Source organism: Thamnophis elegans, chromosome 4 (genome assembly GCF_009769535.1).
Source record: "Thamnophis elegans isolate rThaEle1 chromosome 4, rThaEle1.pri, whole genome shotgun sequence".
Lineage (NCBI taxonomy): Eukaryota > Metazoa > Chordata > Lepidosauria > Squamata > Colubridae > Thamnophis > Thamnophis elegans.
Genome location: NC_045544.1, coordinates 68,810,627 through 69,098,984, shown reverse-complemented (window position 1 = coordinate 69,098,984; position 288,358 = coordinate 68,810,627). Strand labels below are relative to the sequence as shown.

The 288,358-nt window shown below is 35.7% G+C and overlaps 1 protein-coding gene across 1 annotated transcript; it reads right to left on the bottom strand.

Annotated features, from left to right (window-relative positions):
* Positions 1 to 63,234: 63,234 nt before the first annotated feature.
* On the bottom strand, positions 63,235 to 265,715 carry RYR2 (ryanodine receptor 2). Its single transcript, XM_032216038.1, has 105 exons — positions 265,662 to 265,715; positions 265,407 to 265,526; positions 255,657 to 255,761; positions 251,265 to 251,285; positions 245,263 to 245,277; positions 242,864 to 242,938; positions 242,180 to 242,258; positions 240,140 to 240,252; positions 236,722 to 236,821; positions 233,766 to 233,862; positions 223,699 to 223,773; positions 222,367 to 222,523; positions 215,977 to 216,141; positions 212,842 to 212,963; positions 212,007 to 212,190; positions 210,579 to 210,714; positions 209,324 to 209,419; positions 205,994 to 206,112; positions 205,691 to 205,824; positions 205,225 to 205,466; positions 203,343 to 203,535; positions 202,434 to 202,650; positions 200,950 to 201,054; positions 200,268 to 200,371; positions 199,589 to 199,672; positions 196,651 to 196,810; positions 195,780 to 195,927; positions 194,445 to 194,653; positions 193,072 to 193,246; positions 185,734 to 185,942; positions 184,077 to 184,423; positions 183,522 to 183,636; positions 181,254 to 181,414; positions 178,619 to 178,778; positions 178,288 to 178,374; positions 174,192 to 174,418; positions 172,034 to 172,835; positions 171,330 to 171,530; positions 169,646 to 169,751; positions 168,816 to 168,956; positions 167,627 to 167,900; positions 165,227 to 165,341; positions 161,984 to 162,116; positions 161,381 to 161,484; positions 160,290 to 160,425; positions 159,329 to 159,515; positions 157,698 to 157,803; positions 156,540 to 156,660; positions 156,225 to 156,394; positions 155,062 to 155,282; positions 153,187 to 153,277; positions 152,249 to 152,389; positions 150,955 to 151,118; positions 150,232 to 150,310; positions 149,001 to 149,090; positions 146,538 to 146,675; positions 145,822 to 145,899; positions 145,167 to 145,242; positions 144,405 to 144,531; positions 144,111 to 144,226; positions 143,359 to 143,423; positions 142,646 to 142,767; positions 139,326 to 139,375; positions 136,017 to 136,077; positions 134,500 to 134,738; positions 134,014 to 134,095; positions 132,398 to 132,522; positions 131,463 to 131,783; positions 130,858 to 131,098; positions 128,094 to 128,181; positions 126,945 to 127,037; positions 122,221 to 122,391; positions 120,809 to 120,868; positions 120,371 to 120,505; positions 114,360 to 114,472; positions 113,977 to 114,073; positions 113,059 to 113,162; positions 111,998 to 112,049; positions 111,475 to 111,531; positions 108,539 to 108,562; positions 101,313 to 101,412; positions 100,668 to 100,747; positions 99,760 to 99,836; positions 97,995 to 98,068; positions 89,404 to 89,484; positions 89,101 to 89,189; positions 87,577 to 87,705; positions 86,080 to 86,184; positions 85,179 to 85,260; positions 82,417 to 83,720; positions 81,747 to 81,814; positions 81,203 to 81,350; positions 80,404 to 80,490; positions 79,188 to 79,406; positions 77,825 to 77,955; positions 76,352 to 76,394; positions 74,261 to 74,394; positions 71,795 to 71,855; positions 71,220 to 71,366; positions 70,579 to 70,713; positions 69,319 to 69,475; positions 67,677 to 67,741; positions 66,162 to 66,262; positions 65,360 to 65,411; positions 63,235 to 63,450 (listed from the first exon to the last, which is right to left on the bottom strand). Exons 1-105 carry the CDS (start codon positions 265,713 to 265,715, stop codon positions 63,355 to 63,357), a joined length of 14,892 nt encoding a protein of 4,963 aa, XP_032071929.1. The 3' UTR covers positions 63,235 to 63,354.
* Positions 265,716 to 288,358: the final 22,643 nt, after the last annotated feature.

Sequence of the window (288,358 nt, the reverse complement as noted above, 5' to 3'; positions counted from 1 at the left end):
TTGTAGGGAACTACAAAATCTACACTTGGCTTTAGATAAATCAGTTTTGATAATATCACTTTTTCCATATATTGTTGCCCAAGGGTAATACTGCTCTTAGAGCCCTATTAAAAATAGTGCAGATGGCAAAATGAACTGCTACTGATGTCTTAATTCTCAAATGCCACTTTTCCTGGCATTTGGAGAAAAAGCAGTTCCCTGATTCTCTATATTTTCATGGAGTTATCTGATCAGTTTATGGAGCTGTAATCAGCCACTCATGAATACAGATTCATTTATTATTTAAATAATAAAGAACACTGAAAGAAAACCTAGGCAGGAATCTAGATGGTAATAGAGAAAAAAATTCATATAAAGGTTGCTCAGGATGGAAGGAAGGAAGTACAGTCATAATCCAAGATCCTGCATAAGGAATCCATCACTAGAAGTTAGACAGACTTGAAAAGATGCTACAAACATATAAATGTCAAGATGATGGCATGGAAATAGGCAAACACAGTTTGCTAGAGAATATACAGCCAATAGGCAAACCAGGGAGTTAGCTGTTGCTTGAATAAAGCCCTAAACCTAACTTGCACACATATATAATAAACTAAGAGCAGGGAATAATATTTCTAGCAGTTTAGTTGAGTTCAAGAATTGAACTACAGTACTGCTTTCTCATAACATAGGCAGGGGTGGTATTCACTTACCTTCCCTACTGGTTCACAAATGTGACCTCTATGCATTCTCACAGCCTTCTGTGCATGCGCTTTTGGCAAAAAAAAAAGGGCCTAAATGGGATGCCGTAGAGCCGGGGTGGGTAGGCAGGACCACCCTTGATTTCCGCTACCAGTTCAGGCGAACCAGTCCAAACCAGTAGAATACCACCTCTGAACATAGGAAACACAAACTTTTAATTACTCTTATTCTTCCTTTTTTCATGTTAGCACAGCAGCATGTGAAAATATATCGAAATAATATTTAACAGTATTTCCAAAACTGTATAAAGCACATGACTACCCTCACCAAATCTTGCTCCTCAATGAAGTGGTAGGAAGCAGAGATCAGACTACAGTGTAAATATAACTTTCTTTCAGGTATTTGTCTCCCCTCTCTTGGAGAGGTTTCAACCCTCATAACTGTTTGCTATTGGATCCTGCAAACAGTAAGTTTTGCCATCAGCTTAAAAGACAACTTTTTAAAACACTGAGCAACAGCAACTAATTGTAGCATTCAAAGTTCTAAGTACAATTTGCATTCAGTAATCTCTTCTCTTTTTTGTGCCTAAAGGCTAGAACATTTGGGAAAAGGAGAGGAAAATATTTCATATTTTTGTAAAGGAGAAAGCAACAGATATCAGCCTAAATTAGATAGAAGCAAGACATGATCTTCTGGTGAGGATCTGCATTGTTACAATGTTAGTTGTAAGCTAACATTCACTACCTTGATCAAAACTATTGGCCCCATCAACTAATGTTGCTTGAACACAATGGTATTCTTCAGTGTATACTATTTGCCTGACTGTCACATAGAGACCTGGGCATGGGATCATGGTGCTTTCTCTAGGGCCATTATGAGAAAGTCCCATGCTCAGATGATCAACACATTTGAAGGGATCCAGTTTAGGTCATTGCACTACAATGACATATTTTTGGAACCAGTAGGCTCTAAGCTAACCATGTCACTATTTTTCAATTCCTGAAATAGTCTTGAAGTAAATAAAGTGCTTGGATTAAATCGGTGTGTATGGCTTTATACATTTGGTGCACATCTGATCTTTCCAAGGCCTACAAGGCTCTGCAGGCATGTTGTTGCAACAGTTCAGAGTTTTACCACTGGAAAATATAGTACCTGGAGGCTTTATATCACATCTGCTAGAGTAATGTGAGTTAGATGGGCAATTCTTTTCAAGCTGTGTAAGAATGGAGTACCTTAGATAGCTGACATCTGCTTTGAGGAACACTAGGTTATTCTACTAAATTCCCTTTCCTTCCATACATGTAATTCACAGAAAAGAAATGCAGCCCTTTCCCTGCAAGGAAAATAAAGAAAGGAGTTTTTTTCTTCTCTTCGGTAGCAGCCATAACTTTGTGATTTGCCTCCTGTAGAAAACCTCCAATGTTAAAGAGACAGCCTGTAACTGGAACTTTGTCGCATTCACCATTCCTGGAATTATAATATTGGAAGGTAAAGCTGCCTCCAAATGTCCAGTTGAGCTGCCATTTTTCTTCTCTGTACCACATTGGCTCTGATTATTTCCACAATCAAGATAGCATTTCAAAAAACCAAGTTATTTTGGAATTCAGAGGCCTTTACTTCTGACATTTTTATTCATGAGAAGGATGAAAATTATTGCAAATGACAGATAAATTAGGTAGGAGAGCAAATTCCCTAGAAGAGAGAAATAAAATTTAAAATGACCTTGATAGGTTATAAAAATGATATAAAAATAACAAGATGAAATTACAATACATAAATCAAATGCACAGGTATAGGATGGGGGACACCTGCTTTGGTAAATCATAGAATAATGACACACATTCTCTTTGAAATATGAGGCTGTTGCAAATAAACAGATGCAATTTAGACTGCATTAACATATATATACACACACATACATGTTTCACTTTTCACTTTTCCATGGTAACAAACACATACCAAAACTCAGTATCTGTGATAAATAATTTCACATAATAATGAGAGTTTTGGTTTATTTTACACATGCACAAAAACAAACCAATGTCCATGTGTAAAATACGTTTTCCATGACTGCATTATTTGTGATTGTTTGGCTTGAACAGAATCCCCCACAAATAACAATATAGTTGAAATCAAAGGAAAGATAGCTCTATTTTATTCCTTACATTTCTGGAGTATCTTATCATACCATAAAGATAATGCAGTCAAATTGGAAGATTTTCAGAGAATAGCAATGAGAGGGGTAAATGTTACTGTTTATAGAGATAGATTATATCAATTGAGAAGGTGTAGGCTTAGGGAAAGAATCAGAGGTGATATCCAGCAGATTCTGACCAGTTCTGGATAACTGGTAGCAGAAATTTTGAGCAGTTCAGAGAACCGGTAAATACCACCTCTGACTGGCCCCACCTCATCTATTCTCTGCCTCCTGAATCCCAGGTGATGGGGAGGAAGTGGGGATTTTGCAGTAACCTTCCCCTGGAGTGGGGAGGGAATGGCGTAGCCTTCCCCTGGAGTGGGGTGGGAATAGAGATTTTACAGTATCCTTCCCCTGTCATGCCCATCAAGTCACGCCCACCAAGCCATACCACACCCACAGAACCGGTAGTAAAAAAATTGAATCCCAAATTGGAGAGAACCATAGGGCAGCAGCAGTAGTAGGATTCAGCCAGTTCGCACCACTTCAGGAGAACTGGTTCTTAACTTTCTGAGCAGTTTGGTGAACCGGTTGTTAGAAGAAATCATTAGGGCAGAGAACCGATTGTTAAATTATTTGAATCCCACCACTGGGCAGCAGATATCATTGCACCCTTTAGATACCTGAAATGACTTCATGCAGATTCACTGGTCCATTGGTATATGTATGGAATAGATGATTTAATTTACAGAAAGACCTGTAACTTAACACCAGAAGCAACACCAATATCAAAAACAAACCAGCACTAAGAACAGCTTTCCCTGGGGAGTCATTTTCTCAGCAAAGTGATAGAATGTCCTTCCTCTACTGAATATATTCAAACAACAATTGCATAACCATAAGTAAGGGATGCTTTAGTTTGTATTATTACAACTTCCAATGCTGTGATGTTTTGACTGATTCTAACATTGCTTTAGAAGACAATTAAAATAAAAACTATTTGAATATGATTTTTCAAGCCTGAAGGTTTGCATTGGTAAAAATCAGGGATATTTTCTTTAAAATTGATGGGCCCATTACTTCTGAATATATTGAATCATGAATTGCATAGAGGATTTAGAGTTTTTATATACATTAATATATTAACAATAGTACACATAGAGCTGAATCATCAACAGTGGTTATATAACACCTGTTTAGTTAAAGATATAGGAATGTGTTTGTTCCATAATGCTATTTTTAGGACTAGTGTTAACTGAAGGAATGAACAACCAAGTTAATGACAGCTCATTGTTCTCCATCTTTGATTATTACCCAAAAGAATACTCTATTTTAAAAAAATGTATCACACACAAAAAATGAGTTCCTCATGAACATTCTGGCAAACTACTATTTTTCCATCTTTGCAGCTAGCAAGCTTTGGTTTTAGTCTCAAGACCATTTGTAGCATACCTCAATATCTATCTGCAAGATTCTCTTCCATTAAAAAGGAGGCAGTAGGCCATATGCAGGCCCTGTGGCTCACAAAACAGAACAGCTGAAAGACCAAGAAAGCAAAGAAACTCTGTAAAGGTCAAAAACAATCCATCCTCACTACACATGGCTGGCTCAGGAATTCTGGGAATTGAAGTCTACAAGTCATAAAAAGGGCCATCATTCCCCACCCCTGCCCTAAATCACGAGTGTCAAACCCACCACATCACGTTGCCATCATGAGAAGTTTCAAGACATTTTTCCCTTTCGCGGAGCTGGGGTGGACATGGCCTGCGCATGACACATCTGGCCTGCAGGCCTCCAAATTTGACACACCTGCCCTAGATTATTACAACATATCCTTCATGAAACTGGAAGCTTCGTTTGGTGGAAAGGCTGGTGGTCCAGTTTTCCCAAGTACTTGCTGGTAGCCTGTTTTGCCAAACCTGCACTGGGGGGTCTCATTAGCTTCCAGGTGAAGTGCTTGAAAGTGCCAATTTTAATCTATAAAGTATTTTATGGCTGAGTACAAAGTTACCTGCAGGAACTTATCTGTTCACTTTTATTGTGCTGGGAAAATAAATGTCCTTGATTTTTTTTTGAAGGCCCAGATAAGCCAAGGTGCAGAGATGTTGTTTACAGTCATCAGACTGGCCTAGCACTCTGGTAGCGCCTCCTGCTGAAAATTTGATTGGCCCAACGAGCTCCTTTCTAAAAACAGCTGAAAATTGAGCTTTCTGGAGACTACGTGGGTCTTGATACCAAATGCTGATCAGCTTAATTTGTAATTTTGATTTTTAATATTATACAGTATATCGTTCTATTGCATGTTGTGAGCTGCTGAAAGTCTGTCCATTATTGCAGTGAGATAAACAATGTGATTAATAAATTTAAAATATTAAGTAATTGATTAATCTGTTAGTTTTAGAATCGGCTCAAGCTTTATACACCATTAACCTGGATTGAGACTACAATGAATGCAAAAAGATAAACCTTTCTCTACCAACACTGTAGGTTCTGCAATGCATTACTCTGCAATGGGATGGCTTGCCTCATTATTTCTGATGAAAAAGATAATACATCAGGGCTACAAGATAAATACTTGTAGTTCTTTTTTCTCCTTATTCTCTTTACCACTTCCTTGCCTTTGTTAGGTACAAAGTTAGCATCTCTGTTCTGCAGTGAAAAATTAAAAAACTCGAGTAATTTAATTGGATACTATTCATTTAGTTTTCTTAGCATTGTGTGGAAATATTTTGCCAAGGTGCGTTTTCCCAAGTTTTTTTTAAAAAAACTTCTTGTTTCTTTGGGCTCTCTTCCAAATCCAACTCAGATTTGACCCTACTTAGCACTCTAGTTCATCCAAATCTGGCCAGATGCTGCCCCCTAGTGTGTTCTTCCATGTAATTTCTATCTTTTTCACAGAGGTAAAATTAACAAACAGAACAGTAGGGTCAACAATATACCTATAATTATAATCAAATTGTTTTGATTACCTCCCGTTGCTCTGAACTGGTATTATGTGGGGTAAGCAAATAAGTCTTCCACAAAACCAGCTTGACTTTGACTGTTCCTCCAGTCTATGTTTCTTGCTGATTTCAGTCAATCCAGGCTAGCTGATTTCATTGTCTCCAATTATAAGAGTGATTGTGTGTTACATTTATTCTGGCTGACATTATTTGAACTACTACTTTAAAAGGAGGCGCCTAATTTTTAACATTATAATCAAATGTCAGTTTACTTTGAAGATTCACTGATTCCAAATGCTTATCCTCTGAGGGGGATAAAAGTGGTGGCAGAATATTCAATGCTGTGCATGTTTAAAATGTAGAAAGCTTTCATTTTTTGGTTTCTTTTGTGTCTGGAATAGGCAAGAACACTGCCTATTGTTTTGGACCTTTTAATTATAATCCTTTATGCCCTGTTATTTTTCATGATCAATAATCATTTTGATTAAAAAGCATTCTCTTTAAAGGCAAGGAGAAATTTTGGCTGCAGGAGTTGAAATAAATTTATGTTTAAAAGAAGAACAAGAAAGGCAGATGAAGTTACAGCTAGTTTCAGCTAAAGAACCAATACACCTGTTTTGTTTTGTTTTTCTAAATGCTTATTAACAAACATACTTTTTTTGGTACAGAAAAATACCACTTTTCCTTGGCTGACAGAAACCTATCATATAAATACTTCAACAGATTGGTTAAAATGAATAAAAGAAATTTATTGATGCTTTCCAGTAATTCTCTGAATGTCTAAAGCCATGAAGTCCTGGAAATCAGGTTATACAAAACTGCACAACAGAAGGTTGAAAGAATTGGTATCTTTCAACAATGAAAGTGGAAGTTGAATATGAAATTTCCACATATAAAGTCGAGCAATTTAGGCCCCACTTTTCCCGCGTAGAATTGGAGATGTCTTGGCGACATTTCGACGAAGTCTCATTCGTCATCTTCAGGCTGCTTCAGGCTACTTCAGGCTTGGTGTTTCCAGGAGTAGTGTGAGATCTCAGCTGTTTCTTCCTTTTAACTGCCAGAGGGGGTTTGAACTGATTGGGTGGGGGCTTGGCTGTGTCTTGATTGGGTGGAGGTGTGTCCTTATTTGGTGGAGGTGTGTTCTGTTCTGATTGTTTGGGGGTTGTGTTTCATGTGAGGGTAGGAGGGGTTTTAAAGAGGCTAATTGTGCTTTTGCAGTTTGGCTTCTGGTTCTGGGTCGTGCCTCCTCATCAGTTTGTGTTTTTATCTGTTTTCTTTGTGGATGTTTGGTGGTGATATTCTGTGTGGCTATTGTGGGTGTGGGCCTGGTGTCATTCATCCTGTTTGGGACTCATTTGTTAATAAGGGCAGGCTTCCAAAAGGCTGGCAGGCGGGATGTATCGTCACGCCTGTTCATGCTGTGCGGGCGTTTTTCTATTTCAATTGCTTCTCTGATTATACGGTTGTTGAAATGTTCGGCCTTGTCTATAGTTCTAGTCTTATTGAAATCAATTTTATGTCCTGTGGCTTTAAGGTGTTGGACCAGGGAAGTTCATTTGTTCAAAATCTTAAATCTCCTAAAGTTCTTCACCGATTGCTTTGAAATTTTGACACAACGTTGCATTTGAATACGCGAATGTTTTTATATACCTATATTATATAGATGTCACACCTGTGACAGGTGAAAACATGCTTTTTTTAAAACCAGCGCCATCTGTTGGACATAAAAGCAACACATGCTATATTAAATATTTCACGATTCCATTTCAGTGTTTCCGAGCATTGTTCTATTGAATTTTCATAGATAGGTGGGCAAGACCCTCATGAACCTTGCCGCTGCTGGTAACAGCATGACTCTGCCCAGAGGGAACCACCCTGGGAATGTTTCTTTCTTTGCATGCTGTTGGTAAATGTGTCCGGTCCAACATCTTTCCAGCAATTGAAAATTGTTTCTCACATGGACAATTATATGTTGCATGTTCTAGAGTCGGCAAACAGACAATCTCTATATCTGCACAGACAATGGAACAACAAAAAATATTGTATACCCACAAGCATTGTGAAATTAAACATATTAGAAACTTGCACTTTCTCTTTTCTTTCTTTTCCATTTAAACAGACTGGGCCACAGCAACGCGTGGCCGGGTACAGCTAGTATATATGATAGATAGATAGATAGATAGATAGATAGATAGATAGATAGATAGATGGATGGATGGATGGATGGATGGATGGATGGATGGATGGATGGATGGATGGATGGATGTGTTTGTGTGTGTGTACGTATGTACAGACACATACATACATAATACATAGTATGTAATACATACATACATATATATATATATATATATATATATATATATATATATATATATATAATTTATCACATGGTAATATATTAAAGACACAATATATATTGTGGATAAAGTCACTCGGATTTGGACAAATCTGGACTCCAATTGCACGGTACCAGCCGAGGTACCAGGGGAAGGTCTTGAGCGAATTTTATGGAGCGAGTTTCAACTTGTCGCTCCTGAGGAAGTGGACAAGGCCATGGGAGCGGTGAGTGCCTCCAGCTGTATACTGGACCCGTGTCCCTCCTGGCTGGTCTCGACCAGCAGGGAGGTGACACGTGGCTGGATCCAGATGATAGTTAACACCTCTCTCCGGGAGGGGTCCTTCCCGCACCTCCTAAAGGATGCGGTGGTGAGACCCCTCCTGAAGAAACCTTCTCTGGATCCAGCCATCTTGAGTAACTATCGTCCAGTCTCCAACCTCCCCTTTGTTGGGAAGGTTGTTGAGAAAGTGGTGGCCTCTCAACTCTGACAGTCCTTGGATGAAACCGATTATCTGGATCCCTTTCAGTCCGGTTTCAGGCCTGGTTACAGCACGGAAACCGCTTTGGTCACGCTGATCAATGATCTCTGGCGAGCCAGGGATAGGGGTCACTCCTCTATCCTTGTGCTCCTTGACCTCTCAGTGGCCTTCGATGCCATCGACCATGGTATTCTTCTGCGACAGTTGCGGGAGGTGGGAGTGGGAGGCACCGTTCTTCGGTGGTTCTCCTCCTACCTCTCGGACAGGTCACAGTTGGGGTTGGTCGGAGGGCAGAGATAGACTCCTAGGGCCCTCAATTATGGGATGCCGCAGGGTTCAGTCCTGTCCCCCCTCCTATTTAATATCTACATGAAGCCGCTTGGTGAGATCATATGCCGGCACGGGATTAAATATCACCAATATGCGGACGATACACAGTTGTATCTGTCTGTCCCGTGCCGACTCAGTGAAGCGGTAGAAGTGATGTGCCAGTGCCTGGAGGCTGTCAGGGTCTGGATGGGAACAAACAAGATGGCGCTCAATCCCGACAAGGGTTCCACCACAAAACCGCGCTCGACTAAACCGCGTCCAACTAAACCGCGTAGCTGATGTCATCAACAGGGCGACAACAGTGCGGAGACAGAAGCATGTTGTAAACCCTAAACCTAAAATTAACCCCTAAACCTAAACCTAACCCCCCTAAACCTAATCTAAACCTAACCCTAAACCTAACCCTTAACCTAACCCTAAACCTAACCCTAAACCTAACCCTTAACCTAACCCTAAACCTAATCCTCACCCTTAACCTAACCCTAAACCTAACCCTAACCCTTAACCTAACCCTAAACCTAACCCTAAACCTAACCCTTACCTTAAGTTGAATCGGCTTGCTTTCAAAGCGCTATTTAAAGTGCCCTTTCTCCACGCTGGCTGTTGTCGCCCTGTTGATGACGTCAGCGACGCGGTTTAATCAGGCGCGGCTTAGTCGAGCGTGGTTTTGATGGGTCACGCCTGACAAGACCGAGTGGCTATTGATGCTCCCTCCCAAAGATGGTCCTGCTATTCCATCTCTCAGCCTGGGGGGTGAAATTATACGCCCCTCAGAGAGGGCCTGCAATTTGGGAGTCCTCCTGGATCCACAGCTGACTTTAGAACATCATTTGTCAGCTATGACCAGGGGGACTTTTGCCCAGGTTCGCCTGGTGCACCAATTGCGGCCCTACTTGGACCGGGAGGGCCTTCGGATAGTCACTCACGCCCTCGTCACCTCAAGACTGGACTACTGTAACGCGCGCTACATGGGGCTTGCCCTTGAAGAGTGTTCGAAGACTTCAGCTTATCCAGAACGCAGCCACGCGAGTAATTGTGGGTGCACTTCGGTACACCCACGTTACACCTATCCTCCATGAGCTGCACTGGTTGCCATTGGTCTCCGGACATGCTTCAAGGTGCTAGTTATTACTTTTAAAGCCCTACATGGTATTGGACCTGGGTACTTGAGAGACCGCCTCCTGCCAGTCACCTCCCAAAGACCTATCAGATCCCACAGATTAGGCCTCCTCCGAATTCCATCTGTCGGCCAATGTCGGCTGGCGACTCCTCGGGGGAGGCCTTCTCTGTGGCTGCTCCGGCCCTCTGGAACGATCTCCCCGTGGAGATCCGGACTCTCACTACCCTCCTGGCCTTCCGCAAAGCAGTTAAGACCTGGCTGTTCCGGCAGGCCTGGGGCTGTTGAACTATCCAGCCCCACTCGAGGTTATGGCTGTTGTAGTATTTTAAACTGTTTTTTTTTTTTTTTTTTTTTGTATCCCCTCCCTTTTTATTGTTAGCCGCCCTGAGTCCCTCGGGAATAGGGCAGCATACAAACTCAATAAATTGAATTGAATTGAATTGAATATTGAAGAAAATATGAATGAGTTCAAATTACAAGAGATAACAAATGTTTTAAACAAATAAATATTTTCCCTTAAACAAGAAGAAACCCTGGGTAGCAAAAGCTGGTTGGCAAAGTAACAGACATAATTGGTTATATCACACTATATGCCCTCCCAGTTGGGGAAATTGTGGTAGCATCTACCTTCAGCAAAAGATTGAATTAAATATCCTTTGAGGTCTGTTCCATTTCTATTTCAAGCAATCATAGAAATTAACCCCCAACTTCTACATATGTTCACCAGTTCTAGGCATATTAAATAAACATGGTAATTTTTTTCCTTGATTTTAATTACTTGTAAACCTCCTGTGGTCATTGGGAATCAGGTGGTCTATATATTTAGATACTATTATTTTAGTTGGTGGACATGTAAAGCAAAAAACAAAAAAGGAACAAAAAAAATAATTGATACTGGATTATATTCTTCCAATTGCCACATGAGTGAGTATGATAAAGTCACCTGAACTGGCATTAACTTCTTATTCATCTTTCCTCCAAAGAACCAAAAGGACAAGCAAAGCTATTTCACTGTCTGAGACTCTTCTTTTAAAAAAGAAAAAAAAAGCACCCCATCCCTTTTTAATTCTTTTAAAACTTCATGTGGCAACAAAATGCAGTGAAATCTGGCATGTAAACAAGAAGCTTTCTGCTAATTATTTTTATGACAATGAAAGTCAAAATCTTTTTGAGTGTAACTTTGATACTGAGCACTTCCCTTCAAGGATGCTTGTTAAGGAAGGATGAAACAATCCATTTGGGGTTGGATAATCAATGCATTTGATTAGGTTCATCTCTTTATTTTTTGAGTGCACTTGAGGGAAATCATAAGCCGGTCGAGACTCAGCAAGTTCCACATGGCAACGTACAACAACTACATTTTCTAAAGTACATTACTTTGGTTTTTTTAAAAAGGGGTGTAATGAATTCCAATGAAGGAAAACAAGTTGCTTTTGGGATGTTGCTTAATTACTATTTTCATGGAATTATCTGAGACAGTCTGCATAACAATCTCATTTTTTTACTACTTTAATTTTCTAATTGGGTTTAAATGCATCTTTTAATCTATTTGACAGTCGGCAGTTTACCGCCATAAAGAACGCATTATAAAATATAAACTAGAATAGCATTAAAGCAATTAATATCTAAATACAAATCAAATATTGAAATGAACTAAATTAAATTGAAATAAATGAACAGTTATAAGCTTGATAAAAGAGGTCTGTTTTTATCAACTTCCAAAATACTGGGAAAATGGAAGCCAAGTAAGAGAGACACATATTGCTAGCTTGGCAGCCACATAAGCCCTTTCATGTACCAGGTGTGGAACCTCTGGCAGCCAGCGTACCTTCAGAAGAGCATCTCCTGCTAATTTGAGTAGCTGGGCAATTCACAGAAGGGAGATAATCTGTCAGATAGCAATATCCTAAATAGTTTGGAGTTTTAAAAGTCAGGGCCTTGATTTATGCCCATTTGGCAGTTATAGCCAATGTATATCTTTTGTAGAAGAATCATATGCTCTTCATATCTTGCACCAGTCAGTAGCCCAGATGCTCCATTGAGGCCAACCCCATGCATGGCCTATAACAGTAATTCAGATGGGTTAAGGTGTGGATTATTATCACTACATCCAAGTGACTAAAAAGGTTTAAAGTTGGTGCACTGGCTGCAGTATGGAAATGTGATCCTTAGAGGGAGCTGTCATGTACAAATTGATAGGCAGGAAGCAAAGAAGACTTGCAGGCTCTCAACTTGCTCCTCTTAAGGGAGTACACCTTCAACCTGAGTAAGCTTAATTCAGTATCAAAATTTGTTTACCAACAGTCCTTTTGTCTTCTCTGGACTTAATCTCAACATGTTTTCTCTCATTGTACTCATTTTCCAGGTTAGGCAATGTTCAAAGATGCTCTCTTGGCATTAGAATTGGTATTAGATTTGAAGGAGCCGCAGAGATTGTTGCCATCAGTATAATTCCAGCACTGAGATTCTGAATGAACTTCCCAAATAGGAAATACATTTTTTGAATGCCTCCTAGGCTACATGGAAGGAATCACTCCATTTAGCCAACATACAATCAATATTAATGTCATGGGGGTCATTCTTAAGATGCATAGTTATATATCTATAGATGTGAACATCACATGTGAACATCAGTATGAAGGTGGACATTGGGATTTTGTTTGTTTAACACACTTCTGAACGATAGGCCATTAGCTTATATATTACAAGATTTATGACTTGAAAGTGTTGCACTCACTCTACAGGGAATATCAGTCTCAATTTCTTAATTATCTGTCATCTCTGTCATCATATTCTTTTACAATGTCTAAGCTAGTCCCTTTGGCTTTCCCTTTCAGATCTCTGTAACAAGCTAATTTGAAATTTTTCAGAGAAGGGGCTGACATGCTTGTCTGCCTAGATACGGAACACAGAGAGGTTGTTATTATTATTAGGTCAAAGTCTATTGGTCAGGGGAAAGGCAAGGGATCAAGGGAATCCAACTTTGTTCCCCCAGAACTCTAGAATCATTCTCTCTTTCAAGACTGGTTTCCTTTGGTTTTGTTGCATTAATGAATGTGCACATCTGATATATTTTGTCAGCCTTCTAAGTCATGTCACAATTTGGATTGGGTAGTGATACTATTGGTTCAATCCCCAGATGTTTTCCCAATGTAGTGTTAATAATAGAAACTGAGATGCCAAAAATCGAAGTCAAAATCTGAAGAGTGATTTTAACAATCCAGCTAAGGCTAAATTTGGCACCAACTGGATTGCTTCTCCTAATATTCCCTGACAACTTTAGATCAATATGATAGAAGTGTATCTCAAGCAAATTATATTAGCATAGCTTTTCACCAGAATATTTATTATCTCTAGCAATAAATAAAGCTAAAGTGATCATGAACTCAAAGATCTGGGATATAAATCATAATCTTAAGGGTTCACCAACAAATGCGCACATGACAAAAGTGTGCCGACAAAACCATGGTGAGAAAACTGCGAGGTCGAAATCGCGCCCACAACAGCGCGCCCACAACAGCGCACCGACAAAAGCGTGCCATCAACAAACAACGCAAAAACAAGGTAATAACCCTAACCCTAACCCTAAACCTAACCCTAAACCTAACCCTAAACCTAACCCTGAACCTAACCCTAACCCTAACCTTTACCTTAACCTAATCGCGCTTTTGTTGGCGCGCTGTTGTCGGTGCGCTGTTGTGGACGCGATTTTAACCTCGCGGTTTTCTTACCGCGGTTTTGTTGGCATGCTTTTGTCATGCGCGCATTTGTCGGGTCATGAATCTTAAGAATGTCTTCAGTAGTTTTTCCTCTTATAAACCCTAAATTTCAGTAGTTTTTCCTCTTATGAACCCTAAATAATTAGGGGCATTTTGCAGAGCCTGATTTAATATCCCATCTTTTAGAAGGCAAATTTATTATACCTGCTTCCTAAAAGGTTAGCTCATGTGAATTACATGAAATTGAGTCAGTGGAACTGGCTCAAATGTTTGAAGTGAGATTAAAGAAATGTAAATTTATACTGTGTATTTTATTTTCTTGTAAATATATTTTTGTTTCTGTACATTCATCAACCAGCATCTTCCCTGCATTGTGGTCTATGATTGTATAAAATTTGTCTCAATGTGATGCTATTTAAAAAATAACACATGACAGTTGATATAGTGTGCAACTGTAGTTTCTTCATATCCTCAAGAGATAATTTCAACATTATTTCCCACTACAGCTGCTTTTCCAAAGTCCTGTTGACAGAAGTATACAGCAGCAGGAACCACTTTCCTTTTGATGTACAATATGTGATACTCTATGGCAGACCTCAAAGTGATTGTTTTGGAAAAGCAGGCCTTTAACAGTACCATTCAGTGATAGATTGCTGAACTTAAATATATCAAAGGGTTCCAGGCAATCTCAACAAAGAAAATGAATTTTTAACGCATTATCTTTGTTGGTTGATAAGGTACTTGTAATCTGTCTCTCATGTAACCTGCATCTGTATAACCAACCTGTCCTCCCCTCCCTTTCCCCTCCTCAGTCTGACCTCATTTTAAATCCTACATCAGCCTAGCCACTCTCTGTGCATCTGATGAAATGAGCTGCAGTTCACAAAAGCTTATACCTTTTATATAATGTGTTAGTCAGAAGATGGGCTACTACACTCCTCTAAAAAGTCCCACATGAAAATATCATGTCTGCTAAGTGACATGAAAGGATTGGTGAAAATGAATTGAAAGAACACACAAAAAGAGATTGCTCTCTGGACACTCACGAATTAATGAGAATGGTGACTTTTGATGAGGATCTGCTTGGAGAAAGGTATGTTTGCTTTCAATAGATGGGATAAGCTATTCCTCTATATACATGGCAAAGGAATAAAATGAAACCTGAACGTCTGCTTGGGATGAAAGATACAAGGAATTAATAAAAGGTGCCAGAATAATGAAAAGTTCAGATTATGGGACAGACTGTTATTTTCAGAATGGATCTTAGGAAAATAAAGAGACAATCAAAAAGGAAAGAAATGAAAGACATTAAAATGAAAATAGAGTGAGTGGGGGGAACAAAGTATGAGCCTTATTTGGGGGGGACCCTATTAAACTCTCCAAATGATAGAATGGAATGAATAAAAAACAAATGTAAGGAATGAGAATTGAGAACTACTTGAAAGAAAAGGAAAGAGAAGAGAAGGGGAGAGAAGGTATGCCACAGAGAGTCACTGAAGTATGTGCATAGCTACTGTATACTAAGGGAAAATGTGAACAAAGGGATGCCTTGTGGACTAAAAAACACAAAAGAGAACAAGCAACAATTAAGATAAAAAGAGTAAGAGAGAATGCAGAGCAATTGTTTAAAAGGTTTTGGAATGGTTACCTCAAAATGGCTTCCACAGCCTCTCAAATTAATGCAATAGAAATGACTGAAATTTCAGGGAATCATGAAATCCCTTGATAACTCAGAATTTGCAAGACCATATTCAAAGATTGGAATATCTCACACAATATTCTGATGTCCCATATCCAGGGTTATGGTCACTGATATTTCACACAGCTAAAGTTAATTCCGTTTTTTTTAAAAAATTAGGCATAGTGACAAGGATTTGAAAAATAACAGCTAGTTGAGAAGAACTATTGTTACCAATGAGAAATAATAAGATGGTACATCTTATATCATCCATATCAGTACAGTAACTTTCTTGTTTTATTTTGATATTGCTGGATCTGGAAAAAAACGCATTAAGGTATAATTACTAAATCCATTATATTTTATTATAACTGCCAACCTGCAGTTTATAATAAAATATAACAAATTTAATTTATATTTACCTTTATTCTCTGTCTTCCTCTTTCTGTTTATATTTAACAACAACTTGTTCAAATTTGTTGCCAAAACCTTTTATAAAGGATGTCACTTTTGCAATAAGATTGTTCACTGCAGTGGTTTTTAATCAGCTCACTAACGGCAATCAAAGAAATAGTTTTGTTTTCCATCTGTTCCCAAAGTACAGCTGGGCTCATATTATAGGTTTATCAGTCTATATGAGGTCTTACCATTTTTCTAATTCAAGTGACATGCTTTTTAAGAGTTTAGAGACTTATTGTAGAATCTTGATGCAGAGAGAGAGAGAGAGAGAGAGAGAGAGAGAGAGAGAGAGAGACTATTTGAAAGGAGGAGTGGTATTCACTTACCTTCCCTACCAGTTCGCAAATGTGAGCACGCTGTTGCATGCATGCACTCTGCTTTCTGCATGTGCACTTTGCCTTTAAAAAGGGCCTAAATGGGATGCCATAGAGTTGGGGCAGGTGGACGGGGCCACTTGCAATTTCTGTTACTGGTTTGGGTGAACCTGTCAGAACTGCCAGAATACCACTTCTGTGAAAGTTCCTGAAAATAGCTTATAAACTGCATTGATGAAGGCTATTATCACTCAATATGACTCCAGCAAAGCATCAGAATAAAAACACCACCAAAAATGTTGAAAGGAAATGGACCCAAAAGTATGGCTTAGCTTAGCAATAATTCAAAAGCCACAGAAATAGCATTGTGAGGGTCAGCTTAATAAAGATTTATCTTCATCAGAATAGTAAAAGGTAGGAAGGAACCCTAAAAGGTGAGCATAATGAAAACCACAAAGATCTTCAGTGGTTTGTCCAATAAATATTAAATGCAGAAAACTTAAATATATTGGGTGGGAAACTCCTCTGCCAAAATAAGAACAATTAGACAACTCCTGGGTATTTTTGAATACACAACTCAGTGACTGGACATGTGAATACATTTGAAGGAACTTCTAGAGCAAAGAACACTTGGTTCTTTGTGAGAAAGTGACAAAAGACAATTACAATTGCATTAAAAAGTTATCTTTTTCAGTAGAATTCACCTATATTATCAATAGCAGCCACATAAAATAGCAATATTTCACAACCAAAGATGGAGGGCACGCAGTACCATCCAGATAGCTAATCCCCGTGTTTAGACAACATTAGATCATTGCCTCATTTTATAATCTCCTAAATTCTTTTAAACAACATTAAGGAACAAAGATTAAATTCTGACTGTCACTGTTTTTCAGTCTAACCTGTGTTGGCAAGCCTGTGCAAACTTTTCCATGTTTCATTTGTTATCCTCACTGCAATAAATGCACACAGAAAAAAAAGTAGCTAAAGCTATCATCAACAAACATTTGAAATAAACAAATGGCTATGAGAATTAAAAAGAGTTTTGAGTGGTACCCCTAAGAAAGCAGAAATGGCACCAAATATTTATTTAGGATGAAATTCAGTAAACAGTGGTGGAGAACCAAAAATGAATACAGGTAGTCCTCGACTTACAACCACAATTGAGCTCAACATTTCTGCTGCTGAGTGAGACAGTTGTTAATAGCAATAGCATTTAGGCTTATATACTGTTTCACAGAGCTTTGCAGCTTCTAAGTGGTTTACAAAGTCAGCATATTGCCCCCAACAATCTGGGTTCGCATTTTACCAACGTCTTTGTAGGAAGGCGCCATTACTGATAAGGAAATGGAGTACTGAAATGTATTAGTAACTTATAATTAAACATTTCTCTCCCTTTTCCTAAATATAATTGCATGTGTTTAGTAAAACCTATCTTAAAGGTCTGTTTCGAAATTGAGTTGAATAGCTTCAAGTTCAGATTAAAACCTATTTTAAATCAAGCAAAATTGGGGAGAAATTTCCAAACACTGAATTTTTAGTTTTCTGCATATAAACATTTGAACTGTTTGTCCTTTTCTACTCAAAATCCAAATGAATTGGACCTATAACATTACTATTCAGTGTTGAAGCCAGTCAAATTCAAAAGGCTAATTAATCTGTTATCTCAGTACAAAGCCAAAGGATTTTGCACTAGACCCAGAGTTAAGCATCAGTTGAACCTCTTCTGCACTTCAAGAAAAAAGGATATATGTATATGTATAAAACAAGGAAAACATCCATAGTCAGGAGCTATCGAAAGAATGGAATTACAAAAATCAGAATAGAAATGAAGGGAGAGGGACATGGGGGGAGGGAGAGGGAGGAGAGAGGGAGGAGAGAGAGAGAGAGAGAGAGAGAGAGAGAGAGGATTCCTTTTATAAGGAGGTCCTCACTCTTACATAGAAGTGTGTCTTTAAACAAACCCTTTGGGCAAAGATAGAATATATAAATCATAAAAATTAAATTAAAGAGCATCCCTGCTGATTGATTAGCTAGCTCTAATAAAAGCTGATTGATGTCTCCCTCTATCATTCACAAGCACCCAGAGAAGAGAAGTACTATGCTATTTCAAGTCCAAAGAGGACTTGGGATTTCTCTTCTGGGGCTCACCTCTGGCTACTGTTTCCAGTGGCACACTTGACATGTACATGAATTGTCCTGAATAAATGTGGATCATATCAGTGTTTAAACATTTGAACTCTGACATTATTATCCCTCCTTCTAACATCAGTAAAAAAAGCAAGAAAGTGAAACTTACTTTCCCTTATTGCCAAAGAGGGAATAAAGCTGAGAACTAACATAAAACTCACCATTGTCTCAATGTCACTAACTCAGCTAGCAATTTTAAAAGCTTACTGCTCCTGAGAGTGTAATAAAATAGACATAAGTGATCTTTACAAGCTATCAGCAGGATGAAGGATTAGATAGCCATGTCCCAGCACTGAGCAGGTCAGGAAGCATCAGTAACATTCTTGCACTCATATGCACTCATTATCTCCAAAGTTTCGTATCACCAAATTGTTACATTTCTAAATGTTAAATCTGCCCACCTAGGTCTATTCTTCAATATATAGTAAAACAGTAGACCTTGAAGTAAGTCTACTTGTGGGTCATCCTTACGTCAGTTGTGGTGGCAGTTTTGGTAGTTTCTGTCACTTCAAAGCGGAGTGTTCTTAAGAGCATCCTTGGTGTTTGCTCAGCATCCTTAACCCCAAACACAATGCTGCTGGTACTTACTAACAAACTAACTCTCACTTCTGTATGTCGAAGATGGAATTGCCTAACAACTTCAGCTATGGATTAGCAAATGGGAAACAGCTGAGCATGTGTAATGGAAATCACCTTGATCCCTAAATCAGCATTCCCCAATCATTTGGATTGGCAGACTGGGGGGGTGGGGTGGAGGAGAAGAGATGGTTTTGTGTAAGTGGCAGATGTTTGCATGAAAGTGTGCAGCTCCATTTGTGCAAGAGGCAAACACCTGCACCTGCTGCTCTCACAAATGGTGATTCATGCCCACGCATGTGCATGCTGCTTGCACAAATGGAACTGCACACATAGGTTTGCCTGCCGCTTGTATGGCCCAGTTCCAAATGGGCCATGGTCCAATAGTGGGCTGTGGTCCAGGAATTGGGGACCCCTGCCCTAAATTGCCAAGTTAAAGTGCTGTTTTTGTCCTGTAAATCTCTTTATGGCTTGGCATGGTCCCTGCTGGAGAATTTAAATCAGTCTAGCCCAGTGGGCCAGATGCGTCAAGTGCTGGCCACACCCACATCCAGTTTAGCAAAGGGGGGGAGTCACAATATGTCACGTGACAATGCCGTGACAATGCAAATTTGACACCCCTGGTCTAGCCTACTGGGTTATTTCAGGAGCAGCAATTCTTAGTTTCTCACTTTTGGGAAATAAATAGAGCTGAGGCCCAGAAGTGCTGTTGGTATAAAGGATTCTCAGAAACAGTCTTCCAGTGCTGTTTTGTAAAGTATTCTAGCTACACTTCACCATTTAAAAAAAATCTTACTAATTTCTTGGAGGGGGAAGGTTTCTTTAATTGTTTCTAAACTTTGTTTAACTTTTTATTGCTGATGTTTTATATTTTTCTATATTGGGTATACCACTAAGAGTTAATTTGGATTCTGGCAAGATATACATGCAATACATAAATAAAATATATTTTCAGTATGCAACAGGTCAAAGTAAGCCTTTCCATTCATTTTCTGAGATCAATTACTCTCACAAACTAAGTACATTCACATAATGGTCATTTGCAAACCACAGCAATCTTCCATATTGTCTGTAAAAGTCAAATGTTCTTAAACTGAGCTCAACTCCTAGTGGATTCATATTATAATACTATAATGCATATAGTCTGCTTTCTTCGAAGACAATAGTAAAGGTAAAGGTTCCCCTCGCACATATGTGCTAATCATTCCTGACTCTAGGGAGCGGTACTCATCTCCGTTTCGGAAGAGTCGAAGAGCCAGCACTGTCCAAAGACGTCTTCTTGGTCATGTGGCCGACATGACTGAAGGCGCACAGAACGCTGTTACCTTCCAACCAAGGGTGGTCCCTATTTCTCTACTTGCATTTTTACATGCTTTTGAACTGCTGGGGTGGAAGAAGCTGGGACAAGTAATGGAAGCTCACTCCATTATGCGGCGCTAGGGATTCAAACCGCCAAACTGCTGACCTTTCTGATCGACAAACTCAGCATCTTAGCCACTGAGCTAACAGGACAATAGTAGACCTTCCCAATCTACTATTTCATTCTGTGATTTCCTGAACTTTTCTCCTCCATATACGAGCCAGGTCCAACCCTGTTTTTTTTTTCTTTGCTTAAAAATCAGACAGGATTGCACAATCAGTAAATACAACTATTTTTTATTTCTAGAAAACATACATCTAAGTGTTATTATAGACCTAGTCCAGTGATGGCGAACCTTTTCTGGGTCATGTGCCAAAAGCGAGGGGCGCAGGGGGTCATGCGCAGGCGTGCCACACCCATAATGCAATGTGCGACCCCCAGCGGGCATGGGTGCATGATGCCCCCCCCCATTTTTTGCATTTTTTTTTCACCCTCCACAGGTTCCAGAGGCTTTATAAGAGCCTGGGGAGGGTGAAAACAGCCTCCCCCGCCCCACCCAGAGCCCCTCCAGAGACTTCAGGAGCTTCCCTGAAGTCTCTGGAGCGCAAAAAACTGACCCTACCAGAAAACCGGAAGTTCAGAAACCAACTTCTGGTTTTCTTGTAGGGCCAGTTTAAGCCCTCCAGAGCATTCAGGGAAGCCTCCTGAAGGTCCCTGAAGGCTCCAGAGGACTAAAAAGACCCTACAAAAGTGACTTCCAGTTTGCTTGTAGGTCGTTTTTCGTTCTCCAGAGCCTTCATAGGAGCGTGCTATAGGTTTGCCCTCCTGGACCTAGTCCATTTACACAAGAGACTTAGCCATAGACCTACCGGTATGTATAAGTCAATTTTTGTTGAAGGTAAAGTGCCAGGAATGAACCCATATGCATTGTTTCAGTTTTTAAATTCCTTTTCTCACTGTTCAGAGAGCATGTAGAAATAGACCTACAAATTATAATTAAATAACTACCGGTACTCCTGCTCACCTTTGAAGTAGTTGTTTTTTTAATAGAATCCAACCTATTGTTGAAGAAGCTAGCTTTATTATAGATGTGAAAGGAGGTGCTTTCAACAACTCATGTCTTAGAAAAAGATTAAATTAGATGACTGCAGTGCAGGTTTTATTTATTCAAGTAGCATGAACTTTTAAAATATCTGGATAAAAGAAGAACTCTTATTGATAATAGTTTACTTTCATTCAAGAGTTCAGAATTAAGTCAAATACAGTAGATGTTTTTATATTTGAGCATATTTTCTCAATTACTTTATAATTGGATACACGAAATACTTGGATGCCATGCCTTCCTAAAATTATAACTTCTCAAGAATATCGCCACAATTTAAAAAACCAAAAACCCTAAAGATTGTTACTACTATTATCAACCAGATATTTAGTCCAGATCTGGTGTTTTTATCCACATATTGAGTCCTTCCCAAGGACCGGGGATACATTATTATTATTACCAAACTACTATAGTAAATAACCATAATTCTCTTATGGGAATTATAGAGAGGCTTATAGATAATAAGCAGCATTTTTCCTAGGATTGAATATTTAATAGCAATCTGTACAGTACCCACAAGATGGGTATTAGTCCTTAGTAATGGATTTGCATAACTCCCAATCTGGCCACCGTGTTTTGTACCAACTGCAGCTTCCAAATTGTCTTTAAAGGCAGACCCAGGCACAGCATGTTGCAGTAATCTAATCACTGCAGTTTTGAGTTACCAAAGAAAGTTTAAATGGGTCTTATTTACTTGCATGGCTGACAATGCTCTTCACTTTTGGATTCTTTTGTTTAAAGCCAAGTGTTGCTATGTAAGAAACTACATATGCACTGGGATATTATTAAAATTCTGTTTTTCCAACACAGTTACTTTGCAGTCTACTGCAGAGTGCCTGGGGAAATTAAAAAAGCTCTGATGTTATTTCATCCTTGTTTTGAGTCCTGATATCAAACTTGGGTTCATTAATTGTTCTTCATAAAGTTTATCTCTGTTTTTTCTACATAGAGGGGCATCACTGGTGAATGAAGCATATATCACAATCCAGGAAGAGCATGTGAACAGACCTCTAATCTGTGATGATTGGCTTTTCCTGTCTTGTTGTCTATGAGAACCTGCTTCAGGTTGGGTGGTTGCCTTACACAACTATGAGCTTGCCACCCAATACTAGAAAAGATAAAGCTTTATTGCTCAATATGGGTTGTATCTTATTAATATGTTTAAATGGTTTTGCCACCATGGATTAACCTCTTCCTATAACAACAATTTACAGTATGCTCCAATGTCAATAGATACATAAATGAGCCATATCTGAGTTAGTTTACTGACCTCCAAACAATGAAATCAAAGCAATTGTCAAATTTTACTTTCTCCATAAATTCTATTATGCATTTTTCAGCAGCAGGCAGTCCATTTCACAACTCCAAAGTTGTAGCTAACTAGTGTGACTTCCGGTACATCAAAAACGCAGGTACAAGTGGAGTTTAGAATCTCATCCAGCAAATCAGAGTGATGTGAAATTAGATTAGATCATATCAGGTCAGATTAGATTAGATTAATGCTGGATCCACACATGAAGAGTTCAAAAAGGCATTGAACGTTATTGTTCAATGCCTATTTCACAGCAATCTTCTAAGAGTGGCAGTTTGCACCTGGGTCTAAATAAGGTTCAATGGCATTCAAGAGGGAGACCTTCCTCTCTTCATATACACTGCAGACTAGTTCCCTACTTGAGTCATCCTCCTCTCTCCAACAATTGGATTAGATTAGATTGTTATTGCAAGTGATGGAAGGAGCAGCTAAGATTATATCAGTACCTGAAATACTGTAGTTTCTTGGAAACCATTAAAATCTGTTTAAAAATTAAAAATAAAAAGCATATTAGTTCCGAGGCATCTATTTACTTACAAAAGTACTTTTTATGTATAAACAGAAACAATATCATTCCAAAGTGGAAAATCTAAAGATGTCCCTTCCCCACTGAACTCAGGTTTTCAAATAATCTAGTTGATCTAGAAAATTAGACTAATCGGGCACATGGATTCAAGTTCTGACAGTTGAAGCAAGACTTTTTGCTTCACAGTAAAACAAAGAATATTTTTGCTTATCCAACTCATAATATACCTCATGTGATCTCTTCCCTATCTACAACCCTTATACAGTACTTGTGTAAATCACTGCAGATATTAAATACAACATCAGCAGGCAATCCAAGTAAACAAAATGTTGGTTCTGCTTCAAGAGACAAGTGCATTCTTATGTCTGACAGATGTAGCAACTGTGAAATGGATGGTTATGATCTTGAATTAGTTGGGTGAAAGGACATAACAATTTTTTTTCATGTGTCAGAAGCAATGTTCAAACCAATAGCTCTTTGCCTGTTGCTGGTGTTATCAATCTGTGAAAACACACATTGTCTTTTCTTCAGAACTATTATATACATTTTAGGACAAGGCAGATCTTTAAGGGTGATTTAATATGAAGGATATTTAATTTAATCACCCCTTTGAATTGAATCTTTGACTTAAATCTTCGAATCAATTCAAGATGCTGAAATAAATCAAGGGTTATCTAAGTGAACGGGTCCAATCCCCTTCTCAGTTCAGTGATCCAAATTAAAAAAAAAATAGCTGTCTAAGATTAGTTGAACATACCCGGATATATAAATTGAGTAAACAAATAAATAAATATGCAGTGATAAGTGACGTACCATTCTGGTTATTGTTTCCAGTATCAAATTATTTCAGTGGGAATCCTCTAAAAGGTAAAGGTAAAGGTTCCCCTCGCACATATATGCTCATCTCCCTTTCAAAGCCAAAGAGTCAACGCAGTCTGAAGACATCTCCATGGTCATGTGGCCAGCATGACTAAACACCGAGGGCACATGGAACACTATTACCTTCCCACCAAAAGTGGTCCGTATTTTTCTACTTGCATTTTTACATGCTTTCAAACTGCTAGGATGGCAGAAGCTGGGAGAAGTAACGAGAGCTCACTCCATCATGCGGCACTAGTGATTCAAACCGCCGAACTGCCGAACTTTTTGATTGACAAGCTCAGCATCTTAGCCACTGAGCCACCGTGTCCCCTTGGGAATCCTCTACTTTACATCTATTCTTCCATATGGTAACTTTGCCTTTTTTGCAGGAATTTAAAATTAGCCTCTATTTCAAAAGTATTGTTTGCAGATTTTGGGAATGCATAATGTAATGTTTTCCATTTGCCCTTTAAAATATAAATTAATTTGAGTCACCCATGATGCAGACTATGGAGTATAGAAGTGATATTCTTTTGTAATTTCCTTTTTTTTTAAAAAAAACAATTTGATTAGACTATAAAATTAAATACAAAAATACAAAAGCAAACAGTAGGACATGGTGGGGAGGAAAAGGGGGGAAAGTGAGGAGGGGAGCGAGAAAAGGGGAAAAAATCATTGACTTCCGACTCCCTCTATTGCAGTAGAATAACATAAACCTCAGCATTAACATCAAACTTCAACTTTTTTACTTTTCCATAATAATATGAACTAGCCATTTCTATAACAACAAATCAATCAAATCAGAAAAACCCAAAATCAAAGTTACATTTTTTTTCCATTTCAAGCACAACGTTCAAAAGCGATCTCCATATAACAACAAAAGTACTTACCGGTATATTCTTTTCTTTGATCAAAACAGTCAATTTAGCCATCCCTTCCAACTCCATCAGCCTCTGTAGCCATTTGTCCATGATGGGAATAGAAATGTCCTTCCATTTATGTGTATACATACATATGCCTTGCTGACATCAACATATATAAGATCAAAGTTCCCCAAAAAATCTTTTTCTATTAAACCCAAAACAAAAGTTTCTGGTTTCATCTTTATCCCTGTTTTAAGAATTTCCTGTATTAAAATATGACTCTTACTCCAAAATTTCTTCACTTTATCACATGTCCACCATAACTAATAAAAGGTCCCTTCTTTACTTTTACATTTTCAACATTCATTTGAAATTTATATATTCTAGATGACTTAACCGGTGTTAAATACCAGCAACACATTATCTTATAAAAATTTTCTTTTAAATTATTTAGTGCGAATTTTGAACCTTTCATCCACACATTTTTCCCATTGTTCAAGCATCAAATTATACCCAAAGTTCTTTGCCCACTGAATCATACAATGTTTTACATGTTCACTTTCCAAATTCAGTTTCAGTAACATATTATAAATCTTAGCAATAATATGTTCATAACTACCACACAGTAAGATTTCCAATTCATTTTTAACAAAATCAAACCCATGACTCTTTTTATCTAGTTTACATCTTTCTTTCAGTTGTTGATATGTAAACCAATGGCAAACATAACCTTCTAATTCTATAGCTCTTCCCTCAACTTTAGGGTAGGGTTACCAGAGTTGAAAGATATTATTTTACCACAAGTCCACCAGTCTGGACCAGTTTGCCAACATTTCTTTTCTTTAAAAAAGCTTCCTGGGCAACTTCCAAAGAGGCAGCTTCAAAAAAAACCTTGTTTTATATTTATTCCAAATATGGCACGTCTAGCAAAGTGATTATTAAAACCAACATTAACTTTAATTTTGTCGTGTCATAGATAACCAAACCTTAATTCATGGCCTCTAAATCAAATAGCCTCTTGTTCTGGAGGTTCACTCACTCTTTTAACCAGGCCAGACAGCATGCATCAAAATACAATTTCAAATCTGGTAAATCAAAACCCTCGATTTACTTATCAGTCTTTTGGAATTTCCTAAACTAACTCTGCCGTTTGGCTAAATGAGTCTGCAAGAGATTTCATTAAGAGATGATTAGATAGCTATGTGAAGGGAGGGAGGGAGGGAGGGGGAGAGAGAGGGAGGGAGGGAGGGAGGGAGGGAGGGAGGGAGGGAGGAAGGAAGGAAGGAAGGAAGGAACGAAGGAACGAAGGAAGGAAGATGCTACTGTGTTTTATTGGCAGGATTGGCTATAAGTATTTCTGAAATTGAGTGTGTAATTTGGCTCTCTGCGGGCTACATATGAGAATGGAAAAACTATTTTATTCTCTTTCCAGTGGGCTATTCTTACAGAAATCCAAAAGTTAGTTATTTATTCAATTTATATATCCACCCATCTCGCATATGTGAATCTGGCCTTACATAACAAAGTTAAAAATATTTTTAAAAATACAAACAAAACAATCACAAAATGTCCACAAAAACAGTACAATGATAAAAACAATTAAAACATAAAAGAGCAAAAGAAGAAGAGCACAGTCAATCCATGTACAATATAACTAAGGTGACCAGACGTCCCAATTTTGGCAGGACAGTCACAATTTATAACAGTTTGTCCCATGTCCCAAGGCGTTTTAAAAAAGTCCCGATTTTCTGGCTTCCTGTTGAAAGCCCAGTGGATTTGCTTAAGAAATCCTAATCGGAGCAAGACAAAAACACCCTCTCTATGTCTCAGTACTTTCATTGAAGATAAAACGTTAAAGCAAGAAAACGGACCCCCGCCCCACCCATTTTACTTACTTTTATAAGAAAAGATGACCCAGTACCATAGAGCTCCAGGAAATACTTGGCTAGAAAAGTCGCAAGTGTTCCTTCCTGGATTTTCCGAAGGGGAGGGGCACAGAGGTTGGAGGTCAGCTCATGTGGGAAAAATGGTGGCAAAGTTTCTTTGAAAAATATTTCCCTGACTAATTTCACCATTTTAATTTGCTCAGTTCTTTGTATTAACATCTACATCATTTTCAATTGCCTTGGAGTACCTGCCTGCTGGTAAGTGAGCTAGGTTTTTTTCTTTTATTTTTTAATGTATTTTAAAATAATATTTTATTTATTGTGCATAGGATTTTTTAAAATAGTTTTATTCTGTGTGGATTCTTTTTTTAAATTGTCTTAGACTATTTAAAAAAGATTCTATCCAAAATAAATTGAAGTGAAACCATTTTTAAAAATTCTATGCACAATACTTTGAAATATATTGTGCATAGAATTTTTTTAAATAGTTTTACTTCAATTTATTCTGTGTGGAATAGTTTGAAATGTTTTACTTCAATTTATTCTGTGTGGATTCTTTTTTTAAATTGTCTTAGACTATTTAAAAAAAGATTCTATCCAAAATACAAAATACCAGCTGCAGTTATTTACTTAAGAACTGTGGCAAGAAAGGTGGTATAGTGACCAAAGTTACAATGGCATTGAAAAAAGTGACTGATGACCATTTTTCACACTTAGCAACCATTTTCACACTTAGTGACCATTGCAGCATCCTCATGGTCACATGATCAAAATTTTGATGTTTGGCAACAGTTACAATTTATATTTGTAAATTGTAGTTATGTTGAAATAAAAAAAATTACAATACTATTTTTGTGTTGTATGAAAAATTTTGTTGCTCCATATAAAATTTTTAATCAACCCCCCCCCCCCCGGTCAAATGTGTCCCTCTTTACCAATCTGAAAATCTGGTCACCTTAAATATAACCTCTTTGCAGATTCCACACCATCTGCTCCCAGATGTCCAGGCCACATGGTATAGCCATGTCTTGAGGCCCTCCTGGAAGACCAGCAAGGCAGGCCCAGTGTGATGTCAAGGAGAATGATGTTCCAGAGGGTGTCATGGCAGACAAGGCCATGACACTCTTAGCTCCTGTCATATGATATGTGTGTGTGAGAGAGAGGGAGGGAGGGAGGGAGAGAGAGAAAGAGAGAGAGAGAGAGAATGGCACCCACAATATTCTCTTCCTGCTGGAACTGATGGGATGGTAGCAGAGATGGGTTCCTACCGGTTCAGACCGGTTCAGCCGAACTAGTAGTAACTTGGCAGTCTGGGTCACTGGAACCAGCAGCGACCTAGGCCTACCACACCCCTGAACCGGTTTTCTCGGCGGCGCCATCTTGTTTTTGCCAGATGTGCATGCACAAAGCAATTTTGTTGCACTGCACATGCATGCACAGTATGCATCAAGCATGTGTGCCAGGTGCGTCCCTGAGCGAGCAGTAGCTGCAGCCAGGACCTACCCCTGGATGGTAGATGTAATTGGCAAACCCTCAAATAACAAAATTCCTTGCCATGTAGTTATATGAAAAGTTATAAAAAATAGCGATAAATTGAGTTCAAGACCTTCTGATACATCACCTTGGAGATGACGTAGTGAACCTTACCCATTTTAGAGACAGTGGATCAGGCTAGACTCCATCAAATCACATTTTAATCATACATTTTGGAAACAGCAGAGTATCCATTCCTCTCTTTCAAAGGCTCTTACCTTTAGTTGAGATTAATGGAGCTGGGAATAACAACTTAAAGCCTTGTAGTTATTTCCCAACCTGTGCTGTCGGAAAGGTAAAATCACTTTGTCCATCTTCAGGACTATTTCAAACAAAGCACGGAGTGACATTTAAATGGAAATAATTGTGTGCCTTTTAGAATCAGGAACTTTCCCAGAACTATTCCATGGCATTATATAACAAGCGAAAGAGCTCAATTTTGCAGATTGACAAGCAAGCAACTCTTTTATTTCACTCTGAGTGTCACGAAAGAAGGATGAAGTGCTATCTGACTCTCACTGAGCCACAGGCAAGATGTGGGATTTTACCAAAGCAACTGGGGAATAATGAGAAGCAACAAGAATTATCTCACAATTATTACTCATTTCCAATTCTAAGCTTTCCCCCCGCCCCCCTGAGCTGCGGAGTGGCAGGATGATAGAAAGGCTTGAAAAACTCTCATGAGGACACTCGGGAGCACAAAAAAAGCAGATAAAATTCAGTGTGTGAAAAAATATATCAGGGTGTGGAATTAACCTCCTCCACAGATGCTGGGCACTGAATACTGAGACTGCATACAAAGAGCTTAGGAGTCCAATAGAGGACTTTCAGATAGGAGTATTAAGGTACAATTAGAATTGTTGAACTGAAGATAAAATAAGCATCTTTTTCTCCTCCTCCTCTTTTTCCCCTGTCATCAAGCTGTCTTGGAGATGTATTATACTACAAATCCCATTATCCTTAACCTGGACATGTAATAAATCTCTTGGGCAACAGGTGGAAATGCTGTTTCAGAAATTACCTCAACTCCTGGGAAGATGGATGGCAGTGTCCCTGTGGGCAGGGTCATAACATCCATATGAAACAGCTTGGAGAGATCACAGATAGTAAAGCTTTGAAGTCAGTAGAGGCAGACAAGTGCATGATTCTTCATGCCCTTATATGAATGCTAATCCTGAAAAATCAAAGCAATGCTTTCAGGTGTCATCTCTTCTATAAGGTTGGTTTGCTTGTTATTGCTAAGATGGTACTTTTAATCCACGGAACAGATGCAGTTTTGGGGGTTTTATTTGACTGGGGAATTTTCTTTCATAAGCAGTGTGGGAAGCCACCCTCCTCCTCCTAGAAGAATGAAATATTTTGAGGAATATTTAATATTTACCTGAGCTTAAAGTGCGGTGATGGAAAAAGCTGAAGTTCTTGAAAAATAGGAGAAAACAGAAAAATGCCTTCCTGGAAAAAAAAAATATTAAACATATTTTGCTTTTTCTTCCAATGTTTTCTTGGTTTGTAATTTTATAAGAGCATCAAAACTGATAAAGTGGAAAGGTTAATCAGATACAATTTAAGATCATTACTTAAATCATCGTCTACACAGTAACTTTAATATTTTTCTTTTTTAGATGGAATAGAACAGAACAGAGGGCTTGTTTTTGTCACAATAAAGAAAGTGAAAGGAGGTGGTGATGTTTACCTTCCACTTTATTTTGCTTCATTAAAATAATAAGCTTACAGGATAATAAGTTTGTGTAGACAGAAGTGCTGCTGATTTCAGGTAAGTGGGTATTGCCTAAAAGAGTTTCTGCTTATGTCAGAAGTCAAGCAACCATGAAATCTCTTGAATCCCTTTTGTCTACTCAAATATTAGAAGCAATCATCCATGTGTTGATTTAATGCCCACTTAATATGAAGGAGAAGCTTTGTTTTAACCCTGTACATTTCTTGATAGAGTTATCATTTTCTGACCATTATCATCATCCTTATCCTTATGTGGTCCAACATAGGATAACAATATTCAGTGAATGTATGGAAAGCAATAGCACTTATATACTGCTTCATAGTGCTTTATAGCCCTCTATAAGTGGTTTACAGAGTCAGCATATTGCCCCCCCGCCAAAATCTGGGTCCTCATTTTACCCACCTCAGAAGGATGGAAGGCTGGGGCAACTTGGTAAGGTTCGATCTGCCAAACTGCTAGTAGTCAGTGATCTGCAGAAGTAGCCAGCAGGGCTACACTTTAACCACTGTGCCACCGCAGATCTTACAGAATTTCAGGAAGGAAGGAAGTATGTTTCTGTGTTTCTGGTCTGTGTAACTTTAGAATAGAGGTGCAATTAAGCTTTCTTCGAGTTATTAACAAGAACTTTGGGGGGGAAACTCAGGAGGACAATTTTTGAGAGATGTAGCTTCAGGAAGACAATTGGTTGACAGAATATGGCCTTTATCCCAATCTTTTATCCCAATCTTTTATCCCAATCATTTGCTGAATTTTACTTCTTTTAAGCAAAAGCTGTTGCTTTACCCCCCCCCACTTCTCTAAATTACATTATAATTATTCTATTATGAACTTATCTGATTTTTATATCCGTAAGATAGCTATTAAGTTCTTATCCCTGCTATGGTCTTTGGCACTAGCCTTGCAAATCAGTAATAAAATGGAAGTGATTTTGTCTTAGCCTAGAGTTATCTTAGCTCCCAGTTCTTCAAAATTCAAATTTAATGGAGGAACTGAAAACATTGACTCAGCATGTAGACAGTCTTTTTTATTTCTCACTGAATCTACCATACATCTATACAATCATTTCTTTTCACACCAAAATGAAAAATATAACTGCTCAAGTGGTTGAGTGGCTCACATTCATTTTTTTTTTAATGATGAACTCAACGAAGCGATGGATGTGATGAGCCAGGGTCTGGAGGCTGTTAAAGACTGGATGGGGGTCAACAAGCTTGTGCTCAATCCAGAAAAGACCGAGTGGCTGCTGTGTTTCCCTCCCGCGAATTGGCCAAGTGTTCCATCTCTCAGGCTGGGGGGTCAAATTATACGCCCCTCAGGCAGGGTTTGCAACTTGGGAGTCCTCCTGGACCCACAGCTGACCTTTGAACATCATTTGTCAGCTGTGACCAGGGGGGCATTTGCCCAGGTTCGCCTGGTACACCAGTTGCGTCCCTACCTGAACCGGGAGGCCCTCACAACAGTCACTCGTGCCCTTGTGACCTCTAGGGTGGAATACTGCAATGTGCTCTACATGGGGCTGCCCTTGAAGAGCATTCGGCGACTTCAGCTAGTCCAGAATGCGGCCGCGCGAGCGATTGTGGGTGCACCTCGCTTCACCCACGTAACACCTATCCTCCGCGAGCTGCACTGGCTACCTGTTGATCTCCGGGTGCGCTTCAAGGTGCTACTTATCACCTATAAAGCCCTTCATGGTAGTGGGCCTGGGTACTTGAGAGACCGCCTACTGCCAATTACCTCCACTAGACCGATACGATCGCATCGATTAGGCCTCCTCCGAATTCCATCTTCCAGCCAGTGCAGACTGGCAACTACCCGGAGGAGAGCCTTCTCGGTGGCTGCTCTGACCCTTTGGAACGAACTCCCCATGGAGATTCGGACCCTCACCACCCTCCAGTCCTTCTGCGCCGTTTTAAAGATCTGGCTGTCCCGGCTGGCCTGGGGTTAAGATTGTAGCCCCACCCGAACTGTGTGACTGTTGTGCTCTTTTTTTTAACATGTTGTATTGTCTACTGTTTGTCTTCCCCCCCCCTTTTTGAATTGTGAGCCGCCCTGAGTCCCCCCAGGGAAAAGGGCGGCATACAAATAAAGGAAACTAATTAATGATGAAATTCTGAGCAAAGTAAGTGATCAGAATCGAAATCTATACCAGTATCTATATAAAACTGCGAAAAGAGCCTTCTTCCTGAGTTCTAAATGCTATTCAGAAAGCTCTTGTGGATGCAAGCTGATAATGAGATGCTAATGTAGATGAAGTCATGTATTCAGTAACTTCTAGCAACTTGCTCTAACAACAAATCCACTTTTATTTTAAAAATAGCATCCAAAGTAACTTTCACAAACAGGAATTCAACGGCACAAAAGAAAGGACAAGCACCTTTGTCTAACTCTGCTGTGCTAATTTTGGCTTACTAAAGAAACTGCTGAAGAGGAGGTTATGGCTGTGATCTGGGTGGTAAAACAATCACTTTTCAAGACTTGATAAAAGCTGCCCTGACAACATATTCAAAATAATTGCTTGGTGATTAATATTCAGTGGTATTTAAATTGGACGGAAATATTTCCTCCTTTCCTCAGATGAGCATCTGAATATTGCTTTATTCACAGCATCATTGCCTTTTAACATTCATCCTATCCTTTAAAAGGCAGCGGAAATATCAAGAATTTTATTTTGACCTTTGTGTTTCCCTTTTCTTATTTTAGGTTATTTCATGCAAGGTTATAGTTTGTAATGGTTCATTGTTTGCAGATTTATCACAGAGGAAAATGTTAATAATTTCTGCTTAACAACAGCAGAAGATGACGTATGAGGATCATTTTGCTAATGCTCAAATGGATATTACCAACATATACCAGTAAATAAGTGCCTAAGTTAAAGATACATTACGTTAGCCAAGGAAAGTGGCTTGAAATGGATTTTCAAAATATCAAGCAGACTTGAGAAGAGTAAAGTATACATAGATCACCATTCTCAGCAAATTCTTCATCCTAGGCTTCATCAAATTGTCTAGTTTCCATTTGGTCCATTTGATCTATAGGCAATATGAACACAGACCTGCTAAATTAAGTGTAGGAAACAAGTAGTATAATTTATCTATAAAGAAATTAATGCTTTCCCCCCAGCTATAATACCTGTTATTCCATTAGTTGAAATTACTTTTCCCATGAGTATGATAAAACCTCTTTCATGACCTTGAGATATGATAAAATCTTCATGACCCTATTCCTTTAAAAACATTTTAAAAATTCAAAAGATGTTTCAGTACTCTTGACCAGTTAGCTAAAACTGACCATCTATTCTTGCAGTTAAGAGTCTTCAGTATGCTTGAATCAGTGCATTGAGATTCAATTTCAAAGGATCCCAATGCCCTATGATTCCTTCCTTTAATAAAGTTCTATCTTTTATTTGTTCTTTATAGTTCTACTTAAATTGTCTGCATTTAATCTTAGCAAACATATAAATGAAATACATATTTGAACTTGCAATCTTCTCTACATGTGTCATGTCAATTAAAAATGATATTTAAGAGAAATTAAATGTTGGAAAATTAAATGTCAATAAATGTTTATATGTGACTAAAATAAAAAGATATCCTTATTTCAGAATTAAATCTGATAGGTAATTATGCCTTCATCTGGCGCTCACATTTGCAAACCGGTAGGGAAGATAAGTGAATCCCACCGCTGATAGCCCCAATGGTAATAGGGCTTGGGTGCAGTCCCAAAACAACTGGAACACCACTTGAACACCATAGGCATTGACAAATTTGTCATCAGTCAATTACAGCTTTTCTTGGAACAGCTTCCATCCTGCGACAATATCTGTAACACCATCAAATATTCAGATTTTCCTATCCCAGGTCCTTGGTAAGGACTCGATAGGTAGACAAAAATGCCAAACCCAGTCTGAACATCTGACTGACTATGCGAATTATTGCTATTGTTGTTATTGTTGTTGTTTCTCAATCTTTGAAGCTTTAAGTTGTATGAACTTTTAACTTCCAGAATTCAATGATCAGCACATACCCAATCTGCACATTTTAAGTTTGTCAAGTTTGAGAAATACTGAACTAGGTTATAAATATATCTTGAAACATTTAATGAAGAAAACTCAATTCATAGATAATTGTTGAATATGTACTAGTTTACTTTGCCACCTTCCAGAAGATTCAGTGGTTTCTATGTTGGTGGGGAATTCCCCCCCCCCCAAAGATTCAGGATCCTTTCAAGGTTTTTTAAAGTATTTGATCTGGTATTATTATCTATCACCATATTTCTTTCTTGACTTTATTTACATACTGCTATGCTCCATAGCGAATCATCGTGGTGCTAGATGCTAAACAAAGTTTGTGCAGTGGCAGAGTAACAGAATTTATTTGATTGCAGATTTACTTTGTAGATTAGAAAAAGTCCACATTAAATCCAGCAACCAGTTTCTTGTAATGGTAGAAGATGACTTTGGGGTCCCCAAAGAGCATAGCCCTATGTACCTAAGAAAGTTTCGTTCACATGGCTGGTGCCTCTGATCTAGAGATGTCAACAACCCAATGATGAGTCTTTTCTCCTTGTTCAAGCATATGTCCCATGAGGTCTCCACTCATTCCATTTCCCAAAGATTCAAAGTGGTTTTTTAAAAAAAGAAAAAGAAAACCTTTTCCTTGTAGCTGCATTGCTTTTACATGAGTTTCGGCTGTATCTTTCTGCTGTATAAGTAACTACATACAAGCAGTAACTCCAATATATATTTTCCAAAACAACATCGACTCATATATATATTCAATTTAACATGAAACAAGCCTTAATATCCTTCTTTAAATTCTGATTCCCTAACAGCAAAGTCATTTTTGTATACATTTTGCATACATTTCCATTAGACTCTGCTCATTGCTGCTATGTGTTCCACGACAGACATTACTTCACAGATACCAGGGATTTTTGATGTAAAAAATAAATTAAAAACTAGGTCAATGGTAATTCTTTTGTTTAGATTAATACTTATTTATATTTATTTACGTCCTATTTGTAAACTTCCCATCTCCCTCAAAGGCAAAGAACTACTTCTGTCACAGCATGTGATGGTAAAAAGCAGAAAATGTCAAATGGAGACATTATTACAAATGAAGGGAAATATATGCACCCCAGGATAATGTTTCGGGATCCAATCTGAGTCAGTCACCAGGACTAGAGTTTTAGTCTTCCAAGCTTTCAGACTCACACTGGAGCCCATCCTCGGGGAACTTCTTTCTCTCCAAAATATGTACATTGGACTGTTCCTGTGTATTACTTTTGTGGTGTCCGAATGTATATGGCTTTTAGTTGTTAATTGGGGTGTTGGTGGCTGATATTGGTTGTTGTTTCATGCTGCTGCACCCTGGGCTCCTAAGTACCTGATAAACTGGTAGTAAATCGGCAGCAGCACAAGAAAACAACAACCAACAACTTAATAGCCCGTCATCAACACACACACCCCAATTAACAATATAAAATATCAGTGCAGATATTCTGGAGAGAAAGAAGTTCTCTGAGGATGGGCTCCAGCACAAGTCTGGGAACCTGGAAGACTAAAACTCTGGTGACTGACCGAGACTTTATTCAACAGGCATGAGGAGAAGAAAGTAAGTTTGCAAAGCAGCTTAGAAGAGGTACTATGAATGCCTTGGGGAGACACAGGTGAGAAGCACAGAACAAGGGTACTAGGCAAAAAGTGGGGCAGGCTTGTTACCAGAAGGAAGTTCACAGGCCTGCCTATGATCACATAGGAAGGGTCAAGCAGATGCTGCTGTTGGCATATATTCCTTTCTTCCTACCCTTATTCTCATCTCCCGCTTACTTTTTTAGCTGTTCAGAGCAAGAGACATCCCTTGGCAGATAAGATGACCTTGCGACTCACCTATCTGAGAGATGTGAGCCTTACAGCTCTTTCTCACTTAATTACAACCTGACCAGCCTTCAGCCTTTCCCCTCTCAATTTCTGCAAGCATTTGGGATAAAGGCAGCCAATTTTCAGGTGAAAACTTTATAGAATTGGTTTCATTCTTTTCTGGTGCTAAGAGTTTAAATATTCACTTAAAGCTACCTCTGGGGACTTTAGCTTTCTCCTTTTCTCCTCCCCCATTTTCTCTTTTCCTATATCAATCCAGCAACTGCTGGGAGGGGATCAAAGAAGTCAAGACAGCAGCCACAACATGATCAAAGCTCTGTCCATTTTTATGTGCAATCCATATGGAAAATAGGTGAGGTTTCAACTACCATTACAGCCAATATCTTGTCTTTTTTTTAAACCTCTCTCTGCAGACATCCCTGCTATCTGTACCTTTTATTTCTGTAAGTGTTGATGGAAGGGGAGAGCTTTGGATCAATTCTCAATTTCCTAAAGATTTTGCTCCACAGATATATTTTGAGCTCCTTCTGTGATAGGATTTAGTCAAAATGACCAGGTAAATACATTTTTAAAGAATTCATACTTGAATGAGAGCACTGATTGAGCACCACCAAGCATTAATAAAATATGCAAAAACTCATTCATCTCATTAAGATTTCTAATGCTTTATTAAATATAAGAGGAAAGGCAATAATGTTTAATTAAAACAGGCTTTCCTTTTTTCTAGTTTTTTAAAAAAAAAAACAATATTTGGTACTCCAGTCCTATCAGAGTTTGTTGCATAAAAATCAAATCCAGAAAGCACAACCAGATAACTGATTCAGCTGGATTCATTAACTTCTTGATATATATATATATATAATAACAGATGACTAAATGTACACCAATATAGGTTTTCTTCAACATAGTAGTAGTTACAAGTAAACACAGGCAGCAGTACAGCAGAGAGGAGTTTTCAGTTCAGAGCCTTAGTTTCAGTTTCAGTTCTCAGCACAGACTCGGATGTGTTTAAGCTCCCTTTGGCTGCTATGCCTATTCATTGGCTGACCTTTTTACCATGTCTCTCCCAGTCATGAATATTCTAACAAGTCCTTATATATAAAAACATCTCGGAATACCCTTCACATTTACTCTAATACGTGAATCAGATTGTCTTTTGTATTACCAAAGGATAATCTCTGCTCATTCATTTTTCAAAAAAAAAAAACTAGTACCAGATTTCTTGAAATAATTGCAGAAAATGTTTGTCAAAAGCTCAAAATGTAATTACCAAAAATAGTTGCATGAAGCTTCTTAATACGATTGGGGTTTTAAAGGGAAAAAAAACAAGGTTGTCCATGACCATTTGCTTGAAAGATTTTGGTAAATGTAAATATCTCTAATTTCTTTCCTCGGACTTTTCCTCTGAATTGAAATATGAATTTATTCCTTACACTAGAATAGACTTAGAATTACTTTACATAATTATATGATTTATTGTCACTAATAATCCTATTGAGTCCAAATGCTTTCTTTAACAAAGGGTGGTATGATTAATAATAATTGGAATATGTTAACAATGCTGTGTGACTTTAGAAAGTGAAGCTCAACATGCTGATAATGGTTCAGCAATATTAATGGACTTTTAGAGGCTCTCTCTGCAAATAGCAAATCTTAATCTGAGAAAAGGGAAAGTGAATTATCGACTTTATTAATGTAAAATGATTTTGAAAACGGGAGCAAAATTATGCTTTCATTTCTTTCATATGGCTAATTATCTATAGCCATGATCGTTATAAATAAACAGCAGAATAGCCATCCCTGCTCAGTTTTGTTCCAAGCCCAAATCTTAGCAAGTAGAGGTACAGAGCTTGGGTTTCTAGCCAATCAGAACAAGATGGAAAGAGACAGGACTGTAGTGTTTTCAAATTTTAGACAGATTACCTGGAAAATAAGATAGTTGGCATCAAAAAAAAGGTTAAGATCAGCACGAAAGTTTAAGGATACTAATGCATATGCATAGTTGCAAATAAAATAGTTAAAACTGAAGACTGCTACATCTTGCCATAATATAAGTCTGCAAGAGCTGGACTACAAAAATCCAGATGTCCGCTAGATGGGAGGAAAGGGTTCAAGTTTTCTAATTCTCTCTGCTGCCCCATAGAAGTCATTTGGGTTTTTGCAACCCAAATCCAGTCCTACCATAGTGGTAGGATTACTACTAGGTCATTCTTGTGCAACTGAGAGTCCAGAACCTTAGCTAAATAACTAAAACTGGATTTGGTTTGATGGGGAGCTACGTAGAAACAGCAGTCTTGATAGAGGATCAAATATAAATCATCCCTTAAAAATGAAGCTATGAATGAATTGAAGAAGATTTTTAAAAGGAAAGAAATGTGCCTTTTGTCGGAGTATGGATTGCGAGATGTAAGCAAAATGTCACACGTTTGGAATAAGAAATACGCCTGTCTTTTGTGTGCTATGATTTCATAAATAGATACTGTATGTGATGGAAATTGATATTATTTTGGAAATATACTGTTCCGTCAACATATTATTAAATGCAGTTGGTTTTCTGTAATTAAAAAGCACTGCTTTGTTTTGTAGTTGCTGGGAAATGGTCATCATTCTTATTCCTTCTCAGAGCCCAGTTTTAAATCTACAAGACTTATTCTAGACACTGAAAACCTCTTGTCTGGACTAACTCCATTTAATTTCTACTAATTCTTTATTCATTGCTGCTGTCTGCAGATAATAGCATTTATATGTTGGGGAACATTAGTAATTCAGGCAGACAAATCATCTTTATCTGTGCAACCAAATATGCATATGATTTGGCAAAAAGATGATAACTGGCTGTCCTTTTCCTTGATATCTCAGAGAGTGCACATGGCATTTTAACTTGGTTCTTTCAGTAAGTCGCAAGGTTATTTTGTCAACAGGGGAAAGAAAAAAAAAGAAAGAAAGATGCTGTCAGCCATATTATATTCTGTGAAGCATAAAAAACTGGAGATTGCTAATATCCTCTTCATCCCCTGGCAGTAGTGTGGGATTCAAAAAAAATTACTACCAGTTCTGTGGGCATGGCTAATTTGTGGGTGTGGTGTGGCTTGGTGGGCATGACAGGAGAAGGATACTGTAAAATCTCCATTCCCTCCCAATTCCAGGGGAAGGTTACTGCAAATCCCCATTCCCTCCCGATCAGCTGGGACTCAGGAGGCAGAGAATAGATTGGGGTGGAGCCAGTCAGAAATGGTATTTACTGGTTCTCTGGACTACTCAAAATTTTCAGTACCGATTCTCCAGAACTGGTCAGAAACTGCCAAATATCTGCTTGGCAGGTTTATCTAGATATTCTTGGATAAAAGAAAGCTGATGGCAAAGTGATGTGAGCGCTGTTATCAACAAAGAAGGTAAACATAATCTAATTGAAAGTGAGAGGTTTGTATAATGACAAAGGAAAAGCAATATATTTTTTTCTCAACACAAATCAATAGGATTAAAATGTTTAATGTGCTCCACGTTTCTTACTTTGCATTGCAAAATTGGAACTCTTCCCAATAGTTTGTTTTCAAAAACAAGATACATCAGATTACTTATTACAGTAGGGATTTAGAGGGGGGGGAGTATGATTTTATCTGATTAGCAGCATCCCTGGTAGGGGAGAGAGATGCAAAAGTTTTCCGAATAAAAGAACAGAGACAGAACTAAAATAAAATAACAAAATGTATTTAATGCCAGAAACATAAGAAGCATTCAGTTTCAAATTGCTGAACGCATAGTTTTTCTTCAAGCTAACTGTCAGTATAGTAGGTTATGGTCTGCGTTGTACCAAACACCTAAACCTAACCCTTTCTCAAAACCAAGATTTCTCCTCAGCACCCCAACTAACTTCCTCTCAAATTTCCTGAAGTCAGAACTCCCCATATCAAAGAATTTCCAGGGATTTTTTCTTTTTATGACCCTGAAATCTCTTTTATCGGGGTAGAGCTGGGACAACTGACTGGAGCTGAGCCAGTGGTGGGTTTCAAAAATTTTTGGAACCTACTCTGTGGGTGTGGCCTCCTTTGTGGGAGTGGCTTGCCGGCCATGTGACCTGGTGGGAGCGGCTTGCCAGCCATGTGACCTGGTGAGAGTGGCTTGCCAGCCATGTGACCAGGTGGGAGTGGCTTGCCAGCCATGTGACCAGGTGGGAGTGGCTTGCCAGCCATGTGACCGGGTGGGAGTGGCCAAGACGATGTCACTGAATTCTTTGCCCCAATGGATGAACTACAATAAGATTAAAATAAGTACAAAAACAATAAAAGAGCTAATTACAGAAGGAAGATGACTGTTATTGCCAGCTGCTGAGCATTTACTGACTGAATGCCCTTTGTGATGGCTATATGGAGTTTGCAGCAGATAGAGAAACATCTATCGCTGCCTAGGATTGAACTTTCAATATTCCAAGTGGGAGGTGAGCTTCTTTATTTCTATTGCTCCTACTGCGGCACTCAAAAAAATTTCAGTTTAAGAGGACATATATCTCTTAACATGGAATTTCTGAGAGTTGGGGTCCACAATTTAGCATCCCATCTTTCAAACCAACTTCAGGAAACCATCTAAAGATATTTTGACATTACCAGAAGGGGCACAGGAAATACTTTGAGGATCATTTTTTGCTTTGGAAGAGGTAAGGATTAGGATGGCAGCAGAATTGTCAAAGACTATTCTCTTCCAAACCCATCCATAAAACCATCCAAACCTGGAAAAAATATGTTTCTGAAATTTGAAAATATTGTCATTAAATTTGTGCTGTCTCCTCAGATAGTTAGAGGATCACATGCAGACTGTCGGTTGCCTATGTTCCCTCGTGACTTATTGAATGATATTAGTATTCATGAAACTGTGTAGGCGACAGTATTAACACCATCCAGATTCCATTAAAATCCTCCGCAACCTTCCTTTGAAGTAATACATAGTTTGAGTTCCATGGGGAAAGGATTGCTTAAGTAGTGCGCATAGAAAAAACAACTTGTATTTAAATATGAAGAAAAGTGATTTGAAACCGAAGGAAAATGTCTTTCATTTTTTTCATCTCTTCCCGTTATTTTATGGCTTAAAATTCCTTATTCCTTTTCTGTGTTTTGCATAGCTTACTCCAAAAGATAATAATGTGATGAATATGTAGACCTAAGCTGTGCATACTAGGCTGTACAGTTCAGTATGTACTGAATACTGAATTGCACATACAACTTGGGCGTAACATGTTTATAAGTCATCTTGCAAAGAAAATTCTATTGTGTGGCATATACATTGCAATAAAGAATTCTGTAGAACAACCAGCTCACCAGGTTGAACACTTGAATACTTACGGCTATCTATTCAGTCCCTGCTGAATATGAATATCCATGTGATCTAGTATTCTGGATAGTAGCAGTATTCCTAAATCGTTCCCTTAATTTGTGAAGGAAATTATCTACATCTGGTGAGTTAATCTATTCCTTTAAATAGCCCATCCAGGCACAACCAGAGTGAAAGAAAAATGATGCCATTTCAGTCTTTCATGGGAAGATCAGGATGGAAATTCACTGAACATTTTCCCAAAAAACAAATACCTCAGATGCTTGCTGAGTTGCTCTTTGATCTGCTTCTCCTCCAGGCACTGTGTTCAAGTCATTAGCTTCTGAATGGCCTGTTTTTCAACCTCACGTGGATCTGAAGTTAAACCCCCTGACCTGATCAGATCTACTTGCAAAAACTTCTCTTCTTTGACAATGTGCACCAAGCCTTGTGATCAGAAGTACATTCCAGTGCGAGAATAAGAAGAGGTAGCCAATGCAAGAAAGTGGTGAAGAGCAGGTAGTGGCAAAGGAATCCTGCTGTCTACTGCAAATATGATTTTATTTCTTTTCTTGGCTCCTCACACATAATTGGACTTAGTTTTGATATTTAAGAGGTAGCAACATCTCGGTCAGAGAAAAACCTTAGGCAGGCAGCTGTGCCAAGGATTGGTGAATTTAAAAACTGAAATATAGTTGGTCCTCAACTTACAACAAAGTTACAAAAGCCCTGAAAAGAATGACTTGTGACCAGTTTTCAACTGATTCAACACTTACAACCATTGCAGCATCCCAATGGTCATGTGATCAAAATTCCCATCATATTTATGATGCGATAAAGGAATACCAGTTGGATGTATGTTGGATGTATATCATACGATCACCTTTTGCGATCTCCTGACAAGCAAAGTCAATGGGGAAACCAGATTCACTGAACAACTATGCTACTAACTTAACAATGGCAGGGATTCGTTTAACAACTGTTGCAAGAAAGGTTATAAAATGGGGCAAAATTCTCTTAACAAATGTCTTGCTTAGCAACAGAAATGTTGAGCTCAATTGTGGTTGTAAGTTGAGTTGAGGACTACCTGTAATAATTTAGGAACTAGAGGCCAAAAGGGAAATTTTCTACAGTGATGCCCACGGCCTGAATGCTTTCCTTGGCAATTAGGTCACACTTTGTTTGCCTCAGCATTTGGTTATTGAACTAAAATTGCGAGATTTTCATTCCATTTAAGATTTGTACATTTGCTTTTCCTTCCAAGAGAACATTCAGAGCAGCCCACAGCATTCCATGCCTTAAAGTTTTAAAATACACAGTGCAAGTGCACCCATCCTTGAACAAGAACAAAACTGCCTCCACACAGCTTGTCTCCTCCCATTTGTTTATCAAAGCTTTCAAACCTTAGTGTGTGGCAGCAATTGCAAAACACACAATATACGGTGCACAGCAGAGAAAAGCATCCACATTATATTTTTCCCTGGTTCACTTGAGCACAGAAAACTGCTTATCTTCTCTGGAAAAGAACGACCTCTCCACACATTTCCAAATTACATCGGTTCCTTGCCAATCACCATTTTTGCCAGCCCGTACCTTAATGTCTGGTTGGTATCAAACCCAAATTCTAATGCTTTACAACCAATAAATAAACATCAGTGATAATTATAAGGCCTCGTGGGAATGTAGGAGATTGATTGCTACTTTACAACACCGATCTGCACTCTAACAGGTGTTTTATTAGACCACCCGTGAAGCTTTCAGAAGCAAGCACCTGGAACGTTCTCCAACATTTAATGCTATTTCAGAGCTTTCTTCCAAAAGCACTCAAAACATTGGGATTACCACACTGAATACTGATGGGTTGGAGAGAGGGTGGCATGTAATTATTTTGCCTAGTAAGAGGGCTGTCTTCCTTCTAAAGGTTTTGCAGCTAACAATTAAAATGGAAATGGAACCAGCAAAGCAGAGCCATGTGATTTGGCTTTTCTCAGCAGATGGCTCATTCAGGAAGCATTTAACCAAGACTTAACTCTACTGCATAGTGAATTGGGTTGCTTCGTTCTTGCCTTCTCATTCTTGAGTCTGAAAATGCAGCACTGTTTGGAAAGGCATCCAGTGGAATGGATCTATATACCAGAAAAGAGTATATAAAATACAGATTAACAGAGTTGGAAGGGACTTTATAGGACATCTAGTCCAAACCCTGCTCAAGCAGGAGACCCTACACCATTTCTAACAAATGACACTCCAATCTCTTCCTGAAAGTCTCAAGTGATGAAGCTCCCACAACTTCCAAGGGCAAGTTGTTCCATTGGTTGATTGTTCTCACTCTCAAGAAGTTCCTCCTTATTTCAAGGTTGAATCTCTCCTTGGTCAGTTTCCATCCAATATTCCTTGTCTGGGCTTCAAGTGCTTTTGGAAAATAGCTTGACCCCCTCCTCCATGTGGCAGCCCCTCAAATATTGGAACAATACTATCATGTCTCCCATGGTCCTTCTCTTCACTAGACTAGCCATGCCCAGTTCCTATAACCATACTTCATAAGTTTTAGTCTCCAGTCCCTTAATCATCCTGGTTGCTCTCCTCTGCACTTTTTCTAGGGTCTCAACATCTTGAGACAAGAGCCAAGGTGGCGCAGTGGTTAAATGCAGCACTGCAGGCTACTGCTAGATCAGCAGGTCAGCGGTTCAAATCTCACCGGCTCAGGGTTGACTCAGCCTTCCATCCTTCCGAGGTGGGTAAAATGAGGACCCAGATTGTTGGGGGCAATATGCTGACTCTCTGTAAACCGCTTAGAGAGACCTGAAAGGCCTATGAAGCGGTATATAAGTCTACTGCTATTGCTATTGCTATCTTTTTTATAGTGTAGTGACAAAAACTGGATGCATATTCTAGGTGTGGTCTTACTAGGGCTTTATAGAGTGATATTAGTACCTTACTTGATCTTGATTGTATACCTCTTTAATGCAATTTAGGATTGCATTGGCTTTTTTGGCTGCCGCTGTACACTGCTGGAACACTATATTAGGGAAGGTATGATGTTTCTTTTATGTTCTGAGCTTACTGGTACATTTGCCAGCTCTTTTGCCTGGAGCTTATTTTCACCCTGTCCAAAGAATGTTGTAGCTTCCCAATGTGGTTAATATTTGATTAATATTCTTGGCAATGTTTGTGTTTCAAGCTGTGCTAAACAATGACTGATTGAATGTTTGTACTGGTGTATTAGGAGTTCCATCATTTAAGGAGCTACATTTAGCAGTCCCTAGGCAGTGGACCTTTCTGAGGTGCTGCCTACACCCTGGAAACTTCTTCTCCCTGGAGACACCAGAGGACATAAGATAGTCAGGTGGCTGCACTATTATCAATATCCCTTAAGCTACCTTTTATCTTCAGAATAAGAATAGAAAAGAAGGGGATAAAATAAATTGTGCCTGAAATGTTCCAATAATTAGTTGTACCATGCTTGATAACAGAATAACAGAGTTGGAAGGAACTTTGGAGGTTTTCAAGTCCAACCACCTGCTCAAGCTGGAGACCCTATAAAAGGGGTGTCAAATTCAATTTCATTGAGGGCTGCATCAGGGTTATGTTTGGCCTTGGGGGGCTGGAGTGGGCATGGCCAGCTCAACGTAACTCCTGTCAGGGGCACCTGTGGTGACCCGAGTGCTCTGTGAGCAAAAACAGGCTCCCGAGCTCCATTTTCTGCTGCGACAGCCTCCTGCAACCCTCTGTCATCGAAAATGGAGCTCTGGAGGGTTGCCCACAGCCCGCCCAAGCTGTGTTTTTGATAGCAGAGACACCACAGGCCAGTCCTTGGCTGTTTTCAGGGTGGCCCCACAGGCCAGATCTAAGCACCCCATGGGCCAAGTTCAACTCCTGGGCCTTGAGTTTGACCCTATACCACTTCAGACAGGTGGCTGTCCAGTCTCTTCTTAAAAACCTCCAGTGATGAAGCACCCAGAACTTCTGAACCTATTCCTCTGGTTAACTATTCTCACTGTTAGGAAATTTCTTCTGAGTTCTAGGTTGCTTCTTTCCTTGAATTAAGTAAAGATTTCTTAAGAGTTGAGAACAATTAACCAGTTGTGAGTGTTTCATCACTGGTGGTTTTTAAGAAGAGATTGGACAGCCACTTGTCTGAAATACTATAGGGTCTCCTGCTTGAACAGGGGGTTGGAGTAAAAGACCTCCAAGATCCCTATCAGCTCTATACTATTATGATTCTGCAGAAACAAAGTAACATAATTCAGTTACCTAGTTTTTACTTACTTAGTAGTTACTTAGTACTTGTTAATAATTATAATAATTTTAGGTATTTATTATTTTATTTTGTTGTAAGCTGCCCAAAATCACGATATTGAAATGGGTAGCATATAAATTTAATAAACAGTAATGGACATTAAGTGAGGATTGCATATATGTTTCTCAAGAACACTTTCAAAAAGGTTCCATAAGTTCATAATAGTTACTGCATTTATTAAAATCCTTTGGATTTTAACCTGGGAGCTCCTTCAAATTGATAGCAACCAGCCCTATTGACATGCATAATAATTGCCAGATTCATTTTTTAAAAAGCATGCATGCTAAAGGATTTTCACATCCAGAACTAATTACTACCAGAGGGATATGACATTTAAAGCTCGGATTCACCCACAACATTTATTATAAATGTGGATATTTTAAAATCTTTACAGATTCACATGGAATGACAAAAAATGTTTTTGAAGGAATCCGGAAAAATCAAGAGGTCATATGATAGATATGCCAATTCTAAATCACCAGGACAGCTTCTGGTATCAAGTACTGGACCTAATATTTTTGAGAATAATTACATGAACTAAAAAGACATGGCACTGTAAACACTAATCTCAAGCAAAGTTAGAAGTTGACAGTTTTTAAATTGCTGCTTCATTTGAAGTGCTCCTCATTCACTCAGAATCTCAAGATATTGCCTAGGGCTCTGTTCTGTAAGGACACTTTCCAAGAGACTCTCTTATGGACCCAATGAGAGGGAAATGTTAAGGATGCTGTTTATAATTTCTGTAATAGGCTTTACCCCTCCCCAACAGAGATTGTTAATGCTACTGGGGTTGGAGTGCTGAAGTTGTAGCTTTGTAGAATGCCCTTGTGCTACATTTTAATTTTTCCAAAGAGAAAACAAAATTCTGGGTTGTAGACTGCTTCCAACAACCAGCGTTGTAACTGATTGCTTCTTTTAATTTATCTTGATTTCTTTACCCTTATTACTTTGTGATCACATAAGGTAAAGGTTCCCCTTGCATATATGTGCTAGTTGTTCCCAACTCTAGGGGACGGTGATCATCTCCATTTCAAAGCCAAAGAGCCAATGCTGTCTGAAGAGGTCTCTGTGGTCATGTGGCATGACTAAATGCCAAAGGCACTTGGAGCATTGTTACCTTCCCACCAAAAGTGGTTCCTATTTTTCTACTTGCATTTTTACATGCTTTTGAACTGCTAGGTTGGCAGAAGCTGGCACAAGTAATGGGAGCTCACTCCGTTACGTGGCGCTAGGGATTCGAACCGCCGAACTGCCGATCTTTCTGACCGACAAGCTCACTGTCTTAGCCACTGAGCCATCGCATCCCTCTTGTGATCACATACGTACGTACGTACGTATGTACGTACGTACGTACGTACATACATACATACATACATACATACATACATACATACATACTTAATTCAGACATATTTTGTGGCCTTCTGAATGGATGAATGGCAGGATATAATAAAAGAAAGAAAAAGAACTCAGGAGGGCAAAAGAAAGAAAGCGCATTAGACAGTGAGATGTCGGGGGAGAAGACTGCCTCACCAGCCATAAACCTCACCGCACGTCACTGAATACAGGCAGGCCAATCAGATCTCAGGGGATCTGTGGGGAGGTAAATATTTGCAAGATGGCAGGTACCAACATCGCAGTCAAAACCCATCCTGTTGGAATGTGTGTGTCCATATGGGAATGTGGGTGTACATATGGAAGCTGTGGACTTTTAACACCATATAATATCTAGATTCTTGCAGATTTTGTTTCCTCCCCAACCCCATGCTTCTGTCTATAAAGGAGACTATGGTATATGCTTAAAAATTTTACAGCTAAAAGGATTATTGATTTGCACCTAATTTTATATGTGTACAATATATTGGATTAATAATAAATAAAAGCAGCTAATAAATAAGTAAGGAAAACTATTAATATTAAAGAGTAAACTACTACTACTCCTTGAATGTCTTGTCTCTTTAAACATTGTTAGAGTGTGCAGAGCCAGCTGGAATTGTCTACTTATTTGCTGTCTTTACCTTTGCTTTCTAGTTTCCATGGTAACTGTCACTGATTTCAGATGAAGCTGTATGTTTGTTTGTTCTCTACCACAAGGATGCATCCATGGCAGTGAGTGATGGAGCATCCACAAAGCCATAAAGGATGTGGGTGGCAGCTACAAAAATGCATTTAAAAGCAATTATGCATATTTGTAATTATGTACAAAAATATTATATTAAGCAAGCTATATGCAAAATGCATGAGAAAACAGTGTGCACCAACCAACTACATATTTTTATGGGCTTAAAAAAAATTAGAAAGTGCTGCAAAAAAGGGCCAACTAAACTTAAAATGGAAAATGAAGCTGGGAGATTCACCCATGCCCTTATCTTCAGCATATTTTTCCCTATTGGAAATGTTTCTTGAATATATGTATTTTACTGTACATACATGAGAAATCACATCAGAAAATTCTGAATGGTGCAAATTCAGTATGAAGTTCGTTCAAACAAATTTTTTTGGCCATCTTTTGTCACTATTGTCGTGGTTAACCCATTAGCAAGGAAATTAGTCAAAGTGGTAGGGTTCTTTAAAATCTGGATATGTTGTATTTTTATTATATTATTTTGTATTTTACTTTAAAGAATATATCAATGCTAGGACATCTATTTTATAACTAATTGGGACGTCTAAATAATAGCTTTTTAAATTTCTGTGATTCACAATGAAAAGAACATGCTATAAAATATAAAAAGCCATTCCCATATACCATTTAATACCAATCCACAAACCATAATAATAAATATAATTTTAAAATAAGTTGAACACAATAGTCTGACAATTAGGCATACAGTTCTGTCTATTTGCCAACTTTCCAATGAAAGTTATCTGAAATAACATTTCTGAAAAAAACTTAAACTGGGTTTTTGTTAAGTAGTAGATAGCCAGAACTTCTCATTATACATTCATATGTTCTTTTGTAAAGTTTTCTGCATAATCCCCTAATCATAGAAGAGAGCTGGTAACAATCCTCTTAAAAGTGCTTTTTAAAAAAATTATACACTATAAAGTTAGTGCATACACTTGCAATATCTAATAGAATGTACAGTTCTAAACAAGGAATGAGAGAGGAGTTAAATTTGTGTAGCACATAAATTTCAACTGATCAGAATTCACTAGTAAGTTATTAGTACATAAAGGTGGTCTGCCCCTTCAGTTTTAGTTCCTGTTGAATGTGTACACTACTTTGAAAGAAACCTTCCAGTTGGTCACTATTATTGAATAAAACAGAACTTTTAAAACATAATTTCCAGAAGTTAGGTGAATTGTCAGCAGACAGATATTTGGGGTCTTTCAGAATGATTGTGTGCATTTTGGTGGAATTATATTCTGTATCATATTAATGTTCATTTTTAAGACCTTAGGAGTTAATGATCAGATAAGATAACCTTTATTATCACTTTTCTATGTATATAATGGCACCACTATCACTCTTGAGTAGATGGGATTTCTTTAATTTTACATAGAGTTCATCCCATGTAGTATTAATGCAGAGTCCCCGAAGTATCTGATTTTTTTTTTAAAAAAATGACAAAAGCCATATCTTTCATTCACACATGTGCTATCGCAACACATACAAAACAGGTTGCACTTCTTGCACAACAGCACAACACAATTTGTCCTCCTTTGGTACATATCGTGCAGAGGTCTCTTGGAATGAATTAAATAAAATGAATGAATACAAGATCAGGTTTCCAGCTCAAAATTTCTTTTTTCCAAACAATTATTGGTTTTCCTGTGAGCAGAATTATTCAGAAGCTAACAAGATGGCAATGCTATTGCCCAACAGATGAGGAAGTCAACTTGTCACATAAGAAAATGAAAATCAAGGCCCAGTATTTTATTACTGCTGCTGATGTCATTGTAGAAAGGTTAACAAGACCCTTTCAGGAACTTAACTGAGCCTTTCTTTATAAAACAAGGTCATACAATGAGTTTACATTGCGATTATCTTACTCAATTTTTTTATGCATGATATTCTAAGGATTGATCTTCATATGAAAAATACAATCATTGAAAAATTCTCTTCCAAGGTAACCAGATTTCAATGGACTAATCGGTTGACCCATGTCCAATGCATAGAGGAAGAACATCTTCAAAAATGTAGGCACTCAAGTTTCAATTAATGAGATAAAATATCACACTAGTGTAGGAAGGCCTCCACATGGCCCTGAAAAAAATTCTGGAAGAATGTGGGCTGGTGAGAACAGTTGCCTCCTTTCTCAACCTGTCAATATTACCAACAGCAAAAATTTGGTTTCCATGTTTTCAATAGTCATGTAATAAATGTGAATATTTTATAAACTCAAGTGTTCATTTTATATAATTAACATAAAAGATAAATATTTTAAATGCTAAGAGCTACAGTGGAAGATCATTTCATCTAGATATCCAAAATTAAATAATTAAACATTAAAAAATATTGAAATATGTATAATTCCTGTCCAAAGACATTCTTCTGATTGATTTATGTTTATCTTGTTTTCCTCTGAAAAGTTTTAACTAGCATATTTAGCGCCTACTATTCAAAGCATACAGTAATGGTGTCAGGATGAGTTACAATGTCTTATGACCACCTGTGAGCTTTAACATGGAGAAAGAATTTGGAGTGCAGATTCCAACAGCTACTATTCTTGTTTCTAAACACAGTTCCCTGAAATTTAAAAGACAATCCTCAGAACAAAAACTACTAGTAATGAAAAATGGTTTAATTTAGTAACACAGTATAGCAAGAGTCATATAAGATGTATGGCTAAAATAATTCTGAAGTGCCTGCTATCAAAGTAATTCAATCTGCAAGAGTTGTACTGTTGTTAATTTTATTTTTTTGGCTACTGCTATGCAGAAGTTTTCTAAATTCTAAATATGGATAAAGTCATAAATGTCAGCATGCCCACATATAAAAATTCATTTATTTTTACAGTCCTTCAGATGGTAAAAGCTGCTGAAAAAATGTAAATGACTGGAAAATGATATTGTAAATGTCAAAGAACATGCAAAAAGAATTCAGCAGGGAGACACTAGCAAATGCCAAAGAATGAATTTCTTCTTTTGAAAGTAACCTGTCGCTAAAGAGGTTGAAGAACAGATTGACTCTCACTGTAATTTAATGGAAAGCATATATTTGGAATTTTGGAGCCAACTTCAGTTTTGCCATAGTAAGTTCTTTCTTAACAAAGTCAATGAAGTCAAAACATTGCAAAGATTTCATAATAACAATTACTATATCTTTAACACCCCACATGCTTCAATACATAGGCAAATATCCAAAGAGTTGTCAAAACTGTGTGTCTCTAGTCCTCCCAATGGCCAGATCTATTATCTAGTTCAGTGTTTTTCAACCTTTTTTGTGCAAAGGCACACTTTTTTCATGAAAAAAAATCACGAGGCACACCACCATTAGAAAATGTTAAAAAAATTTAACTCTGTGCCTATATTGACTATATATAAAGTAATTCTCCCACGGCACACCTTACACTATGTCACGGCACACTAGTGTGCCACGGCACAGTGGTTGAAAAACACTGATCTAGTTAAGCAGAATGACTTGATTTGCAATTAGCTCGAGACATGCAAGAAGTTGACCTGCCCCCAGTTGCCAGTCTTTTTGTGCATTAAATAGAGGAAGGACTGTCTTATCTTCCTTGAGGTTCTAAAATGTCTTACTGGCAAATAAATAAACATTTTCAATACTTCAATACTTGACAAGGTAAGCAGAGCATGTTTATTTATAGAATGTTAGTTTGCAGTTGGGAATGGGCTAAATTTCACATACGGAGTGCAATGCGCGGAATGACACATCTGGTTCCATGTATGCTTACTGAGCTTCACATATTTTGATTCCCAGAAAGTAGTTTCATCCCCTACGTGGTATGGAGCGAGGAAAGAAAGCCCAGATATTTTAATTTTCTGAGAATTAGCAACTGCTCTTTAAGTGTCTGAACTGTGAATTAACTTAATTTAGATCCATAATGCTTAAAGACCCTAGGCTAAAAACTGGGGGATCATGAATTTTAGTCCTACCTCAGGCATGAAGCTAGCTGAATGATTTTGGGCCAGTCTCTTTCAATCTACCCTAAAAAGGCAGTAATTGCAAGCCACTTTTGAAAAATGTTGCCATACACAATATTATATTGAATGATGTTCTAAATAGCTATATAGTACTATATCACTTCCCTTCCAAGTAAATACCTCTTGGGATGTATGGCTTCTTTGGAGGAATAAAGTGGGGACAAAAGAAGAGTTTGTTAAATGTATGAATATTCAGACACCACTAAAACATCAAAGGTGCTCTTTCAAAAGGCAACTGGAATACCGTTTTTTTTTTTTTGCTTCTCATCCAAGAAATTTCATTGGTTCTTTCAGGATGGTGGAGGTAATAGAAGGATTAATTCTGATAGAATGTGGGGGGGGGGGGCAGGTTGGAAGGATTATATTTATTTGCAATCATGGCCTTAAGAGCACTCAGGGACAGTGCTAACAACCAGATGACTGCAAAGAAATATGATCCTTCCAACCACCGCCCCCATCCGGTCAGAACTAATCTTTCCATCACCCTCACCATCCTGCCAGAACTGATGAAGCATCTTGGATAAGAAGTGAAATGTCTTCCTCAAAGAAAAAAACAGTCCAGCTGCCTTGATGACCTGGATGACTGAGAATTTCCACAGAGTAAAATGACAAGATATTGTTGTTCCTATGAACATTTAAGTGCATGCCTATAGCACACTCAGGTTGTCATTTATTTAACACAACAGGCCATTTAGTCCCAGGAAAGAACTTGTGGGATAGGCCAACACAACCCTTTTTACAATCATAACCTGAGATGATTATCAGAACTTTATAATGCAGATTATAAAGAACAAAGTTGGCTATTCGCTTATCTCCAAGAAGTTTCCATAAAACAATAGCTCCATCTACTGACAAATAGAGAGGCAACCGTAATGCAATTTTATACACTAATTTTATACAATGCAATCTGAGTAATGCTTATAGGTTTGCTTTTAAATTTTACTTTTTTCTTTTCCATTCTATCAAATAGAAAACAGTGTTTGACGGAGGGAAAGGGCACATAAAGATTTTAATAAACAGTGTTGAGAGATGAAAATTCAGTACAGATTATTATCCCTTGCTGTTAACTGTCTATGGAGATTCTCAGACATCCAGGTTGTGGTTGTCCCAAAGGTGTTGTTGTTTTTTTTGCTCTCCCCACCATTTTTTGCTTCCACAATTCAGCCAGAGTTGAAGAAGCTTCTTGGATGAGAAGCGAAATGTCTTCAAAGAATAATTTTGAAAAAAATAATAATTCTTGGATGTCTTTTAAGCAGTGTCTTTTTGCAGAACTCCCATATGTTTCCTAGGTTATTTATTTTTTCTTTCTTTCAATCATGTCTAAGAAACTGCCTGGACAAGTCCCTGCAGTTTTCTTGGCAAGGTTTTTCACAAGTGGTTTGCCATTGCCTTCTTTTTTTTTGAAAAGTTTTTTTATTGTTTTAATTAAACAAAAACACAAAAAAAGAATCATCCTTCATTACATCTTGTAGAAAGCGTGTCGATTGGTTACAAATACATTTCGTGCGTTTCTTCCACAATCATTACATATACTTCATTCATATTGTATTGTACATTTTAAATAAAAAATCTTTATGTATTTTACTATCAGTGTACCACTATTCTCAATAAACTACAATTATTTAAACGTGCCATTGCCTCCTTTTAAGGGCTGAGACAAAGTGACAGGCTCAAGGTCACCCAGCTGGCTTTATGCCCAAGGTGGGACTAGAACTCACAATCTCTAAGTTTCTATCCAGATGTCTTAACCACAACATCTGTTAAAATATTACTAAGCAGTAAATACCTCCACCACCAGTTTTTAAACAAGGTGACTATTTTTAAAAAACTTTTAAACTCATACTAAACAAATCTTCTAATAAGGAGCCAAGAAGAAATGATCACACAACCCAATTTTATTCTGTCCTCTTCACTTACATGCATCATGAGCATAGAAGAAAAAGAGAACTAAAATAAGACATTGTTTGGACTTGGTTCTTGTGAAGCATAAAGGGACAATGATAATGTCATCTGCTAGGTGGGTGGGGTGTCAAACCAGTCAGATTGACGAGCAGAATCACAATGCAAATCCCATCCCTTTTGTATTTGCCCTGTGACATTGCACACATCTAAAATGGGTATGGATTGTGCTGTGACAGTATAATGTTCCTTTTGTCATTTTTGACAAAAGCAGCCAAAGCTGCAGATGCCTATAAAAGGAGGTGCCTGTACAGATGGCTTTGAATGCTCTATTTCAGATTTTGCTTTTAATTAAATGCAATTAAAAGGATTTAAGACCACAATCTGAAAAGCAAAACTACTTCTATAGGGGTAAATCTCAACAGATGGACTTTGAAAATGTACGACTTTGAAGAATAATGATTTAAGAGTCTTTGGCACTTCCTATTAATTGAACAACTAAGTAGTTGACACAGCAGTTGGCAGTTCCTAGTCATTTTTGGCCAACCCTTAAAGAGTGAAGTAGGATTAGACCTAGTAAAATTTGATTGCAAGAAACGCCAAGGCTATTGACTAGACTGAGAAGTTATAAAAATATGCATGTATGTCCAGTGTGAGGGCTGATGTTGGTGAGACAGGAATAGCACTGTTTATACCAGACAGAAAGAACTGTTAGGAACATCAAGGAGATGCATTCCAGTCTCAAGGCTGTGAAGTAATGTCTCAGAGTCATTACTGATTCAAAAGAATAAGAGGCAAAGCCTTAAGATTTAACAGGATGGATGGATGGATGGATACAGCTTGGTTTTTATATTCTGTTGTTGCACTTTTGTTATTCTTATTCTGTTCATATTATTTTATTTCCACTATAATTACTTATCACTTTTGCCTTAATTACACATTTTAATTCTCTTCATGATCTTGCTTTTTCTTTTCTGCCTTATCAGAGGTGGATTCCTATCAGTTCGGACCGGTTTGGCTGAGTAGGTATTAACATGGCTGGCCACGCCCCCAAACTGGTTCTATCGGCAGTGCCATAGTCACTGCCATCTTGCTTTTTGTTCCTGCACAAGAACAGAAGTTTTTTTTACTACTGTGCATGCGTGCATTGCGCGCAATAAGCGCGCGCACACACACAAAGTGCGTCCCTGAGTGAACCGGCAGTAACAGAAGCTAGAACCCGCCCCTGTGCCTTAGCATGGTTCATTTGCTCCAGTTTGTCCATCTGCTTTGCTCTTAATACTTCTATTACAATTTCTCTTTCATGTAAAACTCTTTTAACACATTGTCCTTTTCAATTTCATTTTATCCATATAAAAATTGCTTTGCCTATTTCAAACAGTCACGTAGGAAAAAAGACTCCCCAATTCCTGGAATGACACAGTGTTCTATACAAAGCTTACCTCTTATTGCTGAGAGCTTCTTTCCCCACATTTAATGTGGTAAGCACAGTTTCCACTTTCGAGAAAGATGCATTCTTGGAACCTTAATGATCAAAAGATTAATATACTTTTCAATCTACAAGGACATTTTAAAGGCCTTCAACACTATTACAGTCCGAGAGGCCTATTTTCATAAAATGAACCCAAGAGGAGCAAACTCATGGCAATTTGTTATCTACTAATGGATGCATTAAGTTGAACTGTAATTTCAGATTCTATATTCCAAAGCTGATCTTCTTTCCATTTTGCATTAAAAACAGTGAAATTGCCCTATAAGAAATAGAGCCACAGCTGTTCAGCATCAAAGTCAGGTAGCAAACATGCTTCCATCAATCGCTTCAAAGCCCCAGAACAAATTTAGTAACTTCTATATTTCCGTTACTGGCACTCAGTGTTTCTCAATATTCCTGAATATTGGGCAATTTCATTTAATTGATAGCTATATTTTTAGCTGCTCTTTGGGGATGGCTGATTTTGGCAGCATACCTTTTGTTATTATTGCAGCAGCATCTTCCTCTTAGGGCAGGGATGGGCAAGCATTTCACAATCTTGAGAAAACCTCTTCGAGTAGCTACAGGATTTCCCCAATTCTTGCCTGTCAGATTTGCAAATGTCCAGATCCTTCTACAAGAGCAAATATAGTTGACCCTATATGCCTAGTACCAAACATGTGCTCTGATTCAAAAAATGGAGGGAGGGAGGATAGCTGTTAAACTTGCTGATGGCTTGCTTCGGTATCAGTTAAGCAAATATGGTATTGACTATTTTAATTCACTACCGAGAGAAGGAAGTTGAATGTCAGGGTTCCAAGTAATATACCCATAGCAAACAATACTCTGAAGCAGGTAGATTGATGAAGTATGGATTTATTGGATATATCATATTGGTACAGTTGTGGTGAAAACCAACTCTGAAGGTTCCCATGGTTTTCATCTAATAAAAGTTTTCCCTTTCCCCAAATTAGCAGTCACATGGTCCAATCAAGGTGCTATCTGGTCACTTGGTAACGTCACTCCTCCGTTCTCTGACCAGATGTTAGCATGTCCTTGGTTCCCAGGGAAAGTATTTTATTTTGGCTAAAAAAACCCAGCTATCTCTATTCCCCCTCCCTATGCCTAAGCTCCAGAGTGGCAACACAGTATCAATATGGCTTTAGTCAGGTCAGCTTCAGGGTTGACACTGAATGGATTTCTCTTCCCAGAAGAGAAATTCCACAAAAAGCAAATGAATCAAAAGGGATCCTAGTAGAGATTGGACCTTTGAAAGAAGTCACATTTGAGAAAAGTTATCTTTTGATATGATATTGCAAGAATTATTGATCCTAGCAAGCAATTTCATTACTTGCATCCGTTTTGGAGACGATCTGCGATAATATTAGTTCTTATACCACCTTTACTATTTTTACAAACAACTCAAGGCAGTAAACATATCCAGCACACTTTCCCTCTCCTATTTTCCTCACAAAAAACAACTCTGTGAGATGAGTTAGGCTGAGAGACAGTGGCTGGCCAAAGTCACTCAACTAATCCTCCACTTTCTTGCTTGGTCCCTTAACCATTAGGCCAAGCTCCTCAATTATTGATTCCTTTAAGAAAAGATTTAACTATGAGTTTAATAATCCCCCCCAAAAAATCAGAATATACAATTAAAGGGTGATTAGAGTGTTAATTTTAGAAACTTTTGAACGGACTGAGGACCCAAATAGACTTGAATTAACACTTTGAAATTAAGCATGAGAATCTTTGCCATAGGAAACTGCCTATGTTTATGCATTTGGGGGGGGGGGGGACTAAGATAACTTTGAAGATTGGACACAAGATTGGAAGGAAATAAATGCATCAATGCATCCACTGACAAATTTATGAATATTGGGCTCAGAAACTAATTTTAAAGTCATGTATTATAAATAAACTAGATGATGTCACAGAAGAGGAAAATGTATCATTAGAAAAGACCTAAATTGATTTAAGTGTGGATTAAAAATGAGCAGCTGTAAAAGATGATGAAAAAATATGAAATACTGGATAAACAAAACCAGGTTTCAAAATACATGCAAATATTAAACCAAAGAGCATCATTAATCTTTTTTAAAACTAGATTTAGAAATAGCAATAGCACTTATATTCACTTTTACAGTGCTTTACAGAAATCTCTAAGCAGTTTACAATGTTAGCATATTGCCCCCAACAATCTGGGTCCTAATTTTACTGACCTCGGAAGGATGGAAGGCTGCCAACCTTGAGCCGCTCATAATCAAATTTCTGGAGTGAACCCAGCTGCATTCTAACCACTGCACATGGCTTTTGGGCTCAAGGGGCTATTTTGACAAAAGACACAAAGAACATGATAAGAAAGTGTGTTAGGACATCATCTGAAGATTGTGGGAAGACAGGGGAAAGCATATACAGTTGGTTTATTTGATCAAGGTTAAAATAGATGGGTTGTTGCCTATCATTTGTAATGGATTTTTTTTTCTAACTAGGGCTGGATGTCGATGTTGTAAAGGTTTTGTGAACCTATGAGATAGGGAAAGAGAGATCATAAATTTGAATAAAATTAAAATAGTTTTAAAAGCTTATTTATGATCATTTTATTGGATTTTTTTACTGAATGAGTATGAAAGATGAAGCTTGGAGTTTTTCTTTAAAGGTAGAAAATGGGATATAAAAATAAAAGGAAATAAAATATTTATTTTGCAATAAACATGTTTTTATAGATTTTTGCTGATTAGAATAGAGCCATGAAATTTTAAAAATCTATTGATAGAGAACGGGTGGGATAGAATGAAGAGATGGTTTGTTCTATAGTTGCTGGAACAAAGAGGAAGGTTACCTTTTTTCTTTCCCTTTTTTCCTGCATTTATTTTTTATATATTTTACCTTTTATAGTTAATATTAGTTTTAACTACATAATATAATAATTATTTTTCACACTTGTCTTGACAATAGTACAAACTGAAAATAAACATGTTCTAGTGCTAGATACTGCACCCAATGCCAGAATCTGAAACAGGATGAAGAAATACCATCTGGTCCAGAGTCTCTAAAGAATCTTAGATGCCATTTACAAATATTACTGGTTAAGGGAGGTCAGATTTCCTTGTGTCAGATCCTAATTTGTGGTAGAAAAGCACATTGCTACTTAATCTCTACTAATGCATATGCTTTACTTTCAGCTCTGATGTTACACATTCCTCTTATCAGGAACAAGGCTGTCAAGCTTCATTCTTTTGTGGCACAAATGTTTGGAGTTTTTTGTGAATTGAGTTAAACTCAGAATTAATTTAATTGGCTCCCTTCCTACACTGAAAATAGGATTGCTATTTTATAAGCCATAGCACCTTTGCAGGTGCTTGACTTAAAGCTAGAGCTATGTAATGAAACCCAGCCACTAGTAAGATACAATCAAGTTTTGTATTGAACCTTATTTCTAATGTCCTCTTCCCTGGTTCTGCTAAGTAAGGATAGCTCAGGATGATTTAAAGGGAAATATTATTTTTCTTATTCCAAATATTATTACGAGGTTATATGAACTGTAGCAATACTGCTCCTACATATTGCTTTATGATTAACTTCCCTAATGCTTACTAAACAGAGAAAAAAAGAAAACTCATTTTTCTCCCAGTTTCTAGCCTGGTCCCTTAACCATTACACCAACACTTTTAGGACAGTTTTTTCCCACATTCCAGTTCTCAATTATATAGCAATTTAATTGTCAACAGGAGCTTAGTAGTAAAGATAAAACATTCAGATAGCAGCATTGTCCTACATATAGGAGCTGGTTTCCAACAGCTCATCAGCTCTCCTCCCCACCTCATGCCTCTGAATTCCAGAAAAAAAGTATTGGTGAATATAATTCTGTCAGCCAGTCTTAACACTCAGGAGCACATTCACGACAAGATAGTTTTAATCTTTTCCCCCCTATGCCTGGAGTACCAAGGGTTTATAGGCTTGAGCCTTCCTCTTTAATCATTTGGAATTTAATCCTTTTGAGTGATTCTTCCTGCATCCTCTTTTTTTGTAGGAAATAATTCACTTATACATTAGATACTCTGGAGTGTCTGTGTCTTCTTTCCTTGAGTTCCTTCCCATCACTTCCTGAATATAGCTTCAACTTTTCCATGTTTGTTGTTTTGAAGTTCTGCTTTGAAGAGGAGAACATATTGGTGCAGGAATCTAAATATTTATGAGGTATTGGTATCATGCTCCAATGCTTTAAGAATCTTCTGAACAAAATTGAAGTGTGTGAATTTCATGCCTGGATTGACTGGATTAATGAGATCCACAACACTGCTTTTTTCCTAAACTCACTTCCACTGAGGCCAGTCTCACAAAGAGCAATACAAGCAGAAATCTTTTGTTAAGAGTCTAGTTAAAAGTGAGAACATTGTACCTGGCTGTGGTAATATCAAAGACTATCAGACGGTTGTAGAAAGAATGTTTTAAGGAAACTGTTCATTTTCACGTTACATTCTGTTTGTTGCTATTGCTGAGGAACAAAACAGTCAAACTTATCATCAGACTAAACAAAGGGTGCACGCACACCCACCCACACTCCCATAAACAAATGGAGCATCTATTCCAGAAAGATGATCTGCAGAAGAAATGTTGAGTTTTTTTCTTGCAAAGATCAATGTAGGAGAAGGAGAAGCAGAGCTTGGGGGAGGAGTCAAGAGAGGAATCAGCCTGAAGTTATTAGTTTCTACAAGAGACCTTAAATTCCATTAGCGCCAATTTCAAGTTCACTATTAGTTGACTAGATTCTTATGTATAAGCATAAGTAATAAATCAGTTTAAATAGAACTCAACACATGGCCCTGATTCTTCACTGCCGACAATCCAGCAATGGAGATGTTCTTTGAAAAACTGTTAAATTCATGATTATTTGTGCTCTGTGATAGAGAAAATATATTGGTGTGAGGATAATTCAAGTTGCTTAGTTACCAAACCACAAGAAGATTAAAATTGCTAGAGAGATTATTAGGTTTCGATGGTACTAATACAATCCTATTTTGAAAGATTGGGCATTTTTTATGGATAAAGGGACTTTTGTTAGATTCAAGGATAGGACACATGCTTTTAATACTGAAAATCTGTACACATACTTGATAATTTTTACAACTTTCCGTATTCTGCCTTTGTTATTTTCAAATAGTTTTCCATACATTTCTTCATAACCAAAATGTAGAAAACAGAGAAATTATAGAAACAGTTTGATTTATACTGAAGTCATGATTATAGATTCTTTATTTCTTTTAGTCGGCAGTTAATTAATTTAACTAGTTAGGCATATCACCAACCACTGAACCCTTTCTCAGTTGATCAATGTTTTCAGAAACATTCTCATTAGAACTGGAGAACATTTTACACAATAGTAGTTAATTAGTTCTTAAATCCCATTCATTGTTCTAATTAATTTCATTTTTATTAGATATGAAATAGATGTCTTTGAATGCAAGATTTGCTAAACTTCAGAAAACAGAACCCTGAAATCAGAAACAATCAAAATTTTCAAAATCATTGTGGAAATTAAAATAATTAGAAAGTTGCCAGAGTTCTATCAGATGGTTGGGAGGTAAATAAAGATCTACATAAAAGTAATATTATTAGTTGTGGTAATTTCACAGATGAGGTTAGCAATTCATTATAACAGCAGAAATTTAAGAACAACACAAATGAGATACGTATAATAATAAATGCAGAAGAAACTTCTCAACTAACCTAAAAAACTAGCGTTAATAAGAAAAAAAATGTTTTAGTATTGCAGCTTGGTAAAAGTATGGAGAAAGTTGGGCATACAATAAGAATTAGATATAATTTGAGTTTCACAATTTATCTCCCATCATAATCCACTGCATCTTTTGGACTGTAGGGAAATACAAAGAAACTTTTGCACAATTACTTGGTCTGATGGTGCAAATTCAGCTATAGAAGTCATGACAGTGCGAAATAACTAAATATATAGTCCTGACATGCAATAAGAATTCTAAATTGTTCTTTAAACAAACAGTCCAATACTGAGGATTACATGATAAGCTCAATTGCACCAAGACAATTTTGAAGAACATAGTTATTCAGAATAATATAGCAGAGGATAAATCTAAAACAAGGATCTGCAAATTGTTTTTGAAATTATTTGTATCTTGTTAAAATGTCTTTTTAGAAAGTTAAGTAGTGGAAATAGATCACTGAATTAATTTTGACTTGCACAACAGAAAAGTATGTTACATTTTATGTTTCAACATAAAATGGTTGTCTAATGTTGAAGAAATTATTTCCTTACGAAATACATTTCAACATTGTAATCTTAAAATATGAAATAGAAATATTCTAGTGTCCTCTTATTTACTGATCACCAACAACTGAATAAACAGTAAGCCTTCAGAGTAGAGGCTAATTTGTTTACTTGACCTAAAACAGAATATTTCTAATATTCGGTAAACTTGAAGCTAGTTTCTCTGTGGTTGTACTGTAAAACGATCTTGTAGTCTGGAGTAGAAGCCTAAAATTTCTCACAATAAAATATCTCTGAAAAATTAAAAGACATTCAATATTCAGTGTTTCAAACAATGCTTACATCCAACACACAGTCACAAACCAATTGATTTATTCACTACTAGATGATAATCAAGTTTTCTGGATATTTTTCATTTTTTTTTCTATGATAAATAGTTTTGTGGTTTTTAGCAAAAACCTGCAAATTTATTACAGTATAGGATTGGTGAGCCAGAGTCCCATTCAATAGATACATGAAATATAATCTCCAGTTTTAAAGCATTTCTTTAGAAGTGAAGCTAGTACAAGATAATATGAGGATGCTATCTTCATTTTAGCTACAGAATTACTGCAATAAATCTTTTTGTACCATAAACTGTGGCTAAGCAAATAATTTGCAATTAATATAAAAAGGAGAAAAATCCAAGGGGATCAAAGCAACCACATTAGGAATATAGAACTTTCTGTAAAATTTCATCCCAAAAACAGAATCTTAAAGACTTCATTTTGAAATGATTTCACAAAGAAGCCAAGGGAGTGGAAAACCACTCTACTTCCATTCCAAATCTTTCTTTTTATTTGATTGGTGTTACAATTAAAAAGGACTCAATGTGGAGTGTTACATATTCTTGGTGCTTCATGGTGCAACTAATGAAATCCCTGAATGGATATTGCTTTACCTTTGATTTTAAAAAACTAACTTAAGAAAAGCTTTAATTCCACTAATGATCACAAATGACCAAATGAACAGCAACAAAAGGAACAGAGAAGAAAAATGAAACCAAACTACTGGCAAGTTCATAATACATACATAATTTGTGGGTTGATGACACTGATTTCAAATGTACGATAAAGCCCACAACACTTGATTACTATGAATATTATTGTGATTTTTTTTCATGTTGATCAACTTGCTTCAAAAGGTTGCTTTCTGTTGTTTAAACTTGCATAATAAACATGCAATGAAATAATTCCTTTTAACATTTTTCTGCAGTGTTTTTGTTTTCATACAAAGATTTCATAAAGTTACAGTGCTGCATTACAGCATTACCAAAATAAGTGTACGAGTGAAAGAGGAAGATTCTTGTGAATTTAACTTAATGACAAAAAACCCAACTACTACTTTTTATCCTGAGACACGCCATCATCTAGTTAAAAAGGTGTGCACAACCAAGTCCCACCCAAATCCCTCCAAAAGACAAAATAAATATTAAATTGGGAGGAAAGAGGGGACAGATAAACAAAATATAAGATGTCATCATGCACTCATCTTCTGCATAGCTCAACCTACATATAGTAAGGCACTATTTCCCCACAACTTAGTGTCCCCCAGAATCCTTTAAAGCCCTATGCAAACCACAGAATTCCTTCCAGGATGATGAAATAAATGACTGAAGAAATGTGACTATCACATTATTCCACATGTGTTCTCCTATTTAAGGAAGTCATCAGGCTGTCTTAGAAGGAAAAATAAAATCTGTCACAAGTCTCTTTTTGTGTAAATGTGTTCATGTGACATATGGGGATTTGTTTTGTGGGATTTTTTTCCCTTCTCTTGCTAGAGTTAAGTTCTCATTGTTCTTAAAGCAAAATCGGAAGAAAAAGAACAGAGGAGTCATTAAAAAAAAGGTTTTGCTGCTCCAAACAGCATCCTGTTTAACGGGTCTGGAAAATCTGATGATTGTTCCCAAGGGAATCGGGAAAGGTGTTGATGGAATCTCAAGGGATGGTCCTCAATTATAATTAGTTTAGCTGATCTTCATACTGCTTTCGGAAACAATCACCAGCAGGAAAAAATTCCCAGCATCGTTCTTGATACATTTTCCAAACATATGACTCCTGCAAAACACAGAAGGTAACTTTAGAACCTCTTTCATGCCATCTGGAATTTTTCAACTCTTACGGTAAATAATTTTGAAATGATCATAGAAGCTTTGTTTATATTCCAAACTACTGTACGTAAGACATGGCTTTATGTTTCAGTTGCAAATAGGCCCTCTTCCTGTACGCCCTCAGGATATCATTCAAGGTTTTTTCTTTCTATTAAAATGAAGCTGAAAACAGAAACTATTTGCAAAAAAAAAAAAAAAAAAAGTTTGGCAAACTCAAAGAGTACACCACCTGTACAAAAAGGGGAAAAAAGAATTTAGATAAAACAAGGTTCAACTTTATCCTCCTTGATTGTGCTATCAGTACAATTGGTCCAGAAAAGACTGTCTTCAAATTTAATTGGCAATGTAGAATTGTTACATAATAAGACTCAAAGTGTAAATAGTTGATGATAAACAATCAGTTAGAATAAAGTTGTACAATTGAACAAGTGATAGAAGCAAAATTATGAAGAAATGAGGCGGGGGGTGAGGAACATTTCATATGGATACTCCAAAAGTACAAGGCCTGAATTGAAAATATCAGGGTGCATCCCTAGTAGTTTTTATTTGTCTGCTTTTCAAATTTTTATTTTTTCAAAAAAAAATTACGCCGCATAATTTAGTAGGAACAAATCTATGTAGAATACGTAGAAGTGTTTAAAGGAACTTGATGGAGACCTTTGAGAAGCCGCAGCATGATGAGTACCAGTTCTTGCCATGAACTCTTGATATGCTATCCAATCAGTCCTAACCTGAAGACTTTACCTCAACTTCTAGCAGAAAGCCTCCCAACATGTTACACCATCAACCATACCCATTTCAACTGATAGCTTCAAGCAGTGCCTTCATTCCTGCCTTACCTTGGCTATCCTTCAAAAGGGCCAAATCTATTCTACGCAAGAATAGAAGATCTACACTTCTCAGGTCCAAAGGCTGCACTTGGGAGAGCATTTTGCCTTCGCTGGCATTTTAGAAAAGGCCATAGAGGTTTCCTTTGAGAGGTGCCTGGAGACAGATGCAGCAGAAACCAAAGGCCAAAGACCACACTGCAATGCAACATCATACCCTCCAGCCATGGTCCCCCAAACCACGCCTTTTCTTCTTTTTCTTTTAAAAGAAGCAATTGTAGGATTTCCTTCCACATACAACAAAACAAAAGAATAACAAGAGCTGGGAGGGACCTTGGAGGTCTTCTCGTCTAATCCCCTGCTCAAGTAGAAAACACTATACCATTTCAAATCGTTGTCCAATCTCTTCTTAAAAACCTACTTGTTGTAGCACCCACAACTTCTGAAGACAAGTCATTACACTGATTAATTGTTCTAACTGTAAGTTCTAGATTAGTTCTCCACTTGATTAGTTTCTATCCATTGCTTTTTGTCTTGTCTTTGGTGCTTTGGAGAATAGATTGCCTCCTCTGCTCTGTGGTAGCCCCTTAGACATTGCTATCATGTCATCACCAGTCTCTCTTTTCATTAAATTAGGCATATCCAATTCCTGCAACTGTTCTTCGTATGTCTTAGCTTCCAGTCCCCTAATCAGCTTTGTTCCTCTTTTCTGCATTCCTCCTAGAGTCTCAACATCATTTTCATATTGTGGCAACCAAAACTGGATGCAGTATTCCAAGTGTTGTCTTACAAAGCATTATAAAGTGGTACTAACACTTCACGTGATCATGATATATTCTTTTAGGTATTATGATCTGGAATGTTAAGAAAGATTATTTGATCTGCATATATCAAGCCTCCAGTTAGTTCAGATGTACATTGTACTATGAAAGTATCTGGAGTGCTGCCATTGCTTGAATCATTAAGATAGATGAAAGAAATACAAAAAATACAGTTACAATTTTAATGATCCATATGACGTTGACTTACTTGACCAGTGTGTTCGGTTTCATCTTTATTAATGAGGTACATCAGAAAAAATCTGAAATAAAGAACAAAACCATGATCATTATTATTGATAGCATACAAAATAATACATGGACTATTTCTTATAAAATTGGGATACGTAAGTATTTTGAACATTTTACAAATTGGTTGCCTGAGTTTAGTTCAGACAATCATTGAAGTTTGTTGGATCGGAAATAAGCTGTATGTCTGTGGATTCTTTCCTCCCCTCTTCCCATCAAACTTTCTTGAACTGGACTAATTAGATAGTGCTGTTTGAAGAGAATTCTCCAAACTGAGATGCTAAAACAAGATCTAATTTCAGATCAGTAGAATTCTCAAGAAAGTACAATCAATAGTATTATAATTCATTATAAAAATTAATGATAACACAATCCAAAAATAAAGTAAATCAGACATTCTGTAAGGATTTGCATACTGTATGTAATGTAATAGGATTTAATAGGATATATTTTCTGAATTGCCAGTATAGCAGTCTTTGTGTTGGAGAAATTTTCTAGATTTCCAAATCCAGTCACCAAATTTACAACATAATTTCAGATATACAGTAAGTGTTTTATCAAAACACATAAAGGCACACACAATTTACATGTTGCTAACTATACAATCATTATGTCTAATATACTCTTTATATTTAGAAACAAATTACCACATGTTATTTGCAAAATTACAAGTTGCTGAAAGTCTATCGTTCAAACTTCATTTCCTTAAAAAGGTCACAGGAGGTTAATATTGATTAGTTTACATGAAAAATTAATGTACTTACAGATAATTAGCCAAGTTGTGCTCCTGTAGAGTATGTGTTTCAAAGCCATGTGGCACTGTATCAAAATAATCATTACCTATTCCACAGATAAAACATTTAGTCTAAAAAGAATTTAGAAAGATATATATTGTTAACATATTTGCTTCAATTTCATCCTGTGTGTCTATGTACATGCACATATTTGTGAGAATTCCATACTTTTCAAAAATGGTTTTAAACTTGAGGCTGGCATTTTTTTATCATTCTGTGTTTGCATTTTAGTTATTTCAAACACAGAACAAAATGTCCTTATCCAGAGACCCTCTCTGGGGGAGATGGGTGGTATGTGTGTGTATATATATATAATACAATATAATATATAAAATGGCTTTATTTTAAGTATACTGCACTATTTTGCCATGTGCTGCTGTCCTTTGAATTTTCTTTCCTGAGTCAGTGCAGCAGCACTGACAAATCCCATCCCTAATCAGGCACATACATGATTTTTTTTAATCAAGATTGCAGCCATGACTATGATCCATCTGGATCTTTCTGACTGTCCCCTCACCTCCCCTTTGCAATCCCCATGCCCCTTCTGCTAGAGGCTGAGCTTGGAGAAGTGCCCTGGGATATAGATTTGAAGCAGAAGGTATTTAGACAGCAAAGTCTCACTGAGAGAGACATTCTAGACATGCCTACTTTGGATGATTACTTTAGAGAGCAAAACTAAGAATGACTTTGTCATTCTTCAATGTTGAAGTCATTGGGTAGTTTGGATAGTATGAGAAAAACAAAAGAGAAAGATGTTCTGCAATGTCTTTTTTTTCAGCCCACTTTTGAGTTTAAAAGAAACAATTCTCCACCTCACTCCAGAAAGATCACCTGCTTGCCTATTGTATTGACAATGATGGTGCTTCATAGATAAACACGCACATTTAAATATTATTATTTAATAGTATTTCCTATTTTACATAGAGGGCTATCTTACTGGCTTCAAAGTTTGAAGAAGCAGTACAGGAAGAGTATATACACTTTTGAATTTTGGTGTTGGAGAAGACTCCTGAGAATACTGTGGACAGCCAAGCAAACAAACCAATAGATCATTGAACAAATCAACCCATGAGTTCTCACTTGAGGCACAAATAACTAGGCTCAAATTATCCTACTTCAGGCACATTATGTAAAAACCTAACTCTTTACAAAATGTTGGGAAACATGGAAGCAAAAAGAAGAGGATGACCAGCAGCAAGGACCCAGTGTACCATTGGAAAACCTAAAAGACCAATTTAGGTACAAATCAATATGGAGAAAATCTATTTAAGTGACTACTAAGAGTCCATACTGACTTTATAGCACATAATCATATCAAATCTAATTTCATGCACAGCAGGGAAGCAGTTCAAATTACTCTGTAGCCTTCGGCATCTTAATTCTACTCTTAATTAAAGAGGAAGCTATTTTCTGGACACTATATGGAGTAGGTGATATTTTGCAGAAATATTTATGGATCAAAAGGGGAATACAGAAAATCATTACCTCCATGTCTTCTTTAACTTGTTCTTGCTGATCTCTTAATTCTCCAAATGCATCAATAATCAAGCCTGGCAATAAGGTTATAATTTAAACTTTTGAGGAACTAGGACAAAAACTGCCAAATTAATGCTAAATATGAAGATTCATGCTTTACCACAAAGTGCCATGCACCTTTGAATATATTTGGTGGAGATTTTCAAATACAAATAGCCAGATAGTATGCTGCAAACAATTAGATACAGTATTCACAGCTTTACTGAACAACCTTGTACCAACCATTTTTTTGTGATATACACTGAGTTTTGAAAGCAGTTGCAAACGGTCATGTGTATTTTGGTGTATTATTATGCATACACAGTTTCCCCCATTTTAAGAGGCCACTTGTCATCCATGATAAATGGGAAACTTTCTGTAGACCTTGAGAAGGTTGGGTATAAATTGGAATACAGATGAGGAAAAGTGCACTTCTTGACAGATTTGGTGGCAGATTTCATGACACTCAAAGAACAAAAGAAAATTCCGTCCTGTTTCAATAATTAAGGAGTTGCAGCATTCTATCTAGCAGTCTGGCAGTATTCCCCAAAATTGCGAGAATGGCCCAATGGGAATCATCCTTACATTATGATCAAGTCTTCCCAAAGGGAACATTTGAAAGGGGAGGGAGGATTGTGAAGGAAAGCCTTTGCTACTTTATTTATAATGGTACTGACTACCTTACCAAACTGTAGAGGGGGGGGGAGGAGAACCCAGGTCATCTGATCTGATACATGAAATTACAAAAATCTCTAGCCTGAAACCCAGTACTAATTTCAAAATAGACTTATTACCTATGTTTATTCAACTTATTTACTGTAAGAAAAAAAGAGGACTCCTCACAGATGGTCTTGTTTGTCATTTAAATCAAAGTTTCTTGATACAATTAATTAATAATTAGAGAGAGTGTGTCTATGCATGTGTGTATGCTTATGTATATCTTTGTGCCTATGTATGTGTACCCCTTTTCAATGTCATCGCTTCCTTCCTGTCAACAAGACTTTTTACACAGAAAGTAAACATTGCAGTTGCTAAAGGATACACCATATGATAAAAATCTTATTAGTGGTATGGCTCAAAATCAAGCTTGAACAATGCAGAGGATAATAAAATTAAAGGCAAATTCATTTTTTTAAGTAAACTTTGCTTTTCTAATAATTTGCATGCAGAAGTGAAAATTTACATAGACAGAATCTGAGCAAAAGAAGATAGAAATATAGAAAATCTTTATGTTTCTTCCACAAGAGAAAAGAACCAGTCTTCCCCATTTTAAGAAATTTGACTTAGAATGTATTCCTTTTTTTTTTTTTGGGGGGGGGGGGGAATCTGCTTCAAAAGGGATTGAGTAAAGGACTCCAAAAATCTTTTCCCACCAAGAACGAAGGAAATAACTCTAGAATTCATTCTAGAATTTGCCTTTAGTCTTTCACCTGAGATTATTATGTTTCAAAGATTGAAGAACATAAGCAATTATATTAGGTACAAGAAGTTTACATATTTCACCATACATTTCACACTGTGAGAAAAAAATAGATGTAGATTATCAGTTAGGAAAGGGTGATTTTGGTAGTTATAAAAAGCATTTAAACTGATAAAAATAATGGAAACATACCTTGTATGATAGCTAGTAGAATAACAATTACAAAAAAGAAAAATGTAATATCAAAGATGATTCGATATATTTCATATTCATCGCCTGCAGGATCTTCAATTTCATCACCAATTCCACCACCAGCACGTACTCCCACATACATGTGAAACATATAGCACTATAAGCAACATGAAAAAATTATCATAGTTTAAAAAGTACATTTTGCATAACCTTTTATTTTTGTAAATCTTTATTATATTTACATAATATTTATAGTTTATTTGAACGGAGGGAACTCAATTCTTGCCATAGTTCAGTTAGTCTTTTAATTTTTTATCATCAAACCTAGAGGTACTTGAGTGCTTGCAAATAGAGGAGTGTGTTAAACAAAATCCTTAAACAAAAGAATCAATATTTCAGAGTTTTGAAAAATAACTGCCAAACCACACTTACATTTGACTTACTGCTTGAAGTAGTAAATCCCTAATCAACTTGTAACTACCAACTCAGACTAACAATCAAACAGTAAACAACAGCCTAATTAAGGAACCACCAAGAATACTCCTGCCAACACTGATAGGCAAGCCATCTGAATTTAAACAGAGAGCAAACCCCGTTCTCTTGTAGCATTAATGATGTTATCTAGTTGGGTAATTAAATGTCTTCAAAAAAATAATCAAACTTAGAGAGCATTGAGGTCCCCACACTATTTTAATTAGCATAATAGTAGTATATTCATTTAGAAGAATGAATGTATGTTATCTTGAACATTATACATTCAAAGCACTATACAATTATCAAAAATGAATACTAACCATCTAAATGATTCTTATTTAATACTTTACCCAATTCAATAAGGTTAATGGGCTAGAGTCCTGCATTCATATGAAAAACATCAATGACAGAAGCAGCACTAAAAATTGAGCAAACTTCTGTTATTACATGATGCTTTCATCAATTTACAGAATGTAACCACAGTTTGAGAGACAGGTTGAGATAGTAGTTAAAAGCACCAGGCTAGAAACCAGGAAATTTGGAGTCCATACCTGCCGCAGGCATAGAAGGTAGCAGTTACTGTGGTTGACTCTCAGTACAATATGACATTATACCTGTTCTTGCAATGAAGCATTTGTGAAAATCTATAAAGAGGATTTGGAAAGATTGCATGGGTTGCTGATGTATCCCTTTGTGTTTTGTAAACAGAAACTGTCTCCACTCTTAAAAATTTACCCATTTAGAATCATATTAACAAATTAGAAGAAAAACAAAAGTCAAGTTTACCGTTAGCATGTCATCACATTTCATATCTGGCATATCTCCATCTTCACTCTTATCATAGAATTTTCGGAAGAAATTGAAAGCAACTACTGTGTATAGATAAACTACCACTGCTAGTAATCCCACAGTTAGTACAAGCTAAAAGGAAGAAGTAATAAATTAATGAATATTTTGGAGTTCCTTGATTGTAAACTTATTTTCAAAAAACCATAAGAAAATCAATGTTCATTTCATTTCTATTTTATATTAAACAATTTACAAATTATATAAAGAAAAGCAAATACTCTTCTGCTACATGGGAGTCATTCCAAATGAATTTGGGTGGGGCTTACTGTAGTCTTTAAATGATCAAAATATATAGACAATTGTATTACAATTGAAATCATGACAATCTTGATTGAAAAGAAATAAAAGTAGATCTGCATATTTTATTATTATATCAAATGCATTGGGAACCTTATGGAAATGAATCAAAAGTAGAATTCAGAGTTTATTACATTTCCTCCAAATTTTTAAATAAACAAATGTTCTCTGATTTCTTTCATGGTTGGCATAGTTATATAACTGTTCCTCTTCGTAAACCTTATTTTAAAGGGTGGCATGTAACTTTTCACAAAGTTAATGGCAGAATAAAGAGCTATTACCTGTTTCCCATTGTGGGTCACTGATGATAGAATCGTTCGTAATGTTTTAAATCCCATTGCTATGTCAAGGAGGTGTGCAGCAAAGAAAAAATTGTTGTAATGACCAAGGACTGACATGGTCATATACCAGGCCAGGTACAGAAAAGACTTTAGAAGAAAAGGAACAAAACAGATTTAAGAAAAGAACACACAGTCAGATAAAAACTTCTTTGTACTGTAACTGTAATTGTAACTTCCAAAGACTTTTTAATCAAACATATATTTTAATTTAAAAGAATAAAACAGGTAATGCATTATGTAAAACACATGAAGTCTTCATAACTTTATTATCTTAATTCCGTGCTTCAGTTAAATCTCAAGAGAAAACAACATAAGGGAAATTTTCCCATGAGCGTTACTATTACTGTTAAGACCCAGTAATGTCCTGAAGGAATTTTGTCTCCTCCTGGAAATATTTAGAGAATCCATCAATCCAATTTATTTACCCATAAATTTGGTGAAGAGTTTTGAAAAGTGATTTAAACTAGTTCTATTTTAATATTTTAATTAATATTAACTTGATATTACATACTTACATTATCAGTGAAAACAACACCTAGTTTCCACATTTGATACTTTACATCAATAGAATTCAGCCTGAAAGAGCACATATAAAAGAAGAAATAAGGTAAATTTAAAGATGGAAAAGATGAGTCATTGATCATCAATCACTAGGTACTTTGCTGAATGTAGGCTAAGTGGGAAGTTTTCAAAAAGTTCCAGAAGCAGTAGCAAAATACTTCTATATTGTAGCCACAAAAACAATATATACTTGTATTCAAGGTTGCCTCAGGCTTTACTTTTTAAGTAAAAAAGTAAAATCATGTATAAGTTTAATCATGCATAAAATCTTGAAGCAAAGGAAGATCAGAAAAAAATTCAATCTGGGTAAAATTAAATAACTGATGTGGCAAGAGCCTAGAACCACTCATTGGTATTACACAAATGTATTGATTCTTGCCTTCTGGGTGATACTAGAAAGTACTAATTCATTTCAGATGGTTCCTTATGCTAAACAGAACACTTCCAGGTTTACTCTCTCCCTCCCTCTTTCACTAAAGCACTAAATCTAGATAGTATTTAAGGTATATGTCATAGTCTAGACTTACTTATGTGTCAGTGGATGCTTCAACACTGGAAGTTTTAAAGAAGAGATTGGACAACCATTTGTCTGAAATGGTATAGGGTTTCCTGCCTGAGCATGGTGGTTAAGACCTCCAAGATCCCTTCCAACTCTGTTATTCTGTTGCCAGGCATGGTACAACTGATTAATGGAACATGTTAGCTCCTTCAGTTCAAAAGAATATGATTCTAGCTGATGGATCTACTCTAAGGACTCATGCTGACAAGCTAACCAATGATAACAGCTGTTGTTTTGAGAACTGTGAGTTGCCAGTTCTCCTCAAAACAAAAATAGTGAGAGTAGAGTATTATTCCAGTTCTTGTCAGCATTATTAAAGTATAAAAGTGCAAGTCATAAATTCCTCTAGTAATTTGAAAATCATATATACTCTCTCTGTCTCTCACACACACAAACACACACACATAAATTTGCTAAGCAATGAGTTTCATTAATGAATTTTAAAATGTGTTAATAAACCCCTTTATTATGACATAATCCTTCACAGATGGAATTAAATATAAAAGGTATAAACACTAATAATTAATTGTCATAATGGGCAATCCTTGCTTAAACATTCAATATGCAGTATGATAAGAAGCCTTTATTTGTATTTAGTTTATAGGAAATAGAGCTGAGCCTGCTAATTAATTCTAATTCATTTGTTTTAAAGTGTTCTCTCACCAACCCTAGTTTCTGAATGATAATATTTGTAATGTTAAATTTATGCCCATATATTACTTTACACAATGTTACACTGGGTTCATTGTTGTAATACTAATAAATAATGGCATATATCATATTGGAACATGAGCCACAGTGGCACAGTGCAATACTGCAGGCTATTGTTGCTGACTTGCCGGCTGCCTGCAATTTGGCAATTCAAATCTCACCAGGCTCAAGCTTGACTCAGCCTTCCATCCTTCTGGGGTGAGTAAAATGAGGAGCCAAATTGTTGGGGGTAATATGCTGACTCTGTAAACCACTTAGAGAGGGCTGTAAAGTTGTATATAAGTCTAAATGCTATTGTTATACAGAATAATAGCATTATTATTGACAGAATAGGTATCAGACTTGTGATGGAGGCATGGTGAGTTGTACATCTCTCTGTAGAAAAATGATGACAATTGTGGAAAAGACCAAGTAACTGGTGAGTGGACTGGTGGTTTGGAACCTCCTTGGAAAAGGAGAGGGCCACATGTGCTCTGCACAGCTGCTTGTAAGGAGACCTCAGAGCAGCAATCAACCATGGGATGGAACACTGAGAAATGAAGGTATTAACTATCAAACTCACAGTCACAGCAGAACCTTTTGAAGACACTAAATTCAGTAGGCTCACTTCTAATCCCTTTTGGAAACTATTTATCTAACTATCTTAAAGCTATCAGAGATCTTCAGAAAGGTAAGTGTGAACAGCTACCTGGTAAATCTATCTTTGTTTCTGAGCAAAAGAAAAATTAACTGTAAGTTTAAGAACATAAAAAAATATGAAATAAATGGCAAAAAGCTAAATAAGATTTAGAACCAAAGTATTATTTTATTACGAATATAGTTATGAAGATATTATTTTCAAAAATCATTGTAAAAAAATAATTGTGGAAAAAATAGAAGGAGGAGCATATTATATATTTGCTTCCTTGAGTTATACCATTCTATATTTCACAAATATAGTTTATGAACTATATTAGTTTCACAAAAATAGTTTCTCATTACCATATATACTTTATGCTTCTGACATGTATGCACACTTATATTTTGGAATAATTCATGTTTATATGAGAAAGAAGGCTATAAGTCAGACGTTAAAAGCAAGAGAAATGTTGAAGGTTCAACAACAAATAAATGTTTAAGTAGTCTTTAAAGCAACATTTTAAATACTTACACAGCTGATAAAGAACTATCCTTTTTGGGTTTCTTTTTTTCTCGAGCATCACTGAAATCTAGAGCAGCCTTGTCCATTCCCAGCAATTCACTGATTCTGTCTTTGCCATAAAACTCTCCATATTTATCCATAACCTGAAACAATATAGTAACAATTATTTTTCCTTCTGAAATGTTATTTATCTAAACTCAAGTTTTTACAGAACCCTCATCATGCAGTGATTAAGGTGTAATATTTTTATATAAAATTCTATATCTTTATATACCTCTGGAGCATCTACCTCATGGGGTAAGAGGTTCAAATTAGAAAGATATTTGACCTAACAAGTTATAGGTTCTATACTCCAGTGTTTGAAGAGAACTGGTAAACTGGATTGCAGGATCTTCTACAATGAGTAGGATGTTAAATGCAAACAAAAATTATGTGAAGAGTCAGGAAGCTGTTTATCTTAGATTTGTGGGCTCTAAATTAGTCTTGGCAATGGGAAGGGTGACAGAAATGAGGAAAGAGAACTAATTTGGGAAGAGGCAATATTCTAACTTTGGATCTGGCAAGAAGGAGAAGGCAGAGATGGAAAAAGGAGCAGAGACAGAGAGAAAGGAGAGAATATAAGAGTGTTTGGAAATAGTAGGGAACCTCCTCCCTTCCCCAGGTTAATAAGTATTGAGGAACAAGAGGGGAAGAAGGGCAGACAAGAGACTCTGTGCAAAAAATACTACAAGTATTGTCAGCTAAATCAATACGGCTTCAAGAGCTGGAAGTTCATCTGTGAGACGTTGAGAAACAATTTTAAGATTTAACTCAAGAAAATAAAGCTGCAGAGACAAGAAACAAAAAGAAAACTAGAGTGAAGACTATCAACTATAGGAGTGATGGCAGAGAACATTAAAGTGAGCCCATTTTTGAAGGTATAGAAAGATAGCTAATGTGTTCTCAGATAGTTAATTTAATTACATAATATATAGTTCCTCTTATATCAATAGGCATATTGTTTATGTTGTTGCTTTCTAATTATTGCATATAAATAAAAAATGTTTTTTAAAACCCTTTGTATTTAAATGGGGGATATTCTTTTCCCTATTGGATAGCCCAAGAGAGTGGGGGAGACATATCTTAGGACTTCTTCTGTTAGCAGAAGTGTGCAAGATAAAATATATTCTACAGAAACTGGAAAATCTCTGGGTGAAGACTCATCTAGGTGTAGCATTAATATTATAGCGGGTTAAAAAGTGTCATACCTCTTAAATCACAAACTGATAATGATTCTGAACATAAAAGTACTATCCGCTTACTGAGCAAGCCTTGTTCTTGTGACTGAATGTATGTTGGTTTGAAGAGAGAATGAAGTCATACATAAAAGTTGTAGCTCCATCTATGCTGACTCATAAATAGAGCCAACTCAACTTTATTTTAATCTAAAACACTAGTGCATTGTTTTTAAAATACAGAGTAATGTATACCTTCTTATTTAACAACCACAATCAATTCCTTAAATCAGAAACAATAGTTGCTAAGTGAAAGAGAGAGGGGGAAAGAGAGGGAGGGACGGAGGGATGGATCACCAGTTGTTGCCACTTCAGTTAGATAAAATTCTTTCTCTTGCAGCTATATGTAGTGTTACTCTCATTCCAGTGTGTATTGTTGAAGGCAAATTAAATTGGGCTGTAAGTGTGTGCATTGGTTGTAAAATGGTTTTTAAATTAGCATTTTATTTGCAAACATTTGCTAAACGAGGTAACCATTAAACTCCGTGAGGCTGGTAAACACTGACTCAAAAGTATATACTGTGTGTGTGTATACACACACATACACACACACACACACACACACACACACACAATCAGCACTTTAACAGAGACTTAGTAATTTTCACTGAGCAATGAACATACACCACAAGCTTCATGAGTGGTGTACTCAGTTTGATGTAAAATTGAGTGAACGATCCCAATATAGTTACTCAATATGGATAAGAAATCTGATCATATGAATTCATAATTACAACCAATAATGGTAGAAAATAATGTAGGTCAGAAATTAGACCATGCTATTTAAAACTAAAACATATAATTTAACAATAATGAAATACTTTACCTTTCTTTTCACAAACTTGTCCCAATAGTTATTAGGAAAAGACCTATGATTTGAAAGAAATTATGTTTAAATATGTTATCATTCACTTCAAAAAACATAGTTTTTCTGAATTCCAAATTTACAGAGATCTTTCTTGGAGGTTCCAAGTTTTCCTCACCTGTAAAGGAACTTATGGAAATTACAATTTCTCACTGGAAAATAATGCTCAGATAATCATTTAACAATTCAATGCAAGTTCATTTTTTTCCTTCCTAAAGTTAAAGTTGAAAATTAAACTGATGCTAGTTATTTCCTTTATATTTTTTTTAATATTTTATTTCTTAAATTGCAACTAAATGTCACTTTTCTCAAACATTGTCCAGTTATATGGACTGATTGACTTATTGCATTACTATCAAAATCATCAAAAAATTTAATAAACTTATGAATTAATTTCAAATCTGAAATCTGATACCACATGAAGTCCTTATTTTTTATAATTCTGGTTAAATATTTTCTGTAGTATTGGCCATAATGAAATCGTACATAGACAGCATTCAGTATTACAGGAAGCTTAATTTGCTATCTGGATGCAGAATTGATTGACTTATTGCATTACTATCAAAATCATCAAAAATTTTAATAAACTTATGAATTAATTTCAAATCTGAAATCTGATTCCACATGAAGTCCTTATTTTTTATAATTCTGGATAAATATTTTCTGTAGTAGTGGCGATAATGAAATCGTACATAGACAGCATTCAGTATTACAGGAAGCTTAATTTGCTATCTGGATGCAGAATTGTACTGGTAAACATTTGCCTGGTAAATGTTAAATATTACATTAAGCCATTAAGCTATGTGTAAAGGTAGACAATTTATTTTTAATCTATAACAATTGCACATGTATTTATTCATAAATTGGCTCTTTTATATCCAGATCAATGGGGAGACATAAAAAGTTTTGCAGGGAAATTTAGGAAAAAATATATATTTAAGATTATACAAATTTCAGGGCAACTAATAAAATATACATTTGTTAATTATATAAAAGTGTGCATTCTCAGAATATAAAGATAATGCATTAGAGGACTAATTTTGCAATTTTCTGAGCCAAGGCTTGAACAAAGTTATTAAAAGTTGTGAGAAATCCAGAAAATAATTATTGTTGTTTATAAAATATTTTAAGGGCTGGAATATATAGATGATTTATTATTGCCATGCATTACCATTTTTAATCTACATAAAATCTACCTAGTGTGATTTTTTCCTGCAACAGTTATATTAAGTGCATTCTTAAATGCATTCATGTAATAAGTATATTTCTCAGTGCTTGTTTTCAAAATAGAATTTCATACTGAAATATACCTAGGAGAGCTATAGCTGCTCTACTTTTGCAATTTGTGTCCCAGGTGTATCCAATCACTACTTATTCCTGATAAAATTAAAAGTGACGTGAGCCATGGAGCCTCAAAAAAAGATAAAGACTCACTGTGTATTGATAACAAGTCTGTCCCATTGTCCCTTAATATCATCCTCTGAAGGCTGTTCTGTAATATACAGCCCGTCAAATTCCAATTTCCTTGCAACTTCTTTTTCTCGCTTAAATATTACCAATGGAACCTGGAAATAGAAGTAGAAAAAGTTGTTTAATTCACTTGGAGCAATTACTTGTTAACCGTATCTGGATGCTGAGAAAAATGCAAAGAACTGATAAACTTACATACTTCTCTAAAGTAAGTGTCTTTGCTCTTGCTCTTTGGAACATCCCCCCCTCCCGCCCCTCAGAGGTGAGGCAGGCCCTGACTCTCTCCTGACTTGCTTGGAGCCTACAGAGGAACACTAAGCCATTGGGTTACTTAGCATCTTGCAAGCCCTTCTTCTGCCTTTCAAAGTTGAGTTTTAATTTCTCCACCCTTTGTTTAATTGCCTCTTAATATAATATTTATATACAGCTTTTATGTTTCACTTGCATTTTACTTAGTCGCTTTGTGAGGGAGATAAATGTTTTTGGTATTTGATATATCAATCAATCAATCAATCAAATAGTATTCACAAGGACTTTCTCCCCAAAAGATGATATAATCCAGTGAAGAGAGATTACAAGGGTGAGGAAAGAGAAGAATTTTAACTGATTCTCCTTTCCCACTGCAATCTCCTATTTCATTTTCCATACTACTTTAGAATGTCCTTTCCAGAAAATGTTTTAGAAGCTATAATGGACTATAGCAGGAAGGGACAATTACCTGTAATCATTGCTTCTTCTTGCCAATAACAGATATGCAACAGGTGCACAAAATTAATCATTTTTCTAGTATGTTCTTTCCAACGAAAAGAATTACATAATTCAGAATACAAAGTTTTGATTTGTTTGTATTCATGTTGCTGACATAACCTTTATTGTTACTTCTTCTGACAACAACCAATAAAATAAAATACACAAACATAAATGAGTTATCAGGGAGAGGGAGACAAAATAAGTCCAAGGGAACTATAGTCCAGTAAGCAGATCAGGGGTGAAATCCTCCCTGTTTGGCCTGGTTTAGCTGAACCGGTAGGGACAATTGTCCCTGGTTCTGCGAACTGATAATAAAAAAAAGTTTCCAAGGATCACGCAGCTCAACTGTGTTCTGTGCGATCATTGGAAGCTTTTTTTTTTCTCCATTTTTTAAAGCATATTTTTCCTGCCTATTTGCCTGAACCAGCAGGAAAAAAAATGCTTTAAAAAGTGAAAAAAAAAGTTGGCCACACCCACCCAGTTACATGACAACCCCCCCAAGCCACGTCCACAGAACTGGTGGCCAAAAAAATTAGATTTCACCGCTGAAGCAGATGTGATATCCTCATTCTCTTACTTTCAGACAGTAATACCCAATGATGCAGAAAAAGGAAATGACAGTGTGTAAAATCGCTAAAATGCGGAGTGTAGGTTCCATGTAGCCACTGCTTTCTTCAAGGACATAGTGTACTGTGATGATTCTATGAGAAGGACTTTCTAGGCTGTTTAGCTTCATTTTCTCAGCAGTATTAACTACTTGTACTTCCTTTTCTTCTGATACTGAAGATGTAGATACCTGTTGAAGAACAATTTGACAGAAATATCACATTTCTACAAGCTACACACAAAAGAAAAGGGCTAACGGGTGGAAGCAGGATTATTCCAGAGGTAGATCATTGACATTTAACAGTAGGAAGCCTTGAGCTGAAATTCTGACAGATCTCATCTCCTCAATTTCTTTCTCTGCTGGCATTTCTTATTTTCTTTAGTCAAATGCTATTCAAATTTTACAAAAAAATCCTCAACTTACAATGATTCAGTTAGTGATCATTCAAAGTTACAACAGCACTGAATAAAGTGACATATGGCTGCTTTTCACGCTTACAACCACTGCAGCATTCCCATGGCCACGTGATCAAAATTCAACTGCTTGGCAACTGGCATGTATTTATGATGATTCCATGGTCCTGGGGTCATCTGATTGTCTTTTGTGACCTTCTGACAAGCAAAGTCAATAGGGAGCCAGATTCACTTTACAACTATGTTGCTAACATAACAACTACAGTGATTCACTTAACAACTGGGGCAAGAAAGTTCATAAAATGGGGTAAAACTCAGTTAACAACTGTCTTGCTTAGCAACAGAAATTTTGGACTCAGATTGTGATTGTAAGTCGAGGACTACCTATGTCTTTAAACAGTATTCACAACTCTACAAAGCTTAACTATTTTTAATAGTGTTTTAGCCTCCATAAGCATCCCCCCCCCCCAATCGTTACATATGTTTATTGCTGCCTTATAAAATTATGGTATTGATTGCACTAATGATATTATAAAACCTAGTAAAACTTTGTTGACTTATAATCTTGGAATACGGAGAAATGATACAGAATAAATTCAATCACCTTTAAGGCACATTTATGCAGTAAATGCATATACTAAAAGCTGTCTATATAAGCAAGCCCTAAATTCAGGATATTATGTCAGAATTTTACACTACGGAGTAAAGACTTTGAGTTAAAAATCACTTAGTTTTTTATATGTCAGTTTAAGTTTAAAGTATGAAGGATTTACCTTGTAGAATAAAAGAATGAAATTAATGGCAAATGCAACAAATAAAGCCAGCATCCTCATATTGTAAAAATTCCGGGCAAAATAATTCTGAAAAAAGAAATAATTTTGAATCAGTTTTAGGTAATAGTTAAAGTACTGAATTAGAAATCAGGAAACTGAGTTATAGTCCACTATTAGACACAAATGCTGGCTGGGTAATTTTGGGCTAATCTCTCTATTTTAGCCAAACCCACCTCACAGTGAAGTTATTATGAAGGAAATAGGAGATAACCTGATGAATTGTATACAACAAAGACAGGACATAAATCTAACAAATAAATATGCATAATAGCTAGTTACACTTAATATCTTTATCTTCTCTACATAACTTGCAGAATGCTATTCTAAATAATTACATAAGATGTTTTCCACTTCTAATTATTCACATAATTTATGACAATTAAAAGTACTTATCCAAATTATGTGTATTTAATGTTTAAGGATTGTATCTGAACAGTGTGTATATTAAACAGTACCAAAGTATACTAAAATGCAAATAAGAATGTAGAAACGAACAATACTTTCCCATCTACATATTTCATATAGATGTTTGATAATCTGCAATGAGGGAGAAAATACCCAGAAATGGTTTTGCATTCCCTCCCCAAAGAATTTTTTGTGAAAATAAATAATGTCTAGCTTTGGAATAGACATAGACATAAACATGAATTAAGCTGCAAATATCAACATTTAAACAAATATGTATACAAAATGATGTACTATAAGGAATACTTGTCTATTTTAACTTTTAAACCCTTACAAGGACTTTCTGTTGATATGCAATAATTTTTTTCCAGAAGGCAGATTCTTGCAATTCTAGTTCACCATGCCTATGTTTGTGACGCTGCCTTGGTTTCTGCTTTCCCTTATCTTCTTTTGTTTTCTCTTCCTTTTCTCCATCTTCTCCCCTGTAGACACATATTTTCCAAAACTATAATATCAGTCACATTTCTCAATTAAAATTTAATATCTTAATGAGGAAAGAATCAACTTGCACCATGGAGAGGAGAGATCTTTTTTCCAATGGTACAAGTATGCTAATAGTTGAACAAAGACTATGGAAAATGTACAATGTGTAAAGAACTCAGAAAATCTAATAACAATAACCATTTTATAATAAAATTAAAATGGAAAAAATATTGTGTTAAAAAGTAAAAATATACTACAAAACAAAAGTGGTGTAATCCTAGGTTACAAACTCCTACATGGTGTTCTGCTTGATTCCCCAAGTACAATAAACACAAAGTAAATATATACAAATGAATTGTTAATTTATACTGCAATACAAAAAGAATGGGACATACTCTGCTTTTTCTTGTTCGAATTTAGTATCTTCTCTTTCATCTTTTTCATCTTCATTCATCTTCTGGTCCTTGAATAAATAAAAATAAACAAGACAGAAAACATTATGACAATGATCCATTTTCAAATTATATGGCATAAAACAAAAAAAGAGGTATTGCTACCTTTAAAAATACACATACATTCTAAGGCTCATGTAAAAATAAGATAACACATTTTCATTTGAAAATGATTCTTTCATTTTAAAATTGAATCTAATTTTTAAACCCTTACAATCTTGAAAAAAAATTACCTAAAATTATCCACTTTAAAACAAGAAAAACGTTGTTTTTTAAATACCTGTGTTTCCCTGAAAATAAGACAGGGTCTTATTTTCTTTTGAGCCTCAAAATAAGTGCTTGGCCTTATTTTTGGGGAGGTCTTATTATTTTTGAGGTGTAGGAGGTGGCGAACGTGGTCATCTCATGGCTACTGCTGTATTGCAATATTTTTGGGAGGGCTTAGTTTTGGGGGAGGGCTTATTTTAGCACATGCACTCAAGCTCACTTGGGCTTATTATCCTGGGAGGTCTTATTTTCGGGGAAACAGGGTAGCTTTAATTAATTAAATCAGCTTTTAAAAAAGAAAAAGAGAGAGTTAAACAAGACAGATAAATAAAAATAGTATTTGTACCTGCATTTTCTCTTGCACATCAGGTAAAGGGGGTAAAGAAGGGCTGCTCAACAAATCGCTCAAGCCTGCATTTGGATTATGTGGAATTAGTTTATACTGTCCTCCTTCTCGTTTTAAATCTAAGCCAAAAATATCTGAGAGGAGGTCACTATCTTCTGATAGAGCTTTGAGATCAGTCAGGTCTTCTGCAGGCAAAGCAGCTTCGGCTGGCTTCCTTTCTACTTCTTCTCCATCGCCACGGACCTCATCCTGAGTAGGATCAGGCATGTTAGCTAAAAGTTCGGCTACTTTAATTTTCTTGGCTCCTTCAACCAGGCTCCCTCCAAGCAGCAAGCTGTACATGATTTGAAAGAAGCCTCTGAAGACGCTTGATAAAAAATGCATGAAACCCATTAAAATGGTCCAGTAGGAAGAAAACAAAGCCATGACCATGTCCTTCATGGTCATTTTTTTCATCTTCTTCATTTGCTTCTTTATACTTTTCATGCTTAACATTTTCATCAGAGTCATTATGTTATGCCTGAGGGCTATTAATGCTGACGTGATGGTCACTAGAGAGAAGAACCCTATTCGGGGGTCTTGCTCTTCCAGCTTGTCATTTTCATTTTCTTCTTTGTTCATAGACCGCTCGTTCAGATCTGATTCTGAGATCTGAGCAGCCAACTGCATTTCAAAGATGGTATCTTCACAAAAATTAACAAAAAGTTCCATTTTTTCCTTTTCCCCACCTTCGTTTACCACATCAAAAATAAACTGCCTCTTTGACTCTTTAACCTGAGGTTTCTCCCACTGCGTCCGACTTGATTCACTGATCTCAAAGTAAACTCGTTCAATGCGCTTTGCGCTGCCCATTATTTCTATGCGTCCTAAAAAGGGCTGGAAGTAGTTGAGAACACTGTTTGCCAACTCAAGGAAAGTTTGGAGTCGCGTATCATGGGGCATGTGCTCTGACAGGTTTGTCAGCAAAACAGCAACATTGAAGCCAATGTCTTTAGCTGGCTCATGAAATCGTTTCACAAATTCCTCATAGTCCAAAGTTTCATTCTCATCTGTTTCAGCACAGGAGAGCAGAAACTCAGTTTCCGATTGAGTATAATGTTTGTGGCTCTCCATCGCTTTGTGGAAATCTCTCTTGGAAATAATGCCCTTACCATCTGGATCATATTCTTTGAATGCATCAGAGAAAGTTAAATCCTTCAGTTTTAGAAATATATCAAAAAATTTTAGAATCATTTCTACATTGTTGAACGATTCCACCAGCATGTCAACCATTTGCTTGCCGATTGTTCCATTCACAACATTACCTGAATGTGGGAAAGTGTGTCAATAATCTTATTGACTGACTGGTTTACTTTAAATCGTCTAAGTAACACAAAGAAATATTATAAACATTGAAATTATACTACAAATCTGAGGACAGCAATACTGTATTTCTAAATAACATTTAGAAATATTTAGTTAATATTTAGAATTGACCAAACATGAAGCAGCCTGTGTTTTTATTTCAAGCTTAAAAGAAAAGTATTTAATAATTGCATTACATTGCATTTCAACTATTGATGCTCCCATTTCCCTGCTCTGAATTACAGAGTGCATATCATGGCTGATGGGCTATCAGGAGCTGTTGGTGAGTGGAAGTGGTCACTGGTGGTCAGTCAGACACGAATGCTGAGAATCAGATAGAGATTACCATGTTTCTGTACAAACTTTGTGGTTATATCTTTATACAAACATACTCTCACAAAGAGGATGCACAGGGTTAGGGAAAGGTTTATCATGCTCCTATCATGGTTCCAAGGAATTAGAATTCGTTGTTTAAGTTCATTATAATTTTTGTAGGTTAAAGGAGCTCAGTTCAAAAAAAGGCAAATGATTTCTGTGGACACTTATCCATGTGTGCATGCTCACCAACTACACTAGTAGGATCCATTTTCTTGGCTGATGGAGGGAATTACACTTTGGGGCAGACTGAAGGTTTAAGGGTTTGCATATGATACACAAATTACAATAAGCTTTTATGAATATAAATATCACTATTCCTTTATCCCAAGAAAAGCCTTTTAAAGAAAGCTTTTCCCTTTGAAATGAAGGAAAACTTAAATGGATCACTCAAGATCAGCATTAATAAAGGAACTAAACTGGTAGCCCACTGAAGAATCAAAAGCATGGTAAATTAAGTGGATCCAAAATTGTGGTCAGCACATTCTTGAGTATTCTACTTATAATCTGTCACCAGCAAAACAACCACTAGATATAACCCAATTCCCTTCTATCTATATAGTACTAATGTTACAACAGTAAACTCTTTAGATCTATCTGACTATACAGTACTAGAGAATGCCATGCTATTATTTTGCAAATAGATCTGTCTGCCAGAGAGGAATTGTTTCACACTATTTAACACCCTTCCCCATCCTTAATTAATCTCTAGAAAGATGTAAATGTGTTTCATTTTTATGTACCTCACTAAAATCAGAAAATGTTATTTTTTTAATTGATTACCAGAGTTTGAATTTTCCACAGTAATCTATACAAATTGACAGGCTGAATACTCTCTCAGCCAACTTGCTGACATTAATCATGCTTTTGCATTTCATTCATTGACACTACAGTAGGCAGGAAAATGTAACCTCTTTCTTCCCTCTTGTGAGCCTAATAAATGTGCATTTTTAAGATATATTTTGCACTTGGAAGAAACACCTCATAGGTGCAATTTCAAAAATAACGTAATAATATGTTTAAAATTATAATTTTAAAGTTACCTTCCAACATAGATAGCAGCATGACCACCATATCTTTCTGAAGGTCCATTAATTCTTTCAGTAATTCAATTTGACTAGAATCCTGTCAATATAAATATAAGATACCCATAAATCTTTTTTTATGCTGCAAGGAGATAAAAATCTTATTCCTGCCTTGCCATAACTTATAAGAAAAGAAGAGGACATGGATTTTCAAACATTACTTTAGGAATAATTCATGTGAAATTGTTTACATTAATTTCTTCAAAGACTCTACATCTTGAATCACCCAGAGAACAACTTTCTCAAAAAAAGTGACAAATATCAAGAAATGTACCAGCTTTAACCCCAGTAAAGCCTATCTTTCTAAATCCATCCAGGAGTTCTAATGTGCATAGTTCTGCAGTTGTTTTTCAAGAGTTCATTAGGTTATACATTCCTCCCACTAACATCTAGCAACCTAGAATCAAGGAGAAATTTCCTAACAGTGAGAGCAATTAACCAATGGAATGGCTTGCCTTCAGAAATTGTGGGTGCTCCAGAACTGGAGTTTTTAAGAAAAGGCTGTGCAGCTACTTGTCTGGAATAGTATAGGGTCTCCTGCTTGTGCAGGGCATTGGACTAGAAGACCTTCAAGCTCCCTTCCATCTAAGTTATTCTTTATTTCTGTTATTTTTTTAAACGCTGTCCCTACTAGAAATGAGTATTGAACTATTTGTTCTTCTCCTTTGGTATAAATCAAATTTCATTACCCTTAGCATAATACAATCCAGTTGTCCAATCTGTTTTAACAATCAGGTCCAAAGAGAGTACTAATTCATGGTGTTATAATATTACTGAGAGGCCATTAACTGAACAAACATTCATTGCATTTTCTTTAATTAAACAGGAGTAACCAATTGCATTAAACGTCATTCTGTACCTGAGAGAGCTTCATCTGCATGTGGGCAAAGACATGAAGAAAACCAACCACAGCATCCCAAAGCCTGCTGTGTGCAAGACTCTGTTGATTACCTGTACATGGACCCTGAAAAAAAAAAGACAACCTCAAAGAATAAAGAGTATACAATAAAAAAATCACTAGGAATCAGGTGGAATATCAATGTAATGAGTTATTATTGTGAATATGAATTTAATGTAAATTTATCTTCTGTCATTACAAAATTTATCTTCTGTTATTACAAAGCAGCAATCAAGCCAAATAATAACACGTTATACAACATTTAGTTGTTTTTCATTTATTATATATTTCTAAATTCAAATCAAGGCCGTACGGATATTCTGTGAAAGTCAGCCTTTCCAGTCACCTAAACAGGAAGGGCAACTTCAATTTGGCATTTACCCAACCAAATAAAAAGCCAATATATTATGCAAATGGGTTCATTTACATGTGGAGTATACAGATGTATTTGTCCATTTATATCTAGAGTCAGAAATAAGCACTACATTAAAGCAACTGTTTAATTTATGTGAGGGACAAAAAAATCATGTAATCGTACTAACGATCTAAATCAAATCAAATCAAAAATGTATTATAGTCAAAGACCAACACAAAGTGATTTCCAAATAAAATGGCACTGGTTTTAAATTTTGTATTTCCCAAAATCACTAAATCTTAAAGAATGTCATAAAGCACACATACGCGCGCACACACACAAACAAATGTACAGAGTCAATATTAATAAAATAAAATAAAAGATCACAATCCTCTTTGATTTTTAAAGATTAAAGCATCAGGGGGAACAAATTGGTTTTGTCCTTACTCTATTCATCATGTCCACGTAGCCATTATAATTAGTTTTAGACCTTTGAGAGTCAAAACTCTCTACCAGGAATGGAACGCTATATAATTAAATTGTATAAAACTCAATAGGTTAAAAATTCAGTATTAATTTTAATGACTGTGTGTATCTGATGAGTCCCAATAAGGATAAAAGCATTTGTAGTCTGCTTCCTGGTGGACTAATGCATAAAACCATAGGAATACATAGTGCAAATGGTCACTCTAGGATGGTATACATAGAATGTTAGTATGAGTGACTGACATAAGATCTCTCTCTCTCTCTCTAATCTGAGAGTTTAACCAAAGACGGTGTATACTACTTAACAATTTGAAGAAATTCTAGCAGCTGGATAACTCACTTAAATTACTTAATTAGCACTCAACTAATTTCAATGAGTTATCTGCCTGGTAGAATTACTTCAAACTGTTAAGTGGTATACATGTTTTTTTAGTGCATTTTAATTAGAGACTATTTTCATATTGCTCACTTTGTGGAAATTAGGAGGTCACCACTTGCATACCAGAACTTTCTCCTCTTCATTTGTTGACAAACATGTTATTCCCAATTTATTTATTCGATTTTTTTAGAGGTCCATGACAGGGTCATGAAATGACGTGGAAAAGCAATTTATTTACCTGAATATATTCTGTAAGAGTATTGAAGACCTGCTTTGCAACTTGAATCGCTTTAGAGAAATTACGTTGTCCTTGTTCATCAATAACTTCCTTTCCAGAATAATACCAATAGAAATCACTAATTGATTCCTAAAATTGGAAATAGAAAAAGATAAAATATTTTTTCAAAAAATATGCATCTGGAAAATTTGTTTATAAATTCTCCAAAACTGTGAGACAGATTAATATTAGAAAAAATATATTCTGTAAAAATCCCATCAGCTTTAGAAATTCAAATAAGGTCCATATGAATCTTTACACATAGGAATCATGAAAACTCAGATTGAAACTTCAACTTTCATTTGATTTTCCTGTTGTTTCGTTCTTTCCTGTATGTAGGAGAATACAAAAAGCAAAAAGGGGTAAGGGAGGATGGGAACGAATGCTTATGAAAATTTTGTACAAACATGGGAGGAGACTGGATGACTGTTGGAAAGAATTTTGCAAAGGGTGTCACCAATGTACCTAAGGCAATTAAACCTTTTTTTTCCTTTTACTGCTTTCTTGTTCTCATATTTCTACTGTATCTTAGAAGAATAAAGGAGAGGAAATAAGCATTATCAATCTTGCTTTTTGATATAAAATATTCCAGTGTGGAAAAGTATACATAACAGTGTTACAAATTAGCAAAATATAATAATAGTGGGGTGTATGTGTGTGTGCACGTGCGCGCGCGCACACACACACACACACACACACACAGATAAATAGTTTTTCATTTTTTTCTACTTTTACTTTTGTGATCCAATTTCAAATTTGGGTTGTTAAGGAATAATTCTAATGAAAAATTTAAATCATGCTTATGTACAGTTTTCCCGTGACCCGACAAAAGCGCGCCGACAAAAGCGCATCACTAAAACCGCGACATCATCAACGCGCCAACAACAGCACATTGACAACAGCGCGTCAACAGAAGGGTGATTTACAACAGCACATCGACAGAAGGGCGATTTAAGTTAAGGTAAGGGTTAGGTTTAGGGTTAGGTTTAGGGTTAGCATTAGTGTTACGTTTAGGGTTAGGGTTAGGGTTACGTTTAGGGTTAGGGCTAGGGTTAGGTTTAGGGCTAGGGTTAGGTTTAGGTTTAGGTTTACAGCGCCCTTCTGTCGGCGTGCTGTTGTTGGCGTGATTCAGTGCTCATTCGTCGGCACGGTTCAGAACTCGCGGACTTGTCACCGCGGTTAAGTCGCGTGTGCTTTTGTCGGTCGCCCTTTTGTCGGTGAACCCAGTTTTCCTACTACTGTACATGTATTCTTGCTTTGTAAAGGCAAACACTTAACAAAATTTAGAAATATATGGATGCTTATATATTGCATAACTATTCTCCAGATCCCATAGGTTTGAGTTTTAATAATTAAAATGTGAAACTCAATAAATTTCTCTGCATTACAACTTCAAAACCTACTAATTAATACCCATACATTTATTCTGATTATTGCAAAAATAACATAAACTTTAGTGAAACCTTACAGTGAGTGATATTTTACCTGAACTCTCAATAAATAATCCACAGTTGATATGATAATGTTGACAGTTGTATTATTACCAGTCTGAGTTCTCAAGTAATTCTGAAAACCTTGGAGAATAGAATGAGATGGAGTTAACGTTTGTCCTAATCTCGAACTTCTTGAAAATTATCTATATCATAACATGCTTACTTGTATGTAATTAACTTTTTCAATATATTAATTATACCTACCAAACCTATTATTTGGTTTACAAAATTAAGCTTTCATCATTATTTTGGTATTTTAGAGCATTGGATGCAATAGAGGAGGAGGAGAACAAACCTGAATTATGACCTTCACAAAGCAACTGAAGGAACCGGAAGAGGTCACAGGTAAATTCATCATCCTGCATCACCTTTTCTCCTGTGGAAAAGTCAATCCCAATAAGTATCATAACAAGATGCCAGGTAACATTAGAACATCACATGTAGCACTTGTTGCTTTAAGAATTATAGACATAATTACATTTTGTAACATTTCCCCAGAATCAGTTCCATAGTGTTCTTATTTGGAAGTAGGTATGTTCATTCATTATGAGAAATAAAGTAAAATTTGAAAACACATCTCCCAAAAATGTAGCAACGTGAGCTTGGCAACATTTTAGAAATTATCTCTCATTTTAATTTTGAATTTGTGAATATGTAATATTGGGAATCTAATGTTTAGGATCAGGTAAAAGGAGTGACCTAAGGATGTAATCTATAGATAGATACTGGAATAAGCAAAAGCTATTGTAATCGAACTAAATTAAGCTTATTGAAAATTTGCTTAGTTCTAAAGTGCTTATTCAGGAGAAAGTTACTGAAGCCAATGAAATAAAGTGATATATCTCTAATATTGTTTTTATTCATGAAAAATAAGAATGTAACTGAATACTGATTTCTAAATAATGCCCATTTCACTATTTCAAAAAGGATAAAGTGCTCATAGTCACTCATGCCTTAGTTATCTCCTGAATGGGTTACTGCAACCAATTCTACACGAAGCTGCCCTTGAAGAGTATTCAGAAACTTCAGCTGGTATAAAATATGGCAGCCCAAGCAATTACAGGTACCGGTTGTTCACAACAAGCTTCAATGTTTCTCTGCCCACTTCAAGGTGCAGAGAAGACTGTTAAAGGCCTTCATGCCTTGGGGCTGGGTTATGTAAGGACCATACAGTATCTCCCCCATGGTGTCTACCCGTCCTATTAGATCTTCAGAAGAGGCGTGCAGCCTTTTTTGCTGTGGCACCCGACCTCTGGAACATCAGTCTCCCAGGAATCAGACTTGCCCCAACAATGCTAGGCTTTGAAAACCGAGCTTTGTCATTGAGCTTGGAGTCCTGATAGCAAGACTAGGATATGCCATGGCTTGATTGAGCATCTGTGAGTCTTCTCAACTCATTTTGTCTCAAAATGAAAAGAAAATATTTTTGTCATTTTATTCTTTAATTAGTCTTCTCTAATTAAAGAATAAAACAACAAAAAGCAACCAGAATTAAAAACAACAAGGAGTTTTTCCCCGAATGCCATCACTCTGCTAAACAACTAATTTCCACAACACTGTTGAATTATTTACTATATTTACTAATAAGACTGTATTACTATTATTCTTCTCATCCTTCCTAGTACTTCTCTCTTCCCACTTATGACTATAACCATGTTGCTTGTATCTTTACAATTTATATTGTTTTGTTTCCTGGTACAATTTGATTGCTTATTAGTAACCAATGACTATCACTAAGTGTTGTTTCTTATGATTCTTGATGAATGCATTCTATTTTATTTTTCTTTATTTACACTGAGAGCATATGCACCAAAGACAAATTCCTTGTGTGTCCAATCACACTTGGCCAATAAAGAATTCTATTCTATTCTATTTAGAAAATAGCATCTCTTTATTTCAGTGGCATGGTGGCCTAGTAATGAAGACGCTCACCTTCCACTTGGAAGCTTTGAGAGTTCAATCCTAGATAGCAGCAGATGCTTCTCTTCTAAGGTGCAAAGAAAAAATATCTGCTGCGAACTCTGCATAGCATCACGAAGGACATCTGACCAATAAATGCTCAGCTCCATCCAGTCACCCTGACTTTACCCCAAATTAAGGGATTACAGTGTCATAAAAAGGAGAGGTTTTTTTTATTCTTCATTGTAATCTGTCCAGAGTCATGTAAACAAGATGGGTGAGCCTATAAATTTACTAAATAGATAAATAGGTTGGCCTATGTAAACAAAAATCCTCTTGTGTATTGTGTGATGTGCAATGGTAATGGCTATATATTCAGAAAAAGTCTGAACATACAGTAAAAGTGAGTACAGTAAAAACTTTTAACACAATACAGTTTAGTTAAAATATTGCCTGTGCCCATGCTACTATTCAATGGCATTATTACACATACAGATGTTTTGTTCCTGTCATGGACCATTTGAGATGGGAATATATTTTTCAAGAAGTAATGTATGGTAGAAAAAAAATGATGAGTGTTGTGGTAGGTGTTGCAGTTCTTGAAAGTGCTTAAATGGCAGTTTATGAATTATCTCTCCTTCCGAAGGCAAAAGGATTTCCCTGGAAATATTTCTGTCCATTTCTTTTGTTGCGCAGATTCTGGATATAGAACATTTGGATTTAATACATATACCAAAAGCCATTCCATCCTAACCATTCTCTTCTATACTGCTGATAATTTTTTCCAAGTTGTTTCTTACATTTGTTTAAAGCACCTACTTACTTGCAATTATAAATAATGAAAAACTGGTAATCATATACATATTTCATATTATATATGAGGGGAGAGAAAATCTTTTGTGAACAAAAAAGAGAAGGTGTTTACCATGTTGCCTAAATGCCAATCAAGTAATTTATGAAATTCCAGAAATGCCCTAGAGTAGTGATGGCTAACCTTTTTGCCATCATGTGCCAAAAGCGGGGAGCGCACAGGGGGGGTCTGCATAGGGATGCCCATACCCATAACTCTAAGCGCAAAACACACACACACATGCATGTGCATGCAACCCCCACACTCCCCCCGCTTTTGGTGTGCGATGAACCCGTTTTTTGCCCTTCCCAGGCTCTAGAGGCTTTCTAGGATCCTGGGGACAACAAAAACAGCTCCCCCCCTGGAGGCTTCAGGTGGCTTCCCTGATGCCTCCAGAGGGCAAAAAACAGCCCAACACTCAAACAGGAAGTCCATTCCCGAACTTCCGGTTTGCGTTTTCAGTCGTTTTTTGGCCTCCGGAGGCTTCAGGGAATCTTTGTGACAAAATTCAGTATAATCCAGATTATGTAAAACAAGGAAAGAAAACATCAGAAAGATAACTTTTAAACTGAAAGGAGAGGAAAAAATGCACTTTCAAGCTTATCATGATCTATGGAAACATTATTTAAATTGTAAGGAGGAAATGAAAATGTAAGAAATTAATGTAAATCAATTTATACCTTTGGTTTTGAACCTTTTTCCATTAATAATCATAACAAGTAAAACGTAACACATAAAAAACCGCAACATTGAATACATCACAAAAACAAATCAGATACATATCTGGTAAAGAACTGTCAATATTTTACCAGTGGGGGGTCCAGCATTAAGAACATGAAGCTTGGTCACAATGAGTGAGGATCAGAATAAAGAGACTGTTGGTACAATGAACAATAAAAAAGGGCACAACCAATAATAAATCTTGAATCAGTTAAAAGGCCTATATTTAAGATTGTCTGAAATACTTATTTTATCACCTACAAGGGGAAAAAATCCAGTTTTAAATAGACACGGTATAACCCCTTCCAAAAACCAGTAAGATATGGTCTATTCCATTGCTTTGGTGTTTTAAATATCTCTCTAAAATGGTATGTCTGGAATCTTCGTAGTTTCCATTTTAAGAAAAGGTTTGTGCATTTTGCAATAATCAATGGTTTATCTGGCAGCAATTATTATTATTACTGATCACACACCTTTTAGATCCTACCAGGGTGGTTTACAAAAATGTCAATTATTAATACTAGAAATAATAATCAGGGCAAAAGTAAACATTTTTCTTCTTTCTCTCTCCCTCTCTCTCTCTCTGTCCCCCTTCAAGAATCATGGAACAGTTGAAAGTAAGGATCCTATTTGAGGGGAGGAAGCAGTCGAATGGATTAAACTGATCTTCGTATCCCTTACTTGTTTGCCTTGGAGCTCATTATTACTATTAATCAATGCTTTCCAAATCTGGATAAATTATCCCAAATTTGGTACAAATAGCTTTACCTACATTGGGCAAAAAAGGACTTTCTGATAATGGTTTTGGATAATGAGGGAAATGGTTTAGGAAGTACTACCATAATTATCAACCAATATGTGATAATACTGTATTATAAGCACTATTTCTGTATTTGCATCCCATATTCTATTTCCAATGTTGAAGCATTTAAATCAATGACGAAAACTATTCCTACAAAAATCATCATGTGTTTTAAAATTGTACTTCTCAGTTAAAAATATTGTGTATGTGTGTGCACATACACAGTCACACCCTTTCAAGTCAGTGTTGACTCACAGCAACTTCCTAACTAGTCCCTGCAGTTTTCTTGGCAGGATTTCAGAAGGTACTTGCCATTGCTACCTTCCTAGGGCTGAGAGAGAATCACTGGCCTAATGTCATCCAGCTGGCTTCAAGTTTAAAGTGAGAGCAGAATTCAGTCTTCCAGTTCCTTTTATGATGCTTTAACCATGCAGCAAATTGTGCTCTCTAGTTACGCTTTTTAAATAATGTCATTCTTTGTATCTTACAATAATTCACAATTTATAATATTATCATTGATAGTTGAAAAATAGCTGAAAATTAATGATTTGTTCACTGAGAATTAAGCATTTTTAATTTCATAGGCTATTTATTTTATAGACAGTTGACTGAAGAATTTTGAAGTTTAAATAACACTTTAAACATAACACATTTTTTTTCAATCAGTCAAATGTAGCATTATAATGAACTTTCTAACTGAAATCAGTGATATCTCAAAGTTTTAATCTTCATTTACACAGTGTTAGGGCTTAGTTCTGGTTCGGGCTTAGCTTTGCTACTGAAACTTGTTTTACCTAAATGTAGTTTTTTTTTTAATAAGAACAAGGGATGATTGAGGTATATATTGAAGTTTCCCTTCTAGAACAGATTCACACAAACACCAAGAAATGTTGAAAAGGAGTTTCATCAACACAATTACAACCGGCTATCATGCATTAATTCTGTTAATGTTTACAATGAAAACATAACTTTTTAATCACAAAACATCCCCTCTCCCTCCCCACCATCAAAGTCAAGTCTGGATCCTCCACTGATTTCCTATGTTTGCACAAACTAATGCAGCCATAAAGCCACATTAAATACACGACAGAAATGCTACAGGAAGACCACAGCACATGGCGGATTTTAATGTCATATGCACACATTTTATTTACAACCAACCATCACAAATACTTGGCCCACCATGAAAATAACACCACCAAATGAAGCAGAAAAAAAAAGAAGAAAATCAAAAAGCTTGCTGCTCTTACATCTAGTGTGCCAGATACTGTGCATATCCTGAGAAAGGGAGGAAAAAACAAAGATGTGGGGAAAGTTGGCATACAAATGGAACTTCGGAGAATACAACCATGATAATAATAATAGTAATAGTAATAATCCTACTTTGACATTCTAAAAATAAAAACGAACTGCATGCTGCATGGTGTTCAGGAGCTGTACAGTGCTGACACGAAGCTTACAACAGGAAAAAAGAAAGTCAATTGATGTGTAATAATTACCACGCTCATGAGTGATGACTGAGGTAGGGGAAGACAGGACATTGATTTCAAAGAAAAGAAAATGGGGGAAAAAGAAAAAAGTGAGAACTTGTTTCAGAGTTAAAAAATATATATTTAGCATTGCTTCTGATAACTTAATTCTCCATGAATCAAATCAAAAGTCCAATTTAAGTAAATACATAAAAATGTAGAGAGAATTAAAATATTTTGATATCAGAATCATAATTCAACAGAGAGAAAAGAAAAAGAGAAAGAGATGTATGTTGTATTCTTTTATAACATATGCCCAGGTTCCAAAAGAAAATGAACTTCTTTAATGAAAACCTTACTATGAACAGTTATAGAAAAATATGTGCAAAGAAAAAATATATTTCCATTCTTGAAAACCATTCATTTGATTGATTATCAAGTTTTTGATAATCAATAAAATGAAACAAACTGGACTACCAAAATTTACTCATATGAGCTCGCTTCCAGTCAGATGAGTAAAAAATAAAAATAAAAATGCTAAAATAAATACTGGAGTAAAATTAAGGACAAGAATGCACAGAATCAATAACTTAATGCTTTAAAAACCTTTAAATGTTTATCTCCTTTTAACTTGATCTAAACACCAAGCTAATCAAAAGAAGTTGGAAATGATTGCAGTGAAATTGTTAAAATATATTAACTTGCCTAACAGAATAGTAAATCGTTTGGTTTTTCCCTTATTTTGAAGAATAAACGTGAAAGGATTTGCTAAAGTATATAATAGAAGAAATTCCATTGAGAATGAATATAAGGGACAGAGATTTTAATGTTATAAGCCGCCCAGAGTTGCTTTCATACGAGATGGGCGGCAAATAAATTTAATAAACAAACAAACAAACAACTAGTCACAGAGAAAATACACAAATGATTCTAGATGGAAATAACAGATTTATACAACAAAATAATAACAGTGGAAAAGCTGATCAAAAGCTAGAAAAGGTGAACTGGTTCAAAATCAAAAGTTCTGATACTTTTTTTAAAAAAAATCAGGAATAAAGAATTGTTGGTTCTTCAGATGTTGCTGAACCTATTTCTATTAGCCCATGAAGCATGGCTAAGGAACTCCAATATTTGCTGTCCTGCAACACCTGGAATGCCACCAGTTCTCTCACTTTTAAGTAAAGTTCACAAACAGCATTTAAATCACTTTCAAGCAAAATAATTTCACGAAGAATTCATCTTTCTTTGATACGTAATTTTATTACAGAATAGAATATACATGTCACAAGTGTTCCATTGATTAAAATAATCTCAGACAGATATTTTCTTATCACTGTAAAATGATAAACAGGTCATACTTTATAGATTTAGGATTATTGTATAGCATTCGGAGTCTTTTTGGAGTGGGGTGACCTTAACAAATACAATAAAACAATGTATAGGATTCAAACTTCAGCTACCAATGTAATCGGTTGTGGCTTTCCTGCCTACTGAGGAGATTACCTGGGAGGAAGACAATTTATATACAATCATTGTCTCATATGTGTCACACAATAGCAAGATTTAATATTGTACCACCTATGCTAGTAGAAGAGAGATACTTCAGTCCAAGAGAGATTATCTTCCTGCCAGTTGGGAGATATGAAATTTTCTTTGGCTTACTGTGCTGCTCGTTTTACACTTCAAGGTGCTCAAACTTAATAACCTTCTGTTGTTAAACTATCCAGGTTAATCTGGTGTACAGAAAACTCATTTTATTTTGGCCAATGTGCCTGGAGAAGTGGCCAACTCCTTTTATGTCATGTGGAAGGCTAACAAGTTGTCACAGATCCTTATGAATGTTGATTTTTTTGAAAACTCCTTTTAAGTTTTTATTCTGCCTGTTATTTTTTATCATGGACCGGGTTCTGTTGACAGCTGGCCTATAATCTATTATAATTTAATACACTCCTAAAATTTGGTATTTGTAAACTTTAACTGAGTGAAACAATGCATCACAGGCAGTGGTGGGTTCCAGATTCCGTTCCAACCGTACCGGTGGAATGGCCCAAATTTTACCCACATGGATGTGCACGGCATGCACGCACATGCATGCTGTGCACACATGCATTGTAGCTGCAAATGACGCTTCCACAAGCTTCCACAACACTCCAGCTGCTCGGCGGAGCATTGTGCAGGTGCTGTATGTGTCATATGTGTGCGCGGAAGCGCCAAAAGCTTTAAAACATGGTAAGGAGCTCACGCGGGCGGGTGGGCCCTCCGGAGCACCGTACCGAAACGGTACCTGGTGCTCTGGTATGCCAGTAATGGGAAGTACCGCCTGCATCCCACCACTGATTATAGGGCAACAATTTTTGAACCAAGTTACCTCAAATGGGCAATTTACAGAATGAATACAAAATCCAGGACCCATGTCTGCCATGGGACTGAAATTTGGCATATTTGGGCTCACTTCGATGCTCTTATGCTGCCACCCAAAGATTCAATAGGCTGGTCCCACCCTAGTCGTCCTGGGCTATATCCTGGAAACTGGATATTCCAGTCCCACCACTGGCTACTGTAGAGTGGTTAGCCGCTGTCAAGCCAGCAGGAAGTCAGAAATCTGACCACTATTTTTTATCCTTGGTCATTCTGTTTGTTTAGATAAGGAAATGATGATCAACAGGTAATGGGTTGTCTAGTCGATATAATACTAAATGTTCATGTCTGTAATGTTTAACTGGGCAAAATGCGGCATTATAGGGCTAAATCCTTTCAACCAAGATAACTAAATTGGGCCGATATACAGAATGTGTCCAAATTTGGGAACTATAACATAAAAATATCATAAAACATTTTATGACATAATACAAAACTGTCCTAAAATATTTCCTGAGATCAACTCCTGATGTTTGACTGTGCTGTACAGTTCAATGTGAGCTACTTCCAAAGCAGATAAGTCTCTGAATAAAACCCTGAAATTTTAAGAACTTTTCCATTACATTAGAGGATACTAAGTAATCTGGTAAGGAAATGTCTCTGAAATAATGACCCAGCAGGTCATGGTTGTCTAGTCACAAATAAAGACAAACTCAAGTTATAATTATTTTGATTTAGTGACTTTAAAGGGTCCAGGCAACAAAACTTTTTGATAAGGAAAACTGTACCTGATCCTTCTTCTGTTACCATTCCAAGGCCTTCTGCTTTATTCTGTCGTTCGAAAGCATTTAGGTCAAGAACACTATAATGAAACATACACTGTAGTTTTAACCACAAACATTCAATTTTGCTGCAAGATGTAAGCAAGGTATTTCTGTGCATTTACACTTTATGTAACTGGGTTAATACCAGTAAAGTATGAATGCATTTCACTGTATGGCACAAATACCTATTTGGCTCAGCAAAGATGAGTCACATAATTTTTGTTTTCTTAAAGACAGGAACTTAACCTTTAATAAAATATTTAAAATTCAAATCTCCATAGGTCATGTTTAAAGTAAACAAAACCTTTTTTAGAAATGGTCTTTTTCTGACATTTTTTATATAGAATTAATTCTCATAAACAAATCGGTAAACAAGGTAGCCTTTCCTACCTTCACAACACACACTGGCACCTTTGTAGGCTTCAGTAAGCAAATTGCCCAGACATTTTTTAGTATATATAAGTGGTGTGTGTGTGTGTGAAAGTAATGCTGATACTCCACCGTCTTTAAAAGGAGTCCCTGTGGATTTTACTCCGCTAATTGTTGCAGACTATAGGGGCAGTGCTCATCTCCATTTCAAGGCCATAGAGCCAGCATTGTCCGAAGACATTTCTACCAGCACGACATTTGGCCAGCATGTCATCACTGAGCACCATTACCTTCCCATCACAGTAGTACCTATTTATCTACTTGCATTTGCATACTTTTGAACTGCTCGGTTGGCAGGTGCTTGGTGAATATTGGAGCTCCCCCTGTTGCATGGTGCTCAGGTGTCAAACCTGGACTGCTGACTTTCCAGCCAACAAACCCAGAGTCTCAGCCGCTGAGCCACTGAACCAACCTTCCACAGGTAAACACATAAAAGGGCAGCTTCAGTTGTACAGTTATAACCACCAATGTGATATGCTGCTGAGAGCAAAATATAATAGTCTACCTCAACATCATAGCAATAAACTAGCTAGACATAATTATAAAAAATATTTTCACCCAACAATGAGAATATACATCTATTATTGAATGTATTGTTGATTGATGGTTTTTTAAATTGTTGACTGTTGTTTTTGTAAGTCATATTTTTTAAAGTTTGGAAGTCATCTAATTTTTTAAAATAAACAAATAAATACATTTAGAGAAACTTTAGTGTGAAATCTCTACCTTTGCATCTCAACCTTTGAGTTCCTTATCATAAAAACATTAAAGAAGTGAGTGTGCTGCAAGACATTAATGTAATGAATACTTTATTATTAAATATACATAAAAGAGAAGTGTTTCTGAGAATCTGAAAAGAAAAAAAAACTTACACTGCATTTGGGAACTTCCCCTAGGCCAATATTTTAGCATCTGTATTCCAATACTAATTCCATCCGTAATAATATTACATCTTAGAAAATAAGACAAGACTATCTTTAAAAAAATCATTGAACCCTATTGATATTCTGTGATTTTGAAAGTCATTGGGCATATTACTCATTGTTCAACTCTGTACTGTAACTTGTTCACTTTTCTTTTGCTGTACTTTAAAACTAATAGAAGGATTTCCCTAGGCATTCAAACCTACCGAGGAAAATCAAAGTTTATATTGAAATATTTATTCAGTTGTTTGCTTATTCATTCCTTCAATTATTCATTACAAAGCTTTCTATGCTTCTCCATTCCTTACTTGCTCTGGGTAGCTCATGATAGTATATAATATAAAGGTTTGAAAATGTACTATTTTTTTTTCTCTTACCTGCAAGACTGCATAAGACCAGCAAGGCTCTGAAAGAAGCCTACATCTTTTTTGTCCTTGAGATAGTCAAGCATTTTCTAGAATAAAACATCATTTCATTTCATTTTAAAATGTTTCTTTTTTGCTTTTGACATAACATCCCCAAAATTTAATCCAAACAATTCTAGACAGTAATATTGCCAGTTCTTAAGGAGGCATGTAAGAGGCTCTAGATCTCTCTCTACATCCATTCTGCTTCGGTTTTGCTAATACCGCAATTGCTTCTTGCTACCTTCTTCACTACTGTTGCTCTTGCATTGCCTTTCCCCCATCTCTGATTTTTTTAAGTTTGATGCAAATTGGTCCAAACAGTTTAAAAATCTTCTTCCCTTACACGTTTGTATTTGTGGGTGAACTTTGATTGTCTTGTGATCAACAACCTCAACAGGTCGGCAGGTGTATCACTTTTAGAGGTAGCAGCAGCAATAACAGTGATGCCCTGCGGTTATTTAATAATCCTTGATTCAATAACTAGCACTGTAATAACAATGGAAGCATACAATTCAATTTAAAAAATAAAGTATAATCTCAGTCAAACAACATATATTAAAAAAACTGAAACTAAGGCCTTAAGGCTTTTAAAAGAGAAGCGTAGGCTGCAAGGTGAATGCAAAAAGGTATCTGACAAAAAATGGTGCCAGGTAGAATTTTCTGGAGATAGTATTCCAGAGTTACAGCATCATAACAGGACATTTTCTGATCAGTGTCTATTTTAGCATAAAGGAAGACAAGAAATCTTTTAAAAAGCTAATATGGCTTTAGAAAGAGGCCAACCATTAATGAACTAATCAACAAAATATGCATTATGTAGATACAAACATCCTTGTCAATGAAAAGAAGTAATTCACTCTAAGTGTTAGAAAAGTTACCTGCTGAACAGTTGAATTTCCTCCATTCAAGATAGCAATCCCAAGTTTGAGGGTAGCTGCAACCATTGGTCCCATTTCACCTGCAAAGCAAATGTGTATTTTATTTATTTATACATGCATATATACAGGTATACACATACATACACAATATATATACATATGCCTACTCTTTCTGTTAGAAAACCAATACAACGTTGACAAAATATGTGCATTTGAGTGTAAATAGGTATATCTATATGTATATTACAAATAGCTTGTTTTTCTAAACTTTCACGTTCTTTCAGTATCCTCTGTATTCATCCATCAGATACCAATTTTACAAATATTTTTCAACTTAGTATTTTCTGCTCAATCTGTCCAACCACACATATATGTGGATAAGGAGCACTGGACTGAATAATTAGGGCCAAACTAGTGCTAGCCTGAATTTCAATAATTCTAGCAATGTGTTCATTAAATGCTTATGAGCAGCAGCTGAGTAAAAATTTCAGCAGCCTGAGTAGATACAGAACATGTCTCTTTCTCACTTTGTTGCAGTGCTGTCTTCCCATAACCGTTTTATGTATACTGCAGTGAAATTCTCCACTGGGAAATGTTAAAATCAGAAGAAAAGTCCTTAGGAGAAAATAAATACGGTTGACTTACCTTTGCTGGCACTAATTGTCTGCAGGACCATTTCAGCAGCCCCTCGATCATGGAGTCTTGCTTGCTGGTACAGGAGTTTTTGCTTTTCCATTTCTTTTTCCTGAATAAAAACCCCAACCATTTAAATTGAGGGCTTTTCCTAACATCTTTTCTATGAAATTTTTCATACCAGAGGGCTCTATGGCAATTTAAAATTGAAAACAATTGACATGATGGTATAATATCAATCATCACTTTTACCATACATTTGACAAAATAGGCTTTAGAGTACTTTTTCAGTGTAGACTTTAATCAACACAGAATTTATGGTCCTTATATATTCTTTTTCTCAAAAGCCTGCATTCTACCTGGGGTTGACCTATTCATATTATCTAAAGAATATTCAGGGAACTCTGCATATGTGGCCCAGCAGGTGTGCAGAATTGCAACTCGCATAATCTCAGCCATCATGATCAGAAATGGCAGATTACGTGTTGCAGTTCAGCTCACCCTGCATTAAATTATAACATAGGAATTGCTTAAAACAGCCAGCTCATGATTCCTAAACAAGAAACCTTATAACTAAAGCATATTCCATTAGACCTATTTAATAAAATGCAGATTTACAGAACATGTAAAGGTCAGATTGCATAACTTTCACATTTTATATTAAATTAAATTAATTAGTTAAATAGGCTTTTATTCCAAGTTAAATATATAGGTGGCTAGGTTCCAAATCAGTCATATTTTTAATCCAGGAAGTTATTCTGAAGCATAAATGGTTTTTTTAAACAGAGCAAAATGTATTATGCATTTTTCTCATCAAACTACTACTGAGGGTATCTATGACTGAGCATTACTGCATGTTTTAAAAACAAACAAAAAGTAGATAGGAACAAAATGTTGATGTTGATTTTCTGCCATGATTATTCAAAAATCTTGTCTTCTTGCTTAAATGTCTTCTTGTAAAATATTTTTTAAAGAAACACAAAACATAACTGAAACATCATTTCAATGAAGTTGCAATGTTACTTCAATGGCATTAAAAGATCTTCATGCATTTTATCTTCTTAGTCCCAAAAATATTTTTTACTTTCCATTGAATCGAACATTTCACTTATCTATGGGGATGTTTTTTTGAAAGCCTTAGCTTTAAATCTTTCTCTTTTTAGCTTTAGTGAACAGAATTGAAGAAATGATGAAATTGGAAGAATTAAGCATCCAAGACAGAGGCCATTTCCCTTCTAGTGATTTATAGCTTATGGAGTATCACTCAGCCATTGTTGTGCTAGAATAGCAGTAATGATGACAGGCTTTACATCATTTCAACAATGTTTGCCATAAAGACACTATAAATCATTAAAGAAGAAATACAGGGGGCTATGATTAATTCAAAGGAAGGGGGACAGGGAAATGAGGAGGAGAGGGGAGGGGAGGAAAGGGCATTATTTTGATCCTAATCCAAGCCAGTGCTTATTTCTTTTGTAGGGAAAACTCTGATCTAGCAAATTATCTGGATGTAGTAAGAGAGTAGCGATCTTAGCACTTTTCCCTGCAATCCTGTGCAAGCCTATCCTTTGGATAGTTTATGAAGAACATGAGGAGATGAAAAGAAAAAGGAGCCATATGCAAACAATACCTCTCTCCTTACATGAATGGGAGGCCCTCAGGAAGATAATTCCATATTTAGTCTGGATCTACCCTGAATAATTTTGCTGATAATATAAGATGTAAGGCAAATAAATAAATAATAGAAGAATCTATATGTTTCATCTTACAGAACACAATCTCCAACTGTCTATAATATGAGAAACATACACAAACACATACCAACACAGATACTGTACATAGACACACAGAGGAAAAAAATCAGACTGGAAACACAGAGACATAGTGACAAAGAACAAGCACAGGTGATATATGCATGTAAATATACTTTCCAGTATTTCTTCTGCTGCAAGTCTTACATCAGTAGACTTAAACATTTCTTATAATTAAAATTCAACTGTAAAATAATATACAAATTATATATAAATGGGTAGTTTTATAATGACTCAACAATTATGGCTACTTATTCCACAAAGGTGTGGAGAGTCATGTTTGGTCAGCATGGACATTAGGCAGGTGAAACATCCATCTCAGGCAACAGTTGATTAAGACAAAAATGAAGCTAGATGTCAGAAAAATTGCCAGGATAATGTGGCTGAAATGATTATTTTGCACCTTCACTTGGCTTCTCATAACAGGCTACAAACTGTAATGGGTGGTTTTGATTGAGGAGTCCTGAGGATCAGTAAATAAACCAAAAATACCTTAATACTCAGTACAAGCCAAAAATCTACAAAATGCAGGGCATAGCAGAAAGAATATATCAAGCAACCTCTATCATCTCTCTCTCTCCCTCCCTCCCTCACTCTCTCCCTCCCTCCCTCCCTCCCTCTCTCTCTATCTATCTCTGTGTGTCACACACACACACACACACACACGTAAGAACTCCACAATGCTTTGGATTAGTTCTTCAATTAATTCTGATTTTAGTCAATAATTGTTACTGTAGACACAGTTTATATAATAATATTCTTTATTCATCTCAAGAATTCAAGCTTTATTTTTAAAAAAATAAAATTTATAATTAGTTTATACTGTTTAAGGTTAACTTATGGAGGGGGCTCATTTGAACATATAAAGAAAAATGTGGTGGCTAACCTTACCAGAATGTCAGCTTATAGTGTAGATGTAGGATGCCATACTTGCATTCGTGTTAATTTTATGCTTCCATTTGTAAATATATTATGATACATATTGATTTTATAGTAACTGGTTTTTTTTTTCATTTTAGCCTGAGTGTCATTTTAATTGTGACTGATTCACACACCATTGGGGAGAAATTGTTATTAATGTTTTTTTCTTTGTGTGCTCTGTAGTTCAAAGATAACAGCTACAAGTTCTTAAAACAGCTTGGCTATGCGCAAGCTTTCACATACATCAAACATCTTTGGGAAATGAAATTTGAGGCATTGTGCAGTATAAGGGAGAGCAGATAGTGAGTTTGAGGAAACAGAAAAAACATGGTCAAGATGAAGTAAAGTGCAATAAAGAAAATTTTAATTCTAATTCATGACTCTGTTGCTAATGAGAGCACAGAAATAAGGATTAATTAGCAACAATAAATCAACCAGCAGTCAAGAAATACACTATAGATCTGCACTTAGGAAAGCAGTTATGGAGGCTTTGAAAGTGATATTATGATGTCAGGATATAACAAAGATCAAACTCATGTAGGCAATGGCTCCCTCTATGACAGTCTATGGAGGGAAAGTTGTACTTTGAAGAAGCAAAACAGAAAAAGTATTAATGTTCTTGAACTTTGAATACCATGAGAATAACATGGACAGCCAAGAAAACAAACCAATGGCCATTAAACAAAACAATCCAGAGTTCTCATGTCAGACAGAAATGAACATACTAAAGCTATTATACTTCAGGCACATTGTGCTTAAACGTAGCTATCTGAAGATATCTATACTGCTGGGAAGGGTGGAAGGAAAGAGAAGAGTTGACCATCTACAAATAAATGGTTTCAATTAGGTTCCAATAGCTGCATTATTGGAAAACCTGAAGGACCAGGTTGGAAATACTGGAGAAAAATCAATCTATGTGATCAACTAACAGATGAGACTAACTACAACAGGGGTCTTGATTTCATTGAGGGATGCATCAGGGTTGTGTTTGACCTCGGAGGGCCGGTAGGGGGATGTGGGGTATGGCCGAGGGCATAGCCATAGGGGGCATGACAGGGGAGTCATGTTGGGGGCACCTGTGGTGGCCAAGAGCTAAGGAAGGACTTTCCTGAGATCCTCACTCACTTTCATTATAATCTCCTTCCTTCCTTCCTCCCATTTCTTCTCTTTCCTTCCCTCTTCTTTTCTTCCTTCCTCTTTCCTTAGTTTTCCTTCCTTGCTTTCTTCCTATCTTTCCTTATTTTTGTCTTCCCTCTTTCCCTTTCTCCTTTCCTGTCCCTTCTTGCATGATCAAATGCAAAAGGGGAAACATTTTTTCCTTTTTTGTTTTTTTGTTTGTTTTGATAGCCCTCTGCCAGCGAAACTGGAGCCTGATAATTGTTCATGTTTTTTTTTTTAAAAAAAAAAGTGCTTCAACATAATTTATACTCTTTTTTTTGTCCCTGTAGTGATTCATTGTGGCTTTCGGAGGTTTTCTAGCATCCCAGCTACAAAGAACCCTTCTTATAATTTATGTCTGTATGTATGCATGCCTTTGACTGTAGACAAGTTACTGCAATTTTCTTAACGACATTTTTTGGAAGTGGCTTTGTCATTACCTTATTGCTACAGCTGAGACAGAATGGCCCAAACTGATCCAAATAGCTTTATCTCTCAGGCAGGACTAGAACTCACAGTCTCCCAGTTCCTAGTCTGGTACATTTAACCACTGTATCAAATTTAAGTTTTTTTAAATATCTATCTTGAGTCTGGGAAGTAGACTCTATATCAAATCCTCACCTAAACTAAAATGCATATGGTATTACTAGAATGGGAAGAAAATGAATCCCTGCAGAGTGTTACAAAAAACCCAATTCATCTTTTAAATTAGGAAATACATAACCAAGCCCCAAATAAAACTGTAACATTTACAGAAATGTCAAAGCCCTTTGGAAATTTTTCTATATACATTCAAAAACTGCTGGGAGGGAGAAAATACTTTGGAAAACTAGATGCAATACTTTAATGCAAATATATACATATTTCATTGATTTAACACCATAAAAATCTATCATTTGAAACTTAATTTGCATATAATATATAGCTCTTGATATGGTTTATAACATTTGCAATGTAATACTACATATATATATGTTTCATAGAACTTTCTTCCTGGTGCATGTAACACTGCAATCTCAAAAATATAAATAATTTCTGCCCAATTTAATTAAATGTCTTGGTTTTGTACTTGTGGTGTCATCATTGGAGAAAGAAATGAAAAGATGAGCCACAAGAGAAATGCTGAAGAATGACAGCAGACACGGGCCTGGCTTCTAATATCTTTTATCTAGATGAAAGATCAAAAACACAGCAATTCACAAACAACAAAAACTCTATAAGATTCCTCTAATGGCTCTGCAAGATCTCTCTTCTCTGCTGCTGACAATGCGGCATGCTATGAGCAGAAACCTAGCAGAAAGACACCTTGATTTCAGTCATGTTTATATAGCTATAGAATTTACTGGAATTATACTCTAAAGCTTTGCTGGCTGAGGAACTCTGGGAGTTGACGTCCACAAATCTTAAAGTTGCCAAGATTGGAGACCCCCTGCTCTAAAGCTAAGCATGACTTCATACTGAATATTTTGAGAAAAATCTTGAATATTCCAGAACAGGCTTTTACAAAACAATAATTCAGCCACGTTCACAGGACTATAATGGAGACCCACACACCTGCCTTTTCAAGCCTAATGTGATTTCTCATGATGTCCTTCATCCATAGAATCTTTTAAAGAGATAAGGTATACTTCTGATTGTTTTAAATTGGGCAAGAATTTCAATCCACAATATTATGTGTAACTATTTGCTACAATATCATGAGAATCAAGTTACAATGAGGAAAAATAAGATTTGTTTTCTTTGCCACAAATTGCTAGATTCCTACAATAATTTCTCATCTTAACACCCCAGTGTTATCTCTTAGTCATTGACAAAAAATGCTCATTCCTTCATTAGTTGTTATAAGTGGAATGCTCTTATAAATTGGAAAAAAAACCCTAAATATTTAAATGCTTTTTTGCAGCTAGCTAAGAAAAGACAGTTTAAAGAGCAAAATTAAAAACTCATTCCCACATTTAAACCTTGCTTTCATATTGTAGGATCGCTACAATTTTGTTCTCAAAGTACCTATACCATTTTTATTAAAGATTTATGCAATTTTCATGTCTTTGTTTCTATTGTCAAACACTCTTTTGCTGTGACTAAGGAAATATTAGTCAGAGCAACTTAAGATTTTCTTTTTCATGCATTTACCATATCTATAACCTATAAAAAACCTGGAAAATCAGATATTTGCAGAATGTTCTAAGTTTCAGTATTGTAAAAGTTCAGTAATGATTTAGCATGAAGACATATTATATATAAGAAATATATCAGACTTTATTGGGCTGTAGGCAAATTATTTTCTTGAACACATTATATACAATAAACAATATTGTAACAAGAAATTACATGGATTAAGATGGGAATTTCAAAGGTGCTTTTTCAAGAAGCAACTGGACTTTGTTGTTCCTTGAAAACGTTTCACTTCTCATCCAAGAAGATTCTTCCGTTCTGACTAATGGTGGACGGTGGAAAGTTTTATATTCCTTGCAGTCATGTGGTTGTTAGCATTCTTTCTGAGAGTAATTGGGGCCACTTGGAGGTTTATCTGTGATCTCACAATCACTTGAATAGTGCAAAGGACCATGGTTCCTTTGTCCATAGTTCCAAGAAGGTTCTATACTCATTTGCACTATTCAGTCAGAACTGAAGAAGCTTCTTGGAAGCAAAACATCTTCAAGGAAAAAGAAAGTCCAGGGTTTTTTTGGTTTTTTTTGGGGGGGGGGAAGCACCTTTGGGACAACTATGATCTGGATGACTGAGAATCTCCATAGACATGAAGATTGGAAATAAGAAATATCTTTAATTGCTGTTCAACTTTCACTGTAATCACTGTACTTACAAGAGCCAAGGTGGCACAGTGGTTAAATGCAGCACTGCAGGCTACTGCTAGATCAGCAGGTCAGCGGTTCAAATCTCACCGGCTCAGGGTTGACTCAGCCTTCCATCCTTCCGAGGTGGGTAAAATGAGGACCCAGATTGTTGGGGGCAATATGCTGACTCTCTGTAAACCGCTTAGAGAGGCCTGAAAGGCCTATGAAGCGGTATATAAGTCTACTGCTATTGCTATTGCTATTATATTAACATTAGTTTATCAATCATCTAGCATTTATTGAGTGTAAACAAAAAAGCTTCATCCATCATAGTCTATTATGATTGGCCTAAAAATAAAAATTAAGATTCTAATTACAGCATTGGGAAGTCAGGTGGAAAACTGATCATTTAATTGGAAAATATTCTGTTTTGGGAACTGCAAAGACTTTGAAGTATCAAGGCTGCTTAAGAAAACTTGTCCAAGATGTTGAGTCTAATAAAACTACAAGTCACAAAATTAGCCCCACATAAGCACACAACACATTATTTTACCTTGCTGCGTTGAGATCCTGTGACCTTAAGGAAAGGTGAGGATAAGAAGTGAAATAGCAATAAGAAAACTGTCCAAAGTACTTTGACGATAGCTGATCAACTAAATGCACAGTCCAAATTGTAGTTCTTGAAGAACATTTGCTTGATTCCCCATATGTTTCATGATAACTTAAAAATTAATGCAAACCCCAGAAAAGTTTCAACCTGTAGGGCTTCATTTAACATTCAAATGTTTCATACATTCTCTCCCTCCCTGCAATATATTTCTTATAGAAACCAGGAGTGCCCAAGTATAGATTTATTTAACAGTCACATCACATTAAAGATATATTTTATTCATCCTTTTAGCTTTTAAAAGAATCTGATATTTAAAATAGTTTCAACAATTTTCAGCTGAACGAGCTCCATAAGTCTTACTTGATAACTCTCAAGTAAATTCTAATTATATGAATACTTTTTACTAATAAGGATACTTTGAAAATATACATGTCTTTAACAAAGGTTTATAATAATTTACAAGATGGAAATATAGTGGCAAGTGAAAACGAACAACAAAAAATATGTACTTCCTACACAGACAAGAGTGATTAGTGGTAGCAGACACAGATGAAGGGCAAGGACGAGAATACCAAAGCGACAAAGAAGAGTTCTGAATACAGGAAATTTTAATTTGATTTATATTTTATGTTATTTTTTACGTACACTAAGGGAACAGCAAAATTAAAGCTTTTCTCCTTATTACAAACAAATATATATAATTGCAATGACACATATAATCAACCTTCTTATAAAACTCAGTGCGTTAAAATAATAAGAACAATCTCTAATCTATCATAATTTATATTTTGCTTGCTCCAATATACTTTTCAACATTATGAAGAGAAACAGAAATTCTTACTGATTGGCAAAAAAAATGGGAAGCATCTGAGTACGTAATTAAGCTTTTTCCATTAATAAAATTAAGGTTTTAAATTGTTATTACTTGAGTTCTATAGAGATCCCTGTGTTCCTTTATACATCAAAATTAAGTATTTTATGAACAAGTGTTTTCATAATTCATGAACAAGAAATTCAGTGTAGGGCAGCATTTAACTTTTATAATTTAATAAGTTATTAATAGAATAAATTTAGTATAAATAAGCAATTTTATAATTTGGTTACTGGTAGTTTAAAAAAGACTTTTTACACTACATTCATTAGAAATGAAACAGTTCAAATTCTGCTTTAAAAAACCCAATACTTCAATATCTAGAAGATACATTGGAAACACTGATAGCTGTGCCATATCAATTGATACATTCTCCTATAATTGAATTTCAGATTTGTCTATGTCAATTGTCACTGCTAATTTGATAACGGATTGGATAATAAATAACAGAAACGAAGTGCCATAAGTGTACTTACGTACAAACTGTGACAACTGACTCATCACAGAGCAAGTAAGTGTTAAATGTTTCCACTTACTGGCAAAAAATGCAGAATTATAGTGAGTGATTGCTGTATAAATTTATAGGAGTGATCTCAAAAGGTCTTAGATCCTATCAACAAGGTAGTAACTGAATTCATTAAGATGATAACATCTCTTCATCTAACCCAAAGCTCATAATCACAATACATAGAAGTTTTTAACCCAGATTTTTTTTTCAGTGTCAGCTACTTTGCTCATAACTCCACCAAGTGGTTAAATAAAAAAATTTTTTTTGCTTCATATAGAATATAGAGGGGCTGGTCTTATGATAGGTGGCACATATCCAAGAGGACAAAATACATGAATGGCAAAGCAAACTTAAGCCATTCCTCTGGGTATTATTATCTTGATTTATTTGAGAAACACATATTGTATATGTAAGGTGAGATACCTGGGGAATGGGAAAAATAAGAGGGTAGACAGAATTCACATTTGTATGTTGGACTTAGATAATTTTACATTCAATTATGTAGAAATTGAGGTTACAGATTTGGCTGTCTTTATTTACAGATAATCCTTGACTTGCTACCACAGTTGAGACCAGAATTTCTGTTGTTAAGCAAGCCATTGTCAAGTGAGTCATGCCCGATTTTATGACTTCTTTTTGCCATGGTTGTTAAGTGAATAACAATTGCAATTGGTAAGTGGACCACACTTCCCCCATTAACTTCCCCTTGGTCAAAAGCCAACTGGAAAGATCGTCAAATGTTATCACATGATCTCAGGACACAGCAACCATTGTGAATATACAGTATGCCAGTTGCCAAGTGCCTGGATTTTGATCATGTGAATGTGGGGATGCTGTAATGGTTGTAAGTACAAGGACTGGCCATAAGTCATTTTTTTAGTGCTATTGTAACTTGAAATGATTGCTGACTGAATGGTTGTAAGACAAGGATTATCTGTATATCTTTATAATAACAGGTAAATACTGTAATAAACTATACGGGAGGGAACTCTTAATTTAACACTTTTAAATGATGCAAATCATAGCGGCACTTTTCATAAATATCTAACCAGAATCACATAATACTGGTTCACTAGCATAGGTCTCTTAATACTATCCTTTAAGTTAGTCTTACCCTATAAAATCTTTTACATGCTGGATATAATATACTTTAATACCTAGCAGTAATCACTATGACCATCAGATCATCAGACTGATACTACTTAAATATATTCAGTGAACAAAATCCATAGTCAAGTATTTGTCTTAAAGGTTTCAAACAAGATCTGTAAATTATTCATCAAAATGCTTCTCAATTGTTATGAAAGTAATGGAAAATACTTTAACTTAGAAATTTAATGTGGTCAGATTTTTAGTATTTTTTAAATATTGTTTTACTGTTATCAGAATAATATTTTTATATTTTACATGTTGAAAAGCATGAACAACAAATGTTGCTACATGAGACACTATGGAATAATGAACAAAATAAAAGATTGAAGTACGCAGTATTAATCTTACTTCAAAGCTCTTCACTTCCTCTTCACCATCATTGTTATCTTCTTCATCATGGCAGCTCTGAAAAAAACACTGTGTTCACAAACTTTTTTTAAAATTAAAATATCTTTGGTTTCAATATTATTTCTGACTCTTATTAAGGTAAAATAAAGCAGAGACTTAAATTGCATACGTATCTTGCATAACGTTAAGGAACTGTTGACAGGATGCTTTGCTGGGTTTGTTACATTATTAGGTTCAGCTGTCAAAGTTATGGTATGTAGTTAATTCCCAACAATTACTTAGAATGTAACAGTTTTTAATGCCATGGGACAATTACATCCCCAAGACTGCTGATGCATCTAGCTCATCTTACAGCCAAGAAATGGTGGACAGAAGGAATCAGATTAATAGGTGAATCAGCAAAGAAGAAGGGGATTTATAATGTTCATTTGATTAGAAAGTATTAAGGTTTGTATTTCAAGTCAAGTAATGATTTATACAAGTGACAAAAAAAAAACTTATGGATTTTGGTGGAAAAAATTACCTTTGCCATAATATCAGCATATGCCATATACAAGTAATCTTCGTCCAATTTACTGTGTTGTAAAAAAAAAAACCAGGTTACAATTATCATTCTAGCTGTTCTGTATCTACAGTAAAATTTGCATGCATAAGAAAGTATGATAAGGCTAATGAAGGGAGATATACATATACGTATACGTATACATACATACATACATACATACCAACATATATATACACACACACATACACATATATATAATTATATTATATACAGTATATTATATATTTATATATATAATATTATATGATATATACAGTATATGAGATAGATGATAGATAGATAGATAGATAGATAGATAGATAGATAGATAGATAGATAGATAGATATATAGAGAGAGATATAGATATATAGATATAGATATAGATATATAAGCTGCAATAATAGTGATACTGTATATATTGGTGGATAAACTGAAAATTTTAGGTGTTAAAATGCCTCCCAAAAATTGGCTTATCTATAGTTGGGTTTATCTACGAGTACATACAGTAATAATTTTTAAAGTACCACTATTTCCCAATTATAATCACGTATACCCGCATATAAATAGATTCTTGAAATTTTAACAAAAATAACATGAAAAATGCAAGTTGGTTTCTCTATGGGAGGAACACTTTTCATAGTATTTTAGTTAAAAATTCAAGGGTCACCTTATCCATTAAGGGCTTATATAGAAATATATATGGTATGCTGTTTCAGATTCCGGATTTCTAATAACCCAACAGAGAAATATCAATCATGCAATTTCTTCTATACCCTAACCAGTAAGAAAATAATCCTATTCGCTCAATCCTATTTTCTAATTAAATTTGTATAAATGGTTTTCTGCCATTTATTGATGAGAGGTTTTGTAGATATACCTGAATATAAAATTGGATCAAACTATATGAATCAGCCTAATAGTACTTTAATGTTTAACTCCACATCACTTTTTCTAGTGACAATTTTTTTTAGTTTCTATCTATATTTGAAAAGAAAGCAATTTACAAACAATCATTAATATCTTCTCTTTTTTGTCTCACCATTTTTCAGTTAAAGCTGTTCGACTGAATAGTAAAATAAGTTGATGCAAAGGGTCAACTCGCTTAATGCATTCATCTTCTTCTGTTGGTTCTGCTCCAGGTTTCTACAGCAAGAAACAGAAGAGTAAGAACATGAAAAGAAAATGTTTGAGATCTGAGACGTAATTATATTTGGACATTATACTGAGAGCCATCAAACTTATTTCCAAACAAATTTATATTAGGTATGCTTGAGAATATGATCTTAAGATATTTAAATATTAACTGACTTGAATTACATTTCTTGAATTATTATGAAAAACCTAACTCAATTTTTCATAGGTTGCACACCTTCCAAAATGCTATACCATATTTTGAGTCAAAATACATATTAAGCCATACCAAGTCAATTTAGATTATTGATTATTTAGATGTTGTAGATTAATGCACATTAATGCACACATAAGATAGAAAAAAGGAACTGTCAAAGTAAAACAAATCAGAATTAGGCTGATAATAAATCAGAAAGACATATAATTTTGAAACTCAAATGATATATCATAATTATCAATGTTAGAACTGACTTCTATAATTATACTGGCAAATATAAGGCTAGGGTAACAGCTGCAGTGCTGAAAAGAAACAAAAATAGCATATATATTTACAGTTTATGCATCTTGATATAAAAAATTATGGATATCCAAAGTAGCCTCAAAAGGATTTCTTGCAGTTTACAAGAAGCAGGACATATAACTTGTAGTATATCTCTATATTTTTCAACTTTTTTTGTGTGGATGAATTTAAAAACCTCGACATTACCAAAATAATGAGCAAATTCTACCATTTACTAATGGCTGAATTGGCCAGGTTGTATACTGCAATACAATTCAAAACAAATAAACAGTTGAATCTTTAAAAGTTCAATCAATTCTAACATACTGCTAAGTCTTCTATCAACGTATCTTCAAAATAATGGTCTTCTGTTTCCACCCAGGATTTATCATATCCCTGAAGAAAAAGATTGACAGCTCGGTGCCTTAAAAAAAAGTCAACAAAACATATGTATTTTAAAATGTATGCCCACTTATTGAATATTCAAAATATTTACTGTAAAAATATCTATCATTATATACAGAAACAGCATATATTTCTCAACTAATTTATGTGAAGAAGAAATAATGTCCCAGTGAACAGACCTTCAGGCTAAAGAAAGTAAGTACTCCTACATCCTTTTCACATTTCTTTTTCTAAAGCTATTAATGTTGCTGAACTTTGCGCTGTGATTTTGTTATGTTTCTCTTCTCTGTAGAGATCGGACATACCGTGGAAGATTATATAGTGGCGCCATTCTGAAGCAAGCCACCACAGCTCTTTTTCTCTGTTTGGACAAGAGTTTATGCCATACTGCCTTTTTTGATCTTTGAGGATGCTCGACCTACAGAACAAAAAAATAAATAAATCAGAAATCACTTCATAGATGCTTATTTATTTTAAAGGCATGAGGCTTCCATCTCACACCATTTACTAGGGAGTAAATTCCATTCAACTGGATGTGAATTAATGTGAATGAAACTGAATTAAACAGTCACTTAGCCCAATCCTCACAGGATTGTTGTGAGGAAAGCAGGAAGAGGAAGGAGCATTAGGTACGTTTGTCACATTGAGTTATTTGTAAACAATAATAAAAGCAGGATAAAAAAAATCCAATAAATAAATAAATTTTATTTTAACTTTTGAGTTAATATATGTAGAATTTTGCTTCTAAAATGAAATTTTGTAAATATTAGAACTAAATCAAGTTAGCTGAAGTATAGCCTAAACTCCTTCTAAATACACTGGTCGAGAAACATTTTAATTATTATCTTTTGCAGTATTAACTTCAATAATAGAGAAAACAAGCATTTATATCATCTGAGTAAAATCAAATATTGTATAAGCTACAAACTATGAGTACAATATTTTAAAATTGTACTCAATCTTTGTCAAACTATCGACAATCATAGATTAAATTGTTAAATTCTAGATATATGCATACCCTCTGGGAAGTTTTAATCAACCTGATACCATAGCAATAATTTGCATTTAAATGCAGGTTTCAGAAATTGTATGTAAAAAGGTGAAAAAACAAGGTTAAAGCCACAAAGATTAATCTATATACCTAAAAGAATCTTCTGTTTTGCTCTACATTTTCTGCATCACTTATTATAGGTTAAGAAATTAGGGGGAAAATCTTTTGTTTCCATATACAAGTAGTCATCAATTAATAATTGCTTTATTCAACGATTGCTCAAACTTTTGATAGTGCTGAAAATGTAGATTTATTACCAATGTGAAATCTTACAATCGTCACAGCATCTCATGGACACATGATCACCATTTGCAACATTCATAGCCAATTGCCACCAAGTGAAGTCAAAGGGATTCCCAATAGAAATTTGCAAATTATTGTCATATAAAATCATGCTTAACAACTGCAAGTGATTTGCTTAATGGTAAGTCAGATACAATCACATGATGTTTCATTTAATGATCATATAACTTAGCAACAGTCCCAACTGTAGTTGTTAAGTGAAAACTACTTGTATTGTTTGTTTAGAAAATAAATGTCCTTCTTTTTTGTTGCTCTCAGGTTGTGGAATGCGCTTCCCAAGGAAGTACACTTGCTGATAGAAGAGAATGAATTGCAAGATTCGTTCTGAGTTGATCACTGGGACCAAAGGTTTATTCTTCCAAGCATTCAGGCTCCTGCTGGACCAATCATCCAAAAACTTATCTCTCTCCAGAATCCATGCACTGGGCTATTCTATGCATAAATCAATTAAATCAAGTACTTAGGAGTCGAGGGTGTGGCAGCACAAGGGAAACAACAATCAAGTTGATGGCCAGCCATCAACATCCCAATTAACAACTAAAAGCTACACACAACCAGGAAGCATACAAATGCAGCACAAATAACAGCCCAGTGCACATGTTCTGGAGAAAGAGAAGTTTCCTGATCTTGGAAGAATAAATTTGTGGTCCTGGTGACTGACTCAGATTGAATCCTGCAACATTATCCTGGGACACATATATTTACCTTCATTTGCAAGAGAATGCAGCTCAAGGTTGAACTTTGGGGTCCTTGGTGCTCTCTGAACTTGTTGGCTTTCTTGTATTATCAAACCAACTAATATCATCAGTGCTAAATATCCCTGATGATGTTACTTAGTTTGGTAATGAAATGTCTGTAAGAAAACCACCAACCTGAGGGAGCATCCCAGCCCACAAAAGTATAGTTGGTCTTCATATTCCCAGTATTTAGGAAAATGAGGAAACTGCCTATTTTTCACCAAATTTTAACTGTGATTTTTAAAATTTATATTGATTTTACTTTTAGAATGTTTTATAATTTTGCCTTTTCTGTAAGTAACCTTAAACGTGCCAACAGAAAAACAGGATAAAAATCCAAAATAGGCAGAATAATATGTTTTACTGTTTTACTAAAAGAATAGGTAAGGTAATTGCAAGATCATCGTGGATATTTCTGAATTATGCTCACAGCACTTCAGTTTGATTGTCTTCTGAAATAACCAGAATGACATTGACGTTGACGTTGATTTTATTTATATGCCGCCCTTTTCCCCCAAAGGGGACTCAGGGCGGCTCACAACTCAACCAGGGAGGGGGATACAAACAAGAATTTAAAACGACATAAACAACAATGCATAGTTAAAACACAACAGTCATACCAATTCGAGACGGGGACAACAGTTCTTTAGCCCCAGGCCTGTTGGAACAGCCAGGTTTTAAGGGCTTTGCGGAAGGCCTGGAGGGTGGTGAGGGTTCGAATCTCCACGGGGAGTTCGTTCCAGAGGGTCGGAGCAGCCACAGAGAAGGCTCTCCTCCGAGTAGTCGCCAGTCGACACTGACCGGCGGATGGAATTCGGAGGAGGCCTAATCTGTGGGATCTAATCGGTCTAGTGGAGGTAATTGGCAGTAGGCATATAATTTTCTATATAGAGAATTACAAAGTATTTTTTTCACATATAGGATTCTTGAGATGGTGAGTGGCAAAATGATTAGTAGAAGGCATTACAGATTGAGTTATTGGTTGCCCATTATTATGTTACTGCTACTATTTCTGTTTTAAATTAGTTTTCTTTATCCTTCATTTTGCATTTTTGTCCAGGCAAGTATAGTGTAATTTGTCTATTCTATAAAACATAACCATATAGCAATAGCAATAGCACTTAGATTTATATACCACTTTACATCCCTCTCTAAGTGGTTTACAGAGTCAGCATATTGCCCCCAATTTGAGTCCTCAATTATCCAACGATGGAAGGATGGGTCAACCTTGAGCCTGGTGAGATTTGAACTGCAGATAGCCAGTAGGCAGCAGAAGTAGTCTGCAGTACTGAATTCTAACTACTGCACTACCGGGGCTCATATTGCAATAAAAATAATAATTGTACTAATTCTGTTCCTTTGTCGTAGATTTTTTCCATTATTAATGTCATTACATACTAAATACATACTAAGCCCTGCACAGTAGATAATGTCATTGGCTAATATGGGCAGCTATAGATATTGAATAAATAAATATTTACTCTGAACATAGAACAAAATTACAGTATGCCTACATGATTCATCCTAGAAGGATATATGGAAAGTTTGATAGCTTTTTATAGTAAAACAAACTGAAGAACTTAAAGCATACATTGTGAGGACATAAAATAAATTGATTAGTGCACTGAGTAACTGAAATCCAAATAAGGAAACGTGAATGTTATAACTGAGACAAAGAAAGAGATAAAAGTGTAATACAAAAACCCTCAGTCAGATTAAGTGCAAAACTTTTCAAACAAGAATAAACCAAAGTGTAGCAAGCAAGTTATGAGAAATTGCACCTAAAAAAAGTAATCACAAATCAGATATTTAGAAATTTAACACATCAAAATGCATAAACAAAATTATTGAAGGCAAAACCAATACATTCCTAACATAACATATGAGCATATACTCTATACTTCCCATTCTGAAACATTTCCGTCCACGATTAGAGAAGTTCTGGAAATAATAAAAGAAAATAATACATAAAGTAGAAAAAAAATCAAAATGATGCATTTAATTTTACATATGTGGATAAAAGAAAGAGTATTAAACTATATATAAAAATATGTCACTTGAAAGAGTGTAAATGTTTTTAATACAGCACTTTAAGAAGAACATGGTGACTGTGTGTGGATGAGGATTAATGTTTTCACCCAGATTAGAATATCAATGATTTTCCCAATCCAAAGATATTTTGATGTGAGATTTCATCACATTCAAGTTGCGTTGGTTGGTTGGTTGGTTGGTTGGTTGGTTGGTTGGTTGGTTGGTTTTTATTGCCTTGACTTGGTTATGGAAGAATCCCCTATTTAGTTAAATATAACTCATTTAAGAATACTAAATTGAATTCTCCAAAAGAGTAAAGGAACTTCAAGAGGACATTTCCTCTTCTTTGGGAGCACAAAGTCAATCACAAATTTCAATCAGAATAGAGCTGGAAGGGAACTTTGAGATCTTCTAGTCCAACCCTCTGCTCAAGCAGGAAACTCTATACCATTTCAGAAAAGTGACTTTCCAGTCCCTTCTTAAAAACCTCCAATGATGAAGCACCCACAACTTCTGAGGGCAAGCTGTTCCACTGGTTAATTGTTCTCACTGTTAGGAAGTTTTTTCTTAATTCCAGGTTGCTTCTCTCCTTGATTAGTTTCCATTATTTCTTGTCCAGCCCTCTGGTGTTTTGAAAAGTAAGCTGACCCCCTTCTCTATGTGGCAGCCTTTCAAATATGGAATGCAGCTATCATGTCCCCCCTGGTTCTTCTTTTTTTCTAGACTAGCCAAACCAAAATCCTGCAACCGTTCTTCATGTTTTTGTCTATTTATTTATTTATTTATTTATTTATTTATTTATTCATTCATTCATTCATTCATTCATTCATTAGACTTATATACCACTTCATAGGGCTTTCAGCCCTCTCTAAGCGGTTTACAGATTTTTAGCAAATTGCGTCAGCAAATTGCCCCCACAGTCTGGGTCCTCATTTCACCCACCTCGGAAGGATGGAAGGCTGAGTCAACCTTGAGCCGGTGAGATTTGAACCGCTGAACTGCAGATAAAAGTCAGCTGAAGTGGCCTGCAGTACTGCACCCTAACCACTGCGCCACCTCGGCTCCTTTTATTTATTTATAGGCCTTTTAATCGTCTTAGTTGTTCTTCTTTGCACTTTTTCCCAAAGTCTCAACTTGTTTTTTTATAATGTGATGACCAAAACTTCATTCAGCATTCCAGGTGTGGCCTTACTAAAGCTTTATAAAGAGGTACTAATACTTCAAGTGAATTTGATTCTTTGCCTCTATTTATATAACCAAGGCTTGTATTAGTTTTTTTAGCTACTGCTGCACACTGCTGGCGATATTTAAGTGATCATCCACTAGGGTTCCAAGGTCCCGCTCACAATTACTGTTTTTGAGCCAGGTTTCACCTAATTCATACTTGTACCTTTGATTTTTCCTGCCTCGATGTAAACCTTGCTTTTGTCTACATTTTGTTAGATAGGGCACATTGTTCAAGTCTGTGAAGATCTTTTTGGATCCTGAGCTTGTCTTCTGGGTGTTGTGTATTCCTACGAGCTTAATGTCATCTGCAAATATGATGAGTTCCCCTTCTATTCCCTTATCTAAGTCATTTATCTAAGATATTGAAGAGTACTGGGCCTAAGACGGAACTTTGTGCTGCCCCACTGCTTACTTCCCTCCGTGTAGATGTAGTACCTAGTGGTGATGCTGTCTATTCCAAGAAATAGTTTGTGATCTACTTTGTCATTTTATCATTATGCCTTTTAATAAACTTTACTATTAAACTTTATCAGTCATTTTATCACTATGCCTTTTAATAAACTGCTACTTAAAATGCCATCATATGTCACTTCAGTTGATATAAGAAAGCCAAGGTGCTTTGTATGCATGCTTCAGACTAATTATTTCACATTTTTTTATTTCCTGATTAATACTTTCAATATTCACCCAGGCATAAACAATGGAATGACTATACTGCTTCTCCCTTCTGTGCACCCCCAAATCCTGTTATTCTGTCTCAACATGATGAGAGGTGTGCTTCCTGGTAAGGATTAGTGAAGAAGCTTAATGAATGGTTGTTAAACAAGGACTACTAGCATATTCATGGAGTGCAATAGATTTTTGGAAAAACATAATGTAAAACAAATACTTTCAGTGTAAAAAGGTGCAGGTACACTATTGAATCTGTAAAACTAATTAAAATTAAAATGTAACTAATGCATCTAACCTGTTCCAGATGGAAAAGAACATTAGCTATATCCAGAACCCGTTCCACAGTCTTTTCTGGATCTGAAGTGATATCAGTTCTGTTTGGTAGATCTTTGTAAAGGGCCACCTGCCATCTAATTGCAGGATCTTCAAGCTGCAAGAAAATATATGTGAGATGCTAAAAATATGTCTCAAATTATGAATAGCCAAACAATTGTATATAGACTGTGATAATCTAATAAATCACTATACTTATTTAGCACGTTTAACTTTATGACAGCATTAGAATCACTGCTTACATTTCATAGATATCTGAACATATTTTCGCTCAACACCTGGTGTGCACATATGGATACATGAACAGATGTATACATATATGTGTCAATTTGAACTCATATATAACTTGTTGTTCAAAAGATTAGGTCAGAAGCAATAGTTGTTAATTCTTGAAAACTACCTTGCCCTGTAAATGGAGGTTGTTGCGAATAATATCTCGAACTTCATCCTCTGTGTCCTTCTGTTAAGAAAATATAGCAAATATTTTACTGAAAAATATTATATAAGAAGGGAATAGCTCTTGAAAAATAATTCTAAGCAACTTGCAAAGCAGCATTTTTTCATTATAATGGCATGCATTATAAATATGCAAAATGGTATTAAACCTATTATAAATTATAATAATATAAATTATTATAAATGTTCTTATGAGTTCCATATTAGAGCAATCTTTACTTGGGTGAAATATTATTTTGTAACAGCCGTAACAAGAGTAACCTAAGGGAAAGGGTTTCTCCATTTTCCAGCCAGCTCCATTTAGTTAGGATACAGCAGCTATCTGGTATTATTAGTATCTAAGGCACTTCAACTTCATTCATATTTATTTTGAAAGTGTTTTTTTTAATCATTTTGCATATTGTTTATAGGAAAGGGATGACATTTGGGGAAGGCTCCTCTCTGATACCATTCTTGTTGAATATATAAGTTGTCCTCCAAATGTGTTCCAGAAGAAAAGACCAAATTCTGAAGAAGCTAGTTATCATATAGACCGCCTACTGCTACATACCTCCCAGCGGTCAGTAAGATCCCACAGATTGGGCCTCCTTCATATGGCGTCAGCCAGACAGTGTCGGCTGGCGGGCCCCTGGAGGAGAGCCTTCTCTGTGGCTGCTCCGACTCTCTGGAATCAGTTACCCCCAGAGATCCGGACCATACCCTCCCTCATGGCCTTCAGGAAAGCTGTTAAAACCTGGCTGTTCCGACAGGCCTGGGGCTGTTGACCTCATGTTGAGGTCCAGCTCTGGTTAGAATGAATGCATGTGGTTTTGTGATTTTAAACTGTCTTTTTTCTTATTTTTTCTTTCTCTTTTTCTTCTTTTGTAAGCTGCCTGGAGTCCTTCAGGATTGAGTGGCATATAAATTTTAATAATAAATAAAATAAATAATAAATATGTTTTTAAAAAATAGTAGAACATGTACAAGAAACACTTGTAACTAATATTATTTTAATGGCAGGAAGCCAAATTCTTCTAAGAACTAAACCAGGCAAATATCATATTGCTTTCTGATACATACTGGCCCCATGAGAATCTCCACTTGGAATTCATCTTTGGGAATTTTTGTAATGTTGTTTTATAAGTTTATAATTCTAAATGTTAAATTATTATGACTTTAATGTTTAATTTTATTGATTATATTGTGAGACAGGTGGTTAAGAAATATAAATTATAAATCAATAAACAATAGGACAGCATTTTAACACTGACAGAAAGATAGGAGTACAGGGGAAGATTTCCACAGCTATTGAACACGTTAAATTGAACACATTAAACACATTTCTACATATAGAAATGATTTATAGAAGAAACCTACCATGCTCAATCGATTTTTTGCCAAAGCAATTAATTCTTGGTCACCAGGTGCACAAATATTTAACCCAATAGGAAGCAATCTTTTTAATGCAGCCACAATTAGAGAGGTCTGAGTTGAGTAACGATCCCCTTTTCGTTTCATTTTTTTTCTTTCCTGATCAGAAACAGCTGTCTGCAATGTAAAAGTAATAATTCATTCTCAAATTATAAAATAAGGGAAGCAATAATGATCTCTTGGGGATGTTGAAACGAAAAAGTAAGAAACACCAGGGAAATTACTTTGCCATGAATCATTTTATATCAGTAATGATGGCAGTAGAGGCTTTCTAGGAGGCTGGGGAGGGCGAAAACAGCCTCCCCCCCCCCCCGACGCCCTCTGGAGGTTTCAGAAGCTTCCCTGAAGCCTCCGGAGGGCAAAAAAATGGACCTACAGGGAACCTGGAAGTTCGGGAATGTTGAGTTTCGGTTTGTCCGTAGGGCCGATTTTCAACCTCTGGAAACTTCAGGAGGCTTCCCTGAAGGCTCTGAAGGGCAAAATTTGGCCCTATGGACAAACCGGAAGTCACCATTCCCAAACTTCCGGTTTCCCCATAGGCGAAGCGACTTCCAGTTTGTCCATAGGGCTGTTTTTCGCCCTCCAGAACCTTCAGGAAAGCCTCCTGAAGGCTCCAGAGGGCAAAAAATGGTCCTATAGGCAAACCAGAAGTTCAGGAACAGACTTCCAGTTTGTCTGTAGGGCTGGTTTTTCGCTCTCCAGAGGCTTCAGGGAAGCCTCCGGAAACTGATAAATGGCCTCAAAAGAAGGTCGAAGCATGCACGCTGGCCAGCTGACAGGGCAATGCCTCCGTGCCCTGACAAATGGATCCGCGTTCCACTTGTGGCACGAATGCCATAGGTTCGCCATCACAGTCCTAGGATATTGCCACTATATCTTACTGTTTTCAACTACATTACCATCATGCTATTATTTTGCTCGCATAATAGCGGTTTCCTTAATGATTTATTGTTAATACAGTACAATCAATGTTCCCTCTAATTTTTTTTCAGTGTGTGCGGAAAAGTATAGTGTTTGAGCGGCACATTTTCATGCCTGAGCACCTTAATTTTTTTCACAGATGTTTCACAGAGCAATTGATTTATAGGATCCAAATTGGAATGGAGAAAAATGGTTTTATGTGTGCGTGAATGTGTGTGTGTGTGTGTGTGTGTGTGTGTGTGTTTGAGTGAGTGAGGGATCCGGTAAGGGAACTGTGCCTATTTAAGAAAGAAGGTAAATTATTGCAAACATGATCAGTCGAAGATAAGTATGGGGACAAATTGGGCGGTAGAGAGAAATAATAAAAGAGTGGGAAAGAGGAAGAAAAAAATAGGGAAGAGAGACAGAAGGAGACAGAAAAGGAGAGAGAAAATGTCAGAAGAATGGAAAACAAAGAGAAAGAGGATGAGAGAGACAGAGAGAGAAGAGAGGAAGAGGAAAGAGTAAGAGAGAACATCTCATTTCAACCCTGAGGTGCAAATATTCTCTTTGATTGGTAATTTTATTTGTCCATTTACTATCCAATATCTCATTTCTCCTTAAGTTCATCAATAATTCCCTTCTTTTTATTGAATTTATCACAATACCGTGAGAATAACTTTTTCAGCATAGCTTTACAGCTATTTAAAATACATAGCAATTTAGGTCAGGTTTTCAGAACATTAGTCTATTTATGTCACTAAGTGCAAAGAAACAGAATTCAGAAAGTTGGCTTCCCTTTTTGCAATTACCTATTGCCTGCTTAATTTTCTACCTACATTTTTGATAACTGATATTCACTCTTGACCCAAGAAGCCCTTCGTAGAAGGAAACCCTCCCTATGAACTTTGTTGGGTTTCCATGGAATGAAGTTTGATCTTTTTCTCAACCATACAGTAGCATATTCTTTCTAAGGAGGATATAATCAAGATAGTCCATAATTGCCTATCAATCTAACAGTATGGCGATTGACAATCTCTTTATATTTCAACTCTAAGTCTTTCAGTCTTAAAGGTTTGAGGAGGAGAAATCCAAAAATTCTTTTAAAGAGTAAAAAATGCTTGCACAATTGCATCCATGGAGACATGTATATATACACAACACAAAGAGAAACAAACTTAACAAAGTGCTAAGCCTGCCCACCAACTATCTCTCTCTCTCTCTTAATGAGAGAAAGAGAGAGAGAGAGGGAGGGAGAGAGAGAGAGAGGGAGAGGGAGTATCCCTCCTTCCTTCAGCCCAACACTCTTGCTGGCATCCCGGCCAGACGAGAGGGACTGCAGAGGGTCTAGGGCAGCGAGTCATTCGATGGGAAACTTGCCTCTTGGAAGGAATGACCCAGTTTGGCTCCCGCTTTCGATCTGCCGCCTGACGACTGAACGGAGAAGCGAAGAGGCAGGAGAGACGAAGCGGGAGCCAAGCCGGGTCATTCCTTTCAAGAGGCAACATTCCCATCGAATGACTCGCTGCCCTAGACTTGAGGAGACCCTCTGCAGTTCCTCTCATCTGGCCAGAATGCCAGCGAGAGTGTTGGGCTGAAGGAAGGAGGGATACACACACTCGCGTTCCCCCCCTCCATCCCCTCCTCTCTCAAATGGCAAATCTGAGCAGCTGCTGCTGGAAGCCCGTCCCATGCCTTCTCCCAATCCCCACAATCCCTTCTCTCAGCTACTTTCTGCCTTGTGATTGCTGTCTCCAGGCTGCTCTCCTCTCCTATTATCATGGAAGGTGTCTCACAAAAACCCTGGGTGGCAGTTGGAAACTGCTGCGCGGTGTTTTGTTGCCACGTGTGTGGCCGCGCACCCACGCAGCTTAGAGGGAACATTGAGTACAATTTGTAAAAGTTGCATGTCATTCCAATTGCATCTACTTGTCTTTGTTTCTTTTTAAATATGACAATCACAGCCAAAATTCTTTTATCTGTCTATGAACTGCATATCCTTCCTATGGCCTTCAGTTAGATCATGAGTATCAAACTTGCAGTGTCCCATTGCCATTATGTGACGTTTCATGACATTTTCCCCACTCGCGGAGCTGGGGTGGACATGGCCTACACATGATGCATCTGGCCCATGGGCACCAGTTTGACATCCCTGAATTCACTGAGTAAAGCGTCACTTTAAAATAATGATATAACTTCAAAAACCAACCCAACTCAGGGAAGGGATTTTAAACTCAATACCTAATGTTTGATAATAGAAGTTAATGATTAATGGTTCTTTTAGTACAACTCCAGTGTTCATGACTGTGAATGCTACTATAGTCTTGGATTATCCTAACATTGGGTAATGCAAGACCAATCCTAGAAACTGGTGATAGGTGATACAGAGGAATAAATTTGGCAGCTTCCCAAGCAAGCCACTGTACTAGAAACCAGAACTAGTATTACATGTGACTGTCCTGGGTCCTTCAGCAGTTCTGTAAGCTTTCATTGGTGGATTTTAGAATAAAGTACAACAATAGGTTGCCTTATACCTCCTGCAGCAAAATATTCTGTACTGGCCTTGTAAAAATTTTACTAGTCTCTTTTATTGATTTTCATATGTTGTCTCAATGGTCAACAATACACATTACCAGTTAGATACAACTGAGTCTACTTTAATATTAACTCTTACACTTCTTTCTAGAAAATAACAAGAACTGAAATACTGAAAAAATATGAATGAACTGGAGAAGGGTGTAATTAAGTAAGTTGGCCTCTCTGAACCCACTCACATCTTCATCTCCCATTTCTCCACTTCTGGCTGCTTTCCCCTCCTCAGGACACATGACCATTAATTTATATATGTTCTATATTTCTCTCCTCCAAGCAGCCATGCTGATTTCCTTCAGTTAATCAGCAGTGACATCTTTATTAGTCTCTTCTTTTACTTTTTGTAAAAAGATTGGATACAGTACAGAGAGAAGCTGCAGTTTCACTTAGCAACTTGGTTTTCCAAAAAGTCTCCTGGAAAAATGGGTATGTTACTTGCGCTTCACCTCAGCTATCTCTATAGGACATTGTACTTCAAAAAGTTAGAAAGAGAAAGCAATTCATGTTTACTAAAAGAAAAAAAAACATCTACTGAAGGATAGATATAAAATTAATGTATTGGAGAGAGAAGTGTTTCAGAATGAGGATAATTCTTTTCTATATATGACACAAGTTATGTGGTAATTACATTTGATAGCCATTTGCACTGCAGAGATTCCACGTTGATGAAATGGACCTAGTGATTCCCCCTGTAAATGGATGTGAAATTTGGATTTGATTTATAGTGGTTAAAGAAATTTCAAATTAGGAATATGCAACCTTTCCACAATCTTTATCTGTAGAGATAACATGTTTAGGAAATATTTAGAATACTCTAAAAATGTTTGGACTATTTCAACACCCCAATATATGTGAAAGATTTTAATTAACGTATTTTTGAAGTATAAGACGCACCTTTTCCCCCTGCAAAAGGGGGTGAAAATCTGGGTGTGTCTTATACACTGAATAAACATTTTTGTCCTCCTGAAACCCCGCCCCCCACACATCCTGTTTTTTGCAAAAATGGATGTGCAGAGGGTTTGAGAAACCAGCATAGTGCTCCTAGGGACTAGGGAGGGCAAAAACCGAGCAAAAAACAAGCTGGTAGTCCGAAATAGTCAAAAAAATACAGTATTTTTAAAAACTAGAGATTTTAGCAATATTTTGATAATTGCAGCAATATTTGTAAATTCTTATACCTTGGACATCTTCGATTTAGTGTCAGTAATAAGGAAAGACATATTGTTGATTTCATTTTGCACCACAAAGTTCTGTTCTTCCCTTTTAAAATTCTGCAATATTACAAAAAACATAAAAATACAATGTATTACAAAATTCACTATCTGGCCATTTCATTGGCCCCTTCACATTGAATCTTAAAATTTATATAAGGCTATACAATTGCATTATAAAATCTTAAACTATATAATGGTATAAAAAGATTTTAAAAAAATCTCTTTTTTTCAACAAAACTGAACATTATATGCAAATAAACAACATCTTTCTTTTGAGGAAATATATTTTCCCTATTGCTCCCTTTCAAATTGTTTGCAAAAGAACCGTCTCCAATATTTTCCAGACAAATAAAAACAAATACTTTGAATCCTTAAGATATCATGACAAGAAATGCTAAGTACTAGAAGAAGGTTTGATTCTAATTATCCCTTTTGAAAAACAAATCAGAATAGAAAAGAGATAGCTCAGAAAATGCCTTAGACTCTTTATGGATGTATCTGGTATTTGTCCTTTATTTATAAGATGGAAGAGTAAAGCTTTGCACAACAAATTGCAAAAGAAGAAAACCATTCAAGAATGCTTTCTTTCCTTTCTTTCTATTTTTTATAGCAATAGCAATAGCAGTTAGACTTATATACCGCTTCATAGGGCTTTCAGCCCTCTCTAAGCGGTTTACAGAGTCAGCATATTGCCCCCAACAACAATCCGGGTCCTCATTTTACCCACCTCGGAAGGATGGAAGGCTGAGTCAACCCTGAGCCGGTGAGATTTGAACAGCCGAACTGCAGAACTGCAGTCAGCTGAAGTAGCCTGCAGTGCTGCATTTAACCACTGCGCCACCTCGGCTCTCCGACATATCCACATCCACACTTTGAAGTAGCAGAGCGCCAAAAAAGCAAGATGGCACTTGCAACAGTGTAATCTAAACCCTATCCCTTTTGTATGTATATCAATGTCACACACATGTACAAAAGGTCAGGACTTTGACTGGACTGCACATCTCATCTGGACGCTGTTGCACCAAGAGCCATTTGCATATATCTGATATCAATACTCACTACACTTAATATAGCAAGACTCTTAATTATGATTTTTTTTTAAAAAATACATACATGGGATTTTGACCAGTAAATGAAAACCTCTGCAACCATACGAAACAAATCTTCAGCTTCAGGATTGGGCTCTTTGAGCCATTTTGCTCTGAAATTAAAAATAAAATAAGAAGAAAAACATTTACAGTGGTGCAAAAAAGTATTTAGTCAGCCACCAATTGTGCAAGTTCTCCCATTAAAAAGATGAGAGAGGCCTGTAATTGACATCATAGGTAGACCTCAACTATGAGAGACAAAATGAGAAACCACATCCAGACAATCACATTGTCTGATTTGGAAAGAATTTTTTTCCAAATTATGGTGGAAAATAAGTATTTGGTCAATATCAAAAGTTCATCTCAATACTTTGTTATATATCCTTTGTTGGCAATGATAGAGGTCAAACATTGTCTGTAAATCTTCACAAGGTTGGCACACACTGTTGGTAGTATGTTGGCCCATTCCTCCATGCAGACCTCCTCTAGAGTAGTGATGTTTTAGGGCTGCCGCTGGGCAACACGGACTTTCAAGTCCCTCCAAAGGTTTTCTATGGGGTTGAGATCTGGAGACTGGCTAGGCCATTCCAGGACCTTGAAAAGCTCCTTACGAAGACATTGCCCGGGCGGTGTGTTGGGATCATTGTCCTGTTGAAAGACTCAGCCACGTTTCATCTTCAATGAACTTGCTGATGGAAGGAGGTTTGCACTCAAAATCTCACGATACATGGCCCCATTCATTCTTTTCTGTACATGGATCAGTCGTCCTGGTCCCTTTGCAGAGAAACAGTCCCAAAGCATGATGTTGCCACCCCTGTGCTTCACGGTAGGTATGGTGTTCTTTGGATGCAACTCAGCATTCTCTCTCCTCCAAACACAACGAGTTATGTTTCTACCAAACAGTTCTACTTTGGTTTCATCTGACCATATGACATTCTCCCAATCCTCTTCTGGATCATCCAAATGCCCTCTAGCAAACTTTAGATGGGCCCTGATATGTACTGGCTTAAGCAGGGGGACACGTCTGGCACTGCTGATCTGAGTCCCTGGTGGCATAGTGTGTTACTGATGGAAGCCTTTGTTACGTTGGTCCCAGCTCTCTGCAGGTCATTCACTAGGTCCCCCCATGTGGTTGTGGGATTTTTGCTCACCATTCTTGTGATCATTTTGACCCCATGGGGTGAGATCTTGCATGGAGCCCCAGATCGAGGGAGATTATCAATGGTCTTGTATGTCTTCCATTTTCTAATTATTGCTCCCACAGTTGATTTCTTCACACCAAGCTGCTTGCCTATTGCAGATTCAGTCTTCCCAGCCTGGGGCAGGTCTACAATTTTGTTTCTGGTGTCCTTCGACAGCTCTTTGGTCTTCACCATAGTGGACTTTGGAGTGTGACTGTTTGAGGTTGTGGACAGGTGACTTTTATACTGGTAACAAGTTCAAACAGGTGCCATTAATACAGGTAATGAGTGGAGGACAGAGGAGCCTCTTAAAGAAGAAGTTACAGGTCTGTGAGAGCTAGAAATCTTGCTTGTTTGTAGGTGACCAAATACTTATTTTCCACCATAATTTGCAAAAAAATTATTTCCTAATCAGACAATGTGATTGTCTGGATTTGTTTTCTCATTTTGTCTCTCATAGTTGAGGTCTATCTATGATGTCAGTTACAGGCCTTCTCATCTTTTTAAGTGGGAGAACTTGCACAATTGGTGGCTGACTAAATACTTTTTTGCCCCACTATATTATCACCCCTATTTGTAGCAAAAACAACAAAGAAATTTTGGAGTCTTCAACATTAAAACATGTACTGTATTTTTCGGAGTATAAGATGCTCTGGAGTATAAGACACACCTTAGTTTTGGGGAGGAAAATAAGAAGAAAACAAATTCTGCCTCTGCCTACCAGCATCCATGGTATTCAGCAGACACATGGTAACAAGATCAGCCAATATATAGGCATAGCAACTAAGTCAGCCAATGAGGGTTATTTGGACTGAAATTTGCCATGTTAGCAACAAAGAAACAGGAAGGAGCCTGGCTTAGCAGAGAACTGAAAGTGAAACTGCTTGTGTTTTGCTTGTATTTACTGCTACCTTGGAAAACTTTTGGTAATGTATTGCATATTATTATTATTTTGAATCCTGCTGAATCAGTTATTGTGCTTTCTGATTGTGATTGCTGCTGCAAACTCTGACCAGCCAGGTCAGCTTCAGCACTAATTGCAGCCTGATTCAGCACAACTGATTGGTGGGTGGATCGGACTGCCGGAATACCCCCAATCAGCTATTCCAGGCTGCAGGGATTGCCACTGCCTTCATGCCTCGCATTTTTGGCCTCTGGTGGAGTTGTGTGGGGTTACATTCGATGTATAAGATGTACCAAATTTTCACCTTCTTTTGGAGGGAAAAAAGGTGTGTCTTATACTCTGAAAAATATGGTATATGCATAGAGTCCAATTTTCTGAATTTATGGAATACAGTCCTAAGCAAGAGGATTAGATTCTTAGCATCTCCAGGTAAAGAAAAAAAAAAGAGGGAAAAAATGGAGAAATCAGAAAAGGAAGAGACAATAAGAATTACCTATAGTAACCTTAGATGAAGCAATAATTGAATGGGACAGAGATATTGCACTGATGAACTATATTCCTGTGCCATTAATTAAAAAAAATATTCATCTTAAATTAATTCATAATAATGCTAAACAATTAATAAATTCTAGTTAATAAACCAGAGAACTCACTTCCATAATGTGATTTAAAACAAGGCTTTTCAAAACTAGTTCTCTGCATACCTGTTGTAGTCCACAAATCTGATCAACAATGGATAGAAGGCATAAAGGTCCCGGGCAAGCGTAGTGAATTCATCTAGAATGAGAAGTTCCGCCTCAGACATATCACCCCTGCCTTCTGCTCGTAAGTGTTCTTCATCAGCAATCACCAGAGCTGCTTTTTTCTTCAGTTTCTCCATCAGTGGAAGAAAATGCGTTTTCAGAAGTTCCGGCTTCACTTTGCTTATGATAGGCTGAGAAAACACTATGTAAATAATCCATTAATTTTACTGCATATTAGTAGGTGGAAAAATTACAATAAAAGATGTTACAGTCTTCAATAGTTACTACAATACAGTTTTGGTCATCTCTCAAAGAAATGCAGACCAACAGTTATACACTGCTCATCTCCATTCATTTTAATTTTTGTCAAATCCTGCTCATTTCTTTTTCTTCCCATTATTAAATCCACATAAATTTTCTGATAAACTGAACCTCTACCTCTCATATTCCATTTAGCCTTTTTAAAAAGTGCAATGCATCTATTGAAATTAGCTGGTTTTGCTTTTCTCAATTCCCTTACAATTTTTTTTAAATGTAGACAAAAGTGAACCAAAACTTTCCCCTACCTGCTAATCTCTTCATCCAGGCTCCTTCATCTATGCCCAAATTGTTATGTATGATTTTTAGAATGTTTCCCAGAAGAGTATTCATATCATCTGAAGTCAATGCTGTGCAACACATTTCACTCTTGCTATGATTGTTTTCTGGTCCATGTTCCCACCAATGTGACATGTAACTACAAAGCATGGGCAATATAACTTCCATTACATGAGGCATTTGTGTATAGCGAATGCCTGATTCAGCTAATTCTACAATTTCTTCCATTAGTTGTTCCAGAGATGGAATATTTGGACAAAGTTCCTTTACGCTGTTTGGTAAACTCAAACCTAAAAGAATAATATTGTATATTAACATAATACCATGTTTAACAGTATTAGCAAAAAATCCCTTAGTTCATGCTGAATATGTATGCTTGTGATACATATTTCCACACATATGATTTTATACATATATATTTCCAAACATCATTCATGATTTACATCTATTTTCTGAAATGTGACTCTGTATTGACATATAAAAAATTAACTTGAGTAGATTTTGATTTGCATTAGATTTTTAACAATGATTTTTCTAAAATATCTTGGGGGGGGGGGAATTGAGTTCAAGGACAAAAAGGAACAATGCTCTTTCAATTACATTGATGGAATAAGAATTCTACACAATTACATCTAAGTGGATTTCATTTAAAAAAAAAAACTAGTCCCAAAGTTAAAGTAGATAAATTAAATCAGTGTTCTACCATCTTCCAATACATGGTTATAGAATGAGAATATAATGTGATTCGGCGGGAAGAGGGGGATGCAGCTGCTCCAAGGAACTTCTTTGGAACAGAAAGTGAAATGCTTCACAACACTAGTCATTATCAAAGAACAAAAAAAGTGAAAAGCAAATATGCAGTATAATTAATTCTGGATAATTCAGTAAATTCATACTGAGTTACCTGCTCTTGTTGTCTTGGTATTGTATATAGAATAAATATTGTGACTATTCAGATGAGTTTCTAAAAATGCCACAGGAAAGGCACCAGCAAAAGCAGCTAAACATTCACCTAAAGCTGAGCGTTGACTGTAAAGTTAAAAAAAAGACATCTTTTTAAAGTCAATCCAAATATAATTAGTTTAGTTTCATGTTAATAAGACTTCTAAGATGTTCAATTTGCCTGATAATTATTGCCAAACAATAGTATCTGAGTAGACACTAATACGGAATTAACTCAGATTATTACTATATAAACATTATTTCAGTCATAGGCTGATTTTGGCTCTGAAACTATCTTCTTGATCTGACGGGTTGATTTTGCTGATTTTCTTAGATTTCTCAGTCGATATTACATATCCTGATACCTTTCTGGAAAATTTTTAGGAAGGATATTCCTGCAGTGGTTTTGCTCATATTTGAAATATCATCTCCCAAAGATGGTATTGGTATTTGAATAATAGAATAACAGAGTTGGAAGAGACTTGGGAGGTCTTCTAGTCCAACTCCATACCATTTCAGACAAATGGTTGTCCAGTCTCAACCAGTAATGGAGTACCTACAACTTCTGAAGGCAAGTCATTCCACTGATTGTTCTCACTGTTAGGAAATGTCTCCTTATTTTTGAGTTGGTTCCCTGCTTGATTGGTTTCCATCCATTCTACCTTAGGGTGCTTTGGAGAATTGGTTGACTCCCTCTTCTTGGTGGCAGCCCCTTAGATATTGGAACAGTGTTGTCATATTAGCCCTTTTCCTTCTTTTCATTAAACTAGACATACCTAATTTCTGCAGCCATTCTTCATATGTTTTAGTCTCTAATCATCTTTACTGTTCTTCTCTTCATTTTTTTCCAGAGTCTGAACATCTTTTTTATAAACTGGCTACAATATTCCAAATGAGGTTTATGTTCAACTCTGCAATGTCTACATTATAGAGTTCCACCAGATTCTAATGTTATACGCTGTTGAATATTCAAACTAATTTTGAATTTTTACTTTTAATCATATGCATAATTCTACTTCACTTTTTATTAGATTTAGGTGGGTGTTGAAGACCTGATTGAAGAAATGGATTGAATGAAGGCCAATAAAATGAAGCGATTTCAAGGGGGGGGGAATCAGGTTTTTAATGGATTTGCGTATTCCAGAAGAGGTTGCACTTCCCTAATGAATCATATTTTCTATTACAACAAACCCATCTTTACTATTAGATATACTATATATGGATTCTTTGACACATGAAGAGCCTATTATTAGCACTTCACCTTATTTGGATAGAGATATAGGTAGTCCTTGTACAGTGACTGTTCAAAGTTATGATGATGCTAAATGAGACTTAAAGTCAGTCCTCAAAGTCACAGTAGTTGCATCACCCCTGAGCTTGGCAACTCGCATTTAATTATGACTGTTGCAGCTTCCCTGGTCACTTGATAGCCATTGTGATCTTCACTGCCAGCTTCCCACCAGCAAGGTCAATGGGGAAGGTGGAATGAAGTTGTAACATGACACTGCACCTAATAAACATGCACAATTTACTTAACTGATCATAATACATTTTTAATATTGCATATTTCTTTCTTACCGTTCCACATAGATACTCTTGCTGGTTCCCAAAGCATATAAGCTGGCCAATATTCTATAACAAGAGATTTGAACATCTTCCACTAAGAAAAACAGGAAGAAAAACTAAACAATTTTGTTCATTGCTTTTCGTTGTTATCCACAATATAACTAAGAGACCACTATAAACATACAAGAAAACAATTTAGAACAATTTGAAATTTTACATCTGGACATGCAAACATGCTAGCATTATTACAAATAGCTGAAGAATAGCTGAATCTGTCTCATTAAGAGCATTTAGTTACTTTCATTTTGAAGATGGATAAATGCAATCAATATAATTAAACACATGAAGCTGGAATTGTTGTTTGAAAATTGTTTTTATAAACTCCAACAAAATCAAGGTACTGGTGTATTATTGTCTCAAATATTAGAAGCCAAGCTATAATGTTCTTAAACATAATTTAGAGTTGTAATGGTATAAATTATTCATTTTAATACTTACATATCAAATCTTCACCAAACTGATGCTGTCCAATGTGCTCAAATAATGAAGACAATACTGGCAGGAGAGCCACTGTTGTGTAGTTAATAATTTGTGTTACTCCTTTTGGCTGACTCCTGGTGTGTGTGAATTGCCCCTGCTTAAGATTTTCCATTGTTTTTTCAAGGTCCTCTGCAGCATTATCCAAAAATGTCCTCAAAGCCATCTTAACAGATTCCAAACCTGTCTTCATCACTGTCCTGTATATCGTTTGCACATAAAATAACATTATATACTATTATGAACAAAATCCAAGAGTTTCTAGGTACCAAGGAACACAATTTTTGAGAATCATTACAAATGGTTAGAGAACTATCATAAAAAGACATTATAGTTAATCTTGAACCTAGTAAGCAAAATTGTTAGTTGACATAATTCTATCATTGCTTCCTCCCTGGAAGGAAGATTGGCTCCATCCAGAAATTAATTAAAACTGAACTTTTAAAGGGATTTGGGGAGTTAGCTATGGTTGTATTGTTATGATTTATATTTCTATGGGAATTCAAGATAGTTTACATGAGAATCTTCTATCACTTTTTTTATCTCTACAAAGTAAACTTGTCTGAGAGATAGTGACTAGTTCAAATTTACCCAGTACTATACATATAGAGTTGTGTAACATCTCTAAGTAGAAATTTAAAGATGTATATTTGGTTCAGTCTGATATATTGACTACAATGTATGCTGGCTCTTATGAAGCCATACCTCTATAATATGATAATTCTTTTGATAACATCATAATTAGATGCAAGTCAGTTCTGTGCCTGAGGCTACCCTGAAGCTGTAGCAAATATAGAACACACTAGCATAAGTGTTTATTAGAATACAGGAATCTCTGTAAGAGGAAAAAGCAGTATATAGCTCTAACAGTTGCATGTGTTTACACTAAGCAACAATAAAGAGTAGGAACAAGCTGATTATGTCAAAGATGGACTGCAAAAGATCTGAAAATATAGTTTTAAGAATCAGTTCAGAGCATACAGTGTAAAACAACAAAAGATACACTGTTGAATTATTTGTTAGAAAATAAATTTTTAGAATGGTGAAGATAGTGTTAATGCAACATGGTATCTAATATTTAAAGTTTCAGTAATAGCACCATACTTTTAAATACATTCAAAACATTCACATTATATGTAATGTTATGATTTGTAATGAAACATTTTCACCATGCAATTATCCTCCATTCTGAATTGAGAAAATAGTTATGATGAAGCTCATATATAAATATGAAATCTATGAAATTTCCAAGTAAACTTAAAAATACTAAATATGAGAAATAGGAATTGGGACACATAAATAGATGATATCTCATCCAATATTTTCAATGGGACAGAAGCATTGATAGTTTTTCCCTGTAATTATTAATCTTTCTGATTTAGTGAGTCTCCATTTATGGAAAAAGACAAATAATGTTGTCCCTATCAGTTTTCTGTAAATCAAAACAATAATTTAATAAAATGTATTTAGCAATTTACCTTGCATCCAAGGTCTGACCCAAGATATGAAGACAATTGACTATTGAAGTTGCATCATTTCCTAAGGGCACCAGAGGAAAGGAGAAAAATGAGATTTTTTGTATTATACCATTTCTATTTTTCACCAGTAGTGGTGAACTTATAAATATAATTTAATATTATATATTAATTAAAGTATTATTTCAATGATTTCAGCAGATGCAAAAAAGAAACATCTAAGATAAACAACGCATTTTCCGTGAATGTGATAATCTTTGTGAATATTTTTTGACATTTCAAGTTTTCAGATTGTATTCTTTAAAAAATAATCTTTTAATCACATTAATTTATGTATTAAGAGAGACGTGTATGTACTATAATGTGTCATGATTCACATCTGAATCTAAAGCTGTCAGAATAATGAGAGCAATGAGTCATGCAAAGATATCCATTGATGTGTAAGAGAAGAGGTTGAAGAATGGAGATGTCAAAAATAGATTTTAAAATATTTTGGGCAATAATAAAATTATAATGAGTGCAAGAACGTCTAAGAGTTTTTCTCAAAGACTTTTTTTTACATAATTCACAATCTAGGATATAACCCAGTAGACTATAGTTAAATGATTTTAGCCCTTCATACACTAAGAAAGTATATTTTTCACTGAAATTCATGGTGCTTAGACTTTTTGCATGAATTTTGCTGGAGTCACAATATAGGAAACATGACTCCAATTAAAGAACTGTTCAGGACTTATTTCTTTCTACAATTACATCAGCTGCATACAGTTTTGAGTAGAAAATATGATGGTAAGTGTAATACTTCTGTATACACTAAGGAATATCGTGCATGTTGTCTCATAGTTGTATTAATGAAATACAATTTCATTTATTATATTTATTTACATTTATATAAACCATATCATCTGCATCATATTTGAGCTGTATGTAAAATTAATTAGTAACATTTTGAATTAAAAATTCCTAAAATACACCAAATTCAGACTTTCATGTTGTCAGATTTCAGTGTGACATGATTTTTTCCCATAATGTTCAGATAAAATATCATAAAGGAAAGTTTAACTATATAAAATATGGAATGTCAAAAAACGTTTAACAGAATAAGCAGACATTCTTACTAAGAATGTCTCAAAAAAATTAAATGATTTTATAATAATAAAATCCCTAAACATGGAATTCTATTGAACAGAAAATGTCAGAGAAAGTATAAATAAAACTTAAAATTACTAAATTCTTAAAAGGTCTGTAGATAAATGATTAAGGAATGAACTATATTATAAAAATACTAGGTAGATGAATGAATGTTTTGTAGATGTTTTACTGTTATCTGAAGAATGTACATTCCATTTGTTTAGCGGTGTACAAAAAGTAACAAGAAGATAATGGTGTAATTAATGTCATACTTTCATATATATAAACATTTTGAATGTATTTGTTTTTTAAAAATACCTTATTAATAAAAGTATTTGAAGTAGAAAATAATAGCAAAACTAATATTAGGTGACCTTAGTGAAAACCATTTCTCCCTTTCCAATTCTCACTTCTGATAAAGAGAGTATTTAGAAAGGGACATCAGGTAATGGCTGATCTGCTATAAATGCATGTAGAATTGCACCAACACACAACACACACACACACACACAAACACACACACACACACACGCACTGAGGAGAAAAGAAATCCTGTATTTGTGGTTCAAAAATAAAATACATCTAAGATGCATTGTTCCAGTAATTACAATAATATATTAAAGTTTAATCAGTGTATCTGTCATGCAAGAATGACCTCTTACAAATGTTTGAAGCATACCTCTCTTTCCTATTAGAAGTGAATTTTTTAAGGATGCAAGTCATGGTCCTTTTTTGGGATGTTGTGTGTGATTTTTATTTTATCTCCTTGTACAAGTATTCAGTATTTTGGAGTTTTTCAGCATGACTGAGCGTTACTGAAATGTTTGACTGCTTCAGGTATTTAGAAGTTACTTTAGAACTTCTCTAAAACTTGTAACTCTATGGAATATGCTGATATAGGTCCCTTGCTTTTCGTGAATCTTGTTTTAGCTTCTGTCAAACTTGACATAGGAGTTTGCATCAAAGATAATCAACCATTTTCTGTTGCTCCAGGATAACTAATCTCACGTATAGTATTTGCTATGGTAGGCATTTTCAATCAAGCCATATTTCAGTTCAGTAAAATAAAATTAGCAACAAACATCAAAGATAAGCTGAATTTCATTGCTTTTGCCTTTTCATTTCAAAATCTGTATGTTTAGTAAGGGCTTGCTAAGGTGGTCTATTCGGCTGATTTCTGATCGTTTTATGCAAGTCTGGATATAAAATTCCAATTGAAAAAGAACTAAACAATGACCTTAAGACCCTAGAAATCTGTGAATAAAATTCCAGCTGACAAAGAGCTAAACACTGACTTGCAGGCATTGAAAAAATACATGATTTTTATTGAGAGAACTCCTCTGCCAATCTTTTTGCCAATGATCAGCCCAGAGTCACTCACTAAGTTGCATAGCTGACTCTGGCCATGAATCTATGTCTCCCTAGCATCAGTTCAGTACTTTAACCACTATACATTTGCTGTCTTATTAGGATCACTTATATGAGACTAATATATTTATACAAATCAAAATAATTCATCAATAATCTGTTTCAAATTACTATGAAATAACCAGAGTCCTGGTCAAAATTAAGTTTCAAATATGGAAGGATTCCAATAACAATTCTCTTTTCTTACAGGAATGGTAATTATAAGCTTTCAACGTAGCTATATACATAATTTAACTTTTAAAACAATTTTACACCACAGAACACCTTGTGAGTAATAGGGATGGGAAACTTACTCTGCTGATCTATATGGAATTTTTCATTATTCATACTCAAGAGGCAAACATGCAATACTTATTTTATAAAAAAAACAGAGCAACAGAATTACTTGATCTCTTGGCACATAACTCAAAAAGAGGCTGTGCAAATGCTGTGTGTGCGCATGTATACAGTATATATAGATATGGGGAACACAGAAAGCAGGATCAAATGAATAGTCATGACCCCAAAATACACAGGATCCACAGTAACTGCTATGGAAATGCTATGCCATTTTAGCAGGAAAACTGGGTAAATAATCAAATGAAAATTTGCATGTTTAGTGCACATGTAGGCTCCCTTCATTTGCTAGTTCCCAAATATTATCAATGATATATAAAATCATGCAGCATGCAAGCAAAGAGGACACACAGAGTTGCAAATAATGATAAGAAAAACAAGGGATGCTCAAACAAGCATTTGTCAAGGTCTCCTTACCAAACAGTGAAATCCTATGCCTGACAAGAACTCCAAGTTTGCAGAATAGGCTAAAGACAAAGGATAAATGAAAGAGAAGGGAGGGGACAAAGAAAAAAAGGAAGAAAATAAGAAGTGATGTATGAGCAGGAAAAAGCAACATGATGTTTTGCAGAAAGAATCAGTTCTGAGCAGAATGTAGGACTGAAAATACTACAAAAGTTTCCAAGAATTCCTCCAAAACAAATGTAGTTAAGAAAGCAAATATCTGAGGTAAAGAAACAGAGTAAGTGGGAAGCCCTATCAAGAAATAGCCTTTAAAACGTTAGGCACAAAGTTCAATTAGTAGCCTAGTATTTAGATAAAAGGGTAAACATAAACATGTATTTTTAAAAGCAAGAGAAAAAAGGTTCTGACTGAGTAACAGCCAAACATTTAATAATAGTATACAGTACATTTATTTTATGTACGCATAAAGCTTGTATTGCTTTTTTAAAATAAAATGTGTTTGATATACAATTCCTACTGGCCACAGTCCAACACAGATTTACTAAAGCCATTAATTTCAGTGGGCTTAAGTGCATTAAATTCTGCTTGATTAACGTTAATGAAAATGAGTAAGATACAAATTTTAAGTAGATATGAATGGCTTGGTTTTTATAAAATGGATTGCATCTGATTGCTCTGTTTCACTGATACAAACTGTTTCCATGGAAAAGAGAGCTCCATCTGTAAATGCAGATATGAGTTGTTATGAACTCAAGTCATCCTATAAGAAGGCTGATGAATAATGAATTATGGAATTCATTATTTCCACATTTTCAGAGATGGTGTAATATTTCAAGGGATGTTCATATTATGAATTAAATAAATAAATATTAACAATATACTTTATGTCTTGGAATGAAGTAAATTTAAGCTAAAACTTAAATTCCTTGAAATGTATGTTTTATACAATATGTTTTGCCCGGAAGAAATACTAACTAGGTATTATCATGTGCTCCCAGACAAAATGACATAATTGCTTTTAATTATCTCGTAATAAGTTACTCTTTTATAGAAGAAAACTCTGCACTGTTTAATGGTACCTTGATTAGGTTAATGAATCAAAATATCCGTTCCAGAGGTATTTCTAAGGCAACATTTTATTTTGAAAATTCAAGAACAATGTAATTTTATAAAAGACATGGAAAAACATTAAAATTTTCCTTTATTTTGTCTAATTCAGAAATTGTCAGATACAATGATAAAGTGTATTTACAGTTATTCTGTTATTCTGTCATGAGTTTAATATTTTATTTTCAATTATCAAATGGGATAAAAACAGTTGCAAACATTCATATTCAAAGAAAATAGTAAGAGTTTTGAAAGTAGGGGAATTACACAGGATTGGCTATTTAGCACAATTATTAGTCTCAAATTCTATTTGCTAGCCTTTTGATTTAAAAGATTCAATAAGTGTCAGTGGTGAAAATGTGGAGAGTGTCTTTGACCATAAATAAATAAATAAATAAGAGCATAATTACAGAGAATGTACAAACCAAATATTTGTTTTCAGCAGGACCTTGAGAAATGTACAATCATGGGAAAGAAAATTAGTTGATTTGGAAATAGCCAAAAATAAAGTAAATAGACTTGAATTATAGGATGATTTTACAATAATATGGAATTTAAGATTTGTTGCTGAATATAAAAGAATGCCAATATGATAGGAGAAAAACAAATCTGAGAATAAGTGAAATGCATAGTGAATGGTTGAATATTGATCAGGAAGAAAGGATGTTTATTCCCAACTTTGGTTGATATAGTTATGGATCAGTGGTGGGTTGCCAAATTTTTTATTATTGGTTTGGGTGTGCTCGCCCATTCGCACAACACTTTTGCGCATGCTCAGAAGCATCTGGGCAGGTGGGCAGAGCCTCCCGCCACCGATACCACCGGTTCGGCCGATCTGGGCCAAACCAGGAGCAACTCACCTCTGTTATGGATAAATGTAATGAATATGGGTGTCCTTCTACATATAAATGACACTACATTGTCTACATGTAAAAGGATACTCATATTGTTAATTAAGAACCCAAATAATTTGCAGTGAATGCTATAAAACAGTCGTCCCCAACTTTTGCAGCTTGGAGGCCCAGCAGGTAGATGGGGGAGAATGAAACTGGATTATATGAGCAGTAAGCCGGTACACTTACATGCGGACACAGCTCAACTTGCATGAGCAAAGGGCTGGAGTGCTCATGCACACAGAGTTCGACTCGTGGAGGTGAGTTTGATTGTGTAGGGAGAATAATTTGACAAAAAATAATTTTGTCAATCACAAAATGACTATATGAAGAAAGATTGAATGTCTGTGAAAGTCATGTTCGATTGAGTTGGTAAGATCCTCAAAAAGAAAAGGATAAGAACAAAAGGCAATGAATGAGTGAATCAGTACAAATGTACAAAGGAGAACATGATGAGTTATGTGTATGCCATTTTAATTATCTGCTACTATTGAATAAACTGAATCAAATATTTGGCCTATTTTAGTTTCATAGGACATTGGCATAGGACTTTGGCTCTTTCATTATTTCTTTCCTTCAAAATTTCCCAGCAAAAAAGACTCTTTGTTAATGATATCACAGATGAACAGAACCATATCAAACGTAATCTAACAAGGGGACTAGTAACACATTTTATTATTATCTTATTAGAAGCATAAACTGGGTGATGAAGTGAGATATAGTTGATGAAACTATATGCCTTCTAATAACATTTTCTGGTTGTAAAATTTACTATAGTAGTTCATACAAAGATGGGAACAGGAAGGTTAGCCATAATATACTTTCGCATGTATGTGCATGCATGTATATCTGTACCAGTAATACCAGTAAAAAAATAAAGAAATTCTAGAATTTCTTATTATAACAGATAGGAAATATGATTAATGCTTGTATGTCACCTTATGTAAAAATATATTGGTGAAATCAAAAATGAGAGCACACAGAATTACAAAATTATTAATATTCATGTATATAATTTATGTCCTGTTTTTCTAGTATTCAAGATGACTATCAGCTGCCGAAACATAAAAGCTAGGAGCCTCTCTAGTTAAATGCAATGGGAGGGAAGGGGGAGAATATAAGAGATGATGAAACATGGAAAACACTACTTGGTATAAGAGAAAGATCAAGAAAATTATACAAATTTCACTTTTTAGAGTTTATCTTATAAAATAGATGTTGGATTTTTGTTACTTCTCACGTTTCTAAATATATCCATAAAACTGCCAATGTTTTAGAATATGCAAATTGGCTATTATACTTTATCATATACTATGTTATATATGCTTTTACCTGGTTACCATTTCTTTCTCCTTGTTAGAAGCATGACCCCCACTGCTCAGAGGTCTGCTTGCTGCAGATAGGAAATACAGGCGGTGATTTTTGAAATACTGATCAATTAAAGGAAGTACAACCTGAAATAAACATATGGAAGAGATAAAATAGTGTATACTGATTAGTACAATTTCTTACTCCTAGTATTTTTATTCCTTAGTTTCATGGCACTAAAGACCTGTCAACATGCAATATATGCAAGATTTATTAACATAAATTCAACTTTTCTCAAGGGTATGTCTTTTAGTAGGGTTTACTATTAGATCAAAATTTTATCCTTTTATCTGGAGGTAAAAAAATAGCTTCCAGTTTTAATGTTCTTATATTTTTACTTTATTATTTTTTATAATTTTAATTGCAGAAATTCTCTCAAAGCCTGATCTTGAATTAGCAATAATAGCTCAGCAATTGAGAATCATTTTGCTGAAGCAGTTATGCGAGAATATGGGGAACTACCCAAAGAATAATTTTTGCTTCTAGCATCTATTTTTCTAATTTAAAAAAATCAATACAAGTCACTGGATGATTAGCAAGCAGGAACATGTTACTGAGCTACCATCTGCAGCATTTATGTGGCTTGTTCTCAATGTCGTAGCTATGCTTTATAGTTGAATAATATTAACTTTTAATTTGCTATAATAAATATGACAGAAAAATAGCATATACTTTACTTTAGCAAAGAATTTGATTTCTTGTTCATAAGGAAACTGTTCTCCTTTCCCTCTGCTGCCACCATCTGTATAAGAAAAAATGTTATAAATTTAATTAAATATATTACAGCCAATTTTTGCATTATACTCTTTATAAATTAAACTTTGCATCTATCCATTCTACAGTACTACATGACTTGAAATGATAATTTTTATTTAAATGTTTTAAGGTTCTTCTTTACCCACACAGCAGCACAGTAACAAACTTAATTTCAGTATATAGCATCCATATACTCTATAAAACAAAAACAGAATTCAGTCTTGATTAATCTGCAGTAGTGTCTTGCATTATAACTAGCAGCTTGAAAAGGCAAAGATTCTCTCTTTTTTTAGGAGAGCAAATTAAATCCCCAAAGCATTTGCTAAGAACTCAACTACATAAAATACAAATTACTTCTGATGAATAGCAATTCATAATTTCTTTATTACAGAAGCCATAGTGACCTGATTGATATCAAATGTAACACTACAATGTACTAAAACCAAGAACAGAGAAACCACCCTACAACTTAGCACTGTGTTTGGATTAAGTCTTTATTAACGAAGGTGTTCAACTGTTACAGTTCAAAAAGAAGTAATGTTGAACTGTATCTCAAAAATAATAATAATAATACACTTTTAACACTTTTTATAGCCATTTGCTTCTTATTAACCATGTAAAAGAACTTAAGGCTATATTTTATAACATAAAATATATATTTACAATATCTTACCGAATTCCAGAATATACTGATGGGCTTCATCTACGTATCGTATCAATTGCTGGAGAAAACTGTAAGCAAACCTTTTTTCAATGGATGGTGTGTCTAATTCTAAATCCTTTAAGCCTCTGGAACAAATTTAAAAAAATTGGGAGGGGGGAGTATGTCTTATACACCAAAAAATATAGTATTTATTTTCTTATAAAAAACAAATCTTCCCATGCAGTACATTTTTCAGCCACATAAAGTACATAATGAAGATTATTTCAGTTTTAAAGCCTACAGCAATAACTGATTAGCATTTACCTGGACACAACATAGCCATTGATCTGGAGGAACTTCAGAATATCTTGGGCTTTCTCTCTATCCTTAGCTTTTTCTTTGGCTGTCAATGTATCATAGGGTACAAGTAGGGGATGATTTCCTCCTCCCACTAGAATGCATTAAGAAATTAAATGACAAAATAACAACAATAGCATTATTTTTAAAAGAATTAAATTTCATAAAACATAAAGACATTACAGTATTCATTTTGCCCTGCTAGATATATCTTCTAGTATCATCACCTCCATATTATTAAAATAGGTAATATTTCATTCCGGATGCTAATATTTTAATTCACTAATACTTATTGCTAAGAATGAAAATCCCAACTCTTACAATCCATATTATTAGCCTGTTATGCAGTTTATTTGTTACATTTATATGCCACCCATCTCATTGTCAAGAGACTCTTACTAGAAGTTCATTTAACATTTTAGAAGTCATATGTGGCAAAAGTCATTCAACAATTAATTCTGCCTAAATGTCTTAGAATCACATTTGTTTGCATGCATTTTAATACTTTCACCAGGTCAGGCACTGCAGAAATGGTTACTTTAGATTACGACATATTGACCCCCATAATACCATACATAAAATCCTAAATTATACTGAAAATACTATTTTGACTATAGAATGTTAATTTCTTGGCCTTTCAATTTTCTATTTCAAAATGCAGCATGTCCTTAACAAGTACTCTTGATGGTCAGCCTAAGGTCATTTATATATTTTTAAAAGTGATTGTACCTTTGGCTTCAAGCTCCATTTTCTTTTTTTTTGCCCATATGTTATGATAATTTTCAGCCATCATCTCAGCCATTGCCTAAGGAAGAAGAAAGACATAAATAATTACAATTTGTTCCCTAGTAGGTTAGTTAAGCTTGTTTTCATTTTTTTAACAAAATAATTGTTGCATTTCTGGTCCCAGTCAAAAGAATTAAATACCAACTTCAGGCATTTTTTAAAATAATTAATTTGATAATTAATTCCCACAAATTCTCTCCATTACAGAAATTGCATGAGCAGAATCCTGGCATGCTCCCTTGGGAGGTGGGGAGGAGGAAATTTTTGCCAATTCACCCTTCAGCTCCTTGTGCTTCCCTAAATCTGGTCTGGAGAACCTTCCAGATCAGTGTTGAAAGTAGCAGGGAACGTTGCAGGGAAAGGAGGAATCGGCAAAAATTGCCTCTTACCCTTCCACCTGCGGGAACCACTGTATCAAAAGCCCTTCCATTCTTGGAAGACCAATTGCAGGTCCAAGCATCTGTCAGAAAAGTTGGAGAATAAATGATAACTATCAGTGGATTGATAGAGAACTGCATTAAGTAATTATTGAAAAAGCCATGGAAATTTCTTAAAACATTACATTCCTAATGTTGATTACAATAACCATGCAACTTACATGTAACTCTTTGGACAGGGTAACATTACTCATGTCAATTGCACGGGGAGTATAGCCATGGACTGTATCTACAGAAACCTGAATAAATATCAATGGAGGTGTTAACAGAAGAAAAGAACAATAGAACATATTTGAACAAGTTTAATGACAGCTTACAGAAGAGCTCCATCAAGGAATAGGAAAACATTGGCAAATTTATTAGTTTATCGCTGTTTCATATATTTCTCTATTAGTTTATCTAATTTCAGGAATTTCAATGCTGTATAGGAATTCCACTAAAGTTTTTATGAAAGTGAAAATGTGTATCGCAAAACATTTAGAAGCAGTATTACTTGAAGAAAGGATTTATCTCATAGAAAAGAAAAATACATATTCTCTCTCAAGCTTGTTTACATTTAAAATTACATTTCTTTCCATATACTGGCCTGTTAAATTCATTAGTTTTATAAAAATCACAATCCTAAAATATTTTGTGAAGAGAAATTTCATTTTCTTTAGCTACTTCAAAAACAGCAAATACAAGATAAACATAGAGCATTAAACTATATAAAGTTTAGATTATTTCCCCCTGCTTATAGAACTTGGAAGCCAATGCTCACACTGAAGGAATGCTGCAGCTTTTACCTCAAAAATAGTATTTTAAAAAATAACTAGGAAATATTGGTGATAAAGCTACTAAGTAACATCATCAGAAGTGCTTGCAGCTCAAAATATACCTGACTTGTCTGTGATATCCGACGTGAACGATTATAAAGAGCCATAGAATCTCCTTCCCTCGTTCTTTCAACCCGCCATCCCCAAGCAAGCATGGTTTTCAGAGACTCTTTAATTGGCCATCTATAAATTTCTTTTTCCTGAAAAAAGTGCAGATATGATGATCCTATTAGTGGTAAAAGAGCTGTCCTCACATCTGGTTAGTAGCACCCAATCTTTTGATTGAATTTGAGATATGTATAAATAATAGAGACCACTACCCAGCAACTCTATATGAAAGGCAGATCCTTGACTACAAAACTCAGCTTTGATTCTATGCACATCTCTTTTAAAGTAACTTCCTTAGCAGCCAAACATTCAATTAGAAATTATTTTGGTTGTAAACTAGCATAAAACAAATAACAATCACTCTGAAATAGAAGAATAAAATATTACATTGAGAGAATAAAAGAAAATAAAGACTAGTATACCAGACTATAATTACACAGTATAGGGATTAAAACCAGGTGAAATCTATAAAATCATAGTCTATAACAGTGTCATAACTCTGGTCTATAAAGGCCTATGAGAACGTAAAGCTATGACTTTACAGAAATGCCTGCTATGTCTTCCTCTTGATTGACCCTTTAAGGAAGAAAATTCTGCAACATACATAAAGAGCTGAGACTCTTAAGACGATAGCAACTGGAATCATTTCCAATTTGCTGCATTGCCTTTTTATATATATGTACCTATAATAAATAAATAATATATATATATATATATATATATATATATATATATATATATATATATATATATATATATATATATATATATATATATATATATATATATATATATATTACTATTTGCAACACAATACCCAAGCAGGTTAAAGATTTAGACTTTTGCTAGCTGATCAGAATGCACAGTTATTAGTTTTGTTTTATAGTGATTGTTATCTGCCTTATGCTATTCTATGACCAAAATAAATAATAAATAATTTGAAAATGAGCACTAAAAGTATTATCATCCTTATGATAACCAAATATGTATATAAATTTTCTTTATGAAATAACTATTTTAAATTTTTATATTCATATCTCATATATAGTACATTAGAAGAGATACAAAAGTGGAAATAATCAAAAAGAAAAAAGGATAACTGTAAAAATCCATTAAATATAATACAAATATTATAAGCATTTGATGACTACTTTCTAAGGACAAGAGTACCATCCTTAAACTGCAGCAGTATATAGGAAAACAATTCCTATTAAAGGAACCTTTTATACTTTTGGTTTGAGTGGACTAGAAGACCTCCAAGATCCCTTCTAACTCTTCTCTTCTCTTCTATTCTATCATAGTAACTGAAGGAAAAGCAGAAATATCATGCCCTCATAAAGTGAAAGATGTATCATACACTTCAGAAGACCCCCTATACTTATTCTTTTATTGTGATATTTGGAGACTGATAATCTATCACAACCAGGAGACAGGTTAAGCAGTAAGTAGTAAATTAGTAGGAAGATTGCTAAAATCTTGGGATACTAAAAAAAATCAGTATCCATGGGAAGGAATAAAATCTTCATGCTTTACCAACCTGAAAATCCCCACCTCCAAACTCTTAAGAGAAATGTATAGCATCCTATGGAGAAAGTATTATTATCAATTTTGTAGAGGCCAATTTTGCTAGGACAGTGTAGTTGCTCCCACAGATCCTTTCAAATAACTTCTTCACCCCAAAAGCTGATGAGATTAAATGGGATTTGCAAGTGATATGACAAGCATATGAAAAGCAGTGCATTTACTCAACAAAGGAGGATATTTTGGAATTAGCTTAAAATACTGATGTTTGACAGAAATATACTTCCTGACCTAAGATAGAATAATTAAGTCTTTAACCAGTGATCAAATGTAAGATACATAGTTCATAATTGGATCCTGGTTCAATAATAATCTTCACAGACTATTGTCCTGTGATTATGATGTTTAGATCTATAAGGATTTATGGAGCAAAGGCTAAATTATGATAGGTGCAAAGTTTTTTCTTCAAACTCTACTTTTAGTGCTCTCCTTTATAGTGCAAACATTACAAAGTTCATCACACACAATCTCTTTAGCCCTTCTATAGTGATGAAATTTGACAGGGATGAGCAAAAGAGAAACAAAATGGAGACTAGAGTTCCTGTGACTATTTTTGCTGGGTATGTTCAGTATGTTTCTTTCTGCTGGAGTTCTGAAAGAATTGACATAGGTTCTGTGCTATAATAATGCAAAGAATCTGGAGAAAATTCTGACTGTTCAGAATTTATTATTCTTGCCTTTCCAACTGAAAATTTTATATGTGGCAGAAGAAACAACATATATTCTTCAAGTCTTAAAGGATTTTTCTAATTAATGGGAAAGCTCTAAAATTGGCTGCTTCTTTCAATGATTAAAAGAAAAGATTACAACAAAAAAATCTGACATGAACTTCTTACCTTTTCTGATAATAGTTTATATTGTTTCATTAATGGCTGCACTTTGGAAGATTCTGAATATGTTTCACCATATATCCACCCATTTGCAAACTGACAAAAGTTTAAAGAAAAGGAAGGGATAAGTTGATCAAGAATATTGATGCCGTTTATGATTTGGATGCTCTTTTTGCATGCTATCAATATACTATACCAAGCTCATGAAGCAAATGAAATTTCCCATATTTTTATCTTGATTCTTCTACTCTTCTAATCTTAATACTTGTTATAACAGTTATTAAAAACTCCTGGGCTTTAATTTGTCATGCAAATTTTAGTTCCACAAGTGTTATACAGTATATTATAATGTAATATTTTTCATCTTGTATAGCAATCGCTTTTATAAACTGATAATGAGGTCATAGTAAAAGTGTCTATATCCTAAATATCATGCACAAGGGGAATTAATTCATCACAAACCCCAAAATTTCCAAAGGTGCAGAAACCTTATGGGGCAAAAACTCTAAAGAATTTTTTTAAAAGCCTGATAAAAACTGAGCATGCTTAATGGACACAAAATGCCGACTGACTGTTGAGTAGAATGAAGAGTGGGTGGAAGGGAATATAGTGCAATAAATGTACTTTAGAATCTTCATTGAGGGTACTAAGAACCTGCATGTCTATGTTTGAGCTCACCACAAAAATTGAACAGGTTATGTTGAAGCACTGCAAAAAAATGCTAATGATTATAACTTCTTGCAGTATCAGTCTCCATTTTTTTAAATATTCAGAGGAGAGATACAGGTGTTCTTCAGTGAAAGGGATTGGGACAAATACCATTTTTTAAAAAAACTATTCTGTTTTAACAATAACGGCATTGTAAAAGACAACCATGCAAATGCAGCCATCCAATTATGTGATGATAACTGTGATACCAAAAAAATCTTATTAAAATAAACTTGTTAACTGAATGGATCTGTGTAAAATGTAAAAACTGAGCTGATCCTTTTCTTAGAGAAAGTAAATGCACTTAAAAATTTAAAAATCTGATTAAAGAATTAGAATGTTTGAATTAATGCAACATAAACAAAATTCCATGATGAATATTGAAATGCAAAATAAAGTCAGATCATTAGCAAGATTCATTCCCTAATGCTTTACATATATCCCAGCAACATGAGAGAGACAGAGAGAAGAAGAGGAAGGGAGGAAGAAAGAGATGCAAACAATACATAGATGTGAACATACACTTTACCTTTTCCATGCACCATTTATCGTGAGAATGTTCAGCATATTTGTTTATAAAGTAGTCTAGTTTTTCAGGAATTATAATGCTGAGTGAGAACAAACAAGGCAAAGATAAGTATTTCATGACAGGTTTTTTTCTTTATATATAATTTATCTACCTAAAAATCATTTAAATATTCATATTAGAGCATTTGCATTGCTCTAATTCTAGTATTATCTCAGACAACAAAAATGGTATTGGATCACTTTATAACAATTTTGAAAACAATAAAATAATCAGTCACTGAATAAAAGGAAACTTAAATTGCCAATTGTTCTTATACTTAATGCAATGTGATTATTAGAAAACAAATGTGAAATACTCTTTCTAAATAATTTAAATATTTTTGTATTTGAGAATCAACCTTCATTAACAACACAATATTCATATTATGAGCTGTAGTGGCGCAGTGGTTAGAGTGCAGTACTGCAGGCTACTTTTGCTGACTCCCGGCTGCCTGCAATTTGGCAGTTTGAATTTCACCAGGCTCAAGATTGACTCAGCCTTCCATCCTTCCAAGGTCGATAAAATGAGGACCCAGATTGTTGGGGGCAATATGCTGACTCTGTAAACTGCTTAGAGAGGGCTGTAAAGCACTGTGAAGTTGTATATAAGTCTAAGCGCTACTGCTATTTCATATTATTTTAAAAGTTACGCTCAACTAAATACCGGCTTTGAAAACATCCTTACTTTGAAGTATCAACAGGCTGTGGATTGAAGTTCCCATCTGAATCCATGGAAGCCTGTTTTTCCATAACACCAACATAATTTGATTCCATGTAATCAGGAGGTAAAGCCCCAGCTACAGCACTCAAGCATGGCAGTGCTAATTTAAATAGTTCTTGTTCATATTTCTATAAAGATAAAAAAGGATGCAAAAAACTCTGGTAAAAAATTAAGACAATTTCCATTTATCTGGGAAAGGTGTCAACATTCTATTACCACTATCATTACTATATTTAGTATTACTTTTAAAAACCCATTAATTGAGTTTACTCTTAAGTCAAACTACTTCAGGCTTTCTATCTAAAACAAAGCCACACTTCCTGAGGGTATTCATCTCAGTCCCTTCCCTGCACTAGAGGGAAGAGCCATCAAGTCCATTGGGATATTGTTCCCTATAGAAGCTGAGCCTTGTTATATTTGATAAATATTGACCACACAAGGAAAAAAATGAAAAAGAAACATGAGATGCTTCATAGTCTGCAGATAGATTAGCAATTAAGGATTTTAACCAGGCAAACATTTGTTGAAATGTTGATTTAGAGGGGAGGTTATTTTAGGTTTGATAGTCTGCTGAGTTACTTACAATTGTCAGCTGAATCAATATTTTTCAATTCTAGCGTCATGATGGTAGTTCTAACTAGCAGTTGAGTTTGCTCAGAACTAGAATCTTTCCCTATGACATACTAAACATTAACAACAATAATCAATGGGAGAATTTCTGAGAGCCAGCGTGGCATTTATTTATGATACGGTGATTAAAGTACTGGAGTAAAGCTTGGAATTACAGGCTTTGGCCACCTTCAGCCATAGAAGCTCACTGGGTGATCTGGGGCCAGCCATCATCTTTCAGGTCCAGTTACCTCACAGAGTTCTTGTACTGGACAAAACAGGACAGAAGCCACTTTATGCTCCCAAATAAAAGGTGGAATATATATTGAATTTTTAAAAAATGAACTTTTATTTATAAATATTTAGCCCGCTCATATTCATCCCTATCTCATACTGCTAGCACAAATGGAATATTCACCACTATTACAAATTTTTCATTTAATATAATTCTTTTATTAAAGGCAACAAAGTTACAGAATAGGATAAACATTTATTAAAGTAATTTTCTAGCTAATTAATTTTTAAAGAAGATATATTTAAGCATCATTATAATTTTGTTTTCTAATATGCAGCCTTGCATATTTAACATGAAGTACAATTATTAATATATAATTAATACATATTAATATATCACATCTTAAAATGTTACCTTTTGAGATAAGGCATCAAAAATACCCCAGAACAGCTTTCTGGACAAATGAAGTTCTTCTTCTGATGCAGCACCAAAGTTGCCCCACCCTCCTAGTAAACAGTAGTATTTCCAACATCTTTCATAATGAATTGTCAGCAACTAAAAAAGAAACATGAGAGTTTGCTTTCTGACAATTCGATGAGGTAGTTACATATAATCACTTTAAATAACAGATGCACAAATTTTGCAACAGGTAAGTGACATAAAGATTAAAGGAATTATCTCAACCCAATCAACAATTATGGCAGAATTAATCTATTATTTGTTAAATTAGTATAAGGATTTTGGGTACTTTTTAAAGATAAACATTCAGCAAATAATTATTTTCATATCTCTAGATTATCTCCAAACCTATGGATGGTCTTACTTAATATGATTTGAATCATTTTAATCACTGATAGGTCTTGGCAAAACACTCTTCTATATGGGGGAGAATTTCCAAAATAATGAATGAAATAGGTCTTCTAAATAATCTTCATACAACTTGTATGAAGGTAAGACAAATATTTTCTCCTGTCTCTAGCTGAGATAATTACTTTATTTTGCAATTCTGCAAAATTCTGCAAAAATTTATATACAGCAAACCTAAGGCCAAGTCTGTGTTTTCAATGTTTACAGTATGTAGCTTTTTGTAAGCACAATTGAAATAACAAATATTAAATTGTATCCAGCTTTGAATCACAACTGAACTATCAAAGTGGAACCGAAAGAATAATAACCATGACATAGTTTTTGTGATCATCCTACATTTAGGGTTTGAATATTGCATTGGATGTAACATTGACCATGATTGGTCAATATTTTTTACTTCAAGGCAAATCAGAATATCACCAGTTTCTTCTGGTAGGTGATGCCTAATGACATTAATTGTATATTTTATAAAAAATCAAACTTACCTTAAGAGGCATTTTGGCATGTTCATTTAGAAGAGGGATATCAAACACTAATCTTCTCAACAAATGTTGCATCATTGAAGGTCTTAGCTGACTATCAGTAGAAAAAAAGGTTCAGTACAACATAGACTAGATTTATAACCATTATTGTGATTATGCAAGTGAGTAATCTGTAATCACTACAGAAGCTTAATCAGTATTTCTGATTAAAAGATAACAGTACATGAAATATGGAGATAAAATATGTTCAGACTCATGCTTGAACAAAGCCAGTGTGCGACCAAACAATGAGGGAGGTAATAAAAATGCCGAATTCATATTCAGTTGTTTTCTTTTAACATTATTTCATCTTCAACCTTTGCATGCAGTTATTTTCTTTTAACAAAATTTATGTTCTGTCTTTTGTAATATAGTAAAAAACTATAAACTGTATTTCATATTTGGAGTTTGGCAAGCAGGCATAATCAGATAAATATATCCCTTCCTCCCAGCATGTCTGAAACGTAACAATTTATTTTACATTTTAACTAACTCCTGTTTTTCACTGTTGACTTGTGGATAATTTATTAACCAACTAACTATATATTCTGTCTCAGCAAATGCTCATTCATTTGAGGATACCTCAGAAACGCATTATTTGTTCATTAGATGTTATAGCATTTTAACAGCATCAGCCCTGGAATCTATTTTATTATTACTTTAAGCATTACATATTAGTTAACATCTGCCATTTATTACATGCTAATAGTTGAAGTAATTACAGATACTTTTGATCTGTTGATTCATTTTACTATCAATCTATATCCCACTGGAATTGAACTCCTGCTGCACAAACTTTTTGCATACATGAAAATATTGACTTCTTGGCTTAATAGATACAAAAACGGTTAGCAGAGGGACTCTACACCTTTTTGTCTACTTTTGTAAGAACATGCTATCTACATGTTGTTTCCTAAATGAAGCTTATTTTTGTTTTTCTTTCAAGCAAGCAACTGCCTCAAGAATAATTTATTACAGGACTTCTAGGGGAGGTGTGGTGGACTGACTAATGTCTCTGGAACTGATGACCATGGCAAAAATGGAGGAACTGGCAAGTAGACCAGTTCCTTGGAAACTTTTTGGATAACAAAAAGGACAGGAGAATACCCATATGTGCTCTAGACAGCCGCTTCTTGTGAAGAGACTGCAGGACAGCAATTTTCTGCAGGTTTGAGCACTGGACGATGAAGAGCTCAGCCATCTTGCTTTTAAAGGACATTAAGTTTGCAAGCTTCACTTTCTAATGACTTTTTTAAATGGCCTATTGCACAGCTTAAAGCTATTAAAATATTTTCTTGCTGGATTTGCAAAAGAAGCTTGTTAAAGCTTTGAAGAAATCAGAACAACTGAAAATTCTATACTGTTTGGTTGAATTAAAGATAATGACTGTAGAAGTAAAAAGAAGAAATATAAAGTTGTTTTATTTGATTGGGGTAAAATAAAACATTTTTGCAAAGTTTTGGCAGCCCTTTATGGAATTTTTGCTGACACCAGGATTAATATTATATGGATTTGCTTCTAGAGAAGAGATAGTATATGGGATGAAGAGTTATCTGTTTAACCTTATAGGACAACAAGTTATTAAGCTTGTTTACATTTGACACAATCAACCATGAAAATCTCTTCTTTACATATTTCTTTTCTTCTCCTTTTTAATGTTCTTTTCCTTTTTTGTGTACTTTTTCTGTTATTTTTCTCTAAGTGTAATTTCTATTAGGTTAGACGACAGTAATCAAAATTCTTAATAACAATATATTTTAAAAAAGAATATCTTGCAGAAGGTATTCCCTTTATTTTAGTGTTTCTCTCTCCACCAATGCTATCATAATCGATCCTTACCCACAAATGGAGAGTAGGCACTCTTCAATAGAATCCCGCTGAGCTTTGGTAAGTGAACAGCCTTTGGAAAGCCGATATACAGTATGTAGCAAGGAATCTATAAGGGAAGCATGATGTTCTGTTCCAGCAAAAAGAGGAGCACATCTTGTTAATAAAGGCAAAACAGCAGTGCAGAGATACCGATTAAGAGCCAGGGCCATATCTGTGGCACTTAGGGCAACCTATAAATCAAATTATAAAGCAGTTCAGATATTTTGCTGCCCAAAAATGACACACAGTTGCAGTATGTTTGAGCTAATCCTTTTCAGAGCTATTAAGAATGTGAAATACATATTTTATATATTTTTTTTTCTTTATTCCAATCTTTTATTAAAATTATGAATCTAAACACTGAAGGACCACTAGATGGCAATAAGGTTTTCTGCATCTCACTGTGGCTATCTCACTGTTGCCCCAATTTCTGCAGTAGAAATAATTAAAACATATCATTTGCTTTATTATTCCCGTATTAAAATTGCATTCATTTTGAAATAGCAGTGATGACACAACAATCTGGATTTAGCCTATTATTAGAGATATTTGTGCATCATCTTATGCAATAACAATCAGATATTTAACCAGACAGAGGTCACTTCATTTGAACACTTCATTTGTGCTTAAATTAGAGTTTATTTTTTAAAACTGGAAGTCTATGTTGCTATGTCAAGGTTTTAACTTCAAAACCCACATATTAGAGGAATATTATATAATACAAAATGCAAGGAGCCCTCACTCATTCTCTCTACTAACCTAAATGACATTTTTAAGGTTAATTAACACTGAGAAACTGTGTTCACTTTAAACTTTCTACTAAACTTGAAACCTGAGCTCCCAGGTCTCAGAAGCTTTAAACCAAATGTTTCTTTTCCAAGAATAATACAGCAACTACAAAAGACAGCCAGGGAACTCCAGATAAATCACCATTGCCTTAAGGAACTGAAGACTGGGGTACATGAAGTTCCCCCACACCTTGTTCCCTTTGAATCCAAAGTGTTGCTCAACTTTAACTGAAAACATTAACTCATCATTTTAAAAAGTATTTAAAAGTATCAAAATGTATGCACAAGATAAATCTGGATAAAACAGAAAATGCTAATTAAGGAAAGTTAAAAGTTACTTGTTACCGTATCTAATGAAGCAGCTGCACGAAGATCTGGTAGAAAGCCAACTTCTAGTAGGTGTAGAAGAAAATCTTGGTTTTCAATTCCATAGACCCTGTCAAGAAACAATACCATCGCTGCCTTGTGATCAGGGCAAAAACCCCCTGACATATCAGGTTCTACAACATTGCCATCTGAAAAAAAGAGAAAGAGAGTTTGAAGGTAAGGAAAGGAGGGGGAAGTAGAGAGAGAGAAAACTATTTTTACACACATGTTGAAGAAGAAATAATCAAGTCATTCGTAATAAATAATAGAAGGAAAAACTGCAAGTTTTCTTACCTTTTGCTATTGTTGGCATGTGAAAAGGAATGCTAATTACACCCACCAAGTCCTCCAAAGGAATCAAGGACCTCAGAATAGATCTGATTCTAATGGCTTCCCCTTTGCCAGCATGGATGAGCTAATGGAATAAGGCAATTAAATAGTTAGATGGCTTGTATGAGAATGCAGCAATCAAAGAATGCAGATATATCCTTATACATAAGAATTCTATGATTAAGCTAATTATAAATGCATGTGCAGATAATAATTCTGTGAATTAACAGAATATAATTGTGTTGAAATCTCATAGAGCTCAACATTTGTTCAAAGATGGGCCTGATATCATATTCCAATGATGCACTATTAAAAGGAGGTGCTGTTCTCATGATAAATATTCCCCTGAAGGATCTGAAGAGGCAATTATATTAACATTCTATTTATGTCAAAAAAAGAGAAATGAGAAGTTCACAATTATAAAAAATCAAATCACATATTTGATTTCCCTATGGCTACAATGTGAAGTGAGTTTATTCTAGCTTAAGTTACTTTATTCATTCAACAATCACTATCACACAAATACCTATTTATACTCATGTTCTTTCCTTTCCCCATACAGGATCCAATCAAGAAATTTGGTGGTAAAAGTTGAAGGAGATTCTTTTCATTTATTAAATTTATATGCCACCTATCTCACTGTCAAGGAATAAGTAGGTATATTGATCCTAAATTCTACCTACAATAACTAAAAATTTGAATTTTACCATGTCTATATGAACTTTGAAGTGATCTATATCAACACAAATATAACATGAGATTCATAGAATAGTTATTTGTCTATTCTTCCATCTTTTCCATGTACTTAATTGTGTCTCCTACTTTACTGTTATTATTTTCTTCCTCTCAGCCACGTAATTATCTATACCATTAAATCTTCACTAGGTTACACAGAGATAAGATTGATCCTGCTGAAGATTTCATACTCCTGCAAACCATGTCATTATTCAGAACTTGCTGGTTTTTGTTCATGGGTACCACTATTTCACCCACAAGTCCATGAATTCAGGAATACTTGAATCAGAAAAAGGGTGAAGAATGACACATTCTGGTTCACATTATTAACACAGCTAGGATATAAATTCAACAAAAATAATAAATACTAATTACATAAATCCTTACATGCATTTCTGGAGCACAGCGTCCCAAGAGATCAATCAGAGCAGCATAAAAAGTCATGATGGCATTTCCCATGTGAACAGTATCATCCTCTTCTTCTACTTCACTTCTGTTCGGTTTTTCAAAGAAATTTAAAAATAGTGAAGGAATAATAATTTCTGTATTAAATCTGTTTATATAATGTATCTTTAGTCATATCTATGTTCAAGCCTTAGCATAACCAGTTAAAACTTAGATTTTAGTGCTCAGATAAACAATTAGGATTATAGTGAAAGTTTTATACCAATTTTAAGCCCTTGGTCTAAAATAATACGAAATAGAGGGCTTTTTTGGGTGGGATTTGTGGAAGGGGCATTTTTGTATAGACACATAACATTTCTAATATCTTTTTATATCATAAACCACCTGCCCACAGGCACAATGAATCTTATTTATTCCTTTTAGGCATTTAATATCTTATATAATAGAATATTCTATTTTCTATTTTTCAAATATGGTATACAAATCATAAATATTTATGCCAGACTGTAAATATGTGTGCATGAATGCGAGGGAGGGAGGAGTTGGGAATGGAATAGAAATATCCTCTGAATCTTTGGGGAAGAATCTAAGAAGAGAAGATATGATTAACTTTTGAGCACACATTTAATCTCCCCTATTTAGAAAAGACTTAGCTCAGATATGTCTTGCGGGGTGGGGATGGAGGTAAAACTTTCCTTTTCTCTCTGTTTTCTCTAAGCAACTTCATTTTTAAAGACAAATTCACTTCCAGTCATTTAAAGAAAATTCATCTCTAAGATATGAAGCCGTATTAACTTCCAACTGCCACTCCACATAAATATAAATGTTTAAGGTGCTTTTTAGCAGTAATTACTCATAACAATTCTCTGTAGTTCTAAATTACAAAGGGAATGATGCTGTTGTTGGCAATCAGAGTGCAGATTCAACATGGACAAAAAAATAATCTGAAAACAGCAGGAAGACCATTTGCTCAACAATTATAATAGCTGGTGAACAGAAAAATCCATGTCAGTAAAAGGATCTATGCCATAAAAAGTTTAGAACACATGGAAATTATAACATGTAAGTTAGATTATGCAGGATAGTGATTAAACACTATCTACCTATCTGTGATCTACTTAACAATAGACAGATAGGATATAAACAGGATATATGGCTTACAAATGCTTTTAATGCTTCAAATCTCACCAGGCTCAAGGTTGACTCAGCCTTCCATCCTTCAGAGGTGAGTAAAATGAGGACCCAGATTGTTGGGGGCAAAATGCTGAATCTGTAAACCGCTTAGACAGGGCTGTAAAGCACTGTAAAGTGGTATATAAGTCTAAGTGCTATTGCTATACTGATATTCTTCCAATCTTGAGGGTTTGTATTTATATTAAAAAGAAGATTCTTATTATTTTTATCATATATAACATATTGTTATTAAAATTCTCAACACAAATAACATTGGATATTATACTTAAGAAATGTATTAGGATTAGTGATAGGCCTAATAGAATTTCAAACCAATAAATGTTATTAATGTCATAGACCAGCACCATACACTTCATTTTAGAAACAATGACTCCTGAAAGAAATTTTATTCAGGGAATAAACATTTCCATTCTACCTACGATGTTTTAGTGGACCCATTAGTTGATGAAGGACCATCTCTTGTAGGATCTTCTGATATGTTTATGGCTTCTTCCATGGCAGCAAGCAAGCCATTTCCACCTTCACCTCTCAGTGCTGGTCCAAAACATTCAGGCCGTCGAATGAGCAGTCTGACTACCACATTAGCATTTTCTTCAACACTCTCTCCTATAATCAAATAGAAATTTAACTACTTGATGAAGCCAAAAATTTGGAATTAGTTTCTATAACTTATGATAAAGAAGCCCAATATTTATCTACACACACCCATATGCACACACACACAGTGTTATTTATTTTGAAATTTAACAACTATACAAGGAGAACCTACATTGTGCCTGAAACTCCCTATCTGTAACCCAAAAGCAAACTTTAAGAACTGAATTAAACAGTTAAACTAGGAGAAACTCCGTCAACTTTATCAGCATTTAAAAAGAGCTCAGATAACAACACTAGAAATTATTCCAGCCACCACATTAGAACAGTCTCCTGACTCTTCTCTCTTACTTTCTAATAACTGTATTTCAGCACATTTTGTATTAGATGTGAAATCAGCACTGAGAAACGTTACAACACAACCGGCAAGCCAGAGATGGATAGAGTCAGAGCATGGTGTCAGAATATTTGAAGTTAGAAAAGTTATAGGGCATCCAGAAAAACAATGGATAAACTGAGCTTCATAAGTTTCGCAACACAGAAGGATGAACGTGGGGAAGGAGATGCCAATGGTGTTGGGTAGGGAAGATATGCTATTCATTGAATGAGTCCAGTTTTCTCTCAAGGTTTCTCTCAGTGCTGCTTAAAAAGAAAACATTTATCAATCTATGATGCCATAAACATGCTGAGAAGCAGCACTTCATCAGGTACATTAATAAATGTACTTAAGATATAATTGATTAGGAATAACAAGGTTATTCAAAAACTGTAGTATCTTAACACTACCATTGCAAAAAACAGCAAAACGAAGAAAATCCAGGTATCGTTCTCCTTCAACTGGGTTCCATCCAATATCTGGATAGCCTTTAGAAATTAGCAAAGGACAGTTCTGCAAACCGCAGCCAGCCAAGTAGCGAACTACCTAAGAACAAGACAAAATTAAACAATAGAAGCATTTACTGCCCTTGTCCCTCCCCCTCTCTCTGTCTATGTATATATATTTTACCAATGCCTACATTCCATAGTCATCTTATAACATGTTACCCAATTTGAAGATGCCCATTACAAACTTCATACTCCTAGACTCTCCACCCTTCTACATCCTGGCTCTTTAAATCTTCACCTATAATTCTCAGACTGTCCTTTTGTCCATAGTAGTCTTAGCTCCTTCGCCTTCAACTCTGCTTTTGGCTTAATCATAGTTCATTGTATTTACCTTTATTAACAATCTGATGGTCAATACATCTACAGAAAAAATAAATGTACTAAATTTTTACATTTATTTCTATTCTGGAAAGTGTATACAGTTCTGATTTTCTCTTATGTTAGTGATCACTTTTTAATAAATTGTATTTCTGGTACTTCTGTCTCCCATTATTTTTCATGTTGCTCCCACAGACTGATGGCATTTTTTACAGACGCATGGCATTTTCTGTCCATAGATCTACTCTTCCAAGAAAGCTTGGTGTTTTTAAGATGAAACTAAAACCAAGCTTCCCTTCCGTTTGTCTGTGTGTGTGAGAGAGGGGGGAGGGAGAGAGAGAGAGAGAGAGATCTCCATATAAGTTAATTGCTGTATCCAAAATGGTGGTCCATCATTGACATTTTCATTCTCAGATTCTGTGGAAATCTACTACATATTGCACCATAATATCAAAATAAGATCCCTACCTCAAAATGTTTTTGACTGGAGTTGCTGGCAAACCAATCAGTTATTAAACTTCTAGGTGATAGTATGAATTGTGAGTCGTAATGTATATGGGATTCTTGTATATGAAAATTACATTGCTAACAGGATGCAGACTGCTCTTACTGAATGTTAAGAAATATATGCAGACTTGCAAAATATAGACTCTGTAATATTACTTATGATTTACCTTCTCTAAGTCAGGTTCTCTTAAAGCCAGTGCAAGCTCATTATTATCCATTACCGATGCTGCTGCAACATCTAAAGGTGTTGATCCACGCATAGAAGGAGAAGCTATCAAATGAATTTCAGAAATTGGCAACATGTTAAAACAGCACAGAATCCTATTAACATAATACAGTAGATAAATGAAATATTTCAAATTTGAAAACCACATTTTATAATATACAGCCATGCTTTTGTTGAGACAATATCATCCAAATAATACAACACTTGTACTTATTGTACATTGAAGTTTTATTCCATATACCAAATGAGCATACGTTTTCAGTATTTAGGGGATATGAGGATACAGTAAAAAAACAAACATATCTTTCGCAAGCAGGCTAAACTGCATAAATGGTCAGCCCGTGAATAATACATAATAATAAAAGTAATGATAGCACATAATAATAAAAGTAAGAATAATTCATTATTAAGAGGTGTTGGAAGCCTTGAAACATCTTAGAATGAATATACAAAGTAGCCATTAATTTGTGAACCCCAAAAAGAGTTCACAGCAATAAATACAAAATGGGTAGTGTATGGTAGGGAAAATATAATACATATTTACCAAGTCCAACACTGCTGTTTTCCAAAAGATAGCTTAGATGGTCAAACATGGCTTTCTGATTCTGTCTGCTGATGCGGCAAAAATAACACAGAAAACGACAGCAGTTTGCCACCATCTTAGGAAAGGTGATTTCCTAGACAAACAGTACTATGTTAGAAAAGAATAGTACATATATATAAACCTGAAGATAAAGTTATTTCCTTTTTTATGTAATTTTCTGCAAAACAACTCCAATACTGTATCTAGATACATATTTGAGAATCGAACAAATCTTGATTGCTTAAATTTTGGCTCCATTAAAGTTGTTTCTGTGCATTATAAAATGAAGCAGATTGAGGTTTGGTCATAATAGATAAATGGAAAGTTCAGTTCAGTTCCATTATTCATGAGATTAAAAATTGTAAACCAAAGAATCTCCATCCAAGGAAGATGGTACATTAGTAAAAACCACAGGATGTGACCTTTATTATCAAGCAAATCAAGTGATGGCTCCACTGTAAAAATTCTCTGGCAGAAGTAGGGGGGCATGAAATGTGTTCCCCTGACATTTGAATGCAAATAGTGGATTAATGCAAGAACAGAACTTGTGCTATGATATCATAGAGTGTCATTGTGGCTAACTGAAGATTCCAATACACTTTGGCCAATTTTTCAACAAAGGAAAATTCTAAGTACATGACCAAGAAAATCCTAGCATCCTAAGTATTGCCTAATAGGAGAAAAAGAGCTGCATTGGGAAAAGCTGGCTCTGATATTAGGTTAAAAAAACCCAACAAATATTTGCTCCTTATTAATAGTCTGCTCTCTGACATTTCCAGAATGTTCTTCCCTTTCTCCTCACAAATCAAGCCTGAATTTTGCTTTGCAAAACCCTCCTCCATATTCTCATTTTTTATGCAGATTCTATAATTTCAGTCCCTCTGCCTTCAAACTTTCCCTCTGCTCAAAGAAAGACTTTTCTATCAAGTTTAAATTTTAATTTTAAATTTTGTTATTGGCGCAACAAAAGGTAGAATAATTTCCTAGGATCAAAGCATACATCGGACCAAATGTATTGTCTTGAAAGTCTCCCATCTCTACTGTTTCAAGTAATCCCTTCTTTGAAAATGATCATGATAGCTCTATCTCTTAGAAAATACGTTCTTAACTGCTTCAACTACCAACCCTGTTTTCATACTTTAGAATTACTGCTGAATTTTTCTGAAATTTTTTAATGGTAGATTGCCAAGTTAATGTCAGCCAATTAAGCTTGCTGACTTCTCCATCATTGTATGCCCGTCCCGCACTAAACTGTGACATGAAATTAAAGTATTGCCTCAACCTTTCCCCCGCTTTCTCTCAGTATTTCCCTGCATAAATGTTTGGGCAGCCCATGCCACAAGATCTCTTGACAAGTGGTTTCAGTAGTCATTGTTCACTAGATTTTTCCTTATTAAGTAGACAGAATTCAACATACAGTATCTCTACATTTATCTGTAGAGAGGTTTACCTGCAGAAATCCAAAAGTTAGCAAATAACTAAACTGATGTATTTCAACATCCTTCAAATAAATGCACACTAGATAATATTAGCACATTGAAATATATGGCAAATAATGTATATATATCCTGTGTAGACTGAATTTTAATGACCAGTTGGAAAAAGAAGGTAAAAAAAATATGCTATTGTAGTTTCATTCTTCATTTGCACATATTTCTTCACTTGATCATAGCCAAACAGGATTGTATATTGAACTTATCATTTGGTGGAGGAAGAAATGGAAAAATAAACCACATAGTCATGTAATTGGGCATCTAAGTACATACGTTTGCTAATTAGTTTATATACAATAGTGACCTGAATAGTTGATAAATGCACACACACCTCAATTCCACTTCCTATAAAAACCATACAGTTCAGACAGTATAAGTGTTTGGATAAAGGGCCAGTTTAGAACTAATTAAGTTCTACAAACTAAATTGTCCCCGTAAAGCCTGTATTTTAATAAAATTTGGGCATGTAATTTCATGAACCGAAATACATGACAAGTAGCATAAACATGGATAAAGGGGTATCTCCCAGTTTATCATTAAATAGCTCAGACTATCTGCTGCTGCAGCTGCTGAAAAAAACTTAAATGAGAATTATTTGGTGAGCAAAACAGTTCAGCGGGTCTTCAGCCAAGGTATTGGATGTGCACCCATAACCCCACAATATGCCAACATATTCATGGTTGACCTAGAAAAATGTTTCCTCAATTCTGAATCATCAAACTTCAATGGAACTTATGTTAAGTTAATGTTAAGTTCTCATTAATTGCCATTAAGACTATCACACTATCAGCCTGAACCTGGTCCACTCTACAGAATAAATTTACTACACTGATGTCATACTAAAATTATCTGATGGATTCAAAAACATTATGTTAAACAGGAAACCTATAGACTGATGTGCATACCTCATGCTTCCATATTCCCTTTAGAATATATCATCCAAACTACTTTCTGTAGCCAAGATCTACAATACAATCACATTTGTTCTGACTTATGAGCCAAAGGTAAGCTAACTGATGGAATTAAACAAAGCATTCAACAAGATCAATATTCAAATCAATAGAGCCAGATTGATTCCCAGGGAGAAACCACAAACAGATTTCTGCTGACCTACAGCTCACAACTGAAGCCATTCAATGCATTTTTAATAAGCGTACTACAGTAGATGCAACCATTCTGAGACACTTGTGATAAACCCCTACTTGAACACAGATAACTAATAAATCCAACCTTGCTCATTCCAATAAATGTAAATCTTACCTCTTTTAAGCTACTTCATATGTCTGATGAAATAAGCCACAGGTCAGAAAAGCCTATAACAACATTTGTTACTCTTAAAAGATGCTACCATATTCTTTTTGATTATTGGCGGGGAGGATAATATTAATTTGAAAGTTTGCAATGGAAAGCTCTTTGTGAAACTAGGTAATAATGTTCAGAGCTTTCATAATGAACTGACAACAAAATCCATATATAAACCTTTACTTAATATTGATTGCTCTGTTTGCAGTCTGTAAAAAAATTACTTAAACTTACTTATCATTCTTAGACTTAAGTGACCAGTTTGTAGGGTGCCATTGTTAAATGTGGAAATTTGAAAATAATTTGAATCCCAAATTAAACCAAATAAGATCTGGTCTTCAATAAGAGATAAGCAGCTTTGTTTGGTGTCAGAGCCAAAATTTAAATGTATATTATGCTTATACATTACCTTTGATTCTCCTCCTCCAAGTACATTCACCATTACTTCCATTACAGTCTCATGCATCCCCAATGCCCTCATAAGATTAGGATGCTGATAAAAAACTTTATTGTTCATAATGTCCCTATTTGAAATAGAAAAATAGTAAAAAAAAAAAAAAGTAAATTGAAATCTCAGTCCTTTTACATCTACTTATAAAATATTACTGTCCAATCCATACCATTTAATGTGGTTTCTAAAAACAAAAAAAATGGAATTTATTCAAAATATCCTAGAGCAGAGATTCTAAAACTGGTGAGTCACAAGCAAATTACTGGGGTTTCACACATCCCTCCCACTCTGCCTCAGTGGTGGGTTTCAAATTTTTTTAGAACCTCTTCTGTAGGTGTGGCCTGCTTTGTGGGAGTGGCTTGCTGGCCATGTGACTGAGTTGGAGTGGCTTGCCAACCATGTGACCGAGTGGGAGTGGCTTGGCAGTCATGTGACTGGGTAGCGTGGCCAACTTGTAAAATGTGGTGGAACTCACTTAACAAGGCTCTTTCTTAGCAACCAAAATGTTGGCTCAGAAACTCTGGCATTTGAAGCACACAAGTCTTAAAGCTGTCAAGTTACAAGACCCTTGCACACCTAACCCTTTAGGAAAAAAAGCCCAGGGGTGTTCAAACTTGACAGCTTTAAGACTTGTGGACTTCAACTCCCAGAATTCCTCCTCCAGTCATGTTGGCTCAGGAACTCTGGCACTGAAGTGTGCAAGTCTTAAAGCTGTCAAGTTACAAGACCCTTGCACCCCTAACCATTTAGAAAAAAAAACCAGGGATGTTCAAACTTGACAGCTTTAAGACTTTAAGGTTTAGATAGGACTCTTAGAGGCAGGCGGGGCGATTGGTGAGCCAGCCAATCAGTGAGCGGCGGGTGGGGCAAGTGTGGTCTGGACGGGCAGGGGAGGAAGCTGGAACCGGTTCCAAATGGCACGGTAGATTTGTGGAACCTCTTCTATAGAAGAGGCTAGAACTGGCAGGAACCCACCCCTGTTCTGCCTGTACATATCGCAAAGCTCCTAGGAAGGCTTTGGGCACCCATCCTTCTCCTTCCCCCAAAACAATGAAGTACATGAACAAATTTGAACAAATTGGTGAATTAGACTTGAATTGGACTTGAAACTCTAACTGTGAATTGTAATTCAAGCTTAAAGAAAGTTTTTTTAAAAAAATAGGAGTTATGGTTACTGCTTTTCAAATTCACATGTCATAGTCATCGGATTTATTGTTGGAGATGCCTAGTACCTATAGAAAAAACAACCATGATAGATATGAGCTGTTGTTCTGGGGAACATAGAGGAAGAAGGAATATTATGTTTGCTATCTTGAGTTATTTGAAAAAAATAATAAAGGTGATAAGAATCACATAAATAATATATAAAATAGTATCCATATAATCCAAAACGCTTTTGAGTTGTAATAATTTTTATGAATGTAAAAGGATCCGAAAATCAAAATATTTGAGAACTACTAATCCAAAGGGTAAGATTTTTTAAAATTATTTTTAGTTGAAAACTTAAAATTATTTTCATTTAATAATTCAAAAATAAAATATCTTAATATGAGAGAAGTGAAAATGATGCATTCACAGTTGCAAAAAGCGGGTTTTACATCCCACTTTTACATTTAATGAGTTCCACCATTTTATTCTCCTCAAGGAAAAAAAAGAATGCTATTTTTAATAGCTCATCAGTTAAATTAAGGCTGTTCTATATTGAATATGGATGATGCAGATTTCCATTTGATTTATTTCTATGAGACCTTTAAAAAAATCATATATTGTTGTATAATCCAGATTTTTTAAAATGAATATATAAAAAAATTAAAAACACGATACTCATATGCTTGATTTGTAGGAAGAAACATTATGGTTTAAGTTACCTAGAAAACATATACTTTGATCTCAGAAACTTTTTCCTTATTAAAAAAGAAAGTTAATATATAAAAAACACATTTCCTATTTCTAAAAATGTTGTCTGCCATCTTTCCTATATCTTATCTATATCTCCCCCATAAAATTATCAAATAGTATCTTTTTTTAAATAATATTTATTCAAGAAAAGTTAAAATACAAAATACCAATACTTTGGTGTTTTATTGTAAAAAAAAAGAAATTACCAATTATTATCACATGTTGTCAAGGAACCTGATCAGTTTGTATTATTTCAATTTAAGTCAGAAACTAGAAAGAAATTAATAAAAAATAAGCAGTTTTCTAGATTTTTGTTTCACATATTAGCCTATTTGTCCACAATGCAAATACCTTGAACCCTATGAGAATAAACTTCTGACTATCACAATCTTCTCTCTTACTAATCAATCAAAAGCAAATATATAACAGTTAAATTACATGTAGAAAGAAAGGTTTTACCCTAATCCACGAATCATAAGCTTCTCTTCTTCCTTGCCCATCCTAACACTGAGGAGAGAACGGATCTGGCCAAGAGATGCAAGCAAGTTGATGGTATCTTCCACTGATACACCATTTATTGTGTATGTCTTGGGCAAGGCTCGAACCAGGCCACCAACCCCATCATATTGGCGATGTAGCAAAACAAACATGGCCCTCACCAACTCTGGGTCTTCTATTACAGATTCTTGAGCCCAACGTACCATAGTTTCTGATATCAGCTGTTGGAGAGTTGCTAGATGTAGAAAGCATTAAGACAAACATACAACAAGACCTTTTTTTCACCTTTATTAATAATCATCACATGCTATGCCAATTTGGATTAGAAATTCAGAACGATGAATTTCTGAAAAAAGCAAATCACCAAATAATACATAATCAAATTAGAAATTATATGTGTAAAAAGCCAATTTGAGGAAAAGAAACAGTTCATTCACTAGTTATTGGGCTAGAAAAATCGCAATTATTTTTAAAGAACCACAATAAAATAAGTTCTTTAAAATAAAGTTACAAATGGAAGATAATTGTTTAACCAATTAAATTTATAAAGCAAGTGAATTAAAGACAATATAATAATCTATCCAATAATAGTGAGAAAAGGGGAAAGAAGCTGCTATCATGCAATGACCATCATTCCTATGATTTGTGTTCCAGAATGCAAATTAAATGGTATAAATGTGCAAGATTTAGTCTTGATGGGCTATGGGTCACATTGCAGAAGAGAATTGCCCTAACTATGAAACTTCCAAAAAGAAAGAAGCAAATAATTTAGTGTAAGTAAATGCCTCCACGCATCATTTCATTGCCTACCAAAGACCGTACACCTCCCACCTCCCACAAATACACATGAATGTATCCTTGCTAATGGAAAATTATTCATTTGCTCAGTATTTTGTTAGCCTATCTGAATTCTATTTGTTTTGCATCCCATTAGTTCAACAAGGATTTGCCAGAAGATATAACTTCTTAGTCAGCACTTTTTGAATGTAGTATTATGTTATAGAACATGCAATTATTTCAGAATACTATAAATTAAAGTACTGAATTTATAGACATTTATTCTGAAATAGATTATGATATCAGAATGAGAGAATTATTTATGCTTACTTAGATTCAGGTAACAACTTAAACCTTATTTTACTTTACTTACATGGTTTCTTGTTATCATCAACTAGCTTCTCTGCTTGTTTCTTTTTCAAGTGTGTGAGTCTTTCTACAAGATATAGCAGGCGACCTTTAATAGTTAAATCACTGTTTCCATCTAGAATTCCATCTTCATCTAGCTGAATTCCTAGACATAAATATCAAATATTTATTACAGCATTAAAACAACTAAACAATATATCTGTACTCATTTCCAAGACTAGCTTCAGAACTTTGAGAGCAGTTAGTAGAGTGCTTCATTATTTGAAATCATGCCTGGCCATAATTTTAGAGTATTCCAGAAGTCAAACTTTTAATTAGGGAAATAAAATAAATGTTGATTCCAATAAAGCATTAAGAGATTTCAATACGGTTTCCCTAATTTGATTGATATTTTCAAGTACATCATTTATTGATGTATAAATTCACATAACTTGTCCTTTTCGGCATTGCAAAAGAGCATCCTAGTAACCCAGGGACATCAGATGTGTGTTACATTCTGCCAGTATTATGGAGACTACATTTCAATCTCAGAACCTAGTTCTGAAAAAAATATAGAAAGCAATTTAATGGTAGTTGGCCAAGTCCTGCCAGTTTTATCTTATAGGCTCAACATGCTTGCCCTAAAGCTAGATCAAGGCAGCAGTTGTTATATGAGATAGCAGGTTCTTGAAGACAATATGGATACTGCAGTTCTAAAACTGTATTCAATGCAATTTTAAGTGCATTTGTATTGGAATTACATTTCACGCTACCATATTCTGTTGAATAAAACTATCTGTATTTTATTTTTTTTAATATTTGGAGCAGGGAAAAATATTCAGAGTTCAGGTTTACCACAATGTGCCATCAGATCTTCATGAAAATCCAAAAGATGATCCCTTATTTCTTCAGGACAAGGACAATCATTTTTATCATCCTTAAAATTCAGCAGCATGTTGATCTTTAAAAGCAAATATATTTGAAGTAATACGTAAGAGGTGGTATGCAGGTACAATAAAACATTTACTATAATATTACTAGATTCAAGGCATGCTTTGAAACTCCCCATGAAAGGAAAGGATGAAAAGAAGTGCATATATTTTGTTCATTCTAATGACTTATCATTATATTCACTTTGTATAGCTCAGTAATTCAGTTCCTTTAAAATATATTGAAAGAAATGATGTAGCCACATCTTTGTCTCTTGGCTTGTATATGACATTATCAATGTCATCAAGGATTCCTTTTAGTGCTGGTTAGAAATGGTTTAAATGATGTTCAGGATTTTAAAACTTAAATTAAAAATTGGTATTCTAATTTGTCGCTGTGTAGTTACATAATAATTTTAATTTATTCTTTCACAAATGTGAGCAAAGCTCACAAATAAAATCTCTTGGCACATACATGATGCTGCATTTTACCAATGGTAACTTCTGTGCATCAGGAAGTTTAAAAGAGAGCAAAATAAGGAACACAAAGAACAACTTTCTAATAGATGTAGTAGAATTTTCCTATTCTTCTTCTCTTAGTACAAGCTCCATGACCCATAACCTGTGCTAAAATATCCCCATTCATGGCAAAATAGAAGACATCCTTAGGGGAAGGACTGGAGGGAAGATGTCAAAAGTGTCTGTCTCACTCTTTAGAATCAAATTCTAACAACTTGTTTATACAACAGTTGTAATGAATATCCAAGGCACTTTCATATTGCCTGAAGATACATACTTGAAAGACAGAAGAGAATACAGGGTCAACTGAACTCCACATACAAAAGTAGAGAAGAAACTACAGGTAGTCTACAATTCAAAATTACTATGCTGTTGAAAAAGTAATTTACAACCATTGGTTGTAAGTGATCAATATTCAGGTGCTTTGAAAACAATGGGCATTTAAACTGTCATAATGTCCCATGCTTATGTGATCACCATTTATGCATTTGTTATAAACAACCAGAGTCAATGAAAAAGCCGGCAGTAAAATTGCATGTGAAGTCTCGTTTAATAATCATGGATAAGTTGCTTAATAACCAGGGCAGAAAGTGGTTAAGTTCATTATGATCATGTGATATCTCATTTAACAGTCACTTCACTTAATGATAAAATTTGCCAAGCCCAATTGTGGTAATTAAGTGAGGATTACCTGCATTTATAAACCTTTTCCACTGAAAAGTTAGAAGTATTCCAATTAGAGATGACTAAAATATGTGCATATAAAAATGAATACATCAGAATTCTACAAAGCTGATCTCACTAAAAGACAACTGCTTAATGTAGGAGTGTGTGTGTCCCCATACAGAATATTTTAATCTATATTTAGTCATAAACAGTTGAATTGATGTCAGGCCTGATCCATATTTTTCACTTTATCAAGAGTGACTGCTAAAACACAATTGCTAAATGTTATGGAAATCAGAATTCTCATTCGCCAAGGCTGTTTGGCTTTTATTTATAATCTCTGGTCCTGGAAAATTATTACCTTGTACATATTTTCTTTAAACTGAACAAACCCCTAATATAAAAATATTTATTAGGTTATTAACCTGCTCCTGTGGTGGGGATCGAAATTCTTTCGTTTTCTTGGCTGTCAGAGCTGCTGACATATTTAAAGCCTGCATAACTTCATTATATCGGAAACGCTGATTTTCTTGAAGTTTTGCTACAAAATCATCTGAAAATGCTACAATGGCTTCTATTCTATGGCGTATCTGGAAGTCACATAGATATTGGAGTAAATGGCACATCTGAAATAGAATTAATAAAACAAAACAAATAAATGGGGTAACAAAGTTTTAAAACTATAATTTCAGATATGGGGTATTTCTTTTATTTCACTTGAGTCATTTTTTTTAATACAACCTACGTCCATTGTTATCTATTTCTATTTTTTAAACCTTTCATTGTCTCCATTTCAAAATATTGAAAAATTTTCTCCCCTTATCTTTCCCTCAGCTTAAAGTTTTAATTTCATTTTGACCACATTATTCTGATTAATGTATATTTATTGCTTATTGACAGCTTTACCGTCAATATTCTTCTTTTTCTCAACATTCTTCTCAGTATGCATATGTTGTAAATATTCTTTTCTATTTGTATTCACTTTTGTCTATGTCCAGAACGTTTTCTTAAACTGCCAACCCAAATTTTTCTTTTTTTATGTTTGTGCATATATGGGCACATAAATTTGTCTCAGGTAGAAAAATAATCCACAAAATATACAATTACCTATGCATTCTTTCATGATTACCTGTAATTTGACAGGTTCAGGAAGCTTCATTTGAAGAAGTCCTTCTTCTGGAACTTTCTCTCTTCTGATTTCATCCACACCTGTCTCTAAATTTAGACTTTCTTTAACTAGTTCCTTCACTAATATTCGGGTTTCATCTTCATGGCCGTTATCTTCTTTAAACACACTGGGCTCAATGAGCTGCAAGATATGCTTCAGATCTTTATGGTGGAAGACTCCCATTATAAGAAGAGTATAAAAAAGCTTGATCAAAGGAACAAACAGAAATTCTGTAGTACCACCTACTGGATCTCTGACATGAAGGCTACCCTCCTGAACTGCTTCTGTCAACATCTCTATGGTTTTAGACTTTAAAATTTCTAGAGGAAATTCAGGACTATATTGGTAGCACTCACTATTAATTCTTACAAAACTGAGAGAAGAAAACTGTATTCTGGGTCGTAAAGATGTACTAAGCCCGATACCTGGTAGGCCATGCTTTTTGTGTTCATCAGGAAACAAAGTAATGCTTTTAGTCTCGTCTGTCATTGGGACAATGAATTCATTGTTCATCATCAACCTTGCAGTGGCATAGCTATTAAGGTGAATATCAATGAGAAGATCATAATAGCCCACACGTAAGAAGCCTGGCATGTATTTGTTCTCAATTGCATAGAGAAGCTGAGATTCATCAACATGGCTACACATAGCATGTGCAACTCTGTTATTCCCAAGAGCACACACTGCTGAGTATAGTCTGAGAGTATGATAATGAAACTTTAGCAGTTCTTCTTGTTCTGACAGTTCTAAAATATCTATAGACCTGCAATAAAAAAGAAGAAGTAAAATAATTAAAAATACCAGATTTGAGGGGTTTTGGGTGTGGAAAGTGCTTTTACATCCATACAATAAGAACAAGTTCACAATTATTATCTTACTAAGTCAGTAAATTGATAAGGCTTAAAATTTAGAATACATTTACATATGCAAACATGGAAACAAGTTTGGTTAGACTTTAACCAAAATAGTTTTTTCAGTGACTAAGTACAACTCTTTATTGAGTAATTAAAATTTTTCACCAAGAATTTAGTTTCTTTCTTACTCTTTGATGTATTCAATAACTATAGCTAACAATAGTTGGATAATATTTATCCTTTGGAATTAAAAACACAGTCTTGCATTGGGAATAACCATGACTAATAGATGACATCTTTTGCAAAGAAAGACTTAAAGGTATTTCTTATGATTGATGAACATTAGTTGAGGGAAGCAAAAATAGATTCTGCTGTTAGAAAATTATGGGAAAGCGCCTAGAAATTAGCCGGTCATTAGTTCATGGCCTTAACCATGAAAGACAGTTGAGTGAACTCTGAATCAGTCATTCTCTCTCAGTCCAACTTATCTCATAGAATAGGTTATTTTGTGCAGAAATAGGAGGAAGAACAGAGGTGCGGTTCGGACCAGTTCACCAGAACCGATAGTGTAAATCGTGGATGGCCCCTCCATTCCATCCCGGTCCTATGGAATCACATTAGGCCCCTTTTTCATGAAAAGTACATGCGCGTAAGGTACGCGTGCTCACATTTGCAAACCGGTAGGGAAGGTAAGCGAATACCACCCCTGAGAAAGAAGTTCTGTTGGATATTTTCACTGCCTTGAGTGAAAACCTGGCTTTGCCGGCAGGCCTGGGGGTGATGAGTTCCCTCCCCTCTCGACATGTATGGTTGTGCAACTGTTGTTTACTTTTATTATTTGTATTTTGTTTTTATGTTCCCCTTTTCCCCCTTGAATTGTTCGCCACCCTGAGTCCTCCCGGAGAAGGGCGGCATACAAATAATAAAATTCTATTCTATTCTATTCTATTTGTAAAAATAATGAAGGTGGGATACATAATAAAATAATAAAAATTAAAAGAATAAAAATTAAAAGAATAAAGAATAAAAGAATAAAATATTTAAAAAATAAAGTAGTAAAATAAAATAAAATACAGGTGATAAATGGTGTAAACTAGATTTACCTAGTTTCAATTTTCCTTTCCTATTGTCCTTCTTCCCTTTGCATATTTGATAGGATTTTATGAATATATACTAACATATTCTTTTTTTCACATATATAAATTACCATTCACTTAAGGTCAACATCTTATTTCATTTCATCTGTAAATGCAACCAAGGAATACCTGTTTTCCTCTGGAATGTGAAGGGACATGAACTGCAAAGACTCCAGGCACTGTATTGACCAGCCCTGCCGTTCATTGATCCGTGATATATCAATTTTCAGAAACTGATTTGGCACTCTGCTCCAAAGAACATGTGTCAAAAACTGAACATGGAGACGGGGTGGGCATTGAGGAAGTGGATTTTTGTGCTCACTTTTGAATAAGCCAGCTGACAATGGCATTACGTTCTGAAAACAGAGCAAAACAATAAATGCAGTAAAACAATACTGCAGTAAATGCAGTAAACTGGGAAAAAAATAAACCCAAACACACACACACACACACACACACACGAAATGGTCAGGATTCATACATTGGGAGAACAGGTTACTTACCTGTAACTGTGCTTTAATTGTCATCTTATGCACTCATACATAAAGATCATTCTGTGAAAATGTAACAAATATAACAAACATTCTAGCGGATGAGATGGAAGGGGGAAGAATGCACGAAAAATAGATTGACTGATGTAACTGTCCAAAGTTACTTTTGACTGAAATTTGACTATAATCGCTCTGACAGTATGAAAATATGGTGATCTATGCAAACAGAACATGTTCTCCTAGTCAATGTGATTTTAAAAGTTCATTATCCATGGATGCTAGTGATTCAAAAAGCTGAAGAAGCTTCTTGGATGAGAAGCAAAACGTCTTCAAAGAAAAACAAGAAAATCAAGTTGCCTCTTGAAAAAGCACCTTTGGGACAACAATGACTTAGATGACTGAGAATCTCCATAGACAGGAACACCATGGTTTCCTAGGGAGGAGGCAGTACATTCTGAGACAAAAGCCCAAAATAAGAAATTGTGACCAAGGAGGCCAAACTTGAATGGGGGAGGGTGAAATAGGTGAAATAGGTTCCGGGAAACCACATTCTAAAATCTCTCAGGGTATATCTATTATACCCTGAGAGGTTACAACAGGGATCCTCAAACTACAGCCCGCAGGCCATATGTGGCCTGCTGAAGCCATTAATCTGGCCCACACAGGACCATGAGGATGCCCTGCCCACATCGCCCCACCAATCCGCCAGCCCCCACCCACCTCCTGGAGACCAAGGAGGCCAAAAACAGGATGCGTTTGAGGTCTCAGAAGGCCAGTAGTGGGCCCGGTTTTGTGTGGCAGAATGGTACTAGAGGCCGAAGAAGCCAAAAATGGAACGCACAGAGGCCTCAGGAACATAACAAATTAAAGTTTTAATTTGTGTATATTGTTTAATGGACTTCTAAATTGGCCACACCCACCCAGTCACATGATTACGCCACGCCACACACACACACCAGCCAGTCCATCTCCCAACAGTCTGAGGGGCCGTGAATTGGCCCCCTGTGTAAAATGTTTGAGGATTCCTGGGTTAGGAGGTTAGGAGGTTAGGACTAAAGCTGTAGCTTTAGTCTGCCAAGATTCAATCTATTACGTTTAAAAAGGCAAAGAACTGGACTCTATTGGATTCTATTGTGTCATCTTTGGACTTGGGCCTGATATTGCATGGAAGAACATTGTCCCAACGAACTGAGGGATTATATATATACATATTTTAATGCTGGCACAGAATCAAACCTTTCCATAAATTGAAAAGTATCAACAGAAGAAAATATTTGTGGCTTAATGTTGAACTGTGGGGTCCTTGGTGCTCCCTGAGCTTGGTTGTTTTCTTGTAAACATTTCATTCTCCAGGGTTACCTAGTTGGATAATGAAACTTCTGTAATAAAACAGCCAAGCTCAGGGAGCCCCAAGAATGCCTCTAAATAGTATATCAAACATGATAGCAAAATTTGGTTTGGAATGAAGCTATCAATAACCAGTCTGTGTAAAGTATAACATAGCATTCTTCTGGGCCAGTTGGCAGGGTTGGATCTTGGAAAAAATGTTCTGCAATTATTTTAGTTGTTCTATTCCAAAAAGATGCCTTTGACACTTGTTAATTGTTAACCAATGGTATTCTATTGAACTCCACTTTATTCCTATGTTGCATAATGTCTGCATGAAACCATTTAGTTTTTCCAAAAAGCTTTTTCTGAAAGGGATTATATTCTCCCAGCAAAACCAGTTCACAGATTGGGAATGCTCCTGAATTTCAGCTGTCACTTGCAGGTTTTTTTTCAATATTAAAACCAGTGTATCAATTGTGATCTTCCTGAGCATATAAAACATATAATTATCATACCTTGATAACAATATATCTTAACTACTGAAATATATTTTAGATAGTACAATCCTTGAAAGAAATGTCTGAACATTTCTTGTAGTAGAAAACACAGCAACCAATCTGCTAATCAATACAAAATATAAATATGGTATATTTCTTCTGTGTGGCTTCTAGTATATGAAATAGGCTCATACTCTTCTTTTATTTAGGGGAAAAAACCACTCTTTTGCCAAATTTTTAATTATAATGTTTTGTTTTATTTTATTTTAACTGCAATTATTCTCGCAAGTATAGGAATAGGAGTGGCAAAAGCGGGGGCAGAGTTAAAAAGGATCAGCCTAGAATCTCTAAATAGCCACCAACAAATTAAATCCAACCTTGCTTGAATTCTGTTGACCCTTATCTAACCACAAGCAGATGTTAACCATTAGTTGAAAAGATTCTTGGGTATGATCAACAACAATAAATCAGTTTAATTGGACCTTCATTGTGCATCTGATATTTCATGTCTGACAATAAGCCACTTTAAGGGATAGAATTAAGAAAAGGCATACATTCAAGTATAAACACTAAACAAACAAGGAAGAAACCAAAATTTCCAATTGATTCAGATGTCAGAGAGTATTTGGTGGTAATCTGACTCCCGGAAATGCACTTATTCTGATGAAAGTCTGAAAATTGAAGAATAACATACTCCCCTTTGATTGTGTGGCTAACTACTTCTTCAGTAAAAAAAGTCAGACTCTAACTCATATCAGTGTAATGATACAACACTGCAGAATCACTTTGCATAGTGAGATGGACAGCATATAAATTTAATGTATAAAAATAAAAAAGCTGATCTGCCAGATGCCCATTAGATAAAAGTATGACTTATGTCTTGGTAGTGTAGTTGTCATGGTTCCTTCCAAGTAACACCCCCAACAAAATCAAAACTCCAAAGCAGGCATTTTCCTCAAAGTTTGAATTTATTAGAGATGTCATACTGGCACATTTGGGAAAACCCGAATTGGAAAACCCCTGGGGATTCCCCACCCAGAGTAAAGTCAAAGTTTCTTCCCCCGCATCAACATGGACATCACATGGTCCAATCATGTCACTTTCCCAACTTTAGTTGGCTCCCAGTCACGCCTCCCCAGGTGCAGGCTAAACATGACTTCCAAGGGAAAAAATGTTGTTATGGCTATACATTTCACACTGTCTCCATCCCCTCCATCCCATTCCCATAGCTTGCCCATCCACCGCGTGTGGCATCCCTGAAGATACAAATTTTAAAATGGCCTACAGGGCTGACAGTAGTGCTATTCAAATACAGATACTTTAATTAGGTCTATCATACGTTGAGGATACGGGAGTTATGAAGTCTTTTTTTTAGAGATTACCTCACATTTTCAGGAATCTTTCCTGTTTTTAGTTTATTTGTTCAAAGGGCATGAAACTTTTGGCTATGGTAAATTCCCAACCAGAACTATATATGGATGAAAAACCATGTGTGTTCTAAAAAAAGATTATGATGAACAGATTACTTGAATAAGTTAAATAGAAACTGAAGGTGTTTTTTCTTTAAAAAAAAATGGAGGATATACCACCATTTTTTCTCTTGTTTTAATATAAAACCAGAGCTTGGCATGGTTTCTATAGCCATGGAAGATAAATGGGAGATCTAAGAGAGAAAGGAATTCATTTGACTATGTTCTGTTAGTGATTTTGTATATAACCCTGCATTTTTTATTCAAGATTTTCCTCTCAGTACAACTGATGGATGATGAGGAACTGAGAAAGGAAAGGTCCACACTTCTATCAGTGAATTAGGAAAAAAATTATCCCACTTTTGTTACTGTTGTAAAAAGTTGGAACCAGAGTATCAGGAATGTTTTAAATACAGTAAATTAAATGGGTGATAGTTACCTTTATTCGTCCCAACTCAAATTGGAAAATGTTAGGGCTTGTGGCTTGTGCAAATACTGCAGGAAATAATTTAGTACTTGGTTCCACCTAAGTAAAAAAACAAATAGAAATAAAATAGTGTAAGTCAAAATAGATATAAAGATAGTTTGCAGACAAGAATCTAATTCACCTAAGCATTTGCCACAATAAAGTTGTAAATCTTTGACAAGCTACTATCCAAAGCTAAAATTTGGGGAAATTACTATTTTCTTTTCAAATATAATAAATATGTTCTTTTAAAAAATTAATCAGATTTTGTTGGGCAACCTATAACCAACAAAAAAATCATTACCTGATAATAAGTGCTTAATTCTTTGCCATTGGTAGTGAAGGATAGGATACCAGTTGCAACATCAACCAAGCAACCAATCTCTAATCCATTATTATTGCGTCCTTGCCCTGGACTCATGCTTTCTCCGGCACACACCATATAGCAGTTGCTTCGTTTGATACTGCATTTCAAAAGGTTGATAATAGGTTAATGTTACAAGGCAAGCTCCCAAACTCCATTAGGCTCTGCCATATCTGTGATCTATCCAGTTCTCTTCAATATTAAAACATATTTGCTCACCAATGGGAAATTCCTACTAATACATGTGCAGAGCATTTCCAAGCAGAGAGAATATAAAGGAAGTATAGTTTTCTAAGAGTACTACAGGTATTAGATATTCTACATGATGACAGTTATAAAGTGTTTTTCTTTAAATCCGCTAGTACTCTTATGGGACAATTGATAATACAGTTATTAATAAATACTGTGAGGAATCAAGCAAATAAATATATACAGGTAAAACTGTATAAAGGCAAGACTTATTTTATTGCAATTATATCAATGACAATGAATGCTTAACTCACATGTATTACACTAGGACAGTGATAGCTAACCTTTTTCTAAAGGTGTGTCAAAACTCTGTGTGTGCGTGCTATCGCATGCATGCACGTGCCCACCCACATGCGCAGGTGCGAGAGACCCCCCCCCCACCTGCTCATGGGTGAGCAATCCCTGACCCCCATGCATGCATGAGCGACCACCGGGGGGGGGGGAGATTTTCACCCTCCCCAGGTTCTGGAGGCTTTCCTGAAGCCTGGGGAAGGTGAAAAAAAACCCAATGGTTTGCCCGTTTGAAAAGTTTCATTCCGGAACCAACATCCGGTTTGCCCATTGGGCTGTTCTTCACCCTTCCCAGGCTTCAGGAAAGCCTCCTTAGCCTGAGGAGGGCAAAAAACAGGCCCAATGGGACAAATGGAAGTTTGTTATCGATCTTCTAGTTGGGTCGTTGGGCCTGTTTTTCGCCTTCTCTAGGCCTGGAGCAAAAACAGCCTCCCCGGCCCTTCAGAAGGCCAAAAATCAGCTGGCCGGTATGTGCATGTACGCCAGAGCTGAGGGCTGCTGAGGGTTGTCATGCCAGCAAATATGGTTCCATGTGCCACCTGTGGCCATAGTTTCGCCATCATGGCATTAGGACTTCACAGAGATCTAGCTCTATGTTGCACATAATGACTTTTTCGGTCAATTATTTAAAACTTTAGATATCAGAAAATTATACATTAATGAATAAATTTATTAAGCAAAAATAAATATCTAAGAGAGTGCTCCTTCCTTTGCCTTCCCATTTAAGTGGCTTGTGTTAATGTAGAATTCCTTCTCAAATAAGAACTAGAACACTCTATTTTAATGTCAGTTAAAACTGAGGATGCAAGAATGACTGTTAACTAATAAAACTCAGAATTCCCTAGATGACATAAAATGAAGAGCTCTAATTTAATAAAATCTAAAAAAATAATGAGATGCCCACTAGAATAAGAGGGAGAGGCAAAGGAAAGAATTCTTATCCAATGCTCAATCCATTCTTGATGAAGCTAGAAAAAATGGCTAGATAAGGTTTTTTTCTTCATAAATCGCTCTGGCATATTTAGATTTACATTTAATTTTAAAAATAAACAATAGAAGAATAAGCATACTTAATGATAATTACAATTCAAATTTAAGTTGCATATCTTTCTCCAGAGACCATCGCTCCTAGACTTTAAAAAACCACCTAGTAGGGCTGTATTACTATATTACTATTAACATTCTCATCTTTCCTATTGCCTATTTCCTTAGCTTCTTATGATTATTACTTTGTTGTTTGTACCTTATTAATTATATTGATTGCTTTTATTTAGTATCCTATTATGATTTATGCTGATTGCTCATTTAGTATTCTATTACTATCACTGAGTGTTGTATCTTATGATTTATGATGTATTTATGATGTATTTTATGATTATGATTATGATTTATCACTTTTTGCGCTTATGTACATAGCTTATGCTCTGGAGACAAATTCCTTATATGTCCAATCACACTTGGCCAATAAAGAATTCTATAAATAGAAGGGAGGATGGAGAGAGCCATTGTGGCCTATACTGAAATGCACACTACCCTCTCATTTGAGAGTGCTATGATTGGGATATCATGCTACTATGACTAGTCACAAAGAGATGTATTTATTAATCGTGCTAGAACAGGATAGAGTTATAACCTCCAGGGAATTAGCACTTAAATACATTTCTATACAGAGACTAAAATATAGCTTTTGGATTCCATATTTAAAATTCATTAAATTTGATCATTGTATTTTGCTCACACTTAGGTGTGGATTGCAAAATAAATATAAATCTTCATTCCAATGAAGGCCTTTAATACAATATTGAATTTCAGGATTTTATAATCGTATTGTAACAGAAAGAAAACTTCATTTTTAAAAATGGAGTACCTATCAAATGAAATATAGCATCATGTAATATTCATGTTACTATAAATAATAAATAATATGCAATATATCAATCTTAATAAATGTTACAGTTTTAACTGGACAATTTCACTGACACGATAGAATGATTTGATAACAATTGTTTTGAAACAAAATAAAAATAAAGCCAACCTCTCATGAACTTTCCCTTTTTCATCTCCTAAGGTTACTGTAACAGTACGGACTCTGTCCAAATCAAAGTTTGTGTCATATTGATGGAAATCAGATGTAATCCAGCCTACCCAAACATTAGCAGGTTCTTGTCCAGGAAATATACGAACAGAATAATAATACTGTCAAGACATAAAAATATTACCCACACTATTAATATTTCACTTTGATCCAGTACTATCCTGAATTATTCTTTTCTGAAAAATCCATGTTGTTCTGAAAATAACACCAAACCCAGAAGCTTAAGTAATTGCTAAAAGCAAGAATAAAATCTCTAGGACCATGTAAGAGTCAGAGTCTTATCATCAATAGGTTTCTCCCCTATTAATTTAGAGAAAGTTTTGCTTTCTCATATAATAGGATATATGTACAAATGCTTAAATTTCACTTTATGAGTTGCTTTATGAGGGCAATTGGCAGTTTCTAAATATTATAATTAATTAATTAATTAATTAACAAACAAAAAAACAAATGTTTTTTTTCTGGCTTACTCTTTATTGTTACTTGAACAAGCATATTAGTTATTTGCTTTGAAAACAGTTAAATATTGAGACCAACCAAAAATCCAAATTTTTCAGGACAGATTACAATGGGTTCTTATGCTAAGTGCAATCATTTGCTAACTTGTTCTTAAGCTAAGTTGTTGGAGCTAAATTTCTACTCCATCTTTGATAACTGCATTTATTTTCATTTACTTTCAATTGATTATTCTATTACAACATCATTTTATATGTTTCTAATTTTTTGTCTCCTTTTAAATTCAGAATCAGAACTAGAAATATTGGAAAGAATCTCATACTTGCAATGTTTTTCTACTGATCCATGAATATTTCTGAAGGGAAATATTTTGGGATTTCCCTACATCAGAAAAAAATAAAAATGAAAAAATAACTACTAATGCCTTATTTTTTTTAACCTTTCTTTCCCTAAATACATTTTTTATTTTCCTCTCCCACCTTGTATTAATCAATACAAGTAGTCCTTGACTTACAACCATTCCTTTAATGTCTGTTCAACAGCACTGAACAAAATGACTTCTGACCAGTTCTCACACATGGGTGTTGCAGCAACCCAAGTTATGTTATCAGACTTTGGGTGTTTAGCAACTGGCATGTACCATAGTTACAATGACTGAAGGTGTCCCAGGGTACTGGGATTATCATTTGCAACCTTCTTAAGGAGTTTTTGACAATCAAAGTCAATGAGGGAACCCAGATTCGCTTAATGACTGTATGATTAACAACCATTGGAAAAAGGTGGTACAACGAGGCATAACTCACTTAACTGTTGCCTTGTTTAGCAACAGAAATTTTGTGCTCGACTGTCGTCATAAATTGAGGATTATTTGTACTCAAACTTTTCTGATGTACAGTAAATGCGGCTCTGTGAGTTTCATACTAATTTCTTGAATTCCTTCTTTATTTCATGGAAGCAATGTACTTACAACACAAAGCTTTGCGTGTCAACTCCAGGAGTCCTACCCTGTCATCAATTTTCAGTGAGGAATCAATGTATTGAGACAATGTGAATTTTCCTAGAGATACATCCATTTTTAGCTTTAGATATATCAGCTTTCCTACTTGCTTCATCCAAACAAAATCAACCGATTTTGTAAGGTCCAAACTCACCAAGACAGCTTTCATGCCTCAGATGGGACTAAACTCAGAGTCTCTTGGTTCTAGGTCAACATCTTAATTACTACACCAAACTGGCTTGGTAATTTGTTGCTATTATTATTGTATTATTGTATCCCATTATATTGTATTATTTTTGTTTTAAAATAAACTCTTTAACTTAAAACATAAAAAATTAATAATTTGTCCAGTCTTGTTATTTTGCTAATCTATTTCATATGGCAATTATAATTAGCAGCACATAGAGACAAACAAGACTAATTTAGGGAGCAGAAGAGAAGATGCAAAGTTAAATAGCCATTAAGTCAAGGCTCAGAACAAATGGCACCACTGAACACATTCTACCTCTATTTCTCCATCTCACACCATCCATGCATAAGAGCGATGGAAAACCAAGTTTTTTTTGAAATTAGCATTTCCAATGAAAATTATTTCTCATGAAATGTTAGTTTAAGCTTGCAACTTAACAGCAATTCTTTATGACAATTCCAATCATTTCTGCTCCATAGAGATATACAGGTAATATATAATATCCAATCATATTTGATAATTTTAATCTATCGTTAGTGGAAATATTAACACTAAATTGCCATACTGTAGAGGTTTGCATTAGATAATCATAATCATCTCGTTCATCTGCTAGGACATCTTCAGTTAGTCTTGCAGAATGGCTTGTGCTGTAGTCTGGCTTCGTCCTTTTCAGCATAAATCTGCGATATATATAAAAATGAAAAAGAGTGAATACATCTTTTTTATATCAGTTGATTCAGAATAATCCTGTATCTTCCATTGAATAAAGCTGAATTTGAAGGTATAGAAATATTCACTCAATTCAATTTGGCCCTTTCGTCAAAATGTGTAAAGTTGTTAATACCAGCTAATGCATTTCAGGGCCAGGATAGCAAATTCACAGATTTATAATTGTTACACTAAATATTTTATAGAAACTTGTCCATGTATTCATTTATATTTCATGAATACGGAAGCTGGAACATAGAGAAAGCAAACATTTAAAGACAGAAATTGCTGCCCTTTTTTATTTAGGAGACATCACAATGAAATTCATTGACAATATGGCAAGAAAAACATTTATTTGTATCCTTGAAAGTGAACAGTGTGTAAAACACCTGAAGAGATCAAACTATCTGACCTTTGCTTGAGGCGTGAAGGTTTCTCTTGTGTATAATCTTTATGGTTATTGAACTCTGATTTTGCAGCTTCTTTTTCTACACGATCAGGTACAAGATGACCATGAGCAGTCTTCATGAGAACTTCAAAATCAGAATCTGCATCATAATCATCCAAATCACTCTTTGGGCCAAAAAGATTAGAAGTTGGCATTCCTCCTCCCGGCATTTTAGAAAACACTTCTGCACATTCAATGGGCATGCTTAGGCGATAAAACATGATATCTGTTTTGCTGTTTTGAGATCCAAAGGACGTCTGTGTGACTTTCAAGCATGGAGAAGTATCAGCAGTTCCATCAATCCTTGTAACCTATGAAATGCAAAAACTCAATTGTAAAATGTATGGAAACATAAAACAAAATGTTGTCTTTACTTATGCTTAATGGTTTCTCATAGTATATCAATAAATATATGTTTATTCTTGCCCTCTGTAATATTGTGGCAAGTGTGATGAAATGTAGGTTTGACTCAGAGAAGGGGCAGAGAATGAAGCACCATTACAGAAAAGATATCTGAGTTCTACAAAACTAGTAAATGTGGAAAAGAGCCCGATATTAGATTAATACACAGCTCTGTTTTAATTACATTAGATACAGGTTAGTAGCAGGCTTTCACAAGCTTTCAAGATTCTCTTTTAATTTGCTGATTGCATCAAAGTACATTCTAAGACCCTTATTGATTCCTGTTTCTGACCTTGCCTATCTTGAAGCAAGATAGAATAATTACTTACTAAAACATTTCCTCTAGAGCAGTGGTTCCCAACCTTGTTTTGGCCATGTCCCACCTAAGCATCTTTAAAACCTGATGCCCCCCCCCCCCTTGTGACATATAATTCTTACTTTAGTCAAAAAGTGAACTCTACTCACGTGGAGGAAGCCTAAAAGGCCATTAAACAAGGTTCAAATTGCCCCCATTAAAAAATCAAATTGCTCCCTTGTGGGACATGGGCCCCACTTTGGGAACCACTGCTCTAGAGCATAAGAGGCATGATTTCATCCTATTGCTTTTAATATTTTTATTAACGTAATATTGGACTGTGAAAGACAACACAAGTTTTGTTATAAAAATATACATGTGGATTAAGAATTATTATGGATATAAATAAAACCCCAGCATTTTCCCTTTGGTTTTGTAAGTCTTTGGGCTTACAAATAAGAAATATGCTAGTTTATCTCTTTAATTTGACATTCTACATTTTAAGGTAAATATGTAGAAAGGATAATATAGTATTATTATTATTATTATAAAATAATAATAATGAATCATTCCATACTTATTTGACAGCCTTACCAGTGGTAGATTCTTACTGGTTCAACTGGTAGTGGTTTGGCAGCCTGGGTCGCTGGAACCAGCAGCAATGCAGGCCTACCATGCCCCTGAATCAGTCTTCCGGGCAGCGCCATAGGCACCGTCATCCTTTTTTTTGCTTCTGCGCATGTGCAGAGCAATTTTATTGCATTGTGTATCATGAATGCACTGCGCATCATGCGTGGCCATAAGCAAAGTTGCAGTAGGGACTGCCGGAACCCACCCCTGAGCCTTACTATATATACTCTACATACTATATTAACTTCTACTACTTACTATGTTCTGTTTCCAAAATAAATTAAAGATTCAAACCTCGATATGTTCATGATTTGTTGGTACTGGAAGAAACTGAGGTAATCTCTTGCTCAGCCATATAGTAATGTCACGATTTGTATTCACAGCAAAAGGTTCATAGCCTTCTTGTAAGCCACAAATAGTGAAATATTTCAAAGTGTTAACATCTTTGCCAAAGTTCATTCTGCCCACCTGTGACAATCCCAGGCTACAGGCAGGTATAAAGCCTGCAAAAAAGACATACATGATATGTAAATGATAAATATTAACATCTGTTCTTATGCTTTTTCCTTATAAACTAGACAACTCCAATCAAGTCTTTAAAACATACAATATATTCCATCTATGTGAATAAGAAAATATGTAGTTTGTTAAGGTACTATTGAGAGTACAGAGGATAAAATAAGTGGAAGATGGAAACAACAGTATTGTTAGAGTCCACTACCAATTATTCAACTAAAATTTCCTCATAGCTAGAGCAATTCAGTATTAAAATCAATTACCTACAATATGTGAGCCCTTCATTAGTTCAGACTGGCTTGGGCAAACATCTATTACATATTATTTAATTTGGAATCCTGCAATGAGCAGGCATTCAACTTTGATGGTCCAAATGGTCTCTTCTAATTCTGTTTCTTTAATCTACACTTAGAAATATTAAAAAAGTGTTACTACACTCATTCATTCTCTAGCTGCACAAGTAATTGTTCAGCAGCCCAAGCTATTACAAATCCGTTCAGACACTAGATATTATCTATAGGGTAAAATCTAATGGATTTATCTATTGCCCTGGGCAGATTTACTATGGAAGAAAGAGGTCAGCTGCCTGCCATGATGATATATACTTAAATCAGATATAGGCAATGTCTGATAGGTCAATGACCATAATTCAGCCTCTTGACCTTCTGAAGGACCACAGTACATTGGTGAGAACTTTTTTATTTTTCTTTAAAAAAAAAAAAAAAACACAAATATGTCATCATTTGTCAATCATTAAGACATTGAAATACAATTTTTTTTGTTGTGTGTACCCCTCCCTCCCTCCACCCCCCCATCCCCCCTCCTCCTTCCCCCCCCGACTTCCCAGAACCCGTACACGGTATGGATTTTTAACTAACACAGTCTAAAATCTATTGAGAAAAAAGAAATTAAGAAATTAATGACATTCTACATTGAACTTAGCTTCTTCTTACTGAACTAACTTTTAACAGTTTAAATCATTTCTGATCTTAAGCATAGGCTAACTGGAATTTCTTAGTCCCGTATTTATTTTGTATATAGTCAATCCATTTTTTCCAGTCTCGTTTATATCTCTCATTTGAATGATCTTTGAGATATGCCGATATTTTAGCCATTTCAGCTAAGTTTGTTACTTTCAATGTCCATTCTTGGATTGTAGGCAAGTCTTCCTTCTTCCAATATTGCGCCACCAACAGTCTTGCTGCAGTTATCAGGTGCAGAATCAAATTGGTCTCTACCACTGTAAAATCAGTACATATACCTAGTAAAAATAACTGAGGAATAAACTTTATCCTTTTTTTAAAAACATTTTGCATGACCCACCATATTTTTATCCAAAATGCCTTAACCTTTTGGCAGGTCCACCATATATGATAATATGTAGCATCGAGAGAACCACACCTCCAACATTTAGGCTGTACATTCGGATACATAGAAGCCAACTTTTTAGGATCTAAATGCCATCTATAAAACATCTTGTAAAAATTTTCTCTCAGATTTTGAGCTTGTGTAAATTTCACATTTCTTACCCAAATTCTTTCCCATGTATCCAACATTATTGGTTCCTCAATATTTTGAGCCCATTTTATCATACAATCTTTAACTAATTCTGTTTCCGAATCCATCTGTATTAATACATTATATATCCTCTTTATATGCATTAAGCTTTGATCTCTTATTTGTTTAAACAGATTATCCTCAACTTGAATAAAGCCAATTTTTTGATCTATTTTCCACCTAGCCTGTAATTGCCCATACTGGAACCATGTTTGAACTACCTTCTCTTCTTTTAATACCTCTAAAGATTTTAATTGTAATACCCCCCTTTCCGAGGTAAGAAGCTGTCTGTAAGTAAATCTATCCTGTTTTTGTGCTGTATTCATATTTTCAATTGCATGTCTAGGAATTGCCCACATGGGTATCTTGTCATTTAATTTATATTGGTATTTCTTCCAAACCCGCAATAAAGCATTTCTCAAAATATGACTTTTAAAGTTCTTATCCAATTTTTTGTTGAATAACAGGTAAGCATGCCAACCAAATACCAGATCGTGTCCCTCAATGTTCAATATTCTATCATTGGTTAAATGAATCCAATCACTAATTACAGATAATGCCACTGCATCATAATATAGTTTTAAATTAGGTAGTTTCAATCCTCCTCTCTCACGTACATCTTGCATTATTTTCATCTTTACCCTCGGCTTCTTTCCTGCCCACACAAATTTGTTGATACCCTTCTGCCATTCTAAAAGGTTCGCATCTTTTTTAAGTATAGGTAACATTTGGAAAAGAAATAAAAATTTTGGTAAAATGTTCATTTTCACTGCCGCTATCCTGCCCAGCAAAGATAAGTGCAATTTCTCCCATTTTTTCATCTCTGTCTGTATGCTATGCCAAAGTGGTTCATAATTATGCTTATATAATTTCCCATTTGAAGTTAAAATGTTAACTCCAAGATATTTGACTTTTTTAACTACCTCACATCCTAGCATCACTCCTAATTCTTCCTTTTGTTTAATATTCATATTTATAGCTAATATTTTGGTTTTTCCTAAGTTTATTTTAAAGCCAGACACTTGACCATATTGATTAATCGTATTCATTAAAACCATACTGGATTCCTGCGGTTGTTCCAATATTATGACCAAATCATCCGCAAAAGCGCGGACTCTATATTCTTGCTGCCTAATCTTGATCCCTTTTAAACCATCCAAGCCCCGTATTTTATTCAACAATACTTCCAAAGTTATAATAAACAATAATGGGGACAAAGGACAACCCTGTCTTGTACCTTTTCCAATTTGAAAAGAGTCTGTTAAACTTCCATTGACTATGATTTGTGCTGTTTGCTGTTGGTATATTGCTTTAATTGACTGTAAAAAATTATCTCCTATCTGCATTTTTTGCAATATCTTCAGCAGAAATTGCCAGTTAACTCGATCAAAGGCCTTCTCAGCATCCAAAAATATGAACGCAGCAGGGATCTGGTTGTTCTTTCCCAAATATTCTAATGCATTAATAATTAATCTGACATTACTTTTCATCTGTCTCCCTTGTATAAAACCTGTTTGGTCCGTATGTATCAATTGTTGAATGACCAACATTAACCTATTTGCTAATATTTTAGTAAAAATTTTATAATCTACATTCAGTAATGAAATGGGTCTATAATTTTTGGGTTGAGTAGTATCTTGGTCTTCTTTGGGTATCAAAGATATAAACGCTGTCTTCCAAGATGGAGGGACTTTACCTTCCGTTTGAATCATATTAAATAATTCTCTAAGAGGTTCTACCATTTCTAACTGTAAGTTTTTGTAGTAAACCGCTGTCAAGCCATCTGTACCTGGTGCTTTCCCTGGCTTTAATTGCTTAATTACCTGCAGGATTTCCCCCGAGGTTATTGGTTGATTCAATTTTTGCCTGTGTTCTTCTCTAACTGAAGGTATTTTCTCCTTGTCTAAATATTTGTCTATGTCTAAACCATTAATTTTATCCCCTTTATACAGTTCTGTAAAAAATTCCCAGAAAGCCTTTTGAATCTCTTCCTGTTGGAACACCTCCTTCCCTCTGTAAATCAGTTTAGATATATTTCGAGTTTTCCTTTTTTTCCTAATCTGATAAGCTAACCATCTGCCAGGTTTGTTTGCATTACAAAAAGTATTGTGTTTTGCATATAATAAATTAGTAGCTACCTGGTCAGAGATCAACATGTCAAATTGAGATTTTAATATGTTAATAGCTTCCTTAACCTTTGTATCGTCTGGTTTCCTTGTTAACTCCAGCTCTTTTCTCTTAATTTCCTCTTCCAGTTCTGTTCGTTTTAGCCCTTGCTTATTTCTATGTGTTTTATTTATATTCATCAAAACTCCTCTCATATACGCTTTGCTTGCATCCCATACAAATTCCATAGATGTACCCTTATTCATATTCAAAACAAAATATTCAGATAGTAATTTTTTACAATCATTAATATAGTTTTCATATCTAAATAAATTTTCATTCAGTCTCCAAAACCTTCTTGCCTGCACTACCCTTCCCAACTCCATCCAAACTGGGTTATGGTCCGAAAGGACTCTAGCTGCAATCTTTGTTTTCTTGACCCTAGAAAGCAAATCATTAGTGGTTAGAATAAAATCGATCCTTGAAAGGGATTGATGCCTGTCCGAGAAGAAAGTGAAGTCATATTCCTCTGCATTTCTTTCTCGCCAGATATCTCTCAATTCAAAATCATCCATAATGTCAAAGAAAGATTTGGGTAACTTTGCTCGCATCTTGGTATTTAAGCGGGAAATCTTCTTATCTCTCTTAGTATCTATCACTCCATTCCAGTCACCCAATAGTATACAGGAACTATAGTCCCACTGTACTAATTTAGCATGAAGATTTCTATAGAATCTATCTTGCTGTTGATTGGGAGCATAAATTCCCAAAAGTAATGTCTTTTTCCCTTCTAAGATTAAGTCTAAAGCAATATATCTTCCGAAGGGATCTGCTTCTATTAATTCAGCTTTCATATCTTTTCTTAAGTATACAACTATACCATTCTTCTTTTCCATAGCAGAAGCTGCAAAATGTTGACCAAGTTTTGAGTTGATCAAATATTTTTGATCAGTTGACTTGATATGAGTTTCTTGCAAACAAATTACATCGTTCTTAAACTGTTTAAGATAATGAAATATTTTCTTCCTCTTCTGTGGAGAGTTCAGTCCGTTGACATTCCATGTTAAAATCTTAGTTGTCATCTTTGGTTGGTTGAAGCATTTTTAGAGCTTCCTGCACGGCCTGTTTAACCTTAGGTCTAGCTCCTCCCACTGCTTCCAGATTTGTTGTTGTAGTTCCTTGATCGATGGCCGATGATTGTTGATGCTGTTGCCTCTTAGCTTGTTTCTCCATACGTCTAGTAGTCATGCGGCTAGGTCTTGGTTCCATAGCACCTTGCACTTCTAGAGAAGAGAGATGCTCCATCTTGTCTGGTGGTTGTGTAGTTTGCTGTCTATCCTGTCCTTCTTGTGGTCTTTCTCTAGGTCCAGATGGTGCAGGGTGTCCGGCCTTCAATATATTATAATAAAAATCTCGGGCTTTCCATACAGAGTTGAGGCGGTACCTTTGCTTATCAAATGTAAATATGATGCCAAATGGTGCATCCCATCTATACTGTATCTGACGATTTCTGAGTTCTTCGACCAAAAAAGCGTAGTCTCTTCTGGCTCTTAACATTTGAGGTGGTATCTCTTTCAAAACAGCCAGGTCTTGACCGCCAATTTGAAGCTTAGTGTTATAAGACGCTTGCAGTACCATATTTCTGAACTCTCTTGTAGTAAAATATATAACGATGTCTCGAGGAAGCTGCTTCTGCTTTGCCAGCCAGGAGTTAACGCGGTAAGCTTTGTCAATTTGCCAGCCTTGGTTGGTCCCTGGTCTTCCCATCAGGCGGTCAAAAGCTTCCGATAGGATCTGTTTCAGGTTCTCCTGTTTCTCCTCACGCAGCCCCCTTACTCTTAATGCGAACTCCATTTGTCGGTACTGTATCATAATAATTTCTTTTTCAGCATTTTCCACTTTTTGTTCCACCACCTCTGTTTTCAATGTCAAGTTAGCATTGGCATCATTAAGAACCTCTAGAGTATCTTCCACTCCAGAAATATGTTCTGTTAATACAGTTACAAGACTCAGCATGTCGTCTCTAATTTTATCAACCTTAGCCTCAAATTTCTCATACAACTCCTGTTTAAGTCCTTTTATTTCACTTTTAATTTCACTTTTAATTTCTTCTTTCATTTCTTTTATTTCCTCTTTTCTCTCCTCTCTATTATCTCTAAATTTATCTTCCATTTTAATTGTCTGTGCATTAAAAGCCTCGCTTAGATTACTCAGAAAAAATTCTTTCGTTAACACATCCCCAGCAGGGGGCGTAGGAAGCGGAGGCTGCAGCTTTGTGCCAGGCACTGAGGGTGTGCCCCTGGAAGTAGAGGGTGACGTCTTCAAGTTAATATTTGGTTTTGAGGCCATTTCAAAATTTGTCTGCCTGCAGTTAATAAAACTCTATTGCCTAAATATGCAGCTTTAAGTAAAGAGGCTTTTATTTTGAAATTTAAGGCTTGGCAAAAGTTTCAGTGAGTAAACATTGTAACAAAACCGTTCAACAGATTCATCACCATTTAACTTCCAAATAAGCAAAGTTAATGAAGGAGTAAAATTCTTCTATTGTGAAACCAAAACATGTGATAAGCTATCTCTTTTGTTTTGAATTCTTTTGAAGTCTTGTGAGAATTAGCAAAAAGTGTTCGTTATTACCGGAGAAACCAGCCTGCTCGGCGCCATTTTAAAAGCCTCTGAGTAAATAATTTTTCGGAGGAGAAAAAGAGAAGAAGCTAAAATGTTGATAAGCAATTATTGTCCTCGCAGTAAACGGATTCAGCTCGTGATAAGATTAAATCAAACAAAACTTAGAGCAGAGTGGGAGAGACCTACTTTGTCCTGCACAAGGCAGTTGGAAGTTCCCAGCACGGACAGCCGTTCTGCCTTGGGCTAGCCCCCCTTTCCTTGCAAGCACAAAAGCTGCAAAAATCGAAGAGCATTTGCCAGCAAAACAGTTTCTTCTTTCCCTCTTGCCTGAAGGATAAGAAAACCTGATAAGACGTCAGATGGAAGATCCTCTAATCAGGTACGTAGCCAGGAATTCGGAGGCAGCTGATTTTTTGCTGCTTCCACCAGTAAGCTCCTCCCAGGAAGCCGACCACAGTACATTGGTGATATGTTATGACATACTTAGATGTGTGGTGTACTCTCTTTTCTGGACAAATTTAAGGTGGAAATAGTTAAGAATTGTAACTACTGGAGGTCCAAAGACAAACTGACTGCATTTGTATACTTAAAACCATCCCAAACTAGCAGTCATTGTTGCAACAAAATCCAGCCACTTTGCTACCATATTTCAATACCATAATCCCAGACCGCTGATGCTCACACACAGAATTCTTGAGATAAATCTTGCTTTGAGCCATAATCTTTGGCTGAAATAAACTAATGGCTGATTTTAAAAACTTCTCTAAGACAGCAAAGAAAACTTACTGAGTCAGCCAGAAAGCAGCACAAATTTGCTCAAGAACTTACCATCACCAACCTCAAAATCTTTAAATGCAAGTTCAGAACCTGAGTCATCAAGAAGGATTTCACCATTTAGCGTAAACATCATAGTGTGCTCATTCAGATCCACCATGCATCCCACAATATCTGCTGTTAACCAAGTACGGCCAAAATGCTCATTTCCTTGGTGCCATCGTTGGGCCTAGATAATCAAAGACTTTATGCAACATAAACTATTATTTTTTATGATTTTAGCATTGTTTAAAAATGCTTAGCTCAATAAGAAAATATCAGTTATAAATCTTACAATTAATTATATAACAATAATTTTTAAAATACATCAACTGTGCCACAGGTTTCTAGAGAATCAGCAACATTCAATATTTTTGGAAAATAATTTATGAGCACATTATACATTATTCTCAATAATCTTACTGTTACTCCTTTTAAAGAGAAAAGGGAGATCTCCATTATTTTTGAAGAAGCAAATCCCTCTCTTCCCAAGATATATGGCAATCCTGTATGCCCTGGGCTTGAACTAGATCATCTGTAAGGTGCCTTCCAACCTTTACATTCACCATATTCCAGATCCTAAAAATCTCATAACATAGCTATGTTATGTTTTAACATACAAATTACTATCAACTTGTAATTCAACAAACAATTCACTTAGTAGGTAAGACCACACTTTATGGTAGAGAACATAAGGGCAAAAATGCTTATTTTTGTTCTCTTTTTCCTATATCAAAGATCAATTTGAAATAAATGACATGAAGGTTCAGAAAACCTAATGTTAGAATTCACAACAATGTGTTTATCCCCCACTAATTAAGTTTTATATATGATCTACGGGAGGGCAATAGAGCTAGTCTTCAATTTACTACAACTGAGTCCAAATTTTATGTTGTTAACTGAGAAATTTGTTACATGAATTTTCCCTCATTTTATGACTTTAATGCCACATTTGTTAAGGGACTCACTGCAGTTGTTAAATTAGTAACCCAGTTGTTAAGTGAATCTGGTTTCCCTATTGACTTTGCTTGTCAGAAGGTTTCAAAAGGTGACCACTTGATCCCGGGACACTGCAACAATCCTAAATGTAAGTTAGTCTTCAAGCATCCGAATGTAAATCACATGACTATGGGGATGCTGCAATGGTCATATGCATGAAAAATGGTTACAAGTCACTGTTTTCAGTGCCGTTGTAACTTCTAGTAAGTAACAGCTATTAAGGTAACTATTCAAAGTCAAGAACTACTTGTAACTCAGATGTAAATCTGTATCTAACCCTCTAAGTCTCAATTCAATTATTTGATTAATAGGTTCTGAAGGTCTATGGAAAAATCAAGAGAGACACAGCAAGGCCTATTTTTTTGTCCTGTTACAAAAAATGTACATACCTTGAAACCATCAAATACAAATGCTTGATCATCTGAGCCAAGCTCTTGCTCTGGCTGACAACCTGGCCTGGCCCAGCCAATTCTCATATCTCCAGCAGTTATTGCTTCAAATTCAAAGTACCACTTCCCAGTTTTTACAGCGTATGTTTTTTCTGTTCGGAATATCCTGAACCTTTCCATCATGCTGTCAAACACCTCAGGCCTTGCAGCTGCAAAAGTTCAAAATTTAAGGATATATATTTTTATATAAAAATTAAATCACAGTATCTAAATTTTTAAAAGTTAGGGATGATTATGATACTAATAAAGGAGAATATTCGTAGGTCAAGGTTGAAATGAGGGTCTTTGGTGCTCTCTGAGCTTGCTTGTTTTCTTGCAGATATTTCATTACCCAAACTAGGGAACATTATCAGGGCTGATTTGAAAAGTTTTGGAAAAGTTAGGATCTCTTTTATCAGACTGGCAGTCTAAAGGAAAGGCAAGAAAACATATTTTATTTTCTCAACTATTCTCCAAGACTTAGCAAAGTTTTTAAAAAGAAAAGGAGAACCTTTTTACAAAGTACTTAAGTCCAAAGTTTGCAAAAAGAGGGGGGAAAGGTCAAATAATGGACAAAAGAACTGCACTTACTACCCTCTTTTGAAATGGGTTGAAACTTTAGCAGATTTGACATTATTTTCCTAGTAGCCACTCACAAGTACAATCCAAGTGTGTTAGAATGAGACAAACTTTCTTTTGTTGATGAAATGCTTACTACATGTAAACATCCATTCTAGATTAAACCAGTGTTAATTACTTTCCAAGGAAGGGGACTTCAAAAGGAATGCTCAAGGAACTGAACTGAAGGAACATCTTGCCTTCAGAAGTTGTGGGTGCTTCATCATTGGAGATTTTTAAGAAGAGACTCGCCAGCCACTTGTCTCAAATTGTATAGGGTCTCATGCTTGAACAGGAGTTGGACTAGAAGCCCTCCAAGGTCCCTTCCAGCTCTGTTCTAATTTATTGATTGAACTATTTTTACAGAGCGTTTGTGTGGAAGGAGTTTCCTTTAGATATAAAGTTATGTGAGTATGGGTATGTTGTATTTTAAAAATATATTTCCAGTGAGTTTTTTGTCAGTTTTATTATAATTGTTATTCTGTTTGGCATTATTTTAAAATTGTTTATGTTCTGTTTGAATAAAAAAAAAATCAAATAATTAGAAATATAAAAATAAATATGAATTTATTTTGGAAAGTTGAAGTAAAATTAAAAATGGAACATTCTTACCTTCCTTGAATTAATAGCATATACAACAATATATTTAAAAAGCCTGTTTCAATATAATTTCAGTACCATGGTCTTGATCTGGAGCTTCAAGGTTATATCCATAATTGATGAGGGTACGGACTGCTTCTCGGAGGCTATCTTTGTTTGATTTCTTAGTGCGATCATCTAAAAGTGTATAGGGGACAAGGCGAGGATTTCGACGGTTCTTCACATCCTGTACAATATAAAAATTATGAGAGATAATTTAAAGGACTCTAACACCCAGTTTTTCTAATACTGTAAATACCGTAGATCTGCACTAACTTGGAAGGAAGAATCAAGTAGGTTCCCAAGGCTATTCAACACATTTAGGAACAGATAAAAATGGAGCTTATCAAATATTCCTAATAGGAGGATTGACCAATACTTTAAATAAAAACTCAATTTAAAACAAACTCAACAAGTGTGAATATTAGATTAAATTCTACAAAATGTTCAGCTATTTGTGTGTGTACAAGCACTACTTTGTGTGTATCCAACTATTCAACTTTTTATAGTGTTAATTAACTATTACCAGTTATTAACTAGTAAAACAACCCCCTACAGACTCGCTAGGGCACTGTGGGGTATTTTAGTAGCTAATAAATGGAACTCTTAGTGAGCTTACTGCAATTATGTTAGTAAGCTTAATATAATGCACAATGACATGGTTATACTATACAGTATCAATTTTTGCTTGATATCAGAAACATAATTGTGATGACACAATAGGGAAGGAGACTTGTTTCCCTCAATTTGTCAATATATCTCCTCTTTTAAAAGGTTTAGTTGTGAAAACGTATCAATTAACTTGAAGTCAAAAAAGTAAAACTCCAAAATATTTTATCTATTTCACCATTGTCAGGATTTGGTTCTATAATAGGATTACTATAAAGATTCTAGTTATGTCTGGACTTACCTGCTGAATTCCATATGTCCATCCCTGCCTTACACGATCTCTAGCCCATACATTGTGAGCATTCTCTGCGAGTTTATCAACCATGGATTCCTGAGATGGAGTCAACTTGATACAACTTAGATCCATAGGAGCAGGTTTATAACCGCTTAATAATAGATAACTGTTAAAAAAATTTAAAAAACTTTAATGAAGTCTTATGAATTTTTATGAATATAAAAAACATAAATCTTTATCTTTGCATTGTTTTGGCATTAAATGTTATTAGATTCAGATCATTCATTTCCTTATACTGGAATTAGTAATCTGTACAATAATTTAGGAATCAAAATCCAAATTCCAAAATTTATAGGCCTTAAAAATGAAATTATATGTAAATTAAAATGTTTTCATACACACACATGGATGGGTGGATGAATGGATAGATAGATAGATAGATAGATAGATAGATAGATAGATAGATAGATAGATAGATAGATAGATAGAAAGAAAGAAAGAAATATAGACATAGATATAGATATAGTCTGAAACACATTGACTTCCTGACTGTTTCCTAACTAATCGTACCATATTAACATCACATTATTAATTTTTGTTTATTTCCAGATGGCATTTTTATTAGATATTCTTTTTTTTTCATTTTCATTTTCATACACTCACATGTATACTGTACATAGCCAACACCATACAGCATTAAACAATAATTGCATCAATTCCTCTTGTCAACAAGGCCCCAGAAAATAGAAACCCAATATAACTCTTCCGCTCTCTATACACCTCTTTCTTCCACCACCCAGCAACTTTCTATCTTCCCTCCATCATCCCCCTCTACCCTACTTCCCCTCCCCCTCTACCACTCCTCTCTCCACATCCACTCCCCCCCTTCCTTCTCACCTTTCCCTCCCACCCTCTCTCCCATCCCTCTCTGCCCATCTTTCTTCTTTCCCACTCCTCCGCTCCTTGGTGTATTTCGGCTACATATCAATATACTTGGCCTATCCTATTTTTAAAGAAAAATTTAAGAAGAACAGTATGCATGTGAGGTCACATTACAATGAGATCTAACGCCTCTTGTTTAACCTAATATATTCCCTCCCCCCCTCCCCCTGACCCCCCACCTTCTTCCCCTCCCCCGACTTCCCAGAACCCGTACACGGTATAGATTTTTAACAAACACGGTCTAAAATATATTGGGGAAAAAAAAGAATAAGAAATTAACAACATCTCTACATTGAGCTTAGCTCCTTCTTGCTAAGCTATCTTTAAACAATTTAAATCATTCCTAATCTTAAGCATAGGCTATCTGGAATTTCTTAGTCCCATATTTATTTTGTATATAATCAATCCATTTTTTCCAGTCTCATTTATATCTCTCATTTGAGTGATCTTTAAGATATGCAGATATTTTAGCCATCTCGGCTAAATTTGTGACTTTCAATGTCCATTCTTGAATTGTAGGCAAATCTTCCTTCTTCCAATATTGCACCACCAACAGTCTTGCTGCCGTTATTAAATGCAAAATCAAGTTAATCTCTACCGCTGTAAAGTCAGTACTTATACCTAACAAAAATAACTGAAAAGTAAACTTTATCCTTCTTTTAAAAATATTTTGCATAATCCACCATATTTTTATCCAAAATGCCTTAACCTTTTGGCAAGTCCACCATATATGGAAATATGTAGCGTCAAGAGAACCACATCTCCAACATTTGGGTTATAAATTCGGATACATAGAAGCCAACTTTTTAGGATCTAAATGCCATCTATAGAGTATCTTGCAAAATTTTTCTCGTAAGTTTTGAGCTTGTGTAAATTTCACATTTCTTACCCAAATTCTTTCCCACGTATCCAACATTATTGGTTCTTCAATATTTTGAGCCCACTTTACCATACAATCTTTAACTAATTCTGTTTCCGAATCCATCTGTATTAATACATTATATATCCTCTTTATATGCATTAAACTTTGGTCTCTTATTTGTTTAAATAGATTATCTTCAACTTGGATAAAACCAATTTTTTGATGTATTTTCCACCTGGCCTGTAATTGCCCATACTAGAACCATGTTTGAACTACCTTCTCCTCTTTCAATACCTCTAAGGATTTTAGTTGTAGTGCCCCCCTTTCCAAAATGAGGAGCTGCCTGTAGGTAGTTCTATCCTGTTTTTGTGCTATATTCATATTTTCAATTGCATGTCTAGGAATTGCCCACATGGGTATCTTGTCATTTAGTTTATATTGATATTTTTTCCAGACCCGCAATAAAGCATTTCTTAAAATATGACTTTTAAAGTTTTTGTCCAGTTTTTTGTTGAATAACAGGTAAGCGTGCCAGCCATATACCAGATCATGTCCCTCAATATTCAATATCCTATCATTGGTTAAATCGATCCAATCACTAATTACGGATAGTACCACTGCATCGTAATATAGTTTTAGGTTGGGTAGTTTCAAGCCTCCTCTCTCACGTGCATCTTGCATTATTTTCAGCTTTACCCTCGGCTTCTTTCCTGCCCATACAAATTTATTGATACCCTTCTGCCATTCTAAAAGATTCACACCTTTTTTAAGTATAGGTAACATTTGGAAAAGAAATAAAATTTTTGGTAAGATATTCATTTCAATGCCGCTATTCTTCCCAGCAAAGATAAGTGCAACTTCTCCCATTTTTTCATCTCTATCTGTATACTATGCCAGAGTGGTTCATAATTATACTTAAATAATTTCCCATTTGAGATTGAAATATTAACTCCAAGATACTTGACCTTTTTGACTACCTCAAAGAATGACTACCTTGACAGAATATTACATATTCTGTCTTATACAAAGAATCATATGGAGGTTCAGGTATCTTCAATTTGTCAATTAGTAGACTGTGTACAGGAGATAGCATAGACATATTTGCATTCTCATCCCTTAATAGTCTGAGTATAAACTTACTTTTTGGGAAGTTTTAGTTTCTTCACCTTTTCTTCAGCATGCTCATCAGCAATTCCAACATGACAACCTAATGCCAGCAATGTTCTAAAAGAGAGAATCATTATATTTAAAGTAATTAAAATCAAGCAAAATGTGCTAACTGAATGGCAAGGCTATAATTATAATAGTTACATGATTGTACCAATATAGTTACAATTGTAATTATTATAGTTACATGATGGGAAAAGTTTTGTCTTTTCTTATTTTGCTCATATTTTTGAAAATAATTATCAGCCATGATTTCAGAGCTATGATATGTTATTGTAGATTTTCCTATGCATAAACCAGAAATTATTTTACAAATTGTTTTGCTATCCAGATTTATACAATTTTTTTCTCTCTTCCATTTATATAATATATGATTACTGAGAAATATTTTAAAAGTAACAATGTGAGTGCTTTGTAATTCTCATTAAAAAAAATGAAGATTCAGTACCTAATATTATATGAGTAATCAGTATATATCAAAGGAAATTACTTGTAAATATGCATTTATATTAATTGACACAATCCAGAAAATTAACAAGTACCTTGCTAATCCTGTATAGTATAAACCAAATTTCATAATTTATTAAGAATTCATACATTTATATAAATTTAATCGCAAAAATAGAAAAAATAGAAAATATGTCTGACTTACTTTAAAGTTTCTAGCGACATCTGAAGATTATAATTCCGTTCCTGTTCAGGCAATTTAGCAAACTCTACCAAACAGGGATGCTGCCGCTTGTTGTCATCTCTAATCTGAAAAATAGAATTTCAGTTTATCTTACAATTGTACTTTAAAAGGATCAATTCTACTGACAAGTAGTAGAATTTCTCTGCAAAAAAACCCAAGTCCATCCTTCTGGTAATATTCCACACAAAAACATATTTGTACATTGGTTTTTCCACTCTTATTTAAATGTGCAATTTTTAGCTCCTGGATTTTAGTTCTCCCTGATTGTTCCTCTCTGACTGTAGCCAATGGAATTATTTCAAGTGAGTCTGCAAAGAATGATGACAAAAATGCAAGATAGAGGTCACAACAGGTACAACAGAAGTTCCACCTGATTTTTTATGTGTTGCACACATGATGTTCATAAAATACAGATTAAGCTTTAATTGCCCTGTCTCAGCTTAACTTTTTGGGCCACACTCTGTGGATGCCCCTGATTGGATTTCTGTGTATTTTTTAAAAAATTATATTTATTACATGATGCAAAACTCATTAGAAAACCAAAACAGTCTTTTAATATTTAGGCAGTAAAAAGTCTTCTAAATTATATACATAAGCATATATGAATTAATTAATGAAATGCTAAATTTAGAAAAGTACATACTGGTCCATACTGCCATCCAAGTTCAATTTTATTCATCACCCAAAGTTCATGGATATTCTCAGCTAGTTTTTCTCGAATTCTTTCCAGATGTGGAGGTAATACAATCTAAAAATAGAAGAGTGAATCTTTTAAAAAATAAAATGGCAAACAGTACAATTAAGAAAAAAACAAACCAATGAAATAATTATCCCAGTCATTTAGTGGACTTATTTTTTATTGGTTACCATTCCCATTGCCAAAAAGAACACCCAATGAACTAATTGAAATTTATCTTTGAGTAGAAATGTAAAGGGCTGTATTGTAAATATCCTAATGCCACATGTACATAACTGTATATAACTTGTTCATTTTTCTACCTTTCAGTTATAGTTAGATGGTGAAAAAAACAAAAATCCAATTATTTCAGCCTCTTTATGATTTGTTCCATTTAAAAAAAAATCTTATCATCTATTATACCTGTTTTCTTCAGAATGAAGAGAATGAGATTCAAAATATACAGTAACTGCAAGAAATTGCAGATAAAGCGCTGTCATTCTCCACTGAACTCAACTCTCTTCATGAACCCAACACTGTCATCAGTTTTTATATTAATAAAACAGCAGAGTAAGTTATTTAAAATTACCATACAGTATTGTCACTCAGATGCTTTATCTTAAGCATTTACACAATTTAGATCCAATCAGAGGACACTTTTTGTGTCAGATTTTACATAGCTATCAAATGAATTCACTCCGATCTACAATGCTGTAATGTGCATATAAGAAATGTGCATTTTGATGTCATGCAGAAAGCTTCACCATTATGGTCTTGCATCACAATTCTGCATGCAAGCACATAAGTTGTGCAATTTGAATCCTAATGCTTGCATTGTCATCTCCCACCCCATGAATATATGAGGCCAATACAACCATGATGTAGAATGGATTCATATTTATGGTAATTCCAGAACAATTACTGAACTGCATTTGACATATTTAAAACATTAAATATAAATGTTATAAATAAATTTGCTTGTCTGACATGACCTTAAGCATAACTCTAACCTTGTGGATTCATCTATACAGAGATCAAAATGACTGGGGCTGTGGATTTGTGTACTGTCATTTTAAATCTGAAGTGAAAAAAAATGTATAAGGGATTTTATCAACAGGCAAATTTGAAGGGAACAGGACTATGGCATTGATTATTACACGTACAGACCAATATAGTTTCTTAAACTACTTTTTTCAGGTTGTCCGCTATTTTCTCAACATATTTTATTCCTGGCTGTATATGTTGTCATTTAATTCCAATGCTTGCTATTAAAATCTGATAAATGTCTGGAAAGTGGAATTCTGATTACCATCTCAAATTATGATATTGATGATGTTGATATAACAATACTTCTAGCAGTCACATGGTGCTTGCCAGCCAACTATTCCTAGTTTTAATATAATATAAATTAAATCTAATGCATGTTTAAAGTCAATGTACATTTTATATACCTGACTGGTATCTACAGGTACTGGAGTAAATGCTGCTTGTGACAAAGAAATATTTGGTCCCAAGAGATCCCTTGAGCAATTGCAATCTTGTTTATATTCCCTGCTGGGTTCCACTTTTAACTTTTCTTTGGGCAGAATAGCCTCAAAACATGGAGCATATCCTGGAGGGGGAAGGAATTTAAATTCCCCATGGCGGCCTCCGAGCAAAAATCGTACTCTGTAAGATAAATACAATGTGACAGACTCTATATTAATTAAATAAAATATTTCTTGCAAAGTTCTACTTGCAGATTCTGAATTTGAGCAGCTGTTATAATAGCTTAGGTTCTTTTATTTCCTAAATTGTCTGCAATTAACTTATTTTCTTGCTCACCTTGATAGAATTTACCTTTAGCTGTTGTTTAGCTGTGGCATAAGGCATATGCCACGTAATTTGGAATAATGCTAATAAAATTGTATGCATATTTGCTTGTAATTGAACATGACTATATTCTATAGGTTCTTAGCCCTTAGAATAACAAGTTAAATGATTTAAATAATTCATTTAATTTTGGATTAAATTAGAATTGATAACAGACAAAACACGTACACCTTCAACGTTAACACTAAACGGTTAAACAGTTGCAATAGTATATCAGTAAATAAGTTGACAATGGAGGAGGAGGAGGAGGAGGAGGAGAAAAAATAATTATACATCTCTTGATTCTTCTTCTTTACTTCCTCTTTTATATCTTTCCTAGCAGAGAAACCATAACAATTTCAAAAAATCAATGTCCCTTCAAATTTAATCAATTCTCAAATTAATACAGTCCCTACCAACATTCTCTACATCTGCTTTAAAAAAAAGTTACAATGTCATTGATCTAGATTAGACCTTAGCAAAGAAAATAATTGGATGTGGATACAAACTTTATCCCTGCTGAAAAGCTGACAACCGGAAAGAAAAGACCATCTGTGTTGAAATTCTCAAACATTCCCTGCACTGGCTGCCCATTTATTCGGAATGAAATGCTTGGAGCACTCAGATCAAGGCAACAGCTGATGACATCATCAGTCCTGAGTAGATGATGATTAGGAGAATTGACTGATCTTGCTACACAACCTATAATTAGGAATGAAAACTATTAGAGAAAAATGGAAGATCCTAATAGAAAAGCTACTTCCAAAGATCTCATAAGCACATCGACAAACACAAAGCTACATAATAGATAGGCTAACTCAGTATCAGTTTTTCAAACTCAGAGGTGCCGCAATTTCATATAGGAATCTTTATCTATTGCTCCATATGCAAGAACAGAATCAGGGACTTTCTACTTGTGATACAGTTTTTTCAAACCTTCTATAGCTGTTATTCTATATAACTCTTTTATTTAAAACTTAACTTGCAATATATTTAGGCTTTAAACTTAGAATTGAATAACAAGAGTTGGAAGGGACCTTGGAAGTCTTCTAGTCCTACCCCCTGCTTAGGCAGAAAACTCTACACCACTTCAAACAAATGGTTATCTAATCTCTTCTTAAAAACTTTCAGCATTTACAACTTCAAGGCAAGTTGTTCCACTGATTAATTATTCAAACTGTCAGGAAATTTCTCCTTAGTTCTAAGTTGTTTCTCTCCTTGATTAGTTTCCACCCATTGCTTCTTGTTCCACCCTCAGATGCTTTGGATAATAGTTTGACTCCCTCTTCTTTGTGGCAGGCCCTGAGATATTGAAAGACTGCTATCATATCTCCCTTAGTCCTTCCTAGTCCTAGTCCTGCAACGGTTCTTCATATGTTTTAGTCTCCAGTCCCCTAATCATCTTTGTTGCTCTTCTCTGCACTCTTTCTAGAATCTCAACATCTTTTTTTACATCGTGGCATCCGAAACTGAATGCAGTATTTCAAGTGTTAACATTTCACGTGATGTAGATTCTATCCCTCTGTTTATGCAGCCTAGAACTGTGTTGGATTTTTTGGCAGCTGCAGCACATTGCTGGCTCATATTTAAATGATTGCCCACTACGACGCCAAGATCCAGGGGTGGGTTCCTGCCAGTTCTAACTTCTTCTATAGAAGAGGTTCCACAAATCTACCATGCTGTTTAGAACCAGTTCCAGCTCCCTCCCTCCACCCGTCCGCACCACGCTTGCCCCGCCCACTGCTCACTCAAGTTTGAACACCCCTGGGGGTTTTTTTCTAAAGAGTTAGGAGTGCAAGGGTCTTGTAACTTGACAACTTTAAGACTTGTACACTTCAATGCCAGAGTTCCTGAGCCAACATGACTGGAGGAGGAATTCTGGGAGTTGAAGTCCACAAGTCTTAAAGCTGTCAAGTTTGAACACCACTGGGTGTTTTTTTTCCTAAAGGGTTAGGGATGCAAGGGTCTTGTAACTTGACAGCTTTAAGACTTACATGGTTCAAATGCCAGAGTTTCTGAGCCAAAGTTTTGGCTGCTAAGCAAGAGCGTTGTTAAGTGAGTTTAACCACATTTTACAAGTTGGCCATGCCCACCCCGTCACATGACTGCCAAGCCACCCCCACTCGGTCACATGGCTGGCAAGCCACTCCCACCCGGTCACATGGCCGGCAAGCCATTCCCACCCGGTCACATGGCCAGCAAGCCACTCCCACAAAGCAGGCCACACCTACAGAAGAGGTTCTAAAGAATTTTGAAACCCACCACTGCCAAGATCCCTCTCACAGTCACCACTACTGAGCAAGGTACCACATATACTGTACCTTTGCATTTTGTTTTTGTTGCCTAAATATAAATCTTACTTTTAATTACTTACTTTTTAATTAGTCTTACCTGACCATAGATGAAGTCCATCAAAACCATAGGAATATAAGTCATCACCAACACCATTGCCACCCCATTCTTCTCCACCCACTGGATATGGTGAATAGCCTTCCGTTGATGCCCAACCTACACGAAGGTGAGTAGCTTCTGCTGTTGTAAATGGCTCCACATAGTCAACCATTAATTCGTAATACCATTTCCTGTACTGAGCAGAGCCCTCGCTGATTCCAAGGAAAATATTTGGTCGCATGCTAAATACAAGCAGAACAATGCATTTTAAAAATCAGTAAAAACAATAATAACCACAAAATGGATTTTTTTTTTTTAAAAAAAAGCAAATTACAAATTTTTTAACGCCTACACCAAGCAAGTTCTAATAAAAACAATGTTATTATAGAAGGGCTTGCCTATACATTCTCATTTATAAATACATATATATGAGCATTCAAAATAATACTCTATTCCATTTTTTTACCTGCTCACATGATTGACAAGACGAGTTTGAAGAAGAAGATCTCTCCCTGGCAGAAGATTATCACAGATCAAATGTTGATTGGATCGCACAGCTACTCCATGACATACACACAATGAACAAAGAACATCTAATACCTTGGGGGAAAATGATGATAGAGGTGGTTATGGACATTTTAAATTACTAGAGCTTCTGTATAAAAATATTACATATGTTTCATTATCTTAATTACATTTTATGTTCTACTTATAAAACTTATATTAATCACATAGACTATTCAAATAAATTCATGTTTGTCTTGTATACCTTATGGTTTCTGCCATGTTTGTCCAAAAGACAAATGATTGATTTAATATGTCCTTCTTTAATAATATTCAATGCTTCTGGACTTTCCACCAACACACAGTGTAATACTTCAAGAATTCCTAAAAATATAGAAGCCCCATTTTACTAGTTATCTCTTTATATTCTTTTAAAAACATGCAATAAAGAATAGTCATAATAATCTAAGAATTATTGTAATAATCCCTTTTCTTCTATAATTATTGTTAAGACTCAAAAGAAAATAATACTTGAAATAAAACAACAATGACAGCATAGTTGCTGTTGCTTTCATATTGAATTAACTTGCATTTCTAAGAAAATGCTTCTTATACTAATCTTTATAAGCATGGTTATTTAAGAATAACATAAAAGATTAGGCAATTAACATAGGCTGCTTTCATGTATAATGATAAACGTGGAATGAAAATTCATATCTCCTCAATTTCAAGCAGCCCTCAACTTCTGCTACAGCTTCTCTATTGTTTCTTTGTTTTACAACAAATTTAAATAAATCAATATCATCAAAGATGCAGAAAATCTCAGTAGCATATGAAATAGTACATGGACAACTCATACACTACATGTTAAATTCCCCCATAACCCATAACACAAATTAAGCATCTAATTTTGATGAGATGTATTTATTACATTTACTTCATGCCACAATCGTGCAACTTTCCATTTTATTTTATATTCCTTAAACATTTTTCTGCTTAAAATAAAGCTCCATTTTAGTTTTCCCCCTAACATCCAAAATACAGTCTATAGTTCACCTATAACTAATTGAAAAATGGCTAAGCTGCAACCAGACCAGTCTGAATTGCAGGGCAGTAATCATCAATTTGGTTGAAATGCCAAGTGTTTTTGGATTCCTTATAGATCTAAACTATTGCTATTTAAGCTCCTTTAAAGATACATTATTAAACTGCTTGTGAAGTAAGAACTAATTCCCTTCTAACGTAAGTTCCATACTTAAAACATTGTAGTTACTTAGAGAAACAAGAATAAAAAAATCCATTGATATTTACTGTATGCGATAGAAAATATATCCATTATTCAGTTAATAATATCTTTGAAACGGGTGACTGAAAACACTAAGCAGAAGCAGATGCTAAGCAGTGAAAAAAAGAACCAAAATTAATAAGATTTTTCTTCACTAGGACTTGGATCTCCATTCCCTCCTTTTTTTTCTGCTCCTTGATTTTCATTGCCTGTCCTCTTTTCCATGTAGTATTTGAAAGTAACCAGGGTATTTCTAGACAGTAAGTTAAACTGGGACTACAAAACACTTTATCTCAGAAGAACACAAAAACAAACCATTTCAGAGTTATTGTCAAGAATACTATACAAAACATATTTTGAACCTCCCCAGGAGCATAGCTTAACTTAAGGGAATTTCTATCTTTTTAACCTGTGAGATATACATTCCGAGAAAAATATCAGACCATAAATGGAAGTTTCTGTGTACAACACAATATCCCAAACAAACCTGGATCAGATTATAAAGGCAACAAACAAAACAAAATAAATATTCCATTCAATATTGCTTTTTAATGCTTTTGGCAAAATTTGTACTAGATTCACAAACAACATACCTATCAATTCCTGTTTGTAGGTACCTGAGGGATCATTATTAAATTAGTTCTATACCAAATATTCTTATTGAATTTATTATATATATATATATATATATATATATATATATATGTGTGTGTGTGTGTGTGTGTGTGTGTGTGTGTGTGTGTGTGTGTGTTTTGTTTTTTTTTTATTTGTGCTGATAAATACCGTATTTATCGGCGTATAACACGCACCGGCGTATAACACGCACCCCCCATTTTAACACAAAAATTTGAGTAAAAATTTTTTTCATTAAAAATAAATGACTTGGAAGCTCGGAACTTAATGTTGGATTAAAATTTATAACATTAGAACATGAATTATAACATTAACTCCTCTTAAAAGGCAAATATGAAATGAAAAAACACCTCTTTGAGCAAAAAAACTTAATCAGAATCACTGCTTTTTGGAAAACCAAAAACCTCTTCCTCATCTTCACTCTCTCCCTCTTTTTTCCCTTCCTTCCCCCTTCCTCTTGCCTATCAACTTCATCCTCTTTGTCTTTCTGCTCTTTCCCTCTCTTCCCCTTTTCTTCCTACCTCCTTCCTTCTCCCTCCCTTCTTCTTTTTCTTCCTTTCTTCTTCCATCTTCCTCCTTCTCCTTCCATTCTTTCTCCTTCCATCCATCTTTTCTCCTTCCATCTTCTCCCCCCCTCCCTTCTTCTTTTCCTCCCCCCTCCCTCCTTCCTTCCTCTCCTTCCCTTTCTCACACACAGGAAGGGGAGGGGGGCTATCTAGTCGCTTTCACAGCATAATTTCTTTATCTAACTTTTAAAAAACAGTGTGCAAATCAAACGAGATTTTCGTAACCTGCGAAGCACCAAGTTATATTATGTTGTTACAAATTCGCAGCTACTCCATTCTTTCTGATAGGGAACTACATTTCCCAAGATGCCTCAGGTCCTCAAAGCGCTGAACGCAGCTTTGCAATTGACTCCAGCGAGGCCTGGTAGCCGCCGGCTGGGGTGGTTGTCAGGGCGATGCGGAGCGGACGCGCCGTTTGTTACTGCTTCCAGCAATCAAGACGGACAAGGGAAGCGACTGAAACGGACGCTGGCCGCAGGAGAGCGAGGCTGCTGCCAGCCGTTTCACCTTGCGCAGCGAATTTGACTGGGTCCCGGGGCTTCTGCCGGGTGGCAGAAGCCCGGGACCCAGTCAAATTCGCTGCGCAAAGTGAAACGGCCGGCAGCAGCCTCGCTCTCCTGCTGCGGCTTCTGTTTCAGTAGGGAAGAAAACTTCCTTTCGCTTCCCGAATTTGACTGGGTCCCGGGGCTTCTGCCGGGCGGCAGAAGCCCGGGAAGCGAAAGGAAGTTTTCTTCCCTATTGAAACAGAAGCCGCAGCAGGAGAGCAGGGCTGCTGCCGGCCGTTTCACCTTGCGCAGCGAATTTGACTGGGTCCCGGGCTTCTGCCACCCGGAGTATCGGCGTATAACACGCAGGCAGGGTTTAAGCTTGCAATTTTAGTTTTAAAACTGCGTGTTATACGCCGATAAATACGGTAAATAAAGGGAGACTAGTATAGATCTATTTCAAGCTATTTAGCTCTCATCAGCTAGCCACACCCTTACTGGGATTTGAACCTGGGCTATATGGCATACTAGGCACACTAGGCGGAGATCTTAGCCATTAGGCCACAGGCTCTTATCCGTTTATCAGCGATATATATATATATATATTATAATGTCAAGAAACTTACCAGAAGATGCCTCCAATCTCTCCAGTCTACTAATGAGCCAATCAAGAGATCCAGAGAACTGAGCACAATTTTTACGATTCCCTCTAATCAAAGCCGCTAGGAATGAATAAAGAGATAAACTCTTAATTTAGAAATCCTCACATTCACTGGCTGAAATCATCATATAATATTTTGACCCCAAATTGGAGTTTACTAAACTAGCGTAAATCATAATTAAGATGAGAAAATATTCTATGAAAAGCACTAATTATATTTGAACTGTTATAAATGATAGCAATATTGATGCGTGCTTAATAGTGTGCTATGAAATCCAGAGATCAGAATAAAATTGCTAATATCTGGAATAGGGTATTCCTCAACTTACAATAGTTCATTTAGTGAACATTTGAAGTTACAACGGTACTGAAAAAAGTGACTTATGACCGTTTTTCACACTTACAACTGTTGCAGCATCCCCATGGTCATGTGATCAAAATTCAGACGCTTGGCAACTGACGGTTGCAGTGTCCCGGAGTCATGTGCTCACCTTCTGCGACCTTCTGGCAAGCAAAGTCAATGGGGAAGCCACATTCCCTTAACAACTGTATTACTAACTTAATATCTGCAGTGAGTCACTTAATAATTGTGGCAAGAAATATCGTAAAATGGGGCAAAACTCATTCAACAACTGTCTTGCTTAGCAACATAAACTTTGGGCTCAATTATAATCATAATTTAAGGACTAACTGTACCTAAGCTAAATATCAAATTACAGCATTTTGTTAGAATACAGAGATATTTGAAAACTTTACTCATTATAATATTCTTCAGCTAAACTGGCCAGAGATTTGTCATAAAAAAATTAAAACTCAAGGTTATGCTACATTATGCTACACTACCCTATGCTATGCTACACTATGGTATTATGTAATGGAATCAAATTAAGATCTGAGTGTAATAAGATCAAAGAATTTTCTGCACATGTTTTTTTTAATCAGCAGGCAGTATCCACATTTAAAGAAAAAACAATTTTATATTTTGAATCTACCACTTAACACAAATAGAATCATACATCAATATATACAGTAAGTGCACTGCAGTTTTGGTATAAAGTAAATCTAAATAAATACTCTGATTCTCATCCAAGGGTGCACTTGGATATCTGAAGATCTTTATCATACACTAGAAAATATATTTCAACATCCCAGGGTTTTTGGCCCATATATTACGTGTGTTTATATATTACTAATCTCAGTTACTCGAAGGTATGTCTTACCTAATAATTCATACAGCGAATTTAGAATAGATTTCCAAGTTTCTCCTGCTTCCTTTCCAGCTACATCAGCAAAATGAGCTGCACTGCTGTACACATGTAAGCGATCAATACATTCAAGCACTAAATTGATCATACCCTATAAGAAAAGAGGTATTTATTTTCAATCATTTTGTATTTTGTATAAAATGAATACACATAAAGTCTCCACCTCTTTCTTTATTTACATACACACATACACACAACATACACAGTGTTAAAAAAATCTCTGAACTTTTTTTATATGTGATGTTGTATACACACACTTAGGTAATATATAGGTAATAAAGGAACTGAGATTTGGGGAGACAAACAGTCCCAAGAACCAGAAAAAGGCACAGGTAAATACTGTATTGACTTATAAGCAGGATAGTCCCATCTTCATATATTTAGGAAGAAGTAAGTCATCCTGCATTAAAAATTGCATTTAAAACTGCAATTCTCCATAGATATTGTTTAGCTGGCTTCTTAAAAGCACTCTATTAATTCCATAATGTTACACAGTCTCATTGAGCCATGTATTTTGCAAAACTAATATGCTTCTAATATTCTGCATTTACAATCTTTTGAAGAATGGGCATATTATAGGCAGTTCATATATCTCCTCATGTTTTCCTAGATCATTATGATGGAATGAGACCTAAAATGTGATTTAGCACTGTGTTAGGTTTGAACTCATATCCTCTGTCATCCCACCTCACATCTTCTATTTGCAGGTCTGCATGAAAAACACTGCAATGACTCACTTGATGCTTTAATTAATTGTGGCTTATTGTTGAATCCCAAAAGAACAAAGTGATTAGCTTAAAAGATGGGATACTGAAACAATATAAATCATGTAGCTTACGATATTGACTTGCTTGGTTCCATCAAATTATAGTATAAATTAATTCAATTTCCAACCTAAACATGATAAGACATTCTAATAGTAGTTTTAACTTGTTTGTAACCTGTACTTATAGCTTATTTACTGATCTAGAAATAACATATAAGGGAAGGAATTACACACTTATTAAATCTTCAGAAGCAGGGGTAGGTTCTGGCAGCCGGTTTGCTCGTGTGTATACCACTCCCGCATGTGCAGTACAATTAATGCGCAGAACTGAAAAACAAGATGGTGGCACCTATGATGCCACCTGGAGAACTGATTCAAGGGTGTGGCAGGCCTAGGTCGCTGCTGGTTCCAGCGACCCAGGCTGCCAAACCACTACAGGTTTGGTCGAACTGGGCCGAACTGGTAGGAACCCACCACTGCTCAGAAGATAAAGATACTTTTTATTCTAACAAGTTTTGCCTCTATTGGAACAAAAACCTGAATTTAAAACTCCTGCAGACATTACACTGCAAATTTAACAATTTTAACTTTTTCCATAAAGAAAATAAGACTGCTACCTCTTCTTGGAAGAGATTTTGTCGATTCTTCAGAGCTCTTAGTCGGTTCTGTTTGTCTTCATGCTCTAAGTGCTCATCTGGTGGGTGGAAGTAACCAATCAAGTCCTGAAGGCTAAGGCTGACTGATTCAATGGGTAAATCAACTATGGAAGACTTAGCTTTCTTGCTGAGAGCATCAAGGCCCCTAAGGTTAATGTAAAAGTTCACTAATTAGACATACATTTTCATCTGCTTCTTAATGTTATCATTACAATATACCAATTTAACCAGATAATTAACAAATACATGTGTCTCAGTTTTAATAAGGAACCAGCACTAAGTAAAATGAGTGTATACAGATCCTCCAGTCCAATTCTGATCTACAACTCTGGAAATAAACCAAGTAGTTTGCTCTGGAGATAATCTAGTATAATCTAATTATGATTATGATTCAAAGAACTGGAGCAGCAGTCTTCCATGTGAAAAGCACAAACAGCTGCAATTCCCCCCACCCCAAATATCACAATGACTTTTTCAGGCAAACTAAAAAGTTGTGAGGAAAGAATTATATTAAAGTTATATAAAACTGGCATAGTGGTTTTCAAGACAATTCTTTTAAAATGTAGCATATGTTTATTTTTGGGGAACAGCAAAGTACTTCACATAAGGAAGTCTTCATAGAATATACTGTGGCTGACATAGTACCATTCAAATACCTCATGTTCAAGTAAAGCAAATCCAAAATGGAGTTTTGTAAAGATTCATGCACTCTTCTACTAAATAATCTTATTAAACTGTTAGTTTCAGAATGTTAAATATGACAGAAAGAAAAAGTGAGAGAGTGGTATACATATACCTTATGAACCTGTTGAAAAGGAAGACAGTACTGCGAATTACTCGTGCTGTACGTGATTCTTCATGCTGAGATCTGGATAATGTCAATCCATCATCCATATGGCCCTCATGGTGCATGATGGCCTGCAACAACAACAAAAAACCAATGGAGAAAACCATGCTAATGCTTGATGAATCTTTTGTTCATCCTAATTCTATTTCTCTGGATGTCTCAATCCAGGTCTGTCAATTATTTATCAATGATTTATAGCAATGATTCATAATTCTATGTCTTAAAGCTTACTTTTGAAAAGTGTAAAGGTTATTCACCCATTGTTTTGTTTGAGATCTGCAAACATTGCTACTTCACTACAGAAAATAATGGATAAAATCCATATGTTGCCAATACAGTATAGGCAAATCCTTATATAACTATGAATTCATCGTCCATCCAAATAATCCAGTCTTGAGAGTAAAAACAAAACAGTTCTGAAGCATTCCCATATGCCAATTAAATCAAAGGAGTGCACTGCTTAAAATTCAGAATAAATTATGACCTATTTGGAATGGCAATTTATAGCTAACAATAGCAACCACTTCACAATTTGTGATTAAAACCTTTATTCCAGATGTTTGTTTGTTTGTTTGTTTGTTGGATTTATAATGAGGTTTGCTCTTTGTGAACTGCTTATAGGTGGACCCATACATAAGAAGAGTATCCTGCACACATCCTTTGATAGATTTCATTTTGCATAGTAGTATCTACTTGTCGTTCACAAGACAAATTTTGTATTATATAGTGAACCTTTTTAAGATTTTCTTTCATGGAACAATTTTTGTTAAATTCTTCTAAATGCATTCTCAGAGATACTAAGACCTCTGCATTTGTTGTTCTGAAATCCTGTACATTTGCCGTAAGGGTAAAATCAGTTTACCAACCAGGTTTTTTTTTCTTTTTTTCTGAATACATAGTTAACTCATGAGTTTTATCTCACCAGTTGGGTTAATATGGGTTTGCATGATTCCAAAAATAATCCTGTGTAATTTATGTGAAAGTTTTCTACCATTACTTCACTCCACTTTACACGTAGTCCTCAACTTTCGGCAATAATTGAGTCTGGCATTTATGGTTATAAGCCATGATGGTCAAAAATCAGCTCATCACCTGACCAACCCAATTTTATGACTTTTTGGGGAGTGACTGTTAAGTGCTATAGCACATTTATTTCTGGGAACCAGAAGTAAAAGTTGCTTTCCAGCAAAAAAAAAACCATAATAAATTGCTGTCAGATAACCACGAGCAATGTCAGAACTTCAAAACTGAGTCGTAAGTTACAACAGTAGGGTCTGTTGTAACTTCACATAATCACTAAGTGACCAGTTGTAATTTGAGTACTACCTATAATACGTAGTCTATATTTCTTGAATCAAAATCCATGGGTTTATTTTCTTTAATCATCCGGGTGTTTTGTTTACCTACACAGATCCAGGCAATATTGTATGTTCAAATAAAGTTTTTCCTACTAATGCATATCTGTTGAATACAAATTAATTTCATAGTTGACATTGTGTACCTTCTGACTCTCCGGGTTTTTTTGTTTTTGTTTTATAGGAGGTTAGATGTTAGAATGCTGTTTTGAAAACAATGGCAGTAATCAAGCAGAAACTACAAAATATTTGGTGGAAATCACTACAGAGTATTTGTGCCAAGCTCAGAACAATATGTTCTTATTGCCAAGACTGTTAAACATGTAAATATTTATAGGGAACTAGAGATATTTGTGGATTTCAAAGGTAGCATCACTGATTAATTTTCTATTTACTTCTGCCAAAAATGCACTCTTGCATATTTTGTTTTCTATTTTGCCACAATTGAAATTATTTTCAGTAATTTTGTAAATATCCCATTTTCCTCATATGTTAGGCAAGTTTATGTAACTCTTGTATTGTATAAAACAAGTAAAACATAATGTTAAGAAAAATGAGAGAAATTTCTTTAATTATTATTTTGCTGAACTCTAGTAAAAATTTCTCATATAACCAAAACATGTTTATATCAATAAAAAATAAAATATAGGTAATTCTTGCTTAATTCTTGCTGTTTAGCAACCAAAGTTATGACAGCACTGAGAAAGTAACTTTATGACCTGTCCTCGTACCTACGACCACCACAGAATCCCTGCAGTCACCTTATCATCATTTCAATGCTTTACAACCAACTTCCAAAAAAGCAGAATCGATGGGGAAACTGGCAGTAAAATCACATCATGATCACATGATGTCTTGCTTACAGTAACAACTGTAGTAGAAGTGAGATTGTAAGTCTGTCATATCAGACAGTGAATCTATGTGTGTATAAATATATGAATATAAGCCTATAAATAAAAATATTTGTAGCACACGGTTGAAATGAGGGGTCCTTGGTGCTGTTTGAGCTTGGTTATTTTCTTGCAGACATTTCATTTCCCAAACTAGGTAACATCATCAGTAGTAGTCACAATAGAATAGAAGCCTTCCAGTCCAAAAACCATGTGTTTTGGGGAATTGGGATTGAGCTCTTATGTAGTATAGTTCTAATGATCATTGAGTGACAAACACATTGAAATTGAGTTCTGGATAAACTTTAAAATAATAGAATAGCACAGTTGGGAGGGAACTTCTAGGTCATCTAGTCCAACCCTCTGCTCAAGCAGGTGACCCTATATCATTTCTGACATGGGATTGTTCAGTCTCTTCTTGAAAGCCTCCAGTGATGAAGCACCCACAACTTCTGAAGGCAAGCTGTTTCATTGGTTGATTGTTCTCACTGTCAGAAAATGTATCCTTATTTCTGGGTTGACTCTCTCCTTGATCAGTTTCCATTCATTGTTCCTTATCTGGCCTTTGTGTGCTTTGGAAAGTGGGTTGTCCCACCTCCTCTCTGTGACAGTCCCTGAAATATTCGAATATTGCTATCATGTCACCCCTGGTCCTTCTCTTCACTAGACTAGCCATGCTCAGTTCCTGCAATCATTCTTCATATATTTTTAGCCTCTAGGCCCCTAATCATCGTTATTGCTCGTCTCTGCACTCTTTCTAGAATCTCAACATTCAGCATTAATTTCCTTGTCATGTCAAAATTATATTTAATATAATAACCTTGTTTTAAACACCTTACCTTGCGCTGCACAGATCCCATTCTAACAGACTTTGCATCCACTGATTGGTAGGTAAGCCACAAACCTGTGTCTACATGTTGTATAAAGCAGACTGAATCTCCATACTTTATTTCTGGGGTTCCCATGCCATCCACTTCTTTTCTTATCCCTACATCTAATTTCTCCTACAAGGAAAAAGAAGCCAGTTGTTATCTACAAAACCATTTTGAAAGGTTAACGTTTTTACCTGAACAGAAAATGGTAAGCACGCTTAACGTTACAAATGATAATGCTTAGTCTATGATACAAGATTAATTTCAATAGTACTTAAGTACTCTTATTTTCCAGATGCAGGTAATCTTTAAAGAAAAAGCAACTACTCCAAGCACATAATAAATGTATATAGTTCTCTTTTTTATTCCCACTTTCCTTTATTGTTACTAATACCAATTCTATGCCTGAATTCTATAGTTCTTCTATCTAAATAATTACATATTCATAGTGTTAATATTGTACTGTACATGCAAACTAGAATTTCAAAGTTACATGCCAGTTTTCTATATCACATCTATGAATTGTTTTAATGACACATTCCATAAACACCTGTGGCTTTGTTTATATAGGTGTGATAAGATAGGGTTCTCTTCAGCTTTGGTATTTTTTGCAGGAAATGGCTAATGTCCACATTTAAAAAAAAAACATTTGGTTTTGGCAACATTTTTCTAATAAACTAATAAGATTGCTAGTCCATCAAAAAGCTAGCACATATTATATTTTAAGATTATTTCATGCATTCTTAGAACTTTTAAAATATGTAAATATAAGATGCAAATCTGAAATAAAGTGGTATAGAGCTTTATATTAAAGCTGATACATTTTAGTTTAGCCTACTAAAAAACAGTAGGCAAAAAAAAGGCCTGGAACATAAACATAAAAGTGAATAATATTTAAAAATGCAATTTCTGTATTGAAGAATAACCGCCATTTGATTTGATGGAGTTTATTGCAAATAAATTGGTATAAGATTATAGTCTGAAGTTATACATCTTTTCTCCAAAGCTTCTGGTAACTTTGATTAATAACAAGCACTTGTTTCAGTCTGAAAAAGCCAAGCATTTATCTAAACCCACTGTTAAACTGTACATCAATGATCCCAATCTTTACGGGCTTGGCGATCTGGCTTGGAGGGTGGGGGTAGATCTGGCTTGGAGGGTGGGGCCACGCAAGTGGTGAGCCGGCACATACATGTGCGCACTTGACTTGTCAAGCAGTGAGTCGGTACACGCATGCACATGCACACATAGCTTGACTTCAAGTTGAATTGCACATGCATGTGCACGGCGCACCACTCATGTCAATCAAGCTGCATGTACACACATGTGCAGATGTGTGCACCAGCCCATGCCCCAGTTGCAAATTGGACACGGCCTGGTAGTGGGCCATGGCCCAGGGGATGGGGACTAGGGGCAGGTTTCTGTCGGCATTACTGCCAATTCAGCGACCCAGTCACCATTTCCACTACCGGTTCACCCAAACCAGTGCGAACCAGTAGCAACCCACCTCTGATGGGGACCCCTGCTGCACATAATAAAACAGTTGGATAATCAAAGATGAATAAATGGATCCATGGGGGAGGGAAGGAGGGAGGGAGGGAGGGAGGGAGGGAGGGAGGGAGGGAGGGAAGGAAGGAAGGAAGGAAGGAAGGAAGGAAGGAAGGAAGGAAGGAAGGAAGGAAGGAAGGAAGGAAGGATGGATATTTTTATTGTAGTCAGATTATTCTTGGCAAACGAATAGATCAAAAATAAAACTTCTGAATATAAATGTTTCATTCCTTTTATAAGATTTTCACCAACCCTATTTAAAGAAAATATGGAATTTTGAAGGTTATGACAGTGTTGAGGTGAGAGCCTTGATAGCTATTTGGTAGACATTAAACAGATGGTATCTTTGAAGCTGCAAAAAAAAAGGCTGCCAAACTCTTATTGGCCTTGAAAAAGCCTAGGACTCAAACCTTGGGTCTGACATACATATGGAAAGTTTCCTGTATGCTGCTAAACGTTATTATAGAAAAAATGTTCCTACTCTCTGCAATAAAGCTACAATCTACTTGAGAAAGTGGGATTGAGCAAGTATTGTATAGCCATCATTTGTAAGAATCATTTGTAAATGTATATATATTTATATTTCCCAATAGTATAGGAGGGCAGCCCATACTCTGACCCAAGATTAAGCAAGATTGCAAATCACCAATTCCATCACACTGTGTCAGTATCAGAATAAAGTTGCAACCAAAATGGAACAGTTAATCTGGATGATAAACCAAGGCCAATAAATGGAACAGAATGTACACTGTTTCCTGCACATGACCTATGGTTATTGCTTCTGTTGCTACTCTCCAACACCAAACATATACCTCTCTCTCTACAACCCTCCTCATATAATATAAACTGAGAGTTCCATTTTCTTCCTAAGAAACATTGCACCAATGCATGCAGGTTCTATGCTTATACTGTGGAGAAACTGGATACTTGTGCTACTAAACTTCCCCTTTTGCAATATCAACATTTTTGTCACATTTATTTATACACAAGCAGTTGCAAGCAGTCATTCAAAACACCACGGTTCTAGTAAAATGAGTAGTAAATTTCTAGTAAATTTCCAAAGCCTCAGAAACAGGGGTACACACATATTAAACATAGCTCAGACCTGCCAAGTTATGTACTTAGCAGTATTTAATCATTCCTCTATGCTAGAGAATTAGATGGACTCTGCATATTCTACCAGAGTCCAGTGCCATCTATTACTTCATAAAAACCTTCATCATCCAGAAATACATTTTTCTCACAGAACCTGTTATTACTCCACTTTACAAACAGCTTAAACTCAGAATAATGCAAGCAAAGGTGATCCCTGTAATGCTTTATGAAAGCAGAAGTTTACTTTGAAGGAGTAAAACAAACAAACAAAAAAAGGCTAGGATCAAATATTCTACTCCAGCCACATCTGAAGGTTCTAGCTCTCCGGAAAAGACTCTAATTCTGGGAAAGGTGGAAGGAAAGAGAAGAAGAGGATAGCAGCAAAGATGGTAGATGGCTTCAGCTACAGATGGAAGACCTAAAGAACTGAATTACAATTCACAGGACAAGTAGTACTTTACACTCCTTTCTAGCTATCAATTATACAGACTCTGGGACTGTGCTATCAATGTCATTCATGAAGCCCAGTTCCGCAAAACATCACTAGTCAATGTCAAAGGTGTCTACCCTAAAAGACTGATGAGAAGTTGCAGAAAGGCTTTATCTTCCTCCCCTGCAAATTCTTTGCTGTTAATAAGGATGGCTCACTCCCAGTAGTTTATAGTTGCTGGTTCTTTTAATCTAAAATCATTATGGATCATTGCATTCTTCCTCTTATTTCTAGGCTTTTGTAACAGCTGCAGAAAGCCCGTGTTTTTTACCAAATTAAATTCTAAACTACCCTGAGGTCTAATTCACATCAAAGAATGGAATGAACATTTCAATGTTTTTGAGTATAAATCCACAAAAATGACTTTTGGCATCCAAATAGCTCTATCTACCAAAGTTTTGTGAATCATATTTTTACAGAACCAATCATACATTTTTCAGATTACTTATTTGGACAATTAATTTATTTAATCTGGGGATCCCACTCTGCACATGCAGCAACTAGGATAGCCTGCACCATCTGTACAATCATAAGCTTTATTTTCTTTTAAGCTGAAAAAAAGCACTTCCTCCATTGATTTATTTGGATTATCACATTTCTTAGAATAAAAAAGCACTTCCTCCATTTAGCCAGCTAAATTTGAATCTGTTCTATCCTGGACCATCCCCCCTCCCCTCGTAGACACTATTAAGGATATACATCATTTAGGACTTTGCCATTTTTTTCATTATTTTATTCCCAATGTTACTGCTTTAACTGCATTACTTACTCGTCATAACAAGAAAGGGTTTCCGTTTGGAAAATATTCGGAGAGCCAATAAATATTGCTCCTATTCAAACACACTCTCGTTTTCCAATGTACCTTCTGTCCACAACCCATATGACACTTCGTTATTCAAGCTGATTTTTCAAGCTGATTTTTTAATTTGGGGACTGTGGTTATATATCTGTTCCAGAGTCTGATCAAACCTTATTTCCCTTACATTTTTTCCTAATAGTTTCTTCCAGCCAAATGTAATTATTGTCTTTTTAACATGAATTGTTGGAACATTAAGAGACTTTTCAACAATGGTTTTATCAGGCAACCCCCCTCAAGATCTAAACTACATTTATTGTCAGTGCATATGGGTAAATCAGATAGGCAACAAGAGTAGATGAGCTAATTCTACTTTATTGTAAGTTTGCATTAACAGAAACTTGAAAGTCTGAAAGTACAAGCTTCCTGCCACTTTTAAACACCTGAACAATTTGGGTGAGTCTTTCCTAAATTTCTTCCCTTGACTATTAATCCATTGAGGACTCCTGCCCCTCTAATCTGATTGCGTCCTAAGTAGCATATCTTCCCCTGCCCCCATCCCCACGGTCCTCCATTGCACTTATACACTTCTCACAAAATTGGATTTCCTAACTTGGCACAATTCTTTTCCCATTCTGAATTTCAATTATCTCATATTTAATAAAGACTCTGCATGTTTGGGGAAAGCTCTGTTTCATTGACTGATGTTTGCCCTTCATTTATGGTCAGGTTATAAAACATAGAAAATAAATGCTACCTTTGAGCAATATCTTCATTGCCATGTAACAGGAGTTTAACCTTTATTCCCTCTTGCATGCTTTTCGCCTGCATATAAGGCAAAAGTGGATACACTATAAAGCACTACTTCCCTCTTGCAAACCTCTCAGGCTACCCAGAAGGAATCTGCTTGATGTTTCAAGCACTGCCTAAAGACCCAAGAGGCATATTCTCTCTTCATCTACATCCTGAGAAAAGTTCATAAACTAGGGCAATCAATCCTGTTTTTATCTCATGCATAGACCTGAATACTAACTGCAAGGGATCAAAGTAATTCATTACTTCTAAAAATGTCTTTAGATAAAGCGGATCACCTTCTCCAGAATCTTCCTTGGTAAAGAGAGACTTGACATTGAGCGAAAATTGTCTAATATAATTGAATCAAGAGATTATCTCTTAAGGACAGATTGTGCCACTGTCTCTTTTAAGCAGGAGACGTTACCCACCCCAAGAAATACTGATGTTTCCCCACGTGCTGCTATGCATACTACTTCTTTCTGTGTATGGCTTCCCAATTGTCTCAATAAAGCTATTGATTTAAAATTATTGTGTCTGCTTGGAAATGAGCAACTGAGAGTTTTGTAGTCTTATCTTACTATTTGTCATCAATAAAAATAGAATAGATATTATATAAATGGATAAAGGGGGAAAAAGCAACATATTAAGGAAAAGCACTTCAACAAAGTGGCTGAGTTCATAAATCACACTGAACAATGATGTGCTTTGTTTTGTTTTAGGTAGTATGTGGTATGAGTCAAGTCATGCAGGTTTATTAAATAAATGAAACAATTTAGTGCGCTAGGACAAACAAGACAGTAAGTGATAATCTGAAGATTTTTACCAATTCAGGGAAAATCAAAGCAAAATAAAATAAAGAGCAATAGAAAATGCAGCAATAGAAACACACAGGTTTAAAAAAAATTACCAGTATAAGATGCTGTTCAGCTATCTCTATCACTCTTCTTACATTAAGAAATGTCCAAGTCAGGAGTCACAATCCAACCTTCCAAAGAGTTGGAAGCTATAAGCCTCTGAGAAGTAAACCACTCCCATTCTTAGCCTTAAAACACTTGCTGCCAAGTTTCAACAACAGGTGTTAAAGGGCACACACAAAGATACTGGGGGATTGAAAAAAAGCTGATGTTGCCCAAGGCTACCCACCTTGTATAAAAGGACTCTGGATATGAGAAGTGACTCCTGTTATTGGTTCATTTTGAGCAATCATATCTTGACTTACAAAATGCTTTTTTCCCCTCTTTCTATTGGAAGCAAGTAACACTGCACCAATTCTCTATTAACTGTTCCTTGATTTACCTGAACCAGATACTAGATATTAAGCCAAGTACTAATCCTCAGACAATATGTACCAAAGAAGGCATTAAGTATTGGTTAATTATTCACAATTAACTATTGATTAATTATTATTTCATTTTTTGCATAGGGTCTATTCATGTTCTGTATTCCATTCCTTATTTATTTATTAATATATTGCATTTTCTATTTTTATTTGGCTTAATGGTATACCACTCAGAATCAGTTTGGACTGGGGTGATGTCTAAAGACATCTGATTAAGTAATTAAATTAAATTAGAAAATTAAATTAAAATGAATTAAATTAAATGAAGAAATTACTTCTATTACAAGTATTTACCTTGGAAGATCGAAAACAAAATGCTGTAGATTTCACATCAGCTTTTTCTTTGTCTGTTAGAAGAAGACTCTTGTCATCCATGAGATTTAAATATTTCCCTGTTGTTATGTGTCTTAATCTGAATGGCTGCCCCCATCTAATGTGACTTCCACTCCATCTAATAAAAAATAAAATGAGCGTTCATAAACAATTTAAAATATTAAGTATTCAATGAAAACATGAAACATGAACATTCAATTTTATTTCTAGAATTAAAGATATGCTGAAATTACTTTTCAGTGATATCTTAACTATAAGACATTTAAGGCAGACATCAAACAAGACCTCAACTTATTAGTTAAGAATACTTGTTAATTTCAATGGAAAGCCAATCTATTTGTTTTGATGGTCCACCAAATCAGGTTCACCAAATCATAGATGAGCCATGCATGTGGGCCATCAGAAGACAAACAGATCTACATCCATGAAATCAACAGAAAGAAATGAGACAAATAATAGGGTAAGTTAAGCACATTCTCAAATACAACCAACAGAAGGCTGCAAAATGCTGAGTTCTGTTTACAATATCATATATAATAAATATTCATTCTTTACATAATGCACATCAAATTGACCTACATGCATTGACAGAAATATCCTCTCCCAGCAACTGAAATTAATTTGCTTACTTTAAGAATTGTGTATTAATGTGTGGTTGAAGAAGACAAAGGTATGCTAATGATTAAAATAATAATTTTAATTATTTTAACTAAATACTTAACTTTCCAATAAAAGAATATAGGAGAGAAAAGCAAAGAACAAATATGTGGCTGGAATATGTTCTGATATAAAAGAAGGTACTTTTTTATACAATTATTTGTGTAGCAGATGCCACATTACTGCCAAATTGAATTTAAAGCAAAAAATACTGTACATTTATCAAATCATCATCTGAGGCTAATCAAATTTGAAAATACTAAAAATCTGAGTGGTTGGCTTTTAATTTTTTAAACAGAAATGTGACATTACCTTTGTTCACACATACTCTCATTAATCAATCAATCAATCAATCAATCAATCAATCAATAAGCATTCATTTCTGCAGGATTTCCTCAAACCAAATATTTTGAAAGAGACACTATTTGGCAGCAGTATGCATCAATACACATACTTACAATTAATTCAAATGATATCTTAAGTGATTACACATTATAATATTGGTACTATTTCCAAATGGAATCAAAACCTTTTAGCATACTATGATTTTTGTAACAATAACAAAAAACTCTTCTTCATTTGACAAAAGGAAATATTAGTTATCATAATGGATATATTATGCCAGCATTTACTTACGCAACTCTCAAAGTCTCCAGTCGCCAAAGGGAACGAGCATGAATTGACACAGCACCACCTTCATAATGGACAGTTCTACAACACAAAAGACATTTTCTAAGGTTTTTTTTTTCAGTTGTTTTCCCCAGGAAAATGAATTTGACCAGTGCAGAAATTGGTTAAAATACATAAATACTACGTGTAGAATAACCAAAACAATGTGTACATAGTCATAAACTCTTTTAAAATTTACATTTTTAATCCTAAATAACCTTTCTCAAAGCAATAAAAGAGCTTGCATTAGACTGTATCACATAATATCCTGACCAATGCAATGACAGCTCTGGAACTTTTTGAAAGGGAGGGTGTGTGTGTGTGTGTGTGTGTGTGTGTGTGTGTGTGTACATTTTTAAAAGCCACCAAAGTGAACAGCATTTCTTTTTTGAAAACTATAAAGTGGCAAATTCATCTCTTTGCTTAACTTTTAAAAATCCAGAGTTATATAAAGCTGCATTAAAAAATTAGTTTAGAAGCTGCCTCCTTCCTTTAGAGTTTCTTGGAAGGATAAGGCCATGTCATGTTGCATAGCCATATTCTCATTCCTGGAAGTGGTGGAGAAATAAAGGTGATCCGAAGAGCACAAAGCTTTCCTCCCATTGCACATACATGAAGGTCAGGACTATTACTTACCTCAGTGAGGTAACTACCCATACTGGGAAAGCAGAAATGTGTGTGAATGCAGAGATTGCCAATCAATGAAAGTTACTGAGCAAATTGTCCCTCTTTATTGTGGTTCCTTGCATAGTATACTACACTTATCAGAGATAAACCAAGCCAATTAACGTAGCATCAAAGATAATGTTATTCAATCAAGCATAGTAAATTACATGATCCAGATATCAACATAGTGGTCTAAATAAACGTCAGAAAGTCAGACCAAGCAGGAATATATTATGGCATGATTTCCAATTGTATTTTGAACTGTGTGATTGAATCAGAAAGAAACACTGTGGGGAAAAACAGTACCCTAGTTAAGACAAAAAAATGCTAACAAAATTGGTTTATGGTTAATTATCTCACTACAACTCTACCTCTTCTTTATTGAAAACAACTTCAAATATAGTTGCAGATTTATTCTTGGCCACATGGAGTATCTTGCCTGTTAACCTTCTCTTGAAAGTTTAAGGCCCTTTAAATTGAAGTTTATTTATATTGACAAACCGCTTGTTTTTTGAAGCAGATCATATCTGTCTTATAGTCATGCCCTCAAAACTTATCTTCTTTAATGACTAAAATAGTTAGGAATATGGGGGGAGAAATGTGGAAAAAACAGATATCCTTGACTGAGATGATATGGCTATTCTATTATTGGTGGGAACGGTGAATGCGTATAAACAGTTGAGCTCAAATTAATTTTACAAAAATATATAAAGAAAAGAGCAATGAGCTTCATTACCGCGCTAGACCCAAGAAAAATTAATCCTACAAGAATTAAGTATAAGTGCTAAAAATGTGGATTGCAAGGTCATTTGAGATTTTCCTAGTTGTCATACATATCTAAAATCTAGAAAAGCAAATTTAATAATGAAGTTAATACACACATCTTCTACCATTAGATAGACCAATAATGAATTACTGGGAAAAGAAAATATCTTATTCCTTGATGAGCAGATCATCACCAATACATGAACTTTGTAAATATTTGAGGTGCTATTGAAAGACTGAAGGGAAGAACTTTGAATTGAAAGAATTGGATTTATGATTTATATAAAAGTTGATATGGAAATATGCACTGTTGAAAACTACCTACGTTAACCAATCTCTCTATGATGGAATTGTGAAAGTATGGATGCAAATATCTCAACCTAAAATGTACAAGGAGTGATAAAACAACACGTCTTGAGACTTGGTTTCAGGGTACTATCTCAGCTTGGAAATACGAAGCAATAGAAATAAAATCCTGTGAATGGAAAACTTTGATTGTTTTTGTACAGAGAAGCATCTGCAATTCAAATAGAATAGTCAAGAAAAAGAGAGTACATCAAAGAATCAGGGCACTGCAATGATAATTCATGAAATAGTGTTGATTGATTATGCCTATAACTGTGATGATGAAACTATGGCACCTGTGGCACACGGAGCCATATCAGTGGGCACGCGAGCTCAACTCCGGCATGCACATGGGCCCACCAAATGTTGGGAAACAGGCTGTTTTCAGCCTCCGGTGGGCCTCGGGGGGGAGGCTGTTTTTGTCCTCCCAGGCTCCTAGAAAGACTCTGGAGCCTGGGGGAGCGAAAAACGAGCCTTTCAATCCAACCAGAAGTCAGCAAGCGGGCCGTTTCTGGCCTCCGGAGAGCCCCCTGGGGTGGGGAAGGCTGTTTTCATGCCCCCCAGGCTCGTAGAAAGCTCTGGAGCCTGGGGAGGGGAAAAAATGGGTCCACTGTGCCATTGAATGCCAAAAGCAGGGGGAGCAGGGGGGGTGTTGCACGTGCATGCATGGGGGGTAGGCGCATAGAATTATGGGTGTGTGCACACACATGCACAACCTCCATGCTCCCCCCACTTTTGTCATGCAATGGCAAAAAAAGTTAGCCATCACTGGCCTATAATCTACTCAATCTAAGAAAAAGAAGATTAAAGCAATTGATACAAACTACCCATGTACTTTAGAATATACAGTCAAGCTTAGTGTTTAGGATAATTCCATATTTCTTATGCTCCTAAAAGCTTAGAAATTAAAATCGCAGTTTCAAAGTGGGATTTTGTTAGCTGGCATTCAAAAAGGGTTGTCTTGCCTCCAAGAATTATATCACTGCTAGGAAAAATCTGGAAAATCCAGGTCCATACAATGCACAATGCCTCATTACTTGTGAAGCCTTGGAATTGGAATAATGAAAACTAGCCTCTGACACAAGTCCTTAGTAGCATGGAACAGTGCTACTATAGTAACATCACCATGAAAACCAGAGTCAATGCACTAAATTCACACCCTGAATTATCAGCTACATTGGCTACCTAGCTTCCCAGCTTTTCATTCATAGCATTTGCTTAGTATAGTACTAAATGTCTTCTGATGAGAATGAGCTTCATCATAGTCAACAAGTCCTCATCCAGTAAGGAAAAAGATAGAGCTCCCTGATGTAATTGATAGAGATGAATGTGTAGTTTGGGGGTGATGAAACTACTAATAGAAAGCAATTCTCGTTATGGTTTAGGCAAAAAATCTGGTGTTTTCCCTTCACCACACACACATTCATGGCAGTTATTTAATTTTTGAACTATTTTTGATACTAAATAAGAAAAGGTAATAGTATTACAACTGAACCAGTTAAAAATCAAATACAGAATAAACTTAAGATCAATTTCTACAGGCTCGCCCAATAATCAGGACAAAAAATATTAATTCAACTAGTAAAGAGTTAGCAATAATGTAGTATTTTCTAGAGTGATGATGGTGTCTCTGAATAGAGTATGGGGAAGATTTCAATTGACAGATTTCTCATTCATTCAAGACCTTAAAGTCCCAAATCTAAAATGAAAAGAGAATATCCATCTGAATTTGGGACAATGACACCCTTGATACATCATCTAAACAAGCCAAAACATTCAGCTTGTGAATTATTGACAAAAGACAAACAGTAAATTTAGGGGGAGAAAATGCAGAGTAATTATTTAAAAATGCAAGAAGTAGTATAGTAAATTCAGAAGGCACAGCAATCTTGAACAGGAAGGAAGTTAAATCAATTGTAATCAGAAGAAAGTAAGGTATACAATTCGATATCCTTCAGTTATGTAATGTGAGGGAGTTTTTAGGCTTACCAAAATCAGTTCAGCTGTAGAACTTGTGGATGGTATCTGTGCAGACATTGAAACTATATTTGTAATATACAGAGATGACAGAGAAGAGCAGGAGAAATCCCTCAGCCAAACTCTACATTTTACAAAATGAAAAATCTCCAGTTCTTCATTTTTTAAAAGTCTCTCGTGGGTGACTTTCATTTCTTCCATCCTTAATTTAACACAAAAATCCAAATCCATTCCTACAAAAATTTGTAGCAGAATCTTTTATACTCTCTTCCAAGAAATTACAAGGAAGAACCTTTAAAAGAGTTTTGTGAGCTGCAAACCACCTCTATCAGATGCATAGAAAGGCATGCAGAATTTAAATTGGGAAGTAGGTGAAAGTAGGGAAGAAAGACAGTTTGATTACAGAGATGCAGGTTTCATATATGAAACAGATTATAAATACTTATCAATTAAGAATTGTAAGAACTCTGATATATTAAAAACCCATTGTGTTCACTGAGACATTCTGAGATTGCCTGGAATTTTTCTGATGTATATATCTTTAGCAATCTCTCACTTGATACTATTAATTTCTTGTTTGCCAAAATGTCATATGGTTGCCTACCATATAATATCCTGATTCCTTTAAAAAAAAATGTCCCCAGAGACAAATCCTGCTCTTTTTCAAAAGTATCCAGCAAATGTATTGTTTCCTAAATAGCCAGTTAATTGGAATGAGTAAACCAACTCTTATATTTCTACATCAAATAAATTATTTCCTTTACCACTGTAGACCAAAGCAGTGCTAATAAATAAATTACAATTATGCATAACATTATTTATTAGACTATAGCAAGTTTAAAGATGCTATGGAGATTATTTTATTATAGTGGCTGTCTTTACAAATTGCTACCACTTAGGAAAAAAATGAACTATCTGCAAAACTATATATAGTTTGTTTGTTTTTTAAAAGAAAAGAACCAAAAGCAGAACAAATCTGAAAATAAATATTCAACTGGGGAAAGTAAAGACGTTCACTTGTGAAGAAGAGTTTTTGAAAAATGCATTCACAAATCTCCCACAAGGGGCTTTCTACAGAGCCTTTAACTCAATACAATACAATAGCAGAGTTGGAAGGGACCTTGGAGGTCTTCTGGTCCAACCCTCTACCTAGGCAGAAAACCCTATACTGTTTCAGACAAATGGCTATCCAACATCTTCTTAAGACTTCCAGTGTTGGGGCATTCACAACTTCTGGAGGCAAGCTGTTCCACTGATTAATTGTTCTGTCAGGAAATTTCTCCTCAGTTCTAAGTTGCTTCTCTCCTTGATAAGTTTCTACTCATTGCTTCTTGTTCTACCCTCAGGTACCTTGGAGAATAGCTTGACTCACTCTTCTTTGTGGCAACCCCTGAAATATTGGAACACTGCTATCACGTCTCCCCTAGTCCTTCTTTTCACTAAACTAGACATACCCAGTTCCTGCAACTGTTCTTCATATGTTTTAGTCTCCAGTCCCCTAATCATCTTTGTTGCTCTTCTCTGCACTCTTTCTAGAGTCTCCACATCTTTTCTACATCGTGGTGACCAAAACTGAATGCAGTATTCCAACTCTGGCCTTACCAAGGCATTATAAAGTGATATTAACACTCTTTGGTCCTTCAGTTCCATGACTATAAAATACACTGTATTTAAAAGATACTTAAACAGCCACTGTGAAGCAGGAATAGATATCTACTAAAGCTACATTGCCATATTTTGCAAAAAGTCATTTAATTATTATTCATTATTTTTATATCAAGATGTAAATTCAGATGCCTTGAGATGTGTATGACTCTTCGAAGTTATGGCAGTCACAGAACAGGTGCTTTATAGCCCATAAAACACCCTTGTTGTAAATTATTGTGTCTCACACATACACACACACCATGGTCAGGTGACTGCATGTTGGGCAGGTCATCACATGAAAAATGGTTATAGATCTTCTCCCCCCACAACATTTTTTGTTTGTTGTTTTGAGGTACACTACTTTCTCCACAAGGGAATTGTTTAAACTCTTTAATTATTTGTATTGTCTTTTTTGCACTGGCTATGACGACCTTTTAAGGGCACAATATAATCTTCAGGAAATTTTAACTATATAGTAATGATATAGTCATATTTGTTAGATTGGCGGCAGTACAAATACGAACAGGCGTCTGAGGTAACCTTCAAGAACTCTTTATTGCAGGCAAGAACAGTAACTGTAAGTAGACCGGCACCTCTCCTCCGTCTGACAGACTTTTATATGGAGCTGTCAGACGGACGAGCCAATAGCCTTTCATATGACAGCCCAGCAACTTGCAGGCGCGTCTGATTGGCTAAGACGCGCATGGCTGCTGCCGAGCTGTCATTCGTAAGTCCGAGGACTTACGAGGCTATTACAATATTGTGCTCAATTGTGCTGTGTCTTACACAATTTTGGAGATAATATACACAATTTTAACAGTAGCTGTTAAATACACAATTGAGGGTTACTATATAAAGGTAATCTGAATTTATTGGGTTTAATGTGATATTAATGTATTTTAATTAAAATGTAGCGTTCATTGAAGTGTTTAAACAATTTGAAAAGTGCATGCATTTTACAATCTCAGAATCTCTGTTTAACCATTGATTCTGTTTTAGGGTAATCAGAAGGAATAATTTCACCGAGCAACGATTTCAACATTTAATCCGCTTAATCCAGAGACACTGAATTTTCTTCAATCAGAGGCTGCACATTGTTTTTAGGGGAAAAAAGTTTTTTTTAATTATTGTTTGAGGACCACAGAAGGATAAGTCTGTAACTCAACTAAGTCACTAAATAGGTAGACTTTCTTTTTAGACTGAAAAAGAGCATGGGAAATATTAAGGGTGAAACTTTTACCTCACAGAGGCATAACATATCCATTTCCATCTTTACTTTGGAGGAAAAAGCAAATATCTTTGCTTTTGACTGAATTTCCTCAAAGCAATTTGGAGGTACTCAGAAGATCATAAGCCTGAACTAATGAGTTCTCTGGATATAATCTGTTTTTATCAATCAATACAACCTAAGTATGGGCTAAATTAGAGGTACACACTTCCTCATATTTTCACCCTTAAGTATGTATGAAACAAACTTAAGGTTGAAAATGAGAAACTATGTAACTATGAATCATGATATACATAAAGCAATACAGGTAGTCCTCGACTTACAACCTTTCATTTAGTGACCATTCAAAGTTACAACGGCACTGAAAAAAGTGACTTATGACCATTTTTCACACTTATGACCATTGCAGCATCCCCATGGTCACGTGATCCAAATTCAGACAACTGGTCATATTTATGATGGTTGCAATGTCCTGGGGTCATGTGATTAGCTTTTGTGACCTTCTGATAAGCACAATCAGTGGGAAATCCAGATTCACTTAGCAAGCATGCTATTAACAAATGCAATGATTCACTTAACAACTGTGGCATGAAAAGTTGTAAAAGGAGGCAAACTCACTAAACAGATATTTTACTTAGCAACATAAATTTTGGGCTCAATTGTGGTTGTAACTCGAGGACTACCTGTACAAGTAGCCTTGACTTATAACCATTCATTTAGTGACCATTCAAAGCTACAATGGCACTGAAAAAATTGAGTTATAATCAGTTCCTGCACTTACAACTGACATAGCATCCCAATAGTCATATGATCAAAATGTGAGTGCTTGGCAACTTGCATATATTTACGATAGCTGCAGCATCCCCTGATCATGTTATCACCATCTGCAACCTTCCCAACTTGCTTCCAACAAGCCAAGTTAATGTAAGAAGTCAGATTCACTTAACAACTACATGATTCACTTAACAACTGGGATGAGGTTGTATTTTATTTAAGGGCATAAAATTGAGCAATGCTTACTTAATTGCTTAATGATAGAAATTGTGTCTCAATTCTGGTCCTAAATGAAGGATTACCTTCATATTCATCTTCATGAACTTTTCTCCTAGAATACGTACAGTATTTTGTATATGATTTTATTACTTTATTTTATTTTTAAAATAGCATTTTTATATTTTTATTTACATACACATTTTCAACTGAAGAAATGCATCACAAAGGTGAGAAAAGTGTAAATACTGAAATATAGCAGTATTTCGATGACCATTTACATTTTGAAAATTCAGTGAATCTGTCTCCTTAGGCAAAATCTCTTTGAATGATGCAGGTATTCAATGTAATGATAACCAGCATTCTCAAAAGATATATATTTCTCCTCTGGACAACATTTTTCCAGCAAAAAATCTAGTGACACAAGATAATTACTTTTCCTTCTGAGTTCAGTTAAGAGAACAGCTACTACATTATTTTGTATCTCTCACACATGCTAATCCCTGAGGCAAGCCCTAGGTACTATAGGCAGCAACAAGAAAATGAGTAGATTTTAAAATATTATTTCTATTTTCAGTAAATGAAGATAACAAATTGACTAGTTCTGTAGCCCATGGGCTAATTCAAACTTAATTCACTTCAACTAGCCCTTTTCCATGAACTACTTGGATGATCAAGTTATACTGATAAGAAATATGCCCATAAAATTCAACATTTATCAGTTGCCAATGCTTTTCTCATAAAAAGGTCCCTCACAATCAGAAATCCCTTCACTACTTTTAATTTTAAATAATGTTTTATTTATAAATGGGAAAGGGATTATATGAATTTTGTTAAGAATGTATTATCTATTCTTATCAAGTTTCATAACATCTTGAACAGTCCTTGGTCAAGTTTGCTTCCAAACAACTTTTTTAATATAATTCATAGGAATACATTTTACTCTTAACAATGTAAAATTATATGCTTTAGTAAGTGCATATTTATTCAATTTAATTCAATTCAATTTTAAATTTCCTAAAATATTTCATAAAAAATCACACCAGTTTTGGAGATACTATATTTCAGGAAAAATATATTATTTTCACTGAATTAAAGTTGATCTTAGTCAAGAGGGCAATCTCATGAAATATAGGTAGTCCTCAACTAAGATCATAACTGAGGCCAGAATTATGGTCATAGGTCCTTGCGGTGATAAGTTGAGTTATCATTGACTGGACCCAACTTTTTGACATTTTTTGCAGTAGTCATTAAGCAAATGCAACAGTTGGTAAGAGAATCAATTTTCCACGATTTTTTTGCCATAAACTAGAAGTAAATGCTGAAGCTAGGAAAAATTGTAGCAAATCATGGTCATGTGATTATGAGACACGGCAAAGTAATAAAGGTGAGCAGGTTACCAAACGTTCAAAATGCAATCATGTGACCATGAGACAGGGGAAGGAGGCTATAGTAACTTCAAAAATGGATCTCAAGTAGCTTGGGTAGGGAGGGCTTTGCAATATCAAATATTCATTAAGCAATTAGTCATAAGTCAAGGACTACCTATATCAGAAAGGATGTTATATAAAATAAGATCTATCCTCACACATTCCAAAGTGCAGGATGAGGCAATGGATTGAAGTTACCAGAAGACAGATTCAGATTGTTGGGGGGGGGGGGGATCCTTCCTAACAGTAAGAGTAGTTTAACAGCGCAATCAATTACCCGGCAAAATGATGGCTCCCTTTACCTCTCAGATATCCTTTCATTTGTGTTTCTGCATGGAGCTAGGGGCTGGATACAATGACCTAAACAATCCTTTTATCAAATATGATTTGGTTAAAATTAAATTTCCAGATAATTTAATTGTATTTTACAGCCTGGTTAAGCATTTGCAAGTTTCTCCTCTTCAGATTCTGACAGGAGTATAGAATAGCCTGACCACTACATACCTAGCAAATCATGTGGCTATATCTTTAATAGGGAGACTTTTCTCCAAATATTTTTTTACATTAGAATTAGATTAAATATTAACATTCAAAAACCAGACACCTAAACTTTCTTTTAATTAATATTAAATAACTTGCTGCTACTTGATTACCATAAAGCTATTTGTACTTATTTTAGAGCTGTGCACACTTTGACATTTGGAAAGAGTGAAAGACACCTCACCATTGTTCATTAAAATATAGTATAAGTTTTCAAATTTTATAAAAAAATAAACATGCTTTAATAGTTTAATTGATGGCAGACAAGTGGTAAAACCCAATGTAGTTCTTCTAAATCAGTTTCAAACCTAATTTCTATTGTAAAATCCTTTGCTTTGCAGGGGCACTAAAATTGTATTCATGCTAATATTAATGATAGATCACTGAGAAATTTTGGCTCACATTGTCCAAGTGTATGGCCTTTGTTTTGTTTAACAAACATTTACCTTCTCTGCTCTTCTCCATGTTCTCCTGAAGGAACTGTCAGGCATTCATCCATGTGACCATGTAATAACCTCAGTACGTCACCTCCTATTAGATAGCCTATAATGCAGAGCAAATAAAAAGTTGTATATTTTAAGATTAATCCTATCTCCCTATAATTTTTCATCAACTTCTAACTATACTTGATATTAGTTCTGTTTCTCAGTTTTCTATTTAATTTCAAAAGACTATACTAGGACAAATGGAAATGATCGATTCAGAAAAGCATGTATTGTCATCTAATGAGACAATTTCATGCACCATGAGATCTTCTTCATTAAATGCTATGAAAACTTCATTGCTTCCAAAGCAATGTCTCTCTTCAGGCATGCTGTACAATATAAGAGTTCTGTAAATACTATCTGAAGTCTGCTTGGAACAATACATATAATTCACTTGTCAAAACAGATTTGTATGCATTAATTATATTTTAATTTTCCTTTACACACTCAGATTATCTCTATTATCTATAAAATGTGATGCAAAATATGGATTTATCAATAGAAATTTATTCAATTATGAATAAATCCTGAATAAAATAGACTTCATATTTTGTTCACTTACTATGCCACAATTAATTTTAAATGATTACAGATACTATCATGACAGAGATTAATAATGGCTACAGAAGAAAACTGCACTATTCAGCAAAATTAATTGATTATCTAAGAACTTTTTCTGCATCTGGTGAAGCCTCTATGATAGATTGAAAACTTAAGTATTTTCAAATATTCACGGACAAATTGCCAAGCCAGTGCAAAAGAAACTTAACTTTTTATACACTAAAAGCTTAAATATAACTTTATTAATAAGCATAGAAAAAAGAGCCAGTTTGGTGTAATGGTTCTGGCACAAGCTAGAAAATGGGAGACCTTGAGTTCTAGTCCTGCATTAGGCATGAAACCAGCTGAGTAACTTGAGCCAATCACTCTTTCTCAGTCTTAGGAAGAAGGTAATGGCAAACCATTTCTGAAAAACCTTGCCAAGAAAACTTCAGGGACTAGTCCAAGAGGTTACCAGGAGTCAACATACTCAAAGGCACTAGAAAAATTAAAAATAGCACAGAAAAGGTGGGAAGATTTTTTTACGCAAAAATTTAAAAATAGCTTTCCCTCCACAAAGCTAACTATTTCATTGATGTTAGCATATGCCAAATGTATAAAAGATGCTTATTTTCAATTAATACCGTGTTTTCCCCAAAAATAAGACAGGGTCTTATTTTCTTTTGACCCTACAAATAAGGGTTAGCCTTATTTTTGGTGAGGTCTTATTATTTTTCAGGTGCAGGAGGCAGCAAGCCCACCAGGCCCCACCCTCTCTGTTCCACCACCTTCTTGCCTGTGGCCACAATGATCCAAGTTCTCCTTGCATCCTGGCCTTCACCTGCCCTGCTTGCTGGCCGCCAAACAGCTGGCTGTGCTGCTCTGGCCTTGCGGAGGGCTTTTCCTGGCAGAACACAGACACACACACACACAAACATACACACTCCCCCTCCAAGGCAGCCACATCCCTGCACTAACTTGCTTTCCAGCTCCATTCTCCACTCCATGTGCAGGACAAGAAAAGTAGACTGTGGGCCTATAGTAAAAAATAATAATAATACCAGAAAATACCTTTCAAGTTCTCGCAAAAAAAAAAAAAATCTCGCGAAGTTGGAAGTAGTCCCACAAACTACTTTTCTTGCCCTGCACGTGGCAGTGGAGAATGGAGCAGGAAAGGAGGTTAGTGGAGGGATGTGGCTGCCTTGGGAGGGGGGGTTAGGGATCTCTCTCACACACACCCACAAACCATCCTTTCCTTGGGAGCTCTGCACAGATGCAGAGAAGGCTTCGGATAGAGCATTTGGGGGATGTGCATCTGCGCTGAGATCCCAAGTAAAGAACGATTGCCAGGAAAAGGTGGGGGTTTCCTCTTATCCTGTTCTGAGTCTGTGCTGAACTTTAGAACAGGGTAAGAGGAAGGAAAATCTCCCCTCCCCATTTTCAAGCGGTTTGCAAAAATGCCCCATTCTGAGCCTTCAATCCTGCAATCCTGGATAATGTGAAGGCTTGGAATGGGGCATTTTTGCAAACCGCTTGAAAATGGGGAGGGGGGATTTTGTCTCTTATCCTGTTCCCAGTCTGTGCTGACCTTCAGAACAGGGTGAGAGGCTGGAATATCCTCCTCCACATTTTCAAGCCATTTGCAAAAATGTCCCATTTCGAGCCTTCAATGTGAATATGCAGATGATAAGCGACCTCCTGTAGACATGAACATCCATATACTTGGGACATCAGAAGAAGCTTTGCAAGGAGACACTGCTGTCGAAGTGCAGGAAATCTCCCCCCCCCCCCCAACCTGCAGATCATCCTTTCAAAGAGGAGTTTAACCAGGACGAAGAGGTGGCTGAAAGCGGTGTTTGTGTCGCCTTCATCCTGGTGAAACTCCTCTTTTAAAGGACGATTTGCAGGTGGGGGGGAGGATTTCCTGCACATCAGAAGCGGCATATCCTTGCAGGGCTTCTTCCGATGTCCCAGATGTACTGATTTCCAAGCCAAGTCAACCTTAATACAACCTCTCTCAAGATAGTTTTTATGGTATGCAAAAGAACAGGTAGATTATAAAAGATTTGATAGTACTGTAGGTGGCTAAGAGGGCTCTAAAAATATCCAATGTTAATACAACTATTTGCCAAACACCCCCTTGCCTTCTCTTTCATATTTATTATGAATTCAGCTCTAAGTGTTCCTGAGTAAATCTAATTTTATAACAAGCAGAACTACCATCTGCCTTAATTTTTTTTTCCCTAAATGGATTAATAATAGAATCTGAAGAGTACTATTTTGTATTGCAATTCTTTGCAAGGGATTGGAGTCATCATCACATTACAGAAACAACAAACTTAAAGTATAATGACCATTATTATTTTAACAGTGGTACCTTGAGCTACTTCACTTCCGGAACTGATTGGGGCAACACTCCAAAGTGTTTGCTGGAAAGCTGCATCCACACGCAAGCTGCTGTTGCCATAAGATAAATGCTGCAATCATTAGATAAAGAAATTGAATAAAGGAAAAATCTGTCATTAGACTAATATAACAATACATAACAATCATCCTACATTTGTTACATACTTTGGTAGTCTTTGCAAAAATTAAATTATCTGGATAACTGAATGTATAGCACTGTCTTCTATGAAATATCAGTTGAAGTCCGACCTGTTCAAGTTTCTCATGTCCCAGTAATATTCAGAATATCAGTAGCTGTAGACCAGTTGAGAACTAGCAGTAAAAGACCAGTACAGCAGATAAGATGAATGAGCTAGAATTAATTCAAAGCTAGTTAATTATACTGCAAGCACCCTCCAAATTCCCTTGTCTACTTCAAAAGTACTTAACAGTATTTCCCTGAAATTCGGAATGCAGAAATTGTCAGTGTAGAATAGCAATTACAACAAAAATGGTGGAGTGTTGCTAATCTGCAAATAGTTTTTTGGGTTTTGATTAAACATATGTACAATCCCAGCCATTATTATTTGTTTAAAAAAGTACAACGTCATAACATTGAAACCAAACCACTTATATTATTTAGAAATGAAAATAGTTCATTTACTTTACTTTAGTTAGTAAAGTGAAAATAGTTACTTGCCCTGAAGTATGCTGAATTTTCTACTATTTTAGAATAGTCAACTAATATACAACTTTATTAATATGATATCTAGTTGCAAAAGATCTTAACAAGTATAACAGTTTTATAAACTAAAACACAATAAATTTTACTACACAAATGTCTCATTTGTCATTTCTAAATAATTGGTCTAGAAAAATTACTGAAAAGGTATTTTAATTAACAGTTACATTTCAAATAATAATTTAAAAATAAGTTTTGTTTTGAAAGCTATGACTAAATATTTTCTTTCCGATATTATGTTTTTTTGTTCTGATTGAATTTGTTTATCTTGTGATTTTCCTTGCTACTTGTGCACCAGAAAACGATTAGCAATAAAAGAACCTTCTTTTTTTCTAGCTAGAGTACCTCTGGATGGAAAAAGTTTATTACTACTTTTTTGTATCATAATCAGAGGAAAACTTATCATATTGATGTATGGTTATCAAATTGATGTATACTTGTTGTATTACTTTTCATTATTTATAGGGCAAGCAAATCTCAAATTCCTATCTTCAGGATGTTTTGTCTTTCTAGCCCTTAGCTTCAGTTTATTGGCATTCATTCAATCCCTCATCACATCCAGGGTTCAGTCCAGACAAACACAGCTGAATATCATAAGCAAGTTGATGACACCGCTTCCAAAATTCCTGATGATTGGTCCCATCAGTTTCATATAGCATATCTGGCCCTAAACCAAGAATGACATGTGATGATTCTGCCAAGCAAAGTTCTTTATTATTCTCACACTTACAGACAAAAATCTTCCATTATTAATCTCTGCATTTACATTATACTCTTGTAACCTATAAGGGAGGGGCTGTCTTCACCATTTCTCTCAAAGGTAATATCTATATTGAGTTGCATTTACTCCTCTGGAATGCACCATCTCCTTCCTGGGAATCCAGCTCTTTACTGCATTCCATCAGACCAATCAGTACTTTGTGGCATTTTATCCTCATGGAGGCAATAGCATGCAATGCTACTGCATTAAGAATGGAATCACTGTAACATTGTCGTCCCAACTCCAACTCACAGAAATGCCCCTATAGAGAATCATAGTCATAATTCAAAACCTCAAAAATAAATCAAGTATGTGTCCTCCAGATGATCTCTGGCTGAATAAATATAGGTGCTCCTTGAGTTACAATAATCCATTCAATGATCGTTCAAAATTAAAATAGTATTGAATGAATGGCACATATACCTGTTTCCTAAAGGTTATGGTCATTGAAACACTCATAGAGTTATGTGATTAAAATTTGGGTACTTGGGAGCCCACAGATAATAACAGCTGGCCCAGCAGGGCATGCAAAGCTTGGCCGAAGGAATTTGGTGCTGGGGTAGATGCCATGGCATGGGGCTTGAAGTGGTACCCCTTGAAGTAGCACTGGGCCTGAAGTTGAAGCATAGGGGTGGTGACAGGTCGCTGAGATTGTCAATGGCCCCAGGCCTCTACCTCAGCCCCAATGCCATCAGCAGAATCATTGCTGCTGACAAATGCCACTGGGTAGGGCAGACAAAAGAGCAGAGAGCAGGGAGGGGAGAGGGGAGAGAGAAATGGGGTGTAGTTCAAAAGAAGGCAGTTCCTTGCCTTACCATGCCTTAGAGCTAAGAGACCAAGCCAGGAATGGCTTGGGTCTGGATGGTCCTTTCCAAACAATAGTGGGATTTGGTTAATTATGGCAATGGTGATTGCTGGGATTGCTGCCTATAAGTGATGCAATTTCATGAAGTTTTGGCTAACAAACACATTGCTTGGTGGCAATAATTCCAGAAGCAACTACCATCACGACTTGAAGACTACCTATAGCACCTTCCCAAGCACGTTATACCCAAAGAAATATTTATATCTGAATCATAGTAAATATAAACAAATGGATACGGGAAGAACCTTTTCAAGAGTGGACACAGAACTGACTCATTTATTTTTATAATTTCATTTGTATTTGCTATTAACCTAGATTTCTGTGTAATAAGAAATCTATTTACAAAACTGTTCATACTTCTACAGCTATTTTTAATAATACTATTTTTAGTGCCTAAGCATTCATTTCATTTTGAAAAGAAACGATATAAATATCTACTCTCACAGAAGAAGTCTATCAGATAGTCTTGATTTCACCTTGTTCCTGTGATGACTTACAGGAACAAAAAAGGCATCACACCTTCTGGCTTGGAAGAACTTTACATTCTATTTAAAATATGATATTTCTCAAAATACAGTAAGTATACTAGAGCCCCCAAGTATATCTGATAGTCTCACATAATGGCAATGAGGAGTGAAAGAACTGTCAATGTGGTCGTGTAACATCATACTTTACAACTGCATTGCTTAACAACAGAAACTGGTTTCAACTACCATTGTTGCATGAGGACTACATGTACATGAACAGCATTTTTAAATGCTTTTGAACAAGAAAAATATGAGATAAATATAAATATGTATTTAAAATTACACATTAGTATTCATTTTAATTTCCTACAGCTTTTCTTTTATAGTTTAAATTTATTTTAAAATTGAACTTTTTTGGAGAAGCTGCCTTATATATAAGAATTTCAGTGCCAGCATGGCTTGGATAAGGGTATGACTGAAACATACGTTTATATCTTATCTATTTTTTCATACTCACTTTTGTAATTTTTAAAGTTTTATTAAATAACATATTAGTATACTCTCTTCATCGCTCACCAAGTATCTTTCTGATGAGACACTGACAAGGATGAGATCATCCCCAACACGCACTTTTTCTCCTTCTGAACGCTGTTTGGAAGCAGGATGTATAGTCCACCAGCAGGCTTCCCCTGCATGGAAACATACTGTTTTATTTTGCATGTAGAATTGTGAATATAACCACTGACTTAATAATAATAGCAATCTACAACAATGAAATACTAGAAGTCCAGACTAAAACACCATTGCTTTGTCTTAAGATGCTTCCACATAAGGTTCTAAGTGGATCATTTCCACTTCCTAATCACTCACTGTTATTATCTTTATTTTTCCTAAGTTAATATGCTACAAATATCACTACCGGTTAGTTTTCGCATTGGCTAACCAATAATAGAATGTTATTCTGTCATTATTTAAAATTATAAAAATAAATTGCAGCAGCATCCTTGTTTTCAGTATATGCATATATTTAGTATTATGCAAAACAAACCATATAGCTATGAGAGGAATATTTCTGGCTTCAAAGTTACATTTCCTTCTTTTTAAAGCTTCTTGCAAACAATGGTGCAGAAAACATAGTAAATTAGCAACTTTCCCAGTAGCTGTAACCATAGTTCCATGTTACAGCAACATACAGTGTATTAATAAGAGAAGGAAATATATTGTAAACATTGAAAAAAAAATCAAGAAAGGAGAATTCTGAGGAAGACAGATGACATGACTATGCAAGAGCTTTTTCTGGTAGAAAAACAGATCACCCATAGGCTGTGCAAGATCACAATATTCCAAAGGGGGAAAAGATGTATTATAGTTTTAAATAAAACAATGCAAAACCACAGAGCTCCCAAAATCAGCCAACTTTATGAGTTAGATTTGGAGTTCATTCTGTACAGAATTATTATTAGAGCTCTAAGTAAATTTCATCTGTTAACATTCCACTATATTTTTTGCTTCGGGCCAAAGTTCTTTTAAAAATTTCAAAACACAATAAATGACATGAATATCTGGCCAAGTCTATTCATATACTTCAACTATAACAACCCTGTATTCTACAGTTGATAATAGTCCACATCAGTTACAGAGAGATATAAGTGTGATATCAGCCTACAAGACTGCTTCTGCAAAAAAAAAAAGCCAGAAATAATCTTACAACTGACATTGATAAATGTTGTTCTTTCTGCATTTGTCCCAGCTGCATGGTCTGCTTGTTTTTGCAGTGGACTAATCTAGTTCTTATAGTGAAACTATCAGTGTATGAATGGACAAAGAGTTTTGTTTATCAGTTGGTTTGTCACAGAGCTACCCCAAGATTACCCAGATGGATATGGTTATCTAAGGAACAATTAGAAACTCCATCTCTCTATTCCTAAGTTCAGCATCTTAACCATTACACCACACTGACTCTATAAATATATGTTTTAAAATGCTGCCGTTAAAATATAACTGTGATGGACACTCAATTTTCCCTGTCCTAAAACACAGGTATAATTTTGAAAATATCTATAATCCTAATTTTAACTTCATAGAAAATCAAATCTTTGTCATCCTGCTCTACACCCCAAATATGTGCAAGCAGACTGGGAAGATAGAATAAGAAAGTATGGTACACCAGAAAATATTCATTCATATTGGATGAATTGAAAATAGAGTGTAATGCCATTTTAACCCCATAGCACACCTTTAGAAGGGAAGTGAGGTAAGAGAAAATTAGCACCCAGATATATGTAGATTTGCATGGAAATCAGCTCAGTTTCCTTTTCAATGTGTACTTATGAAGTATACAGTGTACAGTACTATCCAATGATATCACTACCATGGATGAATCTAACAGGGGGCTCTCTTCAAGAGTGGAATAGAAAGTGGCCATTCTGTGACCTACCTCTTTCTTTGAGAGTCAATCAGGACTGCCCCAGGATGCATACAATCAAGCAACCCATTAGAATGCCAACCCTACCAACAGTAAACAAAAAGCTGGACTTTTGTCAGAAATATAAATTATTAAATCTCAAAAGGGCCATAAAAATAAAAATGCAGTCTTTTCTTCCACAAAGTAGTCACCTGTGGTATCTTCTTGCAAACCTACATCAAAAGCCAATTTATCCATTGATGTTCGTGATGTGGAAAGACAACACAGATACTAAGAAAAAGAAAGAAACAAGTGAGTGTTTTAAATAATATCATTTCTATTTATATTCCACCATTCTATGCAGGGAACTCACATACAATCACATATAATCAAAATTTTAAATACACACACAAACACAAATACACAGACAGACAGACAGACAGACACTGTGTATACATTTATACAGCATAAGCATTAACTAAAATAAAACATAAATAGCTGTAAGGCAAGATACACTTCCATAAAATGTCTATATTTCTTATCATCACACTTCAATATTTCAAAAATGAAATATTATAAAGAAATAAGGTTTTTAGAGCTTCAAAAATATGGAAAGACAAAAAAAAACAGATTTACCAAACTAGCTACCAAAACTCTCCATTTTATATGGGGTACACAGACAGTGAAAATACAGCATTCAAGCAAAACAAACATGCAATTTGGATGCAATCTATTCAATATCATATTGAATAAATATTAAACAAATAAAGTATCCCAAAAGTCTATAAAGTTGAAATGCAGCCATAATCTAAGTCTAGTGTTGAACTATATTGATCCTGATACATAAAACAAAAACATACCAACACTATAAATACTGTGGATAAGGTTATACATACCATGCCACTGTAAGAATGGCGCAGTAATATTGCATGTCCATAAAGGAGAGTTCTATGACCACCACCTTGCGCAGTCTATGCAAATTAAAATAACGATTAGTAACATGTTGGTATAAAGCTGTTTCTTTCAGGAAAAAACTATTTGTCCAATGTTTACATTCTCACTGACAATATCACTGACCAAACCACAGAGCTGTCTCTGCAGACAATGAACCTACTAAATTATAGATTGGAATGGCAACCAGAGCTCCAAATATGATCATCAGCAATCTCTTTACAGTCCCAGAGTAGTCTAGGGTATGTGGTGGCAGAAATCCAGCCTTTTTTGGAAATATTACGGCAAATCCTGACTGTACTTAATAATCTATAAAAACAATGTTCTCTAAAAACTGAAGAGCCTGTTGCAGAATATGTAAAGAGGTTGTCTGTTGAGTAAAAAACAAAACTTTCATTTATTTTCACTACTGATTTTTTTTTTCATCATATACTACTCCTACTACATTCAGCAATCAACCTCCAGTACTTGTTTTCACAAAACATTCTATTCAAGCCTGTTTATTGTATCAGACACTTTTTTCTTAATAAATGTACAATAAACATCATGGTTCAGGGATCATGGGTTTCTCAGATGTACTGAATAGCAAAAATTTGCCCTTCTCTGCCCCAATTTAGCTTACTGGTGCTCCTTATTTTCTTTCCATCAGAATTCTACCAAACTCCCCACAAAGAGTAAACAGGAATTCTCCTATAGTTTTTTCATTCCCTCTTTTTTCAGGGGAATTATAACTGTATTCTTCTAATCTTCAGACCCAGACCCAGTTTTCATAAACACATTAAACCAAAAACAAACCACATGCAGTTATACCATTTATATCTGCAGCCTTAACATGTTTTATACATACTACAAGTAATTCTCACTCCAAAAATCATACAATGAATATATTTTTAAATCTGTGCAGATTAATAGTTGCTTAGTGGGGATAATTTAAAGTGTTAGCTATTCATCTTAAAGTCTTCAACAAATTAGGATGACTATTTGAACAGCTTCAAACTATCTAAACTATAAACCTATATGTGAAAACTTTCTGTATTAGTTTACTGAATAAATGGAAGAAGTTTTTTGTATCGTCCATTAAGTGGTCAGAATGTTTCCTCAGAATTCCATCTAGATCTCACTCTTCTTGACTTTTATCATATTTATAACTATTTTCTGCTTAATTTGTTTTTTAACTTCAGTTTCATAGTCTGCATTTTAACTATTATTAGTTACATAGGATGCCTAATCAAGTAGAAAAACAAGAAACTAAATGCCACCCACTGTGTATTTATTTGCTGTCTTTATAAACATGGTGTCTTGGCAATGTGCAATATAGAAACAGAATAATTATAACAATATCTTAAAATCTCAAACCGTATGATCAAAATCAATACTAAATGCATGTCAATGGCGCATCTTATCTAAATGCTCTTTGGAAAAGCTCAGTCTTCTTTTAAGATCTTGGCTAGAAACACTAGGTTTAAATGAAGTTATAACATTGGAAAGGCAAACATGCTTCAACTAATGTTCATACACAATCAGAATAATATGGGACAAAATAACTCATATCTAGGTTTATCTTCCTTGTTGAGAATATACAGAATGAACTAACTCATAATTGATATAAGATTTCTTGTTCAACAAATTTGCATTCATGTGCCATTTGTCATATTCCCCAAAATTTTGATATATGATAATTTTTCACATTTGTGAAATTGAAAATCATGTTCACCATTGATATAAACACTTATATCAGTTATAATTACAGGTAGTGAATGTAGAGAACAGACTTGAAGGTCAGAGGGAAGAACTGTTACCAAGGCAACAATCAGCTAAATGAGGCCTGAGCCCTGTCCAAGACAGTAGTTTACAAAAATGCCTCAGACAGACCTTCAGCTAATTCACATGAAGATAAAAGAGAAGGGCATTAAGATATGCAGGATTCTGTTATTATAGCTATTCCAATAAGAATAGCTTTAGATCTACACAGTGTCTGTTTCTTAGTGTGGTCTATCTTATAAGGCTGACATCACATCTGAGTTAAATCTATGTTTTGTTGACTTTGATGAGTTTAAAATACATACCTTTAAGGCATTGTTAGTCTAGAATAAATTGCTACACTGTTGTTAAACATAACCTTTGTTGTTGTTGCTATATAAATATATTGTCCAGAGACTTCCCTTAAGTGCAAATGATCTTCTAAATCTTAAGTGTAAATGATATTGTAAATCTTGTAAAGTGTCCCTACATCATAAAATAAGATATCACTCCTTATCTATTAAGGATGTGTATGTATAATGTTAACATAATATGTATACAAAAGCTTGCTGGAATGAATTGAAATAATTGTTTTCAAGCTTACCTTCATCATAAATTTCTGGAGCACCATTAAAAAGAATAAGAAAAAAATAATTACATATTACAGTCAGTCTGCATTTTTATATAATACTGGTTTTTCCCTATACCAAAAGTTTGAGAAAATTATTTATTACATTTACAGCACTAGAAAATAAAAAAATAAATCATATGCATATGTAACAATTATGTAAAATATTAATAGGTGTGACACAAAAAACTAATTTTATGAGAAAACATTTCTGAATTAATGTATGCACTTATTTATGCATTAATGGAACTGCATTAATCTTTTCTAAACAGTTCATAAAAATAAAATATTTTTAATTCTCTACTGTGTAGTATTGATTTCAATGCTTTGGAGGTTCTAAATCACAACAGAGTGAAAATGACATAACAAAACAGGATACCAATCTTATAAATTAGCTTACTTCAAAATACATTATTATATGACAATGTTTAGAGTTGTCACGCTAGGAAGCATGCCCTGTAAGTGCCCGTAACAATCTGTGATCTACTAAAATGCTTCCCATTACCATTATAAGCCTGGCATTCAATACCCTGTTAATTGTAAGTGATAAATTGATATGTGAGATTCATATATTCTACTGGCAGAAAAATAGGATATTGTATCCTAATTATTAATAGTATTACTGTAGTATTTTGATTATCTAATTTGTCTTATGACCATATTTGGATGTGCTAGAGAACATGAACAATTACATTTGCCATTACATTTATGTTTTAAAATAGGGTTGTACAAAATGCTGGACTATATGTCTTTTTTAAACTGGTTCCAGAAGAGCTTTTTTTTATGCTGTCATCACTGACTTTTCTACATCTAAAAACTAGTGTATGGTTGAACAGATGGGGGTTTCGTAGTTGGATCCAATCTGACAATCATATCTATCCACTTATGAAAAGTCAAGATAACTAAATAAAGATAGCTAAAAGTTAACTAAGTTTTTAATTTTAATTTTAGAGTTAACTAAGATAGTTAAAAGAAAGAGAGGGAGAGCATTTGATTAAATGCTGTGAACTTTGATAAATCTATTTCTCAAAGGAAAAGCTTTTTGATTATGTACTTACTTGTACTGGCAAACAAAAATAACTAATAAAGCTGGGCAGCTCTTCGAATTTGAAACGCAAAATGTTCTTTGAAATGGGTGGGAGTGCACACATAGCACTGATTCAAATACTTGTAACCAAATGCATATTTTCCAGGGGTGAAATTCAGCAGGCTCTGGAGAACCAGTAGTGGAAATTTTGAGTAGTTGGGAAAACTGGCAAATACCACCTCTGGCTGACCCCAGAGTGGGGTGAGAATGGAGGTTTGGCAATATCCCTTCCCTCAGGAGTGGGGAGGGAATGGGGATTTTGCCGTATCCTTCCCCTGGAGTGGGGTGGGAATAGAGATTTTACAGTATCCTTCCCCTGCCACATCCACCAAGCCACGCCCACATAACAGGTAATAAAAAAATTGATTTTCTCCACTGATCGTTTCCCAAGTTGCCCAGGAAAAGATGCAGCTGCTTTAAGGAGAGAGGTGGGGGGGAAGGAGGGAGGGAGGGAGGGAGGGAGGGAAGGAGGAGGAGAGAGGGCGGGCTCAGGTATTACACAGCTCCAATAATTAATGATGGACATGCTTCATTCAGAGGTAAGTGGCATTTATCTGCACTTATAGCCCATCAGCCCCCCCAACAATTCATAGATAACTCCCAACAAGTCTGACACAGTTCCTCTGTGTTTCCCATTTAGCACAGGCAATCACCCAATTACATTAACACAGTTAATTATGGTAATTGCCATGGTACTGCAGCATGTTTTTCCAAAGTGCTTTTACAGCAGAACCATATATGGGGTTTCCCCCCATTACCTTCCATTTCATCTGCTGCTTCTGTAAGAACTACAGATATTGATGGAAATAGTGTTGTTCACCTTCTCTCTGTGATGGATGTGCTGTTGTTACTCATGGAGAGGCAATAGACTTGTATTTTATCAAGAAAAAGTGAGTGGCTGCCAAAGGGGATGGATTATATGATGCAATCAATCTAACACTGCTCCAATGCCCTGCGATTTGGGGAGGGGGGGAATAGGTGGGTTTGGAGAAGGAGAAATCAATCTAATCTAATGCAGAACCAACAGACTGTCTGTTTACTAGCCACAGGGATTCCTTGGAGCTTTGTGTGCAGAAAGATATAATAACTGAACTATGTCTGAGGGTTTCTTTAATACATTTTTCACTGCATAGCACAAATACGTATTTACTGAGCTCAACAACTACAGAACTGGACCCTGAAGTAAACAAATTTTAATGATTTTTAAAGGATTTTTACTCCCCAGACCTACATGCACAGGCTTGAGAGAAGTAATTTCCTCAGGATTTGGCTGAATTTTGAATGCTCTTGCAAAAAACAGTATTTGTTTGTCTTATGATGTAAAGCTATGAAGGTGAACTTTGGAAATATTTTAATAGCAGATACATTAGTTAAAATATATATGCAGAGTTAAGTATAACTGTATGCTTTCTTCTTTGATTTCTAATAATATATTAATACTTGTAGCAATAGACTATTAGAAGCTTATACTATGTCATGCTGACTGATTTTACATGTCAAGGTAGACCATGGTTTGTTTGTTTTAGCATTATTATTATTGTCTTAAATCATGTTTGTTTTATTTATTTTTGTTTATTTTTATTAGATTTGTTTATAAATCACACATTTTAATAAGTTATGTAAACCAAGCAATGGATTAGATCGTATTAAGATTATTAACCAATCAGAAAAAGAAAAAGAAAACTAATAGAAAGATGGGGTTCAAGACAGCTTGATCTGCAATTTTTTTCAAAGCAAAAATTAAAGATTGTTATTTCCAATGTATCAAATTGTGACAAATGAAAATTTGCGCAAAAGCTGGCAAATATAGATTCAGCACAAAAGTAGAATTATATATATATATATATATATATATATATATATATATATGTATGTATGTATGTATGTATGTGTATGTATGTATGTATGTATGTATGTATGTATGTATGTATGTATGTATATATATATATATATATATATATATATATATATATATATATATATATATATATATCTGCTTAAGTATAAAGGAGACTTTCTCAGATAAGAAAGAGAAACCTAGCGGGAGTTAAATTCTATTTAATCTAACAGCACTTATTACAGCACACATAGGATTACAATGCTACACTGCAGTCTCATTTCCTGCAATTAGTGGAACTAACTTAGAAATAAATATGTTTCAAATCCCCTTTATATTTGTGGTAAAAGTATTTCCTTAATGTATTTGGTATCATTGCAATCAGATGAATTAATTATTCCATTTGTTTTCTATATTATGAAAAGAATAACTTGAATTTCCTGCATGAGACTTTTTAGAGTCAATGACAATACATACAATTAATCACTCTGCCTCATATACTGTCCGAAATGTGTACTCACTCTATCTATCTATCTATCTATCTATCTATCTATCTATCTATCTATCTATCTATCTATCTAGGTAAACACCTACTGGATGTGGTACAGATAGTCCTTGAGTTACGATCACAATTGAGCCCAAAATTTACGTTGATAAGTAAAACATTTGTTAAGTGAGTTTGCCCATTTTACGACTTTACTTGCCTCAGCAAGTGAATCATTGCATTTGTTAAATTAGTAATGCAGTTGTTAAGTAATTTGAATTTCCCATTGATTTTGCTTGTCAGAAGGTCATAAAAGCTGATCACATGACACTGCAGCCACATAAATATGAACCAGTTGCCAAGCACCTGGATTTTGATCATATGATCATGGAGATGGTGTAACAGTGTGAAAAATGTGACAAATGGTCATAAGACACGTTTTTCAGTGCCATTGTAACTTTGAACAGTCACTAAATGAACTGTTGTAAGTCAAGGACTACCTGTATTGTGTTATATTTATTGATTGACTGGTTCAAGAAAATTAAATAAAGAACACATAAATCTATCAGTGCTTATTTTACTCGGTCTCCTTAAACAAAAGACTACATGTTCTATCAGAATTGTGAATGACAGGACTGAAGTTTGAAATCAATAGAAACATGATATAAAAATAATTGGAAAGAATTTCAGATTTCAGGACCAGATGAACTGCGAGTTCAGAAAGAACTATGTGATAGTCTGCATTTTTTTAAAATTTAATAAAAATGCCTTTGTGTCAGTGTTGACTCCTGGCAACAGCTTGTACAACGCCCTGCGGCTTACTTGGCAAAGTTTTTTAGAAGTGGTTTGCCATTGCCTTTAACTGAGCTTATTAAGGAAGGGCTGGGCTGCTGAGAAAAGCTACACAGTTAAATAAACAAATAGCCAGATAATAGTTAGTTTTAAGACTAAGCCTGTTGGACATGTACTTCTTTTGCTGGACATCTGGCAGCCTTCATTTAGCATGTTTAACCTTAAGAAAGATTTGTGAGAGAGGAACTGAAAGAAATTCTCATAAAAGTTGAGGACATTCTCTCTTATTCCAAAGTACAGGCTAAATAATAATGGATATAAGTTACAGGAAGACAGATTCCAATCAAAAACTTCATGTTCTTCTAACAATCAGAACAATTCAACAATGGAGTCAGTCAGCCAGAGAGGTGATGTGCTCCTTTTCATTGGATGTGAATGGGGATGATACAACTGCTATGATCCAAAGCAGGAAAGGTGCTTCAAATTCAGGGTTGTTAACCTTTTTACAGGGTAGATCTGTGGCTCAAGGGAAATATATTTCAGTTAAGGAGGCCTATACCTCCATGTGCAACTACCCACGAGCTCAGGTGAAAACACAGCATTTTAAAGAGTTGCTGTCACATATAGCAAATCCTCGCATTTTGGGTCTGAAACACCATCTGGCTTTAGATCAAAATAGTTCCAGAATCCTAAAACAAAAGCTGGATAGTTATTTGTCTGAGTGCTTTAATTTTGATTCCTACATTGAACAGAGATTTGGCCCTTCCAACACTTTAATTCTATTATGTTACTAGAGTTCTTATTTCAAAACAAAATGTTAAGTAAGCAGACCCACTGTAACTATCTGAATAATATTTTAGTCAATAATTTTGGTGAATGTCTAATAAAGATTAGAATACAGCTCTTTCATAAATTCCAATAAAAAGATAATAGAGGGAAGTAATCATTAATACACATACAACTGTAATTCATTGTAATATAGATATCCCAGGCAGGATATTTAATCCATACAGTTAGTAATAAAAGTTAAAACTATGTAGACATGCAGATCTGGACATTTCAAGCAGATTTACATGGTAGGCTTTAAAAAAAAATCCAACACTTGAATGTTCATAATAAGAATTATATATATTTTCTTTTTTCTTGTATATCTATAATTTTAAATGTGTTATTTTACATTGATAGTATATGTGCATAAAACATATGAATAATATAATTTCAAAGATTTCCAAAGCAAAAGTTGCAGATTTTTTAATATTTTAAATGAATGCACATAATGAATTCTTACAGGCTTTTTAATGTCTTAAAATAAGTATGTGTTTAATTAAGAGAAGTCTGGAACCTTCTATGTATATTGTGTACACTCTCCGGCAAATTGTCATTATATTCAACAATTCCATGTGTTCTAATTTGGTGAATAAAGCAAATCTTCAATATCATATATAAAAGTTTATGATATCACATGCATTATTTCATTATGATGTACATTTAAGAAGAAATATTATACAGAGTGTACATTTAGAAGATGTACTTAACAAAGCACAAAATTCTAAGTATAATTCCTTTATTGCAGGAATAATATTCTGTATTATTTAATAGGATAGGAAATACTAATGGATGCACCAATACTAACTAGCATTGTAAAAGTCTTTTCCAAAAAAAGGCTATTTTGAGCTTAGCAAAGCAATCTTGTGATACATATACACGATTCAGAATAATGTGGAAATTTGACTTTCTAATAAACCAGGATTATATTGCATCAAGAGAGTCAGACATACCCATTTTTCCACATCAACTAGCTGTAAAAAGAAAAAAATGAATATTGTTAGTACAATTATATTTTGTAATATAATTCTCACAATTTGATATAAACATTTTTGTTAACATAATTATTTTAACACTTTCTTAAAAATCTAAAATTTTCAGACTATTGTACTGATAAAGATATATTCTGAAGACAACTTTAACAAATATTAAACTGAAAGATAAAACTGATCCTACCTTCAATTTCAGTCATATGGGCATAATACGAAGGGGGGAAATAAAATGAAAGAGAAGCAAATATAAATTTAAGTTTTAACATTTTAAAAATGAAATGGATATTATGATGTATTCATTGTTTAATTTCTCTAGAAAAATTGCATGTCATGTAATATATAACTTAATGGCTTAACATTTTACCACTTGTAGTTGTATGCTGTAACATAATAGAATGGAGAACTTTGAATGCTGCATGTTTTATGTAAAATGTTAAATTCTCTTGGCTATCATAAAAATGCCATAGTATTTTAACAATTCTGTCCTCACTGTTTTTCAAGCAGTTAAGAATATGTGCATTCAAAGAAAATGAGAGCTGAAATTTCTTGAAGCTATAATAATACATCCTTTACATGAGAAAGCACACACAGACATACTTAAAACAGAGCATTCAAGATGCTGCTGTTTCTTTTTCCCACTGTTACCACTTCAGATCCCACACTGATATTTCCTTTCACAACATGATTTAAATGTTATTATGAGTTTTACAAACTGAAATTGATTGCATATATAAATTGTACCTAGCAACTTCAATTAAAGAAGTAGGCATTAAACCAGGGGTGTCAAACTCAAGGCCCAGGGGCCGGATCCGGCCTGCACCCAAAAACAGAATCTCATTTTCTCTGGCAGAGTGCTTGGGCATGAGTGATGTTGAGCTGGCCATGCCCATCCTGGTCACTGCGACTCCGGCTTCCCAAGGTCAAACACAACCCTGATGTGACCCTCAATGAAATCGAGTTTGACACCCTTGCATTAAATGTTGGAGGACATGTACCCAATAGAATATTGATAACATTAAAATAGCTACACAATTAATCTAAGTATATATAGGGTTGTTCTTCATTATTCTTTTTTTCTCTATATCATAGTAATCAGGAAAGCCAATAAGACTTGTTTGTGATTATTTCAGAAACATACATACCGGTATTATACTTGTTAACAAGGCAAATAGGGCAACAGATAGTGTCACCAGAAATGTACAGTGATATGCTGGCTAATTTGGACCTTTTTCGGCTGTAATTGCTATGCCAGTAAAGCAAATGGGAAGTGGGAAGAAACTAGAGACACTCTCTGGTACACTAACAATGCTTTTAAGAAGGAATACAAGGAAACCTCTCAACAAGAAATTGGTCAAAGACATATCTGGAAAAATATACTGACTGCTGTAATAGAGGTCAGAAGAAAACTGTCAGGCCCCAAAAACCAAGAAAGACACATAGAATTACTTTATTGTTACTCACATATGGACAGAAATCTTACCAAACTAAAGCAACTATTTGCATCACTATAGATATTATAACTCTTTTCCTAACCAAACTATCCACTGTCCCAACTATCTAAATTCCATTGTCTCATTGCCATCTGGAATGCCATACCATCCTGGGAATCCAGACTACCTTCCACCACCACAACTGAGTAAGAATTTTTTCCTCTTAAGTAAGAACAAGCAAAGCATGCCAGATTTCTCCTCCATCTTTAGACCAGTGTTTTCTCAGCATAGGCAACTTTAAAATGTGTGGATTTCATCTCCCAGAATCCCCCACCCAGCAAAGTGGCTGAATGCTGACAGTTCAAGTTGACAAATCTTAAAAGTTGTCCAGGTTGAGAAACACTGGTTTAGACTGCTTTCAGGAAGAACACAAATTCACAATCCATGTATGAGACTCAGACAGCAAATGAAAAAGAGAAAATGAGTATCTCTCACTAATGAAAGCAGTACTGCATTAGTAAATTTTGAAGTACAGGCACTCATGATGACACAGCCAGGGGAGAGTGTGTAAGAAAGAGCACATATTATGTGCTTCACAATTATGAAGAGCAATACATTTCACACTCCAATGTATTTAGGGAAGATTACAGTCATATAATAATGTGCTGGCAAATGCAGAATATATTATGATCGACTGAATTCCTGGTCCATTTCTATATACATTAGGACCTCTAAACAAACATCTAAGTATAGTCAACCTCACAGAATTGTTATGAGCATAAAGGTTGTTAATAAGAGAGGTGATAAACATACACTGCACAAATTACTGTGAATAAAATGAGATAATTATGCAAAGATAATAGGAAGTATAAGATGTATGAGGAAAAAGCTTTTCTGCTGTATAAAGCAGATTATAGAGCAGCTAAGTTACATTACTTTTAGCCTATTTATTTCTGATAGACAGAACAAATACATAGTTCATTATCTTTCAAAATACAGAAAACAGAAATTTCCTCCCACAATATGCAGCAAAATCTTGATAAAGAATTCAAATAGAAACAAGTCTCCTTAGATATATTATCCCCATTCACTGTTTCTCAGTGATGCAGATAAATGAGGAATCACCTTGTGTCCTACTTCCCATCTCAATCCTGCTGTTTTGCACATTAAAAAATAGAAAGTTGGAATGAACAAAGACCACTCCTTTTGGGATTGCTAATTATCCACATAATTGCTTCCAGAGGCTCTGGAAACTTCATAGTAATAGACAGACAGACAGATATGGAGAGACATGTGCGCACATACACACACATTCATAATATAAAATTTTACTGTTGTACCTATCTTTCTTACTCCCTGTTTTTGCCTGTCTTTTGTTTTGTTTTTGACAATTAACTTGCAAAAAAGAGGGAATGGGATTGACTAGAATACAAATTAAAATGGAAATTACACATAGTAATTTTCCAACATTTAACCCCTTCCCCTTTATTAGCAGACAGCACATGGCCAAAAAAATCATTTAAGACATGAGAAAAGCAGAAAGACTAGCTTGCAGAAGGTTATATATGCACCAATATTAAGGGAAACTCTGCATTCAGTTCTACCAATTTTTTTTACCCAGAACAGTTTTTTAATCATCTTGGGCTCATTCAAAACCAAGCCACCTCGAAATGTTTTGCCTTACACTAGATAGCTCCCAGAAAAATACTGTTGCTGGAAAAATCCATGTGCTCTTCCCTAGCTAAAGAGAACATTGCAGCAAAATGCAGAGGGATGCCTGAAGGCAATGCAGATGATGTCATTATTCCTGCTCTTAAAAAAAACAAAAAAACAATTCCCTAGCACTATGTTTGTGAATACAGGATCTGTATCCAAGTCCATAATGTTGGGAAGTGTCTTTTTCCCCACAAGAGGCTAATTTAACATGATCTCCCTTTAATTATTTAACTTTCTTAATGTAGCTTTCAGCTAGGTTTCACAGCAAAGTTAGAAACAGTATTATAAAAGGGATAATCCAAAGGTGATGCCTCTTGAATAAAATGTAAATTATGTGCTTGATTCTGGATCCAATCAGAGAGGAACAAATATTTCAAAGCAAACTGTGGATAATACCAAAATGCATTTCTATAATTATATCTGACAAGTTTACACAAGTCTATCACACAGTCGTTTCCAATTATAGTCTCACCAAAACGCATTAAACAAAAATGATTTAGCTTAAGGGGTGGGGGAATGAGAGCCTGTTGGTTGCCATCATGTAGTTGTTCATGCAAAATGCTAGGAAACAGCAGAGTATAAGGCTTTAAGGACCACATGCTTTTCAAGTAGCTTTTACCACTTTTGGTAAAATTGCAGGCGAAAGGAGATACAAATTCTGTAAACAGAATTGCCCCGAGATATTATTGTGTCCTAGGTCATACCCTTTTGATTGGTAAAATTACAAATAGTTTAAAAAGCTGTGTGCCACAAGTTGCAATCTAAATAAGTAATTATACCAAAAAGCAAAACTAAGGAGTAGCTGGGATAGAAGTTAATATCCAAAATCCCATTATTTTATTACCTTATAAAAGGCTTAATTTTTGTTGTTGTTGTTTTTCAAGCACCAGAATCCTTTTTTTCCCCTTTCCTTTCTGAATTGATTTGACCACAAAAGCTTTAATGGAATTTTGCAATCTCTTTACTTCAATACAGCTTTGGTGGAAATTTAATAATTTAAGTCTTAACCAAGATCCTAAGAATTATTAAGAGCATCTAAGTACAGTATATAGGCAATTATTATCAATAATTAATAAAAATATAATATTGCAAAAGCTGCCCTATAGAATTGATTTGGATCCTCTTGGACAAAATTTGAATGTTACAAAGGAGTATTATTTATCCTTAATTCCAAATGCCATTCCACTTGTAACACATCACAACTTACCCCTTCTGCTTTCTCCTCTGTGTTAGCCAGCATTTCTTGGAGAGCTCTGACTGACAATGATTGCTCCAGAACAAAAGTACAGATGGAGAGATCCGGAGGAACATTCTAATTGAAAAAAAGAAATTATGAAAAGAGCTTGAGCAAGACATTCTCCTGATACTTTATCACAATCCTCTGTATCTGAAGTCTTCAGTATACATGGAAATAACTAACTTGCAGTCCCCCAGCCCTTCTACTCTGTGTGCATGTATGTATTTATTAACTAAATCCATGCATAAAATAGATGGAGCTAATACACTGTAGAGCACCAATGTTCAGAATAATCTCAGAATGCCTCTGGGCTCCAGATCAGCCTCATAAACCTCCTTTAAAAAACAGAAATATACCCACCATCCCAGGAAAAAGACTAATGTATATTACAGAGTCTCCTAGAAAAGGAATGGCTAATAGGATTTTATTTTGATAAACTGATGCTTTATGACATTTAAATCATCAATGACTGCAAAGTAAAAGAGATTACAATATCTCCTTAGAATAACAAATCAGTCCACTAAACCCCCAAAATCTGCAGATTTTTTGATAGCAATGGAACCTATTCCTAGATGTGCATAAGATTTCAGCTACAGGTGTTATAAGAAATATCCTCTAAATTCAAACAGACATTGCTCCACAGTTTCTGTGTTTAGGCTGACTATTATCACTGATCAAATTCAAAAACTCAGTTAGAAATATAAAGGGAGACAAGAAAACATGACAGCCTTTCTAATCAATTTAAAGTGGAAAATTCACATTAATAGCCATAGAAAAACTCTTATACTGCTTGAGAAAAATGATGAAATTCAAACTTCAACAATTTCATTACTTTACATACAACCTGTGCTCCATCAATCAATTCCTTACATTAAAGAGCATGCACTATAGATATGCAAGGCACAACTTACCAAGCAGTTCCCTATCCAGTATGTTTCACTGGGAATAGCCTGACATGAGAAATTTTATTTATTTATTTATGAAATGTATTTGCTTCCCATATCATATCCAATAACTCCTTATTAATTTTGCCCCACTTTATGCCTTTATCTGAATATCACATGGTCAGTACTAGTATGTAAATGTCAAATCTTCTCACAGGTGGTTGAACCTGGCCAAGTATTCCAGGGCATGGAAGCAAAGCAGGTTTGGAGAGAGAAACAACTTTTCTAGGATGTAGACTAGAAAGAACATCCAAGTGATAGCAAGTAGTTTCCATACAGTTGCCAAGAAAACATAATGGAAATATTCATGTAGTCACAAGGAGTCCAGCTGGATTCAACGGAGACTTTATATCAAAAGAGATATTCAGAATTATACACAGTATAATCATGTTTATACACTTTTTTCATCACAACAGTGAAAAAATAGTGCAGTTTTGAACAAGACATGTAACAAACTACAAATACTAAGTAAATAAAAACTTTTCAGAATATCAAAAATGGGATTTTAAACTAAAAACAAATATTTAAAAATACGAAATGTCCAAAAGAACATTAATCAAAATCCAATGATCGCTTTTCATCAAAATGGCAAAACCAGTTGAATAAACAATCCCATACCTAACCCAAATTGCCAAAGATTTGTTTTTGAAATCTTTTCCTAAAGGGACTGACTTCAAAATTTTAGTGATCCTTTTAGGATCCTTTACTTCCTTGTTTATGTCAGGGTCAAAACAAGCAATTGGCTTATTACTGTTAGTGTAGGAGTGAGGAAAAATGGCTCTTTTATGACATGTGGACTTCAATTCCCAGAATTCCTGAGCCAGCTATCCTGACTCAGGAATTCTGGGAGTTGAAGTACACATGTCATAAAGGGCCATTCCCCATCTCTGCTGTAGTGTATAGAAAGGGAGTGGGGGATAAGAAATGTAGCTACCGGTATTACCTTCTAATCACAACTGGAATCTACAATTCGTTTTACACAGAAATGACAGCAACCTAATATGGTTTCTCTTGTATCAGTCCCACTTCCATCAGCATCGTCTTTAAAGTTCCAGTGTTACCTACTATGATTACCTGTTGAAAGATCCATGCTTTAAACCTAACATTACTTGTCCATCCTCCCTTTTTCAGTTCTTTTGATGTAGGTGAGACCCCTAGTTGGGTAGAGGGCATTAATATTCTGGATGGAAGACCAGGGCTCCACTTCCATTCAGACATACTATAAGAACAATTTTGTGAAATGGCAGATGGGATCTTCCTGGGCTGTATAATTACAAAGGATGAATATTGTTCACCTCTGTCACTTAGCTTTATAGTCTCTCAATCCAAGTGACAGTGAAGCTGCCATCACAATTTTCAAATCGCCTAAACTCATCCTGAAAGGAAACTCATTCCCCCTTCTCTTTGTTCTTCCTGTATTTCTGACCACTAAAATCTGGTGGGGTCCACAGTTGGATTTCTCCTAACATACATGTCCAATTTGAACTGTTATATGTACACCTGAGCAATGGAAACAAGAAAACAAGCAATCTAAAAATGGAAGATAAAATTAATGAAATAATATGAGCTCAATAGGATATTGCCCCACATTTTATTTCAATGCCAGGATTGCTTTAAAGTAAGATATATATTCAGTCAAATCCTCACTCTTTTAACAAATTTAATCAAGTTCTTTCTTCTATGGAGTTAAAGCTTCCAGGAGTTAAATGGTTTAACTATATGCACATTGGTTTTAAAAGCTAGTGTGATTTTGTTTGTGATGCCGAACACTTAAAACTTGCAAGAGATCATTGCGCTAACTACAGAAGAAGCCTCAATCAGCCAGACGATAAACAATCCAAGGGAACAATTAAAATGAAATGAGTAAACTGAAGTAGTTTACTGATGTTGTAATTACATATGCATAATGCAGACTGTAAGTTTTATTTATGACCTAATGCAAAGAAAGAACAAGTCTAAATTATTGTTTCATTTTTCACACATAATTATTTTATTTCTTAGTACACATTTCTTTTTAATGTATTAAGGTATTCTTTTATATGCTTTGTGCAGGATTTCTAAGAGAGTTATGTACCAATGGTAATTAATGATGCTTTCACTGTATGTGCTTTACTGCTGAGTGAGTTTGCTTTTATGTAAGTCTATTTGTGAGCCTTCTCAACTGAAAGGTACAATAAAATATTTTGAATGAATGGTGTTCTAAAAGCGGCTTACATTATGCATCTGCTTATACAACGTACACTCATGGAAAACATGGGAAAAGCTGATTCAAACCTTCAAAAATAGGCTTCATTTGCACATTATATTTTGGGTATAAATGAACAACTGTACATAAAAAATACCTCTAATAGTGGACTTCCGGGGGAGGGGTTGCCGCTGTAGGCAGCTTAATGAAGCTGCCCTCAGAGTTCTGGTTCGTATATCTATTTAAGATCTTAGATATCTCTTTTTCCAGGCAAGGAAAAAGTAGGGAGGGACCCTCAGCCAGTTAGAATCCTCTTTGGAGTTCGCAGCCCTTTTTTCTTTTTGGCTGCGAACGAAAGAGAGTGAATCAACGAAAGCTGAGTCATTTACTCCGGCCAGATCTTCTCAGCTGTTTTTTTTTCAGCTCTAGGCGAGTTACTTCCCCCCTCAGAACAAGCCTTTGTAATTAACCCATTTAAGATTAATCCGGGCAGTGACCATACCTGTGAATTTTTCTTTTTTCTCTATTTAAAATACCAGCTTCAATTTTATAAAAAACTCCTTTTGTTTAACTTTTTTAAAAAATGGCGATTTTATAACTTCCGCATTTGCTACAACGATATATCTTCAACTTCCTGGACAGATTTAAGGGATTAAAAACTAATTAGCCCTGTTCCCTCGAAGATTTCTTTTTATTAATTGCCAGGGGTTTGTTGAAACTACCTTATCTCAAATTAACGTGAGTAGAGACTCTGTTTGCTTCCCTTTTTATCATGGCACCGAAATCGAAACCCAGACGCTCTTCTACATCTCAGGCATTTGTTACAAAGCCGCTGTCCTTGCCTTCTACGCCCTCTACTGGAGATTTGCTAACGAAAGAATTTCTTTTTGAAATCCTTAAAGAGTTCAGAGAGGAAATGCAAAAATTTATTTCAGACTTTTATGACAAACTTGATGCCAAGATTGCTCAAACAAAGGAGGATATGATCGAGGTTATGAATGTTATGACAGATTATATTGCTGGAATGGAGGATAAATTGGAACTTTTGGAAGAAGCTAATTCCAACCTGACATCTAAAATTGAAATATTACAACAGGAAATCCAAATTGCGCAAAAACAACTTGTCATGATAAATTATAAGAAGACTGAGTCTGCAATAAGAGTTAGGGGATTGTGTGAAAATGAGCAGGAGAATTTGAAACAGACCTTTTTTGAGACTTTTAGTCGCTCGGTGGGAAGTCCGGGACTTAACTTTGATTGGCAGATCCAAAAAATCTATCGCCATAATTCGTACGTAGCAAAACAGCGACAACTTCCGAGGGACATAATTATATATTTCGCCACAAGAGAATCCAGAAACGCGATAATACAGGAGTTCTACAATAATGGGCTGCGAATTGATGGACAGGATTTGATTGTTTTCAAAGAAATACCACCTCAAATATTAAGAGCCAGAAGAGACTATGCTTTCTTAACTAAGGAACTCAGAAACTCTCAGATACAGTACAGATGGGAAGTGCCGTTTGGTATTACAGTTACATTTGATAACCAAAAACATTGCCTCAACTCTGTTTGGGAAGCCCGAGATTTCTATTACAAGATTCTGAAGATGGGACTTCCTGAATCACCCGGACATGGAGAAAGACAAGGAGAAGGAGAAGAGAAACAGCGGAACACATGGCTACAAGGGGAGAGGCATTGCTTTCCCCCTCTGGAAGGGCAGAAGAGTAAAGAATAAGGACTTAGTTATGCTTCTAAAACATTTGCTTAATTTTTAATTTGAATAATACTTTGTGATTTCTGTCTTGGGTAAAACGGCATAGCTGCATACTGACGAAGAGACATTGAGACTGAAAGAGACTGAAAGAAGTGGCGACGATTTTGGAATATATATTGTATGGGATTTAAACAGGACTCGATGGATAACTTTGAATTTTTACTTTAATTGTTCATGATTTATTCTTTAGGGTGAGGAGAGCGGAGATCGTGATCTTCTTCGATTGTGGTTCGGGTTGAATGGAGCTGGGAAGTGTGGGGTAGATGGGAGGGTAGTGAAGGTTTAATTAGAGTTTATTTTGAGCCAGAAAGTAAGCTGATCTTTGTATAAATTGTTATTTGAATATAATGTTTGGAAAGATATACCCATAGAGTCTGCAGGAAGGTGAAGCAAATATAAGAGGAGTACAGATGAAAATAAAATATATATATGGACACGGGTAAAGGCAGGATGGGAGGAGTTGGAAAAGGAAACCGAGAGAAGTATTTGAATGTTTAAATGGTTTAATAGAGAAGGAGGTAAAAGAGATAAATTAAAGGTTTGGATATTTAGATAAAGAGATAAGGCCCTTAGCTGGAATTCCATTTAATTAACTTACTTGGTTTCAATATAGTTTGAAATCCTGCAAGTAATAAAATAACTGAAATTAGGAATGAGGTACATTGTTTAAGATTTAAAAATGATGGGAAGCTGAGTTTAATGTAGAGAGTTTGTTGATTTTTCCCGTTTTTCCTTTTGTGTGTGTGTGTGTGTGTTTTTTTTTACTACTTCCTTTTTTTTTGTTTTTCCTTTATCTTTTATCTTTTAATTCTAAAGTTATTTGATTTTAATATACTCCAGACTGTGCTTGATAAAGAGTTATGCCGGGTATGGGACCTGGGAAGTCGAAAGGGGGTTAGGGAGGGGGGTTTATGGGGGGGAGGGTGGAAACACAGTCTCAATTTTCAGAACAATAAGAATGCACTTGTATACTGTTGCTCTTTCTTTTTTTTCTTTTTTTCTTTTATTTTCTCTTTTTTTGTTTTTTCATTTTCATTTTTCTTAATTTTAGAATAAAATATAAACTGAATAGATCAATGAATTGTAGAGATACACCAAAGTGAGGAGTAGAGGGAAAGAAGAGGGAGAAGTAAAGAGGGAGTGAGAGGGGAATGTAAGGAGGGTGAGATGGAGGGAAGGGGAGAAAGGAATGTTTGAGGGGGAAGGGAAGTAGAAGAGGGGAATGTTGGAGGGGAGAAATGAAAGTTGGAGGGGGAGAAGAAAGGGTGTATGGGGGATTGAAGTGCTATGTTGGTTTTCTATGGTGGAAGATGAGTTGTGTTCATTGATTTTCCTTTTTTTTTAAATGCACAGTATATAAGTGATTGTATAAAATGAAAATGAAAATGAAATAAAACAGTTCTATTATAAAAAAAATACCTCTAATAGTTTATTTATGCAATCTTATTTTTCTGGCTTTTACTAATAAGTTAAAGGCTAGAGTTACATGAATGCTTCCATTCTGTACTGGCAGTCTTTGTGGTCCCTAGAGTGGCCCATGTCCCACCGCTATTCCGCAAGTTGCACTGACTGCTAGTTTACGTCCAGGTGTAATTCAAGGTGTTGATTATTACCTATAAAGCCTTGCATAGCATGAGTCCAGGACTTGAGGAACTGACAGCAGAGGAAGCATGCTGTGGATTCTTTTGGTAAAGGAATTCTGGCTGCAGGATCCAGACCTCTGCTGTGCCTCCAGCCCTTTGCAGCCAGGATGAGATCTGTCCCCATCCTCTTGACTGAAGACCTGATTGTGCCAGTTGGCCAAGGTCTCCAATGGGGATGTATCACACTGAAGATGATTGATGGGCCAATAGTAGTTCCCACCTCCCATCTCCTAGGCATCCTGCTCCTTCCCTTCCCATTTTATAATCAAATATTGTATTTTTATTGCTGCTATGATAGAAATATATATTTGTATGTTTTACTGCTATTAACATTGAAAGCCACCCAGAGTCACCTCACGGCAAATAAATTTAATAAATAAAGTAGCAAAGATATAATTGATTTCAAAATGTAATTTCATCATGAGGCATTTGTTTCCTCAGATATGGTAGGTACTATTTCTCACCACTTGAGGGCATATTCAAACAATGTAACCAAAGTGCATAACTACCAGTAATACAAGAAAAACATTCCCTGGCATTTTCCTACTCACAAGAAACTATGAACTGATGAATTGTTTTCTACATGGAAGAATTCAAGAGGGGGCTTAGCTGGGAGAAACCATGTGCTATTTAAATTGTGTATGAATTGCCTTAAAAATCTCTATCTAGACTGATCGTATTCCACAGAGTAATTTAAAAGGTGGTACAAGTAGCTCCATGTAGGTAAAAATATATTTAGATCAGTTCTGTCGTTTTATCCTTTTCAGACTATTATCCAAGTTACAAATTCCATGTGGCAGTTGATGGCTTGTTCTCTGCTATTATCTTCTCATCTTTGATTCTATCATGGAGGAGTAACATTTCTTCTGACAGAATAATCTTAGTGGCTAAACTTGCCAGATCAATTTGATCCAATGTCATTTATACTGTAACATATTTGCTACAGCAATAGGCAAGCTACAGTATATTAATAAATAAAATTTCTTCCAGGCCAATCATAAACTGCTCACGTACAAGTTCCAAGTTAAGCTAAAGAAGAAAGCCAGTTTCCATGATACAATCTTAATTAGCTACCATTTTCAAAGAAAACATCAGGAACCTCTTTGAGTCCTAAAACTCACTGATAGAAAACCAAAAGAATTATGGAGCGAATTTAAAGAGGTTGTTAAGGATGAATGAAGAAACAGAAGAAAAGAAACTGGATGTCAGAACAAACCATGAAAATTTACAACAAGAGAAGAGAAGCCAAATCCAAGAAAGACAAAAATCTCAGAAGGGAACTTAACAAAGAGCTTCAGAAAGCTGTTAAAAGTGACAAGGAGCAGTATTAGCACCCAAAGTGGAAAAAGATGCCAGATGTTCAAACTGATTTAGAAAGGCTAAAGAACCCAAAACATTATTTCTGAACATGCTAGATAATTGAAAAAGCTGAATAATACCCAAAAGAAGTCAATATGTGCTTCACTGATTATGTCGATCACATCGACCTGTGGAACAATTCAATGGCCTGATAAGAAATTTATATACAGGTCAAGAAGCTACAGTACTGAGAGAAAGAACATGGCAAAACAAAAAGGCTTATGCACATGCATACAAAAACTATTAAAAATTGTTTTCATAAGATCTTACAGAATCAACAAAATAAATGATGATATTACAAATACTTGCATGGAGTCTTTAAAATCCAGGACAAAACCTTGGTAAAAGTATGTTTTTCTTAAATGATATTTATTTGTTAAAGAAATATCTTTTATTATAGAACTGTACTTCAATTCTGTTACATTTTTTAGGATTGTTCAGTTACAAGGGAACAGGATAGATGAATCTATTAAGATCAGTGCTATTGTAATGAATATTTAACATTCCAATTAATTTTTATGATGATGAATAATACTTTGAAAATGATGAGCTGCTGAAAATAAAACATTTAGTCTTTGCCATATGGAAAGTAATATGTTTAATTAAAATTATATTGAAAGATTGGGGGGGAATCACCATCTTTTCTGGAGATCGTCTATTCAGAATTTTTAAAATATATTCAACTCTCTCATAACATATTTAACTTCACCAAAATAAATCATTTGTAGCTAAAACTAGTTCAAAAACATAGCTAGAAAAAAACTCAGGATTTTTTTAAGAAACCAAAATAATTATATATCCCCTGCCATGCAAATATGTCTTCAAATAGTATAGAGAATTAAAAATACACTAGAATCTAACTATGTACAATACAGGTAGATTATGCTTAATGACTGCCCTGTTTAGTGACTTTCTGAAGGTACGACATCACTGAAAAAGTAACTATGATCAGTCCTTATAAATGTATATTTATATATCACATTTAAAAACTTAACTTTGCTCCTGCATTTTGCTTTATCTGTAGCTTCCAGACCACAATAATAGCTATCCCAAAGAGAACACAATGAACCCATCAAGATACCAGGTTATCAACTTGTTTGTTATAGCTATTTCTGTCCATGATGACATTCTTGGTGCTGCGGCCACTTTGTCACTCATGACTCTAATGTTTTATAAATCCCATTCTTCCCACAAAAGCTCTTTATAGATTACTAGTAAATTTAATATTTCATTAATTTCAATTGATTTTTTTTAAGTAAAATCTGAGGGGCCTTTTCGGATGCATTTAAGAATGTACTCTGAGAGAGAGTACTCTTAAGAGAGAGACGTTAAAATATAATTGTACTCATAGCTGCTGTGAAGAATATCAGAAGCCATTCCTTCTATACTTTTTGCTTTCTCTTGACTGTTTCTTTTTCTCATTTCTTCTTTACTCTATATTTAGTTTGTAATACTTTTTAATCTTATTTTTTTAAAGTTGCAATAAAAATCATATTAAAAAAGAGAATGTAGTCTCAATTTACTATTTTAAAATTGCAGAAACTGTTTTATCTCACAGATAAATACAGTTGTCTCACAAGGATCCTAAATATACATTTATGTATGAACGTATATGTATAAAGTTATGCAAGGCTACCGAAGCTGCCACCAAGAGCAGGCTTCTTGTCAGTAAAACCTCAGGTTGCTGTTTGTATGCAATGTTACAGTTCACTCTCCCATGCAGCCCATGCTATTCTCTCAGCATCTGATATGGTTCGTGAAGCAGAATCAGTAATATCTAAAACAGCATCAGAACAAGACAGCTTGATGTACCTTGGAGTTAGAAGTTGATTCCAAGAAGCAGAGCCTGTTGCCAAATCCTTCTGCAGCAAGACACAATTTCTGTTGTTCCTTGTGAACAGTAGCAGTACACTGCAGAACCACTTCATCATCCTATTAAAAACAAAAAAAGAGAGAGAGAATGACAGCAAGATTAAGTCTTTTAGATTGCAGATCTTTGGGATGTATCTCCAAATAGAGCTGAAGTCAAAATTAATTCTAGGATAGTTATTTATTTATTTCACTGACATAAGCCATCACTGAATGAGAAGAAATAAGCACAGCAGGACAATCACATTCCATGTCCACAATTAAACCAAAAAAGACTTTTCCAACTGAAAATATTTAGATTTAATTATTTAATTCCAGTATGTCATTTTAAAAACTTATCTTTCTAAGTGATTTCTAGAGAACATGTAATGAAAGGTTTACCACTTAGCACTCGTGTTTTTCATATATTTGTATGGCAACCTCATTTCAAGAATTTAAGATAACATTTTAATCCCAAATATAATCATAATATTAGATGCAGCAATTAAGGTGATTGCTAAGCTAAATATGACTATCCAAGGATGACCCATGATTTTCATTAGTTAAAAATGACTCAAAGGCACCAAAATCACAAACACAATCTTATTTATTTATTTATTTATTTAATGTATTTATTTATACACCGCCCATCTCATTTTTTAGCACTAAAGGAGTGCCTAGTACCTGAAATGTAATAACATGATCATGGGGGTGGTGCAGCCGTAACTTTAAAGACAGATTGTAAATAACTTTTTTCAAGTCTGTTGCAACTTTAAATGGCTGTTAAATGTTGTAATTCAAGAAGTACCTATACACACTCCATTCTCACTGTATTCAATTTCTTTTGACATATCCAACTCTCATTTCTATGCAATACAGATAGTCCTCAATTTAAGATTACAATTTAACCCAAAATTTGTGTTGCTGTGTGAGACATTTAAGTGAGTTTTGCCCCATTTTACAACCTTTCTTGTCACAGTTGTTAAGTGAATCATTGCAATTGTTAAGTTAGGAACACGGTTATTAATTGAGTTCGGTTTACCCATTGACTTTGCTTGTCAGAAGGTTGCAAAAGATTATCACATGACCATGAAACACTACAAGTGTCAGGACTGTAGTTATGTTCCTTTTAGGATCTTTGGCCTGCCACACTCTCTATTATTTCACTATGCTGTTTCATTAGTGTAGTAATTTTGAGGGGGAAATAGAAAGGAGTAGAATTGTGGAATGTGTTGTCATTCTTTTCTAGAAGCCAAGGTCATCTTTTGTCTCTGCACCTCTGCATCTGACCGGAACTAGATGGGTGGAAATGCCAGCGTGGATGAAGATGATTGGACCATGTGATGGATTTATGGGTTTGGGGATAAGATCATGAACTTTCAACTGGGTGAAATCCCAGGAAGCTTTTAGAATTGGGATTTCCACAGATGTGCCAACATGTCTGTCTTATTAAATTGGAACTTTGATGAAAGTTTTGCCTTGGACTCTAATTTAATTCTGCATATTTGGAATGCTGACAACAAGTATCATAACTATGAGTCAGTTGCCAAGCATCTGAATTTAATCATGTGACCATGAGGATGTGGTAATTGTCATAAGTGTGAAAAAGGGTCATGTCACTTTTTCCAGTGATGTTGTAACTTTGAACAGTCATTAAGTGAATCATTGTAATTCGAGGACTACCGATAGTCACACATGTGTACTCTTATGTAGCCATTCTGACTCTTTTTCACATTCTTTCTTCACAAGGACAATTTACTACCTACTCCCTTTCTATCAGCATTTGAATGTCTTAAAATTTCTCTATCTAAATTCCCAACTTTAGCAAACAGTCAAGCAGGGTGATTAAATTCATGTTTGCTCTAATTCTTCACGATTTATTTATACATTTCTTGCAACAGTTCACTCTATTTTCCTTGTGAAATATAACTACCTTGTTCTTTGATAAAGTTTCAGACCATGATTCGTGGTTGCATCATGCAATCTATTTGGTACAAATCATCTCAGTCAACAAAACAGCATAATCTGCATACAAAGTACATATATGTATATTCACATTCCTGTCCAACATGTCTAACCTCAGAACAAGCAATTTGATTCCTTTGTCTATAAAAACTACAAAAGGAACATAAAGAAATTCTTGCCTTCTTCCTGCCTGAATACAAACAAATCACTGATCATCCATATATTGCTATTTGCACTTAGATTCCAGACTATATTATTATTTCATTCAGCAACCAACCTGCAATTTCATATTCACATAAAATGGTCCATAACTGAAGATCATACATGTTTTTCTAAATCAGTAAAAGAGTAATAAAATTTCTCGCACTCTCGCACTGATCTGCTTGTCCACTTCCTCCCTCACAACTACAGTACACTTCCCAAATTTTGCTTACTGTCGTTTCTTAGACTCTTTCCAAGAGTTCTACCAAGCACCTTCTCAAAGAGTACTCCCCTATAATATTTACATTTACTCGTAGTTACCTTTCCTTGATCAAAAGCACATAGACATCATCATCTTCACAAATGGAATACCATTTAACTAAAAAATTTCTAAGATTTGTATCTTTTAATTATAGGCAAAAACATCTCTACCTCAATATTAATAACAATCTGCTGTTTAAGAATATTATCATTGCTGTGATAATACCAAAGTTATTCAGCTGTTCTAAGCTTTAGGTAAGAGTATTCCAACATGGAATGCAAATTGAGATGCATGTGATGGAAGGCATGTTCTTTTTAAAATGTGGGCAAAGAGAATCAAGTCTTCAATCTTATTATGCCCATCATCTTGACTTTTTCTACCCTTTGTCTGCAGACATCCTCAGCTTTAATTTAGGTGTCCTGCAACAAAATATTATGAATTCAAGTACAATAGTTAATATTTTAGTTGCTTTCAGCTTTGCTAGCTAACTCAAGGAATCAAAAATGCTGTGGCTGGATGCATGATTGTCAATGTTCCCCATCATTAAGAATTTGCCCTGTAAAAGCAAGTCTTATAGGACAAATCCCTCATTAAAAGGCCTCATGTTGACATTTTAATTAATTTGAAATCTGTACAGCACAGCTAAAGAAACTATTTGAAGAATCTATCAATTAGAGTTCCTTACAAAGATACACATTAAAATAAAGGAATAGTAAAGATAACGGAATAGCAAACTGTATGTTTTTCTCAGAGCCGAGACCTGGGAATACACAAATCTCCCTCCATATTAAAACACATCTGGAAAGAATAAAGAGTAGGATTCAAGTGAAAATTCAGTTTGTGCAAAATTAATTTTAGATTCAGTGTTTCTAGAATGAAATATAGTACACCTTTTAATATTCTGCAAATCAAACACAATGAAATAGCATATTTCATAACTATTTGTATTTGTATTTGTATTTTATTAATATTTGTAGGCCGCCCTTTTCCCTGAGGGGACTCAGGGCGGCTCACATAAAATCAAGGGAGGGGGAAGACAAACATTAACAGAGAAACATATAATAAAATATTCAACAACATACATTCTTCATTCGGGAGGGGCGGCTAACCTTGTCCCCAGGCCTGACGGGCTAGCCAGTTCTTAAGGGCTATGCGGAAGGCCTGGACGGTGGAGAAGGTACGAATCTCCACGGGGAGTTCGTTCCAAAGGGTCGGGGCTACTACTGAGAAGGCCCTCCTCCTTGTAGTTGCCAGCCGACACTGGCTGGCCGATGGAATACGGAGGAGGCCTAATCTATGGGATCTTATTGGTCGCAGGGAGGTAATTGGCAGAAGGCGGTCTCTCAAGTATCCAGATCCACTGCCATGAAGGGCTTTATGGGTGACTAATAGCACCTTGAAGCGCATCCGGAGATCGACAGGTAGCCAGCGCAGCTCGCGGAGGATAGGTGTTATGTGGGTGAACCGAGGTGCACCCACAATCACTCGCGCGGCCGCGTTCTGTACTAGCTGAAGTCGCCGGATGCTCTTCAAGGGCAGCCCCATGTAGAGCACATTGCAGTATTCCAGCCTAGAGGTCACAAGGGCCCGGGTGACTGTTGTGAGAGCCTCCCGATTCAGGTAGGGCCGCAACTGGCGCACCAGGCGAACCTGGGCGAATGCCCCCCTGGTCACAGCCGTCAAGTGGTGGTCAAACGACAGCTGTGGGTCCAGGAGGACTCCCAAGTTGCGAACCCTCTCTGAGGGGTATAGAGTTTGACCCCCCAGCCTGATTGATGGAATATTGATCGAATCTTTGGGAGGGAAGCACAACAGCCACTCGGTCTTTTCTGGGTTGAGTACAAGCTTGTTAACCCTCATCCAGTCCATAACGGCTTCGAGGCCTCGGTTCATCACGTCAGCCGCTTCATTGAGTTGGCACGGGGCGGACAGATACAGTTGAGTATCGTCCACATATTGATGGTATCTGATCCCGTGCCTGCGGATGATCTCTCCCAGCGGTTTCATGTAGATGTTGAATAGTAGGGGGGATAAGACCGAGCCCTGAGGCACCCCATATGTTAGGGGCCTAGGGGACGATCTCTGCCCCCCCACTAACACCGACTGCGACCTGTCCGAGAGGTAGGAAGAGAACCACCGCAACACGGTGCCTCCCACTCCCACCTCCCGCAGTCGTCGCAGAAGGATACCATGGTCGATGGTATCGAAAGCCGCTGAGAGGTCTAGGAGGACCAGGATGGAGGAATGTCCTCCATCTCTGGCTCTCCAGAGATCATCGGTCAATGCGACCAAAGCGGTTTCAGTGCTGTAACCGGGTCTGAAGCCTGACTGGAAGGGGTCAAGATAGTTTGCTTCCTCCAAGGACCGTTGGAGCTGGAAGGCCACCACCTTCTCAACAACCTTCCCAAGGAAGGGAAGGTTGGAAACTGGGCGATAGTTATTAAGAACAGCTGGATCCAGAGATGGTTTCTTTAGGAGGGGTCTCACCACCGCCGCTTTCAGTGAGGCGGGGAAGTTCCCCTCCCGGAGAGAGGCGGTAACAACCGCCTGGATCCAGCCTCGTGTCACCTCACTGCTGTTAGTAACCAGCCATGAGGGACACGGATCCAGTACACAGGTGGAGGCACTTACAGCCCTCATGGCCTTGTCCACATCCCCGGGGGTAACATCCTGAAACTCAACCCAGAGATGTTCTACCTGATCCTCCTGTGCCTCGGCTGGAACTGCGGGGGAGGAGTCCAAGTCCGACCGAAACCGAGCAATTTTGTCCGCTAAGAATTGGGCATAATCCTCAGCTCTGCCCTGCAAGGGTTCCCCCGCTTCCCTTTTATTCAGTAGGGAGCGGGTTATCCTAAACAGGGCGGCTGGGCGGGACTCAGCGGACGCAACCAAGGTGGCTATGTGGGATCTTTTAGCTGCCCTAAGTGCCCTGGTGTATTCCTTGGTGCAGGTGGTTACCATTGCTCGGCTCGATTCGGACTTATCGGACCTCCATCGGTTCTCTAGGCGTCTCCTCGGGCGCTTCATCTCCCGGAGTTCCTCGGTGAACCAAGGAGGTCTCCGGGATCCGCTGCCTCGGAGGGGCCGCAGTGGCGCAATCCGGTCGAGAGCCTCCGATGCTGCTGAGTGCCAAGCAGCAACCAGAGTCTCTACCGGACTGTGGGCGAAAGTGTCAGGAATAACCCCAAGCTCCGTCTGGAACCTTAACGGTTCCATAAGTCGCCTGGGGCGGAACCACCTGGTCGGTTCCTCCTCCCTACAGTGGGGGTTTGGTCTCCGGAAGTCGAGCCTCAGTAGGCAGTGGTCTGACCACGACAGTGGTATGATGTCATTACCCCTCAGACCAAGATCACAAATCCACTGCTCCGAGAGAAATACGAGGTCGAGCATGTGCCCCGCCGAATGGGTTGGGCCCTGAATTACTTGGGTCAAGCCCATGGCTGTCATGGAAGCCATGAACTCCTGCGCCCCATCAGAGTTTTCACCGAGCGATGGCAAATTAAAGTCCCCCAGGACCATCAACCTAGGGAACTCAACTGCCAGCTCGGCTACTGACTCGAGGAGCGAGGGGAGGGCTGCTGCAACGCTGTTGGGAGGCAGGTACGTTAACAGCAAGCCCACTTGACCCTTAAGGTCCAACTTTATCAGCAGAGACTCACACCCGACAAGCTCCGGAGCAGGGACCCTACGAGGAACTAACGACTCCCGGATAACAATGGCCACACCCCCACCCCTTCCCTGGGCTCTCGGCTGATGTAGCACCTGAAATCCTTCTGGGCACAGCTCTACAAGGGGGACTCCTCCCTCTGGGCCCAGCCAGGTTTCAGTAATACATGCCAGGTCTGCCCTCTCGTCTAAAATTAAGTCCCGGACGAGAGGAGCTTTATGTACTACAGACCTGGCATTTAGCGACAACAGCCTGAGACCAGGGTCCTGACTACTTGCGCCATCTGGTCTCGGAGTGGGACTTAAAGGGCCGGAAGGAGGGATCTCTGTAATATAGCGAACCCTCCTTCCCCGGTAATGGCCTGCCCTAAAGTCCCCGCCGTATCTGCCCCTCCCTGTTACGACCGTAATACCCCGACCCTCTCCCGTGTCTCTGGTCCCCCCAACCACCCCCATGGCCCCCACATCTCCCGGCAGGTCCTCCGAATCATACATACCCATGCACTCCCCCAAACAATCCCCACGTCAAGATTTAAAACACAAAAAATTTACAACAATATAATAATAAAAGTGGGACATTCATTCATCTCATACATATCTCATACATATCCCATGCAAAGAAAGAAGAAAAAGATGAGAGAAAAGAAGGAAATTAAAAATTGCGCAATTGATTAAAATTTTAAGGTGCGAGTTCAGATGGCAGAGATTGGCTCTTAATGTTCAGAGTTGAAGTGGCTGGGGGCCAGTTATAGTTCAAAAAGAATATATGGGGAAGTGTCTTATAACCCTCCTCTTTTTCTATAACTTTGTTGGTCAGAGGGTCCTGTGGGGGTTCAGAGCGGACACACAGTGCTGCCATCATCTGTCCACCCGCAGCCCAGGTCCAGAGTCTTCCTTCTGGGAATAAAACCACTCCAAGAGATCCACAGAGGCACGCCACTGAAAGTAGATGGAATAAAAAGGTGGAACAGGCGTTGTAATTACCAAGAGACACCGTCACTGTTCTCAGGATGGAGCTTGCTCCCTCAGCGTAAAATGGCCAAGGCAGCCCGAGAACCTCCGGAATCTCTAAAGCCAATGGGATCATCCAGGTCTGCCAGGTCCAAGGGTGGTCTCCCCAGTTCCTCGATTTCACTGCAGGCAGATAGTTCCTCGTTTTCACTGCAGGCAGGCAGAGTAAAGAGGTGGGGCAGGCAATAGGGCCGCCAAAGAACGACACCGCCGCCACCGAGCTGGAGTTCCTCTCCTCGCCGCCGAACAGCTGATGTAAGCAAGGCAGCCCGGAGACCGCTAGAACCGCCAAAAACCCCGTGGTCCACGGCTGCAGCGTCCAAACGGCCCAGAGATGGTCCTGGGGGTAATCCCACGATCGTAGGGCGCTCCCGTCGCAAACAGGCAAAGCCAGAGGGTGGAATAAGCGACGGAGCCGCCGAAGAGCGCCGCCGCCGTTTCCAAGCCAAAGTTCCCCTCCTCCGCGCTGCCGAGTGGCCCGACCAGCATGGAAGCCGTTGGAGACGCCGGAGCCTTTGCGGTCCGGGGCTATCCCCAAAGAGGTAGCCCCTACCGTTCGTTGATCTTTTCGGGCTCCCTGGGTCTTCAGCTCCCCAGACGAGCCTCTCATATTGTAAATTAGTGTTGTTACTCGCGGTTTTCTCTGAATTTCGTCGGAAAGATTTAGAGCGGACGGAGCCTTGCAACCATTTTAGTTCTCGCACATGCGCAGCCATAGCCTTAACTATGAAAAAATAAAAAAAATGCATGCATTTTTAAATGTTAAAACAGTTCAATGTAGAAAAAATAGTTACCAGGATATAAAAGGAGGCAGCAAATAAATTTTGTACTTTCCTTGGCAACTGATACGTTAACAGCATACTAACATAATCAAATGAAAAATTCTATTACAAATCATAATGTTCTCTGGTAACTCATAAATTATGCATTTTACTTCAATACCAGACCTAAAACATTTTCTCGTGGTATTTTTTGCTGTGCCATTTTACAAAAAAGAACAAACTGAATGCTGGCTGCTGTTATCTGGCAAATCACAATTCAATGTTTTGCTTCGGAAAATATGTGCATTAATGAAGTGATTCCTACACTACTAGCTGCATCTCGTTGTGTCCTTTCACATAGAAAAAATTATCCACCAAATGAAACCAATTCCCATTAGGTTGCCCTACCTGTTTCTGGAGCAAATAAATGTGATATAAGAGACACAAAGGAAAGTCTAATTAAAATCCACCTGCATAGGAATCTAGACCTGTTTCCTTTATCATTATTTTGTGTAGTGGAATGACCCTTATGGATTTTGGTTTAATTTTATTGCATGCAGCATTTTAAAAATGTCAAATCTTTAGTGTTTTGAAATTATTTTTAAGGGAGATGACTTTGATTCCATGTTTAGCTTGTTTTTTCAAATGTAATTAATTTACTTTAGGGATTAGAATATTTGAAGCACAGATGTTGCCAAGACAAGGAAGTGTATAATGGAATGTATACAGTATCATGAATATGGAATTTCATTTGTACATTTTCTTTGCTCTTATCCCAAATAGAGAGATTCAGTGGAACTAATATGAAATGATGATACTTCATTTACTACTTTTGTAGTTTGAGGTTTCCCTGTAGTTAGAATGCCATTAAAAAGCATGGTAACAGAAACATAGTGTTATCTATTAGTATTGGAAGAAAGCAAGGTATCAGCTAGATTGGTAAGATTTATTTGATGCTTGAAGGTACTCACCACAGGATGATGGTTCATATATCAACTATCAGACGGTCAGATAAGAAGTGCTTGGCAGCAGATTATTGCTCACTATGACACAATTGTACATGTCTATAATAGAATGCTAGACATTTGGCTTGGCATTCCTGTTTTCTAGTTGATACTCGTGATTGTACCTCCTGGACCTACCTCATGATCCTTGCCTAATATGCATTCTCAACAAAGCATGTCAGGTAATTCTGTAGCGTTAGCTGGGGTTAATGAAGTTGACCCTAGGATATCTCGAAGTATGCTTAACCTTTGTTAGATGGGCAACTGATATTAGTTTGAAATGACTTCTGAGGAAGAAATGGCAGATTGAAGATTGCTTGGCGAAAAATGCTGACAAATACAGTGGAACGAAGAGCTGGCAAGTAAATTATCTTTTAATAATTCCTTTCCAGCAAGGAGAGGACTTGAGATCTCCTACAAGTGCTTCAGTCAGTAGCTCCTCATGAGTATATGCCACGGCCTGGATAGAAGGAAGTGAACTTCCAATAAACTTTTCTGCCGTCCTCACCACTCTCTGCACAGCATTCCTATGCAAAACAGTAGTACTTCCAAAACAAACAATAATATACTATGACGGGATGCTTTCAATCATCCTTCTATAAAAAGTGATAAGGACAGGGAAAGGAAGATGTGCTCTTCTCATATGACACAGAAAGTGCAGGTGCTGCTGTACCCACTTCTCTAGTGTAGTAGGACTGGGGGGATTGCCAAACTCACCCGCAGCCATGGAAACTCAATGGGTCTGCCACCTCAAGTTATAGGCTAGTTGCTATGAGAATAAAGTAAAGGGAGATCTTCATTGAAGTCCCCTTGAGCTTCTGGAGAAAAAGCAGATTTTAAATATAAACAAATCTAAAGATACTATGGAAATATGAAAAACGTGAAAGGATGCCACAGGCAGAGGTGGTTCTCATTTCTTCTATGTTTGTTTTTAGTTAGACTGAATCAAGTGAACAATTTTGCTTTATCTGTAAGGTGAGAAAAGCATAATTAAAAATAGATATAAAATACAAGACATAGAACTTCAGTTTATTGTGTTATCCAGATGAACCAATTTTGTTGAATTAGAATGATTCTCACCTCCAATAATTACAAATTCATACTTTTTTCTCTTCTAAACTGAATACAAAATTTTGTATTAGGATCATTAAAATGTATTAAAACATTTTCATTATTGTGGCCCAGTTTTGAAACCTTTATGGTAAAGGCTGTATAGGTTAGTATAGGTTGTTGATGATATAAAATAAATGTAGTTGGGATCCTAGGATACTTTTTCTTTAAAAAATGAGTAAGTTTAGGCTCTAGCTAATAGAAGAGAAGCAATTTTCAATTTTTACCTTTTCCTCTGTCACAGTAGTCTTCATGTCAAGTGTTCATTTTTACCAGATCAAATTTTCAATGTAACAGAAGAATTTTATAGAAATAATTACTATGATGCAATATATAAAACAGTTTTTAGTATAACAAAATGACATTAGAATAAGATGCCTAGTTTTCCAATGTTTCGATGATCTTATCAGATTGGATTTACTATTCCATTTAGATTAACTTTCCTTGAAAAGAGATGATGATTTGTAGAGAAAAGGAATGTCTGTTAAGTGAGTAATGTGATCAATTCTCAATTCTTGGTATTATCATTCTTTAACAATTGTTGGTACGATCAACAGATTTCAATTAAACTTAAGCTAAGAGTGTGTGGTTTGATTAATCAGATATTTTAACTTTCAGCATTTTTATTTTGTAGATAGTAGCAGATCAGAATTTTACCGAATAAGAAATGATTTTTATTCATTATGCTTTGAATTAAAATGGCTTAAACAGAAATTGTATATTCATTTGCCTACAGTAAATTCTTTTGCATAATATGAAATTTAAATTTGATTAAATGTGCATAAGATTTTGCTGTCTAAAGAATCTTATAATTGGTTACACTGCTGCCATTCCACTGAATGTAGATATTTACTAGGGATGGATAGTGTTTTAACATCTTTGATTGATTTGTTAATTATTGGTGTGACAGTTTTGAATTTATCAAAGTAGACTGGGTAATTTTCTTCAGTATGCTTTATTACATGGCCTTGTAACAAAAGATCTTTAGCAATTTCTAAAACAACTGGAAAATGAAAACTACACAAATAAAAGCATAAAGCAACATAATGTAATACAACATTAAGAATTTTCAATTAGGATTTAATAAATTTTAAAAAGGTAGAGAAAAGCACAAAGCAGAATTTAAAAGTTAAAATTAAAGATCACAGGTCTGCAAAAAAAAAATTTTCAAGAGCTGTTTTGGTTATTCCACATAATCTTTATGTTTTTTTGGTGCTAAATCTGAAAATGACCTCCATTTTGTTATAGGACATCACATTTTCTGACAATTTAGGTAGCTATGTTAAATAAGGCAATACCTCAAAATAAATGGAAATAGACTTATAAAATTAAAGTTTTATTACAATATTTTCATGAAAATCCTTTTTTGAACTGAAATGAGCTCACCTACCCACACTAAACTCAATTCTTTTTTCTTGTGAGGCTCCTCTTGGTGCATTTACGCTTGTGAGTAGCATCTGGAATGTTTCTCTGAAGCATCCAACAGTAGTCTGCCATCATTGTAATGCTCCATTTTCCCTGGTATCTCCTTTCCATCTCTTTAATGTCTTGGTGGAATCGTTCACCTTGTTCCTCACTCACAAATTTTCAGGAAATTAGTCAAGGTGGGACTGGAGGAAATGCACTTTCAAACTCATCGGGCAACCTAAAGCTTGAAACGCTTTCAGCATTATTCCGACCATCTTTTTGTAGTGAGAATCTTTGTTATTGCCTAAAAATTTCTGTACGACTTCTTTAAATGCAATCCACCCTTCTTTTTGAGGATATGTCATGATATTGACAAACTCTTGATCAACTATAAGCCTTCTAATGTCTGGTCCGACGAATATTTGAAGCATTCTCCATCTCTTGGAAGTAATTTTATGAATTACTTCATCAATCCCAATTTTATGAGGAGAGATGGTAGAAGAACTTTATGGGAAAGTACCAAAGTTTCTTGGAGGACATTCTTTTCACCGACTGTTAGCACCCTCGGCTGCCAACTCTTCTTGGTCCAGTGATTTTGTCGGTCTCGACTATCCCATAGACACAGAAAACAAGGGTGTTTGGTACACCCAGCTTGTTGCCTGAGCAGCATGCACAAGACCTTCAAGTCCCCACACACTTGGAAAGCATGGTTTTCATATTTAAGTTTACGAAGAACCAATTCCAAGTTCTCGTAGGTTTCCTTCAAGTGTACAGAATGACCTACAGGTATGGAAACATAAAAAATGTTGTGGAGTAAAATTGCTTTGAGATTTCTTTTTGAAGAATCATAAAAAGACGCCATTGCTTTGAATCATATTGGATTTTAAATTGACCCATCATACCTTCAACATCAATGCAATAAACCAACTTGTCTTCCTGGGCGAAATAAAGAACGAACTCCTTTTCACAATGTCTGAACCATGAAGATGACACTCCTGGCAACAATAAATTCCTTTTTTTCAGCCTTGATCCGAGTAACTCAGTGGCATCTTTGGAAAGATTCAAGTCTCTTACCAAATCATTCATCTCCTCCTAAGAAAACAATTTTGGTCTTGTATCATCTTCAAAGTCAGAACTTGATTTGTCATCTGGTTCAGGTATGACTTCACCTTCATCGGAGCTAAATATCTCTTCCAAAGTAGCAGGGGGCTTGGGTACTGGTATATCTGTGCCATGGGGGATGGGAAGAATTGCTGAGTGAAGATTGGGGTATGAAATGGAATCCTTCCATTTGGAATTAAACCCTTTCACATCACATGAACAAAAGTAACAGTCATCACTATGGTTCTTTTGCTCTCGCCATACCATAGGAATCCCATAACGGAAAGATTTTTTCTTACCCTTGAACCAATTTCGGAGGTCCTCAACATACCGTTTGTACACTTTATGAGGCACCCAAACTTTATATTGATCTCCAATTTTTAGTCCAAATTATGCAAAGTATACTTTTTTCACAAAGTCTGTAATATTCTGCTGTTGCTTAAACACTATATATTCACCACAGATGAAAAAACTGTCTGGTGAATTAATACACTTTTGAGAAGCCATAACATAATGGTTGAGGAATGACGAGCTAACATGAATTGCGATGAAAAAGTGTGAACAGCCTAGAACCAAGAACCTGATGATGATTCGTGCACAAGAGTGGCATGCAGGAGAGAGCAGCTCTGTGTCTGTACACGAGACTTCACAATGCTGGCCATGCCCCCTGCACTGACCGAAGATGCTGCTATCTGCCCTGTGTCTCCCTCCCACTGGATTCTTCAGGAAAGATTAACCCCTTCTACCATTAGAAGCGCAGACTTAAAACTTGCTTAGCTTATGTATATATTGCTGGCCATCAGATTTACAGTGCTATATATTTTTTTACACAACTCGGACAAACCCTTTAAGGTTTTTTTGGCATTTTATATCTTAAATGGACTTATGTGAATTAATTAATAGTAATTTGGACTTTAAATTTGGTTAAAAACCCATAATATAAAAAAATACCAAAAATTAAAAAAAATGATAAATTTGAAGACAATTTTACATGTTGTGGCAAATCATGACGTCTAGGAGTTTTTTCAATATTTTATTTGTTTTCAGCACACCAAAATACATGGAAATTAGATGAAAATAATCAAACAGCTTTTTAGTTGCAGACCTGTGTAATGTGAAGATGCCAGAAATACATTAACTTAGTTGCTGTTCTGTTAAAAAGAAAAAGTAATAGCTACTCAATGAATAATTTCTGTCTTTGTTTAATCTGAATTATTTATGTCAAGTAATCTGTTTAGAGGCTATTTTATTACAAAGTATTTTTTGATTTGACTCTTGATGCTTCCAGATGGATGACTTACACATTATTAAACTTTTCATTCTATCGCTGGGCTTATTTTCAATATGTACAAACATAAGTTGTTAGGGATCCCAGACTGGGGTTGGGGACCCCTAATCTAGCAGTGTTCTTTTTTGTTTGCTGATTTTTTTTTAACTCTCCCTCGTGTGTGTGTGTGTGTGTGTGTGTGTGTGTGTGTGTGTTTTTCAGGTGATTCTGAGCAGCTTGAAGTGACTTCTTGAACACTTTTGAGGTGAAATATCTGAACAAGATGCCAATATTGATATAATTTTAAAATTAATTTGAGATGTTTAATTTAGATTAGGACAGACAGTGATTAGGCAGTGGACTGATGAAATATGGGAAGCAGCATTTGGTTCAGGAAAAGGAATCAGATGAGTAATAATACAGATGAAACTCGAAAAATTAGAATATTATGCAAAAGTTCATTTATTTCAGTAATGCAACTTAAAAAGGTGAAACTAATATATGAGATAGACTCATTACATGCAAAGCAAGATAGTTCATGGAGTGATTTGTCATAATTGTGATGATTATGGCTTACAGCCAATCCACAATCTCAGAAATTTACAATATTACATGCAATCAATACAACAAGGATTGTACATAGAATATCGGACCTCTGAAAAGTATAAGCATGCATATGTACTCAGTACTTGGTTTGGGCCCCTTTTGCAGCAATTACTGCCTCAATGCGGAGTAGCATGGAAGCTATCAGCCTGTGGCACTGCTGAGGTGTTATGGAAGACCCGGATGCTTCAATAGTGGCCTTCAGCTCTTCTGCATTGTTCGGTCTCATGTCCCTCATCTTTCTCTTGGCAATGCCCCATAGATTCTCTTTGGGGTTCAGATCAGGAGAGTTTGCTGGCCAATCAAGTGCAGTAATCCCACGGTCATTGAACCAGGTTTTGGTGCTTTGGGCAGTGTGGGCAGGTGCCAAGTCCTGCTGGAAAATGAAGTCAGCATCCCCATAAAGCTCGTCTGCGGAAGGAAGCATGAAGTGCTCCAAAATCTCCTGGTAGACAGCTACATTGACCCTGGACTTAATGAAGCACAGTGGACCATCATCAGCAGATGACATGGCTCCCTAAATCAACACAGACTGGACTTCAAGCATCTTGCAGTGTGTGCCTCTCCATTCTTCCTCCATACTCTGGGTCCTTGGTTTCCAAATGAGATGCAAAAGTTGCTCTCATCAGAAAAGAGGACTTTGGACCATTGAGCAACAGACCAGGTCTGTTTTCCTTAGCCCAGTTAAGACACTTCTGACGTTGTTGGTTGTTCAGGAGCGGCTTGACAAAAGGAATATGACATTTGAAGCCCATGTCCAGGATCCGTCTGTGTGTGGTGGCTCTTGATGCACTGACTCCAGCCTCAGTCTACTCATTGTGAAAGTCCCCAACACTTTTGAATGGCTTTTTCCTGACAATCCTCTCCAGGCTGAGGTCATTCCAGCTGCTTGTGCACCTTTTTCTTCCACACTTCTCCCTTCCACATAACTTTCTATTAATGTGCTTTGATACAGCACTTTGGGAACATCCAACTTCTTTTGCAATTACCTTTTGAGGCTGTCTCTCTTTATGGAGGGTGTCAATGATGGTTTTCTGCACAACTGTCAGGTCAGCAGTCTTTCCCATGATTGTGATTCCTACAGACTGAGAGACCATTTAAAGGCTCAGGAACCCTTTGCAGGTGTTATGGCTTAATTAGCTGATTAAAGTGGGACATTTTGAGCCTAGAATATTGCACCTTTTCACAATATTCTAATTTTCTGAGATTGTGGATTTGGGGTTTTCATGAGCTGTAAGCCATAATCATCACAATTATGACAAATCACGGCTTGAACTATCTTGCTTTCTATGTAATGAGTCTATCTCATATATTATTTTCACCTTTTAAGTTGTATTACTGAAATAAATGAACTTTTGCACGATATTCTAATTTTTCAAGTTTCACCTGTATGTAGTAATATATATAGAGTTGCCCTTCATAATTTTGGAATTTTCACACTAAATTACAATTTGCTTTTATGGACAGGTCTTTCTTACCAGCTGCTTTGTTTCTGGCTATATTTGATCTATAAATAAAGCTTCATATAGATAACAACGAGTGTTTCTAAGAAGACATTTTTTTAAAATTTAAATGCGAAGTTTAGGGAGCTCATTTTTGACATGCTTCAGAGATAATTTGTATGAGCAGAAAATACTTTGTGTAAGATGTCTCATTCTAACTCCTACTGGTTCTGGAGCTATTTTGATAAATTCCTAGGATTCTCAAGGAGACTTTCATGAGATATGGGAGGCTGCTAGTTTAGTCTCTAATACATCCAGGAATTTGGTGCTTAAAGGTGCAGAATACCCTTTTTAGAACACTCAATTAAGTGTTCAAACTGAGAAATTAAGGACAGTTACCATGGTGCAATTCACAAAGTAGTAGAGTGAATTTACATTGGACAAATTATTTCTAAAAGTATAAAATATAGCATTGCTTCTTCCAGCTTCCTTAATAGTAAGAGTTTTAAATTTTATTTTTAAAGTTAAATGTTAATAACAATTCTATACTTGGGTGGTATGTAGACAGTTAAGAAACAATAATATATTATCTGTTAATTGTGCCTGTTATTAGTGTATTAACAGGCAATTATATAAATACTTGAAACCTAGTATACCGTAGCGCAGAAGGACTAGGAGTTTTGAGATGTTATTTTGAGACAAAAAGTGAGATATGCATTTAATAAATAAATAACAATGTATTTTCTGGAGCAAAATTGCAAAAATGATCTGAGTACATTATTATTTAATCATTATAGTGAGTTTTTACATAAGCCAATTTTACATTATTTAAAAGCTGACTGTTAGATTCCTTGAATTGATTAAAAATGCATATCATGTGCTTTAAAACAGGGACCCCCAATCCCCGGGCCCACTACCGGCTCTTGAGTCTTTCGGAATCAGGCTGCGGAAGTGGTGGGTGAGTGCAAATGGAGCTGTGTGTGTTCGTGTGTGTGTGTGTTCTTGCCCATGGAACCATCCTCTCTTCCCCAGTCTGTGAAGCCAAAAAGGTTGGGGAATTCTGCTTTTAAAAATATTGCAATGTCCACTAGCCAGGCTAGCAACCAAAGAGAATATTATTTGCTCAGGGTTGAACTGTGGAGTTCTTGGTGCTCTCTGTGCTTGGTCGCTGTCTAGTTCTATTTCAAATCTACTCCCCAGATTTTTTTGCCTTTCTTATCAATAATTGTTAAGTTTGGGATGTTGTGGGGCAGATGCCTGTTTGTCTGAAATCTAAAATCCCAGAACACTTTGTCTATTTTGTGGCCCTCTAACTCTTGCTTGCAGGCAAGTGATATAACTTGGAGATATTCCAATGCATTTTATTGCTACTTTGTCATGCCATTAGTCTGTAATTGTATTACCATATTTTTCTGAGTATAAGGTGCACCATTTTCCCTCAAAAAAGAGGCTGAAAATCTGGGTGTATCTTATACACTGAATACAGCAATTTCTGCTTCCTGAAACCCCACCTCCTTCACCAAAATGGCCGTGCATAGCTTTTAAGAGGCTTTCAGAGTACTCCTGGGGGCTGGAGAGGGGAGAAATGAGCAAAAAATGGCCTGTTTTTGTTCAGATCTGCCCCCCCCCCCAGCACCCAGGAGCACTCTATAAGCCTCATAAAGGCTATCCATGCCCTTATTTGCCAAAAAAAACTGGCCATTTTCACAAAAAATGGGCTGTTTTTTGCTTCTTTTTGCCCCCCTCAAGAGCACTCTACAAGTCTCCCATTTTTGGGATGTTTGCAGAGCGCAAAAACTTTTTTAAAAAATTTGCCTCTTCAAAACCTTGGTACGTCTTATACTCCATTGCATTCTTATACTCTGAAAAATATGGCATATACACAATAACATGACATCATAGCTGCCAGTTCTTTAGTTGCTTCTGACTTTTATTTCCATCAAGCTCTTCCCAAGAACCTGGGATGTCATAATTGGTGTACTATAAGTACGGATCTATAGTATCTCATCTACCAATTTTGATTAGTTTATCAACATTCCTTAACATACAAGTCTAAAAATCTGGTTGACTGTGTAATCAAGCTTAATTTATTAAACTTCTATGCCATTTCATTCCCAGTGACATACATTGCTCACAACAATCAAAGACATTACACTAATATCAATAAAACATAAAAGATAAAGATAAAAGAATGGCATCATAGTTCAAAATAGTTCTGCAGCTTTAGATCTTAACTTCCAGAAAATTTTAGCTCTGCAACTCTGATTTCTCAGATATATTCCACTTACCTACATAATTACCAATAAATTCTGAAAATGAACTACCCCTTCTTTTGCAATAATTCTTAATAGTTGTTTGAACTTGGGGAGTTGCTTTTACCTTGAATATAGATGAATATTACAGTGCTTGGAGAACTTATCAAGCATATGCCAACCAACATAGATGGACGGATGGATGAATAATATGCTAAGCTATTTCTTTAAGCTATTATTTTTATGCAAAATACTGCATTAAATAGGATTAATTTTACATATGCATCAATTTTTTTTGGTTAAGTCTGGCATTCCTTATAGTTTTTAAAAAGGAAACCCTCAAATTTTCTGTTAAAAAAAAGTAAATGGAAAAGTGAAAGTGGGTTCATATTTGATGAAAAGGAAGTTGATGCATAGAAAAATTATGTCTATGTATTTGTATGCTTTAAAATTAATCCAAATTCATGGAGATTATTGTTGCTAATGATGATTGGAGACAAAGATCTATGCTGGACTCTACTTATCTAGCCCAACATTCTTTTTCCAGCAGTCAAGAAATAGAACATTAGGATGGCAACATCTTTGTACTTTTTGCTTCACAGCACAAAAGAAAGGGGATGGGAGTGGTTATAGAGGTCACACATCTGTTGACAACTGGCAAGACAAGCATACCTTGCAGAGGTTTCAGATTGGTGATTTTTAGTTCTTTTACGAAAAGATATTGTATGACTATGTTGTCTTTTCCTCTTTAGTGGATTTCTATGGTAAGAAAATCACAGGAAGTAATAGGTGACATGGGAGAGGTTATCAGCGGATGATAAATTCATCTGGTCATTCTTTAATGTTCAGGGAACTGTCCAGTAAGTCATTTGGAAACATTCATACATCTTGGCTAATATACATCTAATGGATGATTTTATCTCTCTGTTCTACAAAGCCATTAACAAAGAAGACAATTAAGACAGAAATCTCATGTCCTTTATGACTTCTCAAGATACAATTGTTGTCTAGGTCCTTTTGCACAAGATATTTGCCTGAAGCAATTATTTCTACTCCACCCTCTACCCAATTTAAAGGAATAGAGGAAAGGAGCATAGGGCTCCCTCCTACTTTAAATAAATGTAGGAAGAGATAAGACTATATAGGATTTGGCATCTACACATTTCACAACAATTGTTTTAACAGGACCCCTCATTTCAACCCTGAACTACAAATATTCTCCTTTACTGGGCTTTTAACAGTGTAAGCATTGATACATATAGTACATGCACCTTGAGTGAAATGATGGAGAACAAAGGCAACCTGAATGTATATCAAGGGGAGTATTTTATTGAAATAAATGCAGCCTATTTGGAGCAACTGAACTGTACAATCTTCAGAAACACCTTTTACAATTACCAAAATACTTTATCAAAGAAAGCTGATAAAGTGCAGAATTTGGAGCACCAGTCCAGGGAAGCCATTCTGTGTTGTTTCAACAAATGTCATCAAGTGTATTTGTGCCAAAGTAAACAAAGGTTGCATGACATGTCACTGATCACTCAGTCGAAGAGATAGGATTTGCAGATTCTGTATAAGAGCAGGAAGTCAGAAATACAAGAATTGCTTTAGCTAAAAAAGGAACTAAGAAAGATAGGCTATTTGATATTTGAATGCAATTAGCTTTATGATCAACGGTGACCACTGCAATATTTTTTGCAATCCCAACTTCATTTTAGTCAAGAGAAAGAGAAGTAAAATGTCTCTGTCCAGTGTGTGGTATTCTGTTGGTATTCTGTCTATGGTGGAACTATCCTAGGAATGTAATGTAGTAATGAACACCCCATCCAAACTTTTGTATAAACTGAATTGGATCCAGAATATTGGATGGACATGAGAGTGGGGAAGGTCTTGCCATTTTTATAGTTTTATTTATGTTATGGAGAGTCTTCCAACCATTTGGAGTACATTTTTAGGGGACTGACTGGAAACTGAGACTGCAAAGAGGGATATTCTCCCCCTTTGTCACAAAGATGCTTTTTCAGGAGGCAATTAGATTTTATTTTTCTTTGAAGACGTTTTGCTTCTCATTCAAGAAGCTTCTTCAGCTCTGACTGGATGGAATGGATGGATTTATACTCCTTGCAGGCAGCTGGTCATTTTCATTTTTTTAGTGAGAACTTAAGGCACTTAGAGATATCTCTGTTTCCTCAGGGTCACCTGGGTAGTGCAAATGTGTGTGCCACCTTCTTGGCTGCAGGCTGCAGACTCATTCCCAACAGCCTGCCCCTGTCTTCAACAGTGAAGGGATACAGGGCAGAAAACATCCTTGGATAAGTCCAGTTGCCTCCTGAAAAAGCACCTTTGGGACAATTATGACCTGATGACTGAGACTCGCCATAGACATTTAACTATGCACTTTGGAATGAACACCCTTCAAATGGTGTGGGAGTATGAATGGATTTTCAGAAAAGTTGCAGACTACAGGAGAGCTTTGCACTTCAGTTTGAGATGCAGGCAATACATACTCATCCCCAACAGCCTGCCTGTCTTCAACAGGGAAGGGACACAGGACAGAAAAATCCTACAGCCAAGAAGCTCAACATCCATTTGCACTATTCCAGTGACCTTGAGGACACAGCTAAACCTCCAAGTGGCCTCAACATCTCTCTAAAAGAATGCAAATGACCAACTGTCTGCAAGGAATATAAATCCTTCCCTTTCCCACCATCCAGTCAGAGCTGAAAAAGCTTCTTGGATGAGAAATGAAACATCTTCAAAGAAAAACAAGAAAGTGCAGTTGCCTCCTGAAAAAGCACCTTTGGGACAACCAGGACCTGGATAGCTGAGAATCTCCATAGTCATCCTCTCCCTTTCTGCCTCTGTCAGTGGATCATACACCTTCAAATGATTAAGAATTATTTGATTTCCTGTACAACCCAGCTATTATATTTTTATTTGTACATTTCAAATTCTTTAGGATTAAAAAAAAATCCTAATGATATACAGTATTTTTAGTGCCTTTTTAGAAGGGTCTAAATTGCCTCCCAAATGGAAATCCCTTTGTCAAAGACAGGAGGATTTGCATTCATTAGAAAATGTGAATTTATATCCTTAAGTCTACATTGAAATTGAAATATTATGTTTTAATAGAAGATGACTAACCATGTTGAGGACAATTCCAAAGCCTCTGCTGTATCATTGTTTGGTTTATCTGTTTTTATTTGATTTAAGTTAGCTTTAGACCTAATAACCCTTAAATTAGAACAGTGCAGCATTTCCCAATTTTTATTTACTTATTCTGAACTGTAGAGTTATCAAGGTCAGAAACAAATGCTGTAGATCGTATTATTTGTTATCATAACAATGCACAGATACAAACCATCTCTCCTATCCAGTTCTGTAATTCAAAGCTGATTGTGGTACATTGGCAGAAGAGGCACCAAAATTGAATCTTGCTTCCATTATAATTGCATTTGTATTTCATATTTGGGGATTGCTTGGTTTAAGTGCTATCCTTGCCTACGAAGCTTCTGATTTGTGACAGCAGTTGAGAGAAGCCTGGTATTTTGTTCATGGAGTATTTGATTATTCACCAGGTTTGCTCAATACCAAACTCCCCTTAATAGATAACCTTGCTCTTCTACTTTTGTTTCTTGACAATTGTCTAAGAATATGCCATTGCCACAGTTGGAAAGAGAGACATAACACAGACAGTACTCATTGAACGTCCACTCATTCAGTGACCATTCAAAGTTACAATAGTTCTAAATGAAAAGTATTTAACGATGTATCCTTGTTGTGGCTGTTCAAGCTTTCCTACAATCATGTGACCACAATTTAGGGCACTTGGCAACTGACTCACTTTGCAACTTTCAATGCTAGCTTCTGACAAGCAAAGTTTATGGGAAAGCTGACAGCAGGTTGCAAATGGTCAGAGGATACAGTCACACCCATGTGACTGTGAATTGTTGCAACTGCATGAGATTCATCTAATAATAGCAGCTAGAGCTACTGCAATTGCCATTGGAAATTGGCACAGTCATGTGATTTCACGCTTTACAATTGCATGGCTTAGAGTTGCCAGACCCAATTACCATCATTAGGCAAGGACTCTCTGTGTTTCAGTTTTACCATAGGAAGCTCTGGTTATTCCCCATCTGTTCCGAATCTGGTAGCTGAAATCGGTGAAAAGGCAAAGCTTAGATAGTTTTGCAAGCTTTATACCTTATAGCAGGCCTTTCAGTACTGTACATTAAAGAAAGACAGGGGGAATTTGGATACGTTTTGTTTTCTTACCTTGCTTCAGCAGACTACAAATACACGTCTAGCACCTAGCTAACTGCATCCTACTATCAAAAAGCATTGTGGCAGAGTGAAATGCCTGCCTGAAGAAAAGTGTCTGGGTCTATACTAGATGTCTTAAGATTTATTTTTTGGGAAGACAGATGACTCAGCATAAGACTAAGAACACATAGATAGGAAGGGGGAGAAATGCTAGAAGGCACCTGTGAAGTGACATGTGCATGCCTTCAATATACAATACAAAAAGAGTAAACAGAGAAAGGGGAAGCATGCTATATTTCAGATGCTGCAAGATATACTGCCTGAGAGGATGTCATCTGGTTAATATCGAGTGAAGTGGAGGAACGGGCCCAGAGATTACAGCCTTGGGACTAGGAGAAAAATCGGGAGAAAAATCCTGGAGCGGCTTATGGGGGAAATGTGGGGGGGAAACAGGAGGACAGATTGTTGTGTAAAGAAATTCAGACACTGGACAGAAGAAACTTCTGTATTAAAAGGTTTGTTAGGCAGCAAGACAGCCAAGGAGAAAACAGACATTCCAGTATCACTAATTGAGATAAGGAGGAAAGAAGAAGCCATA

Bases quoted from the DNA above. Each gene is read 5' to 3' on its own strand.
- RYR2 (XM_032216038.1), bottom strand. From the start codon at position 265,715: ATGGAATGTGATTGTCCTGCTGTGCTTATTTCTTCTCATTCAGTGATG. The intron at 242,259-242,863 runs GTATGTATAACC...TCTTTTTCTTAG, and splicing joins GCCATTCTTACAGTGGCATG to TATCTGTGTTGTCTTTCCAC. The intron at 206,113-209,323 runs GTAAGTTTCTTG...CTATATTTTTAG, and splicing joins GAGATTGGAGGCATCTTCTG to GAATTCTTGAAGTATTACAC.